Below are 276,075 nucleotides of genomic sequence, written 5' to 3'. Positions count from 1 at the left end.
ACATGGCCCCACTCCAGTTGAAGTTCAAAACCCATTTCAGTAAGTTCATTAATCAGTGTAGGGAAAAGAACAACCCCTCCTTAATGGCCTTCCCAAGCCCTTCACATCTATAGTTAATGTTTAGAGCCTTTTCCTTCTCTGTCCTCCCCCCCACCCAGCGTATCACATCAAAAGCCTATTTGCTCTAGATAATCTATCTGCCACTAGGGTTGCCAAGTCCAATTTAAGAAATATCTGGGGACTTTGGGGGTGGAGCCAGGAGACATTAGGGGTGGAGCCAAGATCAAGGCTGTGGCAAGCATCATTGAACTCCAAAGGGAGTTCTGGCCATCACATTTAAAGGGCCATCACCTTTTCAATGCCTTCCTTCCATAGGAAATAATGAAGGATAGGGGCACCTTCTTTGGGGGCTCATAGAATTGGACCTCCTGATCCAATCGTTTTGAAATTTGGGGGATATTTTGGGGAGAGGCACTAGATGCTGTATTGAAAATTTGGTGCCTCTACCTCAACAAAGAGCGCCTCCCCCAGAGCCCCAGATACCCACGGATCGATTCTCCATTATTTTCTATGGGAATAAATCTCCCTAGGGAATAACAGAGTTCCCTGCAGACATTTCCCTCCCCTCCCCCCCGTTTTCTGACGACCCTGAAGCGGGGGGAGGGCCTCCAAACCGGGGGATCCCCTGCCCCCACCTGGGGATTGACAACTCTATCTGCCACTGACAGGCTCTGCTAAAGGACTGTCTCAGCACCTGAGATGAGAATCCTGCGTGCACAAGATGGCCGCTGTTGGGAAGGAGATCCAGTGCTGGTGAGGCCATAAGCAGAGGGCTGATGTAATGGGAAGTTTCTAGAATATCAGGTTTTTCAGGCCTCAACCCTGAACTGCTTATGAGGATGAACTTGGGCCCCCCCATCCAGCCTTGCCTCATGTTGACCAAATATCGAGTTTAGTCGATATTTTTTACAGGTCACCCTTGGCCAATCACCAGAGGGACTCTCAAGCATGCCCAGGGGTTGCGCCACCCACCAGTTTCTGAAGGCCGCAATGTTTTGTGATTCCACACAGGCAGAATCCTAACGGTTAGCATAGAACTGACATTCGAGCAGTCATAGGGTTGCCAAGTCCAATTTAAGAAATATCTGGGGACTTTGGGGGTGGAGCCAGGAGACGTTGGGGGTGGAGCCAGGAGACATTAGGGGTGGAGCCAAGATCAAGGCTGTGATAAGTATAGTTCTGGCCATCTCATTTAAAGGGACGGCACACCTTTTCAAGGCCTTCCTTCCATAGGAAATAATGAAGGATAGGGGTACCTTCTTTTGGAGCTCATAGAATTGGACGCCCTGGTCCAATCTTTTTGAAACTTGGGGGGTATTTTGGGGAGAGGCACTAGATGCTATACTGAAGATGTGGTGCCTCTGCCCCAAAAAACAGGCCCCCCAGAGCCCCAGATACCCACGGATCCATGATTTTCTATGGGAATAAATCTCCTTAGGGAATAACAGAGTTCCCAGCAGACATTTCCCTCCCCTCCCCCCGCTTTCTGATGACCCTGAAGCGGGGGGAGGGCCTACCAAACCGGGGGATCCCCTGCCCCCACCTGGGGATTGGCAACCCTAAGCAGTCACCATTGGCAAACTACTGAAAGATGGGCTTCAGTGATTTGGAGACTGCGGCAGAACAAAAATGCTCTTTGCCTGAAGAATTAATGTAAAATGTAATGTAATGTAAAATTTTATTTATATCCCACCCTCCCCCGCCGGAGGCTAGCAGGCTCATTAATTGGTTAATGAGGTAAACAGTGTGGGAGGGGGGCGGGGGGAACTTCCCTAGCATATACCTTAGTGAACAGAAACATTTGTTTTTTATGGGACGGCTGTTTTGCTAAGTTTTCTGTGGTCCCCTGACAGCCTGAATTGAAAGGATCAGGATATTTTTATGCCTGAGGTAGGAAATCTCTTTAACCTAGGGATACGATGTGCTTAGGGTTGCCAATCCCCAGGTGGGGGCAGGGGATCCCCCGGTTTGGAGACCCTCCCCCCGCTTCAGGGTCATCAGAAAGTGGGGGGAGGGGAGGGAAATGTCTGCTGGGAACTCCATTATTCCCTATGAAGATTTATTCCCATAGAAAATCATGGAGAATTGATCTGTGGGTATCTGGGGCTCTGGGGGGACTGGGTTTTGGGGTAGAGGCACCAAATTTTCAGTATAGCATCTAGTGCCTCTCCCCAAAATATCCCCCAAGTTTCAAAAAGATTGGACCAGGGGGTCCAATTCTATGAGCCCCAAAATAAGGTGCCCCTATCCTTCATTATTTCCTATGGAAGGAAGGCGTTCAGAAGGTGTGCCGTCCCTTTAAATGAGATGGCCAGAACTCCCTTTGGAGTTCAATTATGCTTGTCACAGCCTTGATCTTGGCTCCACCCCTAATGTCTCCTGGCTCCACCCACAACGTCAGTTCTATGCTTATTTCCTATGGAAGGAAGGAATTGAAATGGTGTGCCATCCCTTTAAATGTGATGGCCAGAACTCCCTTTGGAGTTCAATTATGTTTGTCACAGCCTTGATCTTGGCTCCACCCTTCATGTCTCCTGGCTCCACCCCCAAAGTCTCCTGGCTCCACCCCCAAAGTCCCCAGATATACACAAATTAAGGCTAACTCAATAAGGCTGCAGTAGGCAGCTGATTTGGGATCGACTGATTTGGAGCACAGAGTGCATTCTGCATAAGAGAGGCTTTAAAAAACTGCTACCCCCAGTGTGCAGGATCAAATTAGAGGATCCCAAAGAGAAAACTATGCACATTTGTAAGGGAGGCAAGAAATTAGCATTACTATGCAGCTGTGCTAGGGCATCGGCAAAACTATCAGCAAACTTTTTCAAATTTGCTGGTACAAGACAAAAAAAACTCTCCAGAGCTTCTGCCAGAGGACTCCTCCTCCTCCACACAAATTGAGGCCCTGCGCAAAGCATGGTGGCGTTGCAGCCCCCAAGGAGTGTGAAAACACAAGTTGCCAATGATCAAAGCCTGCCTAGGCAGTGCCATTGGATTCTGCTGTGCATTCTGTATCTCTCTCTCTCGGCCTGACTTCGCGAACGAAGATTTAAGAAAGGTGCAGTAGTCCATGCCTGCTGCAGGCTCGCTGGTGGCTGACAAGACCAATGCGGGACAGGCAGGTCCGGCCACAGTGGCTGCAGGGAAAAGTCTGATTTGGGGTTGGTGCTGTAGCAGTGCGATTCTTCCTCAATCTGTATACTGTATACTCAGCGTGTTTCTCCATAATATGAGATCGTGTGAGTCTTTCCCATTTTTTACAGTGGTTGAGAACACAGCAGGGAATCCCCTCGGGCTTGGCAATATGGGAAACAGGGCTTCACAGCTGCTTGTCAGTTTCAGCATTGGCTTTCCCCCTTTGCCTCCATTCCTTTGTGTCCCCTTTCATTCAACAAACTAATGCTAAAGTCATGCTCAAAAACTGGACTGCAATGGAAGGCGCTTGCTGGACGCTACTGCGCAAATGTGATAGGGCAAATGTGTAAATTAAAAAAAGAGGTTTTTTAGATGCCACCCCCCACACATCACAAGTGACATTCTCATCCCAATTTAGAAAGGTTTTTTTAAAAAAAAAAAAAAAATTGTAGCTGCAGAATAACTACACTGGAAGAAAAAAGAATGATGTGTAAGTTAGGTACAGAATCCAAAGTCAGGTATAGAATCCAAAGTCAAGCTTAAAATCTGCAGTAAGCTTTAATTGCATAATAGGCCTCTATTAGCCATGGGAAAGCTGTTCTAAGTGAGATAGGATTTTGAAGGCTGCTGCTTGTCAGTAGGGGAAGAAGAATCAGCCTTTGCCAGCCCCTGGCAGCTTGTGAAAGCTGAGGAGGAAAAGATAGGGGGACTGGGGGGGGGGATTTCCAAATTGCCCTCCCCAATGATTTCCGTTAAGCACCTCCCTCACTTGCAGTGTTTCAGAGCTAAAGTAAGGGCTCAAGAGCCTTTGGCTAGAGCCTCATGCCGAATCTTTCAAGCAAAGCCTCTGGAACACACCCAGTACCCACAAAGACTCTTAAAATTATGTCTGTAGCACTCCTGGTCAGAGGTCACCATTGCAGCAAGGGAATTTGCCCACTTACCTGGATATGAACCAAAGGAAACTGCGGAGAGAAAAACAGACAAATAAATCAGAGACAGACTATTAAATGATAAACTGAAGCTACTTGAAAGGACCTGGGGGCTCCTCTCAGCTCCCACCCAGGAACATAACAGTTGGACCGATTTCCCGCTAGCCGTACGCTACTCTCATGCTCCTCTTCTCTGTGGGGGTTCCATCGGATTTCGCACTATCTCCCCCGGGGCTGCTTCGCCTTTTTCGCACCACAAACAGAAACTGGTTTTTAGAGGTTTCTGTTTGCTGTGCGAAAAAAGGTGAAGCTAGTTGCAGCCCCGGGGCAGATAGTGTGAAAACCGACGGAAGCCCCACTGAGAAGAGGAGAGTGAGAGCAGCGTAAGGCTAGTGGTAAATCGGTCTTGCTTCCGTGAGGTAAAGGGCCAGTGGCACAGTTTCCCCCATTAATAGGTACCATCAGGATGGATGCCATGAGGCAAAAATATGCCCTCTACACCTGATTGCAGGTATCTGTACTACTTTAGGGTTGCCAGCCTTCAGGTGGGGCCCAGAGATCTCTCAGAATCACAACTGATCTCCAGGCTACAGTGCCCTGAGGAGAAAATGGCTGCTTTGGAAAGTGAATTCTATGGCATTATAGCCCACTGAGGCAACTTTTGAAGAAAACTGTGACCATAAAAATGTAAGGGACCATTAAAATTGCCCAAATTAGCAAACTATTAAAACCAGAGCATTGAGAACCCAGCCAGAGCATAAAGACTGTATAAAACATTTAGCAGTTTAAAAAAACAAGTCCCATAAAACAGTTCTCAGGCTAGAAGCAGACAAAAAGCACAGTTTTAATAGATCAACCCCTTAATTAAATGCCTGGCTAAAAAAGAAATAAAACACCAAAAACAAAGGTATATTCCACCACCAAGAAAGTCCTGCTTCTAATTTCCATGGATTAAAAAAACCCCAAAAACTAACTCAAAAATATTTCTATTAATTAGCTGTGATGATGTTTACCTTCTCATCCAGAGGGAGGAAATCTTCATTCAGAGAGATGATTCGAAACAGAACTGAGGAAGAAAGAACATTAGTGTAACTATCCCAAATTACTTTCTAATTAACTCAATTGAATGTGCAGCCCACTTCTGTTATAAAGGGACGATTAAAGAAGATTCCTTACTAAGACTGCCTTTGTGATTGTCCTCAGGGGAAAATTGGTACTTTAGTACATATTTTGTTGGAGTGTCCCTTTATATTAGCCTTAGAAATAGGTTTTTAACACAGCGCCTCGATAATTTTTTAATCTTTATTTCACTACAAGCTAGTTTTACTCCTTTTATTCCCTAACCTTCGCAGGTTCGCAGCGCTGCCTTCGCACCATCCTCAACATCCACTGGAGTGACTTTGTGACCAACACTGAAGTCCTCAAGCGGGCAGAGGTTACCAGCATCGAGGCACTGCTGTTGAAGACGCAGCTGCGCTGGGCAGGGCATATTTCTAGGATGGAAAACCACCGCCTTCCCAAGATTGCCCTGTATGGCGAACTCTCCACCGGCCATCGAAATAGAGGGGCACCAAAGAAGAGGTACAAGGACTCCTTGAAGAAATCCCTTAGCACCTGTCACATCAACCATCACCAGTGGTCTGACCTAGCCTCAGATCGCAAAGCATGGAGGCACACCATCCACCAGGCTGTCTCTTCCTTTGAGAACACACGCATAGCTGGTCTTGAGGACAAAAGGAGATTGAGGAAGAATCGCACTGCTACAGGACCAACCCTAAATCAGACTTTTCCCTGCAGCCGCTGTGGCCGGACCTGCCTGTCCCACATTGGTCTTGTCAGCCACCAGCGAGCCTGCAGCAAACGTGGACTATTGCACCCTTCTTAAATCTTCGTTCGCGAAGCCAAGCCGAGAGAGAGATTCCCTAACCTTACCCTTGCAGTTGCAAGATTTTCCCATTGGTTTAGTGTTGTGTCCAGATGATGCTACTTAACAGATGGGTTTTTGACTGCTCAAGACTTTTAGACAAGGAGCTTTAATCTGATTAGAGGAAAGGAAAGGAATATTAGGGTGCTAACAGATGGGCAGTTTGGGCAGTTGGGTTGGCTCAAAAAGAGCCATCCTGACGCCTCCACATGCCCCTCCCTCCCCACCCCCCATGAAGTCCTTGCATTCCGTCTGCCAGGCAGCCTCCAGACACAGAGGTGCCTCAAAAGCTGGACCGCTCTTTCTTCCCCCAACAAGTTAAACACTCAAGAGCTCCCAAGGGTTTTTAAGGGGGGGGGGGGAGGCAGAAGCAGCTTGGCGCTTTCACCCAGTCCAGTCGCCTCACATCTGCCCTGCCGCCTCCAGATGCCGACTGGGCAACTGGCTGTCGGCTCAGAAATTTGCTACCACTTTGGAAGTGGTAGCTTTTTGAGCAGGTTTGTGGAGGCCGGAGGATGGGGTGAGTACAGGACAGAGATGGGCGGCAGACATTTGTGTATGGAAGGATTTTTTGGGTCGATTTCAGAGCCGTCTCTGAGTCAGCCCAAAGTGCCAGTCTGTAATCACCCTTAGTGTAACTTTTCAGCTTTTGTATGTCAGTGTCACAGGTCTCAGGGGTTCTGCACATATAGGCAGAAGGTAGGGTTGCCAAGTCCAATTCAAGAAATATCTGGGGACTTTGGGGGTGGAGCCAGGAGACATTGGCGGCGGAGCCAGGAGCAAGGGTGTGACAAGCAGAATTGAACTCCAAGGGAGTTCTGGCCGTCACATTTAAAGGGACAGCACACCTTTTTAAATGCCTTCCTTCCATAGGAACTAATGAAGGATAGGGGCACCTTCTTTTGGGGATCATAGAATTGGACCCCCTCGTCCAATCATGTTGAAACTTGGGGGGGGGTATTTTGGGGAGAGGCACTAGATGCTATACAGAAAATGTAGTGCCTCTACCTCAAAAAACTGCCCCCCAGAGCCCCCAATACCTCCAGATCAATTCCCCATTATACCCTATGAGAATCGATCTCCACATAGGGACTAATGAAGTGCTCAGCAGACGTTTCCCTCCTCCCCGTTTCTGGTGACTCTGAAGCGAGGGAGTGGCCTATCTACTCACGAGTTGCTGCCAACTTCTTCCAAGTAACACAGACACCCCATCGCAAGAGGAAGCCTTTCAATCGGAGCCTGAAGCCTCCGGAGGTGGAAAGGCACATGGTCCTCTGGGGGCGGGGTTTCCTCCCACCAGCCAGCTGACTGTGGGCAGGAAGGAGCCTGGGAAAGCGGAAGAACCCCACTGGGACCTGGGGATTGGCAAGCCTATCAGAAGGCCCCAAGGTTCAAACATCCCCTGCCCTCTGTACTTAAGAGGATTTAAGGCAGGGACTCATGTGCACATTCTTAGATTCCTCATGGTTCCATCTGGTTTAGGTTGCCTCTGGATGCTAGAAAGAATCCTCAGAGATACAAATCCATGCCTTACCTAAAGAACAATGAGGCCACAAAGAACAGGTCTAAGGAGGATGCAGGCGGGAATTGTACCATAGGACCAGATGTATCAAAGGACAATTAAAAAAAAAAAGGTTGCAAATGTGTAATTTCCTTGGTTGAGCCACCTGCTTACCTTTCTGCCCTGGCTTATAGATGGGCTTGTCTGTTTGGATGAAGGCCAGGCTTTCCGGGTTCTTGACCAACACCACTTTTTGGCTTCTGAACTGGTGGGTTGGTCCTTTCACCACCACTCTGAGGATCACTTCGGGGGTAGTGTTCCATTTGGGTACCTGGAGAAATGAATAGAAGGCAATGAGATTTTAGATCCTCTCTCAAATGATTGTTTTATGGGTAAAGCTGCTAACTAGCGATGGCAGGGGGAGATTAATAGACGCACCTACTAGCCAAGAGACTGTTGATGGATGGGGGTGGGGGTGGGGACTGCAAACGCTTTAGAAAAGTTACAGGGAAATCCGATTTTTCGGAATTAAAATTTAATTGAAGAAAGAATAACAAATAACAAAAAAAAAAAATCCTAGCTGGCGATGGTTGAGAGGAAGTTAACTATTCCAATGGAGAACTGAGTCGACCTACTTTTTTGAAAATTAAATTTCTGACAGACAGGAGAGCTCCCATTTAAAGAATGAGACAAATGGGTGAACAGATCCTACACACGTACAATTTGTACTTGTAGAGATGCTCTGCTCATGTTGTCAAGTCTGCTGTAACTCTGGTCAGTGCTGGGCCCAAACTTTGGTTCAGAAGGAGAGCCTTCTGGGTAAAGCCATACGGTATGCCAATGCTGCTAGCTAGGCTCTCCTCTTCCCCCCTCCTTTCCTTTGTTATGTAGTGTTGCTTTGAAAAGGGAATTTGGGAAAGAGATTATGGTGCCTTCCCAGGCAAGGCGTCAGTGGGAGGCTGGAGATGAAAGCGCTCAAGGCCGAACCGGCCTGGGAACGAAATTGTAACATCAATGTGTGAATGTGCCCTGCATAGTGTACCCCTCCCTCAAAAATCCCTTTGATGTGTACCTTAATATGATTGCCTTTACTGTATGGACCTCAGTCCTTCAATCTCTCTGAGGTCGAGAACAATAGTTTCAATAAACTAGCTACTTTGTATCAGCAAAGTCTCGTTATTGAATCCAGCCGACTTGACACATGTGTGGCAAATGTTCATAGTACAGGTGGGGGCGTGGGGCCAACGTGCTTGATCATTGTGTGGGCTACCATTCTCAATCCTGTTCTCTCTCTTCATGTATTATTCTTACACACCAATAGGTCATGCCTACATGCCAGAACCCTGACTCAAGGAACAACTCAGGTTAACAGTTCATCAGTTTATTCCAGGTATCAAAGGCAGTACACCAAATCCTTGCTAAGACTGACGTCTTAGCTCTGTGCCTATCTATTTAACCCCTCGCCCCAACCGTTATAATTCAAGTGCAAGCGTGGCAAAGCAAAAGCAGCTTTGGGCGGTACCCACTCCCCCCAAGTCTTGGAGTCCAGGGGGTTATCTGCACTTCGTCAGCGGCTGACCTTGGTCGATAGAAAGTGCTTCAATAATAAGTTCCTCGGATAAGACGGCAGAAGCAAGATGAGCTAAGCAGGAATGCATTCAAGCCAAATAATACAGTTACAGCTAAATCATGGCAAGAGGGATACGGAGACATTCTTGACGCTACAGAGCTACAATTACCCTTATCGTTTGTCCAAGGGAGAAAAGCCATTATATTTATGAACAAAACGGTGTAATCAGTCCAGAGTCAACTTAAGGAAATTGCTTTCAATACTTCCGAACATAACTGTGTTTATTCATAGATCCAGGCGTTGGTCTGAAGCAGCAGAACGTTTGAGTCCAGTGGTACCTTTAAGACCAACAAAACTTTATTCAAGGTACGCAGGCCCACTTTTATCTATGGAAGGGTGTGTGTACGCCGGGGCCAACTTGCCCACTAGGCAAATTAGATAGATGCTTGCTTAGGGCACCAGGAGGGGGGGGGGCGCCGAATTGGGCTCCCCCTCCCTTCCAGTTCTGGAAGGGAGAGGGGAGAAGCCTCCTCCAGCATGCTCTTCAAAGATGGATCAGATGCCGGCCGCGTCGAAGCCGGTAGGGCTGAGCCTCGGCGTGGCGCACTCTGACAGGGGGGCAGCGATGGAGCGTGGCGCTTCGTTGCAGTGCTGCGGAGGGAGGGAGGGAGGTTGGTGGTGGCAGGGAGGAGGGCTGTGAACAGGGAGCCTGCCTGGGGCGCTAAGGGCCCCAGGGCCGGCGCCGGTGTACACAAAAGCTCATACCTTGAATAAAACTTTGTTGGTCTTAAAGGTGCCACTGGACTCAATCTTTGTTCTGTACTTTTTCACGTTACATGTTCCTCACTCTAACAAGTCATAGATGCTAGAATACAGTGAGACCTTGATTGACAATGTAAGGAACCTGGCAATGCCTGGTATCATGATGTTACATTAAAGGGTAAGTCTTTAAAAGAAATAAGACACGGGGCTGCTGTTTTCTGTGGTAGCCCAGTACCTCCCACATTGATTAATTCTGCCCTGATATTTTTACTATGTCTAAACTGAGATCAAAATTGCAACTGGTCAATCATTCCCCCCCCCCCCAAAATTCAGGTTTTATTGACATTTCCATGTTTCCATAGATGGTAACTAATAACATATTGTACATAAGTCATAAAAAACCTACCCACCACCATTCCAACACCCAACACCCCCCTCCACCCAAGGAGCATATAGGGTAATTTCGAAATATACAGCTTATTTCATTCCATATTATTTATCCAAGGGCGTTTTCGCACTGACCTTCTAGTGGCGCGACCACCCTCTTCACACCGGAGGATCTGCCCGGATTTCGCACAAGAAGCGCCGGCGCACCCAAAAGAGCCGGCGACTTCCGTCGCGAAACCCGCTCAAACGGAAACCGCCAAGAAGCAGGAAAATGTTTGAGCGGGTTTCACGACAGAAGTCGCCGGCTCTTTTGGGTGCGCCGGCGCTTCTTGTGCGAAATCCGGGCAGATCCTCCGGTGTGAAGAGGGTGGTCGCGCCACTAGAAGGTCAGTGCAAAAACGCCCAAGGTGTATAGATTGTTCCAGGTCTTTCTGCAATCCTGCAGATTGCCTCCTCTTAGTCTTACAGTCAGAGTGTCCATCTCTGCGGCCTCTAACAGTTTCTGTATAAACTCGTTTCTATCTGGTAATTTGGAAACTTTCCAATATTTTGCGCAACTGGTCAATCATAACAACTTTTTTAAACACTGAAAATGTTCTTCTTGCAGGCCACTGTGCAGAGTATGGTAAAAATGAAACGAGATAGTTATGGAACAGTTCCGCAGGGCCTGCGAGACCATCCTTTTTCGAATGGCCTTCGCCGACTAAAGAGAGAGACTGCTAGGTAAACTCACCATCTGTATAATAGCACCAGCATATTAATATTAATTTTATTGTTTTAGAATTTTAATAGAATTTTAATTAACTGTTAAATTAGTTTTGTTTAAATATACTGTACAATGTATGTATTGATTTGTGCTGTTAGCCGCCCTGAGCCTGCTTCGGTGGGGAGGGCGGGATATAAATAAAATGATGATGATGATGATGGAACCATGTTGCTTTGGTTGTATGGGACAACTTGCCCAGGGAGTAGGGTTGCCAGACCCCTGGTTGAGACGGGGGTCCTCTGCTGCCAGCCCTGCCCCCCACTGCCATTCAGCTGGCTGGCATGGGGACTTACCAGGAGAGAGAGAAGGAGGCACAGGCCTCATCTCCCTCAATGTAGCAACGTAACTTCTGGCACTACCAGAAATCGCATCATCATGGTGGTGACGTCCAGGTATTGCTCTAGTATTTGGACAAAAACTCTATGATAGAAGTCATTTTTTACTATTGAGTTTTTGTCCAGAGTGCTGCCCCGACACTGCAGTGTGATGATGTCACATCCTGTACACCACAGAACTTATGAAACCAAGTTGATGGCGATGTCACCTGGGCCTCCCTCATGTTCCTGGCAAGTCCTCCTCCAACTCCCACCAGTTGCCAGGCGGTATCGCACAACCCCATGAGGGAGGTGTACCTGGCTTCCTCACTCTCAGACCAATTTCGCACCAGACCTTTAACCCTGATTTAGCTCTGTCCCCAAACTGGCATTCTACACTAGAATAACAGAATCAGAGAAACCAACTCTATGACTCCATGCTTCTATGATTTTAGTGTAGACTGTCAGCTTGGGGACAGGGTTAAACCATGATTAAAGGTCTAGTGCAAAATTGGTCTCAGTCTTTTGGAGGCAGCTGAAGACAGTTTTATTCACGATGGCATTTGATTGGTCCCTCTGCCTATCGGCAGCTTTAAATTATTCACTTTTAAACAGCATTTATTGTTATTGGCATTGGCATTGTAAGCTGCCTTAAGTTCCCATAAGGTAGAAAGGCAACGAATAAATGATTTAAATAAATGAATAATCCGTTGACTCCAAATGCTAACTTTCCTTGGCCATTTATCAGGTAATTTCAGAAAGAGGAACTGAGAAGGCACTAACCGTGAAGGGGATGCTCGCAAAGAAGTCCTTCTCTGACACCACATTATCGATTAGGCTCTTGTTCTGTGCTCCATATTCCAAAGTGGCACTCAAAGTAACAGTCTCATTCAAATGGCTCAGATGGATGCAGATATTCTCAGGGGTCTCAGTGTGGATCAGAAAAGGCACCATCACTAAGTATTGTCTGGGAAGGAAGACAGACTCTCATCAGAAGTTTAGGACGCTGTGGGTGATTTCTGCTGTGGGAAGTTAAGGACAAGTACATAGCTTGGATTGCCAGACTCCCTGGTGGAGGTGGGGGTGCCCCTAGGGTTGCCAAGTCAAATTCAAGAAATATCTGGGGACTTTGGGGGTGGAGCCAGGAGACTTTGGGGGTGGAGCCAGGAGACTTTGGGGGTGGAGCCAGGAACAAGGGTTGCCAAGTCCAATTCAAGAAATATCTGGGGACTTTGGGGGTGGAGCCAGGAGACTTTGGGGGTGGAGCCAGGAGACTTTGGGGGTGGAGCCAGGAGACTTTGGGGGTGGAGCCAGGAGATATTAAGGGTGGAGCTAGGGTTGCCAAGTCCAATTCAAGAAATATCTGGGGACTTTGGGGGTGGAGCCAGGAGACTTTGGGGGTGGAGCCAGGAGATATTAGGGGTGGAGCTAGGGTTGCCAAGTCCAATTCAAGAAATATCTGGGGACTTTGGGGGTGGAGCCAGGAGATATTAGGGGTGGAGCTAGGGTTGCCAAGTCCAATTCAAGAAATATCTGGGGACTTTGGGGGTGGAGCCAGGAGACTTTGGGGGTGGAGCCAGGAGCAAGGTTGTGACAAGCACAATTGTACTCCAAAGGGAGTTCTGGCCATCACATTTCAAGGGACTGCACACCTTTTAAATGCCTTCCTTCCATAGGAAATAATGAAGGATAGGGACACTTCTTTTGGGGCACATAGAATTGGACCCCCAGGTCCAATATTTCTGAAACTTGGAGGGTATTTTGGGGAGAGGCACCAGATGCTACGCTGCAAATATGGGGCCTCTACCTCAAACAACAGCCCCCCCCCCCAGAGCCCCAGATACCTGCGGATCCATTCTCCATTATTTCCTATGGGAATACATCTCCATAGGGAATAATAAAGTTCCCAACAGATATTTCCCTCCCCCCCAACCCACTTTCTGATGACCCTGAAGCAGGGGGAGGGCCTCCAACCCGGGGGAATCCCCTGCCCCCACCTGGGGATTGGCAACCCTAGGTGCCCCACCTCCAGCCTCTGCCCCTCAACTGCTGATCCGCTGGCCAGCAATGCTCCCTCTACGCTGCAGAGTCTTGTGAGCAAAAATTCTACTTTGTGAGCTACTGGCATTCAAGTTGTGAGCACCCGCATCAATTATTGTGCTCTGGGGACATCCTGCCTGAGCGAAGAGAGAAATGTGTGGGCTGGAGGCTGAAAATCTGTGAGCTAGTTCAGGCTAACTCAGCTTAGAGGGAACACTGTTGGCCAGTGGGGAAACTTACCAGTAGAAAGATGAAGGCCTAGGCCATGTTGCTGGCATCAAACAGGAAGTGACAACTGTTGGGATTAATTTAGGGTTGCCAATCCCCACATTAGGCTCCCCAACCCTCCCGCCCTGGCGGGGGACCCCAGGATTTCCAGCCTCTTCCCCCGCTCCCCCAAAAAAACAGAAGCGGGGGAAACGGGGAAACGGCTCCAAGGAGCGTAGCGAGCCGCCCCATCTCGGAGCGGGCGATGCCGCTGCGCCGCTGCCCGCCTCTTCCCCGCTTCACCGTGGCTGCTCCTCCGAGATGGGCTCAGGCTGGGCCCATCTCAGAGGAGCAGCTGGGATGGGGCGGGGAGGGAGCGGTGGCGGCGTGGCGGCATTGCCCGCTCCGCCTCTGAGGTGGAGTCAGGGGTGGGGGCGGGCCAGGAGCGTGGCAGGCCGCGAGTCCGGGTCAATTATGCTTGTCACAGCCTTGATCTTGGCTCCACCCCTAATGTCTCCTGGCTGAACCGCCAACGTCTCCTGGCTCTGCCCCTAAAGTCCCCAGATATTTCTTGAAGTGGACTTGGCAACCCTAGATGAACTGGAAGAGCTCCCACTAATTGGCAGAGGGCTTAAATAAAGCCACAACATGCAAGAGTGTCACTTTACCAGGTTACTCATCTTACAGAGCTACACAGAGCCACGTTGCAAGTTTAAAAGAGAAACGCTCCTCTCTTTGAGAAATACACTTTTAGACAGGGAAAGGAGTAGTGACCAGTGTTTGCTCTAAGCTGAGTTAATGTGAGTTAGCTCACAGTTTTTAAGTCTCTAGCTCAGGCAAAACGGCCCCAGAGCAAACTAATTGATGCAGCGGCTCACAACTTTAACGCCAGTAGCTCACAAAGTAGAATTTTTGCTCACAAGACTCCACAGCAAAGAGGGAGTGTCGGTAGAGACTGGATAGAGTGTTAACTTACTAGCTAAGGACAGAAGCAGATGGCAAGAGAGCCATCAGAGGACAACATGTTGCCCCCGTAGTGTTCCCAGCCTCCTGCTGGGTGTGAGGGTTCCCCCCAATTTCGAGGCCTCCAACCCACCGCCGGGCAACTGGCCACCAGGGTGTCCTGCTCCTGAAGAGCGCGGGGCACATTGTTGGGGGGACACTCTACCACTCTGCAAAAAATGGTATGATAATCATAGAGTTTTCCCCCAAAGGATAGAGTTGCCCCCCTTCCCCCTGGGCAACATGCCCAGTGCAATAACATCACTTCCAGGTAGGGTTGCCAATCCCCAGGCGGGGGCAGGGGATCCCCCGGTTTGGAGACCCTCCCCCCGCTTCAGGGTCGTCAGAAAGCAGGGGGAGGGGAGGGAAATGTCTGCTGGGAACTCTGTTATTCCCTACGGAGATTTATTCCCATAGAAAATCATGGAGAATTGATCTGTGGGTATCTGGGGCTGGGGGGGGGGCTGTTTTTTGGGGTAGAGGCACCAAATTTTCAGTATAGCATCTAGTGCCTTCCCCCCAAAATAACCCCCAAGTTTCAAAAAGATTGGACCAGGGGGTCCAATTCTATGAGCTCCAAAAGAACTCCTATCCTTCATTATTTCCTATGGAAGGAAGGAATTGAAAAGGTGTGCCGTCCCTTTAAATGTGATGGCCAGAACTCCCTTTGGAGTTCAATTATGCTTGTTACAGCCTTGATCTTGCCTCCACCCCTAATGTCTCCTGGCTCCACCCCCCAAGTCCCCAGATATTTCTTGAATTGGACTTGGCAACCCTACTTCCAGGTGACATTATTGTGCCACTTGGGCTTCTCCCTTGTGAAGGAGATAGGACCTGGCAACTCTACATTGCTCTTGGTGTGTGCAGGAAGAGAAGGGCGTTGCGTGGGCGTTGCCACAACCTCTGGAGGCTGAGACAGGAGACAGCACTTTCACTTCCAACACCATCATCATGCCAGAGACTTCTAGTATTTGGGCAGGAACTCTATGGTAAAACTGGCTTCTATCGTAGAGTTTTTCCCAAATACCAAAGCATCAGCCAGACGTCACTAGGCTGATGACATCACTTCCTGTGCCTAGGAGACAGCACCTTCACTTCCAACACCATCATCATGCCAGAGACTTCTAGTATTTGGGCAGAAACTCTATGGTAAAACTGGCTTCTATCGTAGAGTTTTTCCCAAATACCAAAGCGTCAGCCAGACGTCACTAGGCTGATGACATCACTTCCTGTGCCTAGGCCTTCTTCCTAGCAGTTGCCAGTAGGAGGGACCTGGCAACCCTATACATGAGACACACAATTTAAGATAATAATCCCAGAGTTATTTGCTTTCCTTAAAAGAAAGAACAAAAAAGAAAAAAATAACCAAGACTGGAATCCAGTGACTTTTATTTTATTTAGAGATGACATTCATATTGCTTTTGTGCCTAGTGAGTAGGATCTACCCCCTGACCTGGATGGCTAAGACTAGGCTGATCTCATCAGATCTCAAAATCTAAGCAGGATTTAGTATTTGGATGGGAGACCACCAGCAGAGAGGTAGTCATTGTCAAACCACGTCTGAACATCTTTTGCCTCAAAATCCCCACAGGGTTGCTATAAATCAGCTGTAACTTGATGGCAGTGTTCACCACCAAATAGTATCCTCATGTTCATATAGTGCTACAAAAACCTACCACTCCTCTTTAAACAACTGTGAGGGGGGGGGAGATGCAGGTATTTGTAGTCTTCGGAAAGAAAGGACTCTCCCGAACTGCGGTTGCTACCATCATTTGGAATATTTTATAGAGCGGAACCCCGAAGCTTAGCTAGCTACAGAAACTTCTCATACAAATTTCAGCGCCGTTCCAGAAACACAGACATAACAGGGACAGGAATAGCTATGCTACTTTCAGAACCACATGAAAAAGGAGATTCTGTCCCTTATGCAAAATGTCATAAAGAGAACCTGTGCGTGTACATTGGTGGTAGCCCTGCCACCTTTTTCCTGACCTACGTGCTGTTTTTGGACTGTGTGCATCGTGGGGATGGGGGTATGCACATATTAGTGCGAATGGGAACCCTGAAAAAGCAGCCCTTCTTCCTAGACACATGCGTGGTGCCTATGGGGTATGTGAGAGAGAAGGGGCGCTGCTCCTGAGGCAGCTGCCTTCTGGACTAAAGAATATCCCCTCCCCCCATCCCAATCTCTCCTATAGATTCTTATACCATAACCACAAATTTTAAATAAAAGATTGGTATAGGGTTGCCAAGTCCAATTCAAGAAATATCTGGGGACTTTGGGGGTGGAGCCAGGAGACTTTGGGGGTGGAGCCATGAGACATTAGGGGTGGAGCCAAGATCAAGGGTGTGACAAGCATCATTGAACTCCGAAGGGAGTTCTGGCCTGCACATTTAAAGGGACGGCACACCTTTTCAATGCCTTCCTTCCATAGGAAATAATGAAGGATAGGGGCACCTTCTTTTGGGGCTCATAGAATTGGACCCCCTGGTCCAATCTTTTTGAAACTTCGGGGGTATTTTGGGAAGAGGCACTAGATGCTATACTGAAAATTTGGTGCCTCTATCCCAAAAAACAGCCCCCCCAGAGCCCCAGATACCCACAGAGCACCAGATACCACTTGCACCTGCTAGCATGGCCTTGGGTCTGCCATAGCTCTGGCAGAGGTTGTCCTTGAAAGGGCAGCTGCTGTGAGAGTCCTCTCAGCCCCGCCCACCTCACAGGGTGTCTGTTGTGGGGAAGGAAGGTAAAGGAGATTGTAGGCTGCTCTGAGACTCTGTCCTTGAAAGGGCAGCTGCTGTGAGAGCCCTCTCAGCCCCACCCACCTCACAGGGTGTCTGTTGTTGGGGAGGAAGGGAAAGGAGATTGTGAGCCGCTCTGAGACTCTGTCCTTGAAAGGGCAGCTGCTGTGAGAGCCCTCTCAGCCCCACCCACCTCACAGGGTGTCTGTTGTTGGGGAGGAAGGGAAAGGAGATTGTGAGCCGCTCTGAGACTCTGTCCTTGAAAGGGCAGCTGCTGTGAGAGCCCTCTCCAGCCCCACCCACCTCACAGGGTGTCTGTTGTTGGGGAGGAAGGGAAAGGAGATTGTGAGCCGCTCTGAGACTCTGTCCTTGAAAGGGCAGCTGCTGTGAGAGCCCTCTCAGCCCCACCCACCTCACAGGGTGTCTGTTGTTGGGGAGGAAGGGAAAGGAGATTGTGAGCCGCTCTGAGACTCTGTCCTTGAAAGGGCAGCTGCTGTGAGAGCCCTCTCAGCCCCACCCACCTCACAGGGTGTCTGTTGTTGGGGAGGAAGGGAAAGGAGATTGTGAGCCGCTCTGAGACTCTGTCCTTGAAAGGGCAGCTGCTGTGAGAGCCCTCTCAGCCCCACCCACCTCACAGGGTGTCTGTTGTTGGGGAGGAAGGGAAAGGAGATTGTGAGCCGCTCTGAGACTCTGTCCTTGAAAGGGCAGCTGCTGTGAGAGCCCTCTCCAGCCCCACCCACCTCACAGGGTGTCTGTTGTGGGGGAGGAAGGGAAAGGAGATTGTGAGCCGCTCTGAGACTCTGTCCTTGAAAGGGCAGCTGCTGTGAGAGCCCTCTCAGCCCCACCCACCTCACAGGGTGTCTGTTGTTGGGGAGGAAGGGAAAGGAGATTGTGAGCCGCTCTGAGACTCTGTCCTTGAAAGGGCAGCTGCTGTGAGAGCCCTCTCCAGCCCCACCCACCTCACAGGGTGTCTGTTGTGGGGGAGGAAGGGAAAGGAGATTGTGAGCCACTCTGAGACTCTTCAGAGTGGAGGCCGGGATAGAAATCCAATATCTTCTTCTTCTTCTTCAGATCAATTCTCCATGATTTTCTATGGGAATAAATCTCCCTAGGGAATAACAGAGTTCCCAGCAGACATTTCCCTCCCCTCCCCCCGCTTTCTGATGACCCTGAAGCGGGGGGGGGGTCTCCAAACCGGGGGATCCCCTGCCCCCACCTGGGGATTGGCAACCCTAGATTGGTAGTGTGTAATCTTCGTGCTCCCTACAGGTCTCTTCTTTATGACCCTGCTGGACCAAGGCTGTGCTTATTTGTGAGGTAAACGGGGACCACATTTTCTTAGACATTTGACTCAACAGACATGACACAGATGGAGATGAGCGACAAAAGGTTGATTTAACAGAAAAGAAAGCATTCAATACAGTAACTGCTATGCATGGATGTCTTCACTATAAGAAGTAAAACTGGTTCTCAAGTATAGTCAATAATCCCTGAAGGGAAATTTGATTGCTCTTTTTCTGGTCAAATTACCTCCGCAGGTTCAAGGCTGCTCTGTTCCCACACAGAGCATTTTCCCACAGAACCTACACACACTAGTTAGGAATGATGGACCCTTAACGCTTACAATAAGGTTTCTTCCCTAAACCAACCCTTAATTTAAAAGGCCAAATAAAAGCCAGGCTCATCTGATGCTCCATTCCAGAGCCATGAAATTCCCTCCCCCTTCCCTCCTTTCCACTGAGGCTGGCTGGGGTCTGATTGGCTGACAATAAGGCCTAAATCACAAGGATTGGTTTGGAGCCCTAGAAAAGAGGCGGGGCTTTTAAAGAGGATTGCCCCATTTTGCCACTATGGAGCTGTAGCCCTCCCATTCCCCTTGAATATTGGGTGAAAGCGACACATGCGCATTAGGGTTACTGTTGCCAACCTCCAGGTGGGACCTGGTGATCTCCCAGAATTACGCCTGAGTTCCATAAATCAATTCCAATAAAGAACACTGCTGCATTTGGAGGGTGGAACTCTATGGCATTATACTCAACAGAGGTCTCTCCCCTCCACAAACTCTGCCCCCTCCAGGTGCCAGCGACAACACTAGAGCTGACAACACTCAGTTGTCAGTTGTGCAGTTGTCACTCTTATTCTAACATAACAGAAGGATTCCCATGTGGAAAATTCGTCATGATTGAAGTGGTTCTGAGGAGGAATACTGAGTTGTAATGTTTTTCCCCACACTTAGAAACACCAGATTTTAAACACATTTTAATAAGGCACTTTACCAAACCTGGCAGAAGCTTGTCTAACTGAGAGTCATTAGGGAGCGAGTCGCCCAGTTGTAATCTAATTTTAAAAATCTTAATAGCTGGTCATAGTGTGCTCACATTTTTGTTTATACAATAAAGATGAAAATGAATATCTGCGGCTGTTAGGAAGAAGCTGATTTTCCATTTTATGAAATATTAATATGTTTACATTACAGGTATGTAACAGCGGAGACACTTCCTGTCAAAAGAGCTGTGTTCAGAAATTTTGCATAGGGAAATGCATGTCAAATAGTATAGGCAACTGTAAATCCTAACATTGCATGATCCAGATTAATCCACAGCCTGGGATACACTTGCAGATCTTTATCATGGTTTGCTAGTTTTCTATGGGCGTTTTCGCACTGACCTTAATCGGGAGCGACGTCCCTCTTCACCGCGCAGCGCCTGCGCGGATTTCGCACTAATTGCTCCGCAGAACTCGGAAGAGCCGCAAAGTCCCGCGGCTTTTGCGTCGCAAATGTAAACTGGCCAAAAACCAGTTCTGGTCTTCCGAGTTCTGCGGAGCAATTAGTGCGAAATCCGCGCAGACGCTGCGCGGTGAAGAGGGACGTCGCTCCCGATTAAAGTCAGTGCAAAAACGCTCAAAAAGTATCTTATGTGGAATACTAAACAGGGAGGGACGGTGGCTCAGTGGTAGAGCATCTGCTTGGGAAGCAGAAGGTCCCAGGTTCAATCCCCGGCATCTCCAAAAAAGGGTCCAGTAAAATAGATGTGAAAAACCTCAGCTTGAAACCCTGGAGAGCCGCTGCCAGTCTGAGAAGACAAGACTGACTTTGATGGACCGAGGGAACCTCCATGTCCAGAGTCAACCTCTGCATGCAGGTGCTGAGAGGGAGCATCAGGAGAAGGCCTTGCCCTCTTTAGCCCTCCGAGCAACCGGTTGGCTGCTGTGTGAAACGGGATGCTGAGTCTGACCCACCGGTCTGATCCAGAAGGGCTGGTAGGGTTGCCAAATTCCTGGAGGTTTGGGGATGCAGCCTGGGGAGGGGAGGGAGATCAGCGGAGATGTGAGGCCAGACAGTCCATGTGGGGATGCCTTGGAGTCCACCCTCCAGGGCAGCTATTTGCTCTGGGAAAGCGGATGCCTGTCACCTGGAGAGCAGTTGTCGTTCCAGGTGATCTGGTCCCACTTGGAGGCTGCCAACCCTATGTTTAAATTCTTATGTTATAGCTAATAATCGTGGACAGAACACCCTCTTAGCTGCTTTTGTCTCACCCTTTCTAAGAGTCACCTGATCAAACAGTTCACACTACATCTTGTAACCATGAATTGTACTATGAAGAAGATATTGGATTTATATCCCGCCCTCCACTCCGAAGAGTCTCAGAGCGGCTCACAATCTCCTTTCCCTTCCTCCCCCACAACAGACACCCTGTGAGGTGGGTGGGGCTGGAGAGGGCTCTCACAGCAGCTGCCCTTTCAAGGACAGAGTCTCAGAACGGCCTACAATCTCCTTTCCCTTCCTCCCCAACAACAGACACCCTGTGAGGTGGGTGGGGCTGAGAGGGCTCTCACAGTAGCTGCCCTTTCAAGGACAGAGTCTCAGAGCGGCTCACAATCTCCTTTCCCTTCCTCCCCCACAACAGACACCCTGTGAGGTGGGTGGGGCTGGAGAGGGCTCTCACAGCAGCTGCCCTTTCAAGGACAGAGTCTCAGAGAGGCCTACAGTCTCCTTTCCCTTCCTCCCCCACAACAGACACCCTGTGAGGCGGGTGGAGCTGAGCGAGCTCTCAAAGAAGCTGCCCTTTCAAGGACAGAGTCTCAGAGTGGCCTACAATCTCCTTTCCCTTCCTCCCCCACAACAGACACCCTGTGAGGTGGGTGGGGCTGGAGAGGGCTCTCGCAGCAGCTGCCCTTTCAAGGACAGAGTCTCAGAACGGCCTACAATCTCCTTTACCTTCCTCCCCCACAACAGACACCCTGTGAGTTGGGTAGGGCTGGAGAGGGCTCTCACAGCAGCTGCCCTTTCAAGGACAGAGTCTCAGAGTGGCTCACAATCTCCTTTCCCTTCCTCCCCCACAACAGACACCCTGTGAGGTGGGTGGGGCTGAGAGGGCTCTCACAGCAGCTGCCCTTTCAGGGACAACCTCTGCCAGAGCTACGGCTGACCCAAGGCCATTCCAGCAGGTGCAAGTGGAGGAGTGGGGAATCAAACCCGGTTCTCCCAGATAAGAGTCCGATCACTTTACCACTACACCAAACTGAAGCCATGAAGTGTTTGGATTCCACACACACACACACATAGCAAATCCTCAGATTTGCATTCCATGAGGAATTATCAGAACAGAGCCATGGGAGAAACAGAAGACGAGAGAAACAAAGCCTCCCCGCCCCCCAGTAGCTTACGGTTCTGCAGTGGGTATCATTGCCTCCCCAGGGAGCAGGAACAAGAACAAGAGACAGACCCTGGGTCCCACATCCAACCGGTCCTTCCCCATGGTGCTTAAAGGAAGAAGTTGGGAGGCAAATCGGGCAGACACTGGCTTGGCACCTTGTGTCCTGCTCCCTCAGCCCTCCGCCAGTCACTCTCTTTTATACCGGCTCTCTGCAAATAGCCTGCCAGGCATGTGAGATAAAGGCTGGGGGCTGGGAGGACTCTCCTGGAAGTGGGAACCTTCAGCTCTGAGTCACCCATAGCACAGCGAAGGGGGGGAAACAGGAGAAAAGACTTCATTGATGGGACTGAGGGCAGGCTTGAGCCCGCCAGCTTGCAGGGAATGTTAGCAACGGGTTGGGGGGGCCACATGTTAGCACTGTAGCCAGGAATTTTTTAGTGGGGGGTGGCAGGGGACAGTTTAGCACGGTGGAGCTTGCCTCCAAGGAAACCTGCTAAGCGGATCGGGCTGCGCTAATGAACGGGGAAGCTGCTCTTGTTTTGTTTTGACTGAGCGGCCAACGAGTCTATCCCAAACAAACAAAGATTTATAGGAAATTTCACCTTAACTTTACTTGTGGAGTAATTTGGAGGTTTGAATTGTTCAAAACTGTCACCTTCATTTTTTTTTTTTCCAAAAAGGTTTTCTCTTTTAACATAGTCTCCAGCCTCACTCGACAACCCTTTAGAAATGCTAATGACTTCTCTGGCCAGAGTCAATGAAATCAGTCAGTTCACACCTCCAGTTAGTCAATTCCTTTCAGCCCAACAACACTTTAGAAATGCTAATGACCTCCCTGATAATTGTCAGTTTTCACACCTTCGGCTATAAGCTGTCAGCTAGCAGGGAAATGAAAACAGCTTTTACCTACAAAAGGGTAGCTGTCAGCTAGCAGGGAAATGAAAACAGCTTTTGCCTACAAAAGGGTTTTTTCCCCTCTGTTTCTCCTACCAGAGCAGACAAGGCCCAATCAATTTTCTGAATGGGCTGGACAAATTAGGGACAAACAGCCTGCTGATAGCCCTCTCTTCACTATGGGGCTGCCACACATTGTCCAGCAGTGGAGAAGAAATGCTTCAAAGTAGGACATCCGTTATTTTGGCCGGAATTCCTTTCAGCAAATACTTCATGGAAAGCTCTGTGACAGAAATTACCTCACACTGACCAAAAATTCATGCCCCAGAGATTCTGCTGGACCAGAGTAAGGCTTCCTCTCCCTTTCCTTTGGAAAGAGAGAGAGAAGACGACACTATGGTGCCTCACCTGGCAGTGTTTGGGTAGGAAACAGGCTAAACTGCCCCCTTTCCCGCCAGAAGGGAGGGGCAGATACTGTCATGGTTTTCCAGTCATTCTGAGTATTTGCTCTCTCATTGCCAAGGGCTGCCAAGCAGAAAGAAAATATTGGTCGTGGACCCTGTAGGAGGGTCAAGGCACAAGACGGACACAGGTGCCTGACTCTGCGTAACAAACCAGGACATCCTTAGGTAGTCGCCCATCCAGGTACTAACAAGGGCTCACCCTGCACTTCTGTAATCTGATGAGATCAGGCTAACCTGGGCCATCCGGGTCAGTGCTTCAAAATATTGAAGCCCTGCCAATAAGCACAATCCCAGCTCCCTAGAGTCTGGTGCAGTGGTTAAGTGTGCAGAGTCTCATGTGGGAGAACCGGGTTTGATTCCCCACTCCTCCACTTGCAGCTGCTGGAATGGTCTTGGCTCAGCCAGAGCTCTCTTAGCTGGGAGAACCGGGTTTGATTCTCCACTCCTCCACTTGCAGCTGCTGGAATGGCCTTGGGCCAGCCATAGCTCTCGCAGGAGTTGTCCTGCTCTCTCATCCCCACCTACCTCACAGAATGTCTGTTGTGGGGGAGGAAGGTAAAGGAGATTGAAAGCCGCTTTGAGACTCTTGAGATTTATTTTAGTAGAAGATTGCAAATGAACATAAGAACATAAGAGAAGCCATGTTGGATCAGGCCAATGGCCCATCCAGTCCAACACTCTGTGTCACACAGTGGCCAAATAAATTACACACACACACACACACACAAACACATACATATACATATACATACATACATATATATACACACTGTGGCTAATAGCCACTGTTGGACCTCTGCTCCATATTTTTATCTAACCCCCTCTTGAAGCTGGCTATGCTTGTAGCCGCCACCTCCTCCTGTGGCAGTGAATTCCACATGTTAATCACCCTTTGGGTGAAGAAGTACTTCCTTCTATCCGTTTTAACCCGACTGCTCAGCAATTTCATCGAATGCCCACGAGTGTATTGTGAGAAAGGGAGAAAAGTACTTCTTTCTCTACTTTCTCTGTCCCAAGCATAATCTTGTAGACCTCTATCATGTCACCCCGCAGTTTTAAAATAATATATTTTTATTTTAAGAACAAAATTGTAACATAAAAGGGGTACAAAAAGAAAAGAAGGGGGCTATAGAGAGGTTATTAGACAATTTATATTTATCAAAGATTATTATACATACAGGATATATTAAACGAGGAAATAAAGAAATACTGCTCCCCAACATCCCCATCATTAGAATTTTAAAGACATTTTTCTACAATAGTTTCATTATTAATACATGTTCTGTATTATATATTTCATCAATAATATACTAGCTATAACTTTTAATATACCATAGTTTGAAGGAAAAATCTATTGTCTATCTTGCAATAAAAATGGTTCAAAATCCACTTCCTTGTACGTTTATATTCAAAACTTGTTCTCCTTTTTCTGCATTATACCACATTTGTATGCCATATAATACATTTATAGACCATTTTAAACTGTTTCTCATTCTAAGTTTATATTCTGTTTGCATAATATAATAGATACTTCATCTCTCCCCAGATTTTTAGATGAATCTGTTTCTTAAATGTTGTTAATTTTGCCATTACTGCATAATCAGCATGTTTGTTTTCCCATTCTTCTAAGCTTGGACAGATGTCTGATTCCCATTTCGCTGCATAAATAATTTTGTCATTGTATATGCAAATAGATTTTTTGTGCCACTCAGACACAAGCATTTTAGTAACCAGCTGCTAACGGATTTTATTTACCTGTTCATGCAAAGTCATTTGCATCCCCTTGGTAAAGAGGGACTGAACCATTTTGGAGGGAAACTGCTTTCTTTCGTTTTCACCTCTTCATTGCACTTCTGAATCACTGTGGTGAGCTTTTAAAATGTTCGTGGTGCTTCCTACAGTGCTGCTTCCTCCCACCCTTTTTCACTGCACGATCTCCCTTGCCTTCTCCCCTGAATGTTCCAAGTTGAGCACTGTAGTCCAAAACCAATATAGTACTTCTGTGTTACTGTGGCACCATTGAAAGACTACATTGGCTTAGTGCTATAGCACTCAGAGCATTCAGGGAGAAAGGGTGAGGAAGATTGTGTATCACATTACTCGGAACTGGGCCAACAACAGATAACATCTGGTTTAGAACAGTAATACAAAAGGGGACTTAACCAATGTTCCAAGCTGTAGTCTAAAACCAATATAGTACTTCAGTGTTACAGTGGCACCATTGAATCCATTGAAAGACTACATTGGCTTAGTGCTATAGCACTCAGAGCGTTCAGGGAGAAAGGGTGAGGAAGATTGTGTATCACATTACTCGGAACTGGGCCAACAACAGATAACATCTGGTTTAGAACGGTAATACAAAAGGGGACTTAACCAATTTTCCTTCCAAATATCAGGTAGTTCAGATAGCCTCAGACAAAGTCATTTCCAGTACATGAAACCCATCATACAGCCAAATGAAACTCCCAACTTGGGCAATTTCCTCTGGGAGATGACCCAGCCTTCACCTGGGTTCTGGAGATGACCCAAGGTTGAGCAAATGCAAAGGATGAATGTTTTAATTCAGGAATCTGTCAACAAAGCATTTAATTATTGACCTGCCCAGCTCTCTCTGTCTTTCTCTCTCTTTTTGCTATTTGCCTGATGATGCTTTCCAAATAGCCAGGAGTCTTGTGAGGCCACAGAAACAAATAATAAATTCTATTTAGCCCCCAGTCAGTCATATTCAGTGCTGGTGTTAGATAGTGTGAAATGGTTCCGGTGTCCAGAATGTGTCTCCAGACACTTCAGGGGCTGGACTGACTCGTGTCCTTTGGCGCTCCGAATTCTGTTTCTGTTTTGTGCCTCCCCCCACCCTCGTTTTACTACCTGAGTAAGGTGTCAGACATTGTAACTTGCCTTTAACTGTATTATGGGTAAATGTGCTTTCTTGACCTAACCAACTCCATTTTGTTTCTTGCTACTAACCATGAGAACAAAGATATGCATTTCAAACAGAAAGGGACAGTTGCTAACCACAAGGGAGGAATTTCTCACTTGGCACCAGCAAGCGGCTGGAGCCTTTGAAGATGATATGCCCCAAGGTGACCAGCGGGGTTCCTTCCTTGGGAAAGAGATAAGGGAGTATGAGAACAGGCAACTGTCTCTCAGGGTGTGAGAATGGTTTTATCATTTTGCTTTCATGTATCCTACAAAACACCAGGCATAGCCTTGGATTGTATCAAACTCAATCTGCTTCTATCTTAGACACTTGTTCTCAAATAAATGAATTAATTTTGAAACAAAATGGTTCGTTTTCATTTGAAGTTCCAAAGTCTGACATAAGGGCTTTTTTTTGAGCAGGAACACAGGAATGCAGTTCCGTCTGGCTTGATGTCAGGGGAGTGGCCTAATATGCAAATGAGTTCCCGCTGGGCTTTTTCTTTGAAACAAAGACAGCTGTTTTAAATAAGCGTGGGTTAGACCTCAAGCCACTAATTATAGAGAAGTCGTTGTCAGAATTGGAGAGTATAGATAAAAACATCCAGGAACTGCAGCAGGATATACAAAAGAATACACCAGATATGACAGAGTATGATGCTAAACTTGATCATTTAAAGGGCCAGGTAGCTGAGCTAAAGGAGAACCTGGAAATCTTACAGACATGTTCTGAACCTTTTTGGTCTCCTGTGAATGTATTGTAAAGATTGGGTTCCAGTGATAAATAAGCCTCCAAACTGAAGAAAGACAGATGAAACATCTCGATATCTAGAACAGACGTCTTTGGAAAGGCTTCTTTTAGTTCCATGAACTAAATACTGGAATATTGTCACTCTTTGCAATTGGAAAAGCTGCTTTTGAACTGTCTTCTGTTAATGTTTTTTTTGCTACATGCTCTTTCCTATTTGAAGTTCTATGTGCAAATTTTGTCAGTACACCACTGACCTCTACATTACACTGTCTTGTTTAAAATTTATGGTGTCCCTTAGCGTTTTTTTTATTTACACAGCTTTATGCTAAGATTCTATAGAATCATTTTCTGGAGAAAATGGCTGCTTTGGAAGGTGGACTCTATGACTGAAGTCCTTCCCCTTCACAAACCCAGCCCTCCTCAGGCTCCACCCCCCCCCCCCCCAATTCCCAAGTGTTTCCCAATGCAGAGCTGTCAACTCTGGTGCAAATATACTTGCCAGCACCTTTTTTGGCCCCTGCCAAGTGTTTTTAGAAAGTGGGCAGGGCAAGTGGGGCTTTTGCCTAGCAAGGATTCTGATTGGCTGTGCAGATTTTTTAAAATCTGAAAAAAAAATCATTAGACCCGGCCCAATTGGCACACTATCGGCCGGTCTCGAATTTGCCCTTTTTGGGCAAACTTATCGAGAGGGCAGTGGCGATGCAGCTACAGACTTTCCTGGATGACGCTTCCGTCCTTGATCCCCTTCAGTCCGGCTTCCGCCCGGGCCATGGGACGGAGACGGTGCTGGTCGCCCTAGTAGATGACCTGCAACGGCATCTGGATTGGGGCGGCTCAGCGGTACTGATGCTGTTGGACCTATCGGCGGTGTTCGATACGGTCGACCATCGGCTGCTGGCCCACCGTCTCGCCGACGCGGGGATTCAGGGGTTAGCCTTGCAATGGCTTTCCTCTTTCCTTGACGGTCGGGGACAGAGGGTCGCTATTGGGGATGAGCTGTCCCGCAGGCACACGCTTGATTGCGGGGTGCCTCAGGGTGCGGTTCTTTCCCCGATGTTATTTAACATCTATATGCGTCCCCTCGCCCAGATTGCCCGAAGGTACGGGCTGGGCTGTCACCAGTATGCTGATGACACCCAGCTTTATCTGCTTATGGACGACCAGCCGGTCTGCGCCTCACAAAATTTGGACCGGGCACTACAGGCTGTGGCTGGGTGGCTCAAGCAGAGTGGGTGGAGGCTAAATCCGGCGAAGACAGAGGTCTTTTGCTTGGGCCGTCGGGGTCCGGGAAGGGAAATACCCCTTCCGGTTTTTGACGGTGCGCCGCTGATTGAGACGCATAGAGTCAGGAGGTACTTCTGGAGCCTTCCTTAACAATGGAGGCCCAGATAGCAGCCACTGCCAAGTCCGCATTCTTCCATCTTAGGCGGGCAAGGCAGCTGGCTCCCTTCCTGGAGCGCGACGATCTAGCAACGGTGATCCATGCTACGGTCACCTTGAGGTTGGACTACTACAATGCCCTCTACATGGGGCTGCCCCTGTGCCGAACCCGGAAATTGCAGCTGGTGCAGAACGCCGCCGCCCGGTTGTTATTAGGGCTCCCAAGGTGGGAGCACATTCAGCCGGGACTTCGGGCTCTGCACTGGCTGCCAATATCCTACCGAGTTCGGTACAAGGTGCTGGTTATTACCTTTAAAGCCCTATATGGCCTAGGACCTCTTCCCACACGTTCCCCAGCAAGCACTGAGATCGGGAACTCAAAACCTCCTGGTTGTCCCCGGGCCAAAAGAAGCCCGTTTGAAAGCTACAAGGGACAGGGCCTTCTCTGTAATGGCTCCATCCTGGTGGAACCAGCTGCCGGAAGAGGTAAGGGCCCTGCGGGTCCTCACCCAATTCCGCAGGGCCTGTAAGACAACCCTCTTCCGGCTGGCCCACAATCAACCAGCATAGAGTACTGAACACTGAACATCGAACTTGAATTGAGTGTAGCTTAAGACCGCTGAATGATTTTAATGTTTTATGTATATAACAAATGTTTAGATTTTTAACTATAAATTATGTAATGTTAATTTTAATGCTTAATTTTATATCTTATGTTAGTTTTACATGTTGTAAGCCGCCCTGAGCCACCTAGTGGGAAGGGCGGGATATAAATCTCAGAGAAATAAATAAATAAAATGTTACTTCGGCAGCAGCTGCCACTACAACACAGACATTTTCATGGTGTATGTGAAGCAAGCTGCAGCAGCCGTTTTGCGGCTGGCTCTGTTCCCTGCAGCTACGGTTGCCAACCTTCAGGTGGAGCCTGGAGCAGTGTTCTCCAGATGACAGAGATCAGTTCCATTGGAGAAGATGGCTGCTTTGGAAGGTGAACTGTGGGTAGGCTTGTCCGGTCCAATTCAAGAAATATCTAGGGATTTTGGGGGTAGAGCCAAAAGACTGTGGGGGTGGATCTAGGAGCAAGGTTGTGACAAGCATAATTGAACTCCAAAGTGAGTTCTGGCCGTTGCGTTGAAAGGGACGACAATCCTTTTAATGTCTTCTCTCCATTGGAAATAATGATGGATAGGGGCACCTCCTTTTGGGAATCATAGAACTCAGGGTTGCCAAGTCCAATTTAAGAAATATCTGGGGACTTTGGGGGTGGAGCCAGGAGACGTTGGGGGTGGAGCCAGGAGACATTGAGGTGGAGCCAAGATCAAGGCTGTGACAAGCATAATTGAACTCCAAAGGGGGTTCTGGCTCTTAAAGGGACGGCACACCTTTTCAATTCCTTCCTTCCATAGGAAATAATGAAGGATAGGGGTACCTTCTTTTGGGGCTCATAGAATTGGACCCCCTGGTCCAATCTTTTTGAAACTTGGGGGGTATTTTGGGGAGAGGCATTAGATGCTATACTGAAAATTTGGTGCCTCTACCCCAAAGAACAGCCTCCCCAGACCTCCAGGTACCCGTAGATCAATTCTTCATGATTTTCTATGGGAATAAATCTCCATAGGGAATAACAGAGTTCCCAGAAGACATTTCCCTCCCCTCCCCCCGCTTTCTGACGACCCTGAAGCGGGGGGAGGGTCTCCAAACCGGGGGATCCCCTGCCCCCACCTGGGGATTGGCAACCCTATTAGAACTGGACCCCCTGGTCCAATCGTTTTGAAACCTGGAGGGTGTTTTGAGGAGAGGCACCCAATGCTATGTTGAAAATTTGGTGCCTCTACATCAAAAAAGGCCCCCAAGCCCTAGATGCCCATGGATCATTCCTCCATTATACCGTACGGAAATCGATTCCCATAGGGAATAATAGAGTGCCCAGCAGACATTCCCCCTGCTTTCTGATGACCCTGAATGGCCTCCAAACTGGGGGATCCCCCAACTGGGGACTGGCAACCCTAACTCTGGCATTACACTCCAACCTTCAGGTGGCACCAGAAGATCTCCTGCTATTATAATTGATCTCCAACCGATCAAGATCAGTTCCCCTTGACAAAATGGCTGCTTCGGGAGTGAACTCTGTGGCATAACACCCTTCTGAGGCCCCTCCCCTCCTTCACCCCCATCCTCCCCCAACCCAGAGCGGGCAACCTCAACTGAGGCCCTCCCCTCCCCAAAAACCACCCTCCCTAGGTCCCACCCCTCCAAAGCATCAAGAATTTCCCAGCTCGGAGTTGGCAGCATTGCTGTGGCTGCTGTTTTGTGGCTGTGACCACTATGTGGTGGCAGAATTCCAAAGGTGCCCACAGGCTCCAAAATGCTTGGGACTTCTGCCCTCCTGTTTGCAGAAGGAAGGAGGAATTCCTTTCCTGGACTGAACTTCTGTAGATGGTGGCAGCAGGGAGCGGGGAAGATTTCCTGACAGAAAATAGGCTTGTGAAGGTTTAGCCCTGAGAGCCAGTTTGGTGTAGTGGTTAAGTGCGCGGACTCTTATCTGGGAGAACCGGGTTCGATTTCCCGCTCCTCCACTTGCAGCTGCTGGAATGGCCTTGGGTCAGCCATAGCTCTGGCAGAGGTTGTCCTTGAAAGGGCAGCTGCTGTGAGAGCCCTCTCCAGCCCCACCAACCTCACAGGGTGTCTGTTGTGGGGGAGGAAGGTAAAGGAGATTGTAGGCCGCTCTGAGTCTCTGTCCTTGAAAGGGTAGCTTCTGGGAGAGCCCTCTCAGTCCCACCCACCTCACAGGGTGTCTGTTGTGGGGGCGGAAGGGAAAGGAGATTGTAGGCCGCTCTGAGTCTCTGTCCTTGAAAAGGCAGCTTCTGGGAGAGCCCTCTCAGCCCCACCCACCTCACAGGGTGTCTGTTGTGGGGGTGGAAGGGAAAGGAGATTGTAGGCCACTCTGAGTCTCTGTCCTTGAAAGGGAAGCTTCTGGGAGAGCCCTCTCAGCCCCACGCACCTCACAGGGTGTCTGTTGTGGGGGCGGAAGGGAAAGGAGATTGTAGGCCGCTCTGAGTCTCTGTCCTTGAAAGGGTAGCTTCTGGGAGAGCCCTCTCAGTCCCACCCACCTCACAGGGTGTCTGTTGTGGGGGCGGAAGGGAAAGGAGATTGTAGGCCGCTCTGAGTCTCTGTCCTTGAAAGGGAAGCTTCTGGGAGAGCCCTCTCAGCCCCACCCACCTCACAGGGTGTCTGTTGTGGGGGCGGAAGGGAAAGGAGATTGTAGGCCACTCTGAGTCTCTGTCCTTGAAAGGGCAGCTTCTGGGAGAGCCCTCTCAGCCCCACCCACCTCACAGGGTGTCTGTTGTGGGGGCGGAAGGGAAAGGAGATTGTAGGCCGCTCTGAGTCTCTGTCCTTGAAAGGGCAGCTTCTGGGAGAGCCATCTCAGCCCCACCCACCTTACAGGGTGTCTGTTGTGGGGGCGGAAGGGAAAGGAGATTGTAGGCCGCTCTGAGTCTCTGTCCTTGAAAGGGCAGCTTCTGGGAGAGCCCTCTCAGCCCCACCCACCTCACAGGGTGTCTGTTGTGTGGGCGGAAGGGAAAGGAGATTGTAGGCCGCTCTGAGTCTCTGATTCAGGGAGAAGGGCAGGGTATAAATCTGCCATTCTTATTCTTCTTTCTGACAAGCTACTTTTCCTATGGACGTTTTTTCCTCCCTACAACCATGGGCAGTCATTCAGCTACCCAGCCTGCAAGGGCACAGCCTGGCATAATTGTTCCTCATAGGAAAGGAAAAAAAGATGGCAGAGCTGGACTGCAAGGCCTTGGCAAGGCTCTGGAGGTGCTCTGGAATAGCCAAGTTTGGAGTGGGTCGGGGCAGGGAGAGATATTATAGGGAACGAGAACCCAGCCGCATGGACAACGGCTGTCAAAGCTATTTATTGTACTCAGCTGGGTCTCTCTCTGAACATTTACACAACCGGCTTGCAGCAGTGCCATTGATGTGGTAAGCATTAATTTGTTAGAAAGTCAACAGAAGTCACAAAACTCGGTGTTTGATTTGGCATGACGGCCCAGGGGAAGGGTTCTCTGAACCTGGGGCAAGGAAGTCATTGACATAGGGCAGGGTCTTTGGTAGGGTTGCCAAGTCCAATTCTAGAAGTATCTGGGGACTTTGGGGGTGGAGCCAGGAGACTTTGGGGGGTGGAGCCAAGATCAAGGCTGTGACAAGCATCATTGAACTCCAAGGGAGTTCTGGCCATCACATTTAAAGGGACAGCACACCTTTTAAAATGCCTTCCTGCCATAGGAAATAATGAAGGATAGGGGCACCTTCTTTTGGGGCTCGTAGAATTGGACCCCCTGGTCCAATACTTTTGAAACTCGGGGGGTATTTGGGGAAGAGGCACTAGATGCTATACTGAAAATTTGGCGCCTCTACCTCAAAAAAAACAGCCCCCCCAGAGCCCCCGATACTCGCAGATCAATTCCCCATCATTCCTTATGGGAATCGTTCATGGAGGTGCATGATGGCTCTGGGGGTGGGGCTTCCCCCGCCGGCCAGCTGGCTGGGGGAGGGGGGAAGCCTGTCAAACCGGGGGATCCCCCTCTGGGACCTGGGGATTGGGAAGCCTAGTCTTTGGTCACATTTTCCTAGTGTCGACTAAGACCTCCTTCTTTTATTTATCGTATCATGTATATGTCCCAGAACAGGGTATTCATAATTAGGGAAAGAAGTAAATAAACCAGCTATGGAATACAGGCAATTAAATGCATATTGATTTTTTTCCCAGTAGTGTTTATGTTAGTCATAAGGCATAGTTTTGCCCTGAGTGAAGGCTGGGAAGGAACAAATGGCAGGAGGGTATGAGAAAGGGGAGGGACTAAGGGAACCTCAGAAAAAGCCTGGGGAGAACGGGGAGGGGAGGAGGGAAGCTGTTTTGTGCTCTATCAGACCACTGTCCCATCTGGACTGGCACTGCAGACTCTGCTCCTTTCTGCGTTTGCCTGTCACCCCGAATTTTCTCCGAATTCGACTTGAGGCAATTTTAACTCATCACAGTTTAGCTGTTGTTTTCCACACACATTTTGTCCCTCAGCATTTGACTTTCTTGCAGCAGGTTGTGAATTCTGCGCGCAAAGCGGATTTAAAGAATGCCTTGCTCGTTTCTTCAACAGGTGTGTTTGGTGGTGCCCTATCGTGGTCTGTGCAATTTCCACGAAGTGATGATTGGCCGTGTGTTTAGAAAACCATCCGTCTTTTCCTGCCGGTTCTTAATCTGTAAGGTAAAAGCTTTCCCAGGGACTCTTCATTGCCCTGTCCACAAGTCTTTATTTTGGGAAAGCCACGGTGACCCAATTTGCATTGATTATAGGAGATGCATCCCACACGACTCATAAGACCTCCACATGACTCATAAGACCTCTCCCTTTGGAAGGGAGAGCAGCCATATCGAAAGACAACCTATTGTCATTTTGCAAAGGGGAAGATTCAGACTTTATTGCAGCATGCCGCGGGGTTCTGAATGAGAATAGCTAATCCATTGCTGCTTAATGCAGAAAAATGAGAACTACCAGAGGGACATATAAAGAGCAGTCTACAATAAAACATTTGATGATGAAGTGCTGTCTACAAGATCCATGCAACGGTCACCTCAAGGTTGGATTACTGTAATGCCCTCTACATGGGGCTGCCCCTGTGCCGAACCCGGAAGTTGCAGCTAGTGCAGAACGTTGCCGCTTGGCTGCTATTAGGGCTCCCTAGACGGGAGCACATTCAGCCGGGCCTTCAGCGACTGCACTGACTGCCAATAATATACCGAGTCCGGTACAAGGTGCTGGTTATTACCTTTAAAGCCCTATATGGTCTAGGACCTGCGTACCTTAGGGACCGTCTCTTCCCATATGTTCCCCAGAGAGTACTGCGATCTGGCTCCCAAAATCTGCTCGTAATCCCCGGGCCAAAGGAGGCCCGGTTGAAGTCAACCAGGGACAGGGCCTTCTCAATCACAGCCCCTTGCTGGTGGAACCAGTTACCGGAAGAGGTCAGGGCCCTGCGGGACATTGGACAATTCCGCAGGGCCTGTAAGACAGTCCTCTTCCGGTTGGCCTATAACTGACCGACACCAAACTATCAAAATACCGAAGGAAGCTTATAGATTGCACATTGTTGGACTGATGTACTGATTTTTTTTAATGTTTTTAATTTCTTAACTATGTAAATTGCTATTTATTTAAAATTTGATTCTATTGTTAGAATCTCTGTATTGTAAGCCGCCCTGAGCCCGCTTCGGTGGGGTAGGGCGGGATATAAATCAAATTAAAAAAAAAAAAAATACAAGAGAGGAGTGTGGAAGATAACTAAGTTGGGATCTGAGGTAACAATGAGTGGCAGAGAACCTGAAGAAAAGAGGACTTAGAAGGGGAAATACAGATGCTATGAACAGCAAGAGCATAATCAGTGGGGGAATCCCCCCCCCATTCCCTTTCTTAAACTGGTCCCTCTAGCTGTCCTTTAACTATCAATTCTGTCTGCAGCAAATAACAGGGGATGTTATTTACAGGCCGTGAAAGCTTCAGCCAGTCATTTCCACGTTTTATTTATTTATTTTATTTATTTATTTCTGTCAGTTCATAGTCCGCCCTTTCCCATGGTGGGCTCAGGGTGGATTACGACATAGTGGAACAATTAAAGCTAACAATAGGCAATCTAACAGATAAATAGTAATGCAATCAAACAGTTAAAACAGATTTAAAATGAAGACAGTTAAGCCGCAGCTCCAAATTAGTTTAAGGCATCATGGATGGTGTGGACACATCAATGAAGGCATACTTGTCCCAGCCTAGGTGTCCAAAAATGTCAACTGTATTTGCCTGATTTTGAGCAATCAGTGCAGGGAGGCCAAATGTTTAGCAAATGTTTAGATGGTATGATAGGATAAGGATGTCCGCCTGGCTCAATCATAGGCCTGGCGGAACAGCTCCATCTCACAGGCCCTCTGGAATGACAGCAAATCTGGTAGGGCCTCCACAGGGAGCTGATTCCACCAGGTTGGGGAAACCTCCACAGGGAGCTGATTCCACCAGGTTGGGGCCAGGGCTGAAAAAGCCTCTATTAAAGAGGAACATCATTTTCTCCTGGTCCAGTGGTCTCCAATATGGCGCCCAAGGGTGACATGGCACCTGCCAACACCTTTCCTGGTGTCGCCGAGTGTTTTTAGGAAGTGGGTGAGACCTGGCAGGGTTTTTGCTCAGCAGGGCTTCTGATTGGCTTTGCAGATTCAAACAACCACCGCTTCATTGGCAGCTGCCAGCCCAGCACAAGGATCCTCATTGTGTGACTGTGCAATAAAATGTGTTTTTTTTAAATATGTTCATTTTAAAAAGGGCATCTTGTTCGACGACAGAGCCTCCTCCTGAAATCTTGAACAGTAGCTATCGGTTATGCAAAGCCTCATTCTCTGACATTTTGCAGCTGGTTCTGCAACGTCTCTTATTAGTCTCAGATGAAGCATGCGTCACAGCCTGGGCACCTGTGGGGTTTTCTTGGCTACCCTTCCAGGAAAGGGAATATTGGCTATAAATCACACCAGGATCCCAGTTTGCCTTTCTTTGACCTATTAAGCTGCGAGTATCATTTTGATGACCCTTTGTCAGATACAAATCTGAATGGAGATCTCTGAGTCCTTCTATCCCAGTCAGAGATCACCATACTGATTTGTATCAGATAAAGGGAGTTTGACTCTCATAAGAAAATAAGAGAAGCCATGTTGGATCAGGCCAATGGCCCATCCAGTCCAACGCTTTGTGTCGCATAAGAACATAAGAGAAGCCATGTTGGATCAGGCCAGTGGCCCATCCAGCCCAACATTCTGTGTCACATAAGAACATAAGAGAAGCCATGTTGGATCAGGCCATTGGCCCATCCAGTCCAACGCTCTGTGTCGCATAAGAGCATAAGTGAAGCCATGTTGGATCAGGCCAATGGCCCATCCAGTCCAACGCTCTGTGTCACATAAGAACATAAGAGAAGCCCTGTTGGATCAGGCCAATGGCCCATCCAGTCCAACACTCTGTGTCACATAAGAACATAAGAGAAGCCATGTTGGATCAGGCCAATGGCCCCTCCAGTCCAATGCTCTGTATCACATAAGAACATGAGAGAAGCCATGCAGGATCAGGCCAATGGCCCATCCAGTCCAACGCTCTGTGTCGCATAAGAGCATAAGTGAAGCCATGTTGGATCAGGCCAATGGCCCATCCAGTCCAACGCTCTGTGTCACATAAGAACATAAGAGAAGCCATGTTGGATCAGGCCAATGGCCCATCCAGTCCAACGCTCTGTATCACATAAGAACATAAGAGAAGCCATGTTGGATCAGGCCAATGGCCCATCCAGTCCAATGCTCTGTATCACATAAGAACATAAGAGAAGCCATGTTGGATCAGGCCAATGGCCCATCCAGTCCAATGCTCTGTATCACATAAGAACATGAGAGAAGCCATGCAGGATCAGGCCAATGGCCCCTCCAGTCCAACGCTCCGTGTCACACAATGGCCAAAAAACCCAGGTGCCATCAGGAGGTCCACCAGTAGGGCCAGAACCAGAGCCGGCCCTGCCACTAGGCAATTGCCTAGGGCGCCTGCCTTCTGGGGGTGAAAAATTGGGTGCCCCCATGTGACTCAGTGATGTTATCAGTGTGGGAGGGGGGCAGAAGTTAGCCTTGCCTACGGTTCCGGACAGTCTAGACCTGGCTCTGGCCAGGACATTAGAAGCCTTTCCCGTGTTGCCCCCCCCCCCCCCGAAGCACCAAGAATAAAGAGCATCACTTGCCCCAGACAGAGAGTTCCATCTGTACCCTGTGGCTAATAGCCACTGATGGACCTCTGCTTCATATGTTTATCTTGAAGCTGTCTATGCTTGTAGCTGCCACCACCTCCTATGGCAGTGAATTCCACGTGTTAATCACCCTTTGGGTGAAGAAGGACTTCCTTTTATCCGTTCTAACCTGACTGCTCAGCGATTTCATTGACTGCCCTTGAGCTCTTGTATTGCTTCTCAAAAGCTCCTGTCCTGGAAATCTTCTCTGGGGCAGGCAAACACAGCCCACGCTGTTGTCAGCTGAGTGTCAATGGGACTTTCCCCACAGTGTTCTGTAACCAGAGAAAGTACCTGGTGAACTTGCTCAACTCTCCAGAGGATTAGTTTGTTCAGATGTGTTTCCCCTCAGAATAATCCATGAGCATTTTCTTCCTCCTAATCAGCTCCTTGTTTTTTGGACAAAAAATGTCAGAAGGACAATAGGTCCTCTTAGCTGAAGTTTATTGGCTTCAGTTTGGTAAATTTCGTACTGTCACATTTCAGTACGGAGTCGTGCCAAAGGACACAAAGGATTACCCTGCTAGACAATCTCATCAGATCTCGAAAGCTAAGCAGGGAGAATCCTGGGTATTACTTGGCAGGAAGTCCAAGGTTGCTACGCAGAGGCAGGTAATGGCACACCACCTTTGAATGAAACAACTAGCTAAAGCAGGGCTGTTAAACTCCTGGCCCGTGGGCCACACCCAGCCCACCCAGGGCTTCTATCAAGCCCATGGCAATCCTCCCCCCTCCTTTCCTCAGTCTTTGAAACTCCAAGGCTGTAGAGGACCTTCCCAGCTCCATCTGCCTTGTCTTTGCAGGCTTCTGGGCTTGCAAACACATAATGGACTTTCCATTGAGTTCTCTGCGTTCATAGACCTTAATGGAAAATCCATTCCATGTTTTCCTTGCAACTTCATGCTGCAATGTATTCCAATGGAGTGGAACTAGGTTTTGCAAGGCACTTTTTGCAGTGCTTATGGCCAGTTAAGCTCCTTGCAAATAAAGGATTGATGCTTTGAGCCAGTTTGGTGTGGAGAGCCAGTTTGGTGTAGTGGTTAAGTGTGCAGACTCTTATCTGGGAGAACCGGGTTTGATTCCCCACTCCTCCACTTGCAGCTGCTGGAATGGCCTTGGGTCAGCCATAGCTCTGGCAGAGGTTGTCCTTGAAAGGGCAGCTGCTGTGAGAGCCCTCTCAACCCCACCCACCTCACAGGGTGTCTGTTGTGGGGGAGGAAGGTAATGGAGATTGTAGGCCGCTCTGAGACTCTGTCCTTGAAAGGGCAGCTGCTGTGAGAGCCCTCTCAGCCCCACCCACCTCACAGGGTGTCTGTTGTGTGGGAGGAAGCTAAAGGAGATTGTAGGCCGTTCTGAGACTCTGTCCTTGAAAGGGCAGCTGCTGTGAGAGCCCTCTCAGTCCCACCCACCTCACAGGGTGTCTGTTGTGGGGGAGGAAGGGAAAGGAGATTGTAGGCCATTCTGAGACTCTGTCCTTGAAAGGGCAGCTGCTGTGAGAGCCCTCTCAGTCCCACCCACCTCACAGGGGGTCTGTTGTGGGGGAAGAAGATATAGGAGATTGTAAGCCGCTGTGAGACTCTGTCCTTGAAAGGGGAGCTGCTGTGGGAGCCCTCTCAGTCCCACCCACCTCACAGGGTGTCTGTTGTGGGGGAGGAAGGGAAAGGAGATTGTGAGCCACTCTGAGACTCTTCGGAGTGGAGGGCGGGATATAAATCCAATATCTTCTTCTTCTTCCTTTTCTTCTTCTTCTTCTTCTTCTTCTTCTTCTTCTTCTTCTTCTTCTTCTTCTTCTTCTTCTTCTTCTTCTTCTTCTTCTTCTTCTTCGTCTCTGCAGAATAAACTGGTGCCTAGTGTGTGCTCTACCATGGGAATCCACAGCCAAAGAGGGATATTATACTGGAGACCCATTGCCAATCTGAGTAGATGGGTGGGGGGTGGAGGGAGAAGCTTGCGATGCCAGTCATTTCATGTTTTCCTAGGTTCAGAGCATTTTATATTTTTAGTTTCTGCTGTGATCCTTGTGCTTTTTCTTCGTGTTTTATTTTAAAAATTGCATTGCCAAATCCCACTATTCCCCCCATCTTTCCATTTTAAAGAAAATATCACAAGAGTTTTAAGGATGTTTGTATTTTAAGTTAAAATAACATCTGTAAGGCTTTGATCAGGTAGCGCTCAGGTAGACTTCTCATGCAGAGGCAGAAAAGGTTTATTTAGAGCGCATCAGCAAAGCAAATGCACATTGCAGTCTTGTAGCATGTGAGGAAGACTGATGTCTTGCCAGAACTGATTTGGAATGAAACCTAAAAGTCTTTTGTAGGTGCAACGGAGCATCCATACATTCTTCCACTCCAACCTCTCGCCAGAAAGCATTTCAAATTGGATTCCCAGACTTTGATGTTTCCCCAGCCATGGCCAGTCTCCCCCAGGTAGACATATCTCTGTAGCTATTTGTAACCACAGAGACATGATAAGAGCTCTCAGAAATACTTTTGCTTTCTGGAGACCCCAGCCTCCCACCCCATATTACGCTACAGTGAGATTGAAGCTTGCATAGCTGCAGTACTGCAGTCCGAGCCCTCTGCTCACAACCTGAGTTCAATCCCAGCAGAAGCTGATTCAGGTAGCCGGCTCCAGGTTGACTCAGCCTTCCATCCTTCCGAGGTCGGTAAAAGGAGTACCCAGCTTGCTGGGTGTGTGTGTGTGGGGGGAAGTGTAGATGACTGGGGAAGGCAATGACAAACCACCCCGTAAAAAGTCTGCTGTGAAAACGTTGTGAAAGCAATGTCACCCCAGAGTCGAAAACGACTGGTGCTTGCACAGGGGACAACTACTACTAATGAGCTAATAAAATATAGTGGTTATACGTGTATGGATATAAGCATAACAGTGATTATGAAACTGAAATGTAATGGTTATACGTATGAGAGCCAGTTTGGTGTAGTGGTTAAGTGTGCGGACTCTTATCTGGAAGAACCGGGTTTGATTCCCCACTCCTCCACTTGCACCTGCTGGAATGGCCTTGGGTCAGCCATAGCTCTGGCAGAGGTTGTCCTTGAAAGGGCAGCTGCTGGGAGAGCCCTCTCCAGCCCCACCCACCTCACAGGGTGTCTGTTGTGGGGGAGGAAGGGAAAGGAGATTGTGAGCCGCTCTGAGACTCTTCGGAGTGGAGGGCGGGATATAAATCCAATATCTTCTTCTTCTTGAGTATATAACAATATATTGTACATGTTATGTGGTTGAATATAAAAACACTTGATACATAATAAGCAATGATAATAGTACTAAGATGACCCAGAATGCCATGGAAGTCAACCAAAAGGAGTACCTGGGTAATATGGATGCAGGACTTTGGCTATAACATAGAATGAGTGGAATGGGAAAAATTTTGGAAAGAGAATCTCAAATTAACTAAATCGGATATATTTAAAGAAAACATCTACAAGATGGTATATCGTTGGTACTTCACGCCTGAGAAGCTAGCTAAAATTTACCCTAACTCTTCTAACAAATGCTGGAAATGCAATAGGACAAAGGGAACTCTATATCATTGTTGGTGGCAATATGAAAAAGCCAAAAAATACTGGGGCCAGGTTCATGCATGGGCCCCAAAAGATATTGAAAATAACCATACAGCATACACCTGAACTATATCTGTTAAATATATGTAAGAACATTATCCCCCAAATAACTAGAAAACTTCTATTACGTATAGTAACTGTGGCTAGATTAATATACGCTAGATATTGGAAAACTCAGCAAGTACCAGGGAAGGAGGAATTTTTGCAAAAAGTATATGAAGTAGCAGAAATGGACTTTTTAACGACTAAACTGAGAGAAGGGAATATAGAGAAATGTAAAGAAACTTGGAAACCGTTATACGATTGGGCAAAAGTGTACGATAACTGGAATGATGGAAAATGATCCACATATTGTCACAAACCTTAAGCACCTTTTTTTTTTTTTGCTATATGTTGTGTTAGTTTATTATTATTCTTGTTTTGTCTTTCCGTCAAGTGTTTTTATTTATTTGGTTTGTTTTTTGTTATATCCAATAAACGTCAATTAAATTTCAAAATGAGCACGCAGTGTTCCTGAGAATATCTTTAATTGCGTCGATCTGCGTCCTTTATAAAGTTTATATCTCCACTACCAGGACTGAATGGAAGCGTCCTGGGGCAATGGGCTCCCATGAAGGCGTCAGAGGCATTTAAGCACCCTTGCAAGGTCAGTCACATCAAGAAGCTCCAAGGCCTGATGAGGTGGACATCTGAGACAGAGGGAGGGAGAGAGAAGATAAGAAGATATTGGATTTATATCCCGCCCTCCACTCCAAAGAGTCTCAGAGCGGCTCACAATCTCCTTTCCCTTCCTCCCCCACAACAGACACCCTGTGAGGTGGGTGGGGCTGGAGAGGGCTCTCAAAGCAGCTGCCCTTTCAAGGACAGAGTCTCAGAGCAGCTCACAATCTCATTTCCCTTCCTCCCCCACAACAGACACCCTGTGAGGTAGATGAAGATATTGGATTTATATCCCGCCCTCCACTCCGAAGAGTCTCAGAGCGCCTCACAATCTCTTTTACCTCCCCCACCCCCCCACACATACAACAGACACCCTGTGAGGTAGATGAAGATACTGGATTTATATCCCGCCCTCCACTCCAAAGAGTCTCAGAGCGGCTCACAATCTCCTTTCCCTTCCTCCCCCACAACAGACACCCTGTGAGGTGGTTGGGGCTGACAGGACTCTCAGAGCAGCTGCCCTTTCAAGGACAACCTCTGCCAGAGCTATGGCTGACCCAAGGCCATTCCAGCAGGTGCAAGTGGAGGAGTGGGGAATCAAACCCAGTTCTCCCAGATAAGAGTCTGCAAACTTAACCACTACACCAAACTGGCTCTCCAGTGTGTGTGTGTGTGAGAGAGAGAGAGAGACTCCCCCGAGTCTTTGGGGGTATCGCTGGAATTGATCTCAATGGATCTCTTTGCGCTCTCCTTTGGAAATCATAAGGGTCAACTGATCTGCCTTCAGTGCCAGTCAGAGCTCAGTGGTCTTCTTGTGTCTTTGTCCTCAGTAGCACCTGGTTCAGTTTGGAACCTTCTTTCCCAAAACCACCTCCCTAGCCAGAAAGAGACCTGAAGAACTCAACCTTTTGCTTACTCTTTCATGTCCTTGTTAAGCCTCTTGGTGTCTTTGGCTTCCCACAGTAAACCAGTGCTGATTGTCTTCCCCCCACCCCACCCCGCCCCGCCGTCAACATTTCCCAGTCTGTGGTCCCAACCCCGATGTGAGTCACAAAGCCCGTGGGAGCAGGCCTTGGAGCTTGTGCAGTTTTTATCAATTTGTGCATGCTCTGTTCTTTTCAGTGAGTCAACATACCAAGTACGTTTGGACTTGTAGGACATCAGGCCAAAAAGGTTAGGGTCCACTGGTCATATGTGCTCTAACGGAACATGCCCTTGGTGACCCAGGCCATGGGGAAACAGCGCCACCAGCTGGCCAGCAAAAGCCTTGCTAAATCCATGCTAAATCTTGCCTGAAGAGAATCTTTTTTTTTTTTTTAAATTTGATTTATATCCCGCCCTACCCCACCGAAGCGGGCTCAGGGCGGCTTACAATACAGAGATTCTAACAATAGAATCAAATTTTAAATAATATCTGAGGGACCCCAGTGACCTGTCCAGGTATAGACCTCGTTCAAAACCACCCCTGGCAGCATCCCTGACTCCCTTCCACAGCCAGAGCCACCCAGGGAGGCCTTTGCTCCAGACTCCTCCTCCTTCCTGGCTTCTGCCTGTCTTGCCGAGAAGGAAACAGGAAAGGAAATCCCACTTGTATTGTCTGCACCTAGGGTTGCCAATCTCCAGGTGGGGGCAGGGGATCCCCCGGTTTGGAGGCCCTCCCCCTGCTTCAGGGTCGTCAGAAAGCGGGGTGGGTGGGAAATGTCTGCTGTACAGTCCATTCTTCACTATGAAGACTGATTCCCATAGAAAATAATGGAGAATTGATCTGCAGGTATCTGGGGCTCTGGGGGGGCTGTTTTTTGAGGTAGAGGCACCAAATTTTCAGTACAGCATCTAGTGCCTCTCCCCAAAATACCTCCCAAGTTTCAAAAAGATTGGAGCAGGGGGTCCAATTCTATGAGCCCCAAAAGAAGGTGCCCCTATCCTTCATTATTTCCTATGGAAGGAAGACATTGAAAAAATGTGCCGTTCCTTTAAATGTGATGGCCAGAACTCCCTTCGGAGTTCAATTAAGCTTGTCGCAGCCTTGATCTTGGCTCCACCCCCAAAGTCTCCTGGCTCCACCCCCAAAGTCCCCAGATATTTCTTAAATTGGACTTGGCAACCCTATCTGCACCCCACGGGCAACGCCACACCTTCCTCCAATTTCACCCAGTCTTCTTCCAGGGGACCTCATCCGAGTCCTCACTGCAGGCAGCCAGAGAGCCCAGTGTCCACACATCCACCCTGGGGAGAGCTGTTGCGTTGTTGGACTTGGGTTGCCAACTCTGGGTTGGGAAATTCTTGGAGATTTGAGGGTGAGCGTGGGAGTTGTAGAGGGGAGTGTGGGAGTTGTGTGAGGGTGAAATTTGGTCTGGTGAGCATGGGAGTTGTGGGGGTGGGGAGACTTAGGGGGCTATTGTGCCCTGCAGCCCCCCTCCTCCTTCTAAAGCAGGGGGCCTGATCTGGGGGTCCTGCCATTCCGGGAGACCTCTGTGTCTCACCTGCAGGAAGACAGCTCTACACAGCAAAGTGCTTTTAGGGCTGCAGCTGCTGGTGAGCGGAGTCGGACTCTGCAGCTCTGGTCCTCTGAGAGAGTGCAGAGTCCTGCAAGCGTTCTCTGCTTCTGCTGCAGAGCGGTCTGACCTGAAAAGGGGGTGGGGGCGGAGGCTGCTAGATTTGTGCTCCATTGAGGGGCTTGCAGAGTTTTCCTTGGCCTTTGGAGAGATGTGCAAAAATAAAGAAAGTCCCGAGGCTCTAGAAAAATCTTGGTGCAAACGGAGAAACCTTCATTTGGACAAGCTTCACACCTCCACACAACACGTTTTTGTCAACTTAAAACACCCCCAACAATAAAACATATACAGATATTTATATTTTCAGAGCTCTTTACCCAGAACAGAGCAATCATATTCACAAAGAAAAGCAACCCCCTTTTCCTTTTTGAGGAGTCAGAAACACAATGAATCAGGGCCGGATTGACATATTATTTGAGTGGGGGCAAAAGCAAAAAATGGTGCTCCCACTCAAAAAAATGGGAGGCGGGAGATCTACCTTCCCCCCCACCCCATCTAAACAGCCCTGCAGGGTGTTTAAATGGGGAGGGAAGACGCAAGGCTGCTTTTGCCACCTCCCCACCTTGCGGGAAGACAGCAAAGGCAAGCTGGATCTGGTGGGGGGGCAGTGGGGGCACTAACCCCAGATGCTGGTGGGGGGGGAGCTGAATTGGGCGCCTCCCCCCCAGGCAGGTGGGAGGAGGGAGAAAGATCAGCTGCTTTTGACACCTCTCCGCAAGGCTGGGAGACAGCAAAGGGAGCCCCACAGCTTCCCTCCCCATTGAAACACCCTGCCGGGGTGTTTAGATGAGGGGGGGGGGAGACAGATTGCCTGCCTCCCATTTCTTTAGTGGGGATGCCATTTTGGGGGTTTGCCCCTACTCAAAAAAAATGTAGATCTCGGCCTGCTGCCCCTCCCCATTTAAACATGCGGGTGGGGTGATTTAATGAAGAGAGAAGCTAGGATCTTGCCTTAGCCGCCTCTCTGCCTTGTGGGGAGATGGCAAAGGCAGGCATTCTGCCTCCCCCACCCTATTTAAACAACCCGATGTGGCGTTTATATGGAGAGGGAAGCTGCGGGGCTGCCTTTGCTGTCACCCTGCCTTGTGGAGAAGCAGCAAAAGCAGCTGGTTTTTCTCCCCCCCTCCTGCCTGCCCACCCGGGGGAGGGGAGGTGCCCAATTCAGCACCCAGGGCCAGAGACCCCTCTGCTCCCTCTAGATCTGGTCCTGCAAATTATATCAGGAAGCAGTTTTGTTTAGTGTGGATAAAAGAATGGATAACGCTGTTAAACAAAAAACTCTTCGTGTCGGAAGGTCACGGAAATAAATTTGGCTGGCACGCGTATTTGTATTATGGGAAAAAGAAGATGGACGTTTTTTTTCTCTCACCATTACATAAGAAATAATTTGCTAAATACATGGATGAAATATAAGAAATGTGGAGATGAGAGAAGACCGTTATGGATAGTGCCAGCTGAGGTAATAAAAATAACGGCTGAGACAGGTGAAGAAAAGTGGTTGTCATATAATCAATTATTAAAAATACAAAGTGGCAAAATAGAATTGAAAACTGCTGAAGAGTTGAATAATAAATATGATTGGTTCCAAATGCAACAAATAAAGAGCTTGGTGGAGAATGATATCAAAACTGAAGGAATAAGAAAAGAACAAACAGAAATGGAAAAAGTTCTGCTTGGAGATAATGAAAAATTAATTTCAAAAATATATAAATTGCTTTTAAAATGGTCTACGGAGGATGAAGTAGTGAAATCTCAAATGATTAAATGTGTAATTAATGTAAATAAAGAAATACAGATGGAAACTTGGGAATACTTGCGGAAGAATTCTATGAAGCTTTCGACGTGTCATAGTATTAAAGAGAACTGTTTTAAAATGATGTATAGACGGTATATGACTCCTAAAAAATTGGCAAAGATGAACAATAAGATGCCAGATAGATGCTGGAAATGTAAAAAACATGAAGGTTCTTTCTACCATATGTGGTGGACTTGTGAAAGAGCAAAAAAGTATCAGCAGATGATTCAGCAAGAAATTTCTAAGATCTTGCGATATGAATTCAAGAAAGTTGCAGAGACTTTTCTGTTGGGATTACAAATGGAAAAATTTCCAAAAGAAGATAGAACTGTAATTTGGTACTTGCTTTCAGCTGCTAGGACATTATATGCGCAGTTGTGGAAGCAAGAAAAAATACCAGAGAAATGGGATTGGATTATAAAAGTTATGACATGGAGTGAAATGGACAAATTAACAAGAATATTAAGAGACTATGATTTAGAAGTTCTTAAGACGGAGTGGAGAAAGTTTAGAAGATATGTAGAAAAAGAGTGGAAAATAAAAGGACATTGGACAATTTTTGATAATGATTAAGTTTTTTTAAAAAAGGAAGAATATAAATTTTTGTTTCAATAGTTAAGGGTACCTTTAAATATTTGCATTTTAAGTAAATAACACCAGCGGGGGTCAAGTAACAGGGGGAGGGGTGGGTAGAAAGTAATATATGGGGTAGATAAAAGAAGTTTTTAACGATGTAAGAAATAGATTTATTACCATATGTTACCAATAAAATTGTTTTAAACTAGATCTGGCCCGCAATGAATTACCCAATTGATTAATTAACGGATTGACCCAATTAAAGGATGCTCCCCAACTACAATTCCCCAGATCCTTTGGGAAACTGCAGTGCGGACTGGGCAGGACGCCATCCCCAGAAGAGGTACGCTCTACCTGCTCACCCACCCCTGGGCTGCCCACACAGACTGCTGAGTCGGAGGTGGATCTGGGATACAGCAGATGTTTCCCGGGCAGAATAAGGGTTGCCAAGTCCGATTCAAGAAATATCTGAACTCCAAGGGAGTTCTGGCCATCACATTAAAAGGGACAGCACAACTTTTAAAATGCCTTCCTTCCATAGGAACTAATGAAGGATAGGGGCACCTTCTTTTGGGGCTCATAGAATTGGACTCCCTGGTCCAATCATGTTGAAACTTGGGGGGTATTTTGGGGAGAGGCACTAGATGCTATACTGAAAATGTGGTGCCTCTACCTCAAAAAACAGCCCCCCCAGAGCCCCCAATACCTCCAGATCAATCCCCCATTATACCCTATGAGAATCGATCTCCACATAGGGAAGAATGAAGTGCTCAGCAGACGTTCCCCTCCCCCACCCCGTTTCTGGGGACTCTGAAGCGAGGGGTTGGCCTCTCTACTCACGAGTTGCCGCCAACTTCTTCCAAGTAACACAGACACCCCATCCCAAGAGGAAGCCTTTCAATCAGAGACTGAAGCCTCCCGAGGTGGAAAGGCACATGGTCCTCTGGGGGGCGGGGCTTCCCCCGCTGGCCAGCTGACTGGGGGCGGGAAGGAGCCTGGGAAAGCGGAAGAACCCCCGCTGGGACCTGGGGATTGGCAAGGGCAAATACCAGCCTGATGCCGGAGGGAGAGGGGCCACCTGTCAGAACTTGGATGAACTTCAGATGATTCCAATACTTGTTACAAGTTAGGATCTTTATTGAAGGATCTCCTTCACCCGTAGCCATTGACTATTTGGAAAGGGGAGGTTTTGGTGGAACTATGGAGGCTGTTATTGTACCCATATTCTGCGAAGGGGAGGAGTTCCACCCAATTCGTTTGCTGGTAGTTGATATAGCATCGAAAGTACTGCTCGAGAAGCCCGTTCACTCTCTCCGTCTGTCCGTCCGTTTGCGGATGGTACGCTGAGCTAAGCCCCTACTCAATTCCTGCTAGTTTGCAAAACTCCCGCCAGAAGTTGGCAACGAACTGTGGGCCGCGGTCGCTAATGACCTTCTCTGGGAATATCGGAACTTGGATGAACTTCAGACGATTCCAATACTTGTTACAAAGTTAGGATCTTTATTGAAGAACTACAGTACTAGAGCAACGAAATAACAGTAATGCCAATTCCTGGCAGTTGGTTACATTTTATGCCATCAGCAAAGCACAATAAAACAATCATTCACACGGTCTCAGACAAGTGTCTCTTCTTCCCAGCCTTCGTTATCAGAAGGGAGGATGCCCCCCTGTTGTGAAGGCCAAACGGCCTGTCTTCAAAGGGCACCTGTGGATGTTAAGCAGAGACTATCTGCCGCCTGCCCTACTGCCCTAAATATTTGGCATAGCACAGGGGCCAGGGTTAATTGCTGTGGTCAGGCACTCTATGTTATTACTAAGTTACAGCCTGGAGTCAGTTTGGTCAAGGCAAGTAAAGCAAAAGTTACAAGTTCTGACACCACCTTCTGTCCCTCAGCCTAAGTTGTGAGGAGAAAGACACCCCTCAGGGTCTTCTTGTCCCAGGGCCAGGCAGGCACGGAGGCCTCAGGCCTGACGGGGAACCCTACGCCATCCAAATGAGGCCCTCTGAATGGTGTGCAAATACACCCAAGCAACTAGACCCTCACCCCTGCCACCTCTTCCCTGGGCATTACTGAAACTGGTGAACTTCCTGTTACCCTTTTCAGAGTGGAGTAGGCAAAACCCCCATCCAGGCCACAGCCAATCCACCGGAGGGGGGGGAAATTCCCACTTGGCCCCCAAACGGGCGACCAGCTTGCGCCCACTCTGAAATAATGAGCAGCAAGAGGGTGGTGGTCTCCAGTGCTGGTGGAGAAAAGAGAAGGGGGTGGAATGACGCCCACTCTTATACAGGCACAATACGAACGGAAACTGTGTGGCAAAAGAAATCATCTTAGGCTAAGTTATTATTATAGCAAGATTATTATTGTAACAACAATCATTCATGCATCGATGATGATGAAGAAGAAGATACTGGATTTATATCCCGCCCTCCACTCTGAAGAGTCTCAGAGCAGCTCACAATCTCCTTTCCCTTCCTTCCCCACAACAGACACCCTGTGAGGTGGGTGGGGCTGAGAGGGCTCTCACAGCAGCTGCCCTTTCAAGGACAGAACGACTCATAATCTCCTTTACCTTACCCCCCCCCCCCACAACAGGCACCCTGTGAGGTGGGTGGGGCTGAGAGGGCTCTCATAGCAGCTGCCCTTTCAAGGACAGAGTCTCAGAGCGGCCTACAATCTCCTTTCCCTTCCTTCCCCACAACAGACACCTTGTGAGGTGGGTGGGGCTGAGAGGATTCTCCCAGCAGCTGCCCTTTCAGGGACAGAGTCTCAGAACGGCCTACAATCTCCTTTACCTTCCTCCCCCACAACAGACACCCTGTGAGGTGGGTGGGGCTGAGAGGATTCTCCCAGCAGCTGCCCTTTCAGGGACAGAGTCTCAGAACGGCCTACAATCTCCTTTACCTTCCTCCCCCACAACAGACACCCTGTGAGGTGTGTGGTGCTGGAGAGGGCTCTCACAGCAGCTGCCCTTTCAAGGACAGAGTCTCAGAGCGGCTCACAATCTCCTTTCCCTTCCTCCCCCACAACAGACACCCTGTGAGGTGGGTGGGGCTGAGAGGGCTCTCACAGCAGCTGCCCTTTCAAGGACAGAGTCTCAGAACGGCTCACAATCTCCTTTCCCTTCCTCCCCCACAACACACACCCTGTGAGGTGGGTGGGGCAGAGAGGGCTCTCCCAGCAGCTGCCCTTTCAGGGACAGAGTCTCAGAACGGCTCACAATCTCCTTTCCCTTCCTCCCCCACAACAGACACCCTGTGAGGTGGGTGGGGCTGAGAGGGCTCTCACAGCAGCTGCTCTTTCAAGGACAGAGTCTCAGAGCGGCTCACAATCTCCTTTCCCTTCCTTCCTCACAACAGACACCCTGTGAGGTGTGTGGTGCTGGAGAGGGCTCTCACAGCAGCTGCCCTTTCAAGGACAGAGTTTCAGAATGGCCTACAATCTCCTTTCCCTTTCTCCCCCACAACAGACACCCTGTGAGGTGAGTGGGGCTGGAAAGGGCTCTCACAGCAGCTGCCCTTTCAGGGACAGAGTCTCAGAGAGGCTCACAATCTCCTTTACCTTCCTCCCCCACAACAGACACCCTGTGAGGTGAGTGGGGCTGGAAAGGGCTCTCACAGCAGCTGCCCTATCAAGGACAACCTCTGCCAGAGCCATGGCTGACCCAAGGCCATTCCAGCCGCTGCAAGTGGAGGAGTGGGGAATCAAACCCTGTTCTCCCAGATAAGAGTCCGCTCACTTAAGCACTACACCAAACTGGCTCTCCAATAATTGTCAGTCTCTTCTTCATAGTTTCTTCTTCATAGTCCATATTGGGAAAAGCAGCTCATGAGCGGTCAGAGAAATCCTGCCAGCGCATCCTCCGGGAGTCCTTCATTCCCAAGCAGAAGGAGAAGCAAAGGGACCGGTTACGATACTTCGACCTTCTTCAGTCAGAGGCTTGACTTGTCATTGGGCGTATCAATGATTTGCCTATCGGAGCACCAGTCCTTCCCAATCCTGGGACAAAGCGTTCCAACATTTGCCAACTGGCGTTGCTCTGATATAGGCTTCATTCCACCCCCCACCCCACCCCAAATCCAGTGCCAGGAAGGCAGCCTCCATGCCCTTTGGCTCTGCCTTAATTAATCTTACTCATTGGCCTGATACTGAATTATCTTCCCCGCTGTCCTGGCTTGCTGGAATGCCACACCCGGACCTCCTGTTGCCCTGAGGGCAGGGACTCATCTAACCAATCTTCAGAAATGTTCTTCAAGGAGAAAGTCAATGGATCTGGGCCAGGAGGAAGAGGGGAGTCAGTTACTCTCCAGCGTAACCCAGGCCGGAGGGAGGACATCAGCTGCAGTTATGGGAGGCGAAGTCTATCAAGACGGCCAGGGTGGAAGGTCAAAGCGTGACCCAAGAGGTGGTCTGCCAACCCCGCCCCCCCATGTCCCTCAAGGTCTGTCATCAGAGTGTCAAGAGAGCTAGACTTCATCTAGGAGTCTCTGATTCCTAAAGCCTGGTTCCCATCCTTCCAGAAGGGGGTGTGGAGAAGCTGGGCGTCTGGAGAACTCTGTGCTGTTTAGGGATGGGAGGGGGGGGGGACCATGGCAAAGACAAGGCCAGTGAGTCCATTAAGTGACCTTAGGTGCCAAAGTGGGCACCCCTGGGACAGTGGAGGCCGCCCCCAACCTCCTGGGCAATTGGAATCGTCAGGAGGGCCCCGGGAGCAGCCATTGTCCTCCTCTGCCAGTGAAAGGTCCCTACTCATCAGCTGAAGGGCTGGACCTTTCGCTTGCACAGGGAGCGCTGGCAGAAGCGGCCGGCCGGCCACCCCCTCCATTGAAAGAGCCCACCCACCAGCTGCTGGCCAGCAGGGTCTTGGAATCTCACAGGAAGGTGTGCGTGGCTGTTTCTTCCTCTCCCGCATGATTTGGACTGCTGGCAAGGACGTGTGTGTGGTGTGTGTGTGTGTGTGTGTGTGTGAGACTGACCCCAGGTCACCCAGCCAGCTTCTGTGGCAGTAATAAAGCAGAACATAGTAGAAACTTCAAACCCAAAGCAACTGTGCGGCCAAACAAATCACTTAATATCTTGAACAAATTTTACTTCAGTAACCGTCTATACTCTTATGCAATACACAGTGCCACAAGGCAACACATCAATAATCTCAAAGTCCAAAGAGTCTTGTAGAAAAACCGCGAAGGTGTGGTCAAACCATGATAGTTCCAAACACGAACGGAGCGGTGAAAATATGTTCAGAGGATTTCTGTAGCGCAGTCCTTCTCTCTCCTCTCCACCTTCCGAGCACGAAGATGAAGACGGAAGCTCTCAACGCGCGGTTGTCGGCTTGGCTTGCTCCGCGTTTTGAACAACCGCCCCGAGGGCAGTTCCAACTTTTTCAAGAGCAAATCAATGGAAACATCCTCCTTTGTATTGCAATTAGGCAAACATTTCTACAGTGGCTCACGCTCAAGGCAAACGCTCACACAACCCAAACAAAATGCCAGCAATTTACAGTTATTTGTCTCTGCCCTGCGGCTGTCTTAGAGGAGGGGGAATGTCTCCAGGGCTGGGAAAGAGAATCTGCCCCAAGGGTCTGACCTCACCTGAGAGCCACATCTGTGGACTCTTGAGCTCCCTCTGTGGCAGAGGAAGAGTCCCTCCAGCCCCTTGGCCCAGAAAGCTTACCTTGGCAAAGATGGTCATGGCGGTGACCTGCAGCTGTTGGTCATGGCCACTCAGGATGGCCATGTTGCAGCCCGCCATCTGTCGCTGCTCCTCCTTGGAGAGGTCAGTCATGGCTCTGCCAGGAGGAAAAGGACAATGACTGCCTTGTGACTGTGGGGCAGCTAAGACCTTGAAGGAGGTCTGGAGGAGAAGGTCTGCGGGGCTGCACGGGGCCCCTTCCTTCTCAGCATGAGGTGCGCCCTTCCCCCCCGCCCTCAAGTCACAAGGACCAAGACAGGCCCTATCTGTTCTGAAGGGCAGCAGGTCTCCAGATACAGTTGCCCACTCTGTCCTCAGAAGTCCCTGGAGGTCTGGAGGTGGGGGTTGGGGATGGAGCTCGGCAGGGATCCCATGCCCTAGAGGGTGCCTTCCAAACTTCTCTGTTAGAGTGTGTCTTCCAAACTTCTCATTCCTGGAGAACCCCAGGAATGGAGGCTGGCAACCCCTATGAGGGTGTGCAGACCTTCCCCACCCCCATTTATGGCCTCCAAGCAAATGGCCAGCATGTCCAACTGGGTGCAGAAGTCTGCTCCACCTTCCTCCCTCTCTCCCCTCCCCGAGGGAGCAGCCTGCAGGCCTGCCGGAGGGACTCAGCCCCAGCACTCCTTCCTTACCGGAAGAGGAGAGACACGCCGCAGTGGAATGTGTCTGTGTGGCCCAAGAGCTCCCAGATGGGGCTGTCCTGGGGAAGGACCTCAGGCCTGAACTGCTACAAAAGCCGCTGGAGGGTCCCTGCAGATGACCTGGGAGAAGAACCAAACTACTCTTTGTGGTCCCGGGCCTCTCCCATCTCATAGCAGGGGTGCGGGGGGGAACGTTGGTTCTGTTGCTACATCACTTCGGAGGGGGAGGGGAGGGACCCAGAAGCAACAGGGGAACTTTAGGAATCACTGGAAAGAGGGTTCCCCCAGAAGCGACATGGAGATGTAGACAAAGTGACATGACCCCCATTTCCCAGCCCTCCCCCCCATTTCCCAGGCTTTGCCGCAAGGCAGTCCTAGAAGGACTCACTTGGCCAGCCCCTCGGCTTCAGCCGGGCACTCTCCAGCATGTGGATTGGAGTGGTCTCCTGGACCTCTCAATAGAGGTGAGACATCCAGAAGACCCAGCTCAGGCAAGCAACCCCCCACTGTTCTTTCAGAAGGAGGCGCATGCCTCCTAAGTGGGGCTGCTCGAGGAGCGTTGGGAAGATGTGGGCGGCCTGGAAAGAAGAGGGCTGTCAGTCGGGGTCCTCTGGTCCACTGGGCGGGGGGGTGGGGGAGAGGGCTGGGAATCTCTCCAACCCCAGAGGCTAAAGCTCCTCAGAGGCTGGGAAGGCAGGAGGAGGAGGAAATGGGAGAGAGCAGAGTGAGGAGTCCGCTGGATCCACTAAGGACAGGGGACTAATAGGGTTGATGGACCATCTTCATATCAGCCAGAGTGCTCAAGTCCCTTGCAGTGTAGAAAGAGGTCTGCCTAAAACCTTGACAGGGAACTCTGGCAGGAGTGCTTGTCTGCACCCTTCTTATTGAATTTTTACTTAAATCATTTATCTGGCTCCCTTGAGAAGAATTGTCACCCTCCCCGTCTAGCCAGCCTCCAGATTCCACTCATATTCTACGTGGATGCTGCAGTTCTGCTGTCCTGCTCTCGCATTGGACTTCCAAGACTATGGAACAAATCTGCCCTTTTGGGCTACAGGGGGCCCTGGGAGAGTTCATGAACTTTATCAATGATGTACTTAGAAAGTTTCTGTACAAGGGGGTGGTGGTGTACCTGGATGACATCATTATTTATTCGCAAGACGAGCAATCGCATGTGAAACTGGTGAGGGAGGTGCTCAGCACCCTGCTAGAGCACCAACTGTATGCTAAGCTGTCTAAATGTGAATTCCATCAGACAGAGCTGGATTACTTAGGGTTCCGCGTATCGGAAAAGGGGTTGGCGATAGACCCGGCCAAGGTGCAGGCAGTGCTAGTTTGGGCTGCCCCGAGGACACGTAGACAGCTCCAATCCTTCCTCGGGTTTGCAAATTTCTACAGAACCTTCATAGAGGGGTTCGCTCAAATTGCCCTGCCCTTGACAGAGCTCCTAAAGATGAAGGGAAAAGGGCCAGAGGCTAAACGGCCGGGAGCCTGGTTAAATTGGACCCCGAAGTGCCAAGCGGCCTTCGACAAGCTGAAGCGCCTGTTTACAAGTGAGCCAGTCCTGAGCCACCCCGACGAGCAGCGGGCTTTCGTGGTGTAATGTGACACCTCCGATGTCACCGTTGGAGCCATTCTCATGCAGAGAGACGGGGAGGGGAAACTAAGGCGCTTACATCTCCCGGAAATTCTCAGGGGAGCAAAGAAATTGGTCGGTGTGGGACAAGGAAGTTTTCGCTGTCATGTTTGCCTTAAAAACCTGGTGGTCCTGGCTAGAAGGGGCGAAAGTGCCATTTGAGATTTGGACAGAACATAAGAATCTCGAAGCCCTCATTGGGAAGAGAAAGCTGAGCGAGAAACAGGTCCGGTGGGCGGGGTTCTTTTCCAAATTCGACTTCACCCTGCGGTACATCCCAGGGATGAGAAATTTTCTAGCGGACACCCTCTCACGGCTCCCCCAACACAAGAGCCAGAGGGAAGAGGTAGTAGATTTCCTGATCCCGCCTTCCCAAGTAGCGGCCATAGTCGCCACCCGATCGCAAAAGAAGAGGGAGCTGGAGGGGCTCAGCAAGGAAAGACTGGCTGCGGAGACAGAAAGAGAAGGGGAAGAACGGCCAGAGGGGGTGCAAAAGGGGAGGGATGGACTGTAGTACCGGGGGGAGAAACTTTACATCCCGAAACCCTTAAAAGGGGAAATATTACAGTTCTGTCACTCCAACAAACTGGCGGGGCACTTCGGCTATGTGAAAACCCTGCATCTAGTCAGCAGGCAATTTTGGTGGCCGTCCCTAAAGAAGGACGTGTTGGAGTACGTGGCCGGCTGCCCCATCTGCATCATGGCTAAAAAGAGGGGGGCGGGGAAACCGCCAGGGCTCCTACAGCCCTTAGAAACTGCCAAGCGTCCCTGGTCGGTGGTGTCCATGGATTTCATAGTGGAGTTACCCTCCTCACGAGGGAAAATGGTAAACCTGGTGGTGGTCGATACATTCTCAAAGCAAGCCCACTTCATCCCGTGCACCCAACTGCCCATGGCGAAGAAACTGGCCACCCTATTTTTTGACCACATGGTAAAACTCCACTCATTCCCCGACAAGGTCATTAGCGACCGCGGGCCGCAATCGTTGCCACCTTTTGGCGGGAGTTCTGCAAACTGATGGGGATAGAACAAGGCCTAAGCTCAGCCTATCACCCCCAGACGAACGGGCAGACTGAGAGGGTGAACGGGTTCTGGAACAATACCTCAGGTGCTTCATCAACCACCGCCAGTCTGACTGGGTCAACCTCCTCCCCTTTGCAGAATACGGTTACAACAATAGCGTGCACAGTTCAACCAAAGCCTCCCCTTTCTCCACGGTATATGGCTACGAAGGCAAGCCAATACCTTTGTTACCAGGAGGGGAACCCTCCAGGGAGCCCTCTGCTTTCGAGCAGTGGTGGCAGGGACCAAGCGAGAGTTGGAAATCCATTCAGGAAAATCTGGAGGCGGCAAAAGAGACCTATTAAAAGTACTATGATAAATCTCATGTCCCAGCCTGGGACTTCAAGGTGCGGGATTCTGTGTTCCTGTCAACAAAAAACGTGCCTCTCCACCAACCCTCCAAGAAGCTAGCATACAAGTTCCTGGGGCCGTTCAAGGTTAAGAGGGTCATTAACCCAGTGACCATAGAACTAGAATTGCCCAAAGCCCTTAGTAAAATACACCCTGTATTTCATTGCAGCCTGCTCCGTCGGGACCCCGGCTCTTCGACTTGGCATCCTCGAACAACAGCCTCCCAGCCAGTGTTAATTGGGAATCAGAGTCACCACGAGGTCCAAGAAATCCTGGACTCTAAAGTCAGAAAGGGGGTTCTGTACTACCTGGTGAAGTGGAAACATTTCCCTGTCAGCGAAAATGAATGGGTAGCAGAAAAGGATGTATTAGCTCGAGATTTGATTAAAAAATTCCACCAGACCCAACGGGCGGTGGAGGGGGCTTAGGGGGGGGGCAGTATGTCAAGTCTGTATAAAACTCTGGTCAAGTCTGTATCTAACTTTGGCTCAGGGGAAAGGCATCCTGGGTAAAGCCAAACTGTATTCCAGTGCTGCTAGCTTGAACTCTCCTTTCCCCCCTCCTTTCCTTTGTTATGTAGTCATGCTTTGAAATGGGAATATGTGAAACGTTTTATCTGAGCCTTCTCAGGCCTAGCTCAGGGGGAGGTTGGAGCCGGCCGACACTCAAGGCCAAAGTAGGCCTGAGAACGAAATGGTAACATAAATGTGTGAATGTACACTGCATAGTCCCACTTCCTAAAGAATCCCTTTGAAGTATACCTTATATGATTGCATTCTACTGTATAATCTTTAGTCTTTCAATACTAACCTAGCCGAGAACAACAGTATCAATAAACTAGTTATTTTGTTTCAACAATGACTTGTTATTGAATCTGCCGACTTGACACACAATCTCGAGGGCTCTCTAGCAGCACCAGAAACCTAGATGGGATGGGAGCAGAGGCTTAGCTACCGAGCTACGCTTAGAAAGTGGCACTGTGTTTATGTTCAAAGGGCAGAGACAGTGGTAGGTTCCTCAGCTGGTTCCTCAGTAGGTTCCATCTTATCTGCTCCTCCGAGATGGGCTCAGCCTGAGCCCATCTCGGAGGAGCAGCTACGGTAAAGCGGAGAAGAGGTGGCAGCAGCGCAGTGGCGTCGCACGCTCTGAAATGGGATGGCTCGCCACGCTCCTTGGCGCCGTTTCCCCCCCCCGCTTCTGTTTTTTTTGGGGAGCGGGGGAAAAAGATGGAAATCCTGGGGTCCCCCGCCAGGGCGGGAGGGTTGGGAAGCCTAGTTGAACTGAATGGGGACTTTCTGTAGCCCCCAGAAAGGCTTTTTTTGTAGCAGGGACTCCTTTGCATATTAGGCCACACCCTCCTAATGTACCCAATCCTCTTTGAGCTTACAGTAGGCCCTGTAATAAGAGCCCTGTAAGCTGTTGAAGGATTAACTGCATCAGGGCTGTGTGGCCTAATATGCAAAGGAGCTCCTGCTACAAAAAAAGCCCTGTCTCCTAGTATGTGAAATGTTTATTGCTTGCAGCCGTTCTGTGTGGTGCCTGCTCGCTCAGAAGAAATTGTACGGGAATTGGTGGGAGCAGGTTCGAGCGGTGTCCAAAACGCCAGCCTCAGCCACGATCGGAGTGTTACATTTCATGTACGGCTCGGCTCGGTGCGAAGCTGGGAACATTTTTTTTGTACTTAACCGTTCCCCTGAAATGTTTGCGAGCCGTTTCAAAATTAAGCTGGGAGTTAAATTCAGAACGGTTCAATTTTAGCTGCTTACTGCTACCAGCCAGGTCTGTTCTGCTGAGAGTGAGCAAATTGAACTTGGGCAGAGGAAAGACGGGGTCACGCCTCTCTGCCACGGTTCTGCCCCCCCCCCGCCCTCCTCCCAAAAGCTATGCCTAGCCCTTCCTGCCTTGTGAACTTAGTCACGATAATACTGTTTTCCTTTGCTACCCAAAGGTGTTTACAGTAAAATACAATATTTTCTCCCCAACTTGAGTCTGTGAAGTGTTGGCAGTTGGTTCTCTGAAGCGAGTCGCAGGGTTGTCAATGGAGAAAGGCATCGGCCCCTGCCTCTGCTGCTGGGAGCTGCAAACTCGGCAGGCTTCTAGGTTGGGCTTTCTGGGAGTGTATTTGCGCTGCACAGGACGAGTCTTCTGCCCCACCTGGAGATGAGAGCTCAGGGGAAAGGGAGGTCCCGCTCTACCTGCTCCAGAGGACAGTGGTGTCTTTCTGCCAGGATCTCCCGATGAAGGTCTCCCGCTTGCTTCCCGGATGGCATCAAAGAATTCAGAACGGGAACAATAAATTTCTCAGCTGCCCCTGCAGCACCGTGGCTGGAGCAGAGCAACAGCTGCTGCCGTGGAATGGAACCACTGAACTAGGGAGAATTAACAAAGCCTCAGTATGGTAAAAAGCTAGACATGCATTTTCTTCTCAGGTTCCTCAAAATCGTCTGTTCTAGCATTATAATATGAGCCCTGTGACACAGAGTGGTAAAGCTGCAGTACTGCAGTCTGAACTCTCTGCTCATGACCTGGGTTCGATCCTGGCGGAAGCTGGGTTCAGGTAGCTGGCTCAAGGCTGACTCAGCCTTCCATCCTTCCAAGGTCGGTAAAATGAGTCCCCAGCTTGCTGGGGGGAAAGTGTAGAGGACTGGGGAAGTCAATGGCAAACCACTGTGGCATGGATGAGTTTCCCCTCAGAAAGAGATGGATATCCAGCCTGTTTCAACGCTTGGTTTGTGGAATTTATAGAACTGAAGCACCGTTTTACTGCATGGAGTCCTCAGCGTGTGACAACAGAATCTGAAAACAGCCACAAAAATACAGTAATAATTTTATATTGTTATGTTATATTTTAGCTTGGTGTTGTGTTGTACTGTTATTGATGAGTTGTGTTGTTGTTGTTGATTGGCCTAGAGCCGCAATAAACCGACTGACTGACTGACTGACTGACAGTAACAGTGTGACCAGAGAAACTGAAGTGTGGCATTCCACTAATTATGTTCGGTGTTCAGAAAATGCATCTGTCTGTAACTACAGCAGCTGTGAAAGCGAAGCGTTCAGCTTCTGGTAGAAGCAGAAAAGTAAATGGGAAAAGCCCTGGCCCCCAGAACAAGTTTGGTGTAGTGGTTAAGTGCGCAGACTCTTATCTGGGAGAGGTGGGTTTGATTCCCCTCTTGTTATGCCAATAAAGGTGTGCTATCGGTTGATTGATTCCCCACTGCTCCACTTGCAGCTGCTGGAATGGCCTTGAGTCAGCCACAGCTCTTTCAGTTGTCCTTGAAAGGGCAGCTTCTGTGAGAGCTCTCTCAGCCCCACCCACCACACAGGGTGTCTGTTGTGGAGGAGGAAGGTAAAGGAGGCTGTTGGACCACTCTGAGATTTGGAAGGCAGGATATAAATCCAATATCTTCTCTCACAGCACATCCAGAAGAACGATAGCGGTTTTTATGGCAGATATGCAGAACTTCCCCCATTTAGGTTGTTAAAGGCAAGATCCAGCTTCTCAAATTGGCCCCCAAACGACCTGAGAGCCAGATTAGACAGTTTAACGATGATCATGTGGGGTTTTGTCTTATCACAGAAGACCAAAAAAAGAAGCCAGAAGCGAACCTCAGAAAGACCTGTTCGTTCGCAAGCCACCCTCCAGGTTATCATGTTTTGTATTCAGTTGGCTGTTGGCTCTTAGATGCAGGGCACCCAACCTTTTTTGAGCCTGAGGGTGCCTTCGGCATTCTGACACTGTAGCGGGCGCTCAGAAATACACAACCAATTCTCTGTGTACCAAAAATTCAATAGAAATGTATTTAAATGCCACTAAATCCCCAAATATAACTATAATTGTCACCATGTATCACCACAGGACATAATAATGGGGAAAATACAAACTATGTATCCTTGCATGTTTATGTATCCTGAGACTTTGGCATTTTGTCCACATAAGGCAAAGATGCAGTGGAGGTAAGTAGGATTGAGAGACCACTCGTGATCACCCAGACGGAGTCTACTGAGAGAATCCGCCAAAGTGTTCCCACTCCTGTTAGGTGAATCGCAGGTGAATCGCAGTCTGGTAGATGCTGTTCTTTATGCTCCATTTCCAAAGGACTGTCGGCAAAGACAGGTTGATCGTGTCCCCCCCACCCCATCCCCCATCTCGATATAAAAGTCAGTCGCCATATTGTTCTATGTGATTTGGACAGGGCTTTTTTTGTAGCAGGAACTCCTTTGCACATTAAGCCACGCCTCCTGATGTAGCCAATCCTCCACAAGCTTACAGGGCTCTTAGTACAGGGCTTACTGTAAGCTCCAGGAGGATTGGCTACCTCAGGGGTGTGTGGCCTAATATATAAAGGAGTTCCTGATACAAAAACTCTGGAGGTGGACATGACGATCCCTTAGAGCTGGAGGAAGGACTGTAATGACCTGTGTACACCAATCGGTTCTAAGCAGTTGATGTGGAATTTTCTCTTTCAGAGAGTCCATAGGCCCCTGACCGTTTTGTCCTCTATGTGGGCTCCCCAACCCCACTTGGAGGCATCTGTGGTGCCATTCGCAGTAGGAGGAGGCAGAACAAAGGGCATCCCTTGAAGAAGGTTGGACTGATCGATCCACCAAATCAGGGAGGGTAGGATTCGCTGGGGTACTGTGGGGGTAGTGTTTTGTGGTTGCCTGTGGGGGTGGAAGGCACGCACAAACCAAAGCTGCAGAGTCCTCATTTGAAGCTTTGCAAACCTGATTACTGAGGTAGTAACCTGCATCTCAAGTAAAATGACAGTCCCCCACTCACTTGCCTAACTCAGTAAACCTTCCGGGGGATCCAGCCGCAAGGAGGCTTCTCCCTCCACTCCGTGTGGATCTGAAGCCCCCACAGTAGCAAATGCTGTATTTTTCAGAGGAGGGGCGAGTGGCAGTGAGCAAAGGGGGCAGATTGGAGGCCCTGCAGTGGAGGGGCCGTACAGATGGAAGGGGGGGGGGTTGAATGGAGTGGCTTGGCCCCCCTCCCCACTGTAACTACGGGCCTGACATGGAATCCTCGTGCCTGGGCATTACTGAAACTGCTGGACTGCCTGTCCCCCTTTTCAGGGTGCAGTAGGCAAAAAACCCCATCCAGGCCAGTGCCAATCCACAGGAGGGGAGGAAATTCCTACTTGGCCCTCAAACGGGTGACCAGCTTGTGCCCACCCTCAAATAACAGGCGGCAGGAGGGTGGTGGTCTCAATTGCTGGCGGTGAAGAGAGAAGGGGGGGGGAGGAATGACGCACAACACAAATGAAAACTGTAGAAAAGTAGTTATTATATAGCAAGATTACTATTGTCACAACAATCATTCATACATCAATGACAATAAAGAATGTCCTAACAACTCCTGCGTCAGTCTCTTCTTCATAGTCTCTTCTTCATGGTGCATATTGGGATAAACAGCTCCTGAGCGGTCTGAGGAATCCTGCCAGCAAGTCCTCCGGGAGTCCTTCATTCACAAGCAGGAGGAGAAGCAAAGGGACCGGTTTCGGTGTTTCAGCCTTCTTCAGCCAGAGGCTTGACTTGCCATTGGGCATATCAGTCATTTGCCTATCGGAGCACCAGTCCTTCCCAATCCTGGGACGAAAAGTTCCAACACTGGCCAGCTGGTGTTGCTCTCACAGAGGCTTCACCCCTTCCCCTCCTCCAAATCCATGCAGCCTCCCTGCTCTTTGGCTCTTCCTTCCCCTCCTTCTGGGCAAGCCGTGCTCCTTTCCCACAGCCAATCAGAGCCACGGATTTAGGAGCCCTCTCGACTGTCGATAAAACCAGATAAAACCAGTCAAATACCACAAAACCAATAAAATACAATTAAAACAGCGATAATACACAATACTCTATAACAAAGGCGGGCGAGCTCATAGTGCAGATTGGAGGATAATCAGTGGCCCAGAGAGAATAGTTCAGATGTCGGATCACTGTGGGGGAGGATAGCCGATGGTATAGGCAATGAGGAAAAGGACGCCCACCTGCCTCAACCAAACGCCTGGTGGAACAGCTCCTTTTCACAGGCCCTACGGAAAGGTAACAAATCCGGTAGTGCCCATATCTCCGCAGGGAGCTGATTCCACCAGGATGGGCAAGACGGACATCCTTTGGGCCAGGGGGGACCAGAAGATGTTGGTTGGCAGATCGTAGCAACCTTCCGGGCTCATATGGGGAGAGGCGGTCCCGCAGGTATGTCGGTCCCAGGCCACGTAAGGCCTTGAATGTCAATAGTAAAACCCTGAAGCGGATCCGGTACTCAACTGGTAACCGGTGCAATGCGCACAGCATCGGTCGACTGCTCGCCTGCACAGGCAATCCAGTTCGGAGCCGGGCTGCCGCATTTTGCACCGGGTGGAGTTTCCGGATCAGTCTCAAGGGCAAGCCTGCATAGAGCGAGTTCTAGTAGTCCAGCCTGGAATTGACCGTTGCATGGATCACTGTAGCTCAGTCCTGGGACGTCAGAGGGGGCACCAGCATCTCCTTTGAGTGTTGCCAGATCCCCCTCGGAGGCAGGGAATACCCCACCCCAGGGCCCCTCCCCCAGCCTCCAATTTAAGACACTCACAGGGACAAATACATATATACACACACATAAATATTTACATATATACAAAGGAGAGCACTGAGGGGTCCTGCCCCGAGCTTTCCAAGGGTGGCTTTTTCATCTCCTCCTAGGGTTGCCAGGCCCTCCTCAAAGGCAGGAGAAACCCCGCCCCGGGGACCCTCCCCCAGCCGCCAATCAGCTGGCCAGCAAGGGAACTGACTAGGAGGAAAAGGAGACCTAGGCCAGTGCTGCCAGCAACACAGTGACATCACTTCCTGAGTGCACGGAAGTGATGTCATCACCTGGCTGATACTGTGGTACACTCTGGTATTTGGGCAAAAGTGTATGGTAAAAATCACTCATACAGGGAGGCTTTTGCCAAGCACCAGAGTGGCCACATATTTCCGTCCATGTGATGATGTTATATCGCCTAGACCTCCCTTTGGATCCCAGTAAGACCCCCCACCCCACCCCCCGTTGACAGGGGAGCTTGGCAACCCCAGGTGTTCCACCCTCATCTCCTTTGGCAGCTTCGAAAGGGATCCCAGATCTCCCTCGGAGGCAGGGAATACCCCACCCCAGGGCCCCTCCCCAAGCCTCCAATTTAAGACACTCACAGGGACAAATACATATATACACACACATAAATATTTACATCTATACAAAGGAGAGCACTGAAGGGTCCTGCCCCGAGCTTTCCAAGGGTGGCTTTTACATCGCCTCCTAGGGTTGCCAGGCCCTCCTCAAAGGTGGGAGAAACCCCGCCCCGGGGACCCTCCCCCAGCCGCCAATCAGCTGGCCAGCAAGGGAACTGACTGGGAGGAAAAGGAGAGCTAGGCTGGTGCTGCCAGCAACACAGTGACATCACTTCCTGAGTCCACTGGAAGTGATGTCATCACCTGGCCGATGCTATGGGACACTCGGGTATTTGGGCAAAAGTGTATGGTAAAAATCACTCATACAGGGGGGCTTTTGCCAAACACCAGAGTGGCCGCATGGTGCCGTCCATGTGATGATGTTATATCGCCTAGACCTCCCTTTGGATCCCAGTAAGACCCCCCGCCCCCACCCCCCGTTGCCAGGGGGACCTGGGAAGCCTAGGTGTTCCACCCAGATTGCCTTGGACTTCTCCAGGCGGCCATCATACACCCTTGAGGATGCTCTTCTTCACCATTATATCAGAAATAGTTTATTAAACACTTGGATAAAATATAAGAAATATGGTGACGAGAGAAAACCGCTTTGGATAGTGCCAGCAGAAGTAATAAAAATAACAGCTGAATCTGATGAAGAAAGATCGATGTCATATAATCAACTGCTCAAGATTCAAGGAGACAAAATTGAATTAAAATCTTGAGAAGAGTTAAATAATAAGTACGACTGGTTTCAAATGCAACAAATTAAAAGCTTGATGGAAAATGATATTAAATCGGATGGAATTAGACGTGAGCGAACAGAACTGGAAAGGGTCCTGCTTGGAGATAATGAAAAATTAATATCGAAAGTATACAAATTATTACTGAAATGGTCTACAGAAGAAAAGTAGTAAAGTCTCAAATGGTCAAACAGGCAATCAATGTGAATAGAGAAATACAAATGGATACGTGGGAGCACCTTTGGAAGAACTCGATGAAGATCTCAACTTGTCAGAGTATTAAAGAGAACTGTTTTAAGATGATGTACAGGTGGTATATGACTCCGAAAAAGCTGGCTAGGATGAGTAAGAAAATGTCGGATAGATGTTGGAAATGTAGAAAACATGAAGGTTCTTTCTTTCACATGTGGCGGACGTGAAAAAGCGAAAGAATTTTGGAAGATGATACAAGAAATCTCCAAAATTTTGGGTTATGACTTTAAGAAAACTGCAGAGACTTTTTTGCTTGGATTACACTTAGAAAAATTTCCAAAGGAAGACATGACTTTAATTTGGTACTTGCTCTCAGCTGCTAGGAGATTGTATGCGCAGCTGTGGAAACAGGGAAAAATACCAGAGAAATGGGACTGGATTGTGAAAGTCTTATTGTGGAGTGAGATGGACAAATTAACTAAAACTTTAAGAGACTATGATTTAGATATATTCAAAAAAGAGTGGAAGAAATTTAAAAGATATATGGAGAAAGAATGGAATGTAAAAAGACATTGGACAATTTTTTAGTATTAACGAGAGAAGAAAAATATTGAACTTTGATTGGTTAGCGGTACCTTTATATATGAATTTAAATTTATAACTTCGAGGAAGTCAAATATTGGAGGGAGGGGGGTTGAAATATCATATGGGGTAGCATAGAAAAGAGACAATTAATTATTGTAACCATATGTTATTAATAAATTGTTAAAACACCAAGGCTGGCTTTTACATCGTCTCCCAGGGTTGCCAGGCCCTCCTCAAAGGCGGGAGAAACCCCGCCCCGGGGACCCTCCCCCAGCCGCCAATCAGCTGGCCAGCAAGGGAACTGACTGGGAGGAAAAGGAGACCTAGGCCGGTGCTGCCAGCAACACAGTGACATCACTTCCTGAGTGCACTGGAAGTGATGTCATCACCTGGCCGATGCTATGGGACACTCTGGTATTTGGGCAAAAGTGTATGGTAAAAATCACTCATACAGGGGGGCTTTTGCCAAACACCAGAGTGGCCACATATTTCCGTCCATGTGATGATGTTATATCGCCTAGACCTCCATGTGGATCCCAGTAAGACCCCCCGCCCCCACCCACCCCCCGTTGCCATGGGAGCTTGGCAACCCCAGGTGTTCCACCCTCATCTCCTTTGGCAGCTTGGAGTGGGATGCCAGATCCCTCTCGGAGGCAGGGAATACCCCACCCCAGGGCCCCTCCCCCAGCCTCCAATTTAAGACACTCACAGGGACAAATACATATATACACACACATAAATATTTACATATATACAAAGGAGAGCACTGAGGGGTCCTGCCCCGAGCTTTCCAAGGGTGGCTTTTACATCGACTCCTAGGGTTGCCAGGCCCTCCTCAAAGGCGGGAGAAACCCCGCCCTGGGGACCCTCGCCCAGCCGCCAATCAGCTGGCCAGCAAGGGAACTGACTGGGAGGAAAAGGAGAGCTAGGCTGGTGCTGCCAGCAACACAGTGACATCACTTCCTGAATGCATTGGAAGTGATGTCATCACCTGGCCGATGCTATGGGACACTTGGGTATTTGGGCAAAAGTGTATGGTAAAAATCACTCATACAGGGGGGCTTTTGCCAAACACCAGAGTGGCCGCATGGTGCCGTCCATGTGATGATGTTATATTGCCTAGACCTCCCTTTGGATCCCAGTAAGACCCCCGGCCCCCACCCCCCATTGCCAGGGGGACCTGGGAAGCCTAGGTGTTCCACCCAGATTGCCTTGGACTTCTCCAGGCGGCCGTCATACACCCTTGAGGATGCTGTTCTTCACGGAAAGAGGGGGGGAGGGTTAGGGGGTTGCATACTGAAGCCAACGGAGGCTGAGGTTGTAGAAAAACCACAGCCTGATGCACTGCAGCCATCTTCCATCAAGGAAAGGATTTCTTGAGAAGGCCGTGGAGAAGTCTTCCTAGGTTGGGATTCTTTGGGCAAAGGGGAGACAGGGAAGACCAGCCCCGCAATGCATCTACAACCCATCTCCAGACAGTGGTGTCCCAAGGGGTGGACTGGCCTTTAGGCCCCGGGGAGGAGTCCTGATGGGCCGATGGCCGGCCACAGTCTCCAGCTAGGGCCATCCTGGCTGAAAGAGGACCATCACCCTAGGCAAGGCAGCTGGGAGTGCCCACTGCCACAATGGGGCAGAGAAGCCAGAACACTCTGAGTGGGCAGGTGTTCCCTGGCAAAGCCCCCAGACCTAGGAGAGGTGGACGAAAAGAAGGGCTGCTGCCCACTGAAGGGGGGGGCTGGCAGGTCCTGGCTGCCTTCTCCAGGGAGACGGAGTCAGGATGTCTCTATCTGGGGGATGAGATGTCTCTGGCATTCCCCAGGGCTCTTAACTGCCAGTCCGCCCTGAGGACACCACTGCCTGGAGACAGCCCTCGGAGGGTGATGTTGACTTTTCCTCCATTATAAGAATCCGTACTTAGGAAGCCTTTTCCATTGCAGTGCATCGTGGATGTACACCAGCTGGTCTTCAGCAGAACCCCAGAATAGAGAGAAGAGACAGATGGGGGGACAGAAAGACAGACAGACAGACATGCAAATATATACAGGAGCGCACCGGGGGTGGAGTTTCTATGTCCTGTTAGGGTTGCCAAGCCCTCCCCACAGGCGGGGGAAACCCCGCCCCAGGGACCCTCCCCCAGCCGCCAATCAGCTGGCCAGCGGGGGGACTGACTGGGAGGAAAAGGAGGCCGAGGCCGGTGGTGCCAGGAAGGAAGCGGCACTGTGCACTGGAAGTGATGTCATCACCTGGCCGATGCTGCGGGACACTCTGGTATTTGGGCAAAAGTGTATGGTAAAAATCACACATACAGGGGGGCTTTTGCCAAACACCAGAGTGCCTCCATGTCTCTGGCCACGTGACGAGATCACTTCTGGTGCACACCTGAGATGACATCACCTGGACCTCCCTTGTGATCCCAGTAAGACCCCCCGCCCCCACCCCCCATTGTCAGGGGGTCTTGGCAACCCTAGATGTTCCACCCAGATGTTTTTAAATGGCTCCAAAATACTCCCCTGCTGTGCGATGCTTCCGCTGGGGGTCGCTTCCTCTCCTGAGCTCCAGTCCTAGCCCCGGTGGATAATGTTGCCTTGAGGGAGGTGATGACAGAGGTTTAGACATCTACAGAAGGGAGAGAAGGAGATGGAACTGGGGCGGGTTTTTCATGAACTCACAGGTCGTCTTGCTAATTTTGCAGAGAGGTTCAGAGTGCATTCCGGGTACAGTCCAGTCACTACCCCACCCCTCCACCCCCGCAAGGTTTACCTTCTGCGGATGAGAAGCAGGCCCTGAAGACCCGCCGCAGCCGTGTCCAGAGGCTCCATCCGGGGGTGGGCCCTTCATGCAGAGCCTCCAGAAGGGCGATGGTGTTGGCGGCACAGTTGCGGACGGTCGGCTGCTCATCAGTTGACATCTTCCTGAGGGCTGAGAAGGAAAGGAAGGGAGCAGGAGTCAAGAGTCACGCAGTAAAAGAGAACCCAAGAGGGTCCCATTGGGAGGGCGGAAGGAGGCCTGAGGGCTTGGCAAGCAGGGCTTCCTCTCCTAGCAGGGCTCACTTCCAGCACTGGAGCTGGGCTGGGAGGGAAAAGACAGGGAAGTCGGGTGGGAAAGAGGGCTGCTCCGGCTCCTGTCATCCACACTCCCCCCCCCCCCGATGCCAAGAGCCCTTCCTTGGAAACACCAATGGGGGAGTGGCCTGGCTAAACCTGCAGGACTGCTGGTGTTGGGCTCTGAGCAGAAGAGAGGGGGAGAAAGCGGACCAGCCGACAGTCATTCTCATGGCAGTGTGGGATACTGGCTAGAGCACCAAACCATGTTCTGAGGAACTTGGGTTAAATCTCCAGAAGGGAGGGGAGAACTACATAGGCTGCTGCGACACCTTTCTAGGAGAGAGAAGGCCCCTGAGAACCTTCCGGGTGAGAGAAGGCCCCTGAGATCCCTCCGGGAGAGAGAAGGCCCCTGAGATCCTTCCGGGAGAGAGAAGGCCCCTGAGATCCTTCCGGGTGAGAGAAGGCCTCTGAGATCCTTCCGGGAGAGAGAAGGCCCCTGAGATCTTTCCTGGAGATAGAAGGCCCCTGAGATCCTTTGGGGAGAGAGAAGGCCCCTGATATCCTTCCGGGAGAGAGAAGGGCCCTGAGATCCTTCCAGGGTAGAGAGGGCTGCCTGAGGCTTCAGCCTAAAGCAGAGGCAAACTCACCCGCACCGATGACCTCCAACTTCTGTCTGTCCCTCGTCTCCTGCCCAACCAGGCCTAGGCAGAGAAAAGGACATGGTGTACAGTTGGATTCTCATGGGTAGCAGGCAGATCCACAGGCTCTTACACCACTCCCTATTTGAGTGGGCGGAAGCAAGCGCCCTCCCTAGCGCCACAGACATGGGCCTTTCCCTGAGAGCACCCCACGGCCACAATCCAAAGTAGGGCAATTCTCTTGGTGCTGAATGGGGCTGCTGGCCACACAGATGTGGCCGGGTGACCTTCCCTTGGCAAGTTTTGTCCAGCCTAAAATCTCAGAGATCATGCTTGCCTTTAAGAAAAGGAGGGGGAGGGCTCCTTCCTCAAGACCTGGGTGGGAGAGGGAGCTTCATTGTGCTTGTGGCTTCTGTGTCCCCTCGACAGAAGTCTCCTCTTGCTTCTCGGATGAGGAGCAAAGCCAGCTGGGCAGCTCTTGGCCCCGAGAGGGAAAAGGGAGGGCCTCATTCCCCAATTGGAGGCTCACCACAAGAACCTCCCCTCAGGCCAAAGGGAGGAGAAGGGACCCAGTTCTCCTGAGGAGGGAGGGGGCTGCCTCTGCTGCTCCTGATCAAAAGGTCAGAAACAGGAGGAAGACAGGCAGAAAGTTTATGGATGAGCCTGGGAAATGTCCCTCCTCCCAGGAACACTCATCTGCCCTCTCCACCAGTCCGAGGTGTCAGGACTGAACTCCTAAGCAAGAGCGGGGAAAGACCCGCATCATGTGGTTTGGGCCGGCCTATCCACTGGGCAGGCCTAGGTTGCTGCCTAGGGTGTGGGTCAGGGGAGGGTAGCGGATTAGGCCCTGCCTCCAGGACAATTCATATTGCCCTGGAGGAGAGGCCCCTGGGAGTCCAGAAGAGGCCACATGCCGCCCAGCTTCTTCTGCAGTGCCCGCCCCACCCTGCCGCCTGCTGCCTTCCACCGGCCCTGCGTGGGCAAAGGCAGGGAGACGCGTGAGCCGCTGCGTCGCTCCGACTTCTGCTTCTGGAAGTCAGTGACGGCGCCGCAGTGCGTGCCCTCCCCACACTCTGCCTTTGCCCATGCGAGGCCAGCCATGGCAGCGAGGACAATGAGGGCGGAGGGGGGAGTGGCTCCATGGCCACATACAGAGTGCATGAATTTCACCATCTGCAGCCAGCACCCACTTCACAGGGATTATGGGGAAGGGCCTTCAGAAGATGCAAGCCCCCTAAGTCCAGGACGTCTCTGCTTACTGATCAAGAACCGGCCGTTTGGATCTCTCTTGCCGCTTTCAGAGAAAGATCTTCCTTTTAGGAAGACCTGGATGGAAAAGGAACATGTCGAATTACCAAGAATCCTGATTGCCGCCACCCTGATGTTGACTTGGGGGCTCCTCAGTTGATCCAGGATCTGCTGCAGGAAGCTGCACTGGGGGACTTTCCTGAACCGTTTTGCCTGGGAGAGAAGCAGGAGGAACCAGGCAGTTAATCTCTGTGTTAGGAGATGCTCTTCTCCTCTCCCTCCCCTCTCCCTCCCCTCCCCTCCCCTCTCCCCTCCCTCTCCTCTCCTGTCTCCCCTCCTCTCCTCTCCCCTCCCTCTCCTCTCCTGTCTCCCCTCCTCTCCTCTCCTCTCCTTTCCTCTCTATCTCCTCTACCTCTTCTTCCCTCCCCTCTCCTCCCCTCTCCTCCTCTTGCCTCTCCTCTCCTCACCTCCCCCTTCCCCTGACCATCTTCTGGACCTCTTTTTGGAGTCACTGAGAACAGGGACTCTATCCCTTTGAATGAGATCCCAAGACCAAGGGGGACTAGAGGCATGACATTCCTTCCAGGGATCTGCTTTCCTCCTCTTACCACCTCTTGTCAAACATCTGTTGTGGGCTTTGGAAACACTCCCAGATCCTGCTGGCCTCCATGGATGGGGCCAAAGGAGCTAGTCCCCAATCCCAGAGCAACAGTTTCTCCATCAGGCTACCGTGGGCATTCCAGGACATCCCAGGGCATTCGGCACAAAGCTCCTGGTGCTCTCACCCAGAAGGAGAAGCCTCAGGCAAGGCAGAGCAGGAAGACTTACGATGACAAGGCAGAGGGACCAGTCGTCCCTCGTCAGGAACAGCCCCTCCAGCTTCCTGTGCCCCAGGAGGACGGCGACTCTAGGCAGAGTGCCCCAACAAGCCTGCAGGAGGAGGGAAGGAGGGCAGGGCAAGAGTCAAACGTGGCACTTTCTCCCCTGGACAGTGGGAGGGGCAAGGAGGAGAGCCGTGGCCTCAGACTCCCGTCTCCCCTAGGGACACCCACGCTGCTCCCCCACGGAGGCTCGCTGCGCAGCTGCCCACCTGGATAACGTTGGGGCTGCCATCCTGCAGGTGCAGCAGAAGAGGCGCCAGGCTGCGGAGGGCGAGGTCCTTCAGGGCCCTCCTTGCTCCCCTCTCCATCATGGCCCCGAAGATGGTGATGGCGAAGGACCGGGCCTGGGAGGATTTCTGTGGGGGGACATGAAATCCAAAGGGACCTTTTCCTCACCAGCTCTGGGAAGGAACATTTCTGATTCCTTGTTGCAGTGGAGGGAAACCAGGTTGCAGACAGTGTGAATTTCCTCCCACGTTGGAGGTCAGCTCTGTCTGCCTCTCCAATCCCTGCAGGGATTTTGCCAGAAGACATCCCAGGGCATTTGCAGTTTTTGCCCCAAAGAAGATGCACTGCTTTCCAAATGGAGGCCACTCCCCGTCTACCAAGGAGCCTCAGGGGGACTCTTCTCTTTTCATGCTCCCCAGAGCCCTGCAAGGATGTCAGGTGGAGAGAGAGAGCAACTCGCCCAAGGCCATCGAGGATGCCTTCTTCAGGAGGGAGGAAGAGAGACCCCCTGCTCAGTGGGCCTGACTCCCGAGTAAGCCCGCCGAGCATCTCTGAGTGGAACCCTGCCCACTCCAGCCCAGCCCAGCCCAGCCCAGCGTTCCGGCCACCAGCTCACTCCCCCTCTTCCTCCAGTCCCTCTCCCCCCCATTCCAGCTTGGAGCACCCATCCCTCTGCTCTCCTCCTGTCTGGGGCGTCAGTGAGGCTGCCTTGTTGACAGGGCTCACCCCGAAGCCCCAGGGAAGGGCAGGCAGACCCAGTGCCTGAACCCGCTTCCAGTCCTCTCTGAACGGCACTGTTGATGGGAGGCAACACCGAGAGGCAAGCTGTTTCACGTGCCCGATTCGGCATGCCCTCTCTCTCCCTCTTCAGCTGGGCACCCACCCTGCCCCTCCCACCTCACCCCTCTGGCCAGCAGGGTCTAACCCCAGCCCCGCGGGACGTACAGCGTCGAATACGGGGAGCATGCAGCCAGCCACATCCGCTGCCAGAGCTGGTCCGCAGATGTCCACTGAGCGGTGTAGCTGGCTGAGCAGCTTCTGGGCCTTCCGGTGGTCTGATTTCTGCAAGCTGCTCACGGCCTCTACCAGCAGAGGCAGCAGCTTCCGCACCTGAAGGAGACGAGACACGGTCGGCTCCCTGAAGCTGCCCTGCTGGGCTCTATGGCCAGAGGGGAACCTCAGACGAAGCTAACAAGCCCAACCAGGAAGAGGAGGAGGAGCAGATGGCATTGATACCCCCCCTTCCACTTGGAGTGTCCGAGCAGCTTCCCATCTCCTTCCCTTCCCCTCCCCACAACATGAGGACACCCTGTGAAGTTGGTGGAGCGGGAAGAGCTCTTGAGAGAAGTGCTCTTCGTACAACAGCTCCGAAAGAACTTGTGACTGACTCACGGTCACGCCAGCAGGTGCGTGTGGAGGAGTGGGGACTCCAGTCCAGTTCTCCCAGATCAGAGTCCGGGCCACTAACCCCTCCACCAAACTGGTTCTCCACCAGCCTCGTGGCAAAGGTGGGCGGCAGGGGCACGACAGCACGGCCAAACTCTGGTTGAGCCTCTTCGCTTTCCAGGGGGGCTTTGCGGGAGAAGCTCCTGCTGGATCGTGGGCCAGAAGAGACGGAGATACAACATCCGGCACAACGAGGAGGAGGAGGAGGAAGCCCGTTTTCAGCCGCTTCCCAGCTGTGCCTGAGATGCCAGCTGTGGAGATGCCCCAGGAGTCGTTGCACGTGGGCCCCAGTGGGGACGGTGGAGGGAAGAGCAAGAGGAAAGCCCACTTCTGCCCCCAGCGGTCTGCTTGGGGGGCAAGACCTGAGCTCTTGGCCAGGCCAGGGAGGGGTGGGGTGGGGAATGAAAGGTGCCCCAAAGCGTGGGCGGGTGTGAGCGGCAAGGAGGGTCTCTCTCACCTGCAGGGGGTCCTCTGCCACGTTGAGTACACAATCCAGGGCCAGCGAATGCAGGGCAGCGGTGGACAGCTGTGCCTTGAGATGGCGGCAGGCGTCCTCTGTCAAGATGGTCACAGAGGGGCGGCGGAGGAGCTGAAAGGAGCCAGAGGAGAGATCTGCCATTTAATGCCCCGGAGAACGTGAGAAAAGGAGTCCTCACACCAGTCGTCCTCACACACACACACACAAAGATCCCCCCAGTGGCCCCTGCCATCCCGTCCAGCCTGGGCTTCCCGCCCTCCAAGCAGGAGGTGACCCCCCCTCCACAGATGCACAATTTCCTCACGACCAGCAGGAGGCACTGGAGGCTGCTGGAGACTTCCGGGAGGAACCAGAGCTCAGGGACTCCTGGGAAGAGACCGACCCGGCGGGGGCTCAGTCCCAGCTTCTCCCATCAAGCAAGAGCAGGAAAAACGCATCGATGGCCTGGCGGCAGCCGGGGACCCTCAGAGGCTCCCTCCTTTGCAGGGGCTGCTCCTTTCACACAAGACAGAAGAACAACAGGCTTCTCTCCCTCCCAAGATCTCCTCTCTCTTGGGCTTGGGAAAGGCCCTCCCCCAGATCCTTCTCCAAAGCCCACTCAACCGAGCAAGGCCCGGCCTGGGGACTGAGCAGGGAAGGACTTGGCTGGAGAATAGAAATGGGATGGTTCCTCTGGGGAGGTCTCCTCGAATCTTGAGCTTCTGGCCTTCTCCCCTTTCTGCCTTGGGCTGCTGGCAGGAGAGGCGGCACTTCCTCGTTCCCCTGCTCAGCAGAGCTGCGGGGAGACCAGTCTTGGGGGAAGCCAGGGCGGAAGGACTGGAGCTCCTCCTCTGCCCCCCTTCGGAGCGGTCAGTGCTGAAGGCTGAAGCTTCCAGGAGAGCCAGAGGGGTGAAAGGGAAGAGAGAGCTCTGCCCTGCGGCTGTCTTGGAGGAGAGGGAAAGGGAATCTGCCCCAAGGGTCCGGCCTCGCCTGAGAGGTGCATCTGGGGACCCCTGAGCTCCCCCCCAGCCCCTCGGCCCAGAAAGCTCACCTCGGCAAAGATGGTCATGGCGGTGGTCTTCAGATGCTGGTCATGGCCGTTGAGAATGGCCATGACACAGCCCGCCATCTGCCGCTGCTCCTCCTTGGAGATTTCAGTCATGGCTCTGCCAGGAGGAAAAGGACACTGACTGCCTTGTGGCTGAGGGGCAGCCGAGGCACTGAGGGAGGTCTGGAGTGAGAGGGCTGCCGGGCTGCACGGGGCCCCTTCCTTCTCCCCCCCCGCCCCCCACCTTCAAGTCACAAGATCCTGCCTGGGACCAAGCCAGGCCCTGTCTGCTCTGAAGAGCAGCAGGTCTCCAGATACAGTTGCCCGTCTGTCCTCAGGAGTCCCTGGAGGTCTGGAGGTGGGGGTTGGGGATGGAGCTCGGCAGGGATCCCACGCCCTAGAGGCTGCCTTCCAAACCTGTGTTTTCTCCCCAGGGGACCAATGTAGTCTGGAGAACAGTTCTGATTCCTGGAGAACCCGGAGGCTGGCAACCCTGTGAGGGTCTCCAGGAGAAACACCTTCCCCACCCCCACTTATGGCTTCCAAGCAAATGGCGAGCATGTCCAACTGCCCCGCCTCACTCCCTCTCTCCACTGCAGGCCTGCCGGAGGGACTCAGCCCCAGCACTCCTTCCTTACCGGAAGAGGAGAGACACGCCGCAGTGGAATCTGTCTGCGTGGCCCAAGAGCTCCCAGATGGTGCTGTCCTGGGGAAGGACCTCAGGTCTGAACTGCTCCAGAAGCTGCTGGAGGGTCCCCGCAGATGACCTGGGAGCAGAACCAAACCTCTCTTCGTGATCCCAGGCCTCTCCCATCTCGTAGCAGGGATGGGGTGGGGAGGAACGTTGGTTCTGTTGCTATATCACTTCGGGGGGGGGGGGGAGGAAGGACCCAGAGGGGGACTTTAGGAATCCCTGGAAAGAGGCTTCCCCCAGAAGCGACACAGAGATGTAGACACAGCGACGTGGCCCCCAGTTCCCAGCCCTCACCCCATTTGTGAGGCTTTGCCGCAAGACAGCCCTAGAAGGACTCACCTGGCCAGCCTCTCGGCTTCAGCCGGGGCACTCTCCAGCGTGTGGCTCGGAGTGGCCTCCTGGACCTCTCGATGGAGGTGAGACATCCAGAAGACCCAGCTCAGGCAAGCAGCCCCCCACTGTTCTTTTAGAAGGAGGCGCACGCCTCCCAAGTGGGGCTGCTCGAGGAGTGTTGGGAAGACGTGGGCGGCCTGGAAAGAAGAGGGCCGTCAGTCGGGGTCCTCTGGTCCGCTGGGCAGGGGGGGGGGGGGAGGCTGGGAATCTCTCCCACCCCAGAGCGAATGCTCCTCAGAGGCTCGGAAGGCAGCAGAAGGAGGAGGAAAGGGGGAGGGAGAGAGCAGAGTGAGGAGTCTGCTGGATCTACAAGGGACAGGGGTCTACTATGGGGGCAGACGACCTTCGTATCAGCCAGGGTGCTCAAGTCGCTTGCAGTGTGGAAGGAGGTCTGCTGAAACCTTTTCCATTGAGACGGGAATCCGGCAGGGGTGGTTCTCTGCAGCCTTCTGGTTGAATTTATGCTGAAAGGATTTATCTGGTTCCCTGGTCCAAAACTGCCACCCTCCCCATCAAGCCAGCCTCCAGATCCCACTCTTCTTCTATGCGGATGCTGCAGTTCTGCTGTCCCGCTCTCGCATTGGACTTCCAAGACTATGGAACAAATCTGCCCTTCATGACCCTTCTGGAGCTCTAGAGCTGGCAGAGGACCCCTCCCTGCCCCGAGCAAAAGGGAACTGATGGGGAAAGGGGGTGGGGCCCTCTTCTCGAAGCTGGAATCTCCGGGGGGGGGGGGACACTGACCGCCAAGCGCAGGATGGAAATCTGCTCCGCTGAGAGGAGTGGCTTGAGCGGCCGTCCCTGCAAACAGACCATCAGATGACACAGGACTCCCTCCACGTGGCAGGGCCGGTCCACCAGCATCCCCCACAAGGTGGCCGCTGAGCTGTGAATGGAGACGAGGAGATGAGCCCCAGCTCGCAAGCAGGGCGGACACACGGCAGGGTCCAACGGCCCTCCTTCCCTCCCTCCTTCAAGGGTGCTGCTGCCCAGGTCCCCTTTCCAAAAGCAAGGATCGGAGCCTCGTTTGCAGACATCCAGACCAGGTATTGCCAGGGGTTCAGCAAGCAGGCTGGCTAGTGCCACAGCTCATGAACAGAACACCCGAGGCACGTGCTGGTGCCCGTCTTATTCCCGGGCATCTCTGGTGCGAGAGACCAAAGTGCTGCCAGTTCAATTGGCAAAATGGGCCAGTGTCCTCTTGGCCCAGGGAAGGGGCTTCCGATATGGAGCTCAGGGACGCAGGCAAGCAACTTCTGAGGTGGACAGGGGAGGGGCCGTAGCTCACCAGGCCAGTGGCGGGGTGCTGACGGTGGCACCCCCTATTGATTCTGCAGCACCCCCAATAGAGTGGGAAGGGGGTGTGGAGGCTGCCCGTACCAAGCAGAAGCCCCCACCAATCCCTACGAGCCCCTTTCGGCTCGGTTTCCCCAGAGGGGGACATCCGGGTAGCGAGCCCGGAGAAGCGGCTCTCCATGGGCAGGACGGAGCCACAGGCCTGCTCATGCAGTGGGAGCAAACTTGACCCAAGGAGCCAGGCAAGAAGGCTTGGGACACGTGGGCTGCTGCTCTCCCTTCCCGTATCTGGGTGTTGCATGAGGCAGGTCTGGCCTAGTCCCCTGCCCGCCCGGATCAGGGCCCTCTGGCAAACTTTGAGCTGCTCACCACAGGGCCAGGACAGTTTTTGCTTCCCTGACGGGGAAGGTGTGGAGAACATCTCCTTGGGTGAAGCCCCCAGACCAGGACCTTCCCCTTCTATAGCTCAGGTTCGACCACCCAGCGGAAGCTCCTCCCAAGACAGAAGGGAATCCCAGCAACGTGGCCAGAACCACACAAACAGCCACGGGGAGGCCTCCGCTCAGATACGAAGCCCACAGGGGCCACGTGGCGATCGAAGCACTGCCGTGCTCCTTGGGAAGCAAAGAGGACGTGGCAGGAGGACCCTCTGGAGAAGATATGGGGCTTTCCGAGGCGCTGGAGGATTGCTGGGTTGTACCTGTCACACTGGGGGGAGCAGCCCAGCAGAGTGTAGACCACCTCGCTCCCTCGATGGTCTTGGAGCAGGTGGAGGATGCCTCTGATGTCGTCATGGGTGAAGCGGTGGTGGAAGGAGTCCAGATGGGCATGCAGGAAACCCACGATCTCACACACCTGGAGGGAAAGCCCAGAGACAGCTGCAGGATCAGAAGAGCTCACTGTGCGCCCTTCTTCTCCAGGATGGTCTTCCCTGGATGATCACTTGCTTCAGAGCACAATTCCAAGTGCTGCTGAGCTCTGGAGGGCCTGGGAGTAGAGTCCTTCAGGACTGCTTCCTTCCTCCCAGTTGAGGCCTTGGGCAGAGGTCCTCCTTAGGGCACCCCCCCACCCCCCAGGGTCAGGCATGCAGTGGAGGGATCACCCGTTACTGGGCCATTTCCACAGCAGAACCTGGTTGGCTCCATTCCTCCACACACGGGTTTTCAGTCTTCATTTTAAGGGTCTGAAGAAAAGCATTCCTTCCCCCCCAGGCCTCGGCTTGAAGGGCTTCTGGTGGGAGACGATGTCTTTCCTCTGAGAGCTTCGATTGGGGGTTGGCCATGGAGAAGGGCGGGGTTACTACGCATTACTTTAAGCAGCTTTTCAAGGTGGATTTACTCGTCTGTTCCCTTAGGGAGTTCCCGCATAAGCCACAGAGGTCGTTTTGTTAAAACGGAAAGCCTCCAGAAAGAAGGCTCACTGGAGGGACCCTTGATCAGCCTCCAGGTCACAAGGACCCCTGGGAGACAGCTCTCCTGGGGGGAAGGGCATCTCCTCTGGATCCTCGTCTTGAGCCACTGTGGGGCAGTTCCAAGGGTCGTGTGGGTCAGGTGCCCTTGAGGGCAGCTTGGCCGACGCCTCCAGAATGCCAGGTGAGATGAAGAAGCTCCCAGGGAAGGAACCAGGAGGAGAACCGCCCACGGTCCCCAGAAAGCCTCTCTCTCAGCAAGTGCTCCAAGCTGCTCACCTTCCTCACGGTGACGGAGGGGAACGCCCGCAGGGCTTTTTCTACGCAGACAGCGGCGTGGGTGCTGAGGGTGTTGGTCCTGACGAGACCACCGAGGGTGGTGAGATATACGCCCGAGATCTCCTCCGGGCTGAGGACCTCCTTGAAGAGCTGCAATGGAATGGGAGAGGGAAGGATGGAGGGAGCAGGAAGCTCGGCTGAGGCGTGCAGAAGGCTCCCCAAAGGAGGACCTTCCAGCTAGTGGCATCAGGGCCTGGCTTGGGTGGAGGCTCCCATCTCCTCTCCCCCTTTCCTAGGCTAGCTCTTGGGCTCCAGGAGCCAGGAGATCTGGGCTTCTTCTGGACTGCTACAGAGGAATCCCAATGAATATGAGTGCCTCCTGTCACATCTGTATCCTGCCCCTCCTCAAGGCAGGGCCTTTGCCCAGAACCCCATCTGATCCCTATGAAGAAGGAGACTTTCCAAGGGAGAGACTTGCTCAAGGACAGCCAGAGAACTGCTCTGCTGCACAGACATGGCTCTTCGAGGCTCCCTCCTTCCAGGAGGGCAGGTGGGACCAGCGTACCTCCAGCACGGTCTCTCCCCCATATATGCTCTGGAGAGCCTTGTGCTCCGCAGACCAGCACCTACTGGTAGTCCCTGGCCCAAGAGACGTCCGCTCAGCCTCGATCGGGGCTGGGGCTCTTTCTGGCCTGGCCCTGGCCTGGTGGAACACCCTCCCCAAACAGAGCCCTTCTGCCAAGCCTTTGGTTGAGGGCACAGGTGTCTCTACCGCCTCGGCCTCCCCTGCCTTAGAGATGCTTCCACCCCCTTCCAAGGAGGAGACGGTGGGAGCCAGGGGGCATGAGATCCGCTGCCAGCTCCCATTGGCTGCAGGGATTCCGGCTGCCGCCCAAGGAGCGGGGGAGGCGTGTCCCCACCCTGGGGCCTGAGATCTCGCCAGGCAGGGAATCTGATGGGCAAAGCAACATCTCCACGGATGAGCTGAGGTGCTTCCTGGTCTCCACAGCACTTTTTGGGGGGAGGGGGGATAATTACCAGGGCGATGGCGCCAGGCTTCCTCAAGGGGTCCTCGCTCTCGTCTTCCTCACCTTCCCCCTCTCTCCGCAGCAACCGAGCCAGAGTCTCTCGCTCCGCCTTGTTCTTTCCTGGAAGGGGCACAGCCAGCTCTGAGCAAGGCTTGCAGCCGCCAAGGCTTCTGCTTCTGGGAGCTCAGGGGAGGGCAGGGGGGCTTCTCGGAAGCCCCCATCCTGCCACAGAAGAGCACTCAGGAGCAAGCCAAGCTCCCACAACTCCCTTCTCTCCATAGACGCACAGAGAGAAGCCGCACGAGAAATGCATCCTGGGAAACTTTGTCTCTATGTCTACGAGTAAAGCCAGTTCCAAGCTTTGGGGGGCCCCGGTCAGAAACTTCCCAGGATCCCCTCCATGCCCAACACAAGGTCTACCTTCCTGCCTGCCCCCCAAGTGCCCCCCGTGACTCTGCCCCCCAAGCCCTTCCACCACCTGCCGTCACAGGGATCGACCCCCGTGGGTGCAGCTAGGAGTGCCACTGCCAGGGCCCCACTCGCGTGCCCTTCTCCTTCCTCTTACCGCGACATCGGGCAGCGAAGGCGTAGAGGTGTCCCAGGCCTTCTGCTGCCCAATACACCACCATCGCACTGCAGTCATAGAGACAGAGTGTCAGGCATCCCACTAGCTGGCCCATCACTGGGAATTCTGCCGTGGCCTAAAAGGAAGGAAAGCAGAACAGGAGTGGATGGAGGGACACAGGAATGCCGGGACAGAAGAGGGGGCAGGGTGGGTGGTCTAAAGAGGGGCTGACGCATCCGTTGTGCTTCTGTGTGCAGCTCCCTCGTCCACGACACCACCCTGAGCAAAATGGCCTGGATTACTGCAGGCAGGCTGCGAGTGGAGGGAGGGCTGCATCCTGCACAGGGAGGGACACACACCGACCCACAATCCCTTGGGGTCACCAGCAAGAAACTGAGGGAATGACTAGCAAACCCTCAACTGCGCTGCTTCCCTTTCAGACACGGTTGGGGGGGACAGCTCCTGCCAACAGTGTCCTCTCGGGGAAACAGGGGTGTTTGGGGTGGAAGGAAGGGGCTGTGATAGGAGAGGGCATTCTCTAAGTGTGTGAAAGCAGCTGATGTCATGAGGAAAAGGGGAAAGGAGCACAGGGGAATGAGGGGCTGAACCATGGATCATCCTTGAGGTGAAAGCAGCCCCCTTGACATTCCTCAGGGAAGATGGATCGAGAGAGGAGAAACTGGAGGAGCACACAGTGGGGCAGGGAAAGGGGGCTGATGATCCTGTCCTGGTCATGGGTGACCGGAATGACATTCGGTCCTATCTGCCTAGCCCCGCCCCTTCATCAGCATAGCTCCTCCCTGGAGGCCATTTTTGGAGAGTCCCTGGAATCTCCTGCCTTCTGCAAAAGCGGCTGGAGCTGCAGCAGGGGGGAGGAATGGAACTTCCTTCACAGAAAGCCCCTCCCCGCAAGATCTGTCGGCAGCCGCAGCAGGAAGAAAAGGCAGGCACCAATACCGGTCTTCCTCCCCCTTTTAAGGGCTAAGAATCGTCTGGCATCAGGCCCCCCCCCCAATCTGTATCAAGGGTCTCCAGCCTCACCTCCCTGCTCTGAATTCCAGCTGTGAAGACCCAAAGGGTGTTTGGGGCAGGGATCTGGCCCCACATGTTGCCAGGAGGCCTCCCCTCGCAGCGAGGGGCGACTGGAGTGCCTGGGGGAAGGCAAACCAGCAGGGGTGTCGAGTCCACCACTCACTTGGTAGAGAACTCTTGCGGCACTGCAGATCCTGGCGAGGACTTCAGCCGTTCTTTTCCGCCCGGTGGCGTTGCTGGACCCCATCCACGGCATCAGGACCTGAGAAGAAGGAGCCAACAAGGCCTGTCAGGGCAAACACCAAGAGTGCCTGTCCTGACCTGGGATGGCCACAGGGAGCCAGGATGCGTCCCACTCGTGACACATGGGCTCCAATGTGTGCCCCAACGGGCTCCCCTGAACGTTCCCCAAAAGGTCTCCCCAGAGCATTTCCAGTCCCTAGTTAGGCCCCGTTCAAAGGATCCGAGTACTGAGAAAAGAACTTTCTCTGCTGGAAGCCCTCAAGCTTCGCTGCCAGCCACACTAGACACCACTGGGCTGGGTGGACTGGGGGGGGCGGGTCTGAAAAGAGAGTGTTCCTATGGCCCCAGCCACATGGCCCTCATGCCCTGAGAAACCAGCAGCATTCAGGTTCCAGCAGGGGTGGCCTCAGTGATCCTGGCCCCGGGCTCAAGTCAAGGATGAGGCCCCCAACCACTGATAGGGCAGAAGGAGACCTCCGGAACGAGGAAGGGAGGACTCTCCTGCTCTCAAGGGGATTGTTTAACTGAAGAAGGAATGGGCCATCGACATCGGGATGTGCTGCATGGTGCCTTGTAAGCAGTGGTGTCCCCAGGGAGCCAAGTGCATCTCTCCTTTTGCTACCGGAGGACTGTTTGCTTTTCAGTGACTTTGTCTGCACAGTCTTCAGTTCCTCCGTACACCACATCTCTCCTTTCTTTTGCTCTTTCCTTGAGATTTACTACCTTGTATTTTTATCAGGATTCCAGCTCAATCGCTTGGATTTCTTTCCGTTAGGCTGCAGAGCTTGGGCCTTCCTCACTTGCCCTACGCTTGCCTGCTGAGGCACCATAAGGCCCTCCTTTTCATTCGCATCTTTCCCTTGGCTAATGCCTGAGGGTCACCCGGCATCTCCCCTCCAGCAAGTCTTCTGCAGCTGGCCCTGCTCAGTGGGCTCCACGACTCACCTCGACTACCCGGATGAGAAGGTCCGAGGGCACAAAACAGAATCCGTCGATGTCTGCGGCCTCGCAGAGGATGTCTACCTGCTCCAGAAACTGTATCTTGTGAGCAGTGTCCTAAAGGCAAACCGAGGGAAGAATGAAATGGCTATGGGGAAATGAGCCCAGGAAGGAGACAGAAGGGAGACCGTCACAGGGGGATCGATGAAGCAGCCCCTTCTAGAGTCTGACCAGGGTACTGACCTGACAACCTTCAGAACTGCCATAGGGCTGCCGGGCCCACCCTGGCCCACTGGTGGGGGAGGGGGGATGTTGAGAAACCTCTAGAGATTTGGGGGTGGAGCCTGAGGAGGACAGGGCCCACAGTGGGGTACCAGGCCCCAGAGTCCACCCTCCAAAGCATCCCTCTTCTCCGGGATGAGATAGTCTGGAGAGGAGCTGTAATTCTGGGGGATCCCCCAGGCCCTCCTGGAGGCTGGTCTGCCTAAGGGGCCTGGGTGTTGCATCCAAAGTCTGCTTCTGGGAAGCTCTGAAGCAGGGGCTGAAGACGACCTAACCCTGAGGGGGCGCAGTGGCGTGAGTGAAGGGGAACCCCTGGGGGTCCGCCAGAAAACTCTCGCTGGCCATTGGGTTCTGAGACACGTTTCTGAGGGGTCTTCCCCCTTCTGTCTCTCCCCGATTCCTGGCTCCTTCTTCAGCCAGCCCTCCTTGAGGAGAGGACTATGTGGAACCTCCAGTCTAAACGTCTCCAGAATGCATAGAAGAAGGCCAAGAATGTGAATACCTCCTTGACGTTGACAACAAAGGAGCGGACAAAGCTCAGCGCCTCACTCTCAAGAGTCAGATCTTCTACTCTTGTCACGGCATCTAACACAGACACAAAACAGTTATGAGTCTTAGCGGCAAGGGAAGAAGGGAGAAAGAACAAACTGGCCCTGTCTCTGCTGGAAACTCCAAAAGGCTTTGGAAAGACCCACTTATTATTCACCGGAGTCTCTTTCTCCCACCACTCCCCTATTTGACTTATACTGGCCATCCACCACTTTAACTCTCAAGGCTTCCTTCCACCAGAGAGGGCTGAGAGAGGTCTGCAGATCCTCTCCCATTGCAGAGCACCCCCTTCTCCGTCTCTGTCACAGCCTGGCAGTTCGGGCAAGAGAGCGCTCTTGGAGGAATGTGGTGCTTCCCAGCCAGGACAGCCTCCCCCATTCACACAAGCCTTGGGGCAGAGGGTGTTTTCTGCCTGCTGGTGGCAGTCTGGGCTGCAGGAGCTTTGCTGAGGGTCAAGACAGGAGGGGGACTCACCTTCTAGAGAGGGGCAAGGCGCTGGTGGAACAGGCACCTCTTCTACTTTCTCTCCCCAGGCAAAGAAGGGGACAGGTCTGGGCATCTCGCCTTCCTCAGGTATATCTGGAAGAGGCAGGGAAGGAGGGTTCAGGGGGCTGTTGCCAGGAGAGGAGGCAGGGTCACCCAGCCAGCCCTCAGTCCCTCTGCCCGCAGAGCACCTTCCCGTCTCACCCATCGTCCAAAGAGCTCAGGGGACAGACAGACGTCATTCTCCCTCTCCCTCTGGGCTCCTCAAGACAGCCCCGTCCGATTGGCTGGGGGAGAGAGAGAATGACCGGCCCAAAGACCCTCAGTCCCTGTCCTGGCAGAATGGGGGTCTGATCCTGGACCACCCACCCAACATTACTGAGTGGAAGGGCACTTCAGAGAGCTACAGATCAAGGCCTGAAGGTCTGTTTTAACCGTCCAATGGAAGTTCCAGCGGACTCTTGGTCAGGTCTGAAGCCCTTGGTTCCTTCTTCTGAACTCCCCCTCCCCCATACATACACATACCCCTCGGTTCATGCAAATGTCCCGTCCCTTTGACAGAGCTCTGAGGAGTGATCCAATTGATACCATGGGGCTGGAGGGTCTCGTTTCAAGGGCTCAGAACCAGAACCAATGTCTCATTTAATTAGGCTGCAAGCAATGTTTCCTCTAAGCTGCAGAGTCTTGTGAGAATTTGTGATCTACTGGCATTAAAGTTGTGAGCGACTGCATAAATCCTTGTGCTCGGGGGTCCTCCTTCCTGAGCTAAGACAAAAATGTGTGAGCTGGAGGCTAAAAATCTGTGAGCCAGCTCACCCTAGCTCAGCTTAGAGGGAACCCTGGTTGCAAGGCTCCTGAGAGGCAGGGGCTCCAACTGGGCTCTGGGGTCCTTCTGGAGCAAGGGGAAGGAAGCACAGCTGCTCTCTGAGGAACAGAAACCTCCCCCCACCCCCCACTACCATCATGGGCCCTAAAAGGGCAGCAGGAGCAGCGGAAGGAGGGGAGGTTGGAGGCCCTGCGGCCGGATCCCAAGCCCAAGAAATGTGAGTGTTCCAAGGACGTGGACTTTGACCCCTGGGGAGAGAAATGGGGCCCAGAGCATCAGAAATGGTACCCAGGCCTTCAAGGTGTGGGGTGTCCATCTAGTAACACCCATGAGAAGGGAAGACAGAAGCTGAAGCAAGTGGGATCTGCCTCTTTTTATCTCTGGATGGGCTCTGAGGGTCTGGGAGCCCTGGGCAGGGAACCATGGCAACCGGCATCTACACTTCTGAATTTAGAACCTTCCGTCCAACTGCAACAAGTTCTCCAGAAGGAGGACAAAGACATCCCCTAAATCAGTCCCCCAACAGGGGTCTCAGGTTGCCAGATTTGGGACGGGTCCCTCCAGATGTCCCTTTGTGATCAGTCTGATCTGCAGCATTTGTCAGGGGGAGTTCTGCCCCCCACCTCACAAACAATTTTTTTTTAAAAAAAACTGAAGACATAACTATTATTCTCAAAATTTTCTCAACAGACAAGACAAAACAACAGAGGGACAGCACTATTTCCGTGAAGGGGACAGCAAGGTCTCTCCAGAAGCATAGAAGTCAATACAAGATAAATCGGAAATAGAGCGTGGTAGTTGTCAATATTTCAAACCATCTTACATTGCTTTTAACAGTGAAGAGCAGGCATGCCCAGAAATGCATAGCCACTCAGTGCTTATATACATCAGGCAAGTCAAAGGTAAATAAGATCATGATGAAATTTGTTTTGGGGAAGATCATTTTTAGTCAGAGAAGGAATTATTGGGAACCGAAGGGCAATAAATGGGGGAAGTTCTTGAGCGCTGGGAAAAGCTCTGGCTGCCCCTTTCTGCACCCGAAACTTCTGGTAAAGGGACAGGACACTAGGGGTGCCAACTCCAGGTGGGCAAATTCCTGGAGACTGTGGGTGGAGTCTGGGGAGAGCGGGGTTTGGAGAAGGGGAGGACCTCTGTGGGAATTAATATCAGCCTCCGAAAGAGCCATTTTCTGTAGGGCAACCTGGGGTTTTTTTGAAGAGCAGCTGTAATTCCAGGAGATCTCCTGCCCCTTCCACCTGGAGGTTGGCAAGCCAAGCTCCATCCCTGCAGCTTGCAAGCCTGAGGTGAGGCAGAGAGGGTCTGGTCCTCTAGGCCAGTCATAGAAGGAAGCACCCCCACCCAGCAGGAGGGGAGGGCGGAGGAGGAGGCCCCCTGGCCAGACCTCCAGCCCCACAAGCACCAGGGTCCCTCTGCCCCCTGGGGAGAGACTGGGGCCCAACGAAGAAAGGAAAGGCCAGAATGGGTGCCCAGCCTCTGCCCCACCTTCGCAAAGGAGGGCGTCCCGCTGGAAGCAACTCTGGAGCAAGGAAGCTGGGAGTCGGAACAAACTGTGTCTGTCTCCCTGGAGCTCCAGATGCGCTCTGAGGGTCCGTTGGCCCGGGCAGGGAACCATGGCAACCGGCATCAACACCTTTGAATTTAGAACCTTCCCTCCAACTGCCGCCTGCAGCGGGTTCTTCCAGTGGGGTTGCCAGGCCCAGCTCAGGAAACGTCTGGGGACTTTGGGGGTGGAGCCAGGAGACTTTGGGGGTGGAGCCAGGAGCAAGGCTGTGACCAGCATGATTCAACTCCAAAGGGAGTGCCGGCCATCACATTTAAAGGGGCCACGCTCCTTTTAGATGCCTTTCCCTCACTGGAAATAATGGCACCTCCTTTTGGGGCTCATAGAATTAGATCCCATGGTCCAATCTTTGTGAAACTTGGGGGGTTCTTTCTTTGAGGAGACTTACCAGATGCTGTGCTGAAAATCTGTTGCCTCTACCTCAAAAAACAGGCACCCCAGAGCCCCAGAGATCCATCGACTGATTCTCCATTATACCCCATGAAGAAAGTCCCCCTAGGGTATAATTGAGTGCCCAGTGAACATCCCCTGCTTTCTGATAACGCTGCAGTGGGAGAGGTCCCCTGCCCACAACTGGGGATTGGCAACCCAAAGGCAAAGGCAGCATTTCCTGAATAAATGCCGGGGCAGGGGAAGAAATCGAGCGGGCTTTGAAACCGGCCCTTCCAGCCACCCCTCTCCTATTGGTCTAATCTGCTGCATTGACCAGGGGACGTCCTTGTGCTCCAGGCCTCCAGGGGAAGCTGCAGTTGCCCCGTTCTGATTCTGAAGCCTCTTGAAAGGGCAGCCGCTGCTTTCTTGCCCACTGAGTACATTCCTCAGTGCACGTTGTGCTTTGCAGAAGAATCCATCCCTTCGCCTTCCCTCCCTCCAAAGTGGGGTTGCCAAGTCTGGCTCAAGAAATACCTGGGAACTTTGGGGGGTTTTTTATGTAAAACAAATTTTATTTTTTTTGCAACATATTGAAATATATTTAACCATATACGTACTTTAAAACCAATACATTACGAATTTCCTTCTCCCCTCAACCCTCAGTTTCTTGACTTCCGCCGGTGCTTAAAGTACTTAAAAAAGAAAGAAAGGTAAAATTCACAATTATAGAATCTTCACTTACACTTCTAGTTATCTTAACACAAAATAAACCAAGACTATGTACTAAAAGTTATTAAAATTAACTTCTATTTTTCTCATAATCTAACCACCTTTACAATTGCATATCAGATCAGAAAACCATATTAACAACTTTATCTTCCCATTAAAAGTTCAGATACTATTATCAAAGACCACTAAGTGTCTCTTAACTTTCCATTGTTTTTCAACATATTCTTGAAATTTCTTCCAATCATCCTTACATTTTTCTGAATTACAGTCTTTTAAGGTTCTAGTAAGTTTACCCATTTCACTCCAGTGTAACACTTTTAAGATCCAGTCCCAGTCCGGTGTATCTATGGGCAAAAAGTATTGGATTTGTGATGAGATATTAGAATTGGTAGTCTGTAAAGCCCTCAAAACTCCATATATATGTGGGTGGATAGGTGGTGGGATGTCATGGGTTTTTATGTGTATATTGTTTCCCTTTTTCCTTTGTTTGACATGTTTTTGGTTTTTGTTTGTTATTATTGTTTGGTTCACAATAAAGGATTTTAAAATGGAAAAAAAAAAAGGAAAACTTTCCATTTGTAAGCCCACCAGAAAGGTATCTGGTGCTCTCTTGATGTCATAACCCAAAATTTTCGAGGTCTCTTGTTGAATCATTTGCCCAAACTGTTTTGCTTTATCACAAGTCCACCACATATGGTAGAAAGAACCTTCATGTTTTTTACATTTCCAACACCTGTCTGATATTTGATTGTTCATTTTTGCTAGTTTCTTAGGTGTCATATACCATCTGTACAACATTTTAAAACAATTCTCTTTTATATTGTAACATGTCGATATTTTCATAAAGTTCTTCCATAGGTGTTCCCATGTCTCCATTTGTATTTCTTTGTTCATATTTATTGCCCATTTTAGCCTTTGAGGTTTCACTACTTCATCTTCTGTAGACTATTTCAATAGTAACTTATACATCCTTGAAATCAATTTTTCATCCTCACCCAAGAGCATTTTTTTCAAGAAATCCCTGGGAACTTTGGAGGTGGAGCCAGGAGACTTTGGGGGTGGAGCCAGGAGCAAGGGTGTGACAAACAAGATTGAACTCCAAAAGGAGTTCTGGCCATCGCATTTAAAGGGACTGCACACCTTTTAAATGCCTTCCCTCCATTTGGAAATAATGAAGGATGGGGCACCTTCTTTGGGGGCTCATAGAATTGGACCCCCTGGTCCAATATTTTTGAAACTTGGGGGGTGCTTTAAGCAGAGGCAACAGATGCTATGCTGAAAATTTGGTGCCTCCACCTCAAAACACAGCCCCCCGAGCCCCAGATATCCATGGATCAATTCTTCCTTTATACCCTATATGGGAATCAATCTTCATAGAATATAATGGAGTGCCCAGCAGACATCCCCCCTCCCCAGCTTCCTGATGACCCTGAGGGGGGGGCTCCAAACCAGGGGATCCCCTGCCCCCACTTGAGAATTGGCAACCCTATATCAGAGTGAGTCCAAATCTTCTGAGGCAGGAAGGGGGTGTTTGCTCTGTGGGCTGCCCATTAACGGGCAGGATGGGCTGGGCTTCTCTGGAGAAGGAGCTCCTCTCCTCTTCTGCTCCCAGCTGGGAAGGAGCTTCATCACGGATGGAGGAGGGCGAAGGGAGGCTCCACACCCCCTCCTCCCCCCAACCACAGCTTCCTAGGATGGGCTTCCTTCCACCGCTGGTTATAGATCATTTCCCTGAGTCAGGTACGTGGGTCTGTGTTCGATTCTCTTTGTATTTGGCATGAGGACCATGTTTCTTTAAGCGGTAAAGAAAAGCTTCATGCATATGAATAGAAGCTCATTTCTGCCAAGAAGGAGATTCCTTTTAGCTCTTAGAGCAGGGGTGTCAAACTCATCTGTTATGAGGGCGGGATCTGACATAAACGAGATCTTGTTGGGCCGGGGCATGTGAGATTGAGATAGATTGAGATAGATACGAATCTCTCAAGAGATTGAGATAGATACGAAAAAGTGGAGCAATCTGAAGCTGTCCTTCATGGGAAGAATCGCGGTGGTCAAAATGAATATTCTACCAAAAATGATGCTTTTATTCCAAATGATCTGTTTTGCGGTTAGGAGATCTCTTTTTTCGAAGATTGAGAGAATAATCCGTTTATTTGTTTGGCAAGGAAAGAAGCCTAGGATCAAATGGAAGATTTTAACAGATAAACGAGAAAATGGTGGACTTGGTCTCCCTGATTGGGAAACTTACCATACCGCGTGTGCAGTGCTTTGGATGAAAGACTGGATTATGTTGGACAACAAACGAATTTTAGCCTTAGAAGGTTTTGATTTACAGGCAGGGTGGCATGCCAACTTATGGTATATAGGTAAAACCCAAAAATATTTTACAAATCACCTGGTTCGCAGGGTATTGTATGAGGCTTGGATAAAGATAAAAAGGAAATTTTATCAGAAAACACCAAGGTGGATATCACCAGAAGAGGCCTCAATACAACCGCAACTATGGAATTTTAACAGTCCTATTAGATATAAGGATTTGTTGGATGATAAGGATAATTTGAAGGGGAAGGAAGTTTTGGAAGATGCTGGATTAAAGATATATTGGTGGGAGATGAATCAGATCAGGTCAAAATACAACAAGGATAAAGTAAGAGGGTTCACTAAAGATAACTTTGATCTTGATAAAATACTTTATATGGATAAAGATAAGGTAATTAAAAAGGTATATAATTATATGACCCAAGTTAAGTTAGAAGATGAAACTGTCAAAGAAACCATGATTAGATGGGCTAAAAATCTAGAAAATAATATTAATTTAGACCAGTGGTCTCTCTTTTGGAAATTAAACTATAAGATCCTTAAACCAGTTAATTACAGAGAGAACTTTTTAAAATTATTTCATCGATGGCATATCACCCCGATACAGCTATCTAAATTTAATGCAAAAATATCACCGTTGTGCTGGAAGTGTGGAGAAAAGATAGGCACTTATTATCATATTTGGTGGTTGTGTAAAGTCGCAAAAAAATTCTGGGTCAAAATTCATGGACTGTTAAAGGAAATTTTAAATATAAGTATACAGATGAAACCGGAGATTATGCTTTTATCACTGGTTAGAAAGGAGGTTCCACAGGAAGACGAGTATTTAACAGTCTATATTTTAACGGCGGCTAGAATTATGTTTGCTAGTTATTGGAGACAGGAAACCTGCCCATCGCAGGAGGAGATTATTGATAAAATCTTACATGCCACTGAAATGGATGTTTTAACAAACCGGTTGAAAGGGGTGCCGAAATTTGATATCTCTAAAAATTGGGAAAAATTCTATAAATGGATGAAGAAACATTAACTGGAGGGATGTGAAAGCGATTAGGGTGGTTATGACTCTGTCTAGAAGTTTATAACATGTTTTTTTTTTTTTGGTGGCTTTCTATTCCAATTATGAAAATCTATTATTTACTTTCATGTTTTGTTAGACCACATCCACACTCCTACTGTATACATGGTCTGTAGTTTGTTTTCTTCTTGTTGGTCAATTTAATGATGTAAGTTGTTAAAGGTAGAAGAAATAAAAGAATGACTATTAAAAAAAAAAAAAAGGGTTGCCAATCCCCAGGTGGTGTTCCTTTAAATATGCTGGCTGTTTGGCCTAACACTGAAGAGAAATCGCTAAGAGGATTGTTGCAGCTTGAAGAAGCTCCCGCGAAACAAGGGTTCGGTAGGACCTTGTCCTTGGAAACTTGGATTATTGGCTGCATCTTTGGACAGACATTAAACATCTGGAGTATTACACCAGGATTGCATGGAATGAGATGGGAAGTTTTACCATAGGATGAAAAGAAAGACTCTTGGTGCTATTGCTTCCTTTTCTATTAAGGACTAAATGTTATGGGTTGTTTTGTAATGTATGATGGTGGAATTTGTGTTTATTTGTGTTGACCTTGTATAATTTAATAATAGAAGCTGGTTTTCACGGTGGGTTATGTACCTTTGATTTTTTTAATCCCCAGGTAGAGGCAGGTCACACCCCCCCCCCCCGGTTTGGACGCCCTCCCCCCGCTTCAGGGTCCTCAGAAAGCAGGGCGGGAAGAGGGAGGGAAATGTCTGTTGGGGACTCCATTATTCCCTGTGGAGACTGATCCTGTTCTTATGGGGTCTCCCGTAAGCTCTTGGAGGATTGGCTGTATCAGGGGGGTGGAGCCTAATATGCAAAGGAGTTCTTGCCACAAAAGAAGCCCTAATGGTAAGTATCATCTATATCTGATCAAATTCTATGTAGCTCGATCTAGGTGGGCAGCCGTGTTGGTCTGCAGCAGCAGAACAAAGCAGGAGTCCAGGGGCACCTTTAAGACCGAGAGAGTTTCATTCAGAAGGTCCGTGTTCGAGTGCATGCGCACTTTATCAGACAACAAAACGGGGTACAGTGAGCAGAGTTACATCTAGCCGGTGGGCAGTGATTAAGCATGCAAAATAGTACCGAGTCAGAATCCACAAAGGCCACAGAGGAGGAGGAGGGGGGGGGGGATAAGGAAGAGTCCTGTCCTGACCTGGGTGGCCCAGGCTAGCCTGATCTCATCATGTCTCAGAAGCTGAGCAGAGTCAGCCCTGGTTAGTATTGGGATGAGAGACCCCCAAGGACGCCCAAGGTCACTACGCAGAGGCAGGCAACGAAGAACCACCTCTGAACAGCTGTTGCCTTGAAAAACCCTCTGCCAGGTCACCATCCACTGGTTTCAGCTTGACGGCTTTCTCCACCATCAGGCAGTGCTTCTCCTTTGCATTTTACAAAAAGGTCTGGATGAGAAGTTATTGGAGCATTTGGAGTTATGAGAGCCAGTTTGGTGTAGTGGTGAAGTGCACGGACTCTTATCTGGGACAACCGGGTTTGATTCCCCACTCCTCCACTTGCACCTGCTGGAATGGCCTTGGGTCAGCCATAGCTCTGGCAGAGCTGTCCTTGAAAGGGCAGACTCTTATCTGGGAGAACTGGGTTTGATTCCCCACTCCTCCACTTGCAGCTGCTGGAATGGCCCTGGGTCAGCCATAGCTCTGGCAAAGCTGTCCTTGAAAGGGCAGACTCTTATCTGGGAGAACTGGGTTTGATTCCCCACTCCTCCACTTGCACCTGCTGGAATGGCCTTGGGTCAGCCATAGCTCTCGCAGAGCTGTCCTTGAAAGGGCAGCTGCTGTGAGAGCTCTTTCTGCCCCAGCTACCTCACAGGGTGTCTGTTTGTTTCATACAGTTCTTCCATAAGTGTTCCCATGACTCCGTCTGTATTTCTTTATTTATATTTATCGCCCATTTTATCATTTGTGATTTAACTACTTCATCTTCCGTAGACCATTGCAATAATAGTTTATATGTCTTTGAAATCAGCTTTTCATTTTCCCCAAACAGCACTCCCTCCAGTTCTGTTTGTTCTTGTCTTATTCCATAGTTCTCAATATCCTGTCCAAGCAAACTCTTTATTTGTTGCAATTGAAACCAATTATATTTATATTGTATTTCTTCCAAGACTATGGAACAAATCTGCCCTTTACGATCCTTCTGAAGATCTAGCCCCGCCCCCAGCAAAACAAGGCTGGCTGGGAAAGGGGGAGTGGGGCCCTGATCTGGAAGCTGGAATCTCTGGGGGGGACCGAGTCTCCCTCAGACACTCACCGCCAAGCGCTAGACATGCATTTTCTTCTCAGGTTCCTCAAAATCGTCTGTTCTATCATTATAATATGAGTCCCGTGGCACAGCGTGGTTAGCTGCAGTACTGCAGTCCAAGCTCTGCTCACGAACTGAGTTCGATCCTGGCGGAAGCTGGGTTCAGGTACCCAGTTCGAGGTTGACTCAGCCTTCCTTCCTCCCGAGGTCGGTCAAATGAGCACCCAAATTGCTGGGGGGAAGCGTAGATGACTAGGGAAGGCAACGGGAAACCACCCCGCAAAAAGTCTGCCGTGAAAATGTTGTGAAAGCAACGTCACCCCAGAGTTGGAAACGACTGGTGCTTGCACAGGGGACTACCTTTACCTTTATGTGTGCTGCACAGCCAGTTGATTACCTTAAGAGGTTTCTCAGTAGAAGGGAGAGATAATTGTGGCCAAAGCCTCTCCTGAGGTGGCATGGATGAGTTCCCCCTCATAAAGAGATGGATTTCCAGCCCGTTTCAAGGCTTGGTTTGTGGAATTTATAGAACTGAAGCACCGTTTTACTGCATGGAGTCCTCAGCGTGAGTGACAACAGAATCTGAAAACAGCCACAAAAATACATTAGCAGTGTGACCAGAGAAACTGAAGTGTGGCATTCCACTAATTATGTTCGGTGTTCAGAAAATGCTTTTGTCTATAATCATAGCAGCTGTGAAAGTGAAGCGATCAGCTTCTGGTAGAGGGCAGAAAAGTTAATGGGAAAAGCCCTGGCCCCCAGAACCAGTTTGGTGTAGTGGTTAAGTGCGCAGACTCTTAACTGGGAGAGCTGGGTTTGATTCCCCTCTTGTTATGCCAATAAAGCTGTGCTATCGGTTGATTGATTCCCCACTGCTCCACTTGCAGCTGCTGGAATGGCCTTGGGTCAGCCATAGCTCTTTCAGTTGTCCTTGTGAGAGCTCTCTCAGCCCCACCCACCTCACAAGGTGTCTGTTGTGGTGGAAGAAGGTAAAGGAGGTTGTCGGTCCACTCTGAGATTTGGAAGGAAGGATATAAATCCAATATCTTCTCTCACAGCACATCCAGAAGAGCGATAGCAGTTTTTATGGACAGATATGCCGAACTTCCCCCATTTGGGTTGTTAAAGGCAAGATCCAGCTTCTCAAATTGGCCCCCAAACGACCTGATACCCAGATTAAACAGTTTAAGGATGATCATGTGGGGTTTTGTCTTATCACAGAAGACCCCCAAAAAAGAAGCCAGAAGCGAACCTCAGAAAGACCTGTTCTTTGGCAAGCCACCCTCCAGGTTATCACGTTTTATATTCAGATGGCTGTTGGCTCTAAGATGCAGGGCACCTAACCTTTTTTTGAGCCCGAGGGCGCCTTTGGCATTCTGACACTGTAGCGGGCACTCAGGAATACACAACCAACTCTCTGTGTACCAAAAATTCAATAGAAATGTATTTAAATGCAGCTAAATCCCCAAATATAACTACAATTGTCACCATGTATCACAATAGGACATAATAATGGGGAAAATACAAACTATGTATCCTCGCAAGTGTATATATCCTGAGACTTTGCCATTTTTGTCCACATAAGGCAAAGATGCGGTGGAGGTAAGTAGGATTGAGAGACCACTCGTGATCGCCCAGACGGAGGCTGCTGAGAGAATCCGCCAAAGCGTTCCCACTCCTGGTAGGTGAATCGCGGTCTGGTAGATGCTGTTCTTGATGCTCCAGTTCCAAAGGGCAATGGACAGTTGTAGATATAGTTCTACTACCATATGTTACTAATAAAACTGTTTATACAAAGGGCAATGGACAGACGGCAAAGACAGCTTGATCGTGTCCCCCCCACCCCATCCCCCATCTCTTGATTTAAAAGACAGTTGCTGTATTGTTCTATGTGATTTGGACAGGGCTTTTTTTGTAGCAGGAACTCCTTTGCACATTAAACCACGCCTCCTGATGTAGCCAATCCTCCACAAGCTTACAGGGCTCTTAGTACAGGGCCTACTGTAAGCTCCAGGAGGATTGCCTACCTCAGGGGTGTGTGGCCTAATATATAAAGGAGTTCCTGATACAAAAACCCTGGAGGTGGACATGACGATCCCTTAGAGCTGGAGGAAGGACTGTAATGACCTGTGTACACCAATCGGTTCTAAGCAGTTGGTGTGGAATTTTCTCTTTCAGAGAGTCCCTAGGCCCCTGACCGTCTTGTCCTCTATGTGGGCTCCCCAACCCCACTTGGAGGCATCTGTGGTGCCATTCGCAGTAGGAGGAGGCAGAACAAAGGGCATCCCTTGAAGAAGGTTGGACTGATCGATCCACCAAATCACGGAGGGTAGGATCCGCTGGGGTACTGTGGGGGTAGTGTTTTGTGGTTGCCTGTGGGGGTGGAAGGCACGCACAAACCAAAGCTGCAGAGTCCTCATTTGAAGCTTTGCAAACCTGATTAGTGAGGTAGTAACCTGCATCTCAAGTAAAATGACAGTCCCCCACTCACTTGCCTAACTCAGTAAACCTTTGGGGGATCCAGCCGCAAGGAGGCTTCTCCCTCCGCTCCGTGTGGATCTGAAGCCCCCACAGTAGCAAATGCTGTACTTTTCAGAGGAGGGGCGAACGGCAGTGAGCAAAGGGGGCAGATTGGAGGCCCTGCAGTGGAGAAGCTGTATAGATGGAAGGGGGGGGGGTTGAATAGAGTAGCCTGGCCTCCCCCCTCACCCGGGTTCCACTGTAACTATGGGCCTGACATGGAATCCTCTTGCCTGGGCATTACTGAAACCGCTGGACTTCCTGTCCCCCTTTTCAGGGTGGAGCAGGCAAAAAACCCCGTCCAGGCCATGGACAATCCACAGGAGGGGAGGAAATTCCTACTTGGCCCTCAAATGGGTGACCAGTTTGAGCCCACCCTGAAATAACGGGCGGCAGGAGGGTGGTGGTCTCAATTGCTGGCGGTGAAGAGAGAAGGGGGAGGGGAGGAATGACGCACAACACAAATGAAAACTGTAGCAAAGTAGTTATTATATAGCAAGATTACTATTGTAACAACAATCATTCATATATAAATGACAATAATGAAAGTCCAGCAACTCCTGCGTCAGTCTCTTCTTCATAGTCTCTTCTTCATGGTCCATATTGGGATAAACAGCTCCTGAGCGGTCTGAGGAATCCTGCCAGCAAGTCCTCCGGGAGTCCTTCATTCACAAGCAGGAGGAGAAGCAAAGGGACCGGTTTCGGTGTTTCAGCCTTCTTCAGCCAGAGGCTTGACTTGCCATTGGGCATATCAGTCATTTGCCTATCGGAGCACCAGTCCTTCCCAATCCTGGGACGAAAAGTTCCAACACTGGCCAGCTGGTGTTGCTCTCACAGAGGCTTCACCGCTTCCCCTCCTCCAAATCCACGCAGCCTCCCTGCTCTTTGGCTCTTCCTTCCCCTCCCTCTGGGCAAGCCGTGCTCCTTTCCCACAGCCAATCAGAGCCACGGATTCAGGAGCCCTCTCGACTGTCGATTTGGCTTTTCCACCTCCTGGCATCCTCCTCTCCTCTGCTCCTCCATCCGTCCATCTCTTTCTGCGGCTGCCTCTAATTGGAAATGTTGCATCTCCTCAGGCTCCTTCCAAAGTTGGGGGGGCCCTTCCCTCCCACAGCCTCAGGCAGGAAAGAAGGCCACGAGGAGTTCCCTTTGGCCTCTGTTGATCATCGGGGCAGGGAATACTCCACCCCAGAGCCCCTCCCCCAGCCTCCAATTTAAGACACTCACAGGGACAAATACATATATACACACACATAAATATTTACATATATACAAAAGAGAGCACTGAGGGGTCCTGCCCCGAGCTTTCCAAGGGTGGCTTTTACATCGCCTCCTAGGGTTGCCAGGCCCTCCTCAAAGGCGGGAGAAACCCCACCCCGGGGACCCTCCCCCAGCCGCCAATCAGCTGGCCAGCAAGGGAACTGACTGGGAGGAAAAGGAGACCTAGGCCGGTGCTGCCAGCAACACAGTGACATCACTTCCTGAGTGCACTGGAAGTGATGTCATCACCTGGCCGATGCTATGGGACACTCGGGTATTTGGGCAAAAGTGTATGGTAAAAATCACTCATACAGGGGGGCTTTTGCCAAACACCAGAGTGGCCGCATGGTGCCGTCCATGTGATGATGTTATATCGCCTAGACCTCCCTTTGGATCCCAGTAAGACCCCCCGCCCCCACCCCCCGTTGCCAGGGGGCCCTGGGAAGCCTAGGTGTTCCACCCAGATTGCCTTGGACTTCTCCAGGCGGCCGTCATACACCCTTGAGGATGCTGTTCTTCACGGAAAGAGAGGGGGGAGGGTTAGGGGGTTGCATACTGAAGCCAACGGAGGCTGAGGTTGTAGAAGACCCACAGCCTGATGCACTGCAGCCATCTTCCATCAAGGAAAAAATTTCTTGAGAAGGCCGCGGAGAAGTCTTCCTAGGTGGGGATTCTTTGGGCAAAGGGGAGACAGGGAAGACCAGCCCCGCAATGCATCTACAACCCATCTCCAGACAGCGGTGTCCCAAGGGGTGGACTGGCCTTTAGACCCCAGGGAAGAGTCCTGATGGGCCGATAGCCGGCCACAGTCCCCAGCTAGGGCCATCCTGGCTGAAAGAGGACCATCACCCTAGGCAAGGCAGCTGGGAGTGCCCACTGCCACAATGGGGCAGAGAAGCCAGAACACTCTGAGTGGGCAGGTGTTCCCTGGCTAAGCCCCCAGACCTAGGAGAGGTGGACGAAAAGAAGGGCTGCTGCCCACTGAAGGGGGGGGGGGGCTGGCAGGTCCCGGCTGCCTTCTCCAGGGAGACGGAATCAGGATGTCTCTGTCTGGGGGGACGGGATGGCTCTGGCTTTCCCCAGGGCTCTTAACTGCCAGTCCGCCCTGAAGACACCACTGCCTGGAGACAGCCCTCGGAGGGTGATGTTGACTTTTCCTCCATTATAAGAATCCGTACTTAGGAAGCCTTTTTACTCGCAGTGCATCGTGGATGTACACCAGCTGGTCTTCAGCAGAACCCCAGAATAGAGAGAAGAGACAGATGGGGGGACAGAAAGACAGACAGACATGTAAATATTTATAGAAAGAGAAGAGACAGATGGGGGGACAGAAAGACAGACAGACGTGTAAATATTTACAGGAAGAGAAGAGACAGATGGGGGGACAGAAAGACAGACCGACGTGTAAATATTTACAGGAAGAGAAGAGACAGATGGAGGGACAGAAAGACAGACAGACGTAAATATTTATAGGAAGAGAAGAGAAAGATGGGGGACAGAAAGACAGACAGACATGTAAATATTTACAGGAAGAGAATAGACAGATGGGGGGACAGAAAGACAGACAGACATGTAAATATTTACAGGAGCGCACCGGGGGTGGAGTTTCTATCTCCTGTTAGGGTTGCCAAGCCCTCCCCACAGGCGGGGGAAACCCCGCCCCGGGGACCCTCCCCCAGCCGTCAATCAGCTGGCCAGCGGGGGGACTGACTGGGAGGAAAAGGAGGCCGAGGCTGGTGGTGCCACGAAGGAAGTGGCACTGTGCACTGGAAGTGATGTCATCACCTGGTCGATGCTACGGGACACTCTGGTATTTGGGCAAAAGTGTATGGTAAAAATCACACATACAGGGGGGCTTTTGCCAAACACCAGAGTGCCTCCATGTCTCTGGCCACGTGATGAGATCACTTCTGGTGCACACCTGAGGTGACATCACCTGGACCTCCCTTGTGATCCCAGTAAGACCCCCCGCCCCCACCCCCCGTTGTCAGGGGGTCTTGGCAACCCTAGATGTTCCACCCAGATGTTTTTAAATGGCTCCAAAATACTTCCCTGCTCCGCGATGCTTCCGCTGGGGGTCGCCTCCACTCCTGAGCTCCAGTCCTAGTCCCGGTGGATAATGTTGCCTTGAGGGAGGTGATGATAGAGGTTCAGACATCTACAGAAGGGAGAGAAGGAGATGGAACTGGGGCGGGTTTTTCATGAACTCACAGGTCGTCTTGCTGATTTTGCAGGGAGGTTCAGAGTCCATTCCGGGTACAGTCCAGTCATCACCCCCACCCCTCCACCCCCGCAAGGCTTACCTTCTGCGGATTAACAGCAGGCCCTGAAGACCCGCCGCAGCCGTGTCCAGAGGCTCCATCCAGGGGTGGGCCCTTCATGCAGAGCCTCCAGAAGGGCGATGGTGTGGGCGGCACGGCTGCGGACGGTCGGCTGCTCATCAGTTGACATCTTCCTGAGGGCTGCGAAGGAAAGGAAGGGAGCAGGAGTCAAAAGTCACGCAGTGGAAGAGAACCCAAGAGGGTCCCATTGGGAGGGCGGAAGGAGGCCTGAGGGCTTGGCAAGCAGGGCTTCCTCTACTAGCAGGGCTCACTTCCAGCACTGGAGCTGGGCTGGGAGGGAAAAGACAGGGAAGTCGGGTAGGAAATAGGGCTGCTTCAGCTCCTGTCATCCACACTCCCCCCCCCCCTGATGCTAAGAGTCCTTCCTTGGATACGCCAATGGGGGAGTGGCCTGGCTAAACCTGCAGGACTGCTGGTGTTGGGCTCTGAGCAGCAGAGAGGGGGAGAAAGCAGACCAGCTGACTGTCATTCTCATGGCAGTGTGGGATACTGGCTACAGCACCAAACCATGTTCTGAGGAACTTGGGTTAAATCTCCAGAGGGGAGGGGAGAACTACATAGGCTGCTGCGACATCTTTCTAGGAGAGAGAAGGCCCCTGAGATCCTTCCGGGAGAGAGAAGGCCCCTGAGATCCTTCCGGGAGAGAGAAGGCCCCTGAGATCTTTCCGGGAGAGAGAAGGCCCCTGAGATCCTTCCGGAAGAGAGAAGGCCCCTGAGATCTTTCCGGGAGAGAGAAGGCCCCTGAGATCCTTCTGGGAGAGAGAAGGCCCTGGAGATCCTTCCGGGAGAGAGAAGGCCCCTCAGATCCTTTCGGGAGAGAGAATGCCCCTGAGATCCTTCCGGGAGAGAGAAGGCCCCTGAGATCTTTCCGGGAGAGAGAAGGCCCCTGAGATCCTTCCGGGAGAGAGAAGCCCCCTGAGATCTTTCTGGTAGAGCCAAGGCCCCTGAGATCCTTCCGGGAGAGAGAAGGCCCCAGAGATCCTTCTGGGAGAGAGAAGGCCCCTGAGATCCTTCCAGGGAAGAGAGGGCTGACTTAGGCTTCAGCCTAAAGCAGAGGCAAACTCACCCGCACCGATGACCTCCAGCTTCTTTCTGTCCCTCGTCTCTTGCCCAACCAGGCCTAGGCAGAGAAAAGGACATGGTGAACAGTTGGATTTCTGTTCTTCTCATGGGTAGCAGGCAGATCCACACGCTCTTAAACCACTCCCTATTTGAGTGGGTGGAAGCAAGCGCCCTCCCTAGCGCCACAGACATGGGCCTTCCCCTGAGAGCACCCCACGGCCACAATCCAAAGCAGGGCAATTCTCTTGGTGCTGAACGGGGCTGCTGGCCACACAGATGTGGCCGGGTGACCTTCCCTTGGCAAGTTTTGCCCAGCCTAAAATCTCAGAGATCTTGCTTGCCTTTAAGAAAAGGAGGGGGAGGGCTCCTTCCTCAAGAGCTGGGTGGGAGAGGGGGCTTCGTTGTGCTTGTGGCTTCTGTGTCCCCTCGACAGAAGTCTCCTCTTGCTTCTCTGGATGAGGAGCAAAGCCAGCTGGGTAGCTCTTGGCCCCGAGAGGGAGAAGGGAGGGCCTCATTCCCCAATTGGAGGCTCACCACAAGAACCTCCCCTCAGGCCAAAGGGAGGAGAAGGGACCCAGTTCTCCTGAGGAGGGAGGGGGCTTCCTCTGCTGCTCCTGATCAAAGGGTCAGAAACAGGGGGAAGACTTCTTCAACTCTGTTATTCAACTGGTTTCATTTTTGAAAACTGAGCTGGAGCGAAAATTGGACCCTCCTGAACCCAGGCAGAAAGTTTATGGATGAGCCTGGGAAATGTCCCTCCTCCCAGGAACACTCATCTGCCCTCTGACCAGTCCAAGGTATCAGGACTGAACTCCTAAGCAAGAGCGGGAAAAGACCCGCATCATGTGGTCTGGGCCGGCCTGTCCACTAGGCAGGCCTAGGTGGCTGCCTAGGGGGGGGGTCAGGGGAGGGTAGCGGATTAGGCCCTGCCTCCAGGACAATTCATATTGCCCTGGAGGAGAGGCCCCTGGGAGTCCAGAAGAGGTCGCATGCCGCCCAGCTTCTTCTGCAGTGCCCGCCCCACCCTGCCGCCTGCTGCCTTCCACCGGCCCTGCGTGGGCAAAGGCAGGGAGACGTGTGAGCCGCTGCATCGCTCCGACTTCTGCTTCTGGAAGTCAGTGACGGAACCGCAGTGCATGCCCTCCCGATACTCTGCCTTTGCCCATGCGACGCCAGCCATGGCAGCGAGGACAGTGGGGGTGGGCGGGGGGGGGAGTGGCTCCATGGCCACATACAGAGTGCATGAATTTCACCATCTGCAGCCAGCACCCACTTCACAGGGATTATGGGGAAGGGCCTTCAGAAGATGCAAGCCCCCTAAGACCAGGACGTCTCTGCTGACTGATCAAGAACCGGCCCTTTGGATCTCTCTTGCCGCTTTCAGAGAAAGATCTTCCTTTTAGGAAGACCTAGATGGAAAAGGAACATGTCTACTTACCAAGGATCCTGATCGCCGCCACCCTGATGTTGACTTGGGGGCTCCTCAGATGACACAGGATCTGCTCCAGGAAGTTGCACTGGGGGACTTTCCTGAACCGTTTTGCCTGGGAGAGAAGCCAGGAGGAACCAGGCAGTTAATCTCTGTGTTAGGAGATGCTCTTCTCCTCTCCCTCCCCTCTCCCTCCCCTCCCCTCCCCTCCCCTCCCCTCTCCCCTCTCCTCTCCTCTCCTGTCTCCCCTCCTCTCCTCTCCTCTCTATCTCCTCGACCTCTTCTTCCCTCCTCTCTCCTCCTCTTGGCTCTCCTCTCCTCACCTCCCCCTTCCCCTTCCCATCTTCTGGACCTCTTTTTGGAGTCACTGAGAACAGGGACTCTATCCCTTTGAATGAGATCCCAAGACCAAGGGGGACTAGAGGCATCACCTTCCTTCCAGGGATCTGCTTTCCTCCTCTTACCTCCTCTTGTCAAACATCTGTTGTGGGCTTTGGAAACACTCCCAGATCCTGCTGGCCTCCATGGATGGGGCCAAAGAAGCAAGTCCCCAATCCCAGAGCAACAGTTTCTCCATCAGGCTACCGCGGGCATTCCAGGACATCCCAGGGCATTCGGCACAAAGCTCCTGGTGCTCTCACCCAGAAGGAGAAGCCTCAGGCAAGGCAGAGCAGGAAGACTTACGATGACAAGGCAGAGGGACCAGTCGTCCCTCGTCAGGAACAGCCCCTCTAGCTTTCTGGTCCCCAGGAGGACGGCGACTCTAGGCAGAGTGCCCCAACAAGCCTGCAGGAGGAGGGAAGGAGGGCAGGGCAAGGGTCAAACGTGGTACTTTCTCCCCTGGACAGTGGGAGGGGCAAGGAGGAGAGCCATGGCCTCAGACTTCCGTCAGGTCGGAGGTCCTCCCCTAGGGACACCCACGCTGCTTCCCCACGGGGGCTCGCTGCCCAGGTGCCCACCTGGATAACGTTGGGGCTGCCATCCTGCAGGTGCAGCAGAAGAGGCGCCAGGCTGCGGAGGGCGAGGTCCTTCAGGGCCCTCCTTGCTCCCCTCTCCATCATGGCCCCGAAGATGGTGATGGCGAAGAACCGGGCCTGGGCGGATTTCTGTGGGGGGACATGAAATCCAAAGGGACCTTTTCCTCACCAGCTCTGGAAAGGAACACTTCTGATTTCTTGTTCCAGTGGAGGGAAAGCAGGTTGCAGACAGTGTGAATTTCCTCCCAGCTTGGAGGTCAGCTCTGTCTACCTCTCCAATCCCTGCAGGAATTTTGCCAGAAGACATCCCAGGGCATTTGCAGTTTTTGTCCCAAAGAAGATGCACTGCTTTCCAAACGGAGGCCACTGCCCGCCTACCAAGGAGCCTCAGGGGGACTCTTCTCTTTTAATGCTCCCTGGAGCCCTGCAAGGATGTTAGGTGGAGAGAGAGAGCAACTCGCCCAAGGTCATCGAGGATGCCTTGTTCAGGAGGGAGGAAGAGAGACCCCCTGCTTAGTGGGCCTGACTCCCGAGTAAGCCGGCCGAGCCTCTCGGAGTGGAACCCGGCTCTCTCCAGCCCAGCCCAGCATTCCGGCCACCAGCTCACACCCCCTCTTCCTCCAGTCCCTCTTTGCCCCATTCCAGCTTGGAGCACCCATCCCTCTGCTCTCCTCCTGGCTGGGGCATCAGTGAGGCTGCCTTGTTGACAGGGCTCATCCCGAAGCCCCAGGGAAGGGTAGGCAGACCCAGGGCCTGAACCCGCTTCCAGTCCTCTCTGACCTGCACTGTTGATGGCAACATCGATTCGGCATCCCCTCTCTCTCCCTCTTCAGCTGTGCGGCCCCAGAACTCGCCCTGCCCCTTCCACTTCACCCCTCTGGCCAACCCCAGCCCAGCCGGACTTACAGCGTCGAATAGGGGGAGCATGCAGCCAGCCACATCCGCTGCCAGAGCTGGTCCGGAGATGTCCACTGAGCGGTGTAGCTGGCTGAGCAGCTTCTGGGCCTTTTGGTGGTCTGATTTTTGCAAGCTGCTCACTGCCTCTGCCAGCAGAGGCAGCAGCTTCCGCACCTGAAGGAGACAAGACACGGTCGGCTCCCTGAAGCTGCCCTGCTGGGCTCTATGGCCAGAGGGGAACCTCAGACGAAGCTAACAAGCCCAACCAGGTAGAGGAAGAGGAGGAGGAGGAGGAGCAGATGACATTTATACCCCACCTTCCACTTGGAGTGCAAGAGCAGCTTCCCATCTCCTTCCCTTCCCCTCCCCACAAAGGACACCCTATGAAGTTGGTGGAGCGGGAAGAGCTCTTGAGCAAACTGCTCTTGATGCAACAGCTCCCCAAGAATTGTGACTGACTCACGGTCACGCCAGCAGGTGCGTGTGGAGGAGTGGGGACTCCAGTCCAGTTCTCCCAGATCAGAATCCGGGCGACTAACCACTGCACCAAACTGGTTCTCCACCAGCCTCTCGGCAAAGGTGGGCGACAGGGGCACGACAGCACGGCCAAGCTCTAGTTGAGCCTCTTTGCTTTCCAGAGGAGCTTTGCGAGAGAAGCTCCTGCTGGATTGTGGGCCAGAAGAGACGGAGATACAACATCTGGCACAACGAGGAGGCGGAGGAGGAAGCCCGTTTTCAGCCGCTTCCCAGCTGTGGAGATGCCCCAGGAGTCGTTGCACGTGGGCCCCAGTGGGGATGGTGGAGGGAAGAGCAAGAGGAAAGCCCACTTCTGCCCCCAGCGGTCTGCTTGGGGGGCAAGACCTGAGCTCTTGGCCAGGCCAGGGAGGGGTGGGGTGGGGAATGAAAGGTGCCCCAAAGCGTGGGCGGGTGTGAGCGGCAAGGAGGGTCTCTCTCACCTGCAGGGGGTCCTCTGCCACGTTGAGTACACAATCCAGGGCCAGCGAATGCAGGGCAGCGGTGGACAGCTGTGCCTTGAGATGGCGGCAGGCGTCCTCTGTAAAGATGGTCACAGAGGGGCGGCAGAGGAGCTGAAAGGAGCCAGAGGAGAGATCTGCCATTTAATGCCCCGGAGAACGTGAGAACGTGAGAAAAGGAGTCCTCACACCAGTCGTCCTCACACTCACACACACACACACAAAGATCCCCCGAGTGGCCCCTGCCATCACGTCCAGCCTGGGCTTCCCGCCCTCCAAGCAGGAGGTGACCCCCCCTCCACAGATGCACAATTTCCTCACGACCAGCAGGAGGCGCTGGAGGCTGCTGGAGACTTCCGGGAGGAACCAGAGCTCAGGGACTCCTGGGAAGAGACCGACCCGGCGGGGGCTCAGTCCCAGCTTCTCCCATCAAGCAAGAGCAGGAAAAACGCATAGATGGCCTGGCGGCAGCCGGGGACCCTCAGAGGCTCCCTCCTTTGCAGGGGCTGCTCCTTTCACACAAGACAGAAGAACAACAGGCTTCTCTCCCTCCCAAGATCTCCTCTCTCTTGGGCTTGGGAAAGGCCCTCCCCCAGATGCTTCTCCAAAGTCCACCCAACCGAGCAAGGCCTGGCCTGGGGACTGAGCAGGGAAGAAACGGGACGGTTGGCGAGGGATTCGCTTCCTCGGGGAGGTCTCCTCGAATCTTGAGCTTCTGGCCTTCTCCCCTTTCTGCCTTGGGCTGCTGGCAGGAGAGGTGGCACTTCCTCGTTCCCCTGCTCAGCAGAGCTGCGGGGAGACCAGTCTTGGGGGAAGCCAGGGTGGAAGGACTGGAGCTCCTCCTCTGCCCCCCTTCGGAGCGGTCAGTGCTGAAGGCTGAAGCTTCCAGGAGAGCCAGAGGGGTGAAAGGGAAGAGAGAGCTCTACCCTGCGGCTGTCTTCGAGGAGAGGGAAAGGGAATCTGCCCCAAGGGTCCGGCCTCGCCTGAGAGCTGCATCTGGGGACCCCTGAGTTCCCCCCCAGCCCCTCGGCCCAGAAAGCTCACCTCGGCAAAGATGGTCATGGCGGTGGTCTTCAGATGCTGGTCATGGCCGTTGAGAATGGCCATGACACAGCCCGCCATCTGCCGCTGCTCCTCCTTGTTGAGGTCAGTCATGGCTCTGCCAGGAGGAAAAGGACACTGACTGCCTTGTGGCTGAGGGGCAGCCGAGGCACTGAGGGAGGTCTGGAGTGAGAGGGCTGCCGGGCTGCACGGGGCCCCTTCCTTCTCCCCCCCCCCGCCCCCCACCTTCAAGTCACAAGATCCTGCCTGGGACCAAGCCAGGCCCTGTCTGCTCTGAAGGGCAGCAGGTCTCCAGATACAGTTGCCCGTCTGTCCTCAGGAGTCCCTGGAGGTCTGGAGGTGGGGGTTGGGGATGGAGCTCGGCAGGGATCCCACGCCCTAGAGGCTGCCTTCCAAACCTGTGTTTTCTCCCCAGGGGACCAGTGTAGTCTGGAGAACAGTCCTGATTCCTGGAGAACCCGGAGGCTGGCAACCCTATGAGGGTCTCCAGGAGAAACACCTTCCCCACCCCCACTTATGGCTTCCAAGCAAATGGCGAGCATGTCCAACTGCCCCGCCTCACTCCCTCTCTCCCCTGCAGGCCTGCCGGAGGGACTCAGCCCCAGCACTCCTTCCTTACCGGAAGAGGAGAGACACGCCACGGTGGAATCTGTCTGCGTGGCCCAAGAGCTCCCAGATGGTGCTGTCCTGGGGAAGGACCTCAGGTCTGAACTGCTCCAGAAGCCGCTGGAGGGTCCCCGCAGATGACCTGGGAGCAGAACCAAACCTCTCTTCGTGATCCCAGGCCTCTCCCATCTCGTAGCAGGGATGGGGAGGAACGTTGGTTCTGTTGCTACATCACTTCGGGAGGGGGGGGGAAGGACCCAGAGGGGGACTTTAGGAATCCCTGGAAAGAGGCTTCCCCCAGAAGCTACATGGAGATGTAGACACAGCGACGTGGCCCCCAGTTCCCAGCCCTCCCCCCGTTGGCGAGGCTTTGCCGCAAGACAGCCCTAGAAGGACTCACCTGGCCAGCCTCTCGGCTTCAGCCGGGGCACTCTCCAGCGTGTGGCTCGGAGTGGCCTCCTGGACCTCTCGATGGAGGTGAGACATCCAGAAGACCCAGCTCAAGCAAGCAGCCCCCCACTGTTCTTTCAGAAGGAGGCACACGCCTCCCAAGTGGGGCTGCTCGAGGAGTGTTGGGAAGACGTGGGCGGCCTGGAAAGAAGAGGGCTGTCAGTCGGGGTCCTCTGGTCCGCTGGGGGGGAGGCTGGGAATCTCTCCCACCCCAGAGCGAATGCTCCTCAGAGGCTCGGAAGGCAGCAGGAGGAGGAGGAAAGGGGGAGGGAGAGAGCAGAGTGAGGAGTCTGCTGGATCCACAAGGGACAGGGGTCTACTATGGGGGCAGACGACCTTCGTATCAGCCAGGGTGCTCAAGTCGCTTGCAGTGTGGAAGGAGGTCTGCTGAAACCTTTTCCATTGAGACGGGAATCCGGCAGGAAGAGTTCTCTGCAGCCTTCTGGTTGAATTTATGCTGAAAGGATTTATCCGGTTCCCTGGTCCAAAACTGCCACCCTCCCCATCAAGCCAGCCTCCAGATCCCACTCTTCTTCTCTGCGCATGCTGCAGTTCTGCTGTCCCGCTCTCGCATTGGACTTCCAAGACTATGGAACAAATCTGCCCTTCATGACCCTTCTGGAGCTCTAGAGCTGGCAGAGGACCCCTCCCTGCCCCGAGCAAAAGGGAACTGATGGGGAAAGGGGGTGGGACCCTCTTCTCGAAGCTGGAATCTCGGGGGGTGGGGGTGGGACCGAGTCTCCCTCAGACACTGACCGCCAAGCGCAGGATGGAAATCTGCTCCGCTGAGAGGAGTGGCTTGAGCGGCCGTCCCTGCAAACAGACCATCAGATGACACAGGACTCCCTCCACGTGGCAGGGCCGGTCCACCAGCATCCCCCACAAGGTGGCCGCTGAGCTGTGAATGGAGACAAGGAGGAGATGAGCCCCGGCTCGCAAGCAGGGCGGACACACGGCAGGGTCCAACGTCCCTCCCTCCTTCAAGGGTGCTGCTGCCCAGGTCCCCTTTCCAAAAGCAAGGATCGGAGCCTCGTTTGCAGACATCCAGACCAGGTCTTGCCAGGGGGTCAGCAAGCAGGCTGGCTAGTGCCACAGCTCATGAACAGAACACCTGAGGCACGTGCTGGTGCCCGTCTTATTCCCGGGCATCTCTGGTGCGAGAGACCAAAGTGCTGCCAGTTCAATTGGCAAAATGGGCCAGTGTCCTCTTGGCCCAGGGAGGGGGCTTCCGATATGGAGCTCAGGGACGCAGGCAAGCAACTTCTGAGGTGGACAGGGGAGGGGCCGTAGCTCACCAGGCCAGTGGCGGGGTGCTGACGGTGGCACCCCCTATTGATTCTGCAGCACCCCCAATAGAGTGGGAAGGGGGTGCGGAGGCTGCCCGTACCAATCAGAAGCCCCCACCAATCCCTACGAGCCCCTTTCGGCTCGGTTTCCCCAGAGGGGGACATCCGGGGAGCGAGCCCGGAGAAGCGGCTCTCCATGGGCAGGACGGAGCCACAGACCTGCTCATGCAGTGGGAGCAAACTTGACCCAAGGAGCCAGGCAAGAAGGCTTGGGACACGTGGGCTGCTCCTCTCCCTTCCCGTATCTGGGTGTTGCATGAGGCTGGTCTGGCCTAGTCCCCTGCCCGCCCGGATCAGGGCCCTCTGGCAAACTTTGAGCTGCTCACCACAGGGCCAGGACAGTTTTTGCTTCCCTGACGGGGAAGGTGTGGAGAACATCTCCTTGGGTGAAGCCCCCAGACCAGGACCTTCCCCTTCTATAGCTCAGGTTCGACCACCCAGCGGAAGCTCCTCCCAAGACAAAAGGGAATCCCAGCAACGTGGCCAGAACCACACAAACAGCCACGGGGAGGCCTCCGCGCAGAAACGAAGCCCACAGGGGCCACGTGGCGATCGAAGCACTGCCGTGCTCCTTGGGAAGCAAAGAGGACGTGGCAGGAGGACCCTCTGGAGAAGATATGGGGCTTTCCGAGGCGCTGGAGGATTGCTGGGTTGTACCTGTCACACTGGGGGGAGCAGCCCAGCAGAGTGTAGACCACCTCGCTCCCTCGATGGTCTTGGAGCAGGTGGAGGATGCCTCTGATGTCGTCATGGGTGAAGCGGTGGTGGAAGGAGTCCAGATGGGCATGCAGGAAACCCACGATCTCACACACCTGGAGGGAAAGCCCAGAGACAGCTGCAGGATCAGAAGAGCTCACTGTGCGCCCTTCTTCTCCAGGATGGTCTTCCCTGGATGATCACTTGCTTCAGAGCACAATTCCAAGTGCTGCGGATTGCCTTTAGAGCTCTGGAGGGCCTGGGAGGAGCGTCCTTCAGGACTGCTTCCTTCCTCCCAGTTGAGGCCTTGGGCAGAGGTCCTCCTTAGGGCACCCCCCCACCCCCGAGGATCAGGCATGCAGTGGAGGGATCACCCGTTACTGGGCCATTTCCATAGCAGAACCTGGCTGGCTCCATTCCTCCACACACGGGTTTTCAGTCTTCATTTTAAGGGTCTGAAGAAAAGCATTCCTTTTCCCCCAGGCCTCGGCTTGAAGGGCTTCTGGTGGGAGACGACGTCTTTCCTCTGAGAGCTTCGATTGGGGGTTGGCCATGGAGAAGGGCGGGGTTACTACGCATTACTTTAAGCAGCTTTTCAAGGTGGATTTACTCGTCTGTTCCCTTAGGGAGTTCCCGCATAAGCCACAGAGGTCGTTTTGTTAAAACGGAAAGCCTCCAGAAAGAAGGCTCACTGGAGGGACCCTTGATCAGCCTCCAGGTCACAAGGACCCCTGGGAGACAGCTCTCCTGGGGGGAAGGGCATCTCCTCTGGATCCTCGTCTTGGGCCACTGTGGGGCAGTTCCAAGGGTCGTGTGGGTCAGGTGCCCTTGAGGGCAGCTTGGCCGACGCCTCCAGAATGCCAGGTGAGATGAAGAAGCTCCCAGGGAAGGAACCAGGAGGAGAACCGCCCACGGTCCCCAGAAGGGGGGAAAGCCTCTCTCTCAGCAAGTGCTCCAAGCTGCTCACCTTCCTCACGGTGACGGAGGGGAACGCTCGCAGCGCTTTTTCTACGCAGACAGCGGCATGGGTGCTGAGGGTGTTGGTCCTGACGAGACCACCGAGGATGGTGAGATATACGCCTGAGATCTCCTCCGGGCTGAGGACCTCCTTGAAGAGCTGCAATGGAATGGGAGAGGGAAGGATGGAGGGAGCAGGAAGCTCGGCTGAGGCGTGCAGAAGGCTCCCCAAAGGAGGACCTTCCAGCTAGTGGCATCAGGGCCTGGCTTGGGTGGAGGCTCCCATCTCCTCTCCCCCTTTCCTAGGCTAGCTCTTGGGCTCCAGGAGCCAGGAGATCTGGGCTTCTTCTGGACTGCTACAGGGGAATCCCAATGAATATGAGTGCCTCCTGTCACATCTGTATCCTGCCCCTCCTCAAGGCAGGGCCTTTGCCCAGAACCCCATCTGATCCCTATGAAGAAGGAGACTTTCCAAGGGAGGGACTTGCTCAAGGACAGCCAGAGAACTGCTCTGCTGCACAGACATGGCTCTCCGAGGCTACCTCCTTCCAGGAGGGGAGGTGGGACCAGCGTACCTCCAGCACCGTCTCTCCCCCATATATGCTCTGGAGAGCCTTGTGCTCAGCAGACCAGCACCTACTGGTAGTCCCTGGCCCAAGAGACGTCCGCTCAGCCTCGATTGGGGATGCGGCTCTTTCTGGTCTGGCCCTGGCCTGGTGGAACACCCTCCCCAAACAGAGCCCTTCTGCCAAGCCTTCGGTTGAGGCCACAGGTGTCTCTAGCGCCTCGGCCTCCCCTGCCTTAGAGATGCTTCCACCCCCTTCCAAGGAGGAGACGGTGGGAGCCAGGGGGCATGAGATCCGCTGCCAGCTCCCATTGGCTGCAGGGATTCCGGCTGCCGCCCAAGGAGCGGGGGAGGCGTGTCCCCACCCTGGGGCCTGAGATCTCGCCAGGCAGGGAATCTGATAGGCAAAGCAACATCTCCACGGATGACCTGAGGTGCTTCCTGGTCTCCACAGCACTATTTGGGGGGAGGGGGGATAATTACCAGGGCGATGGCGCCAGGCTTCCGCAAGGGGTCCTCGCTCTCGTCTTCCTCACCTTCCCCCTCTCTCCGCAGCAACCGAGCCAGAGTCTCTTGCTCCGCCTTGTTCTTTCCTGGAAGGGGCACAGCCAGCTCTGAGCAAGGCTTGCAGCCGCCAAGGGTTCTGCTTCTGGGAGCTCAGGGGAGGGCAGGGGGGCTTCTCGGAAGCCCCCATCCTGCCACAGAAGAGCACTCAGGAGCAAGCCAAGCTCCCACAACTCCCTTCTCTCCATAGACGCACAGAGAGAAGCCGCACGAGAAATGCATCCTGGGAAACTTTGTCTCTATGTCTACGAGTAAAGCCAGTTCCAAGCTTTGGGGGGCCCCGGTCAGAAACTTCCCAGGAACCCCTCCATGCCCAACACAAGGTCTACCTTCCTGCCTGCCCCCCAAGTGCCCCCCGTGACTCTGCCCCCCCCAAGCCCTTCCACCACCTGCCGTCACAGGGATCGACCCCCGTGGGTGCAGCTAGGAGTGCCACTGCCAGGGCCTCAGGAACGCTGATGCCCCGGGCCCCACTCGCGGGCCCTTCTCCTTCCTCTTACCGCGACATCGGGCAGCGAAGGCGTAGAGGTGTCCCAGGCCTTCTGCTGCCCAATACACCACCATCGCACTGCAGTCATAGAGACAGAGTGTCAGGCATCCCACTAGCTGGCCCATCACTGGGAATTTTGCCGTGGCCTAAAAGGAAGGAAAGCAGAACAGGAGTGGAAGGAGGGACACAGGAATGCCGGGACAGAAGAGAGCGCAGGGTGGGTGGTCTAAAGAGGGGCTGACGCATCCGTTGTGCTTCTTTGTGCAGCTCCCTCGTCCACGACACCACCCTGAGCAAAATGGCCTGGATTACTGCAGGCAGGCTGTGAGTGGAGGGAGGGCTGCATCCTGCACAGGGAGGGACACACACCGACCCACAATCCCTTGGGGTCACCAGCAAGAAACAGAGGGAATGACTAGCAAACCCTCAACTGCGCTGCTTCCCTTTCAGACACAGTTGGGGGGGACAGCTCCCGCCAACAGTGTCCTCTCGGGGAAACAGGGGTGTTTGGGGTGGAAGGAAGGGGCTGTGATAGGAGAGGGCATTCTCTAAGAGTGTGAAAGCAGCTGATGTCATGAGGAAAAGGGGAAAGGAGCACAGGGGAATGAGGGGCTGAACCATGGATCATCCTTGAGGTGAAAGCAGCCCCCTTGAGATTCCTCAGGGAAGATGGATCGAGAGAGGAGAAACTGGAGGAGCACGCAGTGGGGCAGGGAAAGGGGGCTGATGATCTTGTCCTGGTCATGGGTGACCGGAATGACATTTGGTCCTATCTGCCTAGCCCCGCCCCTTCATCAGCATAGCTCCTCCCTGGAGGCCATTTTTGGAGAGTCACTGGAATCTCCTGCCTTCTGCAAAAGCGGCTGGGGCTGCAGCAGGAGGGAGGAATGGAACTTCCTTCACAGAAAGCCCCTCCCCGCAAGATCTGTCGGCAGCCGCAGCAGGAAGAAAAGGCAGGCACCAATACCGGACTTGCTCCCCCTTTTAAGGGCTAAGAATCGTCTGGCATCAGCCCCCCCCCCCAATCTGTATCAAGGGTCTCCAGCCTCACCTCCCTGCTCTGAATTCCAGCTGTGAAGACCCAAAGGGTGTTTGGGGCAGGGATCTGGCCCCACATGTTGCCAGGAGGCCTCCCCTCGCAGCGAGGGGGGACTGGAGTGCCTGGGGGAAGGCAAACCAGCAGGGGTGTCGAGTCCACCACTCACTTGGTAGAGAACTCTTGCGGCACTGCAGATCCTGGCGAGGACTTCAGCCGTTCTTTTCCGCCCGGTGGCGTTGCTGGACCCCATCCACGGCATCAGGACCTGAGAAGAAGGAGCCGACAAGGCCTGTCAGGGCAAACACCAAGAGTGCCTGTCCTGACCTGGGATGGCCACAGGGAGCCAGGATGCGTCCCACTCATGACACATGGGCTCCAATGTGTGCCCCAACGGGGTCCCCTGAACGTTCCCCAAAAGGTCTCCCCAGAGCATTTCCAGTCCCTAGTTAGGCCCCGTTCAAAGGATCCGAGTACTGAGAAAAGAACGTTCTCTGCTGGAAGCCCTCAAGCTTCGCTGCCAGCCACACTAGACACCACTGGGCTGGGTGGACTGGGAGGGGAGTCTGAAAAGAGGGTGTTCCTATGGCCCCAGCCACATGGCCCTCATGCCCTGAGAAACCAGCAGCATTCAGGTTCCAGCAGGGGTGGCCTCAGTGATCCTGGCCCCGGGCTCAAGTCAAGGATGAGGCCCCCAACCACTGATAGGGCAGAAGGAGACCTCCCCAGCTTCCCTCCGTCCCTGCTGCACCCCTCCTAAAGGGGCAGCACTGGTGGCTGTGCCAGGATGTGGCCATGGGTGGTAGGGGTTCCCCCCCAGTCTCGGTTCCTGTTGCTGCCCCTCGAGGCACGGCATTAACAGAGAGAGCAGAAGATGGCAACCAGGGCAGCTCTCTGCATGTGGCCGATGGTCCCAGTGTGTTTCCTGACCCAGCCTGGTCCCTGGGCAGTTGCCCCGTTTGCCCCATACTGAAGACTGTCCTTTAAAGCCTCGGATTTCTCCACCGGTGAGAAAGAGATGACCCCACCCAATGGCTCTGCTGGGACTCAGGCAGCGCTGGCCCAAGGGTGTGTGGTGCCCCAGGCAGGCTGCCTGCCCACCGCCCCCACTCCCACCGGAACCAGAAGGGAGGGGGAGCAAAGTCTCCTCCCGCGGGCTCTTCCAAGGAGTAAATGCTGCACCAGCTGCATCGAAGGCTATAAGGCCCAGGTGTGACACACTCCGAGGAGGAGGGGGCACGGCAAAGGGCGGGCAGGGGGCCGCAGGCAGGCTTCGACGCTCTGATCGCGCAGGGACGGGGGAAGCGCAAAGGAAGGGAGGGGCGGCAGCAGGGGGGAGGCAGGCAAACTAGGTATTTGCCATAGGCGCCGGGAGGGGGGCCCAATTCAGTGCCCCCCACCTCCTGTCACCCTAGGCAAGTGCCTAGTTTGCCTAGTGGGCGAGCCGGCCCTGCACATAGGACCAGCATTGCAAAACCCAGGAGAGAGGGAGTCTACAGTCAGGAGGAGGACTAGGGAAGACTCCATGAAAAGGCTGGCTGGATTCAGCCCCTGATCTGAGAAGGCGTCAGGTGACAGCACAAACTGACGGGTCAACAAGGACTTTGGAGCACCTCGCCTTGGGAGACCTGTCACTCGCTCCGGAACGAGGAAGGGAGGACTCTCCTGCTCTCAAGGGGATTGTTGAACTGAAGAAGGAATGGGCCGTCAACATCGGGATGTGCTGCATGGTGCCTTGTAAGCAGTGGCGTCCCCAGGGAGCCAAGTGCATCTCTCCCTTTGCTACCGGAGGACTGTTTGCTTTTCAGTGACTTTGTCTGCACAGTCTTCAGTTCCTCCGTACACCACATCTATCCTTTCTTTTGCTCTTTCCTTGAGATTTACTACCTTGCATTTTTTTCAGGATTCCAGCTCAATCGCTTGGATTTCTTTCCGTTAAGCTGCAGAGCTTGAGCCTTCCTCACTTGCCCTGCGCTTGCCTGCTGAGGCACCATAAGGCCCTCCTTTTCATTTGCAGCTTTCCCTTGGCTAATGCCTGAGGGTCACCCGGCATCTCCCCTCCAGCAAGTCTTCTGCAGCTGGCCCTGCTCAGTGGGCTCCACGACTCACCTCGACTACCTGGATGAGAAGGTCCGAGGGCACAAAACAGAATCCGTCGATGTCTGCGGCCTCGCAGAGGATGTCTACCTGCTCCAGAAACTGTATCTTGTGAGCAGTGTCCTAAAGGCAAACCAAGGGAAGAATGAAATGGCTATGGGGAAATGAGCCCAGGAAGGAGACAGAAGGGAGACCGTCACAGGGGGATCGATGAAGCAGCCCCTTCTAGAGTCTGACCAGGGTACTGACCTGACAACCTTCAGAACTGCCATAGGGCTGCCGGGCCCACCCTGGCCCACTGGTGGGGGAGGGGGGATGTTGAGAAACCTCTAGAGATTTGGGGGTGGAGCCTGAGGAGGACAGGGCCCACAGTGGGGTACCAGGCCCTAGAGTCCACCCTCCAAAGCATCCCTCTTCTCTGGGATGAGATAGTCTGGAGAGCAGCTGTAATTCTGGGGGATCCCCAAGGCCCTCCTGGAGGCTGGTCTGCCTAAGGGGCCTGGGTGTTGCATCCAGAGTCTGCTTCTGGGAAGCTCTGAAGCAGGGGCTGAAGACGACCTAACCCTGAGGGGGGGCAGTGGCGTGAGTGAAGGGGAACCCCTGGAGGTCCGCCAGAAAACTCTCGCTGGCCATTGGGTTCTGACACACGTTTCTGAGGGGTCTTCCCCCTTCTGTCTCTCCCCGATTCCTGGCTCCTTCTTCAGCCATCCCTCCTCGAGGAGAGGACTATGTGGAACCTCCAGTCTAAAAGTCTCCAGAATGCATAGAAGGAGGCCAAGAATGTGAATACCTCCTTGACGTTGACAACAAAGGAGCGGACAAAGCTCAGCGCCTCACTCTCAAGAGTCAGATCTTCTACTCTTGTCACGGCATCTAATACAGACACAAAACAGTTATGAGTCTTAGCGGCAAGGGAAGAAGGGAAAAAGAACAAACTGGCCCTGTCTCTGCTGGAAACTCCAAAAGGCTTTGGAAAGACCCACTTCTTACTCACCGGAGTCTCTTTCTCCCCCCACTCCCCTTTTTGACTTATACTGCCCATCAAGCACTTTAACTCTCAAGGCTTCCTTCCACCAGAGAGGGCTGAGAGAGGTCTGCAGATCCTCTCCCATTGCAGAGCACCCCCTTCTCCGTCTCTGTCACAGCCTGGCAGTTCGGGCAAGAGAGCGCTCTTGGAGGAATGTGGTGCTTCCCAGCCAGGACAGCCTCCCCCATTCACACAAGCCTTGGGGCAGAGGGTGTTTTCTGCCTGCTGGTGACAGTCTGGGCTGCAGGAGCTTTGCCGAGGTTCAAGACAGGAGGGGGACTCACCTTCTAGAGAGGGGCAAGGCGCCGGTGGAACAGGCACCTCTTCTACTTTCTCTCCCCAGGCAAAGAAGGGGATAGGACTGGGCATCTCGTCTTCCTCAGGTATATCTGGAAGAGGCAGGGGAGGAGGGTTCAGGGGGCTGTTCCAGGAGAGGAGGCAGGGTCACCCAGCCAGCCCTCTGTCCCTCTGCCCGCAGAGCACCTTCCCGTCTCACCCATCCTCCAAAGAGCTCAGGGGACAGACAGACGTCATTCTCCCTCTCCCTCTGGGCTCCTCAAGACAGCCCCGTCCGATTGGCTGGGGGAGAGAGAGAATGACCGGCCCAAAGACCCTCAGTCCCTGTCCTGGCAGAATGGTACCCAGGCCTTCAAGGTGTGGGGTGTCCCTCCAGTAACACCCGTGAGCAGGGAAGAGAGAAGCTGAAGCAGGCGGGGTCTGCCCCTTTTGATCTCTGGATGGGCTTTGAGGGTCTGGGAGCCCTGGGCAGGGAACCATGGCAACCGGCATCTACACTTCTGAATTTAGAACCTTCCGTCCAACTGCAACAAGTTCTCCAGAAGGAGGACAAAGACATCCCCTAAATCAGTCCCCCAACAGGGGTCTCAGGTTGCCAGATTTTGGACGGGTCCCTCCAGATGTCCCTTTGTGATCAATCTGATCTGCAGCATTTCTCAGGGGGAGTTCTCCCCCCACACACACACACAATTTTTTTTAAAAAAATAAAGACATAACTATTATCAAAATTTTCTCAACAGACAAAACAAAACAACAGAGGGACAGCACTATTTCCATGAAGGGGACAGGAAGGTCTCTCCAGAAGCATAAAAGTCAATACAAGATAAATCGGAAATAGAGTGTGGTAGTTGTCAATATTTCAAACCATCTTACATTGCTTTTAACAGTGAAGAGCAGGCATGCCCAGAAATGCATAGCCACTCAGTGCTTATATACATCAGGCAAGTCAAAAGTCAATAAGATCATGATGAAATTTGTTTTTGGGGAGATCATTTTTGGTCAGAGAAGAAATTATTGGGAACCGAAGGGCAATAAACGGGGCAAGTTCTTGAGCGCCAGGAAAAGCTCTGGCTGCCCCTTTCTGCACCCGAAACTTCTGGTGAAGGGACAGGACACTAGGGGTGCCAACTCCAGGTGGGCAAATTCCTGGAGACTGTGGGTGGAGTCTGGGGAGAGCAGGGTTTGGAGAAGGGAAGGACCTTTGTGGGAATTAATATCAGCCTCTGAAAGAGCCATTTTCTGTAGGGCAACCTGGGTTTTTTTTGAAAACCAGCTGTAATTCCAGGAGATCTCCTGCCCCTTCCACCTGGAGGTTGGCAAGCCAAGCTCCATCCCTGCAGCTTGAAGCCTGAGGTGAGGCAGAGAGGGTCTGGTCCTCTAGTCCAGTCAGAGAAGGAAGCACCCCCACCCAGCAGGAGGGGAGGGCGGAGGAGGAGGCCCCCTGGCCAGACCTCCAGCCCCACAAGCACCAGGGTCCCTCTGCCCCCTGGGGAGAGACTGGGGCCCAACGAAGAAAGGAAAGGCCAGAATGGGCGCCCAGCCTCTGCCCCACCTTCGCAAAGGGGGGCGTCCCGCTGGAAGCAGCACTGGTCACAGAAGGAGGGGGACCAAACAAGGAAGGTGTGTCTCCCTGGAGCTCCAGATGCGCTCTGAGGGTCCGTTGGCCCGGGCAGGGAACCATGGCAACCGGCATCAACACCTTTGAATTTAGAACCTTCCCTCCAACTGCCGCCTGCAGCGGGTTCTTCCAGTGGGGTTGCCAGGCCCAGCTCAGGAAACGCCTGGGGACTTTGGGGGTGGAGCCAGGAGCAAGGCTGTGACCAGCATGATTCAACTCCAAAGGGAGTGCCGGCCATCCCATTTAAAGGGGCCACGCTCCTTTTAGATGCCTTCCCCTCACTGGAAATAATGGCACCTCCTTTTGGGGCTCATAGAATTAGATCCCATGGTCCAATCTTTGTGAAACTTGGGGGGTTCTTTCTTTGAGGAGACTTACCAGATGCTGTGCTGAAAATCTGTTGCCTCTACCTCAAAAAACAGGCACCCCAGAGCCCCAGATAGCCATCGACTGATTCTCCATTATACCCCATGAGGAAAGTCCCCCTAGGGTATAATGGAGTGCCCAGTGAACTTTCAACGTCCCCTGCTTTCTGATAACGCTGCAGTGGGAGAGGGCCTCCAAACCAGGAGGTCCCCTGCCCACAACTGGGGATTGGCAACCCAAAGGCAAAGGCAGCATTTCCTGAATAAATGCGGGGCAGGGGAAGAACTCAAGCGGGCTTTGAAACCGGCCCTTCCAGCCACCCCTCTCCTATTGGTCTAATCTGCTGCATTGACCAGGGGACGTCCTTGTGCTCCAGGCCTCCAGGGGAAGCTGCAGTTGCCCCGTTCTGATTCTGAAGCCTCTTGAAAGGGCAGCCGCTACCTTCTTGCCCACTGAGTACATTCCTCAGTGCACGTTGTGCTTTGCAGAAGAATCCATCCCTTCGCCTTCCCTCCCTCCAAAGTGGGGTTGCCAAGTCTGACTCAAGAAATACCTGGGAACTATTTTTTAATGTAAAACAAATTTTATTTTTTTTGCAACATATTGAAATATATTTAACCATATACTTTAAGATGTTAACCAATACATTACAAGTTTCCCCCCCCAACCCTCAGTTTCTTGAGTTCCACCAGTGCTTAAAGTACTTAAAAAAGAAAGAAAGGTAAAATTCACAATTATAGAATCTTCACTTACACTTCCAGTTATCTTAACACAAAATAAACCAAGACTATGTACTAATAGTTATTAAAATTAACCTTGTATTTTTCTCATAATCTAACCACCTTTACAATTGCATATCAGATCAGAAAACCATATTAAAAACTTTATTTTCCCATTAAAATTTCAGATACTATTATCAAAGACCACTAAGTGTCTCTTAACTTTCCATTGTTTTTCAACATATTCTTGAAATTTCTTCCAATCATCCTTAATTTTTTCTGAATTACAGTCTTTTAAGATTCTAGTAAGTTTATCCATTTCACTGCAGTGTAACACTTTTAAGATCCAGTCCCATTTCTCTGGTATTTTATCTGGCTTCCACATTTGCGCATATAGTGTCCTTGCAGCTGAAAGCAAGTACCACAACAATGTCCTATCTTGTTTCGGAAAACTTTCCATTTGTAAGCCCACCAGAAAGGTATCTGGTGCTCTCTTGATGTCATAACCCAAAATTTTCGAGGTCTCTTGTTGAATCATTTGCCAAAACTGTTTTGCTTTATCACAAGTGCACCACATATGGTGGAAAGAACCTTCATGTTTTTTACATTTCCAACACCTGTCTGATATTTGATTATTCATTTTTGCTAGTTTCTTAGGTGTCATATACCATCTGTACAACATTTTAAAACAATTCTCTTTTATATTGTAACACGTCGATATTTTCATAGAGTTCTTCCATAGGTGTTCCCATGTCTCCATTTGTATTTCATTTTTCATGTTTATTGCCTATTTTATCATTTGAGGTTTCACTACTTCATCTTCTGTAGACCATTTCAATAGTAACTTATACATCCTTGAAATCAATTTTTCATCCTCACCCAACAGCATTTTTTCAAGAAATACCTGGGAACTTTGGAGGTGGAGCCAGGAGACTTTGGGGGTGAAGCCAGGAGCAAGAGTGTGACAAACACAATTGAACTCCAAAAGGAGTTCTGGCCATCGCATTTAAAGGGACCGCACACCTTTTAAATGCCTTCCCTCTATTTGGAAATAATGAAGGTTAGGGGCACCTTCTTTTGGGGCTCATAGAATTGGACCCCCTGGTCCAATATTTTTGAAACTTGGGGGGTGCTTTAAGCAGAGGCAACAGATGCTATGCTGAAAATTTGGTGCCTCTACCTCAAAACACAGTCCCCCGAGCCCCAGATATTCATGGATCAATTCTTCATTTATACCCTATATGGGAATCAATCTTCATAAGATATAATGGAGTGCCCAGCAGACATCCCCCCCTCCCCCGCTTCCTGATGACCCTAGGGGGGGCTCCAAACCAGGGGATCCCCTGCCCCCACTTGAGAATTAAATAATATTAATAGAGAATCACAGATAAATGACTAGCAGGGGCGCCCCAAAGGGTTCTGTGATTAAACCAGCCTCCAATATAATGAACAGATTTTCATTGAAATGTATAAAGGAAACATAAACAACCACTTAAAGCAGTGAATTGTACATAAGGTGAAGTCATACGGTATGCTCAGTCCTTTATAAGGACAAAATTAGGTGAAGTATTATAATATGCACAGTCTTTCTTGGGACCAATAGGCCTCCAAATGGTTTCAGCCAAGAACTGGCAAAGTAGAGTCTTCTTCACAAGTCAAACTGCTGTAGAAAAAAGCCAACAGCAGCAGACAGCAAGGAAGGTGTCGCCTCTCTGCCTCCGCTTCTCTGAAGCTTCCACAGGCTTAATGCAAAAGATTACAAAGTTGATAATGGAAATCAATCCTTCAAGTACAATGAAAGTTATGTTTATAATGAGGTGCTCCAGCGAAGGTGAATGGTCTTCCAGGGGCTCTACCGAAGATAGGGTTGCCAAGTCCAATTCAAGAAATATCTGGGGACTTTGGGGGTGGAGCCAGGAGACTTTGGGGGTGGAGCCAGGAGACATTGGGGGGGGAGCCAAGATCAAGGCTGCGACAAGCATAATTGAACTCCAAAGGGAGTTCTGGCCCTCACATTTAAAGGGACGGCACACCTTTTCAATTCCTTCCTTCCATAGGAAATAATGGATAGGGGCACCTTCTTTTGGGGCTCATAGAATTGGACCCCCTGGTCCAATTTTTTTGAAACTTGGGGGTTATTTGGGGGAGAGGCACTAGATGCTATACTGAAAATTTGGTGCCTCTACCTCAAAAAACAGCCCCCCCCCAGAGCCCCAGATACGCACAGATCCATGATTTTCTATGGGAATAAATCTCCATAGGGAATAACAGAGTTCCCAGCAGACATTTCCCTCCCCTCTCCCCCCGGTTTCTGACGACCTTGAAGGGGGGGGAGGCCTCCAAACCGGGGGATCCCCTGGCCCCACCTGGGGATTGGCAACCCTAACCGAAGACGATCTCCGCGGCTTGTCCCACCCCGAGGGCAGCGGCAAGAGAGCGACCTGCCAGCCCGGCGAAGCCTCCGGGAGCCGCACCTCGCAGCCCCCACCGCCGCAAGCGCGCTTCTTCCACGCCGGGCCTGGCCGGGCCCCTCTGGCCACGAGGCGGCTGGAGGAAGCAGAACCGGGACATGCTGCAGAGAGACCGAGAGACAGAGGCAGCAGCCCCGGCAGTCCCCGCAAGGGAAGGAAGGACGAGCCTGGCGCTCATTCGCTGGCTCCCTGGGGGCGGCTTTTGCGATTGGCCATTGCTGCAGCCTGGGCGTGGCTATCTCCGGGCCGCGGTGCGTCACGTGCCCACAGCGGCCCCTCCCCCTCAGTCGCCTCCATTTCCGAGCGCCCCGTCGCCTGGGAGACGCCTGGGGGCGTGGCTCCGCTTCTAGGGCGGGTGGAGACACGCCAGGGCTCCCCGGGTAGGGCGTGGCGGCCAAGACCCCGCCCCTCCCCAGCGCGGCTATAAAGGTCGCGGCAGGGGGCGGGCTCGTGCTCTCCGGCGCGGCTGCGTGTTGGGGGAAGAGGCGCTGCGGTCGCTGGCTGCGCTCCCGGGGCTTCGCTGCCGTCCAGGGGCGGGCGATGGAGCTGGAGCTGGAGGCGTCGCTGGGGCTGGCGTCGCTGGGCGCTGCCTTCCTGCTTCTCGTCTACCTGCTGCTGGGGCGCCGACAGACTGGGGCGGCGAGGACCGCTTTCCAGCGCCGACAGCCCGGCCGGGGCCACAGAAGCGCGCGCCCCCCTGCAGACGCCGTGAGTGCCTGGCCTTGGCCGCCCCGCCACCGCCCCCACCCGGCCTGCCTGCCGCAGGCGGAGCGGGCGTCGAAATCCCTCCCAGGGCGGGCCGGCTCCCCCTCTAGGCAGTTGCCTAGGGCGCTGGGTGGTTGGGGTACTGCATTGGGCTCCCGCCTTCCTGGTGCCCAGGCTGCCCCCTCACTCCCTCCCAGGGCGGGCCAGCTCCCCCTCTAGGCAGTTGCTTAGGGCGCTGGGTGGTTGGGGTACTGCATTGGGCTCCCACTTTCCTGGTGCCCAGGCTGCCCCCTCACTCCCTCCCAGGGCGGACCAGCTCACTCTCTAGGCAGTTGGCTAGGGCGCCGGGAGGTTGGGGTACTGCATTGGGCTCCCGCCTTCCTGGTGCCCAGGGTGCCCCCTCACTCCCTCCCAGGGCGGGCCAGCTCACTCTCGAGGCAGTTGGCTAGGGCGCTGGGTGGTTGGGGTACTGCATTGGGCTCCCGCCTTCCTGGTGCCCAGGGTGCCCCCTCACTCCCTCCCAGGGCGGGCCAGCTCACTCTCTAGGCAGTTGCCTAGGGCGCTGGGTGGTTGGGGTACTGCATTGGGCTCCCGCCTTCCTGGTGCCCAGGGTGCCCCCTCACTCCCTCCCAGGGTGGGCCAGCTCACTCTCTAGGCAGTTGCCTAGGGCGCTGGGTGGTTGGGGTACTGCATTGGGCTCCCGCCTTCCTGGTGCCCAGGCTGCCCCCTCACTTCCTCCTAGGGCGGGCCAGCTCACTCTCTAGGCAGTTGCCTAGGGCGCTGGGTGGTTGGGGTACTGCATTGGGCTCCCGCTTTCCTGGTGCCCAGGCTGCCCCCTCACTCCCTCCCAGGGCGGACCAGCTCACTCTCAAGGCAGTTGGCTAGGGCGCTGGGAGGTTGGGGTACTGCATTGGGCTCCCGCTTTCCTGGTGCCCAGGCTGCCCCCTCACTCCCTCCCAGGGCGGGCCAGCTCCCCCTCTAGGCAGTTGCCTGGGGCGCTGGGTGGTTGGGGTACTGCATTGGGCTCCCGCCTTCCTGGTGCCCAGGCTGCCCCCTCACTCCCTCCCAGGGCGGACCAGCTCACTCTCGAGGCAGTTGGCTAGGGCGCCGGGAGGTTGGGGTACTGCATTGGGCTCCCACTTTCCTGGTGCCCAGGCTGCCCCCTCACTCCCTCCCAGGGCGGGCCAGCTCCCCCTCTAGGCAGTTGGCTAGGGCGCTGGGTGGTTGGGGTACTGCATTGGGCTCCCACTTTCCTGGTGCCCAGGCTGCCCCCTCACTCCCTCCCAGGGCGGGCCAGCTCCCCCTCTAGGCAGTTGCCTAGGGCGCTGGGTGGTTGGGGTACTGCATTGGGCTCCCACTTTCCTGGTGCCCAGGCTGCCCCCTCACTCCCTCCCAGGGCGGACCAGCTCACTCTCTAGGCAGTTGGCTAGGGCGCCGGGAGGTTGGGGTACTGCATTGGGCTCCCGCCTTCCTGGTGCCCAGGGTGCCCCCTCACTCCCTCCCAGGGCGGACCAGCTCACTCTCGAGGCAGTTGGCTAGGGCGCTGGGTGGTTGGGGTACTGCATTGGGCTCCCGCCTTCCTGGTGCCCAGGGTGCCCCCTCACTCCCTCCCAGGGCGGGCCAGCTCACTCTCTAGGCAGTTGCCTAGGGCGCTGGGTGGTTGGGGTACTGCATTGGGCTCCCGCTTTCCTGGTGCCCAGGCTGCCCCCTCACTCCCTCCCAGGGCGGACCAGCTCACTCTCAAGGCAGTTGGCTAGGGCGCTGGGAGGTTGGGGTACTGCATTGGGCTCCCGCTTTCCTGGTGCCCAGGCTGCCCCCTCACTCCCTCCCAGGGCGGGCCAGCTCCCCCTCTAGGCAGTTGCCTGGGGCGCTGGGTGGTTGGGGTACTGCATTGGGCTCCCGCCTTCCTGGTGCCCAGGCTGCCCCCTCACTCCCTCCCAGGGCGGACCAGCTCACTCTCGAGGCAGTTGGCTAGGGCGCCGGGAGGTTGGGGTACTGCATTGGGCTCCCACTTTCCTGGTGCCCAGGCTGCCCCCTCACTCCCTCCCAGGGCGGGCCAGCTCCCCCTCTAGGCAGTTGGCTAGGGCGCTGGGTGGTTGGGGTACTGCATTGGGCTCCCGCCTTCCTGGTGCCCAGGCTGCCCCCTCACTCCCTCCCAGGGCGGGCCAGCTCCCCCTCTAGGCAGTTGCCTAGGGCGCTGGGTGGTTGGGGTACTGCATTGGGCTCCCACTTTCCTGGTGCCCAGGCTGCCCCCTCACTCCCTCCCAGGGCGGACCAGCTCACTCTCTAGGCAGTTGGCTAGGGCGCCGGGAGGTTGGGGTATTGCATTGGGCTCCCGCTTTCCTGGTGCCCAGGCTGCCCCCTTACTCCCTCCCTCCCAGGGCGGACTGGCTCGCTTTATAGGCAGTTGCCTAGAGTGCCGGGAGGTGGGGGTACTCCTTTGAAGGCCGGACCGGCTCGCTTTATAGGCAGTCGCCTAGAGCGCCGGGAGGTGGGGGTACTCCTTTGAAGGGCGGACCGGCTCGCTTTATAGGCAGTTGCCTAGAGTGCCGGGAGGTGGCCGTGCTCCTTTGAAGGGCGGACCGGCTCGCTTTATAGGCAGTTGTCTAGAGCGCCGGGAGGTGGGGGTACTCCTTTGAAGGGTGGACCGGCTCGCTTTATAGGCAGTTGCCTAGAGCGCCGGGAGGTGGGGGTACTCCTTTGAAGGGCGGACCGGCTCGCTTTATAGGCAGTTGCCTAGAGCGCCGGGAGGTGGGGGTACTCCTTTGAAGGCCGGACCGGCTCGCTTTATAGGCAGTTGCCTAGAGCGCCGGGAGGTGGGGGTACTCCTTTGAAGGCCGGACCGGCTCGCTTTATAGGCAGTTGCCTAGAGCGCCGGGAGGTGGGGGTACTCCTTTGAAGGGCGGACCGGCTCGCTTTATAGGCAGTTGCCTAGACCGCCGGGAGGTGGCCGTGCTCCTTTGAAGGGCGGACCGGCTCGCTTTATAGGCAGTTGCCTAGAGCGCCGGGAGGTGGGGGTACTCCTTTGAAGGGCGGACCGGCTCGCTTTATAGGCAGTTGCCTAGAGCGCCGGGAGGTGGCCGTGCTCCTTTGAAGGGCGGACCGGCTCGCTTTATAGGCAGTTGCCTAGAGCGCCGGGAGGTGGCCGTGCTCCTTTGAAGGGCGGACCGGCTCGCTTTATAGGCAGTTGCCTAGAGCGCCGGGAGGTGGGGGTACTCCTTTGAAGGGCGGACCGACTCGCTTTTTAGGCAGTTGCCTAGAGCGCCGGGAGGTGGACGTGCTCCTTTGAATGGCAGACCGACTCGCTTTTTAGGCAGTTGCCTAGAGCGCCGGGAGGTGGAGGTACTCCTTTGAAGGGCAGACCAACTCGCTTTATAGGCAGTTGCCTAGAGTGCCGGGAGGTGGGCATGCTCCTTTGAAGGGCGGACCGGCTCGCTTTATAGGCAGTTGCCTAGAGCGCTGGGAGGTGGGCATGCTCCTTTGAAGGGCGGACTGACTCGCTTTATAGGCAGTACCCTAGAGCGCCGGGATGTGGGGGTACTCCTTTGAAGAGCCCGCAACGGCAGAGGAGACTCCGCTCCCGCTCACTGCTGGTTTCAGGAAGGAGGAGAAGGAGCACAGTATCCTTTGGCGTGGAGTAGAAGCCATGCCAGCCGCATCAAAGCCAGTCAGGGCCAGCTGCGGGGGATGGGGGGCGGCAGCAGCGACCAGGGAGCCTGGCTCGGGTTAGCGGAGGGAAGGGGGGCAGCTGTCTGCCCGCCTGCCTGGCTTTCTTCCCTCCCAGAGCGGGCCCGGGTTGGGTCCGGCCTTGCTCGCGCAGTTACATGTCCGGCACTGAACGTGTGAATTCAGACTGAGCAGACCTCGTTGCTGGTCCCGTTTTTGGAGCTGTCAGTGATGCTGGGTTTTGTAAAGTGCAGTTCTGCTAAGCTGGACTGGAGTCTCCCATCCAGGACCTGCCTGCCTGAGCCAGCGGCAGCAGAGCCGCGTTAGGGCTTTCCTGGCTGGACCCTTTGAGGGCTGTTCCCGATATAATAACATCAACATACAAAATTGTTTTTGATATGACTTTAAATACTGCTGCTGGCTGCTCTTTTCTGTCTCCTTGTGCTGGGAGGGACTCTCGGCTGGATCTGAGCAGTCGTGTGTGGCTGGGACGGAAGCCTGCCCTTGTCCGGATCTGGGAGTACTCGCCTTCCTCAGCACAGTGACAGGGATGTCCTGAGGCTATCAAGGGTGTGACTCTGTGCAGGGCCTCCTTTGGTAATTGCCCCCACAGCCAGTCTCAGCTTTGGCAGCAAGGAGCGGTGCACTGCAAAAAAGAGATCATGTCGCAACTCCTTCCAACACCGTGTTTAGTTTGGCCTAAGAATTGGGCCAAAGTTGAAAATACTGGGATTTGGTAAGAGGGTCATGAGATCACCTGAGCCGGTGCAGTGTAGTGGGTAGAGTGCTGGACTGGGATGTGGGAAACCCAGGTTCAAATCTCCACAGAAGCTCACTGGGCAAACCTTGGGCTAGTCACAGTCTCTTTCTCAGCTGGGTATCTGTGTTGGTCTGAAGGAACGGAACAAAGTCTAAGTTCAGCGGCGCCTTTAAGACCAACAGAATTTAATTTTGTGTATAAGAACATAAGAGAAGCCATGTTGGATCAGGCCAACGGCCCATCCAGTCCAACACTCTGTGTCACACAGTGGCCAAAAATTTTATATACACACATACACTGTGGCTAATAGCCATTGATGGACCTCTGCTCCATATTTTTATCTCAACCCCTCTTGAAGGTGGCTATGCTTGTGGCCGCCGCCACCTCCTGTGGCAGTGAATTCCACATGTTAATCACCCTTTGGGTGAAGAAGTACTTCCTTTTATCCGTTTTAACCTGTCTGCTCAGCAATTTCATCGAATGCCCACGAGTTCTTGTATTGTGAGAAAGGGAGAAAAGTACTTCTTTCTCTACTTTCTCCATCCCATGCATTATCTTGTAAACCTCTATCATGTCACCCTGCAGTCGACGTTTGTGTGCAAGCACACTTCTTCATATGCATTCACACGAAAGCTTCTGCCTAGAATGAAACTTTTGTTGGTCTGTTCAAACGTTGTTTGGGCATTTGAAGAAGCGTGCCTGCAGCCAAAAGCTTATATCAAGAATCTTATAAGTACTTCTTCACCCAAAGGGTGATTGACATGTGGAATTCACTGCCACAGGAGGTGGTGGCGGCCACAAGCATAGCCATCTTCAAGAGGGGTTTAGATAAAAATATGGAGCAGAGGTCTATCAGTGGCTATTAGCCAGAGTGTGTGTGTGTGTGTGTATATATATATTTGCCACTGTGTGACAGTGTTGGACTGGATTGGTCATTGGCCTGATCTAACATGGCTTCTCTTATGTTCTAATCAAACTTCGTTGGTCTCAAAGGTGCCTCAGACACTCTCTCTCTCAGCCTCACCCGTCTCACTAGGTTGTTTTGAGGGTAAAGTAGAGAACAATCGAAGCAGCTTTGGGAGAAGCTGGAGAGAAAAGCAAAGATGTCAATAAATCTGAGAAGCGATCTGGCCGTACCCTTCTTGCCATGAATGGAAGCTTGGCCTCAGCCTGCGCCAGCTGCTGAGTTCCCTGTGGGCACTCCTGCTGCTATCTTTCGGGAAGCTGATGAGCAGGTGTTTGCCTGGTGAGGGTGTGAGAGTGAGACAAAGGAAATGCACCTGAGGTAGTGTGAAGCTGTGCAACTTGTCTGACTCCATCCCACACACGTACACCAGCCAAGTCCCACCATACACCCGGGAGGCCTGACAGTGAGCCAAAGACAGCGGGGAATCTCCCAGTGCCCAAGTGTGGCAGAAGTCAGGCAAAAGTTTTCTTTCCCATAGATTGTTGGGCATCAGCATTTTAGCCAGCAGCGTGCATTGTGTTGCTGCCTGGTTGCACAATGCAGTGGCGCAAAGATAAAGATTCAGGTCAGATACGGCTGAGACCAAAGGCGTCTCCTGTTGAGTTTTGCTGCAACAGACAAACTTGGCTAGTCCTCCGGAATACAGACCAGAGAAAGGATGCAAGTTTTTTTTTTCCCCCCTTCCCAAAAAAACTTGGACGTTTCTCACAAAAACTCAACTGTGCACAAAATTAAAATTGCAACCGTTCGAACCGTAATAAGGGGCAGTAGCAAAGTTTTGGTTTTTCTGGCCAGATTGGATATATGCAATAGTAGGAAGCTCCCTGCTCCTGATGAAGAATGGAGTCCTGTTTGTTCAGCAGTGTAATTTAGGAATCATTTTTTTTTCTCAGTATGGGTAAATGTGTTGCCTTCCACAGAGACAGATCGAGATGGGCAGTCAGATCACCTTAAAGACTGACAAAATTTGGGGCAGGGGAGGGGCTTTTCACTGTTAGCCTCTTCAGAGGTCAACACACTCTTGTTTTTCTTTCTATAGTGGAGTCCCAGGCTGTCTGGTTTCCCGTTGCACCTTTTTGTCCACTTGGCCAACACTGTGAGTAACTAATCTTCATGCTCTTTTAGATAATCTTTTCCATCCCTCAAGGTGTGTTCGGGAGAAGATACAAAGTGAAAAACTTAACCCTTTAGCTGCCTGTTGTTTTGTTGTTTGTTTGTTTTTCTAACCGTTGAACATGCATGAAATGGTTTTACACGGAACCAGACCGCTGGTCCATCAAGGTGAGTATCGTCAGCTCTGATTGGCTGCAGCTCTCCAGCTGAGAGCTTTCACATCACCTACTGCCTGGTCCTTTTTAACAGGAGATGCCAGGGATTGAAAGAGCCCTGTGGCGCAGAGTGCTAAAGCTGCAGTACTGCAGTCCTAAGCTCTGCTCGTAACCTGAGTTTGATCCCAGCGGAAGCTGGGTTCAGATAGCTGGCTCCAGGTTGACTCAGCCGTCCATCCTTCCGAGGTCAGTAAAAGGAGTCCCCAGCTTGCTGGGGGGAAACCGTAGATGACTGGGGAAGGCAATGGCAAACCACCCCATAAAAAGTCTGCCATGAAAACGTTGTGAAAGCAACATCACCCCAGAGTCAGAAATGACTGGTGCTTGCACAGGGGACTACCTTTACCGTTTTTTTTTTTTGCCAGGGTTTGAATTGGGGACAATTTGCCTGCTGAGCAGATGCTCTGCTACTGAGCCCCTTCCCTTCTTTGCTGCAACCCCTGGGGGTTCGGGATGTGCGTTTGCAAAGGAAATGGACTCTGATGGCCTGGTTCAGGCATTCAGAAGGATCAGATGGTGAAAGAACCGAACTACTGGGGATTGCTGGTGATGGGTTCAAGTTCTGAATATTTCACCCAAGAAAAATAATACAAATAGCGTAATGCTTTCCCCTCTTTTAGCTTGTTCTGGTCTTTTTTTTTTTTGCAGGGAATTTTTTAATGCAAGGGAGAATTCTCAAGATGTGTCCCTTCACCTGTGGTTGTGACAGGCCATTGAGAGATCTCAGAGCTCTGGTACCTCATCCGCTGTGCATGTGAACGAGGCTTAGTTTGAAGGATTGTGCCCCTTGGAGTTTGTGTTTTGTTGCAAATCTCTGATTTTTGCAAAGTCATTAATTTTGACTTCTGTGGAGAGTAGCCCTGATCACATGTTACAGTGTACCCAAGTACAATCTGCCTGTAATTAAGGTTGCCAACTCCAGGCAGGCTGTGGAGACCTGAAATCTCCGGAATTATGTATGTTTTCTGTCACATTTCTATCCCACCCTTTCCAAATGGGCTAAGGGCAGATCACATCAGAGGTAAAGCAATTTCAAAATAAAACCAATAATATAAAATCAGGCAAACAAATTCACTGTTAAAATTCAATCGTTACAGTTTCAGGCGGTGTCATTCAAAACCGAAGGCCTGGCTGAACAATAGATAGATAGATGGTGGTGATCTTAACAATCCTCATTGGGCCAGTATGTGGCAGGGAGGCCACTTTGAGGGTGAGTGATGCCCACTGCCTCAACTAAAAAGAGGACAGAGAGCGGTTTCCCTGGAGGAAATGGCAGTGGTGGGGGGGTAGACTGGTCCTTTTGGCATTGTGTCCTGCTGAGGTCCAACTCCACACTCTTCAGGTTCCATCCCCCAAATCTGCAGATATTTCCCAGGCCAGAGCCTACTGTATGTGAGTGTATTTCTTTGTAAGAAAGAACTAGTGTGTGTTCATAGAATCATAGCTAGAAGGGACCTCCGGAGTCATATAGTCCTTGCCCAATGCAGGAAATTCACAAATACCTCCCCCCACACTCTGATAGTGACACCTGTTTCACGTCCAGAAGTTTGGGGGTGGGGGAATCAGCCCTCCAGGATCCCTAGCAATACTGGCCTGGAGAAAAATCACTGTCTGATCCCCAAAGTAGCAAACAGCATTTCCCTGGGCTTGTAAGAAAGGACTACAAGAACTAAGAAAGTGCTACAAGAACTTAGCACTGACACAGCCCTGCCGGCTTTCCTTCTCATGGTCTGTCCAAGTTCACAAAATTAGCATTGCTGTCTGATGGCCATCTTTCCTCTGTTTAAAAACCTCCCGAGGAAGCCTGTTTCAGCTAATGATTAGCCAAAAACAACCGTTGGTTTTGGTTTGACCTTCTGGGGCCATAGGAAATAATTCTCCACTATCCTCTTTCGCCTCCTCTGCAGGCAAAACATTCACTTGACAAATGAAAATGGGGACAAGTTCCTGGAATAATGTGGGGTCTGAATCATACATTGAGTGTTACTTGTGTTGAATGTAACAGGAGAATTACTCAACACATATATAAGGAACTACTAAGTATACGTTATATCCAGATTATACATGTGTTCAGCTGTAACTTGTGAACAGGCTAGGGTATGGATGGGGTAAGAATTTCCTTGTGTAAGACGTACGTAATATCTGTATACTTGTTTTGATCTAATGCATGAGCTGCTCCCCTGGACTTGGCTGGGTGGGAGCTGTCCTTCTGGCCAGCACGGCACTGATTGGCTGACTTGTGTCCTCCTTCCTTGGTGGAGCAGTTTTAAGTATTAAGGAAGGGTTTAGGTCTTAACTGAACAAACATTGGATCAGATAAACATTCCAGGCAGTTTTTAGCCAGCGGTCTGAGGGAAGGGAGGAAGGCCACGGAGGAGGAGGGGGGGGGGGGGGGAAGGAAGAGTCCTGGCCTGGTCTGGGTGGCCCAGGCTAGCCTGATCTCATCATATCTCAGAAGCTGAGCAGAGTCAGCCCTGTTTAGTATTGGGATGAGAGACCCCCAAGGACGTCCAAGGTCACTACGCAGAGGCAGGCAACGAAGAACCACCTCTGAACAGCTGTTGCCTTGAAAAACCCTCTGCCAGGTCACCATCAACTGGTTTCAGCTTGACGGCTTTCTCCACCATCAGGCAGTGCTTCTCCTTTGCATTTTACAAAAAGGTCTGGATGAGAAGTTATGGGAGCATTTGGAGTTATGAGAGCCAGTTTGGTGTAGTGGTGAAGTGCGCGGACTCTTATCTGGGAGAACCGGGTTTGATTCCCCACTCCTCCACTTGCACCTGCTGGAATGGCCTTGGGTCAGCCATAGCTCTCGCAGAGCTGTCCTTGAAAGGGCAGCTGCTGTGAGAGCTCTTTCAGCCCCACCCACCTCACAGGGTGTCTGTTTGTGGAGGAGGAAGGGAAAGGAGATTGTGAGCCGCTTTGAGACTCTGACATACAGCGTGCAGGGCAGGGTATAAATCCAATATCTTCTCCTCCTCTATGATATAGAGCATCAATATTCTGCCTAGCTAAGGTGGAAGGATGCTCCAAAATCTCATGAGCTTGTCCCTGGCTAACAGGTCCTGTACCCACAAGCTACCTTTCTGACGTCTGCTGGATGAAAGTTTCACCCATCTCCTCTTCAGGAAGGGCGATGGAGATCTTCCCCATCCACCAGCAGATCGGGATGGAAGTTGTGGCTTTTTAGTTTTTACGAAAGGTCTTGGTATACACAGGTGTTTGGTTGGGATACACAGAAACAAAAGGTAACTATTGGGCTTGGAAGGTTTGTGGATGTTCCTGTTAGAACTGCCTGCCCCTTAGCACTTTGGCCGTAACGCCTTCGTTTCTGTTCCTTTCTGAGCGTCTGGGCTGAATTTGACTGTGGGTTGGAAGGAACGCCACAGGGACAGTGCAAACTTCTCCCTTCTCTTCTTAGGCTTTTGGACAGCTTTTTTTGATGCCACTTATGATAAGGTAAGTCTTTTTGTGTAGTGGTTAAGAATGTCAGACTTTAATGTGGGGAACTGAGTTTGATTCCCCACTCCTCCATGAGTAGCCTGCTGGTTCTCTCAAAACTGTCTCAGCTCTGCCTTCCTCACCAGGTGCCTTTTGTGGGGAGACGGAGGGGAGGTGATTGCAAGCCTCTTTGAGGCTCCTTAAGGTGGGGGAAATCAGGGTATGAAAACCAAACTACAACCACAACTACTGTTACTACTTCTTTTCCTCCTCCTCCATCGCAGGAGAGGAGGAGGAGGGGGCATCTCTTCACTGGAGGTTTTTCCCTCAAAAGCTGACTCAGGGGCCTATTAAAATTATAACTTCCTTATGTAGTTTCTCTTAAGAACAACAGAAGCAAATGGGAATCCCTTAAAACTGGAAGCTCTCTTTTATGAAGCTGCCTTATACTGAATGGTCCATCGCAGTCAGTGTTGGCTACTCAGACTGGCATAATTATGACCTCTCCAGGGTCATAATTTATTTACCATCATTTTTTTTCCCATGAAAGAGCTGCCAAGATATTGCTTAGCACCAGTGACACGTTATAGAGGAGCTCTGTGATAGGATCTCTTGAGTTCTTGCTTTTGCCTTAATGTAGCCATCAGCCTTCCAAATGTGATGGGAACAGGGAGACTGGGAGAGGGGGTTTAGCTCCTGCCTCCTCCCCAGCCCCCATGCCCCTCCCCGTGATCTCAGTGTTAATGGTCCCTCAGCCTTTGTGGTGGTGGTGGTTTTAGATTGGGAAAATAGCATGGCTTTGGAATACCTTCAGTGGTCCCCGGGCCCCAGCCTCATTCAGAGGTCCCCTTCTTTTTCAGAATCAACAACTTTACCATTCTGCGTTACCTCGATATCTCTGAAGATCCCACATTCACCCCAGTGGTTGCTGCAGAAGGAAAAATAGACTCTTCAGAGCCAAGACCCCTTTCTGAAATGCTGCACAGGCTGTTGGAAGTGAGGCAAGCTGGTGGTGGGAGGAAGAGAGGGGAAGTTGCGCCTGGGGCTGGAGATGTGGAAAGTGGCCTTTATGTTTGAAGAGCAAAGGGAAAGTGGTGTGCGCATGGGGCTGGGAGGGGGGCATGAATCTGTTTTCATAAGGAAACATTGGCCTACCAGAAAGGTCTGTAGCCTCCCCTGTGGCTATCTTGTTGTATTTCTAGAGGTTCAGTGAGAAGATCCCTCATGATGGACAGTCTGCATTTTGGATTTGCATCTATTGGATAAGTGGGCGGGGCAAGGCAGTGACCTCTTTGGGCCCTATGCTGCAGCCTGTCCACTTCCCTTCCTCAGAGGCTAGATTTTCCCTCCTTTTTTCTGCTCCTTCACTGACCGAGCAGTCCTGGAAATGTGTTGTCTTTTCCCCTGAACCAAACCTTGTCTTATTTGCTCAGCTCAGGAACCTGTGGGAAGGGATAGGATTGCCCTTTAACTTAAACTCTTGAAAATGGTGCCTGAGACGCTTTAACACTCAAAAATAACAAGAGAAAGATCAGGTGAAATTGGGTGAAAATTACTGAGGTAAAACTAGTACAAGCACAAACTTTTTTTCAGGCTAATGAGAGGTTCTTAATTTATTTACATGTAGTTAGATCTTTATATTGAGAGACTTTCTGTTCCAGTGTTTCCCCAAACACTCTAATACACTTTATTTGTTTAATTGCTGGCTTTTTTGGTTAGAACTGCCTGACAGGAGGCTGGTACCTTCTTCCCAGTACCCAGACCCCTTCTCTTGGAACAGTAGTGTTCTTCTTGAGATGTTCACTGACTTTTAAGGTTTCTGAAGGCAGTTTCTAATTACACCAGATCAGGGAATTCTGTGCTCAGAGATAACTCTCTCGGTTCAACTGGGTAGGCAATTTTATTCTTTCTAGAAGGTCTCTCCCCTTTCCTTTGGCCCAAATGGGAGTCTTCCTACTACCCAGACTTCTTTTCCAAACTTTCCCCCAGTTCTCTGTCTGTGTTCAGACTGCTTTCAGCTAATGCGGAATTCAGACTGGCTGTCAGCACTAAGCCCTTTTCCTGTTAGGGTTCTTTGCAGACTGTTTCAGTACACGTCTCTTCTCAGTTAAGACAGGAATCTGTTTGGCTCTCCTCAGCATCTGGCTCTTAAGACTTTTGTTCAGCTGATACTGACAAATTGAATTGCTTAGAGCAGCCTGTCCCTGAAGGCTCTCTGGCTTTGTGAAGAATTAGCCCTTCACAGTCCTTTAGTTGTTGATACAGGACTTCTAAATCTTGTGAATTCTGTCACAGGTGGCATAGCTGAAAAGCTGAGCGTGGCCTAGCTTGTGAGAATGATAGGGCGGGGCTGTCTGGTTCTTTCTCAGTACTTGCCTTTCATTTATCTCTTCGCAGTTCCCATTCTGCTAGCAGTACCTTCCGTTTCAGAGGAATCAAGGAATATTTGAATTGCTACCGGTAAGCGAAGCAAAACCTCTTCTATCTGTGGATTGACTCAGATGCTGTGGGAAACCATGGTTTTGTGAAACTAGCTATCGTTAATCAGTAATCATGGCCTTTAGTAGAACTAAGGATACCTGGAGGGGCAGTGTAGATGAAAAACAAGGCTGTTGACATTTTTTGCTGTGCTGGATTCTAGTTTGTTTCTGATCTTGTAATAAGGGCTTTTCCCAGGCGAATACAATCTTGTCAGATCTCAAAAGCTGTGGGGCTGGCCCTGGTTAGTACATGCATGGGAAGGCATCACCTGTAGGGTTGTTACATGAGGGCAGCCAATAGCAAACCACCTTTTGAACATCTCTTCCCTTGAAAACCTTATAAGGTTGCCGTATGTTAGCTGTGACTCGAAGGCTCTTCCCACTGCTGATATGGGGCTAACACATTCATTGCAGCTTACCCCTACTGGCAGTTTAGCTGTTGCATTTTGGACCAACCCCTCCATAGTACTGTATCTCCCCTTGATGTATCGAGTGCATGAATGCCTTCAGCAAAGTCCAGATAGAATGGAGAACCACACCTTTCGGGGCTGCGTTTGGCCACGGAATCTGTAGCCCTGACAATCAGAGAGAAGAGGCTGACTGATCCTTGCCTTGACCCTTACCTGTCTCCTAGGTCTGGGGAGGTAACACCCCTTCAGGTTGCCAAGAACATCGTTGCTGCCCTAGAGGATGCTGAGAAATCAAGCCCCCGCTTCCGAGCGATTGTTCAGTGGGATCGGAATGAGATACTCCAGGTATGCTGCATCCCTTGGAAGATGTTCTCACACACACGCGATGGAATCTCTTCAGATGGGGGTTGTTCTCTTGGCTGGAGTTCTCTAATCCAGCTGTCTGGCTGCAGTCATGGTTGGTTGATAGACAGATGGTGAATCTTTGAGCCACAGGCCCAGAACAGATCCACAGTCATGACATGACTGACTTTTGAACCCTTTCCTTGTCCAGATGGCGGAAGCCTCTACCGCTCGCTATAGAGCCAAGCAGCCCCTGTCTCTTCTGGATGGAATCCCCGTCTGCGTGAAGGAGGAGATTAAAGTGGTATGAGGCCTAAGCTGGTTTGCCTTTGCCGAATTAAGCTGCCCCTGGGAAGGGGTGGAGGGCGTTCACCTGGCCTGTTGAATTGGGATAGGGTTAGTTGGGAACCATTGTGGGTTCAGTCAGGAATCTTAGCTCTCTCTTTTAACCCCACCCCCCACAACTAGGTGCCATATCACCATCGAAGTGGAACAGAATACCTGGGCGCAAAGCCGGAGGTTGAGGATGCCACCGTGACTAGGAAGCTGCGGGAGGCTGGTGCCGTTATTATTGGGGCATCCAACATGCATGAACTGGGGACTGGGATCACAGGCTGTAACCCAAACAGGTAAGGTAGCTTGCCGACTGAGACTGAATCCAACAAAGATAGAGGTTCGGGCTCACACTAACGCTGCTTAGAGGGAGCTCTCTCCAGACTAGACTACTGTAACTCGCTCCATGCTGGCCTAGCCTTGAGACTGACTTGGAAGCTCCCAACTGGAACACCACGGACAGCACATATACACCCTGCGCTCCACCGGCTACACTGGCTTTCAGTGGAATGCCAAGTCTAGTTCAAGGTTTTAGTATTGACTTTTAAAGCCTTGAGCAGTCAGGGGCCCACGAACTTTTGGGACTGTTTCCTCTAGTATGTCCCCAGGAGAGCACTTTGATTGGTGGAGACTAATTTGCTGGTGATCCCTGGTCCCAATGATGTCCTCCTGTCCTCAACCAGGCCTTTTTCAGTTCTGGCCTCAACCTGGTGGAACTCTCTGCTGAACGCTATCAGGGCCCTGCAGAATTCAGCACAATTCTTCAGGGCCTGTAAGGCAGGGATGCTCCAGTGGGATTTTGGTCGAGGGCAGTGACGGTGTGACTATGGCTGGTACCCTCTCCCCCTTTCTCCTTGTTTCCTCTGTTTCCTCCTCCTGCCCAGTCCATGGGGTGGTGGTATAGTCCTGCATAGGCACAAATTTTATTAGAGCACCACCTTGGATTTTTGGTATTTTAATTATACGTTTAACTGTATATTTACATGGTTGTATGATTTCATATACTGTTTTATCGTTGACGTATATTGCCCAGAACTTTACAAGGATGGAGTGATTCATAAATTGAATAAATAATAGTAATTAGTAATAATAGTAATTATTACTGGAGAGCCAGTTTAGTGTAGTAGTTAAGTGTGCAGACTCTTCTCTGGGAGAACCGGGTTTGATTCCCCACTCCTCCACTTGCACCTGCTAGCATGGCCTTGGGTCAGCCATAGCCCTGGCAGAGGTTGTCCTTGAAAGGGCAGCTGCTGTGAGTGCCCTCTTAGCCCCACCCACCTCACAGGGTGTCTGTTGTGGGGGAGGGAGATAAAGGAGATTGTAGGCTGTTCTGAGACTCTTTGGAGTGGAGGGCGGGATATAAATCCAATATCATCATCTTCTAATTAATAGTAATTAATAATAAAAATAGTAATTCTGTGGCTTTCTGTCAAGCATCGGTATTTCGCAATAATCAAGCTTTTGTTCTTTAATCAAAAGTTGTTTTATTGTAAAACTCCATAGCTTGTCCAAGGACAGACTCCTTGGAAGTAATGACATACACAGTATTGGATAGTCTCTTGAGGAAACTTCATTCTAATACCTTTTGCCAAGTGAAATTTTCTTCTAGCGGTGACTTGACTAGTAAAATCCCAGTGTTAAAGGGGGTTAAACAAGGTTGCGTGCTGGCCCCGCATCTTTTTAATCTATTTTTAACTGACCTGCCACAATTTTTGAACCCTGTCAACGGTTATCCGCCTAAACTTGCAGGCCGAGCGGTCCCCTTATTACTTTATGCCGATGACACTACCATCCTCTCTTGTACAAGAGTGGGCCTGCAAAGGTATTTGAATGCCTTTTATGACTACTGTAATTGTAATTCACTTACTATCAATTACACCAAATCTAAAGTAGTTGTCTTTTCAAACTGCTGGCGCCCACAGAGATGGTTTATTGGCAATTCAACAATCGAGCAAACAAAAAATTTTAAATACTTGGGGATCACTTTTAACCACAAGTTAAGCTGGGTTTCACATCGTAACAACACCTTCAACTTGGCCAAATGTTCAGCTGCTCAAATTAAACAGTTTTTCTTTGCAAGGGCAACCAATTAGTTCCAGCAGCTATTAAAGTGTTCAAAGCCAAAACGCTTGCCCAAATCCTCTATGGTATCCCTATTTGGATCTCAGCTTTTACCAGGAAAGGGGAGGGCATTCAAGCCTCATTCTTTAGACAAATTCTTGGTTTGCCAAAATGTGTGTCCTACTTTGCTCTTTGCTCTGAAGTGGGTCAGTCTTTGGTGGAGACAAAAGCCTGGATTGCAGTGTTCAAATTCTGGCTCAAAATTCATTTTAGAACAGATCCCAACAGCCTTCTTGATTGTATGAAAAGAGACCCATATATTTCATCCTGGACAGCAGTGCTTCTGTCTAAACTCAATCAATTGGGGTTAGAGGTAGATGATTTTTCTACCGCTGATGAGTCATATATCTTCAGATGTATTAAACTGAGACTATGGGAATCGGAGGATACGAAATTACGGCCAACTGACCCTTATATTTGCTCTCCAGCTTCCTTAGGTCTTTATGCTTTTTGTGGCAAAATGCCCAATTATCTATCAGACCTAACCACTCCAAGTCATCGCAGGGCATTTATGTTGGCTAGACTAAACGCGTTTCCCTCCAAAGTTTTACAAGGGAGATATCAGCGAGTCCCTTTAGCCGACAGACTTTGCTCCTGTGGAGCAAATACCCCTGACTCAATCCAGCATATATTGCTTGATTGTTCTTTATACCATAACCTCCGTAAAGATTTATTTGGCAAGCTTTCTTTTTCTCCAGATTTGTCTATTCTGCCACCCTGTTATTATTTATTGAGTGATACTGAGGGGGTGGTTAGTGAGGCTGTGGCAAAATTTCTGGCTGACATCCTTAAATTTAATTCTGACCATGTTTGAATGCATCTGTAAGCTCGGTTTTATCTTGATTTTATCTCCAATGTTTAAATTTTTATATTCTGTGTATTTTTATCTGAATCTATTATGCCATTAAAGGTTTGGTATGGTATGGTATGGTAACTTATAGGAGAGCTTCAAAAGGATAGTTTACAGATAACTTCAAAAGGATAACATAAAGATGCAAATTGTGTCACGAGTTCAAAGGGTACTCACTAGTACCTCTTTAGACTAAGGAATGTTAGCTAATAAAAATATCTCCCTTTCTCACACATTCTCTGAGAACCGAAAAGACCTGGCTGTGTGAATCGGGGGAGAGGCATTCTACACCGTTATTACAAGGTTACAGCAAACATCTTGGGTCCAGATGGATTTATTACACCCCCCTTTTGTGAGAAGAAAGGAAGGGGGAAAGGCCAGGGCGATGCTCTGCTTTGTATCTGGCCTGGCTGCTGAACATACTGAAAGATAGCATAGTCATACATAGAAATAGCATGCTTGACACTTTCTGGCTGACAAGGTGGGCCTCAGTGAGAGAGCTCATCACACTTCCCTGAAGATCAGTGTCTGTCGCAACTGATCATTCCTTATTCTGTGCAGCCACAAGATGCTGTTGGCTGTTTTCTGGGATGTGTTCTCAGTGACACTCCTAGCCGGCACACCGCTTGAGCGGAGAACCCTTCCTAGATTACTCTCGGGGACCCCCTGCAGTTTGTGTGGGCCTTGCCTTTCAGGCTTTCCCTTTTTTCTTTGCCATCTTCCAGGTTCCACGGCACACCTAGGAATCCCTACAAGCCCCAGCATTTCACCGGTGGGAGCTCCAGTGGCTCTGCAGCAGCTGTGGCAGCAGGTGAGGTTAGGAGGGAGGTGTCAACAGAGGCTGTGGCTCGGGGGAGAGCATCTGCTTGGCATGCAGAAGGCCTCAGGTTCAACCCCTGGCATCAGCTGTGAAAAGGACTGGGTAAGTGTGGTCCTTTTGAAGTGAAGGCCCTCAGCCTGAGAGCCTGGAGAGCCACTGCCCATCAGGAGGTGGTGGCGGCTACAAGCATAGCCAGCTTTAAGAGGGGATTGGATAAAAATATGGAGCAGAGGTCCATCAGTGGCTATTAGCCACAGTGTGTGTGTGTGTGTGTGTGTGTGAACATATGAAGCTGCCATACTAAATCAGACCCTCGGTCCATCAAAGTCAGTATTGTCTTCTCAGACTGGCAGCAGCTCTCCAGGGTCTCAAGCGGAAGTTTTTCACACCTATTTGCCTGCAGCCTTTATAGTTGGAGATGCCAGGGAATGAACCTGGGACCTTCTGCTTCCTAACCGATGCTCTACCACTGAGCCCCTGTCCCTCCCCGTAATGTGTGTGTGCATGTATGTGTATATATATATACACACATATATTTGCCACTGTGTGACACAGTGTTGGCCTGATCCAACAGGGCTTCTCTTATGTTCTTATGTGACACAGAGTGTTGGACTGGATGGGCCATTGGCCTGATCCAACAGGGCTTCTCTTATGTTCTTATGTGACACAGAGTGTTGGACTGGAGGTGCCAGTAGCCTGATCCAACAGGGCTTCTCTTATGTTCTTATGTGACACAGAGTGTTGGACTGGATGGGCCATTGGCCTGATCCAACATGGCTTCTCTTATGCTCTTATGTGACACAGAGTGTTGGGCTGGATGGGCCATTGGCCTGATCCAACAGGGCTTCTCTTATAATAATAATAATAATAATAAATTTTATTTGTATCCTGCCCTCCCCACCTAGGCAGGCTCAGGGCGGCTAACAGCATTTATAAAACATACAATAATATATATAAACTTTAGATTTAACAATATAAAACTTTAAATTTAACATCATTAAAAACCAGTCAGTATAATTAAAAATTTATAGCTTAGTCTGACAGCGACGATGGTATTTTGACGCTAGTTCTGTCAGTTATACAGTTTACCCAGCGGCATAAGTCTTTGATTAGGACCGCATTGGTGGATCCTTAATTAAACAGCCTTGTTCAGCAGTCCGTATATGCTAGCCTGAAGAGGGTGGTCTTGCAGGCCCTGCGGAACTGATCAAGGTTCCGCAGGGCCCGCACCTCCTCAGGGAGCTGATTCCATAGGGCAGGGGCTGCGACTGAAAAGGCCCGTGCTCGGGTGTTCTGAACTTTGATCTCTTTCGGCCCCAGGATAGTCAGTATATTTTTCCCAGCTGACCTCAGTGCTCTCTGGGGTTCATACGGGGAAAGACGGTCCCTCAGGTAGGCTGGTCCTCGGCCATATAAGGCTTTAAAGGTAATACTTTGTACTGGACCCGGTATGTAATCGGCAGCCAGTGCAGTCCATGTAGCCCCGGCCGTATGTGCTCGCACCTCGGGAGTCCCAACAACAGCCTGGCCGCCGCGTTCTGCACTAGCTGCAGCCTCCGGATCCGGCACAAAGGTAGCCCCAAGTAGAGCGCATTACAGTAGTCTAGTCTTGAGGTGACCGTCGCGTGGATCACTGTTGCGCGGTCCTGACGCTCTAGGAAAGGGGCCAACTGCCTTGCCCGCCTCAGATGGAAGAATGCTGACTTGGCAGTGGCTGCTATCTGGGCCTCCATCGATAATGAAGGCTCCAGTAAAACACCCAGGCTCTTTACCTGGCGCGCTGCTTTCAATGGCGCGCCATCGAAGGCCGGGAGAGCTATTTCCCCTCCCAGAGCGCCGCGACCCACACAAAGGACCTCTGTCTTCGCTGGGTTCAGTTTCAGCCCACTCAGCCTAAGCCACGTCGCAACAGCCTGTAACGCCCGGTCGAGATTCTCTGGGGCGGAGCCGGGCAGGCCGTCCATTAGCAGATAGAGCTGGGTGTCATCTGCATATTGATGGCAACCCAGGCCAAACCTCCGGGCAATCTGGGCAAGGGGGCGCATATAGATGTTAAACAGCATCGGGGAGAGAACTGCTCCCTGAGGCACCCCACAATCCAGTGTCCGCCTCTGGGACCGTTCACCCCCAATAGCCACCCTTTGTCCCCAGCCTAAGAGGAAGGAGGAGAGCAATTGCAAGGCCAACCCCCCAACCCCAATGTCGGCGAGGCGGCGCATCAGTAGCTGATGGTCGACTGTATCAAATGCCGCCGACAGGTCTAACAGCATCAGCACCGCAACGCCGCCTCGATCCAGTTGCCGCTGGAGGTCATCCACCAAGGCGACCAGCACCGTCTCCGTCCCATGGCCCGGCCGGAAACCAGACTGGCACGGGTCTAGGACGGAAGCGTCATCCAGAAACCTCTGTAGCTGTAACGCCACTGCCCTCTCAATGATTTTACCTAGAAACGGTAAATTAGACACCGGACGGTAATTTGCCAATTCGGCCGGGTCTGCTGTACATTTTTTCAAGAGAGGGCGGACCAGAGCCTCTTTCAGAGGTGTTGGAAAACGCCCCTCAGCGAGGGATCTATTTATGATGTCCCGTAAAGGACATCTGAGCTCCCTCTGGCAAGATTTAATCAGCCAAGAGGGGCAGGGGTCCAAATCACATGTTGTTGGGCGAGCAGCAGAGAGGATTCTATCGACTTCCTCCAGGCTGAGTGGGTCGAAGTGGTCCAGCACTAAACCCGAAGACAGTCACGGAGCCTCAATTTCACTCACTGTATCCAATGTGGTAGGCAGGTCTTGGCGGAGCAACGAGATTTTATCTGCAAATATTTCGCAAATGCCTCACAGCCAGTCTCTAATTCTCTAACATTTGGTTTGCCTTGTGGCAATGTTATAAGATCTCCAATTATTTTAAACAATTGTGCTGGGTGCGAATTTGCAGATGCAATCTTGGTTGCAAAGTAATCTTTCTTTGCAGCCTTGACTGCCATCTCATAAGACTTCATAAACGTTCTATAGGATGTTCTCGTCGCTTCGTCCCGAGTATGCCTCCACTGCCTCTCTAGTCGTCTGAGCCCTTGTTTCAGCTGGCGCAGCTCCAAAGTATACCATGGAGCCAGCCTCACACGAGGGTGCAGAGGGCGCCGAGGTGCAATTTCGTCGATAGCCCTGGACAACTGGCCTTGCCAGATTTCCACTAGGTTATTGAGGGAGTTGCCAGTGGGCCAGGGATCCCTCAGGGCCATTTGGAACCGTTCCGGGTCCATCAGGCCCCGAGGGTGAGCCAAAATAGGCTCTCCGCCCATACAGGGTTGGGGCGGTGTCCCCACACGGGCCTTAAGGGCTAGGTGGTCCGACCATGGAACCGCTTCTACGGCGATACCGTTCACCAAGATCCCGGACACAAAGATCAGGTCTAATGTGTGCCCGGCCTGATGCGTGGGAGTCGTGACAAATTGAGAGAGTCCCAGTGTCGCCATGGAAGACACTAGGTCCATCGCCTGAATGGAGGCCGTGTCGTCAGCATGGACGTTAAATTCACCCAGGACCATAAGCCCCGGGTACTCCAACGCCCAGCCCACCACTGCCTCCAATAGTGATGGTAAGGCGTTAGCTGGTGCGTTAGGCGGACGGTACACTAGCCAAACTGCCAACCCCTCTCCAACATCCCACGCCAGACCGGCGCATTCAATTCCATTAATCTTTGGATCCGGGGGAGCCCGAAAGGAGTAACCCTCCCGTATGAGTAGTGCTACCCCTCCCCCCCTCCCGCTAATCGGTGATTGGTGAAAGACCGAGTACCCTGGGGGGGACATCTGGGAGAGAGCTACTGTCTCCCCGTCCCTCACCCAGGTCTCGGTCACGCACGCCAGGTCCACGTCCTGCCGTAGCAGAAACTCCCTAAGGGTCGTGGTCTTATTATTTATGGACCTGGCGTTACATAACACCAATGACAGAGGCGAGCATTTCCTCTTGGCCCCACTACCTGTCACCGTTCTTATGTAACACAGAGTGTTCGGCTGGATGGGCCATTGGCCTGATCCAACAGGGCTTCTCTTATGTTCTTCTGTGACACAGAGTGTTGGACTGGATGGGCCACTGGCCTGATCCAACATGGCTTCTCTTATGTTCTTATGTGACAGAGTGCTCGGCTGGATGGGCCATTGGCCTGATCCATCATGGTTTCTCTTATGTTCTTCTGTGACACAGAGTGTTGGACTGGATGGGCCACTGGCCTGATCCAACAGGGCTTCTCTTATGTTCTTATGAGTTTGGTTGGCTTTAATGGCTCAAGGGGGGGTCTGATTCAGTATCAGGCAGCTTCATGTGTGTCTTGGAGAAGGTTGCTTGGAGAGGAGCAGGGGTGGGGGAGGGCAGAAGGAGAGCTGGGCTACGAAGGGCTTTGTTTCCGGGGAGGGATCCTGAGGAGGCATGCATGACAGGATGCTGCTAGAAACAGTTTGGACGAGGCAGTTTCCCTTTAAACTCATGGAAACATGTTCATGTCAGGTCTTTGCCCATTGGCTATCGGCACAGATGGGGGTGGCTCTGTGAGGATCCCGGCTTCCTTCTGCGGGGTTGTGGGACTGAAAGGTAAGCTGTTGCTTATTCACCCTGGATGGGTGGGGAGGGGGGGAAAGGAGGCTACAGAGGAACATCAACTACTGAGACATGGGAAGGGTTGAATCAGTTCTCCTCCACCATCTTGGCTGAGAATTCTTTCCTCCTTCCCTCGTGGCCTCCTCCCAAGTCTCCTCCGAGGCAACAGAACCTGGGGTGGGGGGGTGGGGGGAGATTGACTGCTGATTAGGGGGCCCCCTGAATCTGAACCCAGGGCTCCAACCTGTTTGACTCTTTTGGATCAAGGCTGCCATTGTTGCATACCCCAGGACTGAGGAGGCGGCGGCCCTGGCAGCCTGTGCTGTTTCAGCCTCTCCTCCCGTAGGCCTCTGCCTCCCCCACTTCTTCTGGCCCTCCCCCATTTCAGGTCTGGGCTGCTGTGTGTGTTTAACCCACCTGCCCTTTCTTATCTGAAGGTACATTCGGACGCATCAGCGGCTCTGGCAGTCACCCACTCTCCTATTCCACGGTTGGTCTGGGTAAGAACGTCTCTTTGCGATGACCATTGTATTCAGCCCCGCAGAAAGCGTGCCGTGTGTATGTGTGTATAGCAGAGAGCGTCAGTGTTCTGCATGCAGTCGTTTATGTATAGATTCTTCATAAGAGGGAACATTGCATAGCCATGACTATAATATAGCAGGTCCTTGCTTTGTATCAGTTTGCTCATTGCAAGCTGCATTTTCTAAATCTGCACGTTAATTTCCACCCCCACCCCCCTTGATTTGGATCTTCAGAAGGGTGGGGATGGGCTTACTTGGGGGGGGGGGGATAGGCACTGCCCCTGACCCGTGTTCCTCACGGGAGAGCATTCACAAACAAAACCCCTCACAGCCTGAAGATCCACTCTGCCATCTCTGTGCTCTTCCAGCATATCCCAGCTCCCAGGTGTTTCTGCCCATTTTCTAACGGGAGCTGGGATATGCTGGAAGAGTACAGAGATGGCAGAGAGGATCTTCAGGCCATGAGGGGTTTTGTTTGTGAATGCTCTCCCGTGAGGAGCAAAACCCAGGGGAAGAGGTTCTAGCCCAGGGGTCCCCAGCCTTTTTGAGCCCGTGGGCACCTTTGGCACAGTGGGGTGGGCACAGCCACCAGATGGTCGCAGCCGGAGGTGGAGCAGCCACAAAATTGCCGCAGCAACGTATAGCGGAGATCCTTGTGCTGTGATGGCCGCTGCTGCCGAAGCAAACTTTTGAAAAATCTGCACAGCTGATCAGATCGCCAGCGGCCAGTCAGAATCTCTACGGGGCAAAAGAATCATCTGGCCCTGCCCAGTTACTGAAAAACATCTTGTCAGGCGCTAGGAAAGGTGTCAGCGGGTGCTGTGTGCCCAAGGGCACCACGTTGGGGATGCCTGGGCTGGGGTCTTCTACCACAAAACAGTCAGTTAGAAGCTCTGCTGGGCAAAAGCCCTGCCCACATTTGGGGGGCACCAGGGAAGGTGCTGGCAGGCATTGGGGGGCAGGCACACTAGGGAACACCCAGCCCCTTTGCCTGCTCTGCTAGTTTCCTACTTCTGAGGAGCATTTCTACACAATGGAGCAGTCCAAGATCCACTTCCCTTTGCCCACCCCACGTCTGCAGTGGTGCAGTCCACTCTGCCACCGTGGTCTTCTCTTCTGCCTGTTTACTACCTGGGTCTCCAGAATCTGAAGGGCCAGAAACTTGCTTTGTTAAAAAAAAAAAAGTTCCTGGAAGCAGAAGGGCCTCCAAGCCTCCCACATGCTCTTGCGTGCCGTAATGCTCTTGTCTGCTGTGTCTTCTCTTGGCCAGGCCCTCTCTGTACTTCGGTGACGGATGCGGCTGTGGCGTATTCTGTCCTGGCTGGCCCGGATCCCCACTATCCATACGGTGAGTCACCCTGTGGGTTTTCTTTTGCTTTGTGAAATGGCGTGCCCGTTGAGGTTTGGTTTTGAGAAACAAAATCTGTTACAGGATTAGGCCAGCCCAAAGCGTCGCTGTCTGGAATCCTCATCCCTGATCTAAAAGGCCTGAAATGTGGGGTCGACTGGACGTTTTTTAAGGTATCCATCCCACCCAGTCTCTGTGGCAATCCTTCCTCAGAAATGATTCCCCCACATCCTTACTAAGGGAGGGAAATACTAGTCAGTCAGTCCCCGCCTTTTTAGAGTCTGTTGGGTGCCTTGGAAATTCCGACACAGGGTGGTGTGGACGGCCACAAGATGGCTAAGAGGGGTGGGGCGAGCCAGAGATTAAAATGGCTACTGCAGCTGACCTTCAGTCACACCACGAAGATCCTGGTGCCGTTTTGGCAGTTGCTGCCAGAGCAGTATTTCTGAGAATCTGCACAGCCGATCGAACCTCCAGTGGCTAGTCAGAAACTTTACTGGGCAAAAGCCCCACCTGGCCCCGCCTAATTTCTGAAAACATCTGGCAAGTGCCAGGAAAGGTGTCAGTGGGTGCCATGTGCCCTAGTCTGGGGGCGGAGAATGCAGCGAGGTGGGGGAGGTGGTGACATCTACCTCCTTGTGCTTCTGGGGAAAAAGAAATCTCTAACCGGCTTCGTTTCTGCTTGTCTGCCAGGCTTGCGATGCAGAAATCCTCACTGTCTGCCAGAAAGGTAAAGTGCAAGAGGTCTGTGTTGGGGCCAGCAAATCAGCCAGCTGTGCTAGTCTGCTGCACAAAGGAAAAAGAGAGGGTTTTGTTCTTGCCAGCTGTTGTGACATCCGGGCCCACTGAGCAGCGAAGGAAAATAGTAGCCCTGACTGAAATCCCTGAGCCCCCATTGCTGAAATCCCTGGCATTAGCAGCCCCTCCTCCCCCAAACAGTTGAACTGGCGGAGGCTGCTGCTAACGGCCCCCCCACACAAATGGAAGGGAGTGGGACCACTGAGTCTTCCATCTTGCTTTTTGAAAAAACAATTAACGTTTAGTTAACAGTTAGGCGGAGGGACGGTGGCTCAGGGGTAGAGCATCTGCTTGGTAAGCAGAAGGTCCCAGGTTCAGTCCCTGGCATCTCCAACTAAAAAGGGTCCAGGCAAATAGGCATGAAAAACCTCAGCTTGAGGCCCTGGAGAGCCGCTGCCAGTCTGAGTAGACAAGACTGACTTCGATGGACCAAGAGTCGGATTCAGTATAGGCAGCTTCATATGTTCATATATTCATGGGGAGGAATGGTGGCTCAGTGGCAGAGCATCTGCTTGGGAAGCAGAAGGTCCCAGGTTCAGTCCCCGGCATCTCCAACTAAAAAGGGTCCAGGCAAATAGGCATGAAAAACCTCAGCTTGAGACCCTGGAGAGCCACTGCCAGTCAGGGGAGGGACGGTGGCTCAGTGGCAGAGCATCTGCTTGGCAAGCAGAAGGTCCCAGATTCAATCCCCGGCATCTCCAACTAAAAAGGGTCCAGGCAAATAGGTGTGAAAAACCTCAGCTTGAGACCCCGGAGAGCCGCTGCCAGTCTGAGTAGACAAGACTGACTTTGATGGACCAAGGGTCTGATTCAGTAGAAGGCAGCTTCATATGTCCAACATGAATTGAATTTCGAGAGAGAGAAAGCAGTGCAGGGTGTGTTGGCGTGAGGATGGAAGGGCTTCCTGAAAGCCAGATGTGGGGAGGGAGTTTGCTTTGATTGCTGCTGATCTCTGGAACAACCTGGGCTCTCAAAGCCAGTAACATATTTCAAGAGTGCTAATCTTTTAAGCATCTTTTAAGTTAAAAACAAATCTTTGTCTGTGTCCTTTATAAAGTCTAGATCTCCTCTACTTGGCATTATACTTTCTGACGTGCATGACTTGGCCTGACAGGGTCTCATTTATGTCAGATCTGGCCCTCATAACAAATGAGTTTGACACCCCTGAACCTGGTGGCTCAAGATGGAATGACGTTGGGTATTTCAGAGCAGGGGAGGAGCTTGGGGCTGCTGTCTGGGATAGATGCTGGCTGGCATGGCGGCTGGGAGCACATTCGATCAGCCTCATCTGGTTCGACCACTCTCTTGCTCCTGAGACTCTTGCCAGCTGTTGTGACATCCTGGCCCACTGTTGCCAGCTGTTGTGACATCCTGGCCCACTGTTGCCAGCTGTTGTGACATCCTGGCCCACTGAGCAGGGAAGAAAAATAGTAGCCCTGACTGAAATCCCTGAGCCCCATTGTTTCTGACCCCTGGCATTAGCAGCCCCTCCTCCCCCAAACAGGCCACACTGACCTGTACTTCTGTCACCCTTGAAGACAACCTGGCAACTACCACAGGCTCAGAATGCAGCAGCCTAACTGCTGTTAGGGGCCAGCTGCTGTGAAACCTACATTGCCCATTTTGAAAACAGCCTGTTTCCAAGTTCAATTCAAGGTGCTGGTTATGACTTCACCGCTTGGGACCCACATTTTTGAAGGGCTCCCTCCTTCTGCATGTCCCTGTGCACCAGATACAGCCCTCAGGCAGCTGTCTTTTGGCTACCCCGTCGCTTAGGGTAGCCTGTGTTGGCATTGACCAGAGCCTGAGCTTTTCCCATTGTGATTCCAGCTCTGTGGGAGGGGTTTCCAGTTGTTGGGGGGAAGGGACTTCCTAAAGATCTTTGGGAGATTCTGCAAGGCTTGCCTGTTGCTGGGGCGTCTGAGGGCAGTTGAACTGGCAGGCATCTTTTTTAAGTGGCCGAGGGGTTTATTTTTTGGTTAGGGACCTATTTTTGGTTTTAAATTGAAATTTTTTTTTACTTAATGTAAGCCTTGAGGAAAGGCAGGATAAAAAAATGAAGCAAATAAAATAATCCTTAGAATGTGGAAATAAGGGCAGTAATAATCACCGTAGCAGTTTTACTTTTTCAGCCAAAGTAGTCCACGCACATTATCTTTACTAATAGTCTTGTAGAGTAGGTCAGTGCTGTTTGAACCCTTCCATGATTTGCAGACTGGGGTGGGAGGGGAGGTATTGCTTCTCCGTTACTCCTAGGGAGATGGTGGAGGTGACTGTCCAGTCACCAACCTGGATCTCGGTCTCCCTGCCACTTTTTTTGCATTAGCTCTCCTCACCAGATTCTTGTTTCTGAATTGCAACTCGCTGACTGAAGCTGCCACAGTGACACCCCCCCCCCGGATATGCCCGGAGAGCCGGGCTGGGATTGGAGGGGGGGCAACGGTGTTCCGGCTGCATTTGATGTTTGGGCAGAACGGACTCCTGAGTGCAGTGTTCCTCCTAATCCCCGCCCCCTCCTGTGCAGAGCAGTGAATGTAACTGTTGTAATCGTAAAATGGGTAATTTCAGTGGTGCAAGGCCCTGCATAGCTCCAGACTGCTGCTGAGTGGGGCTTCTTGTATTCATGAGCAGCCACTCATGTTCACATTATAGAGGAAATCCTGTTGGTGTGTGGTGGGCACTTCTGCAGACTCTGGCTGCATGTGGTTGCAGAACTGTGGAGGCCACCAAGTGGGGTATCAGTAGCTGGATACTTCCTGCAGGTGGACCTCTAGCACTTTTCCATCCTGAAGCTGCAGCAATCTCCCCCCCCCCCCTCTCCGCCCCCCCGGTCTCAACCGCCTCTTTTGGAGGTGACATGTTTTGTCCCAGGGTTGCTGAATAATAAACAGCAGACTGACTCCTCTGTCAAGCTTTGATATTTCGCAATAATCAAGCTTTTGTTCTTTAATCAAAGACTTATTTTATTGAAAACTGCGTGACTTGCTCCAAGGATGGATTCCTTGGAAGTAATGGTGGACGTAGTATTGAATAGTATCTTATAGACTACTTCAAAAGAATAACATAAAGATACAAATTGAGTTGAAGGTTCAAAGGCTACTCGCTAGTATCTCTTTTATGACTAAGGAATGTTAATATCTCCATTTCTCACACATTCTCTGCTAGCTGATAAGGCATGGCTGTGTGAAACTGGGGGAGAGGCACTTTACACCGTTAATACAAGGTTACACTAAACATCCTGGATTCAGAGGGATTTATTATGCATCCACAGGGGGGAAGGGAGAGAAGGCGGGGGGGGGGGGGAGAGAAGAAAAGTATGGCTAAAACCAACACTTAAAAATAGCATGCTTGACACTCTCCCTCTTCTCCCTCTGACCTCCAGCTGTGGGTTTCCTGGAAAGTTTGGGAGCTTCAGTAGTCGACGTGTCCCTGCCGGAGGTGGAGGAGATCCGCGTTGCGCACGTTGTCTGCATCCTGAGCGAGATGAGGGACTTCCTGCAGCCGGATTTCAACAATCACTTCCAGGAAATGGTAGATTGGGGGGAGGGTGCTGGGTCACTTCTTGGCTGTCTGCTCCATTACTGCTGTGCCTAAACAGGTGTGTGCAAGAGGGCAGGGGAGGCCTTCTCCTGGTGTCCACTAACTGTGCGGAGAAATGCTTCCTATCAGTGGTGGAGCATGTCTTGGCGGGAATCCTGTGCGGATGGGCTCTGCACCTGAGAGGGTCTGCCCAGCCCCCAGTGCCTGCTCTGCAGCAACCAATACCATGATCAAACAACAAAGCTACTGGTTTACAAATATATATACTTGAATATTTATATACTATTTGTGAAACTCACACCAAATTTCCTTCAACAATTCTTGCAATACTCCAGAAACAATATAATTGATAGCTATATAAGGTGTCACAAATATCAACATTCAATGTCCAAAAAGGTTTTTTTTTTATGTAGTCCAAACTCACTCCACACTTGAAAGACAGATAGTGCTTGTAGGAAAAGCCTTGTCTCAATCGAATGCTTGTTGTTCAGTACTTTGTTGCTCTCAAATGTCCATTCCACTGGGTGGAGAAATGTCATAGGCTCCAAGGGCGACACCAGCCTGTCTCGTGCTGATGGAGGGGTGTCAAGCATCAATATTTCTCAATGCAGCTTTTGTTCTTTAATCAAAAGTTGCTTTATTGTAAAAACTCCATAGCTTGGTCAAGGACAGAATCCTTGGAAGTAATGACGTATCCAGCACTGAATAGTTAGTTATAAGAAAACTTCAAAAGGATAACATACAGATGCAATTTGAGTCACGGGTTCAAAGGCTACTCGCTAGTATCTCTTTTATGGCTAAGGAATGGAAGCTAATAAAAACATCTCCCTTTCTCACACTTTCTCTGAGAGCAGATAAGACCTGGCTGTGTGAATCTGGGGGAGAGGCGCATTACATAGTTACTGCAAGGCTAACCTAAACATCCTGGATCCAGATGGATTTATTATGCACCCTTTTGTTGTAAAGGTGGTGGGGGCGAACAGGCCAGAGTGGTGTTCTGCTCTATGGCTGGTATGCCTACTTGGCACATAGAAATATGCATGCTTGACAAGGGGTAGGGTCAGTGGAGCCAGAGTGTGTGGCAGAGAGGGTCTGCTTCTTGCTTCTTCGTCTCGGGGTGTGGAGGATCCAGCTTCAGGACAGCATCTGGTGGTGCATAACTGACAGGTCTGTTCTAGCAGGACAGGTAAGTTAGGGGGTGGTTCCGCTTGCCTAGATGGAATGCCGCAAAGACATACCTCCTGCATGGTATGCCGCAAAGACGTACCTCCTGAAGTTTACCCAACATTTGTTTTTTTTTAGAATCTGGAGACTCGCTTGAATCTTGCACTTGCATCTCAATTCACAGCTCTGGATTATATTAAGGTATGAAACAGGTTGCTGGGAGTACGGAGAAGATGGGCGAAGGAAAGATGGTAGAAGGGGAGGGTCGTCTTGAGTTGTCCTGGAGAGCTTGGAGTGTCACTCATCACAGCTTGCAGTTGGGGGGGGGGGATCTGATAATGAGTCTTGTAGGTCCTTGAAGCCTAAGTGTTGAAACACCTAGAATGTCTGCTTGCAAAGATCGTGTCAGAGGATAGCCTTGTTGGTCTGCAATAGGACATCAGAAGAACCCTGCTGAGTCTGCTCATAAGAACATCAGGAGAGCCCTGCTGGGTCAGACCAGCATCCAAACTTGCTTAACGTAAGAGCCACGTAGAATAAACATCAGATGTTTGAGAGCCACAAGACATAAACTTCAGATATTTGAAGGAAGGAAAATAGATGGGGGAGGGGGGAGAGGTGGAAAGAAAGCAACTTTAAATGCATTCTCCAAGCTGCTGGCTGGATTGGCTTGAAAAAGTGTTTTAAAGAGTCCAAAATGCTCTTTCTATGTGTGAAAGAGCCACATGTGGCTCCTAAACCACAGCTTGGCCACCCCTGATCCAATCTCACACAGTGGCCAACAACACGGCATAGAGGCCGAGGCCTTCCCTTGATCTTATCTCCTGACTCTGTGATTCAGAAGTTTTGCCTGGTATGTAGTGGGAACAAGCTGAGTCTCAGCAGCACTTGAACTCAGTTGTGCTTCAAACGTGGCTCCGGGAGACTGCGAGGGTTGTAAGCTGTATTCTCTGCCTTCTCCCACACCACCGGCTCCCTGACCAGTGTTGTTTGGGCAGAGACCCACCCCTGTGCTGCCTTCAGCCAGCCTGCGGAGGGCTCTATTGCTCACCAGCACTGGCCACTAAAAGCTTGACTGAAAGGAGGGTCTGCACAGCCTTGGAAATGGAAGCCACTTAGGCATAATCTGGATTATATCATGGGCGTGGGGGGGGGGTTGGTTTTGGGCTTGAAGAGGATTTATTCTGATACCACCCGAATGCCACCTCACATTAGCAAAATCCTCTTGCCCTAATCAAGGGATTTCACGTTCCCCTCTTGCTACAGGTATCATCCATGTAGTCTTTAGGTCCAGCGCTCAGTTTCTTAGACTGCTTCTCTTTGGCTGGGTTAACCGAGGCCCCTTTGTTTGCACCCGTTTGGGATAGCACCATTTTACAGGGACCGTCTTTCCCCATATGAACCCCAGAGAGCACTGAGGTCAGCAGGGAAGGACCTGCTGACTATTCCCGGGCCGAAGGAAGCAAAGCTGCAGAGTACCCGCACTCGGGCTTTCTCCATCGTGGCTCCACACCTATGGAACCAGCTCCCGGAGGAAGTGCGGGCCCTGCGGGGCTTTGACCGATTCCGCAGGGCCTGCAAGACCATCCTCTTCGGTGAAGCCTTCACCGACTAAAAAACTGAGAGACTGCTTAAATGATTTTGTCATCTGCCGGAATAGCACCAAGATGTTAATTTTTATGGTTTTACTGTTTTTAGAATTTTAATTAATTGTTACCCACTGTTTAAATTATTGTATAATATGTTATACTGACCGATGCTGTTAGCCGCCCTGAGCCTGCCTCGGCGGGGAGGGCAGGATATAAATAAAATGTATTATTATTATTATTATTACAGACTCTGCGTTTTCCTTTGCAGGCCAATCGGCAACGCAGTCGCACCATGGCTTTCTTGCGAGAAACTTTTGCAAACGTCCATTGTCTCCTTACCCCAGGTATCTCCTGCTGTCAGTGGCGATTTTGACAGACTTATGTATGTGTGTGCATGGGTGGGGGGGCAGTGCTGATGTCCAAAGTGATGTTGGTCCTTGCTGTCTGCTTGCAGACATGCTCATGAGGGGAAGGACCGCAAGAACTTCAGTTCTCTCTCACGGCGTCTCAGCCCCACTTGCTAAGCGCAGGTGTTGTACTGGAGATGCTGCTCAGAGCTGCCCAGAGCAGTTGCTGGCCCAACCCAAGGTCGGCTTCCTTGTTGAAGGCTCGCTTGGCTGGAGGCAGGGACTTTGAGCCTTCTGAGCAGCTGCCATGGAGTTGGGACCCACCTGGAATTCCTGCCAACCCTTCTGAAGAAGGAATCGTTCATGTTTGCAATGCTCCCTTTGGACGTTAGGGCTGTCTTGGCATGGCTGTGTTTTTCAGTCCATAGCTGATTTTATCGCTTCAGAGAGTAGTTGGTGTTGGTCTGCAGTAGAAAAGCTAGAATCAAGTCTGTTAGCACCGTAGAGAACTTGATATTTCCTGCTTACGCTGGTTGGATTTAAAAAATCTGGAAACGGAGCTGTTGGAATTTCAAGAAAGCTCTATCTGGAAAAATAAATTCTATGACCTGCGTGAAACACTTGAGAAGATGGAAGGGATGACAAAAGACAGCACGGTTAGTTCTGAAAATAAAATCCTTAAAGTGTGGGATTCTCTGCCAAATAAATCTGTCAGTGAAAGCACTTGGGATTGCTTTCCTTATAATAATAATAATAATAATATTTTATTTATATCCCGCCCTTCCCGCCGCAGCAGGCTCAGGGCAGCTCACAAAATATGGCATAAATACAAGATTACAATAATGAAATATTATACAATATACGATTCACAGTATTTGCTTTTACATTAAAAACATTAAAACCATCAATTAATTAAATTCTAACATTTTCAGGTGCTATATTCTAGATGTTCTCCCCTTGTAATTTATGATGACCGTATATAATAGGCTAGGATCTACATTAAGAGAAGGCCAGCTGAAAGAGAATAGTCTTGCAGGCCCTATAGAATTGAGCAAGAAGAAGATAGAAGATATTGGATTTATATCCCGCCCTCCATTCCGAAGAGTCTCAGAGCGGCTCACAATCTCCTTTACCTTCCTCCCCCACGACAGACACCCTGTGAGGTAGATGAAGATATTGGATTTATATCCCGCCCTCCACTCCGAAGAGTCTCAGAGCGGCTCACAATCTCCTTTACCTTCCTCCCCCACAACAGACACCCTGTGAGGTAGATGAAGATATTGGATTTATATCCTGCCCTCCACTCCAAAGAGTCTTAGAGCGGCTCACAATCTCCTTTACCTTCCTCCCCCACAACAGACACCCTGTGAGGTGGGTGGGGCTGGAGAGGGCTCTCACAGCAGCTGCCCTTTCAAGGACAACCTCTGCCAGAGCTATGGCTGACCCAAGGCCATGCTAGCAGGTGCAAGTGGAGGAGTGGGGAATCAAACCCGGTTCTCCCAGATAAGAGTCCACACACTTAACCACTACACCAAACCGGCTCTCCGTAGACTCCGTAGGGCCTGCACCTCATCTGGTAGTTGGTTCCACCAGTGTGGAGCTGCAATCGAAAAGGCCCTTTCTCTCATAGTCTTCAGTTTGGCCTCCTTCGGCCCGGAGATTGTCAAAAGATTTTGTGCACTTGATCTCAGTACTCTCTGGGGCACATATAGGAAGAGACGGTCCCTAAGGTAGGCAGGTCCTCAGCCATATAGGGCTTTAAAGGTAATAACCAGCACTTTGTAACGAATCCGGTATACAATTGGCAGCCAGTGCAGTTCGCACAGCCTCGGCTGTATGTGCTCCCACTTTGGGAGCCCTAGTAACAGCCTGGCCACTGCATTCTGCACTAGCTGCAGTTTCCGAATTCGGCACAAGGGCAGCCCCATGTAGAGGGCATTACAGTAATCCAATCTCAAGGTGACCGTTGCATGGATCGCTGTTGCCAAGTTGTCACGCTCTAGGAAGGGAGCTAGCTGCCTTGCCTGCCTAAGGTGAAAAAAAACAGATTTAGCAGTGGCTGCTATCTGGGCCTCCATTAACAAAGAAGGCTCCAGTAGTACCCCCAAGCTCTTGAACTTGCGCGCCACTTTCAATGGCGCACCATCAAAAACTGGAAGAGGGATTTCCCTTCCCAGACTGCCACAACTCAGGCAAAGGACCTCTTTCTTCGTTGGATTCAACTTCAACCTACTCAGCCTGAGCCCAACCTGCCACGGCTTGCATCACCTGGTCCAGATTTTTGGGGGCACAGTCAGGCCGTCCGTCCATTAGTAGATAGAGCTGGGTGTCATCAGCATCTTGATGACACCCAAGTTGGTACCTCCAGGCAATCTGGGCAAGGGGGCGCATGTAGATGTTAAACAACATGGGAGAGAGCACTGCCCCCTGTGGCACCCCACAATCTAGCAAGTGCCTCTGGAACAGCTCTCCCCCAATTGCCACCCTTTGTCCCCGACCATCAAGGAAAGAGAAAAGCCATTGCAAGGATAACCCTCGAATCCCTGTGTCGGCGAGGCGGTGGAGCAGCAACCGATGGCCGACCATATCGAACATAGCCGATAGATCCAACAACATCAGTAATGCCGTGCTGCCTTGTTCCAGATGCCTCTGGAGGTCATCCAGCAAGGCAGCCAGGACTGTCTCCATCCCATGACCCGGGCGAAAGCCAGACTGGTGAGGATCTAAGACGGAAGCGTCATCCAGAAAACTCGGCAACTGCAGCGCTCCTGCCCTCTATACGATTTTACCCAAAAGTGGTAAATTTGAGACCAGGCAATAATGTGCCAATTTGGCCAGATCTGATGTCACCTTTTTCAAGAGAGGGCAGACCACAGCCTCTTTAAGAGGTGCTGGAAAACACCCCTCTTGAGAGGGATCTATTTACAATGTCCCGTATAGGACATCTAAATTCCCTCTAGCAAGATTTAGTTAGCCAGGAGGGACATGGGTCCAAATCGCAAGTTGTTGGGCATACAGTAGAGAGGATTCCGTCAACTTCCTCCAAGCTAAGTGTGTCGAAGTGATCCAGAATTGAACCAGAAGGCAGGCACGGAACCTCAAGTTCTGGTACTGTATCCAATGTGGCGTGAAGTCGCGGCAGAGCGATGCGATTTTATCTGCAAAAAATTTCGCAAAAGCCTCATAGTCAGTCTCTAATTCACTAGCATTTGGCCTGCCTTGAGGCAGTGTTGTAAGATTCCGAATTATCCTAAACAATTGTGCCGGGCGCGAATTTGCAGACGCAATCTTGGCCGCAAAGTAGTAGTTCTTTGTGGCTTTGACCGCCATCTTATAGGACCTCAAACTCTCTATAAGATGTTCTCGTCGCTTGGTCTCAAGTACGCCACCATTGCCTCTCTAACCATCTGAGCCCTTGTTTCAGCTGTCACACACGGCGCAGGGGGCGTCGACGTGCGATCTCGATAGCCCTGGATAGTCGGCCATGCCATGACACAACCAGATCATCAAGGGAATCACCAGGGATCCCGCAGAGCCATTTGGAACCTCTCAGGGTCCATCAGACTCCGCTGGCGAGCCAAATTAGGCTCTCCGCCCAAATGGGCTTGGGGTGGAGCACCCATACGAGCATTGAGGGCAAAGTGGCTCGACCATGGCACCCCTTTGCAGTAATACTGTCCACCAAAACCCCGGCCGCAAAGACCAAATCTAACATGTGCCCCGCCTGGTGAGTGGGTGTTGTAACAAACTGGGAGAGTCCCAGTGTCGCCATGGGTGACACTCGGTCCATCGCCTGACTGGAGGTCGTGTCATCGGCATGGACATTGAAATCACCCAGGATCAAAAGCCTTGGGTACCCCAGTGCCCAGTCTGTTACGGCCTCCATCGGGGATAGTAAGGCACTGGCTGGTGTGTTAGGCGGACAGTACACCAGCCAGATCGCCAACCCCTCCCTCACATCCCACACCAGACCGGCACATTCTATACCATTGATCGTTGGGGTCGGAAGAGCCCGGAACGAGTAATCCTCAAGTATGAATAGCGCCCGCCCGCTAGTCCGTGATTGGTGAAAGACTGAGTATCCTGGGGGAGCCATCTGGGAGAGAGCTACAGTCTTCCCATTTCGCCTGCAGGTCTCGGTCACGCAAGCCAGATCCACATCCTGCTTAAGGAACTCCCTAAGGATCGAGGTCTTATTATTTATGGACCTGGCATACTTTGTTTGGATCATCTTATGTTTGTGAGCAGCTGTTTTTACCTATGGATTATATCAACTCTGACCCCAGAAACAGACTAACGGATGACCTGAGCGCTGCGCGTGTTGCTCTCAAACTTACAAAGTATGAGCCAAGGTTAGACAAATTAGCAGCATGCGTGCAACAGCCAAAATCACACTAATGGTTCAAAAGCATGCCGAATGCAAACTTCTTTACCTTTCAATAAAAAGTCGTTTGGATCGTTGAAAGCTCCGTTATCGCGTTTTTTCTTTCAAGACAAAAGATGTTAACGTACGAGTTGTTTCTTCTAAACTAAAACCTCAGTGTTCAGGTTAAACTGCCGTGTTGGCGCTTTGCAATAAATAAGTGGATTTTGGGGTTGTTGTTGAGGCACTCAGCCTCTAAAAGGTTCACCGTCACTGCCCATAAGCATCCCTGACAAGTGTTTGTCCAGCTGCTGCTTCAAAGCTGCCAGGAAGGGAGAGCTCACCACTTCCCTAGGCACAGGCTTCCACTATTGAACTACTCTTACTGCATTTATAGGGAGGGGCGGTGGCTCAGTGGTAGAGCATCTGCTTGGGAAGCAGAAGGTCCCAGGTTCAATCCCCGGCATCTCCAAAAAAAAAAAGGTCCAGGCAAATAGGTGTGAAAAACCTCAGCTTGAGACCCTGGAGAGCCGCTGCCAGTCTGAGAAGACAATACTGACTTTGATGGACCAAAGGTCTGATTCCGTATAAGGCAGCTTCATATGTTCATATTTATTTATTACATTAAGCTTATATCCCGCCCTCTCCGCAAGCGGACACAGGGCGGCTCACAACATTACATTACTACCATTAAAACCAATAACACATATAAAACATAATTACATATTTAAATTATTTAAAACCATTTCATGGTGCTGTATTAATACAATACAATATAGGCGGTTCTGAAAATTTGGTGGTGACCACCAGTACTCTGCATGGTGCTCTGTATGATGTCCAGTGACAGCTCTCTCTCAGATATCGAAGGCCTGTCGGAACAATTTGGTCTTACAGGCCCTGCAGAACGTAGGCAGATCCCGCTGGGCCCTTATGGCCTCCGGGAGAGCGTTCCAGAGTTCTGGCGCTGCCACCGAGAAAGCCCTGGCTCGTGTCTTACGCAACCTGGCTTCTTTTGGTCCAGGGATGGACAGTAGATTTTTCGTCCCTGGACGCAGTGCTCTCTGGGGGATATACGGAGAAAGGCGGTCCCGCAGATAGGCAGGTCCCTGACCATAAAGGGCTTTAAAGGTCAGTACCAACACCTTGAAACGAACCCAGAACACAACAGGAAGCCAGTGCAGCTCTTTCAGCACTGGCTGTAAGAAAGTTATTCCTAGTATCTAGCTGGTACCTTCCCACCCTTAATTTAGACCCATTATCGCAAGTCCTCTCCTCCGCTGCCAACGGGAACAGTTCCCTGCTCTCCTCTAAGCAACAGCCCTTCCGATACCTAAAGCAATGATGTCCTCCCTCCACCTCCTCTTCTCCAGACCAAACATTCCCAGGTCTCTCATCCTTTCCTCGCAGGGCTTGGTCTCCAGGGCTAGAGTTGAGTCCAGTAACGCCTCTAAGACTGCAAGATTTTCAGGGCAGGAACTTTTGAGAGATAGCTCCTTCCTTGGAGGTTTTTAAACAGAGGCTAGATGGCCAGCTGACAGCAATGCGGATCCTGTGAACTTATGGGGAGGTATTTGTGAATTTCCTGCATTGTGCAGTGGGTTGCATTAGATGACCCTTCCAACTCTGCGATTCTATGACCTGGTGATTCTCAAAAGCTTCTGTCCCTGAGAGCCTTATTGTTCTTCAAATTTGGCTTTATCTGGAGAAATAAGAAAACAAAGGGTTGTCTTCCATCTTACGGAACTGTAAAAATCTGTTACTAAAATTCACCTTTGCAGCCGCTACAATGCTAGAAAATTCCTTGTAGGTTTCCTGATTGGTTGTAGGATTGTATGCAACTATTGTAAAATTTTCTAAATGCATTTTTAGATTTGGAAAATATTTCAGCGGCCCACTTTCAAGGTCTCTTTCAAAACCCTGCGGTTTTCTCTCAAATGTTTCGATATTGCAAAACGTCCTTTCTGCTGTTTTCCCTACACCTTGTAGTTGTTTGTTCAGTACACTGAAGTGTAGTGTAAAATCTGTAAAAAAAACATGAGGTTGGTAAGCCGGGCCGTATCAGTGAGCTGTGGATATCCCTGCCCTTTTTCATTCATAAAAAGCCTAATTTCATCCAAGCAGGCTACAAATCTCTCTGGGACTGGTCCTCTGCTCAGCCACCGGATATTATCGTACATAAGTAAACAATTATACCGTGCCTGAACCTGTTAGAGATTTTGCACGCAGCAGAAGACACTGAAGGAGAGGGACAGGCAAACACAGGAATTAATAGACAAGAGAGACAACTGTATGCAATGGTAGAATATATTTACCAGGACAGTATCCAATATTCAGAGTCGTTGCCAGGCCAAGGTCATACACAGTAATCAGTACACACTTCAGTAGATAACAGTATACACCAGTAAGTATACACAGCACGATCCAAGCACAGTAGCATAGGATCAACACCAGCAGTGTTCGCTGCCACCCGGACGGTGAGTCTCACAGTACCCACAATCCTTACCGGCAGACAGAGCAAGCTCACTGAGCTTCCCTAAATACACACATCAATCATGCAAGCTCACCAGAGGTTGCATCAGCTCTGTGAGTCAGCACAAAGCCTAATTACAGGTGAGGTCATTCCACCTTACCTCAGTAACAGGTAACAGCTGGACCATGATGCAACATGACTCAGCATGACATTGCAGAAACAACATTTACTATTACTAAGATGGAGTCAGTCAGCCATTTTAGGACTGAGTTCCCACAGAACCTCCTCAAGAAGTGCTTGAAACTGTCAAAATCCGAGCACGAGCCATGATGTAATTCAGTTTTGGTGACACCTTTGAGGTCATGGTCACATTTTCTGCTGCTTTCCCTGGCACAAAGAGCTTCTTGATGTATCATGAAATGGAAATGAGTGACTTGATGTTTTGTTTAACAAAGAGCTGGATGAAACCAGATGTTGCCCCCGCCATCGCTAGTAATTAGAACCTCTTTTTCTGGTCTTAAATCTTGCAACAAAAAAGCCTCCACCGCAGCACTGTAGGTATCTATCCCTTGTGTTCTTTTAGGCAAAGACAACAGTTTCACCAGCTCTTCTCTCATGAAGTCACCAACAAGCATAACGCAAAATCACTGTTAGCCTTGCATGCTTATTTATATCTGTGCTTTTATCCAAGCACATGGAGTAACAGGCTGCCTGACTAACATCAGTTGCCGTGTGCTGGACTCGGTCTTTAACAGTATTTCTGCTAAGTGGCATCTCAGAGATGCGTTGAATAATTTTATTCTTGTTTGGGAAACCATGAAAAAGGGGATTACTCCCAGACAACATGGCCGTTCTGATAATATCCCCACCAGAGAGGGGCTTACCATGTTTTGCTACGCGCAGTGAAATTGGAAAACTGACAGCTGTCAGATGATTTCCAGAAAGATAGTTGCAAAAATGTTGGGGAGGGACGGTGGCTCAGTGGCAGAGCATCTGCTTGGGGAGCGGAAGGTCCCCGGTTCAATCCCTGGCATCTCCACTAAAAAAGGGTCCAAGCAAATAGGCGTGAAAAGCCTCCGCTTGAGACCCTGGAGAGCAGGGGAGGGACGGTGGCTCAGTGGTAGAGCATCTGCTTGGGAAGCAGAAGGTCCCAGGTTCAATCCCTGGCATCTTAAAAAAGGGGTCCAGGCAAATAGGTGTGAAAAGCCTCAGCTTGAGACCCTGGAGAGCCGCTGCCAGTCTGAGTAGACAATACTGACTTTGATGGACCTAGGGTTTGATTCAGTATAAGGCAGCTTCATATGTTCAAAATTAAGATACTGGGAATGATATTTCCTCAATTTCCCTTCAAGAAACTCTTATTTCAGTTTTGCCAAGCTTTGCAACACTTTTGTGGTTGGCGTCAACCACAGAAAGTGCCGTATTTCATCAACACTCACAGCTATGTGAAATTCTGCATGCACTTCTTTTCCAGTAGGATTGGCGATGCAATTCTGTGGTTTGCCTTTTAAGATCATAGAAGAATTAGCGTTGTGTGATGTTCTTACAGATAAGCCTCCAGCGGGCAACAAGACAGGGCTGGTGCCACAAAACCCACGCTTTGGCCCGAGTGCTCTGCTCCCCTCCAGCTCCGCTCCCTTCCAGCTGTGCCATGCTGTGAGCTATACTCTCCTCCAACCTAGCTCCTCTCCAACCCCACCATAGGAATCACCTTCGCCACAGACTCAACAGGCTGCCATCTGCACCGCATGTGAGCCGCCTGCCTTACCCCAGACGGGAGAGAGGAAGCACTCCCATTGGGCTGTTGGACAGAGGGGCGGGTGATGTGAGAAATGTCCTCTGGTGTGCATGGAGATGGGGAGGGGAGCAGCCCGGCCCCGCATCCCTCTGGCTTTCTAGTAACGAACTCTGGCGAACTCTGTGCTGGGGCGATGGCGCACATGCCCACAGAGAGGGCTCTGAGTGCCTCTGGCATGCATGCCATAGGTTCGCCACCACTGCTGTAGGCTGATCCTGCTTTGAGCAGGTGATTGGACTAGATGGCCTTTGTGGACCTTTCCAATCCTGTGATTCTAACTTTAGAGCTGCCTTTCTTCTCTCTCTCTTTGGGGGGAAAGGCCTGCAGGTCATTTGGCACTCGACATCTGGAGCACTGATTGCTTCACTTTAAGCCCAAATCGATTGCTGACAGACGAGTTGTCTTCTGAAGGCTGCTTGGGTTTTTCCGGCAGGGCCACAGAAGTCTTGTGCGCCATTCTTCCCTGCCCCAATCCATATAGAGCTGCTGCTGCGGTATGGAGCCGCCACACAAGGCTGCTCCGTTTGAGCGGTGGCTGGCACCATGCCCTGTCAGAATCCTGCGCAGAACAATGCCAAGGGCAGCAAAGTTGGCTTAGGGACATCGTAGATGTCTGGGTGGGGCAGGTGGCATATTTGACTGCACTTGTTTTATATCGGGTTTAAAAGTTTAATGGGAAAAAAAAAGAATGCCAAAAAAGTACTTCTGTAAACCTCAGGGACAGGAAGTGAAAGATGACGAGGTCTTCATTTAGTTGACATATTTATACCTCCACCTTCCCTTGTGGCTCAAGATGTGGCTTCAATACTAAGTTCTTGCTGTGGCTGTGTAGTCCTCAGAGTGCTGGGCTCGGGTTCAAATTGCCACTTGTTGTGAAGCAGGCAGGATAAACTGAGGCCAGTCTCTCTCTCTCCCTCCCTCTCCCTAACCTACCTCACATGGTGGTTGTGAGGATAAAAGCTGTTCTGAGCGTCTTTGATTTTAAAATTTACAAAAAAATCAGTGTCCCCCTCTCACTTCCTGCAGCTCAAAATCTCACCCAAGGCAGCTTTCTGAAGCCTCTCCAAAAGTTAGCTGGCTGCTTCTTGCAGGTCTTCCGCATAGCTGCAGGCCGCAAGATGTTGTTGCGTATACACTTTTTACATTTTTGGAAAGGATTTGGCCCAGTTGGGTTTTTTTTTTTAGCAGGTTAGTTGGAAACCGTGGCTAATCCCTGAGCGCAGGCACTCCGGAAGCAGTGTTTCCAGTTCGGCTAGGAAGTTCGGCATTTCCTGAGGGATGAGAGCACATCTTTCTGAGGAGAGTTCAGGACTTCTTCTCACTGCCTATTTATATCTTGCACAAGGTACGGCATGTCCAGCCCCAAGAATTCAGGACTCTGATCTCCGGACTGGATGTAATGATGTTCGGACTACTCTACGTGCCATGAGGTGAGAGGGCCTGTGGGGCAAAGAACTAATGGCCTTTTGTGGGATACTGAGTGGGGGGGGGGGGGAGAGCCAGCCAAGCATCTGAAAAGCCCCATCCTTTTGAGCTGAATCACCTGGAGCAGGGGTCCCTTAATTGTCTTGAATCTGCAGGTACCCTTGGAACTCTGACACAATGTAGTGGGTGCCCTAAAATGGCTGCCGCAGGGGGCAGAGCCGGCTGGTAGCAGGAGGTGGAGCCAGCCATAAAATGGCTGCCACAGCTTACCTTCAGTCACACAGTGAAGGTCCTTAGCTTGTGGCAGCTGCTGCCAAAGCAAGCTGTGCAAACTCAGTGAAATCTCCAGTGGTCAATTCAAAGCCTTGCTGGGCAAAAGCCCCACCTACTTCCTAAAAACACGTTTTGGGGTGCCATGACACTTGGCTACCACAGTGGGGACCCCCCCCCCCGACCTAAAGGATGAGTTACCTGTTAGCTGGCTGAAATTTCCGATTGGGTTGGGTTGCTTTTCGAAGACGGAAATACTTCCTTCACAGTAACCGTTCCCTCAGTGTTTGCTCAACTTCTGGTTTGCCTGACAAACATCTGTTGATCAGCTAAAAGCAAAAACTGTCCTGACCTCAGCCTGTGCATAGGGCCAGAATTAGAACTGATGGCTCCTCCCTGCTTGATCACTGCAGATTTGTGCAGCTGGCCAACTTCACGGGCATTCCGGCGCTGGTGGTTCCGGTGGGATACACTGCTTCAGGGCTTCCCATCAGCCTTCAGGTAAACCAGACGTTTCTCTGTTTGATGCTGCCCAGACGGGGCGCTCTTTAGTTCTTTCTCAGCCAGCGAAGAGCGAGTTCTTTCTCATCCAGTGTTGTTCTTGCCCTTGCTTTCCAGAGCAGGTAGGAATAGCAGAAGGGCCCGCTTTTGTCTATATCCCTGCACTGTGCCCTCCTGTCTGTTGCCTTCTCTTGCCAGATGCCTCCCTTCCTAGTCATTGGGGTGGGGTGTGGAGTCAAAGAGGAAACCCCTTTCTGCCCTGAATGAGTCAGGGACCAGGCATGCTACTCCAGGAACTGCCGGGGGGAGGGAAGAGGCCTGTTATGTTCTGCCTTTGTTCTTACTACAAGGACCGCTAGCAAATGGCGTCTTGCTTTTTTGCCTAAGGCACTTTGCTTATGGCGTGTTGAGGAATGGAGGCAATTGATAAGCTACTCTGTTGATACAGAAAACAGTACTTTTGGCTTCAGGCCCATAATTGCCTCAGTCCCTTGCTAAGTGCACGATGCGGCGGCTTGCGCAGGGAGGCACATGGGGGTGGGGTTGTGGCTTAGTGGCAAAGTATCTGCTTAGCATGCAGAGAGACCCAGGTTTGGTCCTTGGCATCTCCAGTTAAAAGTATTTGGCAGTAGGCGCTGTGAAAAGGCCTCTGCCTTAGACTCTGGAGAGCTGACTGCCTTTCTGAGTAGACAGTGCTGACCCTGATGGACTGAGCGTCTGATTCACTATAAGGCAACTTCACGTGCGACGGTTCCATCTGCTGCCCAAACCCTCCCATGCAATTGGTATGGCCTGGTGTAGAGGTGGATCTCCATGGAGAAAGACCAATCTACAGTCCTTCCTTCAGAGTTTCCAGCTTGAAAGAGGCTCTTGTTTTCTAGAAGCTCGCCACCAGTTTTCCTCACGCCCTGTGTTTCTGTTTGACAGATCATGGCCAAGTGGTGGGACGAAGCTCTGTTGTTCCGGGTTGGCCTGAAGTTGGAGCAGTTTCGTGACGTGACAGCAAAACCCGCCATTTATTATGACGTACTTGGGTGATGGGGTTGGCGCCAGGATTTCCAGCGGGGTGGTGTTTTATGAGGGTTTTTTTGGGGGGGGAGGGGGAGAGAGCTGGCTTATTTTATTTTATTTAATTCAATTTATATCCCGCCCTCCCTGCTGAGGCAGGCTCAGGGCAGCTCACATGGTCATGCATATGCATGAATATAAATATACAATAAAACATTGAAAATAAGACCAATTTAAAAGATAGGAATTGACATTTCAGGTGCTATAATCTTGTGTGTTGTCTTGCTATTCCAGCTAGGTGTTCACCGAAAAGCAGCTCTTAATGGTGCAGATTGTTCTATATGGTGCAGATTGCAAGAGGTGGTCCAGATATTTTTGGGAGACCGTAGTAGCCAGTGCTCTAACTTGCAAACGCCTGGTTGGAAGGGTGTCGTCTTACAGGCCCTGCGGAGCTGTGCGAGCTCTCACAGGGCCCTGACCACCTGGTCTGGCAGTGAGCTGAAATGGTCCCCCTTTCCACAAAAATGAGCAAGAATTTATTTATGATATTTTTCTTACCTTTGATGGACCACTTGGTTACTTAGGGGCAAACGAAATTTTCACTTGGTTGTCGGGTTCTGAACATTTTTGGCAATTTAGCAGCAACAGTGTTTCTCGCACAGGGGGAGGTGGAACTCCATAAAAGGATTCTGCTTCTTGTTTGGTTTCATTGGACTGTAGTTGGCTGTACCACCAGACAGACAACACTGCTGTATTCTTTGCAACAAAATGGATATATTTAAAAAATATATTGCAGTTACGGTTCACGGCTGTCCGCATTTATTTCTCCTACCTGTCTTCAGCCTTTGGAATTCTGAGATGGGCTGGTGACTGCAGATATAAGATATTAATTTCAGTTATGCAGTGAATACCTGTGTGCTGTAGTGGCAGCTGCTGCCAAAGCAACATTTTTAAAAACCTGCACCGCCGGCTAGAAGCCTTGCCCTACCTGCTCTGGCGACTTTCTAAAACAGTGGACATCGTGGCATGCATGGGAACCACACTGGGAACCCCTAAGGATAGAGGCATTATGCAAAAAAAGAACCCACTTTGACAGAGGCCCAGCAGCTCTAGCTAGCTAGTGCAAGTGTTGACACGAGCATCTTTCCACCACAGATTGTGGCACAGTTCTTCAAGGCCTAGTTGCCAAGAGTCAGAGACACAAGCTGCAGTAGATTTACTGGTGATTATTTTGTGCTCTGCACTGACAACCTGATCTCCTTCCCTCTCTGCTTGAATGAAGGGCAGACACAGCCGTTTACATGACTGTTTTGCGTTTTTGTTAGCTGAGCCTTTTCCACGTAGGTCTCTGGATAAGAACAAAAGATCCAGCAAATAAGGATCTTGGGATTAACCACTTGTCACAGACATGCCTTTTAGGGGCAGAGTCTGAGCAGAGATGCTTGGTGAAGAAATCACATTGCACCAAAGGATAGCTGGGAAATGGATCAGGAAATCGCAAGATTGTGCTGGGGCTCTCAAACGTTGAAGCAAGTCAGCACAGAATTTACTTCTGACACTAAGAAATCACATTGCACCAAAGGATAGCTGGGAAATGGATCAGGAAATCACAAGATTGTACTGGGGCTCTCAAATGTTGAAGTAAGTCAGCACAGAATTTACTTCTGACACTAACAGAGGTCATCCTCTGGGTGCTGAGGAATCCTTCACTTGAGAATTGCTGATGTAATGAGGATGGAAGTACCAGTTTCTTTTACAAGATGTCTTATGTTTCCTGTTAATAATTTCTAAGCAGGATTAAGTTTGGGTGCCACCGGAGTCGTCGTGGACAAAGGCTGCAGCTCAGGTAGCTTTGTAACACGATGGACGTGTAAACAGATTTATCTCAAGCTAGGAACAAAAAGAACAAGGAGGTTCCCTAGAAGGAATATGTAGTTAGCTGCATGTCAACATGGTATCCAAGGCTATAAAGGTCTAACCTGTTCCTTTGGAAAGTTCTCTCCTGACTCATTTCATTACCAGGACCCCCACATGGAAGAAAAGAGGATCCATGCCAAATGTAGCTTATCAAGGAGTCAATAAACGGCTGGCCATTGACAGCTGCTGCCTCTTCTCCGGCAGCAGAATCGCATTGTTCAAAGTGTTACAGAGGGATTTCTATCCCAGTGGGTTATGCAAGTCTCTGATGCCGGAGTGTTATTGAAGCAAGCGGGGGCTTTATTCAGAGGAAAGCAGAAATGGGGGTAAGGATAAGTTAGCTGTGCTTCATGTGGCAAAGAACAGAGAGGAGAATCTGAGCCCTTCAGGAGAGGAGAAGGGGACTCCCTGCACCAAGGGATCTGGGGTGTACGGAAGCCCCCCGAAACTGAAACATCCACAGAGCCAGCAAATGCCTTCCATTTGGCTCCTGAGAAAGAACTACATGTTACAACGTACGTCTCTCACTCGCCATTGGCAGAGAGCGTTTCTCGGTGTGATTGTGCAATACAGCAAGCCCATCAGACTACCTGGGGACCCAAGAGCAAAGCACCCATTGGAGGAGCTGCCTCCCTGCATCTCCAGGGATGAGGCACCTGCTCTGTCACTTCTGCTTTTTTAAGGAGAGGCCTCAAAACCCTCGTCCTCGCCGGCTTTGGTCAAACTCTTGAAGCGTAGAGTCCAAAGAGCTTTCTCTCCAAAAGGAAGGGCAAGCCAGCCAGCTTCACAGGCCTGACCCACAATCCTATGCTTATGGCAGAGGTTTACAATGCACCACACAGAAGCCGTGTTCCTTGTGCCTACCCGTGCTCAAGTCTGCCAGGAAAGCACCCTTTGCTATCTTGCCTTGTGACAGCTGAATTCTGCCAGCAGGCGTTCCCTTGACCTACCTTAGACAAGCCTTAAAGACAGAATTGGCTGCAACAACATGCAGGAGCAGTCAAAAACTAGTCTCTCCCCCCCCCCCCATTTGATCACTTAAGGATGGAACTGCTTTTGGGATATCAGCACAACTACTGGTGCAATAATGGGGGGGGGTGTATTTTAAAGAACTGTTACTGGAGAGGTTGAAGTAGCATAGGCTGCAGTAACCAAAAGAGAAGCCTAGAGCCAGGTTCGTCCTCTGAGATGGGGACGTTGTAAGGAATTCCCCAGGCTCAAGACCACCCTGAAGGAATGAGGTAAACGAACAGCCTGGCAAAGAGGCAGAACCCAGTCATCCTGTGGAGCAGGCAGGAAGCCTGCCAGGTTAAGTGATTCTGCCTGCCAAAGCGTGAGGGGTGGGCATGAACTGGGAAAATGGTGCAAACCCCCAAACTTCTCCATTGCCTAAACCCTCCCATGAACCTCCATGAAAACATGGAGGGTCATGGGTGCCAAACCCCTCGTCGACAAACCAGGCCTGTTCATGCCCGTGCCCGTTTTGTTCTTTTGCGCAGAGGTCTGGGGCCAGGCCTGTGGGCACGGAGGCTTTTGCCCTGCAAGGCTTCTGATTGGCTGTGCAGATTTTTAAAAGTTGCTTTGGCGGCAGTTACCACCCTAGCACAGGAATCTGGACGGTGTAAGCTGAAGTAGCCGTTTTGTGCCTGTGCCCACTGCATTATGTAAGAATTACAATAGTGCCCACTGGCTGGAAAAGGTTGGGGTGGCCTGGAGAATTAGTTCCTGCATTTTGCAGCAGAGAGGGGAAGACCACGGAATTCATCGTGTGTGTTTCAAGCAGATGGAGTAACCACACATACAGGGCTCTTGCTTCACATAGGTATATAATGCAGTATATACACAATGATTTCTTGATATAAAATAACACCTTGTTTATAAAGTGACATATAATTGCCACTCGACCCTTCCCCCACCCCACAAAAAAACAGTAGTATACAAAATATAAAATATTTTTAAATATTTATAAACAGTTGCAAGGAAAAAAAAATAGAGCTGTATGAAAATAGCCTTCCCTTCCTCCCACGATTAATGGGCCTTTAGCCCATAGCTGTTGAGAGGGTACGAATATGCCCTTCCCAATACTATCCGGTCCCGCAGCAGTTTAAATAAGACGTAATAGTTGCAGAAGAGGATCAGGGCCACGGAGAGCGTGTGGTTCCACTTCTCGGAGCGCAAGAGGGAGTAGAGCTGGTAGCAAACCACGCTGCCCTCGATGAGGATGAGCAGATTCAGGAGCCGTAATGGGCGGTGGAAGAGGAACTGTGGAGGAAAGACGGGGGACACTGAGTTCAGCTGAGGGAAAAAGGGGGGGGGGTCTCCCGAATGGAGACTAACAATGAAAGCTGTGAGCCAGCCTCCATCCATCCCAAAATGCTGGGCTGGATCCTAACCCATCTCAACACCCTATTGAGCAATGCTCATCCATTTATTCCCTAAAACATGTACCTTCCCCCCCCACCCCTTTCTTCTGGTTCATGTGTGAAGTCTGCCTCAGGAAGAACGACACAGAGGATAACTGGATCCACCCTAATGACCTCTCCCACAGGAACCGAATTGAAAGAGCTTCCTGCTCTCTTCAAACCCTGACCAGGTGTAATGAATTTAAACATGGCGGGAGAAGAGGAAAAGAGTCAGACGGATTAAAAAAAACCTCAGCCAGGCATGATCGTGAGTGAATTTCAAAGGAGAACAAGATTCCCACAGGGAGTGTTTCTCTGCATGCCCTTCCCTCGCTAGCGCAGACCAAGTTGTCTTAAGACAACTGCTCTCACTCAGAAAAGCTGGAGGCAGCACCTTGTAGCATGCAGAACAAACGGAGTGGAGAAAGGGGCTTGGTTTCTTTCTCAGCATAAACCTCTACAGAGCTTGTGTGAGGACGAAATCCTACTCTGAACTCCTTAGAGCAGGGGTCCCCCAAGATGGTGCCCGGGCATGCCTGCCAACATCTTTTCGAGTGCCGTCAAAGGTTTCTAGAAAGCGGGTAGGGCCAGGTGGGGCGTTTGCCCTGCAAAGCTTCTGATTGGCTGTGCAGATTTTTAAAAACGTTCTTGGGCAGCAGCTGCCACTACAGTACACAGGGACCTTCACCGTGTGACTGAAGGCAAGCCGCAGCAGCCATTTTATGGCAGCCCATCTGTGGCTGTGCCTACTACGCTGGATCAGGATTCCAAAAGCGCCTGAAGGCTCAAAAAAAATTGAGGTCCCCTACTTTAGAGAGGAGGGACTGGAAACAAAAGGAATATAATTTGGCAAAGCCACGAGGAGGATACAGGCAGAGGCTCCTTGGCTTTCTGCACGTTTTGAAGCCAACTTCATGAGCCCTTTAAAAGTGGTAAAATTAACAATTTACAGAAGCCTGAAAGTCTAAGCCAATTCTAGATGAAGTATTTATGGGGCACCATACATCTAACCACTATTTTAGACACTTTCGGGTCCCCTGCCAAAGCCCACTTCACTAACTGACGATATCCTAAAGATACCTCCCTCTCTCTTCCTTTCCTGGCTTTTCACTACATGATTGACAAAGCAACTACAATTTAATGTCATCATATGGCAGGGAACATCACATTTTCATTGGCTAGTTACTTGAGTTCTAAAGAAAAATCTAAAGAAAGATCACGAGAGAGCAAATGTGGAACGGCCCAAGCTGTTTCCAGCTTTTATTCAGAGGGCAGGCCTGTTTCCACTCAAGAATAACAACCACAGTTCTGCTGTGGAAACGTGTTTGCATTCTTCGCTATCCTCTAGGCAGCCACGTTGCATTCCCAGAATAACAGGCAGCTTCTGTGCACAGAATAAAAGCAATAGTCTGCTTTTAGGCATTTACGGGGCGGAAGATGAAGCTGCACCTACACCAGAGGGGGGAAAAAAGGAGCCAGCAGGATGTGACGGGAGGGAAATATGCAAACACAGTCTGACCTAGTCGAGACATGCTGAACCCCCGGAGGCCAGCTGCTCCCCCATCTATCTATCTGCGGTACTTACATAGAAGCGGGCGTGGGAGACATCCGAAGGCACTGCTACATTGTAAGGCCCAACGGCTTTGTACAGACACCGGCTGTGCCGCACCAGCACCCCCTGCGGCCATATTGTGCTCTCAGACCAGCTGTGGAGGAAGGAGGGGGGAAAGAGTTTTGTCCAGCCCACCTCTGAAGACCTGCCTCTCCAGCTCTGCTCTCTGTGTCCCCTGCCTTCAGAGGGGAGTGATCGGAGATGGCGCTTTTTCAGAAGTGGCGCATCACCATTCTACAGCGTAGGGTCAGGAAATGTAGAAAAGAGCAAGGTTCTAGTAGCGTCTTGAAACCACAAAGTCTGTGGCAGGAGATGAGCTTTCGTAAGTCACCGCTAGCAAAATTGGACTCAACTCCGTAGAACAGGGGTCCCCCGAGATACAGTGACTCAGGAAAGCGCCGACCATGCCACAAATGTTAGTCTTTAAGGCACTACTGAATTCTTGCTCTTTCCTGCTACTAAAGGTAACGGCAGTCCCCTCTGCAAGCACCAGTCATTTCCGACTCTGGGGTGACGTCGCATCACGACGTTTTCACGGCAGACTTTTTGCGGGATGGTTTGCCATTGCCTTCCCCAGTCATCGACACTTCCCCCCCCAGCAAGCTGGGGACTCATTCGACCGACCTCGGAAGGATGGAAGGCCGAGTCGACCTGGAGCCGGCTACCTGAACCCAGCTTCCGCAGGGATCAAACTCAAGTTGTGAGCAGAACTTGGGACTGCAACACTGCATCTTACCGCTGCACCCCAGGGCTCATTCTGCTGCTACAGACGGACTAACCTGGCTACCCATCTCAGTCAGAAGATGATGAAAAAATTTTTTAAGCTGCTCAGTGATTTCTTTTAAAATTCATTCTCTGGCTGGGTTTCACTTCATAATTTTTCACGTTATATTTTATTACGTTATTTTGTGAGCTGCCTTGGGCAAAGCGGCGGCGTCCCTTCTAAGCTGCAGTCTCGTGAGCGAAACTTCTCCTTGGTGCGCTGCTGCATCGCCGAGTGTGCTCTGGGGTCCTCCTTCCTGAGCTGAGCCCAAAAGGTGTGAGCTGGAGGCTAAAAATCTGTGAGCTCGCTCACGCTAACTCAGCTTAGAGGGAACGCTGCTAAGCAGTATTGGCCCCAGTTAGTCCTTGGAAGGGAGGCCAGTAAGGAAGTCCTGGGGTGCTCCACAGAGGCAGGCAACGGCAAGCCACCTCTGCACGTCTCTTGCCTTGAAAACCCCAAGGGGTTGCCGCGAGTCAACCCCAAGGAGTCGCCGGGAGGGGTTGCCGCAACTTGACGGCAAAAAAGGAAAAGTGCCGTTAGAGCAGTTCCTCAGTGGAAGAGGTTTCCTCAGGAGGCGGTGGGCTCTCCTTCCTTGGAGGTTTTGAAGCTGAAGCTAGACGGCCATCTGACAGCAATGCTGATTCGGTGAAGTTCCTGCATTGTGCAGGGGGTTGAACATGAACATATGAACACATGAAGCTGCCTTATACTGAATCAGACCTTTGGTCCATCAAAGTCAGTCTTGTCTTCTCAGACTGGCAGCGGCTCTCCAGGGTCTCAAGCTGAGGTTTTTCACACCTATTTGCCTGGACCCTTTTTGGAGATGCCAGGGATTGAACCTGGGACCTTCTGCTTCCCAAGCAGATGCTCTACCACTGAGCCACCGTCCCTCCCCAAAGGACTAGATGACCTGGGAAGTCCCTTCCAACTCCGATTCCAGGAAGCAGATCTATACAGCTGTCAGATCTATGGGCCTGTTTCACATTCCAGGGTATCCACAAACAGCATAGAAAAGGGTTTTTTTGGGGGGGGGGCGGAGGGGTGAATACAGATTTGTAAATATAGAAATTGGTCTAGAAAGTAATTTCAGCTGGTCATAAAAGCAGCTATGTCCATCCTCAGTAACTGAACCACCCAATTGCTATGCGTGTGTAGAAACACCAGCCTTACAGAGGATTGGTAGAGTCAAGTCTGGTAGCGGCTTAGAGACAAACAAGATTTTGGGGGCACCAGCCTTTGAGATATCTGACAAAAGGCAGTTTTGACTCTCAAAAGCTCAGGCTCTGAAACTCTTGCCGGTCTCTCTGAAGTGCTGTTCTACTGCAGGCCGACACAGCCACCCACCTGAAACGACCTCACTCAGTGAAAACCTGCGCCCGTCAACAAAACAACAACGTGAGACCACACCCTCGGGGAAACTAATGCCGGAGATATATAATGTATACTTCTCCCCTCCCCACTGCCCAAACCCTGGCAAAGAGTGTGCCAAGCTTACACTCACATGTGCTGGGGGGCTTTACTGTACGAGCCGTGCTCCAGCTTCTGCCACTTGCCCAGGTGGGCGGCCGATCTGTGCAGCAGGTCGCAATACTTGGGAGGAAGCAGCTGTGTGGTGAGCATGACGAAAGCGTTGATCCACACCATGATCAGATGCTCACAGGACCAGCGCATGTCGTAGTACTGGGTGCTCTGCAAGGAACCACAGAGAGGGGCTTTAGCAGCAGCAGCGGCAACACCCCAGGGAGAGCCGGAACAGAACAGAGAGCACCGTGCAGCTGGATCTCCAGGCAGCCGCCTATGAAATGCTGGGCAGGACAGATGCAGGGCTGGGCAGTCCTCTCCTCCCTTGGGCCACGGGCTGATGTGCCACAGAGAATATCTGCTCATCTTCCTCCTTCCGAATTCTAAAAAACGACTGTGTCAAAAAGACAAGATGCGATTTACAATTTTTTACAAAAATCTATATAATACATTGTGCAATAGCAATCCAAAAATCATTCCAAAAACATGAATCACATAGAAAGCATAAAGTCCCAAACACAAATACAATTCTCAAGGATGACTCCGGAAAATTCCAAACAGTGTCCTTCCGCTGATGTCGGCCGCATTCCGCTGCATTTGCAGCTTCCTTCACAAGCCAACCGACAAAGGTCGTTTGAGAGAAGCCGGTCTGAGGACCTTGGTCAGTTGGCTTGGGAAGAAGCTGCAAATGCAACGGAACACAATTTAAGCCGGTGATTGCGCGAAGGCAAGATTTTCTCCTTCGGAAGCCAACATCAGTGGAAGGACTCCGTTTGGAATTTACTTCTGAGTAGTAATACTCCCTAGAGACTTTTTTGGAATCTTCCAGAGTCATCCTTGAGAATTGTATTCGTGTTCGGGACGTCATGCTCTCTATGTGATTCATGTTTTTGGATGCTCTTGCACAATACATTATATAGATTTCTGTAAAATTTGTAAATTGTATCTTGTATTTTTGACACGGTTGTTTTTTAGAAGTCTGGAGATACTGTGTTACCATTGTTTATTTTGTTCGGTTGTATGCCTTCCTCCTCCAGCAGCTAACCCACAAGCCACTGGGTTCTTGGAAACAGGTGTGCCCCCAGAGATACTGGCATGGCAGGCCTACAAAGGAGGAGAGAGACCAGACTGGCTCTGCAGACCCCAGATCTTGACATCTAGAACCTCTGCTAAAAACAGTTTAGAAAGATTTCAGAAGGGATCCCATCACTGCAAAGTTCAGATTTGAATATCCCAGTCATTCCCATTCCTTCAATGGATCAATTTGAAACAAGCACTGAAACTACACATCCCTCTCCAACCCCCCCCCCCCCCCGGGCCAACCAGAAGATATTAAAAGATAAGGTATTGGATTTATATCCCACCCTCCACTCCGAAGAGTCTCAGAGCAGCTCACAATCTCCTTTACCTTCCCCCCCTCCACAACAGACACCCTGTGAGGTGGATGGGGCTGGAGAGGGCTCTCATAGCAGCTGCCCTTTCAAGGACAGAGTCTCAGAACGGCCTACAATCTCCTTTCCCTTCCTCCCCAACAGACACCCTGTGAGGTGGGTGGGGCTGACAGGGCTCTCCCAGCATTTGCCTTTTCAGGGACAGAGTCTCAGAGCGGCTCACAATCTCCTTTCCCTTCCTCCCCCACAACAGACACCCTGTGAGGTGGGTGGGGCTGAAAGAGCTCTCACAGCAGCTGCCCTTTCAAGGACAACCTCTGCCAGAGCTATGGCTGACACAAGGCCATTCCAGCAGGTGCAAGTGGAGGAGTGGGGAATCAAAGATTCTCCCAGATAAGAGAGCTCTCGCTGACCCAAGGCCATTCCAGCAGCTGCAAGTGAAGGAGTGGGGAATCAAACCCGGTTCTCCCAGATAAGAGAGCTATGGCTGACCCAAGGCCATTCCAGCAGCTGCAAGTGGAGGAGTGGGGAATCAAACCCGGTTCTTCCAGATAAGAGAGCTGTGTCTGACCCAAGGCCATGCTAGCAGCTGCAAGTGGAGGAGTGCGGAATCAAACCCAGTTCTCCCAGATTAGAGCTCTGGCTGACCCAAGGCCATTCCAGCAGCTGCAAGTGGAGGAGTGGGGAATCAAACCTGGTTCTTCCAGATAAGAGAGCTCTGGCTGACCCAAGGCCATTCCAGCAGCTGCAAGGGGAGGAGTGGGGAATCAAACTCGGTTCTCCCAGATAAGAGAGCTATGGCTGACCCAAGGCCATCCCAGCAGCTGCAAGTGGAGGAGTGGGGAATCAAACCCGGTTCTCCCAGATAAGAGAGCTATACCTGACCCAAGGCCATTCCAGCAGCTGCAAGGGGAGGAGTGGGGAATCAAACTCGGTTCTCCCAGATAAGAGAGCTATGGCTGACCCAAGGCCATTCCAGCAGCTGCAAGTGGAGGAGTGGGGAATCAAACCCGGTTCTCCCAGATAAGAGTCCGCACACTTCACCACTACACCAAACGGGCTCTGGCACAAAGAGACATGATCTAGTTGTCTGGGAAAAGAGGGCAGGGAGAGTCAATGGGACGGAAAGTGGAGTGGTTTGGGGTGGGAGAACCACAGGGCCACTAAATGCATGGCACCTAACCACCAACAGATGCAGCCACATTCTGCCATCCACGCTTTGCCAAAGGGGACACGGAGAAAAGGGGAATTAACTAAAAATCCAGTGTGCTGGCAATCCACAGGCCAAATTTAAGAGGAGGCGGCGACGGCAGCAGTGGCAGCGAAGGAGTCAGGCAACAGCTACCTTCACAAAGCACAGCGGCAGGAAGGCCCCGTAGTAGGCACTGAAGAGGGAATTGAAGAGAACCTCCTTGATTCGGCGGTTGAAGTCTGCTTTCAGGCACTCCACCTCGTTGCGGATGAGGTCCGGGGACAAGGGGCAGCTGTGTGTAGGGATGGGCAAGGGGTTGTTGAACTGTTCTTTCAGGGACTCCCGGAGGAGGGAGAGAAAGTCTTTGGGCTTGACAAGGCTGCCGACCCCTGAGACACCTGTGTCCACCAGCTGATCCTCTACCAAATAGTCACAGTCTGGAGAAAGCGGCTGCGTTCTGCTCTCCTGGTGGAAGCAACAAAGCGGGACGTAGACGCCGAACCTGCGAGGGAAGGAGGGCAAACATGAGACCAAGTCCCACCTGGCAACTGATAAAAGGACCCTTGAAGGGAGCTCCCCGGCTGCCCACCAGATCTCATTATGCTCCAGCTGTTCCCACTGCGCTGCTTCCAGGGCCACAGCCAAAAAGAGTCTGACAGAATGGTAGGATCTCTCAGGCCTGCTGGATATTTCCTTTTCTAGCTTCTATTCCCCTGGATGTTTCCCAACAACTCTTCACCAACCTGAATGTCCGCATCAGAGGTCCCCAACACCATGGTGCCCGCCAAGTGCCATCAGAAATTGGGCAGGGCCAGGTGGGGCTTTTGCCCAGCAAGGCTTCTGACTGGCCACTGACGATCTGATTGGCTGCGCAGATGTTTTAATGTTGCTTTGACGAGCAGCTGCCACCACAGCACAAGGATCGTCAACTGGGTGGCTGAGGGGAAGCTGCGGCGGCCATTTTGTGGCTTGCTATGCCCCCCACTTTGGCAGCCCGTTTTGTAGCAACTCTTGCGTCAAAATCCCAAAAGTGGCCACAGGCGCAAAAAGGTTGGGGATTCCTGGCCTATATCTTGCATTAAAGCAGACAGATGGGGCATCTCCACACCCATGCTGCTAGAAAAGTTGCTGGAACACACATTGCATTGCATAAGGAAAACCAAGGGCCTATTTGAACGGTGGTTCAAAGCTGCATCTCTTCTGGCCTACTGCGTTGTTCGAAAGGCTTCCTCTCAGCTGCAGCCGGCACTGCCAGAGGTTCTGAGGCTGCTCCCGTCCCCTAACGCAGACGGCACGCAAGAGAATGATACTTACGGGTAGCCCAGGAAGAAGAGGTTGAGGACAGAGTGGCTGCGGAAGAGGTTGACCAGCGTCCAGCAGAGCACCCAGCCACACAGTGTGAGAAGCGCCAGGCGGGCCAAAACCAGCGCCATGCAGTGGATCACAGACGTCGCTCCCACTTGCGAGGCCTGCGAATCGAGACCCACCGGGGAATAGTCAGTCCTACCGCCTTTCCTCCCAGAGGCCTGAAGACGGGGCGTGGACCCCTCCGGCAAACACAAAAATACAGCAATGCCATTAATATAGACCCACAAACGTTTACATTAAGGATGTAAGAACCTCAGGAGAGCCCCGCTGGATCAGGCCAGGGGTCCATCTAGCCCACAGATAGATAGATAGATAGATAGATAGATAGATAGATAGATAGATAGATAGATAGATAGATAAATTTATTGTCATTGTTCTCAAAAAAAAGAAAATGAGAGCAACGAAATGAGGTGCTCTTCCACAAACATACCAACGCATCAACACCCCAAAAAAGGACATACACACAGACCATTTAAATGCATCTAAAAACAAATAACCATTCATAACCCTGCATTTAGCTTAACCACGGCACTTGGATAGAAGCTGCCCTTGAATCTATTTGTCTTAGCCTTCAGCACTCTATATCGCCTACCTGACGGTAAGATCTCAAATAGCAAGTGGCCCAGATGTGAAGGGTCCCTTAAGATCATTTGTATCTTCCTTTTACATCCCCTATTATACAGATCCACCAATGAGGGGAGAGAACATCCACAAATCTTCTGTGCTCTCACCATCACTCTTTGGAGCACCCTTCTCTCTGCTTCCGTGCAGCTCCCAAACCACACGCAGAGGCAATAAGATAGAATGCTCTCAATGGAACCACGATAAAAGGCAACCAGCAGACTCCCTGACAGTTGTTGGGATCTTAAGAGTCTTAAATAGTATAGTCGTTGCTGGGCCTTTTTCTCTAGAGCTAAAGTATTTGCCCCCTCATGTTAGATCCTGTTTCATAGTAATTCCCAAAAACTTCCATTCTGTCACCTGTTCTACCATAACACCATCAATACGCAACGGCTGGATGTCCAGACTACTTTTCCTATAATCCACTATAATTTCCTTTGTCTTATTTACATTAAAAATAAGCAGCAAGGCAGAACGGGGGGGCAACAGCCTTCCCTGCTGGGATTCAGAGGCTGACTTGCAGGTTTGTGTCGACCCTTCCTGGGCTGTGAGGCAACCATTTCCCACTTGCGTTCATTCATCACACTCTCTGGGTGCAGCTTCCTTCAGTCCTGTTGCTCTCTCCCAAAACAAGGCGCTGTTCATGAGACCCACCTGTCACGCTGCTATAACTAGAGGAAACCTGAGGTCTCCGTCTGGAATATGATTTATTCCAGGGGTCCTCAAACTACGGCCTGCTGAGGACGTTTATGCGGCCCGCCGGGTTATGGCAAAATCAGACCGGAAGTGACATTCGACCTAAACTCGCGTTAGCAACGCACACTTCCGGCACTGGGCTGAGGCGGCGGAGACAGAGTGTGAGGCGATACCGAGGTGAGGTGAGTTCCCAGGCCGGGGTGTGTGGTGTGGGGAAGGGAGAGAGATGCAGAAGACGGAGAACTGACGGCCCACGGCCTTGTACAGTAATGGCAGTCCGGCCCTCCAACAGTCTGAGGGACAGTGAACTGCCCCCCTATTTAAAAAGTTTGAGGACCCCTGATTTATTCATTTAAAACTCTGGTGGCCAAACTGCTCGCAAAACTTCACAAAATCCTCACAGTGCCAAAAATATAGCAACGCTGCAATACACTGTCTGGACCGACCAGATTTGCTTTTAAAAATGTACCATCTCGGTTCGGCCAGAGCATTAACCCTAAAAATCCCCACCTCCCCGTCACCCCTTTTTATAAGTCCCCTGGCAGCCCAAAGCCCCATCTGAGCCGGAGGGTCACGCATCACGCATGGCAAACAAGACAAGATACGGAGCATGTGCTCAGTCTCCTTCGTTCCGAGATGGCTGGGGGGGCTTATTCAAATGTTCATTCTACCATTCATCTGGAAGGACATAATGCCAAAAAAGATTACCTCAGAGACGAGGGCCCAAACCAGTCTCCGCGCCAGCATCACTGTGATAAACGCTGCCAGGTGGTAATCGATCAGGTGGAAGTTCTAAAGGGGGAAAGGAGAGGAAGTTTTTCCCCCACATCAGGGCAAAAGAGGAGCTACTGAACAAATGCAGGGAAACACCTATTTTGCGGGGAGGTGGGGGCGGGGGAGGAGATATCAAAACATTCCCATATCTGCCAGGGAAGTAGGGAAGAGAAGTCTGCATATTAAGCACAAGAGAGAAGGGTGATGAAATGTGATAAAAACACTACTTGGTAGCAAAAGCTACTTTAGAAAATCTAAAAAAGGTGGTTGTTTTTGAAGCATTTCTTTGGAGTCATGCTTCTTTCAGCTTCTTGCTGAACACATTCCCTTCTCTGAAGGAGGAACGGGTGCATCTCATCCAAGAAAAGCATGTAGCAGTAGTCTGACCCAACTCATTCCAGAGGATCAGGACCATACTCTTAACAGCCCCTCTTATCAGCAAACATTTTGTACAGGGACAAACGAGCACAGAAGTGCTGGCCCCATCACTTGCACAGGGTCAAAGTGCACTGTGCTTGGAGTTATGGGCAAGCTACAATTTGGAGGGGCGGGGAGCCAGAATATTATACGGGTGCAGACCAGCTGGGAAACCTTCATTTCCCATTACTAGAAAGTGTATTACTTAGGTTACAAAGATATGCATGATGTGAAAAGGACAATTCCTGCTGAAGTTTCGTCTAAACAAAACATCTCTCTCTCTCTCTCTCTGTGGCTAATAGCAACTGATGGACCTCTGCTCCATATTTTTAGCTAACCCCCTTTTGAAGCTGTCTATGCTTGTAGCCGCCACCACCTCCTGTGGCAGTGAATTCCACATGTTAATCACCCTTTGGGTGAAGGACTTCCTTTTATCCGTTTTAACCCGACTGCTCAGCAATTTCATTGAATGCTCATGAGTTCTTGTATTGTGAGAAAGGGAGAAAAGGACTTCTCTACTTTCTCCATCCCATGCACAATCTTGTAAATCTCTATCATGTCACCCCGCAGTCGACGTTTCTCCAAGCTGAAGAGCCCCAAGCGCTTTAACCTTTCTTCATAGGGAAAGTGTTCCAAACCTTTAATCCTTCTAGTTGCCCTTTTCTGCACTTTTCCCAATGCTATAACATCCTTTTTGAGGTGTGGTGACCAGAATTGTATACAGTATTCCAAATGAGGCCGCACCATTGATTTATACAGGGGCATTATGATACTGGCTGATTTGTTTCCAATTCCCTTCCTAGTAATTCCCAGCATGGCATTGGCCTTTTTTATTGCAATCGCACACCGTCTTGACATTTTCAGTGAGTTGTCTACCACAACCCCAAGATTTATGTGAGCAGGAAAGTGGTGTCTGCCTCCTCCCCCACCCCCCCGAGCAAATCTCACCAGTGACGTGCAGGAGGCAGGGTGGTTGTACGGGTACCACCAGACTGTCTTGTAGATATTGATATATTGAATGAAAAGGGCCACCAGCAAGTAGATGAAAAAGAGGAACTCGAAGAGAAGGTTCCCGTCCACAGGCAGCTCGGGGATTCGGCAATGGCGCACCGGCTCAGGGGTGATCAAGGCAGTGATGGGAGGAGCAGACAGGCTAATTGCACTGCCATTCCTGAAACAGAGACAACAGTTAACGTTTGGGGGCTGGTGCTGAGGGGCGTTTCATGCTGCTGTTATTCATTTAGCATTTCTGTGGGGCTTCAGAATGTTTCAGCTGCTTCACTCACATTATCTCAAGTGGTCTTCACGACAACCTGTAAGGTAGGTCAGTTGCACATACAGAGGTTATGCTGAGCAGCAGTGGGGGCCTGTGGCAAAATCAGGAAGGTTTGGTCTAAAATCAGGAAGGCACGCTTTTGAACTACCATTCAGGAAACATGACCTTGACTTGGGCAGAAGGTAGAAGAAGAAGATATTGGATTTATATCCCGCCCTCCACTCCGAAGAGTCTCAGAGCGGCTTACAATCTCCTTTCCCTTCCTCCCCGACAACAGACACCCTGTGAGGTGGGTGGGGCTGGAGAGGGCTCTCACAGCAGCTTCCCCTTCAAGGACAGAGTCTCAGAACAGCCTACAATCTCCTTTCCCTTCCTCCCCCACAACAGACACCCTGTGAGGTGGGTGGGGCTGAGAGGGCTCTCACAGCAGCTGCCCTTTCAAGGACAGCGTCTCAGAATGGTCTACAATCTCCTTTCCCCTCCTCCCCCACAACAGACACCCTGTGAGTTGGGTGGGGCTGGAGAGGGCTCTCACAGCAGCTGCCCTTTCAAGGACAGAGTCTCAGAATGGCCTACAATCTCCTTTCCCTTCCTCCCCCACAACAGACACCCTGTGAGTTGGGTGGGGCTGGAGAGGGCTCTCACAGCAGCTGCCCTTTCAAGGACAGAGTCTCAGAATGGCCTACAATCTCCTTTCCCTTCCTCCCCCACAACAGACACCCTGTGAGGTGGGTGGGGCTGAGAGGGCTCTCACAGCAGCTGCCCTTTCAAGGACAGAGTCTCAGACGGCCTACAATCTCCTTTCCCTTCCTCCCCCAAAACAGACACCCTGTGAGGTGGGTGGGGCTGAGAGGGCTCTCACAGCAGCTGCCCTTTCAAGGACAGAGTCTCAGACGGCCTACAATCTCCTTTCCCTTCCTCCCCCACAACAGACACCCTGTGAGGTGGGTGGGGCTGAGAGGGCTCTCACAGCAGCTGCCCTTTCAAGGACAGAGTCTCAGAGCGGCATACAATCTCCTTTCCCTTCCTCCCCCACAACAGACACCCTGTGAGGTGGGTGGGGCCGAGAGGGCTCTCACAGCAGCTGCCCTTTCAAGGACAGAGTCTCAGAACGGCCTACAATCTCCTTTCCCTTCCTCCCCCACAAACGACACCCTGTGAGGTGGGTGGGGACGAGAGGGCTCTCACAGCAGCTGCCTTTCCAAGCACAGAGTCTCAGAACGGCCTACAATCTCCTTTCCCTTCCTCCCCCACAACAGACACCCTGTGAGGTGGGTGGGGCCGAGAGGGCTCTCACAGCAGCTGCCCTTTCAAGGACAGAGTCTCAGAGTGGCCTACAATCTCCTTTCCCTTCCTCCCCCAAAACAGACACCCTGTGAGGTGGGTGGGGCTGGAGAGGGCTCTCACAACAGCTTCCCCTTCAAGGACAGAGTCTCAGAGTGGCTCACAATCTCCTTTCCCTTCCTCCCCCACAACAGACACCCTGTGAGGTGGGTGGGGCTGGAGAGGGCTCTCACAGCAGCTGCCCTTTCAAGAACAACCTTTGCCAGAGCTATGGCTGACCCAAGGCCATTCAAGCAGGTGCAAGTGGAGGAGTAGGGAATCAAACCCGGTTCTCCCAGATAAGAGTCCGCACACTTAACCACTACACCAAACTGGCTCTCTTTTCTCTCTATTCAAATTGAAGCTTCCCAAACATTGACAGAATTTAAACATATAAAATCTAAAGTTACAGACTAAACACTCGGGAGCTAAAAAAAATGACAAATTGAGCCTCACAGGCATGGCCTACTGTCCACGTCCAGCAGGTCTTTCAGCACTGAGGTGAAACGGAAGGGGAGAAGCCAATAACAAATGACGTCTGCTGCCTCAGTTGAAAGTCTGGCAAAAGAGCTCTGTTTTACAGGCCCTGCAGAACTGGAATAGCTCCCTCAGGGCCTGGATCTCCAGGGGGAGCTCATTCCACCAGGCAGGGGCCAGGGCTGAAAAACGAGGAAAGTTGGATGTCTCTGGAGCCAGGAACCACCAAAAAGGGTTGGGTCGCTGATCGTAAAGACCTACGGGGCTCATGCAGGGGGAGGCGGTCCCGAAGGTACGCTCGTCCCTGGCCGTATAGTACCAGCACCTTGAACTGGATCTGGTCCTCAACAGGTAGCCAGTGCAGTTCACGCAGCACAGGATAGATCTGTGCCTGTACAGGCGACGATGTCAACACCTCCACCAGTCGGGAGTTTCCAGAAAAGGGTGAAGGGCAGCCCCACAGAGAGAGAGTTACAATACTCTAGCCTGGAAATGACCGTCGCGTGGGTCACTGTGGTCAGGTCGCAGGGGGTGAAATCTGGGACCAACTGTCCGACCCGCCTCAGACAGAAAAAGGCAGATCTGGCAATGGTAGTAACCTAGGCCTCCATAGTCAGAGAGGCATCCAGGAGTACCCCCAAGCTCTTCACCCCCCCATGTGAGCACCAGTAAAACCCTGTCAAAGGACAGGAGCCTGATCTCTGATCCCAACCCCCTGTAACCTAGGCACAGGATCTTCATCTTTGATGGATTCAGTTTCAGCCAAGCTCTGTTGCAACCATCCAGCTACAGCTTGCAATGCCCTACCCAGTTCCTCCAGGGCCAGATCTGGGCAGTCATCCATCAGCAGATAGAGCTGGGTGTTGTCTGCATATCGGTGACACCTCCGCCCATATCTCCAGATAATGTGGGCGAGGGGTGCATATAGATGTTAAATAGCATTGGGGAAAGAATTGCTCCTGCGGCACGCCACATTGTAATGGGCGTCCTGGGATCGTTCACCCCCAAGTGCCAACCTCTGTCCCTGAAAGGAGACCAGCACTGTAAGGCCAGCTCCTGTATCCCTATGTTGGCGAGGTGGTGGGTCAACACATCATGGTCAACTGTATACAGCACTGCTGAGAGATCAAGAAGGATCAAGCAGTGCTGAACTGCCTCAATCCAGACGCCTCCGGAGATCATCCACCAAGGCAACAGACACCATCTTCGTCCATGGCCAGAGCGGAAGCCAGACTGGAAGGGATCCAGGATGTCAGCATCCTCCAAGAAAGCTTGGAGTTGTGTTGCCAAAGCCCTCTCCACTACCTTGCCGAGGAATGGCAAGTTTGAGACTGGGCGGTAGTTTGCTAGGACCATAGGGTCCAAAGATGGTTTCTTCAAGAGAGAACGGACCATTGCCTCTTTCAAGGCCCTCAGGAATGCCCTGGCTGGGAGGGACAAGTTAATGATCTTCCTCAGGGGAGTCCGTACACCATCACCACAGGCTTTAACCAGCCATGATGGGCGAGGATTAAGGGGGCAAGTGGTGGGTTTCACAGCAGCCAGGGCCTTATCAACTTCATTCTGGGACAGTTGGCTGAAATGGTCCAAAACTGGACCTGAACATGGGCAGGAAAGGAAAGGTCCCCTGTGCAAGAACCAGTCATTTCTGACTCCTGGGTTACGTTGCTTTCACAACTTTTTCACAGCAGACTTCTTTTGGCTTGCCATTGCCTTCCCCGGTCATCTACACTTTCCCCCCAGTGAGCTGGGTATTCATTTTACCGACCTCGGAAGGATGGAAGGCTGAGTCAACCTGGAGCTGGCTACCTGAACCAGCTTCTGCTGGGAAAGAACTTAGGTGGTGAGGAGAGCTTAGGACTGCAGTACTGCAGCCTTAGCACTCTGTGCCACGGTGCTCCTGAACATGGATTCCAATTCCATTATTGTATCAATTGTGGCTAGAAGGTCGTGGTGGAGCAACAAGACTTTATCTGCAAGATAATCTGCAAAAGCAACATAGCCTATGTCCAATTCCCAAGCATTTGGCATGCCCTGAGGTAAAGATGTTAAAGACCAAATTAATCTAAATAATTGAGCTTGGTGCGATTTTGCAAAAGTGATGGAGGTTGCATAGTACTCCTCCTTTGTGGCTTTCGTCGCCATCTCATAGGTCTTTATAAATGACCTATAAAATGTTCTTGTAGCTTCGTCTTGGGCCCTCTGCCACACTCTCTCTAGTTGTCTTAGATCTCATTTCATCTTCCTCAGCTTTGGGTGATACCAAAGAGCCAAGTTGGTACGGGGGCTAAAAAGGCACCAGGGAGCAACCACATCGATGTCTTCCGAAAGATGGCTATGCCAGTCTTCCACCAGCTCATCCAATGGGTCACTAGGGGGAAGAGGATCCTGCAGAGCCTCCTGGAACCTATTGGGGCCACATGGCTCCACGGGTGAAGCATATATCTGCTCACCGACTAAACAGGAAGGGCTAGGCATACATAGCTGGGCCTTCAGGAGAAAGTGGTCCAACCATGGCACCGCATCCATGGTGATACTGTTCACTCCAATCCCTGAGAAAAAAGATAAAATCTAGCATGTGACCCACTTGATGTGTGGGAGCCTAGACAACTTGTGAGAACCCTAGGAAGACACTAGGTCCTTAGCCTGAGAGGTGGTCGCAGCCTTGGCATGGACACTGAAGTCCCCCAGAACCAACAGTCCAGTGCCCAGGTGGATACAGCCTCCATCAGGCCAGGCAGGACACAGGTACACCAGCCGGATGGCCTAGCTCTCCTCAGCATCCCACATCAGGTCCACATTCAATGCCAGCAATCCATGTCTCAGGGAGTGCCCTGAAGAGGAAGTCTCCCAGATGAGCATCGCCACATCCCTCCCCCGAATTAGTCCAGGACTGGCGGAGGACCGAAAACCGGGAGGTGGGGAGGGGGGAGCTGCCACAAGTCAACAGTTTCACCATCCTGCACCTGGGTCTCAGTCACGCAAGCCAGGTCTACCGCCTGATCCATCAGGTAATCCTGGAGAACAGAGATCTTATTGTTGATAGGACCTGGCAATGCACGGCACCAGTGTCAGAGAAGGGTATGATTTCCTATCCCCATAGCCAGCATCTTTTGGGATGGGATGAAGGTTAGAAACATGTCCGTATCTCCTTCCTACAAACCATCTTCTCCAACTGCCATACTTTTCATGCCCCGACAGGATCCCTGGACCCCAGTGTGGCCTCCACCATCACAACCTATCGGCCCAACCTGGGCCCACTAAATAAGGCCAAAACGACTCTGGTCAGAATCGCATAAGGTCTTTGTTTGAGTGTAATGTATGTTTTAAACCCAAGTTGAGGCTATATTAGGTTCTTTAATTTCTAATTTATTTTTTTTCTAGTATCTTGTAAAGAAATAGTGGCATTTTTTGTATAATTGTTCTATACTTATATCCGTTGCCTTTGACATTGGCTTTCAAAAGAGAGTGGCTTTAAAAAGCCCAAACAAATTAGCGGCTATCTGACAGCAGTGAATTCCACTAGTGAAGAAGTGCTTCGTTCCTCTGTGGAATCCCCTGACCATCCTGCCGCTTACGGGCCCGGACTGCACCTGCTCGCAACAGAACAAAGAAGCCAGGGTTGCCGCTTCATAGGAACATCTGAAGCTGCCTTCTACTGAATCAGACCCCCCTGGGTCCATCAAAGTCCGTCTTGTCTTCTCAGACTGGCAGTGGCTGTCCAGGGTCTCAAGCTGAGGTTTTTCACACCTATTTGCCTGGACCCTTTTTTGGAGATGCCGGGGATTGAACCTGGGACCTTCTGCTTCCCAAGCAGATGCTCTACCACTGAGCCACTGCCCCTCCCCCAAGATTATGAACATATGAAGCTGCCTTCTACCGAATCAAACCCTTGGTCTATCAAAGTCAGTATTGTCTTCTCAGACTGGCAGCGGCTCTCCAGGGTCTCAAGCTGAGGTTTATCACACCTATTTGCCTGGACCCTTTTTTGGAGATGCCGGGGATTGAACCTGGGACCTTCTGCTTCCCAAGCAGATGCTCTACCACTGAGCCACTGTCCCTCCCCCAAGATTATGAACATATGAAGCTGCCTTCTACCGAATCAAACCCTCGGTCCATCAAAGTCAGTATTGTCTTCTCAGACTGGCAGCGGCTCTCCAGGGTCTCAAGCTGAGGTTTATCACACCTATTTGCCTGGACCCTTTTTGGAGATGCCGGGGATGGAACCTGGGACCTTCTGCTTCCCAAGCAGATGCTCTACCACTGAACCATCGTCCCTCCCCTGACTGGCAGTGACTCTCCAGGGTCTCGAGCTGAGGTTTTTCACACCTATTTGCTTGGACCCTTTTTGGGAGATGCCGGGGATTGAACCTGGGACCTTCTGCTTCCCAAGCAGATGCTCTGCCACTGAGCCACCGTCCCACCGCTTCCAGCCTCTCCTTCACCTGTTTCTCAGACCGGTGCCGTTGCCGCAGTTCCCGCCAACCAGTGTCTGAAGAGAAGGTAAAGCAGAACGGCTCAGCTGCTGCCGGCTAGGTCCCCTCCTTCCACCGGGCATGTCCAGGAACCGAACCACTTCTTCTGCCTCTGGCAGGCTTTGCCCAGAGACTTAGATAAGCACCCCACAGACTTCCCAGCTCTGGATAAAAAAAAGGGGGTGGGTGGGGAATGGACAACCAATTAAGAGAATTATGCCTGGGGTAAAAATTAAAGCAAAGCTAAAGATTCAAGACTCAGCCCCCACCACAAGAAGAAGAAGAAGATGATATTGGATTTATATCCTGCCCTCCACTCCGAAGAGTCTCAGAGCGGCTCACAATCTCCTTTCCCTTCCTCCCCCACAACAGACACCCTGTGAGGTGGGTGGGGCTGAGAGGGCTCTCACAGCAGCTGCCCCTTCAAGGACAGAGTCCCAGAGTGGCCTACAATCTCCTTTCCCTTCCTCCCCAACAACAGACAACCTGTGAGGTGTGTGGGGCTGGAGAGGGCTCTCACAGCAGCTGCCCCTTCAAGGACAGAGTCTCAGAGCAGCCTACAATCTCCTTTCCCTTCCTCCCCCACAACAGACACCCTGTGAGGTGGGCGGGGCTGAGAGAGCTCTCCCAGCAGCTGCCCTTTCAAGGACAGAGTCTCAGAGCGGCTCACAATCTCCTTTCCCTTCCTCCCCCACAACAGACACCCTGTGAGGTGGGTGGGGCTGAGAAGGCTCTCATAGCAGCTGCCCTTTCAAGGACAGAGTCTCAGAGTGGCTCACAATCTCCTTTCCCTTCCTCCCCCACAACAGACACCCTGTGAGGTGGGTGGGGCTGAGAAGGCTCTCATAGCAGCTGCCCTTTCAAGGACAGAGTCTCAGAGTGGCTCACAATCTCCTTTCCCTTCCTCCCCCACAACAGTCACCCTGTGAGGTGGGTGGGGCTGGAGAGGGCTCTCACAGCAGCTGCCCTTTCAAGGACAGAGTCTCAGAGTGGCTCACAATCTCCTTTCCCTTCCTCCCCCACAACAGACACCCTGTGAGGTGGGTGGGGCTGGAGAGGGCTCTCACAGCAGCTGCCCTTTCAAGGACAACCTCTGCCAGAGCTATGGCTGACCCAAGACCATGCTAGCAGGTGCAAGTGGAGGAGTGGGGAATCAAACCCGGTTCTCCCAGATAAAGAGTCCTCACACTTAACCACTACACCAAACCGGCTCTCCTTTTTTCTTTTTTTTTTTTGAGCAGAATTTTTCAGCCTTTTTATTCCCGATCTCTGAAGACTCAGTTCCAGCCAGAGCTTTTATTTGTAGAAAAAGTTCAGCAGGAACTCATTTGCATTTTAGACCCACCCCCCCATGCCAAGCCAGCTGGAACTGCGTCCCTGGTGCCAGCTGACCAAGGATTGGCTTAAGCCTGCCGCTCATGGGATTCTATTAATGAAAACATTTATATTATCCCACCTTTCCTTGTGGCTCGAGGCTGCTTACAATAATAGTTGAAATAAATTTCCAGTTTAAAACTAAAAAAGAGAACAGCAAAACTATCCCTCTCTTAAAAGATGTCTTCTAATTAACGCCCCTCAAAAGGCCTTGCAACATTCCCTGAAGATCTCCAGGGAAGGAGACCGTAGCACAGAAGTTTTCCCTCTACGATGTGCGCACGAGTGGCAGCTCATTAACACAGGAAGGCCAGTTTTTGCCAAACTTAGCTCTGACCTTGGATGTATAATATCACTGGCACCTGGGTCACTGAGTTTGGAAGTCCCTTCTTTAAAACCACGTTGCAAAGAACTGGCTGGCCCAAGGTCACCCAGCAGCCGCATGTGTAGGAGTAGGGGATCAAACTTGGTTCTCCCGGATTAGACTCGGCCGGCTCTTAAATGATACACAAAACCGGCTCTCGTATATCATTTTAGATTGTCCCTGAACGATTTCCTCCCTAGAAAAAGACCTGAGTCGAGGTTAACCTCTGAAAAGACATCCGCATCACAGTCCCGAAGGCACGGGTTCTTCCTGGTCCCCAAGGCTAATGCCATGGCCCCATCCAAGAGATGGAGACCTGCATCCACTGCAAGGGTTAATGTGCCGTTCCATACTCTCATGTCCTCTATTGGTAGCTGCTCCGTTAACTTATGTAACCAGAAGAGGGCAACACGAAGAAATACGGGATTTGGCTAGAGACGTTCTTAGTGACAAGGCTTTCGATACGTGTGTCTTCAACTCGATTCCTCCCCCCCACCAGCCACAAACTGTACGAAAAATGGTGGCATATCCAGAGCACCGCTGAAGCAAGAATATAACTTTTTGCATAGCCTGCACTGGATCTGTTGGACACTGAGGATACTCAATCTTCATCACCTTCATCCTTCACTCTTCTGCAGGTTCCAGCATGAGAGAGCACTTAAGATCATCAGGAGAGCCCTGATGGATCAGTTCATCTAGTTTGGCATCCTGTCTCACACAGTCGCCGACCAGCTCCTCCGGACAGCCAACAACAGGGCACAGAAGCCGAAGCCTTCCCCTGATGTTGCCTCCTAGCTCTGGAATCCAGAAGATCAGTGCCTCTGAATGTGGAAGTTCCCCTAGTAGCCAGTGACAGATTTATCCTTCATGAATCTATCTGAGGAAAGGTCCCCTGTGCAAGCACCAGTCGTTTCCGACTCTGGGGTGATGCTGCTTTCACAACGTTGTCTTCACGGCAGACTTTTTACGGGGTGGTTTGCCATTGCCTTCCCCAGTCATCTACACTATCCCCCCAGCAAGCTGGGTACTCATTTTACCCACCTCGGAAGGATGGAAGGCTGAGTCAACCTCGAGCCGGCTACCTGAAAACCCAGCTTTGCTGGGGATCGAACCCAGGTCATGAGCAGAGCTTAGGATCTAATCCCCCTTTAAAGCTGTTTAGTCCTATGGCTATCACCACATCTGCATTTTAATCACTGTCTATAAAGAAGTATTTCCTTTTCTCTGTCCTTTTGTAAGTCTCGGGCACCAAGAGATGCTGCACTGTGGCGTGTTCCCAAATTGGGCACGGAAGAATAGCTAGTCTGTCCTCCCTTGGAGAGGAGCCAGCTTCTTTTCCCACTGCTTCAACCAAGGAGGGAAGTGGCGGCTATGGAGCAGTAGAGGAAAGCATGGGGGGGGGGGAGAAAGAGAAATTAAATAAATTGTTATTATAAACATGGGATGGCATGCCTCTCAATGGTGCAGACAGGAAGTTGAGTAATTAACTCCAAACTAGCTGAGAGCTCCCCCCCTCCCCCGAAGGATGAAAAGGTAGAAAAGGAAGAAGGGGGAAAAAATTACTACTGTTGCTTTGTTCTTGGCCTCTATTATCCTATAAAGAAGGGCACAGAGACTTGCTTTATCAATCTAGAACAAGGCACTTGTTCTAGAACAAGACCCCTCCTTGTTTGGCTTCTCCGTACTTTCTGGATGCACTCAGCAGCAAGCTTCCATGAAATCAAACGGAACTCATGCAGACGGCAGCCGACAGCGTTTTTGAGCAACCAGCCCACGAACTGCTTTGGTAGAAGAGGCATTTTTTCCTCTTTCAAAAATAATACGTTTTGAGATTAGTTTTCTCCTTGGCATTTTTTTCTCTTGACAGAGGAAGTCGTGGCAATGCAATGCAAGATCCCAATGCATAGTAGAACAACCACAGAAGTGGAGTTACTCATGAGAATATGCACAGCCTTCTGTTGTTGCCAAGATGCTCACTTACAACTGGTTTAGTACTGTTTCTGCAGAGAGAGAGGTCCTTCAGTTCTCAGAAACAAGCACGTTATACGAGCTTTCTGGTACAGAAGAATGAACATTGATTGGCTCTACTGCGGAGGTTCTCTGTCTTTACAGATCTACTGACTCTTGAGATTAAAGAAGAGTTCATCTGCTTCCCACTTGCAAGAACTGCTACTCATTCTGCTTACTCGTCTAGAAAGGCTAATGACTTGTGTGATTAGATTTCTTCTGATGCTTTTGCAGGGAGGAAGCTCTTTGGGAATGGAACTGAAATGGAACTGATTAAAGGTTTGGAACACTTTCCCTATGAAGAAAGGTTAAAACGCTTGGGGCTCTTTAGCTTGGAGAAACGTCGACTGCGGGGTGACATGATAGAGGCTTACAAGATTATGCATGGGATGGAGAAAGCAGAGAAAGAAGTCCTTTTCTCCCTTTCTCACAATACAAGAACTCCTGGGTATTCAATGAAATTGCTGAGCAGTCAGCTTAGAACGGATAAGAGGAAGTACTTCTTCACCCAAAGGGTGATTAACTTGTGGAATTCACTGCCACAGGAGGTGGCGGCAGCTACAAAGCATAGCCAGCTTCAAGAGGGGATTGGATAAAAATATGGAGCAGAGGTCCATCAGTAGCTATTAGCCACAGTGTGTGTGTATATATGTATATATACACACAGGAGGAATTCGGGGGCTAGCCTTACAGTGGCTCTCCTCCTTTCTTGAGGGTCAGGGACAAAGGGTGGCAATTGGGGGGGAACTGTCTCAGAGGTACCCACTTCATTGTGGAGTGCCTAAGGGAGCAGTCCTCTCCCCGATGCTGTTCAACATCTTTATGCGCCCCCTTGCCCAGATTGCACGGAGGTATGGGCTGGGCTGCCATCAATATGCAGATGACACCCAGCTCTATCTATTGATGGGCGACCGGGCTGGTGATGTCCCAGCAAACTTGGACCGGGCACTACAAGCCGTGGCTGACTGGCTCAGGCTGAGCGGGCTGAAGTTGAATCCGGCGAAGACCGAGGTCCTTTGCGTGGGCCGCGGCAGACCGGGAGGGGAGACTACTTTACCGGCCTTTGACGGTGCGCCACTGGTACCGGTGCGCAAACTCAAGAGCTTGGGAGTGCTACTGGAGTCCTCCTTATCAATGGAGGCCCAGGTAGCCGCCACTGCTAGATCCGCCTTCTTCCATCTTAAGAGGGCGAGGCAGTTGGCTCCCTTCCTGGAGCGCGTTGACCTAGCAACTGTGATCCACGCAACGGTCACTTCGAGGTTAGACTACTGCAATGCCCTCTACATGGGGCTGCCCTTGTACCGAACACGGAGACTCCAGGTAGTCCAGAACGCGGCGGCCAGGCTGTTGGAGGGACTACCACGGTGGGAGCCTGCACGGCCTGGGCTGCGCAATCTGCATTGGCTGCCGGTTGTCTACCGTGTTCGCTATAAGGTGCTGGTTATTACCTTTAAAGCCCTATATGGTCGAGGACCTGCCTACCTAAAGGACCGCCTCTCCCCATATGTACCCCGGAGAGCACTGAGGTCTGGTTCCCAGAATTTATTAACAATCCCTGGGCCAAGAGAAGTTAGGTTGAAGGCCACTAGGGAGCAGGCCTTCTCGGTGATAGCCCCCCGTTGGTGGAACGACCTTCCAGAGATGGTGCGAGCCCTGCGGGACCTGAACCAATTCCGCAGGGCTTGCAAAACATTTCTTTTTCAGTTGGCATTTGCAGAACCTGATTAACTAACGAACAGGCGCTTAGCCATCTTATGTACATCAGGATTACATCATTTTAGCACCTATTTTTATATGTTTTATCTATTTTAATTAATTTATTTGTAATTGATATTTAAACTGTTATGTTTTATGTGAATCATGGGACTCCCATGTCTGTTAGCCGCCCTGAGCCCGGCTGGCGGGGAGGGCGGGATATAAAAATAAAATATTATTATTATTATTATTATTATTATTATTATTATTATTATTATTATTATTATTATTATGTGTATGTATGTGTGTGTGTATATATATATATATATATATATATATATATATATATATATATATATATATATATATATATATATATATATATATATATATACACACACACACATACAATGGCTTCTCTTATGTTCTTATGTTATGTTCTTATGAACTTTGACAGACTGCCTGTGGATCTATGATGCTTTGTAGTATGAGAAACGTTCACTTTCATACGAACATGGGGTCCCAATGCCTTGAACACACTCTCTTGGAGTGAAGTAGGAAGAGCACAAACAGCAGCATAGCCGTGAGTAGGCAGAGAAGCAACGGTATGGAAAACACAGGGTCTTAAAGATACCCAGACTACGAGAGAAAGGGCCTTTTCAATCGCAGCTCCACACTGGTGGAACCAACGACCAGATGAGGTGTGGGCCCTACGGAGTCTTGCTCAATTCCGTAGGGCCTGCAAGACTACTCTCTTTCAGCTGGCCTTCTCTTAATGTGGATCCTAGCCTATTATACACGGCCATCATAAATTACAAGAGGAGAACATCTAGAATACAGCACCTGAAAATGTTAGAATGTAATTAATTGATGGTTCTAATTATGTTTTTTTTAATGTAATAGCAAATACTGTGACTCGTATATTGTATGATATAATGTTTCATTATTGTAATCTTGTATTTATGCCATATTTTGTGAGCTGCCCTGAGCCTGCTGCGGTGGGGAGGGCAGGATATAAATAAAATATAATTATTATTATTCAAGCATTTTAGGCACACGTCTCATTTGGGAGATCTCTATCATTTCTCGGGACAGCAATTCCATCGGGGAGTCTCTTTTCATCCAAATTCTACCCACTAGGCAGATTTAAAAGAAAAAAAGCGCCGCAAGCAATGGATCGGAAGTATTAGTACCATTCCTTACCTACAATACACTACATTAAAACTCAACTCAAACTCAACTGCTTCCATTTCAGCAAATGTCTGCAGCAAATCTGGATGATCTGCAAAGAAAGAACAAGCTACATACAGCTCTTCTGTAACTGCTGCGTGAAAGAGACTTCCGGCCCAACACAGAACTCTTCAAATCCTGTAAAACATCAAGAATCAGCTTTGCACTTCTGCTCAGGGAGAAATCAAATCTCAGGATGAGGCACCCCCCAGGAACAAGATGGGACAGTATGTAATCTGCTATTGGTGCTTAAATCTGCTTCACAACCACTGCAGCCAGGATTTATTTCAAGGGCCATTTAGAGTTAAAACTCACTGATAAAGCTGTACAAGCCTACAAATCAAAAGCAACAGACTGCAACCCTGCCTTTCCACAGCCACCCACTGATCAAGGGATACACTTCACACCTAAGAGCAGAAATCCAAACCTCTTTGCCGCCTTCATCAGGGAACATTACTTGTTAACTGAAAATGACTTGTCAACTGTTATCAGTGAGTAGCCATGGATCGACTGCTCCTTAAAGTAAGTGAGTGAGTATGTGTATGTGTGAGAGAGAGTGAGTGAGAGAGAACATAAGAGAAGCCATGTTGGATCAGTCCAATGGCCCATCCAGTCCAACACTCTGTGTCACATAAGAACATAAGAGAAGCCATGTTGGATCAGGCCAGTGGCCCATCCAGTCCAACAGAAGTAATAAAAATAACAGCTGAGACGGGTGAAGAAAAGTGGTTGTCATACAATCAACTATTAAAAATTCAAAGTGGAAAAATAGAATTGAAAACTGCTGAAGAGTTTAATAATAAATATGATTGGTTCCAAATGCAACAAATAAAGAGCTTGGTGGAAAATAATATTAAAACTGAAGGAATAAGAAGAGAGCAAACAGAAATGGAAAAAGTTCTGCTTGGAGACAATGAAAAATTTATTTCAAAATTATATAAATTACTTTTAAAATGGTCTACGGAAGATGAAGTAGTGAAATCTCAAATGATTAAGTGGGCAATTAATATAAATAAAGAAATACAGATGGAAACTTGGGAATATTTGTGGAAGAATTCTATAAAGCTTTCGACGTGTCATAGTATTAAAGAGAACTGTTTTAAAATGATGTACAGATGGTATATGACTCTTAAAAAGTTGGCAAACTTGAACAATAAGATGCCAGATAGATGTTGGAAATGTAAAAAAACATGAAGGTTCTTTCTACCATATGTGGTGGACTTGTGAAAGAGCAAAAAATTATTGGCAGATGATTCAACAAGAAATGTCTAGGATCTTGGGATACAAATTTAAGAAAGTTGCAGAAACTTTTTTGTTGGGATTACAAATGGAAACATTTCCAAAAGAAGATAGAACTATAATCTGGTACTTGCTTTCAGCTGCTAGGACACTGTATGCGCAGTTGTGGAAGCAAGAAAAAATACCAGAAAAATGGGATTGGATTGCAAAAGTTATGACATGGAGTGAAATGGACAAATTAACAAGTATTTTAAGAGACTATGACTTAGAAGTTTTTAAGATGGAGTGGAAAAAGTTTAGAAGATATGTAGAAAAAAGAGGAAAATAAAAGGACATTGGACAATTTTTGATAATGATTAAGTCTTAGAAGGAAGAAGAATATTAATCTTTGTTTTTATTAGTTAAGGGTACCTTTAAATGTTAGTATTTTAAGTAAATAACACCGGCGGGGGTCAAGTAACAGGGGGAGGGGTGGTTAGAAAGTAATATATGGGATAGATAAAAAGAAGTTATTAACGATGCAAGAAATAGATATTGTTACCATATGTTACTAAATAAAATTGTTTTAAACCAGAACATAAGAGAAGCCCTGTTGGATTAGGCCAATGGCACATCCAGTCCAACACTCTGTGTCACATAAGAACATAAGAGAAGCCCTGTTGGATCAGGCCAGTGGCCCATCCAGTCCAACACTCTGTGTCACATAAGAACATAAGAGAAGCCCTGTTGGATCAGGCCAGTGGCCCATCCAGTCCAACACTCTGAGTCACATGAGAAGCCCTGTTGGATCAGGCCAATGGTCCATCCAGTCCAACACTATGAGTCACATAAGAACATAAGAGAAGCCATGTTGGATCAGGCCAATGGCCCATCCAGTCCAACACTCTGAATCACATAAGAACATAAGAGAAGCCATGTTGGATCAGGCTAGTGGCCCCTCCAGTCCAACACTCTGTGTCACATAAGAACATAAGAGAAGCCATGTTGCATCAGGCCAGTGGCCCCTCCAGTCCAACACTCTGTGTCACATAAGAACATAAGAGAAGCCCTGTTGGATCAGGCCAGTGGCCCATCCAGTCCAACATTCTGTGTCACATAAGAACATAAGAGAAGCCATGCTGGATCAGGCCAATGGCCCATCCAGTCCAACACTCTGTATCACACAGTGGCCAAATATACACACACACACACACACACTGTGGCTAATAGCCACTGATGGACATCTGCTCCATATTTTTATCCAATCCCCTCTTTAAGCTGGCTATGCTTGTAGCCGCCACCACCTCCTGTGGCAGTGAATTCCACATGTTAATTACCCTTTGGGTAAAGAAGTATTTCCTTTTATCTGTTTTAACCAGACTGCTCAGCAATTTCATTGAATGACCACGAGTTCTTGTATTGTGAGAAAGGGAGAAAAGGACCTCTTTCTCTGCTTTCTCCATCCCATGAATAATCTTGTAAGAGAGAGAGATAGAGCTAGAGATATTTTAATGTGCTTCCCTAGTAAGAACCGCTAAAGTGCAGGGTAATGCCTAGTGAATTTACCAAAGGAATTGTATTTCCTATGTACGCTTGGAGTCTGTGGGAGGCCAAGCTTCAAGGGAAAGGGTAACCAAACAGAAAAGGGTTCAAAACAGTGAATTCAGATGGTGACAGATGGGAAGCCATGTTGGTCTGAAATAATAGAACAAAGTTAGAAGCCAGTGGCACCTTAAGACCAACAAAGTTTTATCAGGGAGTGAGCTTTCGTGCGCTTGCACACTTCCACAGATAGAATGGAAAGGAAAGAGAAATGACAATCTGACATAGAGAAGGTTGACAGTAAATTAGCATACAGAACAATGAAGACAATTTTAACAGATTAAAAGAATGACAAGCATATGGCTATCACCTGTTACGATTCAACGGGGGGAGGGGACAAAATCACAAGGACATAAACCTAATGACAGATTCTCACCATACGGAAACATCAGTCTCCAATACTGACATATTTAAGTCCTTGTGATGCTGGCTACCTTCTCTATGTAAGGCTAGCTATATACTTGTGCTTCCCTACAATATGCAAGTGCTATTTGCAGATTTCTTTGCTGCATCTCTAAGTTGCTTCCTCCTTGTAGCGTTGATGTATTTAGTTTTCTTGAGGGCAGTAAGAGGTGATGGCTGTGAGAGGTGTGTGTGGGGGAGTTGGCCTGAGGGGGGTGGTGGTGTGAAAGACACTTTGCTTGTTGACGTGAAGTTCCAAATAGGCCTTCAAAAGGTCATGCACCATTCCCCCGATTTGAAAGCTCAGTTTCCATACTTTTATGTAACATCCCTAGTGAATTTTTAGAGGAAGATTGGGAGGTGCATTTTACCTCAGTAACTTCCAATATGGCTTCCAAAAAGAAATGCATTCTGTTTAGAACGGAGGTGTCAAACTCACTTGTTAGGAGGGCCGGATCTGACATAAATGGGACATTGTGGGGCTGAGCCATGCATGTCCTAAAACGTAACGCTAGATAGCAGAGCTAGAGACTTTATAGACGACACCGGCCAACACAATTAAATATATAATTTTTTAACTTAAAATGCAAACATGCTATATTTTGTTTAAAACAGAAAGGGGGGGGGGATAATGGGATTTTGCAATGCAATTTTAAAAATAAAGCATCAAGAAAAAGCACAAGGATCACAGCAGAAACTTAAAAAAATGAAAGGCTCTCAGCCTGGGAAAACATGAAATGGCAAGGCATTGCAAGCTTCCCCCTCCACCACCCCTCAGTCTATTCAGATTAGCAATGGCTCTCCGGTGTAATATCCCCCTTTGGCTGGGGGTTCCCAAGTTAGAGCACTCGCTAGGCACTAGTTCTCACTAAGAACGAAGACAAAGCTGGCTCAAAGCATCAACACTTGATTTGCAATGACACAACTCCAAGACGCTTCAGCTGGCCACAGGGAGGCTGGGAAGTTAAAGCAGAGTTCCTCTCCACCGAAACACAGACAAAGCTGCAAGGAAAACGTGGAGTGGATTTTTCCGTTCATCTCCGCTCTGCCCAGAAGCCCGAAAGAAAATCCATTCTGCATTTTCTTTGCCGTTTTGCTTCAAGCTTCAGCCTCTGCAAAGAGAAGGCAAGAGTCGGCCTGCAGCCTCTGAGCTTCACAGGGTGATGACAGGAGGGGGGAGAAGAGAGCCCCGCAGGCCTGAGTGGAAGCTCTGGGTGGTCCCGTTTGGGGGCTGCACTTTTGATGCCCCTGGTTTAGAATGTTGTGGGCGAGGACCTATCAGGCCGCATGTGCAAATAACCTCTGTGCTCCAACTGTTTTGGGGGTGGGGAGATGAGGTATGGAATGTTATCAGCAGTTTCCTGGAACTTGAACTCAGAGCAGCCAGGCTCCACTGGAAGATTTCTTTTTACCCCCTTAGTGGGCAAATGTCTTAAAATCTTTTCTTAGTGGCTGTGGACATCATGAAAGGAATGTTCTCCACAAATTTCTAGGTCCAGGGGTTTTGGCTGGGGCTTGATTTGCGAGGAAATGTACACACAACACGGAACTTGGAAGTTTGTTCAGATTGTGACATCGTCTCCAGTGTGGTGCCATGGAGTAAACGAGTGTCACGCAGATCAAGTGGATTCACGTGATGAGGCACAGCCACAAGATCCAAACGAAGGACTAAAACACTACAACGAATCAGATCAGTGGAAACAGACAGCCATCTTGATCTGGGAAATGCAAGCAAAAAGGCTGAACATCAATTCCTACATCATCTTATCCTCACAAGAGCCCCGTAGCGCAGAGTGTTAAAGCAGCAGTACTGCAGTCGGAGCCCTCTGATCACGACCTGAGTTCGATCCCAGTGAAAGCTGATTCAGGTAGCTGACTCAAGGGTGACTCAGCCTTCCATCCTTCCGAGGTCGGCAAAATGAGTGCCCAGCTTGCTGGGGGGAAAGTGGAGATGACTGGGAAAGGCAATGGCAAACCACCCCGTAAAAAGTCTGCCGTGAAAACGTTGTGAAAGCAACATCACCCCAGAGTCGGAAGCGACTGGTGCTTTCAAAGGGGACCTTTCCTTATCCTAAAAGATGCTCGGTGATTAACAGGGCAATCGCTCCTTTCAGAACTACCACACCCCAAATTCTAATTTTAAACAACTTCTGTTCTATCCTCAGTGTCTTACTGGCTTTCAGCCTACCCAGGGTTACACCAGGACCTCAGGGCACCCCAGAAAATAACCCCTACACTTGCTTATACCAAGAGAAGAGATGCCAAAAGGTCAGGGGAAGAAGGAGCTTGACCAGATTCAGAAGAAATAAATTGGCCAAATCAGTTAAAATGTAAAACGAAGCACCCTTTGGCAAGGAAGTTCATCTTAAAAGCAAACCCCCTGATTTACTGAAGACTTAATGAGATTCTCGAGACAATTTCGAAATGAAAGGACACCAGTTTGTAGTCAATGAAAGAAAACGGCATTGAATCTATTGTCTTTTTATTTGGGAAAACGCCACACCAGTAGACAACCTGTGTAGACAACTGTACAGGTTTCAAGAGACGCAGAGGATGTTTGAATGGCCACATTCATACCCCTTCCCCTGGTGCCAACACCTCTATGTCCCATCTGCAGATCCCCTTTCAGGGTGGAGCGAAGGAACTGGCCAGCTGCTGCCTGGCATGGGCTGCTGGGTCCTTCTAAGATTAAAGTTCTCCTCAGTGATCATCCCTCAGTGTTCCAGGGCACCCCCTCATTAGAGGCAGCAAGACGGTAATTCCTCACTGGATCACTCTGAGGTGAAATACTCATCTAGCATGCATAGGGTCCATGGGGTCGCAAAGAGTCCGACTCGACTGTGTGACTGAACAACAACAATGCATGGTAGCACATGCTTGTGGCCGCCACCACCTCCTGTGGAATTCACTGCCACAGGAGGTGGTGGCAGCCACAAGCATAGCCACCTTCAAGAGGGGTTTAGATAAAAATCTGGAGCAGAGGTCCATCAGTGGCTATTAGCCACAGTGTGTGTGTGTGTGTGTGTATATATATAAATTTTTGCCACTGTGTGACACAGAGTGTTGGACTGGATGGGCCATTGGCCTGATCTAGCATGGCTTCTCTTATGTTCTTATGTGACTCAGAGTGTTGGACTGGATGGGCCATTGGCCTGATCTAGCATGGCTTCTCTTATGTTCTTACGTTCACATGCCTTACAAGCCTGGATTCTTGCAGCATGAGTATCAAGCCCAAAGTTGTATAAATCTATCTTCAGCTGTGTCACTGGAAAGAGTGGGAGCACATCTAGTCCATTTAAAAGACGCCAGTTAGACACGTTGGCTTTACCCCTGAAATCAGTAGGACCGACTGGACTATTTTACGGGGAAGCGGTTTGAGTTTGTTTGTAAGGGAAAAATTACACTTTATAAAGGAAACACAATTAAAAGATTTTTTTAAAAAACCTTAAAATAAAACATGCTTAAAACATTAACACTCATTGGTCTTACAGGTGCTTTCTTTGCAATCCAAGGAATCGGGGAAAAGAAGCTCTAGCTCTTTTCTTCCTTCCTCAGGGGATGGGGGGGGGAGCCTCAGCCAGTAGAAGGAAGAGTGGCTTGGCTCAGCAGCTCTGCTGTGTGACTGAGAGAGCCTGGCAAAACAAGCTCTCCCTCGCGCTTTCCTCCCCAAGGGAGGAGCCTCAGCAAATTGAGAAAATAAAGGCTTTGCTCCGTAGCTACTGTGCAATTGAGCAAGCCCGGCAAAGCAAGCAAGAGAGAGAGGGAGAAGGAAGCAGATGACAGCCAGTTGTTCAGGGGCCGGATTTGCCCCCGGGCTGCATGCTTGACACCCCTGGTCTACAGCATCTCTGGCTAGGGTTCTTCCAGCTCCTATGTAAAGACTGCTAGTCAGGGGGAGTTCATCGCCTCCCTCAGTAGTTGATTCCACTGTTGAGCAACTCTTATTGTAAAAAAGTTTTCCCTAATATCCAGCCAGTCCTGCTCGTAAGTGACAGTCTTTCACATATTTAAAGAGAGCCAGCCATATCCCCCGCTCCTCACAATGAGCAGAATTTCCTACACTGCATACTTTTGCATGTGAATCCATAACAGGTAAATATAAGGCCGAGAAAGGATTGACATGACTCCCCCGCCCCTCCTAAATGGGGCGGCGAAGCACTTTTCCCTTATCTTAAAGGAGTCAAATTACCATTGAGCATAACTGAGTAGTTTGGGCCCAATAGGAGATAGTACTAAAACGGAGCCAATAGTTTGATATAAGAATCATAGAGTTGGAAGGGACCTCTGGGGTCATCTAGTCCAAAGCAGGAAACTCACAAATACCTCCCCCCTAAATTCACAGAATCTTCATTGCTGTCAGATGGCCATCTAGCCTCTGTTTAAAATTTCCAAGGAAGGAGAGCCCACCACCTCCTGAGGAAGCCTGTTCCACTGAGGAATCGCTCTAACGGTCAAGAAGTTCTTCCTAATGTTGGGCCGGAAACTCTTTTGATTTAATTTCAACCCATTGGTTCTGGTCCTACCTTCCAGGGCCACAGAAAACAATTCCACACCATCCTCTATATGACAGCCCTTCAAGGACTTGAGGTTGGTGATCACATCACCTCTCAGCCGCGTCCTCTCCAGGTTAAACATCCCCAGCTCCTTCAACCTTTCCTCATAGGACTTGGTCTTCAGACCCCTCACCATCTTCGTTGCCCTCCTCTGGACCCATTCCAGCTTGTCTATATCCTTCTTAAAATGTGGTGCCCAAAACTGAACACAATACTCTGGGTGAGGTCTTACCAGAGCAGAGTAAAGCGATACCATCACACCACGTGATCTGGACACTATACTTCTGTTGATACTGCCCAAAATTGCATTTGCCTTTTTAGCCACCACATCACACTGTTGACTCATGTTCAGCATATGATCCAGTAAGACCCCTAGATCCTTTTCACACATACTACTGCTAATACAAGTCTCCCCCATCCTATAACCATGCATTGGATTTTTCCTACCTAAATGCAGAACTTTACATTTATCCCTGTTAAAATTCATTTTATTGGTTTTAGCCATTTTCCAGCCTGTCAAGGTCATCCTGTATCCTGTATCCTGTTTCTGTCTTCTATTGTATTTGCGACCCCTCCCAATTTAGTATCATTGGCAGATTTAATAAGCATTCCCTCCATTCCTTCATCCAAATCACTTTTAAAGATGTTGAACAAAACAGGTCCCAGAACAGATCCTTGAGGCACTCCACTTGTCACTCCTCTCCAAGAGGATGAGGAACCATTCACAAGCACTCTTTGGGTGCGATCTGTCAACCAGTTACAGATCCACTTAATGGTAACAGGATCCAAACCACATTTTACCAACTTGTCAACAAGGATAGTGTGTGGAACTTTATCAAAAGCCTTACTGAAATCAAGATAAACGATGTCTACAGCATTCCCCCGATCCAGCAAGGTGGTCACTTTCTCAAAAAAAGAGATCAGGTTAGTCTGACATGACTTGTTCTTGAGAAACCCATGCTGGCTCTTAGTAATCACATCCATTCTTTCTAAATGTTCCAGGACCGACTGTTTGATGATTTGTTCTAAAACTTTTCCAGGTATAGACATCAAGTTGATGGGTCGGTAATTACCCGGATCCGCTTTTTCCCTCTTCTTGAAGATGGGGACAACATTTGCCCACCTCCAATCTTCCGGCACCTCTCCTGTTCTCCAAGAATTCTCAAAAATAATAGCCAGAGGCTCAGAAATTACATCCGCAAGCTCTTTTAGAACCCTTGGATGCAATTCATCTCGCCCTGAGGACTTAGTTTCATTTAAAGAAACTACCGTATTTTCCGGTCCATAAGACGCTCCGGACCATAGTATGCACCTTCTTCCTGGGGAGCGATCTGCTGCCTCCGCCTCTGATCCCAGCGCTTCCCCCGCGCCTGCCTGCCTGGCTCCAGCTCTGCTTCCAGCAAGCGCTGGGATCACTCCACGGTGCCCCCACCGCAAACCCAGCGCTTCGCCAGGGTCTTTGGCCAGCCTAAGCTCATACTGAGCATTAGCTTTCCTAACTTTTTCTCTACAAGCACTGGTGATTTGTTTATATTCATCCTTGGTTATAAGGCCCTAGCTGCAGTACTGCAGTCCTAAGCTCTGCTCATGACCTAAGTTCAACCCCCGGTGGAAATTGGGTTTTAAGGTAGCCGGCTCGAGGTTGACTCAGCCTTCCATCCTTCCGAGGTCGGTCGAAGGAGTCCCCAGCTTGCTGGGGGGAAAGCGTAGATGACTGGGGAAGGCAATGGCAAACCACCCCGTAAAAAGTCTGCCGTGAAAACGTTGTGAAAGCAACGTCACTCGAGTCGGAAACGACTGGTGCTTGCACAGGGGACCTTTCCTTTCCAATTCCTAAAGGAGGCTTTTTTATTTCTCAAGTCTAAGTCTTTAGAGAGCTGTTTATGAAGTCAACTCAGCTTCTTTTAGGCTTTTTCATTTTTTCTTCTCATAGGAATCGTCTGTGATTGTGCTTTCAGTAGTTTGCTTTTAAGAAACTCCCACCCCTCCTGAACCCCCTTCTTCTAAGTATTTCCGACGATGGGATTTTACCAAGCATAGTTCTAAGTTTATCAAAGTTTGCCTTTCTGAAGTCCAACCTATAAGTCTGGCTACATACAGCTTTTTCCCTTCCCTAAGACTGTAAATTCCAAAATCACATGGTCACTAGTGCCCAGGGTGCCCACTATTTCCACTTCTTCAACCAATTCTTCCTTGTTGGTAAGAATCAAACCCAATATAGCAGATCTCCTTGTTTCCTTCTTCACTTTCTGGAAAAGGAAGATGTCAGGAATCTCTTTGACCTTTCATTTTTATCAGAGTTGGACTTCCAACAGATGTCCGGGTAATTGAAAACTCCCATGATCACTGTATCCCTTCTCTTGGAGAACTTTGCAATCTGCTGTAGAAGTATCTCATCCAAGTCCTCTGCCTGACTTGGTGGTCTATAGCAGACCCCCACAATAATATCACTGTTGTTTCTTCCTCCTTTTATTTTTACCCAGAGACTCTCAGCTGAGCTGCCATGCTCAGATTCACGTATTTCCTCACAAGTATATACTTCCTTCACATATACTGCTACACTTCCGCCCTTTCTCATTTGTCTGTCCTTTTTAAATGTTGTACCCCTGAATCCTAATATTTCAGTTGTGAGTGTTATCCCACCAAGTTTCAGTAAGGCCTATTATGTCATAGTCTCCTTCCTGAATCTCTTTGTGAGGTCCTGAATGCTTTTCACGCAAGTGTGAAACCCTTATTTCAGTATTTCCCAGAACTCAGAAGGCCTTCCAGAGCCACTGGCTTGGACCACGCTAGTCCTTTGGTTTGGTGCTCAAATTCCCCAGCAAATTCACCCTAGCTGCAGATCTGATTAGAGAACTCCTTTAAGGACAACATTTCTGGGCCACAAGGTATGTTTACAGAAGTGTTTAAGAATCTACAGGTTTCAGCTTGCTAATCCACATGTAACGGAAGATAGCGTCTATGCCAGCTGGCCTGGGTTTGCAAGCATGATTACAACAGTCAAACATTTTCTACTAAAAATTACGTTAATGTAAAGTGCTCAAGAAAAAGCCAAATGAGTAGGTGTCACGGGGAGGACAGCAATAAGGTGCCTCCACATTAAGAACTTGGTTCAATTAATCATCTCTGAGAGTTTATTTATTTATTTATTCTATGATTTATATCCCGCCCTTCCCAACAAGTGGCTCAGGGCGGCTCACAACATAAAAATTTGACATAAATAGAATTTAAGCATAAAAACAGTTAAAATAATTAATACATTTAAAATTTTAAGACATTTAAACCATTTAAAACATTAGGGACAGCAGACATCTAGTGTAACTACACTCGGTTTCTTGTACCAGCTAGTCATAGGCCAGCCGGAAGAGGGTTGTCTTACAGGCCCTGCGGAACTGAGCAAGGTCCCGCAGGGCCCTCACCTCTTCCGGCAGCTGGTTCCACCAGGAGGGGGCCATAACAGAAAAGGCCCCGTCGCTGGTAGATTTTAAGTGGGCTTCTTTTGGCCCGGGGATAACTAGGAGATTTTGAGTTCCCGATCTCAGTACTCTCTGGGGAACACCGGAAGAGGTGAGGGCCCTGCGGGACCTTGCTCAGTTCCGCAGGGCCTGTAAGACAGCCCTCTTCCGGTTAGCCTACGCCTGACTGGGAAATAAAAACAGTTAAAATAATTAATACCTTTAAAATTTTAAGACATTTAAACCATTTAAAACATTAGGGACAGCAGACATCTAGTGTAACTACACTCGGTTTCTTGTACCAGCTAGTCATAGGCCAGCCGGAAGAGGGTTGTCTTACAGGCCCTGCGGAACTGAGCAAGGTCCCGCAGGGCCCTCACCTCTTCCGGCAGCTGGTTCCACCAGGAGGGGGCCATAACAGAAAAGGCCCCGTCGCTGGTAGATTTTAAGTGGGCTTCTTTTGGCCCGGGGATAACTAGGAGATTTTGAGTTCCCGATCTCAGTACTCTCTGGGGAACACCGGAAGAGGTGAGGGCCCTGCGGGACCTTGCTCAGTTCCGCAGGGCCTGTAAGACAGCCCTCTTCCGGTTAGCCTACGCCTGACTGGGAAATAAATGTAGCTTATTAGACTTCTGTGACTCATACGGTATAGATTTAATGTCAAAATTTTAAGGTTTTTAGGTTTTTAAATGTTTTAACTTTTAAATGTAATAATTCTGAACTCTGTTTTATTGTTTGCTGTGAGCCGCCCTGAGCCATTTTGTGGGAAGGGCGGGATATAAGTTATAGAATAAATAAAAATAAATAAATAAACATGTGGGGAGAGACGGTCCTTCAGGTAGGCAGGTCCTAGGCCGTAAAGGGCTTTAAAGGTAATAACCAGCACCTTGTACTGGACTCGGTAAGCTATTGGCAGCCAGTGCAGATCCTGGAGCCCTGGCCGGATGTGCTCCCTTCTTGGGAGTCCTAACAGCAGCCGGGCCGCGGCATTCTGCACTAGCTGCAGCTTTCGAGTTTGGCACAAAGGCAGCCCCATGTAGAGAGCATTGCAGTAGTCCAACCTCGAAGTGACCGTGGCATGGATCACTGTTGCTAGATCATCGCGCTCCAGGAAGGGGGCCAACTGCCAAGGGCTGAAATATTCCCTTATACTGCACCTCTGCTCCATATTTTTATCCAATCCCCTCTTGAAGCTGGCTATGCTTGTAGCTGCCACCACCTCCTGTGGCAGTGAATTCCATGTTAATCACCCTTTGGGTGAAGAAGGACTTCCCTTTATCTGTTTTAACTTGACTGCTCAGCAATTTCACTGAATGCCCACAAGTTCTTGTATTTTGAGAAAGGGAGAAAAGGACTTCTTTCTCTACTTTCTCCATCCCATGCATAATCATGTAAACCTCTATCATGTCACCCCGCAGTCGATGCTTCTCCAAGCTAAAGAGCCCCAAGCGTTTTAACCGTTCTTCATAGGAAAAGTGTTCCAAACCTTTAATCATTCTAGTTGCCCTTTTCTGCACTTTTTCCAATGCTATAATATCCTTTTTGAGGTGCGGTGACCAGAATTGCACACAGTATTCCAAATGAGACTGCACCATCGATTTATACAGGGGCATTATGATACTGGCTGATTTGTTTTCAATTTCCTTACTAATAATTCCCAGCATGGCATTGGCCTTTTTTATTGCAATCGCACACTGTCTTGACATTTTCAGTGAGTTATCTACCACGACCCCAAGATCTCTCTCTTGGTCAGTCTCTGCCAGTTCACACCCCATCAACTTGTATTTGTAGCTGGGATTCTTGGCCCCAATGTGCATTACTTTGCACTTGGCCACACTGAACCTCATCTGCCATGTCGACGCCCACTCACCCAGCCTCAACAGATCCCTTTGGAGTGCCTCACAATCCTCTCTGGTTCTCACCACCCTGAACAATTTAGTGCCATCTGCAAACTTGGCCACTTCACTGCTTACTCCCAACTCCAAATCATTTATGAACAAGTTAAAGAGCATGGGACCCAGTACTGTGCCCTGCGGCACCCCACTGCTTACCGTCCTCCACTGCGAAGACTGCCCATTTATACTCATTCTCTGCTTCCTATTAATTAGCCAGTTTTTGATCCACAAGAGGTTCTGTCCTTTTACTCCATGTCTCTCAAGCTTACTAAGGAGCCTTTGATGAGGAACTTTATCAAAAGCTTTCTGGAAGGGAGTATTGCATGTGAGTGTGTGTGTAGGTACATGTAAATTTCCTGCATTGTGCAGGGGGTTGCACTAGATGACCTCGAGGGTCTCTTCGAAACTCTTATAATTCTGTCGTAACTTGGAACAAATAAATAAATGCGAACAATTCAGACCTCTGTCTGAGCACCAGAATCAGTACGGCTATAATTAAAAATATGCACAAATCACACCAACTATTAGAAAATAAACGTCTGTTGCGCTAAGCTGGCAGCAGGCCAGTCCTTCCTGTTTGGAGATACCCTCTGCTACAACAGGAGGCCCTGCAGTATGCTAGATGAGCCCCAACTCCTACAGGGCAAGGGAGCCACCAGCCCCTGTCCCTGCCTTGCTAAAAATTGTACCGCAGTGATATACTGTAAGGATAAACTTTTTTTTAAAAAAAGGGAATATGCACCAAATAATATACGGCCAACTGACAATATATGACTGATCGGTTGTCTTTTACATCAACAGTAGAGAGGGAAGCCATGCACCAAGGAGGAGCAGAAACATGCAAACCTGACGCTCATTCACAATCCTCTGCCTACAGATCAACCGATACAATGCTCCAAACCACAGACCATCACGGACTGTGTCTTTGGTGGACAGAATGGGTAGGCATACTGGAAGGAACTGGGATTAAGAGCTTCCCTGCTTGCCAACCCAGCTGAAAATGACTAGGAAGTTCAACACTGGGCGGTATGACACTCCTTAGAAAATTAATAATTATGGGTGGGGTAAATGTTGAAGCTCTGCTGATACTAAAGTCAGTAACAGGGGTTTTTGGGGAAATTTCTGGACTTACGAGGCATGCAACAAATACTGTGAGCTGCATTATATGGACTTGAGCCCTACGAACAAGATCTGTGTGGGCTAGATAGTCTCCGCTGCAGATGATGCCTCTTTTTGGACTAGCATTTCATGTCTGTTTCCATAAGATCCATTGTTTCAATGGGGCCTTGTACCAGTGGAAATACTAAGCATGTGAGGAAATGGCAGAGGTGACTTAGCATGCAGTGAGGAGCTTGTTCACAGGATCCAAGCCTTGGGTATTTGATTTGGCTGCAAAACACACCACAGGGAAAAAACGATCTGTTTTACTAAATTACTGAAACAACAATTCCCCTAAGATCTGAAAACTCTGGCAGCATGAAAAGACGTTCTCCCATTTTATTGGATATTAGTATTGAAGAACAATGTAAACATTTATTTTGTCCCAAGGTTTTGTTTGGACATCCGGCAAATATTTGCCTGTTCCTTTAGCGTTTAACCGGTGTTCCCTCTAAGCTGAGTCAGTGTGAGCTAGCTCACAGTTTTTTAACCTCTGACATACACATTTTTAAGACAGGAAGGATGGCCTCACAGCAAACTAATCTATACAACTGCTCACAACTTTAATGCCAAGTAGCTCATGGAGTAGAATTTTTTGCTCACAGATCAGCAATTAGAGGGAGCATTGCTGTTAACCTTCATTTGCATTTCCCCTCACTTTGGGTTTTCGTCCCACTTTCGCAGCTGAGGGTGGCATATGGCCCCCCCCCTCCAGTCCCATTTTGCCCTCAAAACCACCTTGCAAGAAGACTGTACCAAGAGACAGACTTTTTTTGACCATCAAGGCCTTTCTGACAATGCCAAGGTTCACTTTTTACTCCACGGGAAACACAACTTTGTCACTACCCACATTGCTTGCTTTTTACAGGTTGCGATCCAAATCAGAGAGGCCTTTACTCGTGCATAGCCCACAGCTATTTTATGTCATTTAACTTTTGCTAGTTTTTTAAAGGTTTTTATTATATTCTATAGTGTTATTGTTGGTTTTAAAGTATACTGTATCCTTATATCAATGCCAATAAAGGTCTATGGTACACAATAACCAAGAGACAGTAATTGGCTTAAGGTTGGCTGGTGAACTTTGTGGCACAGCAGGGATTTGAACCCCAAGTTTCCAAAGTCCTAGTCCAACCGTCTCACTGCTACACAACACCAGGATGAAACCTAGCCCCAGCTTCAATGATTTCAAATAATCTTTAGGATCATACCCCAAAGGCGTTCCTTTTGTGCAAACCGAGGCATGCTTAGGGCTGGAGATGGACTGGCCAAGATGCTCCGCAGTAGCCACTGGCACTGATGCAACTGAAAAAAACTGCTGGCTCAGACAGAGAGCCACAGACTGGTAGTTTTTTGGCAAGACGACTGCCATGGACTCCAGCAGGGTGAGAAGTCATGCAGTGTTCCCTCTGAGCTGAGTTAACGTGAGCTAGCTCACAGATTTTTAGCCTCCGGCTCACACGTTTTTGTCATAGCTCAGGAAGGAGGACCCCAGAACACATTAATTGATGCAGCCGCTCACCACTTTAACGCCAGGAGCTCACAAAGTAGAATTTTTACACACAAGACTCTGCAGCTTAGAGAGAACCTTGGCGTCGCGTTGCACAAAAGCCAAGTCATGCCAAGTGGGACAAAGGGATCCAGCCCCAGCATTCACAGCCCCCCAAGTGACTCTCGCCACAGAGCGAAAAGCCACACGGAAACATTTATTGCTAATATTTATGAGGGAAGAAGCATTCCGACGTGGCTTTTTTTGCAGGCATCAGCAGAACGCAGATTCAAATTCAAAAGGAAGAGTTAAGCAAAGCAGCAGCTGTGGTGACTCTAGAAGGCTTTGAATTAAGTTGTGACCCCACCACGTTCTTGCTTCCTTCAAGAAGGACCCCCTTGAACCTATATCTTCAGTAAAATCAGTTACGATTAGCAATTATTCCGCTGAGAATAATTCTCAATAGAATTAAATCCCAATTCTCAAGAAGAAAATACACACGGAAAGAAAACTTACACATAAACCTATTTCAATTCGATATGCAGCAGCTCCCGCATAAGATAGAGTAAACATGAATGAGCTGAGCTATGCCTTCCTCTGACTGAGGGGAAAGCATCTCAATGAAACTATGTTAACGAAATGTAAACTATCAAATATAACAAGTTTCATGCCTGCTTCATGCCAAGCCTCCCATTTAAAGACTTGTCTTGGCAGTAGTATGTGCAAAAAGTACTGCGAAGCGCATTTCATTAAAACCGACAGAACTTCCTTCCAAGTAAAAATGCCAAAGACAGCAGTATGACAAATTTGAAATGAATTGGGGCAGAAATGCTAGGACTGACGCAAAATCCTACTGTTGTGGGTCTTGAAGGATAAGCCCCAAACATGGGAAGTTTCGGAGTCCACCCAACACATGAAGATGTCTTACGCTGATTCAAACCCTCGATCCATTTAAGGTCAATACTGTCCGCTCCAACTGGCGGCAGCTCTCCAAGGTCTCAGGCTGAGGTCTTTCCCATCACCTCCTGCCTGGTCCTTATAACCGGAGATGCTGAGGATTGGACCTGGGACCTTCTGCATGCCAAGCAGATGCCTTAAAGCAACACTAGCCACGTGAATCTAGCAGAATCTCACTGCCGAATTACAATAATTCTTGTTGGTTAATTATTTATACTCCACCTTACTCTCCCTTCTAGCAAGGGGCTCCCCCACTTCTTTTTTTGCGCCAAGCACAATTCAGCACAACCACCTGCAGAGCCCATAACGGCTGGAATGGAGCCTGAAAGAGAACTCCAGTGGGGTGCCTTAAAAACAAGTCGGCATTTACTTCAATATGAACTTTTTCAGGGCAAAGCCCACGAGCAGAGAGATATGGGAAGGAGCAGGGCTGCCTCTGAGATAGGGGCCGCTAGATCCCAGCGCAGCGGCACTTTAAGAGACCAAGGAGATTTTGGGGGTATGAGCTTACCAAAGTCAACAATGCCTTCACCTGACAAAAGGAGTAGAGCAAAGGCCGAGATCAATGGCATCCTGAAGACCAGCCAAGGTTAATTCTGCATTTTGTGTGCAGGCACACTTCTTCAAAAGAAAGTTCATAAGGAGAATTAAACTTTTTTGGCTTTCAAGGTGCCCCTGATCTCAAACTTTGAGAGCCAGTTTGGTGCAGTGGTGAAGTGTATGGACTCTTATCTGGGAGTACCAGGTTTATTTCCCCACTCCTCCACTTGTGCCGGTTGGAATGGCCTTGGGTCAGTCATAGCTCTGGCAGAGGTTGTCCTTGAAAGGGCAGCTGCTGTGAGAGCCCTCTCCAGCCCCACCCACCTCACAGGGTGTCTGTTGTGGGGGAGGAAGGGAAAGGAGATTGTGAGCCGCTCTGAGACTCTGTCCTTGGAAGGACAGCTGCTGTGAGAGCCCTCTCAGCCCCACCCACCTCACAGGGTGTCTGTTGTGGGGGAGGAAGGGAAAGGAGATTGTGAGCCGCTCTGAGACTCTGTCCTTGGAAGGGCAGCTGCTGTGAGAGCCCTCTCAGCCCCACCCACCTCACAGGGTGTCTGTTGTGGGGGAGGAAGGGAAAGGAGATTGTAGGCCGCTCTGAGACTCTGTCCTTGGAAGGGCAGCTGCTGTGAGAGCCCTCTCAGCCCCACCCACCTCACAGGGTGTCTGTTGTGGGGGAGGAAGGGAGAGGAGATTGTAGGCCGTTCTCTGTCCTTGAAAGGGCAGCTGCTGTGAGAGCCCTCTCAGCCCCACCCACCTCACAGGGTGTCTGTTGCAGGGGAGGAAGGGAAAGGAGATTGTGAGCCGCTCTGAGACTCTGTCCTTGAAAAGGCAGCTGCTGTGAGAGCCCTCTCTGCCCCACCCACCTCACAGGGTGTCTGTTGTAGGGGAGGAAGGTAAAGGAGATTGTAGGCCGCTCTGAGACTGTCCTTGAAAGAGCAGCTTCTATGAGAGCCCTCTCAGCCCCACCCACCTCACAGGGTGTCTGTTGTGGGGGAGGAAGGGAAAGGAGATTGTAGGCCGCTCTGAGACTCTGTCCTTGAAAGGGCAGCTGCTGTGAGAGCCCTCTCAGCCCCACCCACCTCACAGGGTGTCTGTTGTGGGGGAGGAAGGGAAAGGAGATTGTAGGCCGTTCTGAGACTCTGTCCTTGAAAGGGCAGCTGCTGTGAGAGCCCTCTCAGCCCCACCCACCTCACAGGGTGTCTGTTGTAGGGGAGGAAGGGAAAGGAGATTGTGAGCCGCTCTGAGACTCTGTCCTTGAAAGGGCAGCTGCTGTGAGAGCCCTCTCAGCCCCACCCACCTCACAGGGTGTCTGTTGTGGGGGAGGAAGGGAAAGGAGATTGTAGGCCGCTCTGAGACTCTGTCCTTGAAAAGGCAGCTGCTGTGAGAGCCCTCTCTGCCCCACCCACCTCACAGGGTGTCTGTTGTAGGGGAGGAAGGTAAAGGAGATTGTAGGCCGCTCTGAGACTGTCCTTGAAAGAGCAGCTTCTATGAGAGCCCTCTCAGCCCCACCCACCTCACAGGGTGTCCGTTGTGGGGGAGGAAGGGAAAGGAGATTGTAGGCCGCTTTGAGGCTCTGTCCTTGAAGGGGCAGCTGCTGTGAGAGCCCTCTCAGCCCCACCCACCTCACAGGGTGTCTGTTGTGGGGGAGGAAGGGAAAGGAGATTGTAGGCTGCTCTGAGACTCTGTCCTTGAAAGGGCAGCTGCTGTGAGAGCCCTCTCAGCCCCACCCACCTCACAGGGTGTCTGTTGTGGGGGAGGAAGGGAAAGGAGATTGTAGGCCGCTCTGAGACTTTCTGGAGTGGAGGGCGGGATATAAATCCAATATCCTTCTTCTTCTTCAAACTTCGTGCTATCATTTCGGAGCGGCAGGGCCACCGCCCTGAACCTGACCCGGGGAGCTTTGATTCTGGAGCGCTCCTACATGCCCCGAACATCGGGCGGGTCTCCCCGGTGCTCGTCGTGCTCCTGCAGCCCACCCCAGCCACGGTTCCCTGAGCCACGTGTCCCGCTGCGCGCAGCTCAGCGCCACAAAGCCCTTCAGCGGCGGAGGGGACGGGGGCTTCCCGGCATCGCAAGCGCCGCAGCTGCAGCAGCGCCTCCCCGCTGGCTTTGCGGGCCGGAGAGGGGAGCCCCTGTGGGCGGCGGACTCACCTTCTGCCCGGCGGCAGCACCATCGGCCTGCCCGCTGCCGGGGGCCTCCAGGCTGGGGGGGTGGGGAGGGGGCGCGGCCCGGCCCAGCCCTCCCGACACGCTCCTCAGCCGCCGCCGCCGCTGCCCAGGAGAGACGTGGCAGAGAGGGCTGATGCGCTCATCGGGACGCGACGCGGCGCGACGAGGGGAGGGGAGGAGGGAGCGGAGGGCCGCCGTCTGGAGAGGCTCCCTCCCCGCCGGGTCACGTGCCGCATTTCGAGGAGAGGCCGCGCCTCCCGGCTCCAGGGCAGGGCTGGCGTTTCAAACATAAGAACAGAAGAGAAGCCCTGTTGGGTCAGGCCAGTGGCGCCTCCAGTCCAACACTCTGAGTCACACAGTGGCCAATTTATGTGTGTGTGTGTGTATATATACATACATACATATACACAGATATATACACACACACACACATATATACATACATACTGTGGCTAATAGCCACTGATGGACCTCTGCTCCATATGCTTATCCAGTCCCCTCTTGAAGCTGTCTGTGCTTGTAGCCGCCGCCACCTCCTGTGGCAGTGAATCAGCCTATGCTAGCCTGATCTTGTCAGATTCTGGAAACTACGCAGGGCCAGTCCTTGGTTAGTAGTTGGATGGGAAACCTCAAAAGAGTATCAGTATCTTGACACAGAGCCAAGCAATGGCAAGCCACCTCTGAACGTCTCATGCCTCGAAAACTCTCCAGGCTCACTATAAGTCAGCTGTGACTTCATGGCACTTTCCACACCACACACAAATTGTTCTTGGTTACAAAACAGTTGCTCCTTTCAGACGACTTAATTGCTTTATAAGATGTCAGCCCTAGAAAGAAACACTGCCACATATCCGTAATTGAGGATTTAACGACCAAAAGAATATTTAATAAAGCCAAGAAGCACATTCGTTTGCATGACAGAGCCCTTCCCAAGGGAATAATAAATAACTCCCAAATCTTACACCTTCGTGCAGTTCTTTAATCAGTTTGTTTATATAAAGGGATGGTGTTAGATCTTTTATAGACCAAATGCCTAAGGCCTCCATTATTCTCTGGAAACGAAATATCTCAGTATTAAAACTCTCGCTGCTGTATTAAGGTATTTCAGTGAGATCCAGTTCAAGACACCTCCACCAAGACCAGAGCGTGCTAACATCAAATATAAATACCAATTCCCCTCCTTCCATTCAAATGCCTTCTCAGCATCCATGAAGATCAATGCTAATTCTAGATTGGTTTCTTCTGTAACATGAAGATGATGATATTGGATTTATATCCCGCCCTCCACTTCAAAGAGTCTCAGAGCGGTTCACAATCTCCTTTACCTTCCTCCCCCACAACAGACACCCTGTGAGGTGGGTGGGGCTGAGAGGGCTCTCACAGCAGCTGCCCTTTCAAGGACAGAGTCTCAGAGCAGCCTACAATCTCCTTTCCCTTCCTCCCCCACAACAGACACCCTGTGAGGTGGGTGGGGCTGAGAAGGCATTCACAGCAGCTGCCCTTTCAAGGACAGAGGTTCAGAGAGGCTCAAAATCTCCTTTCCCTTCCTCCCCCACAACAGACACCCTGTGAGGTGGGCGGGCCTGAGAGGGCTCTCACAGCAGCTGCCCTTTCAAGGACAGAGTCTCAGAGCGGCCTACAATCTCCTTTCCCTTCCTCCCCCACAACAGACACCCTGTGAGGTGGGTGGGTCTCAGAGCGGCTCACAATCTTCTTTCCCTTCCTCTCCCACAACAGACACCCTGTGAGGTGGGTGGGGCTGAAAGGGCTCTCACAGCAGCTGCCCTTCCAAGGACAGAGTCTCAGAGCGGCTCACAATCTCCTTTCCCTTCTTCCCCCCACAACAGACACCCTGTGAGGTGGGTGGGGCTGAGAGGGCTCTCACAGCAGCTACCCTTTCAAGGACAGAGTCTCAGAGCGGCCTACAATCTCCTTTCCCTTCCTCCCCCACAACAGACACCCTGTGAGGTGGGTGGGGCTGAGAGGGCTCTCACAGCAGCTGCCCTTTCAAGGACAGAGTCTCAGAGCGGCTCACAATCTCCTTTCCCTTCCTCCCCCACAACGGACACCCTGTGAGGTGGGTGGGGCTGAGAGGGCTCTCACAGCAGCTGCCCTTTCAAGGACAGAGTCTCAGAGCGGCCTACCATCTCCTTTCCCTTCCTCCCCCACAACAGACACCCTGTGAGGTGGGTGGGGCTGAGAAGGCATTCACAGCAGCTGCCCTTTCAAGGACAGAGGCTCAGAGAGGCTCACAATCTCCTTTCCCTTCTTCCCCCACAACAGACACCCTGTGAGGTGGGCAGGCCTGAGAGGGCTCTCACAGCAGCTGCCCTTTCAAGGACAGAATCTCAGAGCGGCCTACAATCTCCTTTCCCTTCCTCCCCCACAACAGACACCCTGTGAGGTGGGTGGGGCTGAGAGGGCTCTCACAGCAGCTGCCCTTTCAAGGACAGAGTCTCAGAGCGGCCTACAATCTCCTTTCCCTTTCTCCCCCACAACAGACACCCTGTGAGGTGGGTGGGGCTGAGAGGGCTCTCACAGCAGCTGCCCTTCCAAGGACAGAGTCTCAGAGCGGCTCACAATCTCCTTTCCCTTCCTCCCCCACAACAGACACCCTGTGAGGTGGGTGGGGCTGATAGGGCTCTCACAGCAGCTGCCCTTCCAAGGACAGAGTCTCAGAGCGGCTCACAATCTCCTTTCCCTTCCTCCCCCACAACAGACACCCTGTGAGGTGGGTGGGGCTGATAGGGCTCTCACAGCAGCTGCCCTTTCAAGGACAGAGTCTCAGAGCGGCTCACAATCTCCTTTCCCTTCCTCCCCCCACAACAGACACCCTGTGAGGTGGGTGGGGCTGAGAGGGCTCTCACAGCAGCTGCCCTTTCAGGAACAGAGTCTCAGAGCGGCCTACAATCTCCTTTCCCTTCCTCCCCGACAACGGACACCCTGTGAGGTGGGTGGGGCTGGAAAGGGCTCTCACAGCAGCTGCCCTTTCAAGGACAGTCTCAGAACACCTTCAATCTGCTCTCCCTTCCTCCCCCACAACAGACACCCTGTGAGGTGGGTGGGGCTGGAGAGGGCTCTCACAGCAGCTGCCCTTTCAAGGACAGAGTCTCAGAGTGGCTCACAATCTCCTTTACCTTCCTCCCCCACAACAGACACCCTGTGAGGTGGGTGGGGCTGGAGAGGGCTCTCACAGCAGCTGCCCTTTCAAGGACAGAGTCTCAGAGTGGCTCACAATCTCCTTTACCTTCCTCCCCCACAACAGACACCCTGTGAGGTGGGTGGGGCTGGAGAGAGCTCTCACAGCAGCTGCCCTTTCAAGGACAGAGTCTCAGAGTGGCTCACAATCTCCTTTACCTTCCTCCCCCACAACAGACACCCTGTGAGGTGGGTGGGGCTGGAGAGGGCTCTCACAGCAGCTGCCCTTTCAAGGACAGAGTCTCAGAGTGGCTCACAATCTCCTTTACCTTCCTCCCCCACAACAGACACCCTGTGAGGTGGGTGGGGCTGGAGAGAGCTCTCACAGCAGCTGCCCTTTCAAGGACAGAGTCTCAGAGTGGCTCACAATCTCCTTTACCTTCCTCCCCCACAACAGACACCCTGTGAGGTGGGTGGGGCTGGAGAGGGCTCTCACAGCAGCTGCCCTTTCAAGGACAACCTCAGTGAGAGCTATGGCTGACCCAAGGCCATCCCAGCATTTCTGGTGAACATGAGATTTTCACACATTACTCTGTATACTGCCCCCCCCCCCCTGTAGATATACGCTAAGTGAGCAGCAGCGGAACTGCTGGCCCAACAAGAGTGCAGGGAGAGTTGGCATCTGGATAGGCCTGCAGTGATGATGTTCTGCCAATAGGAAGAAGCCTCATTTAACCCCTCAGTGCTACAGTTTCCACATAAAAATGATTAATGATCAGCATTCATAGCACAGCAGTTCACTTCCATTTGCAAGCACCAGAGCAAAGTTTGACTTCACTGGCATCTTTAAGACCAACAAAGCTCTATTCAAAGCATATTTCTTCAGAATTGTCAACGCACACGAAAGCTTATACCATGAACAAAACTTTTGTTAGTCTTAAAGTTGCTACTGGACTAATTGTTCTGCTGCTTCAGACCAACCCAGCAGAGCCTACCTGTAAATACCGTAACGAATGGAATTGGACTCGTTCACCTATTTTCTGAGGTGAAGAAACTGTAATTTTTACTTCGAATATAATATAAAATGCTGGGATATTAGAGGCAGCACCAGTTTGACTTCCCCCACCCCCCTCCAGCCTTCCCATTGACTTCCCTTCTGAACAGACTTCTGTGCAAGCAGCTCTTCACCCAGAGTTTGAGGAAGCAACTACTGTTGAAATCTTCTGCGCAGCTGCTTGAAGAGACGGAGGAAAGGGCAGCTGCTAACAACATGTCAAGGGTGTGGTGCACTTGCTTAAGACAGCCTCTGCTGCACTCGCTACCGGCCAGGCCGCAAGAAGGGCAGGGGTCTTTGGCCATTGGCTTATTGTAATCAGACAAAATTAATCAGCGCACGTTTCTTGGTTTGGTTTTCACCCCTGTGGGCAGAAAGAGAAATGGGGCAGAGAGACAGACTGCTTCCCTGCCCCCCCCGCCCCCCATGAAGCAATAAGTGCTAAGGGCAATTTCAGTCACCCGCATCCCCAAAAGAACCTGCCCAGCAGTTCCAACTGACTGTCCCCACTTTTAAAAAAGAAATTTAAATGGCTATTTATAGTCCACCTTTATGAGTCTCAAGGCAAATTACACAGTATTTGTCAATGCAATTGACATGATAAGAAGAAGAAGAAGAAGAAGAAGATATTGGATTTATATCCCGCCCTCCACTCCGAAGAGTCTCAGAGCGGCTCACAATCTCCTTTCCCTTCCTCCCCCACAACAGACACCCTGTGAGGTGGGTGGGGCTGAGCGGGCTCTCACAGCAGCTGCCCTTTCAAGGACAACCTCTGCCAGAGCTATGGCTGACCCAAGGCCATCTCAGCAGGTGCAAGTGGAGGAGTGGGGAATCAAACCCGGTTCTCCCAGATAAGAGTCCGCGCACTTAACCACTACACCAAACATCCAATAAGCAATGTAATAGGCATGATGAAACATTCAATAAGCAATGTAATAGGAATAGGATTTTTAACTTCATTGCTATGCAATCCGACAAAGCCATTGAGTGATGTGATGTTTCAACACAGAGAACCGTAAGTGAAAATCTACTTCTCACTACTGGCTGATACAGCAGGTAGTTTAGAGAGAGAGAGACTAATGTTCACACCCAACAAGAGTTTTCTTTTCCCACAAAGAGAACAGCTAAGGGAAAAACACTACAGCAGTAACATGAGATAAGACGGGGAAAATATATATTCCAGTCGGACACTGTGGACATATAATGGCGTGAGTGTATGAAACAGACTACTATTACGAACAGCGTGTTATGAAAGCAGCTTAAAAAATACCAGTGACTCAGGTTGACAGCATCCTTTTCAATTTAATGTTCCGCCATTCTGAAATTTGAAAACACCTTGAAACTTTGCTGGGATTATTGTCGCAGCCAATTGAAAAAGTCGAATATATTCACCGCTCAAACACAGCTACAGTTAATGAAAAACTGAGGTAAAACTCATGCCAGCAGAGGCTTACACGATTATTTCCTGACTTCCAGCCTATTCCCACTTTCAAGCATGCCTCCTGTTGTACCTTGGTGAAAATGAAATAGAGCCTACATATGACCCAGTCAAAATTAAGCACATTTACATCTTACCTCAACGGATCCAACCTTGTTCCCACTTACATCAATGGACCCTCAAAAACAGCCCGGATCACATCCATGCATAAAACATTTGGTCTTCATGGCATTATGGAAGAAGTTACACAATAGTTTTTAAACTTCTGTAGTCAACAGTAAACTGTCTTACAGAGAGTCTGAAATCTAGATAATTCTCCTCTTTGGTGCTCATACCTCATCCACAAAGTATTTGCTTCAACAAATTATGCACATTCCAAAGATACAATCTCTTGGTCAGCACACTATGAGCATGTTTTGGACAGCTGTGATGGTAGAATTAGTGGACCGTAACAGTTCATGGGATTTTTATTAACATTAGTGACGGCTGCCACACACTTCCTTGGAGTAGGAAAACAAAAAAGTTCAAATGCTGCTATCAAAAGAAACTGATCCCCAGTTGCAAAACTTTAAAAAAAAAAAAAGTGAAAAGGCATCTTATAGACCATCTGCTTCTTGGCAAATTTTAAAAATAAGACTCACAAAGTGCAGCAGTAGATGGGTAACCTCAACCCTTTCTCTCGCTTCATACTATTGTAATAATTCCAGGTCTTTTGAAATATATAAAATCTATGTGACAGGTGCATGTAAACCTAGTCCATCTTTCTCATTCTGAGCTGCCAAGCGCCCGTCAAATATCGCAGACGTATGAACAGGAGGTCCCGGCCCATTTGCAGCCAGCTCCAGAAGGGAACCAGTTTAGAACCTAGGATCATTAGAAACAGAAAAGGAACAGTTGGTCACTTGGTGAGGTTATGATGCCATTCGAAGTTATGATGCCATTTGCCCAGGGCCGTAGCCAGAGGGGGGGACAGCAGTTAGTGCCGCCTACAGAATCTGCAGCACCCCCACCCAATCTTCCCCCAAACTCTCAGACTGGGGAAGATAGGGGGGTGGGGGGTGCTGCATTCTATAGGGACACTGCCCCCAGTGGCCCCCTCTGGCTACAGCCTTGCATCTGCCTACTGCAGACTGTACAGGGCCTCGGGAAAGGTCTTCCCTCTCAGTTTCCTTTCACACTTGTCGTTTCTATTGAGAATGCTGTGCTCTGACATAGGCCTGACTTATGCGGTTCAGATTTACTGCCTTTGCCTCCTCTCCCATGTGTTTTCTCCCAGCATTCTCCCTTGCTTGATTTCCTCTCTTGTCACAGCTGCCGTGGATGCCACTGCTCGACTGTGCTCCTTGGGGCACACTCACAAGCATTTCTGCTCTCAGCCATACAAAGGGGCAAGCTGGGCTTATTGCTAGCAAATCAGTTGGGGTGGGGCGGGAGAGCCATCAGGCAACCAGAGAAGTCCTGTTCAGTACCGAAGCCAGTGCCATTTATGGGAAAGGTATGCATGTAAAAGCAGACAAATGCATACCAGCTGGAGCTGGGAAGAGTCAAGAAAAATACCTTCTTGTGCGGAAGAGGTAGAGTGGTCCTTCACCTTTCCCAGAATGTGGCTGAAATTTTGCACATGCAAACAGGAACAGTCCTACAGAGCTGATTCAGTGGCTGGAGAGCATCCGAGTCCCCTGCACCGTGAAAGTTTTCGCCTGTGCTCAATTTTCAGGGCTGGCGGTACAGGTGTCGGGAACCCAAGGACTCAGGGAGCCACAGCTGGAAGGGGGGGCTGGCAAAAATCACAGACATCCCTGAAACATCCAGGGAATACGCTAAATGGCTCAGTGAGTCCATGGACCACTCACTGGTGGAGGGATGCACGCCTAAGGGGAAGGCGGTTGCTAAGCCCTGAGTATTAGCGGGAGCTTCCCCACTGTTAACTGGAGCACCACTGGTGGCCCATTTAGCCCCTGCTTGGGGCTGGGCGCTCTGATGGAAGCAACAAGTCCCTTTGGCACAACGCGCCCACCGTAGCTCTTGCACTCCTGCATAGACTCTTCGGTTTCCCAACTCCCAGCTCTAGACGACCTCGCTTTCCACTCTCTGACTTGGCTTTCACTGGAACTTTTGGCTTGACCCTCAGACTGTGCTCACACCTGCACCCAGCCCGTGACAGGCTTTTCGATTCCATATAGGGAAGTGGTAAAAGGCATGGTTTTTAAAAATTAAATATTGCAAGTACCATATCCCTGATATTTAACATTAATTTATTGATTATTTGATTTTTAGACCACCCTCCCCATGTAGGGCTCAGGGTACGTCGTGTCAATAAATACTTTCATGTCAGGAAAAGAAAGGAAAGGTCCCCTGTGCAAGCACCAGTCATTTTCGACTCTGGGGTGACGTTGCTTTCACAACATTTAACGGCAGACTTTTTACGGGGTGGTTTGCCATTGCCTTGCCCAGTCTTTTACACTTTCCCCCCAGCAAGCTGGGGACTCATTTTACCAGCCTCAGAAGGATGGAAGGCTGAGTCAACCTCGAGCCGGCTACCTGAAAACCCAGCTTCCACTGGGGATCAAACTCAGGTCGTGAGCAGAGCTTAGGACTGCAGTACTGCAGCTTTACCACTCTGCGCCACGGGGCGACTGCACGTCAAGTGATAGTGAAAAAATGCCCTTCCTGACACTAAATTAAAACGATATCTTTTTTTAATCTGCACACCCCAAGTCTGGAGGCTGCAGGATGAACCTGTTTCTAGATGTGCAGATGGACCTTTAAAAAAACAATCTGGTATAAATCTGGCAAGACTGATACTCAATAATATTGTTGGGACGACTTTGGAATGACGTTTACTCCGCAGCTGCTAGGTGATGAGGGAGGAGCAAAAGAGAAAGCAAAAGAAACCTAAACAGGAGGGAAGAACTTTCATCCTTTGATGACTTCCCTAGATTAATCTTTTGGACATAATATTGAAACGATGTTAGGCCTGGAGAAAATATTCAGCTTATTCAAGAGGGACGCGAGTGAATCAAGTTTCTGGGATGAATCCTATAGAAGAGAATGCAGTCTGAAGAGCCACTGACCTTCAATTTCTTTCCAATTGACAGCGACTTCTGCTATTGGTATTTTACAACGTTGAGCTATATAAAGAAGTTCTACATCAAATGCCCTGAAAGAAAACAGCAGGACAAAGAGGCATGAGGATTGTGCTGAACTGATGTGAAACACCACGAACGCCTGGTATCTTTTGAGCTTCCCTTCAGCACGGAGAATTACTGGCAATGGCCCAAGCAAAGGTATCTCTCTGGCAAAAGCAAAGTGTCTCTCTGTGGAATGAGACATGAAAATAACTTCGCTATGTTTCTCTTCTTGTCTTAAAACCAGCTGTTTGTACATATGAGCGAGACAAATTTGCTCTAGTAAACGAGGTTTGAAACGATAAAGTCAACCGTGAAGCAACTGAGAACTTAATTTTTCACAGACATGCAGACTTTCTCGCCTCTCACTCAGAACTGACTGCTCCTCCTTCAGTAAGCCAGAGGGGAGGTTACTTCAAATGCAGCCTACGTTTAGATGTGCCAGCTTGGGTGCAGTGGGCATAATCTCCAAAGGTTATGCTATACGAAGCTACTTTCCCGCTCAGTCTACCAACATTTTCTTTTGAAAGAGCTGAAACAAGCTCAAACAAACTAAACTTGTCCCACTTAATACACACTGAAATTAAGAAGCAAATCCCAGAACCTTCATTCTGATTTGGTTAAATCCATATGTTTTGATGGTGTAAACAGTTTTACTTTATATACAGGCACCTTTACCTCTCTCCCTGGGCCGAGAGAGGTAAAGCTTCAGAGTACCCGTGATCGGGCTTTCTCTGTTATGGCTCCACGCCTATGGAACCAGCTTCTGGAGGATCTGCGGGCCCTGCGGGAATTTGAACAGTTCCGCAGGGCCTGCAAGACCACCCTGTTCCGATTGGCCTTCACCGATTAAGGGAAACTGCTAGTGAAACCTATACGATAGCACCAATATATTAATTTTAATGATTTTATTGATTCTAGAGTTTTAGTAGAATTTTAGTTACTGTGTTAATTAGTTATGTTTAAATACCTTGTAAAACTCATGTATTGATTATGTTGTTAGCCGCCCTGAGCTTGCTTCGGCGGGGAGGGCGGGATACAAATAAAAATTGATTGATTGACCTTAATAACTGCTAAATCCATGTTCTATCTCAGGTAACAACTGGTTACCCCAAAATAAGTTTGGCACCCCCAAGATGCAGTTTCCAGGAGGTCAAACAAACTCAGAACACTTACCAGCGCTCTATATGAAGGGCTGAAAACATCCGGGAAGCAGCTTCTCGGGTTAACAGCTTAAACCCACACTGGGTGTCCCTGATGTCCTTAACGCAGAGGTGCCACACCAGAAAGTGGAATCCGTACATGAGAAGCGTTCGGAAGTAGGAGCGCTGCAGACGAGAGGCAAAACATTCATCATTGGCTGAAAAGTGGTGGGAACTGACTCCACGTATTCAACAACTTCTCCACATGGTCGCACAGTACCAGAGCAGTGCCCTGACTTGATACGATATGGCCTCTGAATCTGTATCTTTGCAATTAAGGATTTTTAAACTGCAAACCTGGCAGTAATTTCTACAGACAGTGACACAATGCACGTAGGGCACTCTGATTTTGGAGAATTTTGTCCCCATTTTAAAAAGAAGGGGGGGAGGTATCATGATTTTTCTAGCCAGTAAAACAGGAAGGGTGCGTTAAAATGGAAAAGGCCACACTGGAGACAGGCATGCAAAGCAATAAAACGCAGGCCTGGGACTGTCACCTTGGCAGAACACCAGTTTGGCAGAGCAGCCCCGACTCCCTCCCTATCTGGCCTGCCACCGTCTGCTCTGCCCTCAGTCCGGGATCCTGGGAGGACTCGCTTTTTGTCCTAATGCCACTGCTGCAGCTGCACCGAAGGGACACACCCCCTGGCACAAGGCGAGCAAGTCTGCTTTATCAACCCACCTTTGCTTCAGCTGGACACGTAAGACGCGATCGCACCTCTGGAGTTGCTTACAACTGGTGAGCTGAATGGACAATAAGCTCAGATCCCTGGTATTTGCAACTGAACATGGACCATGCAAATGACAGGGAGGCCTAGGCGATGGATTCAGAGAAGAAGATATTGGATTTATATCCCGCCCTCCACTCCTTTATCTTCCTCCCCCTTCACAACAGACACCCTGTGAGGTGGGTGGGGTTGAGAGGGCTCTCACAGCAGCTGCCCTTTCAAGGACAGAGGCTCAGAAGGCTCACAATCTCCTTTCCTTTCCTCCCCCACAACAGACACCCTGTGAGGTGGGTGGGGCTGGAGAGGGCTCTCAAAGCAGCTGCCCCTTCAAGGGCAGAGGCTCAGAGCGGCTCACAATCTCCTTTCCCGTCCTCCCCCACAACCGACACCCTGTGAGGTGGGTGGGGCTGAGAGGGCTCTCCCAGCAGCTGCCCTTTCAAGGACGGAGTCTCAGAGTGGCTCACAATCTCCTTTCCCTTCCTTCCCCACAACAGACACCCTGTGAGGTGGGTGGAGCTGAGAGGGCTCTCCCAGCAGCTGCCCTTTCAAGGACAGAGTCTCAGAGCGGCCTACAATCTCCTTTACCTTCCTCCCCCACAACAGACACCCTGTGAGCTGGGGGGCTGGAGAGGGCTCTCACAGCTGCTGCCCTTTCAAGGACAGAGTCTCAGAGCGGCTCACAATCTCCTTTCCCTTCCTCCCCCACAACAGACACCCTGTGAGGTGGGCGGGGCTGGAGAGGGCTCTCACAGAAGCTGCCCTTTCAAGGACAGAGTCTCAGAGCAGCCTACAATCTCCTTTCCCTTCCTCCCCCAGAACAGACACCCTGTGAGGTGGGTGGGGCTGGAGAGGGCTCTCACAGCAGCTGCCCTTTCAAGGACAACCTCTGCCAGAGCTATGGCTGACCGAAGACCATGCTAGCAGCTGCAAGTGGAGGAGTGGGGAATCGGACCCGGTTCTCCCAGATAAGAGTCTGCTGACTTAACCACTACACCAAACTGGCAGCCCCTTCTCTGCTACTTCAAGTTTCAAAGAACCACCAGTCCAATAGCAAATGGGCAGCAAAGCAGTTGGGAGAAGTTTACCTGTGCTATTGAGTCTTTCTCTAAGTGGGCTCGAGATCCGCAGGCGATGGCCATCTGGTCCTAAAGGGAGATACCCAGAATGACAACCATTGAGCAAAAGAGAACCTGAAAACAGACCGGAGAATGGATGGACTCTCTGCATTCATTCCATCCAGCTATTTCACACTGTCTCAGTGTTCCTGTAGTTTGCACATCTCTTTAAGGGTTGGATCTGTAAGCCAAGACTTCCCACATGTAAATTTCCCAAAACAAAAGAAACATGTACAGGATAACTGCTCCACTTTTTATTTAAGTTGCACTCATGTTCACTGCTGTGTTTCAGAGACAACCAACCTGAGAGCTATTCTGCGTATATGCTGGACCTGCTGTGGACATTGCCCTAAAGAACCCCAAAGAACATACATACAGTTGCACAAAAACATTCCTTACAGAAGGAGTCAGGAGTTGTTTTCTAAGAGGGCACAGAGCAGAGATGTCAAACAAGGTCCTCGGGCCCGAACCAGCCCATTCAAGCAACTAATCATTACTTTTATTTCCAGAAGACAGAGGTTGTGGACTATGGCCCTGCTTACTGTCCCAGGGCACAATGGAAAGTGAAACTGGCATCAGGGAGATACTTTAAGAAAATACTAGACGAGTGTTAATGTTTTAAGCATGTTTGTATTTTGAGTAAACACATCAATTGGGCTTGCCCCCTGTCCTTTATTTTTATGTGTTTATTTATTTATCGGAACAATACATTTATTATTTTTCAAAGAATCAAAAACATAGCAAAATATTACAAAATGGAACAAATGACAGAGAGTGGAACATAAAACCCTTGTCCAATAGGTAAAGTTCAGAGTATAAACGCATTCATTCTTCTTTTTCTCAGGTAAACATCCACAACTCCCGCAGGAGAAGAAACTCTCAAAGGGACTCCAGTCCAAATTTGATTCTCAGATGCGCAGATTCTCTCTCTCTTTCTTTTTCTCTCTCTTTCTCTCTTCTCTCTCTCTTTCTTTTTCTCTTTCTCTTCTCTCTCTCTTTCTTTATCTCTCTCTTTCTCTTCTCTCTCTTTATCTCTCTCTCTTTCTTGCTCTCTCTCTCTTCTCTCTCTCTCTTTCTCTTCTCTCTCTCTTTCTTTATCTCTCTCTTTCTCTTCTCTCTCTTTCTTTATCTCTCTCTTTCTCTTCTCTCTCTCTATCTCTCTCTCTCTTTCTTTCTTTCTCTTTCTCCTCTCTCTCTCTCTTTCTTGCTCTCTCTCTCTCTTCTCTCTCTCTCTTTCTTTCCCTTGTCCTTTATAAAGTATATCTCTCTGGTGCCTGGCATTACATTTTATGGCACACATGGACCAGGGCAACAAAGTGACCATTATGTCAGATCCAGCCCTTGTAACAAATGTGTTTGACACTTCCAGAGAGTCCCACTAAGGATACCATCTGAAGTGCGACCACAAGAGACGTCTCCCAGTTCAGTAGTCGAGTTCAGGAGCCATCCTAAAGCCAGGCTGGGAACCGCTAAGGGACCTCAGCAGGGGCTACAATACCCTAATATAGGCCTTTCTGGTACATATTTGGACTAGTTTGCCCCCAGTTGCTCACAGACCAGTTAGAGCCCTGGACAGGCTGGTTTTGTCTCTTGGATTGTATGTCTGACATATCTAGCTTAGTCAGTACCCTGAGCCTCCCTAGCCCTCCCACCAGCGGAATATTGGTTTACTTCACCTACAAAATAACAGAGGCTGAAAATATAATTGAACCTCAGAACCCTGGCCTAATCAGCCACTGCCGTCCCAAGCTCCATACAAGCCCCCGATGGACTCCCTGAGTTCAGATATGGGATATGCAGCATGGAATTACCTCTCTTTCGACTCAGGGTGGGCATATTTCAAATGCATACAAGAGGAGGACTTTGCTAACCACCAACATATTAATCCACCAGAAAGGTAAGAGGAAAAACTTCTCCCAAATGTCCCTGGAAGAACCTTCTTACTGTACCATCAGTCAAAGATGCTCATTCGGTGAGTACACAAGACAGGGCTTTTTTGGTGGGAGCCCCAAGATTATGGAACACCCTCCCCAGGAAGGCACACCTGGCACTCTCACTTGCGGTCTTCAGGAGACAGCTGACAACAGAACGTAAGAGAAGCCATGTTGGATCAGGCCAATGGCCCATCCAGTCCAACACTCTGTGTCACACAGTGGCCAATACGTGACACACACACACAGGGGCTAATAGCCACTGATGGACCCCTGCTCCATATTTTTATCCGATCTCCTCTTGAAGGTGGCTATGCTTGTAGCCGCCGCCACCTCCTGTGGCAGTGAATTCCACATGTTAATCACCCTTGGGGTGAAGAAGTACCTCCTTTTAAGAAGTGTATACGTATATACATATATATATGTGTGTGTGTATACGTATATATCCTCCCGGAGATTGGGGAGGGCACACAATGTCACTCAGTGGCCAATATATATATATATATATATGTGTGTGTGTATACGTATATATATACACACACACACACTGTGGCTAATAGCCACTGATGGACCTATGCGCCATATTTTTATCCAATCCCCTCTTAAAGCTGGCTATGCCTCTAGCCGCCACCACCTCCTGCGGCAGTGAATTCCACATGTTAATCACCCTTTGGGTGAAGAAGTACTTCCTTTTATTCATTTTAACCCAACTGCTCAGCAATTTCATTGAATGCCCACGAGTTCTTGTATTGTGAGAAAGGGAGAAAAGGACCTCTTTCTCTACTTTCTCCATCCCAGGCATAAACTTGTAAACCTCTATCATGTCACCCCGCAGTCGACCCAAGCGTCTTAACCTTTCTTCATAGGGAAAGTGTTCCCTAACAGTTTTAGTTAGGACTCTATTTGACAACTTAATAAAGGTAAAAGGTAGTCCCCTGTGCAAGCACCAGTCGTTTCCGACTCTGGGGTGACGTCGCATCACAACGTTTTCACAGCAGACGTTTTTATGGGGTGCTTTGCCATGGCCTTCCCCAGTCCTCTACACTTCCCCCCCAGCAAGCTGGGTACTCATTTTATCGACCTCAGAAGGATAGAAGGCTGAGTCAACCTTGAGCTGACTACCTGAACCCAGCTTCCACCAGGATCGAACTCAGGTCGTGAGCAGAGAGCTCAGACTGCAGTGCTGCAGCTTTACCACTCTGTGCCACCGGGCTCATCGACAGCTTCAGCTTTTAATTTATTGGCAGCCCTAGCTGCAATTTTAAATTGTGATCTTTTACATTTCTTTTTTTAAAAAAAAACTGTTGCTTTATTTCCATTGTAAGTTATCTTGAGTTTTGCATGGTTAAAAAGGCAGCTAATAAATGCTTTAAATAATAAATACAAACATGATCCCAAACTCACAGGCCAGGGCTGAAGGCTCTCAAGACCCTTTTCAACTTTCTCAACATCTTCAAATTTTGTGGCTCCGTCGGCATCCGCCATGAGTATTTTTCTCCCTCGTGAACTCAAGACACCCTGCAAGCCAACACACACATTTAAGGCCCACAGTCCCTTCACCTAGTCAGAATACTGGGCACACTTTCCAGTGTGGAAGAAAGCCTTCCTTTTGTCGTCTCTTCCTTGGGGGCGACAGGCTACAATCTCGCACCAGCCTGGGTGCCCAGTGTAGGAAATCACCAAAGCAACCGAGAGATCCTTTGTCTTAGTGATACAAGCTTCTTGAAGAAGGAATACCAAGACCCTAAATACAGTACAACCCAAGATGGCTTTGGTGCCAGTAATATCAAGCAAACAAAAGTAATGCTGAACATCAGTGTAATTCAGGAGTCCCCAATATGGTGCCTTTTCTGGTGCATGCCAAGTGTTTTTAGAAAGTAGGAGGGGCTAGGTGGGGCTTTCCCCCAGCAGAACTTCTGATTTAAATAGCATGGAGGCTCTGAACTTTTGTGAGTCACTCCTAGAATCACTGAATCAGAGTTGGAAGGGACCTCCAGAGTCATCTAGTCCAACCCCCTGCACAATGCAGGAAACTAACAAACACCTCCCCCTAAATTCACAGGATCCACATTGCTGTCACATGGCCATCTAGCCTCTGTTTAAAAGCCTCCAAGGAAGTAGAGTCCACCACATCGCGAGGAAGCCTGTTCCACTGAGGAACTGCTCTAATGGTCAAGAAGTTCTTCCTAATGTTGAGCTGCAAACTCTTTTGATTTAATTTCAATCCATTGGTTCTGGTGCTACCTTTTGGAGCCACAGAAAACAATTCCACACTATCCTCTATATGACAGAACTTCAAGTACTTGAAGATGGTGATCATATCACCTCTCAGCCGCCTCCTCTCCAGGCTAACCATTCCCAGCTCCTTCAACCTTTCCTCATAGGACTTGGACTCCACCCCCCTCGCCATCTTCATCGCCCTCCTCTGGACCTGTTCCAACTTGTCTATATCCTTCTTAAAATGTGGTGCCCAAAACTGAACACAATACTCCAGGTGAGGTCTTACCAGAGCTGGACACTATACTACTGTTGATACAGCCCGAAATTGCATTTGTCTTTTTAGTCACCACATCACAACGTTGACTCATGTTCAGCGTGCGGTCCATTAAGACCCCTAGATCATAGAATCATAGAGTTGGAAGGGACCTCCAGGGTCATCTAGTCCAACCCACTGCACAATGAAGTAAACTCACAAATACCTCTCCCTAAATTCACAGGATCTTCATTGCTATCAGATGGCCATCTAGCCTCTGTTTAAAAACCCCCAAGGAAGGAGAGCCCACCATCTCCCGAGGAAGCCTGTTCCACTGAGAAACCGCTGTAATGGTCAGGAAGTTCTTCCTAATGTTGAGCCGGAAACAATTTTGATTTCATTTCAACCCACTGGTTCTGGTCCTACTTTCTGGAGCCACAGAAAACAATCCCACACCCTCCTCTAGATGACAGCCCTTCACATGACAGATCCTTTTCGCGCATACTACTGCTAAGACAAGTCTCCCCCATCCTATAGCCATGCGTTGGATTTTTCCTACCTAAATGCAGAACTTTACATTTATCCCCGTTAAAATTCATTTTATTGGTTTTAACCCAGTTTTCCAGCCTGTCAAGGTCATCCTGTACCCTGTTTCTGTCTTCTACTGCAGGGATCCCCGACCCCCGGACCGGCACCAGTCCGTGGCCTGTTAGCAACCAGGCCGCAGAGTGAGACATAGTGTCAGCTTGTATACATTGAAGTCTACTTTATGGCCTGATCTGTTCATTTACTGCTAACTAACCCCATGCCTTTTGCCACACTAACCATAGTATTGTAGTGGAATGTGAGAAGTGGCCAGGAGGGGGGAAACCGAAGTGCCAACAGGCTTTTGAAGTGTAAAACATCTAGCCGGTTCCCAGGCGCCCAGCAGGAATGAGTGGAGACGAGCAAGGCCATTGCAGGGGAGGAGAGGCTGCTATGTCGGTGGGAGATAACAGATAGGCGCCCTGGCTCTTCTCAACAGAGGAGCCCCAGTTTTATTATGGGAAATGATTTAAAACCCCTATCCTTTGATGTGTATCCATATATGCTCATGCTTGCGCCCCTCCCGTTATTAGTATCAATGAACCTGCGCAGTGAAATGCATTGCTGTAATCAATAAAAGGAAACTTTGTTTTTAACAAAGCTAAGCCTGCTCATTGATGAAACTTCAATGCCCCTTCGCTGACACATAGGTGCAGCACTGCTCCTTTCACCTGCCTGGCATCCTGGTAGACAAAAGAGGCAATGTGGCCTTGGAGCAAGGCAGGGCAGCCCTGCTGCCCCTTCCGCCTTCAAGGGACCCGGGCAGACGAAAGAGGCAGCCCGGCTTCACTCCAAAGCACCATCTCTTTCATCCGCCCAGGTCCCAGGCAGGCGGAAGGGGCAGTGCAGCACCAACCTTCACCTACACCTCATTTAAAGACCCTCACGGGGGGGCAGCCTGGGGGGGCCAGAAACCTCAGAAGCCCCCCCCCACCGGTCTGTGGAAAAATTGTCTTCCATGAAACCGGTCCCTGGTGCCAGAAAGTTTGGGAACCACTGTTCTACTGTGTTAGTGACCCCACCCCCCAATTTTGTATCATCGGCAAATTTAATAAGTGTTCCCCTCTATTCCTTCATCCAAATCGCTGATAAAAACGTTGAACAAAACAGGTCCCAGGACAGATCTTTGAGGCACTCCACTTGTCACTCCTCTCCAAGAGGATGAGGAACCATTCGCAAGCACTCCTTGGGTGCGATCTGTCAACCAGTTGCAGAGCCACAAAACGGTAGCAGGATCCAAACCACATTTTACCTACTTGTCAACAAGGATAGTAAGTGGAACCTTACCAAAAGCCTTACTGAAATCAAGATAAACAATGTCTACAGCATTCCCCTGATCCAGCAAGATAGTCACTTTCTCAAAAAAAGAGATCAGGTTAGTCTGACATGACTTGTTCTTGAGAAACCCACAGCCATCTTTTCTAAATGTTCCAGGATTGACTGATGATTTGTTCTAAAACTTTTCCAGGTATAGACGTCAAGCTAACAGGTCGGTAGTTACCCGGATCCTCCTTTTTCCCCTTCTGGAAAATGGGAACAACATTTGCCCGCCTCCAATCTTCCAGCACCTCTCCAAGAATTCTCAAAAATAGGCTCAGAAATTACATCTGCAAGCTCTTTTAGAACCCCTGGATGCAATTCATCTGGCCCTGAGGACTTAGTTTCATTTAAAGAAACCAGGTGTTTATGTACTACCCCTATGCTGATCCTAGGTTGGAACTTCATACCCTCCTTCTATGTTCTGTTTTTGCCATGTTGAGCACCGTTTCCCTCAGAAGAGAAGACTGAGGAAAAGTAGGAATTGAGCAGTTCCGCCCTCTCTTCATTACCCGTTACAATTTCACTTTCCTGCCCTCGCAATGGGCTTACCATGTCCTTGCTCTTTTTCTTACTCCGATCATAAGAAAAGAACCCTTTTGTTGTTTTTAGCATCTTTGGCCAGATGATTCATACTGAGCTTTAGCTTTCCGAACTTTTTCTCTACAAGCACTGGCGATTTGTTTGTATTCATCCTTGGTTATAAGGCCCTCTTTCCAGTTCGTAAAGGAGACTTTTTTATTTCTCAAGTCAATAGAGAATGAATGTAATACAGACGGATGTAGAGCAGAACGACTGCAGATCAGAGCCCTGCTTTCACACGCGGATTTCCCTTACTCTTCTTGATTCCTTTGTTGATATTTCTTACCAGCCCTGGAAGGGCAAAGATCCACGGCCACCCTGCCTGCCATTTGTGAAAAGGACATTCATTCCTTTGGGGAGCATCCCTCCCAAACCGATGAATCCGGAGGAAAATTGTTTCAGTACCGTGGAAAACATTTAGCTAAGGGTGCAAGACTCTTCCCACTTCAGAGCAAAGGCTGAGTCCAGTGGCACTTTTAAGACCCACGAAGTTTCATTTTCGGTATAAACTTCCATGCGCATGCATCTGAAGAAGTGTGCGTGCACACAAAAGCTTATAGCCAGAATTAAACTTTGTTGGTCTTAAAGGTGCCACTGGATGCAGTCTTGGTTCTGCTACTTCACACCCTCTTGGATCTTTCTATTTTACTTTGCAGTGGGCTTCTTCTAGACATTAGAGACCGTCAGCAACAGTTTAAAAAATATAAATATGCCACATTAAAAGTGTTCATAAAATACAGATGTTGAAATTACTGCACACGTTAATTGGAAAACTTAAAACATGCAACTCCGTAAGAGACTGATCTTTGAAGAAACTTCTCACATACGGAAATTCAAATAAGAATGGCGACTTGTCAGAATCATGGGGGTTTACAGAAAGCCATAAGCCTAATGCAGGTTACAGAAAGGCAAACTTACCATTCTGACTGCTCCGCCCTTCCCACGATTCTTCACCAGTGTGAGGACTCGTACTTTGTCACAACCATACTTTTGGCTATACTTCAGGGCAACCTGTGAGGGCACAGACAAGGCAAAACAAGGCAGTCAGCACAAAGAGAAGGCAGAATGCCCCCTTCTCTTGGCGTGATGTAAAAGCAGCAAGGAGGACTGGATTGCAACTGCTTCAGAGTTAGTCAGGAAGGCACCGGAAGGTTTCTGCTCTTCTTCAGCTTGATTTTGCCCCCCACAGGGAATATTCTAGTAACCTGACTGGAACAAAAAAATCTCTCGTACCCTCTCGCTAGTTGACATTTTAATGCTCATGTACTGTATTAAAAGGGTTACCACTTTTATGGTCCAGTGTCAAAGAAGAATGTCTGACACAACTAAGAACATAAGAGAAGCCATGTTGGATCAGCCAATGGCCCCTCCAGTCCAACACTCTGAGTCACATAAGAACATAAGAGAAGCCCTGTTGGATCAGGCCAATGGCCCATCCAGTCCAAATGCTTAAAACAGCACTCGATGGTCTTAAAGTTGTTTTCTTTGTATTTCTTCCATGGGATCCAGGGCACTGGGCAAAGGAAGCTCTGGTTCTTTCCCTTCTTCCCTAGGGGACCAAGAGGGGGAGGAGCCTCAGCCAACAGAAGGAAGAGAGGCTTGGCTCAGTAGCAAAGCAAGCTGTGATGCAGGAAGCAAGAGAGAGGGAGAAGCCGTCTCAGAGCGGCTCACAATCTCCTTTACCTTCCTTCCCGACAACAGACACCCTGTGAGGTGGGTGGGGCTGGAGAGGGCTCTCACAGCAGCTGCCCTTTCAAGGACAACCTCTGCCAGAGCTATGGCTGACCCAAGGCCATTCCAGCAGGTGCAAGTGGAGGAGTGGGGAATCGAACCCGGTTCTCCCAGATATGAGAGCTATGGCTGACCCAAGGCCATTCCAGCAGCTGCCAGGGGAGGAGTGGGGAATCAAACCTGGTTCTCCCAGATAAGAGTCCGCACACTTAACCACTACACCAAACTGGCTCTCCCTGAAGGAAGCAAATGACAGCCAGTTGCTTGGGAGTCTCACAGGAACCCTCCGGGGGCCTGATCCGGCCTCCAGGCCGCATGTTTGACAGCCCTGGGTTCAGCTTTTTCTCCCTCTCCAATAAATATGACCTCAGGAGTACTCAGTGAATTTATTGTTTCCCAATAAAGTTCAGGACAGGCAAAAAGAAATGCTTCTTTATTCAACCAGTAAGTAAATGACTACAAGTACGGCTGCTTGTACGTGAGACCCTAGTGACCGATTAACTTTGGCCAGGGATCTAGGATGGCTGGCTAAGTGTCACCCTCTTGGGCTGTCAGCTGCCAGCCGTTTTGTGGCAGGAGGACAGGACCTTTCTGTAGCTGGAATACAACTGTTATATGCCACTGCTGCTTCCTTGTTAGATCATAATAACATGGCTTTATTCTTTCATTGTTGTAAACAGGTAGCGTGGGATATAAACATTTTAAATGTTGGGTTGAAAAATAAACATTAAAATATGAAAAGACAGCAATGAAAAATAAAAGATGGGAAGCTTTAGGATGCTACAAGCAAGATTAAGGAAGTTACTCTGACACAAGGAGTTCATTGGCTGCAGTAACTCTGAGAGCCAGTTTGGTGTAGTGGTTAAGTGTGCGGACTCTTATCTGGGAGAACCGGGTTTGATTCCCCACTCCTCCACTTGCACCTGCTGGCATGGCCTTGGGTCAGCCATAGCTTTGGCAGAGGTTGTCCTTGAAAGGGCAGCTGCTGTGAGAGCCCTCTCAGCCCCGCCCACCTCACAGGGTGTCTGTTGTGGGGGAAGAATGAAAGGAGATTGTGAGCCGCTCTGAGACTCTGTCCTTGAAAGGGCAGATGCTGTGAGAGCCCTCTCAGCCCCACCCACCTCACAGGGTGTCTGTTGTGGGGGAGGAAGGGAAAGGAGATTGTGAGCCGCTCTGAGACTCTGTCCTTGGAAGGGCAGCTGCTGTGAGAGCCCTCTCAGCCCCACCCACCTCACAGAGTGTCTGTTGTGGGGGAGGAAGGAAAAGGAGATTGTGAGCTGCTCTGAGACTCTTCAGAGTGGAGGGCGGGATATAAATCCAATATCTTTATCTACCGCACAGGGTGCTTGTTGTGGGGGAGGAAGGGAAAGGAGATTGTAGGCCGCTCTGAGACTCTCTCCTTGAAAGGGCAGCTGCTGTGAGAGCCCTCTCAGCCCCACCCACCTCACAGGGTGTCTGTTGTGGGGGAGGAAGGGAAAGGAGATTGTGAGCTGCTCTGAGACTCTTTGGAGTGGAGGGCGGGATATAAATCCAATATCTTCATCTAACTCACAGGGTGTCTGTTGTGGGGGAGGAAGGGAAAGGAGATTGTCGGCCGCTCTGAGACTCTGTCCTTGAAAGGGCAGCTGCTGTGAGAGCCCTCTCAGCCCCACCCATCTCACAGGGTGTCTGTTGTGGGGGAGGAAGGGAAAGGAGATTGTCGGCTGCTCTGAGACTCTGTCCTTGAAAGGGCAGCTGCTGTGAGAGCCCTCTCAGCCCCACCCACCTCACAGGGTGTCTGTTGTGGGGGAGGAAGGGAAAGGAGATTGTGAGCTGCTCTGAGACTCTTCGGAGTGGAGGGCGGGATATAAATCCTATATCTTCTTCTTCTTCTTCAAGGTTGGCATAAATGTGCATGACTAAACATACGAAGAGCAGCCTCGTCATGTCACTAGATAAGCCCCTGAAGAGTGATGCATTTGCATCTATTTATATCCCCTTTTGCTCCCCGACTGAGACACAATTCAGATTTCAGAACACCCTTCTCCCCTCTTCCATTTTCTCTTACCCTATGAGGTAGGGCCAGGCTGAGATTCCGGATGGGCCTCAGGTCACCCCACAAGTTTTCAAAGTAGAAGAGGAGATCAAGCCAAGGCTGCCCGGAGTCCTAGCCTACCACTCCAACCATCACACTGCACTGGTTCTCAGTGTTATAATACTCAGGGAACATACCTGGTCCTGCATAACAGTGGCCATGATGGTCATCTCAATATATTTTAGATTTGCCCCAAATGTGAACTTTCCTGAGTCAAACCCTCACAGTTTGATCAATCCAGCCTCAGAAAATAGACAATCTCAGCCTCCGTTTACTTATCACCCAGATTTTTGTCGTTCTTATCTTATAGATCTGCAGGACACAAGCGAGTCTCCCACCTTTGTGGTTCGATCTCTGCTGCCATCATCGATCACAATGACTTCATACGTGAATGCCGGGTCTTGCATCTACAAAAGAGAAAAATCACTGGGATACCTGGCTTGCCACTGAGCTTCCTGGGAAGCAGAATATCGGCAAAGCTGTGAGGAGTCTTTTGTCTGCGCCGCTGGATGCTGCGACCAAATGTGAATCTTTCATACCTGTCTCTTCTCTAGATAGCGTAAAGCTTCATCCATCATGGAAGGTACTACAAGTGAAAAAAAAACCCCATAAACTTTGCTTCAGTAAAACTGCATTAATGAAAGAACGATGCAGCTCAAAATGGCGACACCCTGCACGATGTATAAAAGGCAAAGCAAACAAGGATCTCCTTACACCGTTCTTCCTCGTTGTACGAAGGCACAACTACAGAGAGGTCACGTGTCGGGGGGTCATGGATACTGGGCACAGGTTCCTTCTTGCCTTCAGGAGTCGCAAAGAACTTTTCGTCATCGTGCCGGCTGAGGTTTGGCATCTTGGCGGCTGTCACGTGGGCAACGACAGCCAACTGTAAGAGGGAAGATTTGCAGCTGAGAGTCAGGTCACGTAATACAAAGACAGCATTCTATGGGGAGAAAATACACTCATTTTAAAACCAGGAACAGCTGAATGAAAGACTGGCAAGGTGGCTAAAGCTGTGTGCAGAGGAGATGGCTTTTTAGAACCCCATCACACACACACACACACACACACACAGAGCTATTACTACATATTTTTCTTTTATGACGTCTAAATTGTAAACCTTTGACAAGATGGACTTTGATGAGGCAGCACTGAAATATCCTAAATATTTTAAAGCTCTTATAGCAGCTGCAGACCACAGCAGTGATTCACACTAACACCACCAAGAGAGGGCACAAAAAGAAATCATCTATGAGACTTGGTCTCTACAATCTGTGGTCCCCTGTCAGCTTCCGAGAGGTCTTCAACAATCAGGTCTCTTGCTGTGAAAAGGTTTTATTGATAGAGACATTACAGTGGTAGATCTGGCTTCGACCCTCTAAGCCAGCTCTATATACCCTCTCCCGGGCCATTACCTGCCCAGCAAAATTCAGAGCAAAGTCTACACAAAGCGAAGGTAACAGTTACTCATCCAGCCCCTCACCCTCCGGGGGCCTGATTCGGTCTACAGGCTGGATGTTTGACATCCCTGGGTTAAGCCTTTTTCTCCCTCTCCCATAAATGTGAACTCAGGAGTAGTACCCAGTGAATTTATTGTTTCCCAATAAAGTTCAGGACAGGCAGAAAGAAATGCTTCTTTATTCAACCAGTAAGTGAATGACTACAAGTACTGCTACAGAGAAAGAGGACAGGACCTTTCTGTAGCTGGAATACAACAGTTCTATGCCATTGCTGCTTCCATGTTAGATCATAATAACATGGCTTTATTCTTTCATCGTTGCAAACAGGTAGCGTGGGATATAAACATTTTAAATGTGGGTTGAAAAAGAAACATTAGAATATGAAAAGACAGCAATGAAAAATAAAAGATGGGAAGCTTTAGGATGCTACAAGCAAGATTACGGAAGTTACCCTGACACAAGGAGTTCATTGGCTGCAGTAACTCCAAGGTTGGCATAAATGCGTGTGACGAAGCATATGAAGAGCAGCCTCATCATGTCACTAGATAAGCCCCTGGAGAGAGATGCATTTGCATCTAATTATATCCCCTTTTGCTCCCCAACTGGGACATAATTCAGCACCAAGACAGTCTCTGCTTGGACAAATGTCCTTGAATCCCAGACACGAGCCTCCCTACCAGGCCAGAGTGGACACTTCATGTGTTACAGACAAAAGAGAAAGCAAAAGCAATCCCGCACATTCTCCCCCAACATTCCCATCAAAGTTACAGAGAACAGAGAAACCCAAGGTCCCAGCAAATGTAGCAAGACCCCTTGACATCCACAAGCTTTTAATAAAAAGGTTAACGACGACAAACCACGCAAGGCTGGCTTGTGCACAGAGTGGTGGGTGATACGTTGTGGCACCTCAATTAATACTAAGGAAGAACTTTTGGGGCTTGTTAGTAAGATACAATCAACACCTTATGGTGCTTTACAGGTCTATGGATAATAACAACAACAAAACATGATGATGTGAACAATTAGCTATGCATACACCCACCAACTTTTCTTAGGTGATCTATCAACAAACTTTTTAGAAGAAATTTCTAGGATATTGGGATATGAAGTCATGAAAGTCGCAGAGACTTTCTCATTGGGATTACAAATGGAAAAATTTCCAAAAGAAGATAGCACTTTAATCTGGTACTTGCTTTCAGCTGCTAGGACATTGTATGCGCAGTTGTGGAAGCAAGAAAAAATACCAGAGAAATGGGATTGGATTATAAAAGTTTTGACATGGAGTGAAATGGACAAATTAACAAGACTATTAAGAGACTATGATTTAGAAGTTTTTAAGATGGAGTGGAAAAAGTTTAGAAGATATATAGAAAAAGAGTGGAAAATAAAAGGACATTGGACAATTTTTGATAATAATTAAGTTTTAAAAAGAAGAAGAATATAAATTTTTGTTTTAATAGTTAAGGGTACCTTTAATATTTGGGTTTTTTTTTAAAGTAAATAACACTGGCGGGGGTGTCAAGTAACGGGGGGAGGGGTGGGTGGAAAGTAATATATGGGGTAGATAAAAGAAATTTTTAAAGATGTAAGATATAGATTTATTACCATATGTTACTAATAAAAACTGTTTTACCCAACCAACTTTTTAGAAGACAATTAAGTTCAAAGAGCTGCAAAGGCCCCTTCCCTTCCTGCTGTGCTGTTCAGGGACCACCTACAGTTGCCAGCTCTGGGTTAAGAACATAAGAGAAGCCATGTTGGGTCAGGCCAGTGGCCCCTCCAGTCCAACACTCTGTGTCACAAAAGAACATAAGAGAAGCCCTGTTGGATCAGGCCAATGGCCCCTCCAGTCCAACACTCTGTGTCACATAAGAACATAATAGAAGCCCTGTTGGATCAGGCCAGTGGCCCCTCCAGTCCAACACTCTGTGTCACACAGTGGCAAAAATTTTTTATATATACACACACACTGTGGCTAATAGCCACTGATGGACCTCTGCTCCATATTTTTATCTAAACCCCTCTTGACGGTGGCTATGCTTGTGGCCACCACCACCTCCTGTGGCAGTGAATTCCACATGTTAATCACCCTTTGGGTGAAGAAGGACTTCCTTTTATCCGTTTTAACCTGTCTGCTCAGCAATTTCATTGAACACCCATGAGTTCTTGTATTGTGAGAAAGGGAGAAAAGTACTTCTTTCTCTACTTTTTCTGGGTTGAGAAACAGCTGGGGCCAGAGCCTGGGGACAGTGGGGTTTGGGAAGGTGGTGGAACATGCCATCAAATCACAGCTGACTTGTGACCCTGTAGGTCACGGAGATGTGGTTGGCCGCTGCCTGCCACACAACGCTGATATTCCTTGGCGGTCTCCCATTTGAGTACTAACAAGGACCAGTCCTGTTTAATTTCTGAGATTTTAAGAGACTGGGCTACCTTGAGTCATTCAAGTGAAGGCCCACTAGAGTGGAGAAAAACCTAATAAGTGCCCTAGAGGCCACCCTCCAAAGCAGCCATTTTCTCCAGGGAAACTCATTACTTTAGTCTGGGAAACAAAGTGTAATACTGGGAGACCTCCAAGCCCCAACCGGAGGCTTGCAACCCTAGCACCACAGTTTTACATACAAATAAATTCCAAATAATTACACTGGAAGTGCTTAAACACCTGTTCAATTCCACTTCCCAGGAAACAAAGAGTACTTGTCAAGCTCTGATAGTCCCAATAACGATATCCTTTGTTCATTTCAAATAGATTCATTTATTAAGACCTAGAGATGCTTACAAGACAGGTAACTGAAAGAACTGAAGAATCAAACCACACACAGAGGTATATAATATGGGTTCACAACCGTTACTAATTTTGGCGGGCACTTCTACCTAAAGGGTCAAATGTTGCCATAATAAATAACAAAGGAGGAAGATGATGATGATATTGGATTTATATCCTGCCCTCCACTCAAGAGTCTCAGAGCGGCTCACAATCTCCTTTCCCTTCCTCTCCCACAACAGACACCCTGTGAGGTGGGTGGGGCTGAGAGGGCTCTCATAGCAGCTGCCCTTTCCAGGACAACCTCTGCCAGAGCTATGGCTGACCCAAGGCCATTCCAGCAGGTGCAAGTGGAGGAGTGGGGAATCAAACCCGGTTCTCCCAGATAAGAGAGCTATGGCTGACCCAAGGCCATTCCAGCAGCTGCAAGTGGAGGAGTGGGGAATCAAATCCGGTTCTCCCAGATAAGAGTCTGCCCTTTCAAGGACAACCTCTGCCAGAGCTTTGGCTGACCCAAGGCCATTCCAGCAGGTGCAAGTGGAGGAGTGGGGAATCAAACCCGGTTCTCCCAGATAAGAGTCCGCACACTTCACCACTACACCAAACTGGCTCTCTCTGATATCCCCAAGAATATCAGCAATCTGAACAATGCCTAGCTCTTTTTCAGCATGAAGAACTCTGGCACTGTACATGCAGTAAGAGGAGACCCTAACTGGAACAATGGAGCAGAAGAAAGGCTAATTTCTTGAAGACCAACAAAGGTTTATTCTGGGTATAAGTTTTTTGTATGCATACACACTTCTTTAGATACCTGTGCTGATACATCTACATGCATACAAAAGCTTGAATAAAACTTTGTTGGTCTTAAAATTAGCACTGGACTCGTCTCGAACTCTGTTCTTTTGCTTCAGGCCAACACAGCTGCCCACCAGAATCCATCTTTGCGGTATGACAAAGGCTGCTGAGCAGCAGCTGCCAAGAGGAAGCGGCCTGCACCCTTGGCAGCTGACTGAGCCTTGCAGCCAAGCCCAGCTCAGGCATTAGAGACGAGCCTGCACAGTGGGGCAGCCACAGAACCACTGCTCCTTTCGCTCAGGATTTCCTCTGACGTGCTCGAGTTAGGGTTGCCAATCCCCAGGTGGGGGCAGGGGGTCCCCTGGTTTGGAGGCCCTCCCCCCACTTCAGGGTCGTCAGAAAGCAACGGAGAGGGAAATGTCTGCTGGGAACTCTATTATTCCCTATGGAGATTTTTTTCCCTTAGAAAATCATGGAGAATTGATCCGCAGGTATCGGGGGGGGGGGGCTGTTTGTTGAGGTAGAGGCACCAAATTTTCAGTACAGCATCTAGTGCCTCCCCCCAAAATATCCCCCAAGTTTCAAAATGATTGGACCAGGGGGGTCCAATTCTATGAGCCCCCAAAGAAAGTGCCCCTATCCTTCATGATTTCCTATGGAAGAAAAGGTGCCGTCCCTTTCAATGTGATGGCCAGAACTCCCTTTGGCTGACCAAAGACCAGAGCTATGGTCCCTTTGGAGTTCAATGATGCTTGCCACACCCTTGATCCTGGCTCCACCCCCAAAGTCTCCTGGCTCCACCCCCAAAGTCCCCAGATATTTCTTAAATTGGACTTGGCAACCTTAGCTCGAGTTCATTTTTTTAGATACTTGGTGCTTCATTCTTGTCCTCAGCGGGGATCCAGAGCAATCGACCCCTTCCTTCTCCGCTTCGCCACCGTATCCTCACCACAACAGCCCTGCAGGGTAGGCCAAGACGCGTGCCCGGCCTAGCGTCACTTCGCGAGCTCCCACCGGGGGTCTCCCAGGCCCGCAACCCTCAGCTCCCCCTGCCCGTGCCTGCCTCACCAGGAGCAGCCCGGCGAGGGCCACGGCCACCGTCCCCTGCACCAGCCACGCCGCCTCCATCGCTCAGAGACACCGAGGCGGAAGCGCCGGAGCGACTCACAGCGCTGACTTCCGGCGCCTCGTGGAAGGCCGCGACGGTCATAGAGCGTCCTTCCTCCTTTGGCGGCGGAGGCGGGACTAAAGGAAAGGCGGCGTGCTTTGATTGGCTTCCCTCCCCCACCATAAAGAAACAGGCCCAGAGAGGACTTCCGGTGAGGTTGGGGCCTGAGCGAGGCCCGTGTGGGGAGGCGCCCTTGCAGTGCGGGAAGCGCAGATTCCTGTCTGGCCACCTCCGGCTCCTCCTGCTTGCCCTCGCCGGGCCGCGCGTAACAGGCGGGGGTTGCGAGAGGCGGGAAAGGAGGCGAGGCGATGGCGGCAGCTGCTGGCGGGTTCAGGTCGGTACCCCTGGCCCCCGCTCCCTCCTCTGCAGCCCCCGCGCGCTCAAGGCGGGAGCGGCTTCCCTCCCGCTCGTCTCCCGGCCATTGCCCCCCAATCTCCGGGAGGCCCCGGCCTGGAGATGGCAACCCTGGCTGCGGGGTGGCATGATAGAGGCGTACAAGATTCTGCATGGGATGGAGAGGGGAGAGAGAGAAGTCCTTTTCTCCCTTTCTCACAATACAAGAACTCGTGGGCATTCGATGCAATTGCTGAGCAGTCGGGTTAGAACGGATAAAAGGAAGTCCTTCTTCACCCAAAGGGTGATTAACACGTGGAATTCACTGCCACAGGAGGTGGTGGCGGCCACAAGCATAGCCAGCTTCAAGAGGGGATTGGATAAAAATATGGAGCCAGAGGTCCATCAGTGGCTGTTAGCCACAGTGTGTGTGTGTATGTATGTATATACATATATATGTGTGTGTGTGTGTGTGTGTGTGTATATATATATATATATATATATATATATATATATATATATATATATATATATATATATATATATATATAGGCCACTGTGTGATACAGAGTGTTGGACGGGATGGGCTATTGGCCTGATCCAACATGGCTTCTCTTATGTTCTGGCTTTGAAGGAGCAAGGGAACCTCCAGGCTCTTGGTTGGGTTGCCAAGTCCTCTTCGTCCCAAAATTAAAAATATCCCAAACACCCCTCCTCCTCCTCCCCGGGAAATGCTTTCAGCTCAAAATCCCTATTAAAAGCTTGTGTAGAGAAATGGTGTTATGGGCATGTCTGCTTGGGAATGCATTTTGTCTTTCAATCTGGTTTGTTTCAGAACTGTGGAACCTTTGGAGTATTACAGGAGGTTCTTGGTGAGTACAACGTGTGTATTTATTTGGGTTTCCCCGTAAACATAGCTGCACCTATATTTTTCAGTTTGATGGGAGCACCTGGGGCTGCCCAGTTCAATGAACTCTAAAAATCATGATGACTAGAAATACATTTGGGGCTGTATTTCTATCCATTTAGTTGTCTCCCTGTATTCAGCATGAATGCGAAGTTAGGCTTTTATGCCCAACTGCAGCTCAGGCGATTTCTCTCTTTGCTCTCCTCACTCCAATTGAGTGACTTGTGTGGCTGTTGCTCTGTGTGGGACCCGTGGTGTTGGGTAGAAGGGGTGCTGAGTGAGGAGGGGGAATGTTGGTCTGCTGTTAGACTCCTGGATCCAACCTGTGAGCTGCACTCTTTTCTCTAAACCAAGTTTCCCAGCTTGGCCCTCTTCCTTCCAAAACATTATGATTTGAACGCAACAAGAAGTGGTGGCTTGCTGCCACTGTGGAAGTCTTCGTTGACCCATACACTGGAAGAGGAGGAATAGGGTGGGAAGCCAAGGACCCCCTGCCTCCTTCAAGGCATAAGAAATCACAGTAATTGATGTTAAGATCGATGTTCCCTCTTGTCAAGCATGCTATTTCTATATGCTATTTCTAAAGGTGTTTAGCAGACAAGCCAGATACAAAGCAGAATGCCCCTCTTGCTCCCCCCCCCTCTTTTTCTTCTTCTAACCAAAGGGTGCATAATAAATCCATCGGGACCCAGGATGTTTAGAGTAACCTTGTATTAACGGTGTAGAGTGCCTCTCCCCCAGATTCACACAGCCAGAGAATGTGTGAGAAAGGGAGATGTTTTTATTAGCTGACATTCCTTAGTCATAAAAGAGATACTAGTGAGTAGCCTTTGAACCCTCAACTCAATTTGCATCTTTATGTTATTCTTTTGAAGCTATCTGTAACCTATCCTTTTGAAGTGTGCATATAAGTTACTATTCAATGCTGCATACGTCATTACTTCCAAGGAGTCCGTCCTTGGGCAAGCTATGGAGTTTTTACAATAAAGCAGCTTTTGATTAAAGAACAAAAGCTTGATTATTGAGAAATATCGATGCTTGACACCTCTAAGCTGTGGAGTCTTGTGAGCAGAAATTCTACTTTGTGAACTACTGGCATTAACGTTGTGAGCTATTGGCATTAAAGTTGTGAGCTGCTGCATAAATTAGTTTGCTCTGGGGCCATTTTTCCTGAGCTGAGACAAAAATGTGTGAGCTGGAAGCTAAAAAATTGTGAGCTAGCTCGCACTAACTGAGCTTAGAAGGAACATTGGTTAAGATGGTTCTTCAAACTAGAAGAGAATAAACTGGATCAGACATCTAGTTGCCCTTCCATTTGGCTCCCATTGGTGGACCTCCTGATGGCCTCTGGGTTTTGGCCACCATGTGATGCAGCATTTCAGAAGAGATGGGTCATTGGCTTGATCCAATATGGCTTCCGTTATGTTCTTATTGTATAGCATGCCTATCATTGAGTCACATTTAGCGGCAAGCAGATAAAATAGGATCTGTTTAGTGTGACTGTGTGTGTCTGACTTTTTTTTAAAAAAATGATATACTTTTTAGAAAGAAAACTGTCGCCCTGACGGGAGGGAGCTTGGTGAATTCCGGACCACCACTGTCAATGTCGGTGAGTGGAGGTGGAGAAAGGACTCTCTGGCCACTCTCTGAAAGGACTAGGGAGGATATTCTGGTCTAGGCACCAATGATAGTTTTAATGTACCTCACCTCTACTGGCACCATCTATTTGAATGTGATCTGCCTTATGGTGTTTGCAAAGGCAACTCATTTGGGAGGCGTAAAGGATGCGACTGAATCCAAGGTCAGGACATTCAAGGATTGTTGCTTTTAGCAACAGATATATTTAATCAAGGGCTTGACTCTTTTGTCAAAATGAATGAGAAATCAAAGGGCTTTGCTTAGGCACATCAAAGACTTTTGATAGGGATACAATGTCACCTTTTCCTTCCAGTGGCTGTCTTCTGCTCAAATATTCCCCTTTTTTAGGTCAGCCAATTATTAGCTGATTTCAGGGGCTGCTGGAAACCCTGAAGTTCCTTTTTTGTTTCCTCCCAATTTCTTTTTAAAACCCTTAATTTTCTCTTTCTGCATCTCAGTGTCTAGCCTCTCACTGATTTGAACAAAGTTCCCATTTCTTTGTATTAAGATTTCTTTGTATTTCTTTGTACAAAGATCCCGTTTCTTTGTATTAAAGAAGCATGTGGCTGATGTTACTCTTAGGTGGAGAAAGGGTCTTGATTTATTGCAGAATTTCCAGACAGGTATTGGGGTGGTGGGGGGGTTGTTTTCAGCAGGAGCGTTCGGGGCATTTTGGTTTGCTGCAGGAAGGGGTAGGTTGGGAAGCCCTGCTCCTCAGAAAGAAATGATTTCTCTCCAGAAATCTCTCTCTTTTTTTTGTTTGGCCCTTCACAACTTGCTTCTGATTTCTTGCAGAATTGTTGAAAGGCGGGTTTGCAAGAAAGTGAATGTTCTGTCTTGATCCTTTAAAAATCCTTCTGGTGCTCTGTATTCTGTGAGAAGTGATGGGGCTTTTGGCCTACTCTGTGAAAGGCGTTTTCACAGAGAGACAGAATGGTAGAATTACAGTTCTTAACTTAGATTTGGTAAAGGCGCTTTTTTCCTGTTCCCAGGTTCCATTACTACCGCAGATGGTTCTGCCCTTGTGAAGCTAGGAAACACGACTGTGATATGCGGCATAAAAGCGGTGAGTGCGTGGACTCAGAATGGCTTTAAAGATGACCTGGGCCATGATGGAGTCACAGAAACATTTTTCCTCCTTCGCTCTGTGGGTGTAAAATCTCAGTGCTGATGTATGCTGATGGTACGGTAATGATGTCTTTTACTGAGATTGGCCTTAGAGGGATACTGTTGAATCTGGCTGCTTATTGTGAAAGGGAGAAACAGAGAATTAACTATGATAAGACAAAATGTTTCGTTTTTGGCAACAGCAGAATTAAGCATTGCATGGTTTCTCAATGCCCAGTTAATAGAACAATGTTATTGTTTCAGATATCTGGGCATTGTATATTAAGAGTCTCTGTCCTGGAAGGGACACCTTAATCCAACCTCATTGTCTCCTGGCCACTGAGGGGGGCTGTTTTAAGATTCCTTTACTAAAAAACAGGGAAGAATAAAGTTAGAATCCAGTAGCATCTTTAAGACCCAACAGTTTTATTCAAGATATAAACGTGTGTGCACACACGACCTTGAATAAAACTTTGTTGGTCTTACAGTGGCTACGGGACTCTTAACTTGATTCTGTTGCTTTAGAGCAACACGGCTGCCCACCTGGATCTAAAAGGGGCCATTAGCTGCCACCGTGCTTAAAATATTCCAACGCTCAGGCCTTTTTTTGGAGTAGGAATGCAGTTCCGTCTGTTTAGTGTGACTGTGTGTGTCTGACTATTTTTTTAAATGATAAACTTTTTAGAAAGAAAACTGTTGGCCTGACGGGAGGGAGCTTGGCGGAGAGCCCGTTTGGTGTAGTGGTGAAGTGTGCGGACTGTTACCTGGGAGAACCGGGTTTGATTCCCCACTCCTCCACTTGCACCTGCTGGAATGGCCTTGGGTCAGCCATAGCTCTGGCAGAGGTTGTCCTTGAAAGGGCAGCTGCTGTGAGAGCCCTCTCCAGCCCCACCCACCTCACAGGGTGTCTGTTGTGGGGGAGGAAGGGAAAGGAGATTGTAGGCCGTTCTGAGACTCTGTCCTTGAAAGGGCAGCTGCTGTGAGAGCCCTCTCCAGCCCCACCCACCTCACTGGGTGTCTGTTATGGTGGAGGAAGGGAAAGGAGATTGTAGGCCGTTCTGAGACTCTATCCTTGAAGGGGCAGCTGCTGTGAGAGCCCTCTCAGCCCCACCCACCTCACAGGGTGTCTGTTGTGGGGGAGGAAGGGAAAGGAGATTGTGAGCTGCTCTGAGACTGTCCTTGAAGGGGCAGCTGCTGTGAGAGCCCTCTCCAGCCCCACCCACCTCACAGGGTGTCTGTTGTGGGGGAGGAAGGGAAAGGAGATTGTGAGCTGCTCTGAGACTGTCCTTGAAGGGGCAGCTGCTGTGAGAGCCCTCTCCAGCCCCACCCACCTCACAGGGTGTCTGTTGTGGGGGAGGAAGGGAAAGGAGATTGTGAGCCGCTCTGAGACTGTCCTTGAAGGGGCAGCTGCTGGGAGAGCCCTCTCCAGCCCCACCCACCTCACAGGGTGTCTGTTGTGGGGGAGGAAGGGAAAGGAGATTGTGAGCCGCTCTGAGATTCTTCGGAGTGGAGGGCGGGATATAAATCCGATATCTTCTTCTTCTGGCTTGGCATCGGGTGTGTGGCCTGATTCAATTCCACCTGATATCCATAACCTGATAAACACCGAGATTTCACTTGCTGCAGAAAGTATGGAAGACAAGTAATAGAATATGCACAGGCTTTCAGCAGTTGTGTAGACCTGTTGTTTAAACGGGGCAATGTAGCAGGGCCCAAATGTGATTGTGGTGCAGCCTATTTTCCATCTGCCACAGGAATGGGATGTGAGCCTTGTAATTTCCAGGGAGATGTGAGAGAGCTCTTTGAACTCTCCCCAGATGTGATTGAGTGGAGTGAAAATTTAGATATTAGTATTTAGGGAGGTTGCTAGTCGGTCTGCATACCCCTTGTATCAACTTGCTGTGTCTAACTGCCATACAGTAAATAAATAGTGCATGCGCAGGAAAGCTTATACCCAGAATTAATCTTTGTTGGTCATACAGGTGCCGCTGAACTCACACTTTGTTCAGTGGGCCAATCTGTTGTCCTCCACTGTGCAGACATATTCTCTCCCTCCTTTGTAGGTCATGAGTAAATCATGGGCTATAAGTAAAATCCATAACCAGCTCCTTGAATCCTATGCTACTTGTGATATCAGCTTAGCAGACTTCTCTACATAGTTCACTTCAGATAAGAAAAAAAATTACCTCATTATTTAAGTGGTCTTATTAATACATCTTTAGGGAATGCATTTACATGTGTACGTTTCCAGACCATGCTTTCTGCCTGTCTTTTCAGCAGATTTTACAAAATCCTCATGGGGCAATGGCTTTGCCAGTGCAGTTATGATTGAGTCGAAGATTCTAAGCATTATGTTTTATACTGCCCTCTCTATGGCAGTTAGGGTTGCCAAGTCCAATTCAAGAAATATCTGGAAACTTTGGGGGTGGAGCCAGGAGACTTTGGGGGTGGAGCCAGGAAACATTGGGGTGGAGCCAAGATCAAGGCTGTGACAAGCATAATTGAACTCCAAAGGGGGTTCTGGCCATCACATTAAAAGGGACAGCACACCTTTTCAATTCCTTCCTGCCACAGGAAATAATGAAGGATAGGGGCACCTTCTTTTGGGGCACATAGAATTGGACCCCCTGGTCCAATATTTTTTAAACTTGGGGGGTATTTTGGGGAGAGGCACTAGATGCTATACTAAAAATTTGGTGCCTCTACCCCAAAAAACAGCCCCCCAGAGCCCCAGATACCCACAGATGAATTCTCCATGATTTCTGCTGTGTTCCCAGCAGACATTTCCCTCCCCTCCCCCCGCTTTCTGATGACTTTGAAGCGGGGGGAGGGTCTCCAAATCGGGGGATCCCCTGCCCCCACCTGGGGATTGGCAGCCCTAATGGCAGTATAAGAACTTAATCGTTGAGTCAGTTTATTATTAATTTTTCATGCTCTGATGAGGAGTTCATTAACCTTGTATTGGTAGCTGCACTTCCTTATGGTACTCTTCCAATAGCGACTTTTTATGTTCTTGTCTATTAAAACTAGGAAGAACTTTTATTTCCTGTTCTCAACAAGGTTTAAATTGTAGTCCCAAATTTTAAGCTGTGTTGAGTATTAGGTATATTTTAAATAATGATTGGATGGCATTTATAGTTTTTATTTGTATTTCCATACGTCTTAATGTTACTTATTTATAGTATGTTTTTTGTATGTGTCTGTATTAGATGCTAATGTTACGTTATGTTATGAATGTTCAGACCTACAGTTACAACATTAAAATTGATTTATTTCAGTTTAATGTTGTAACTTTAGGTCTGAACATTCATAGCATAACGTAACATGAATGTTCAGACCAGCAGTTGCGACATTAAACTGAAATAAATACCAGACAGAGAGGAATTTCTGCAAAAATTATTTGAAGCCGCAGAGATGGATGCATTAACTACAAGATTAAGATATGGAAATTTGCAAGAATGCAGAAAGACTTGGGAACCATTATATGTTTTTGGCGAGAAGTCTGGGAATTAGTTTGAGAAAATAGGATTTATGTGATGGTAGTGACCTTTAAGCTCCTTGGCTGGATGGGTGGTTAGTGGTTGGTATGGATGATTGTATGTATTTGATTGTTAGTAGGTTGTTTATAATTGTATGTGATTGTACGGAACTAATAAACGGACCTTTTAGATTAAAAAAAACCCCCAACAACATTAAACTGATTTATTTAAAAGCTACTGCACCTTTAGGTTTCAGGGACTGATTGGATTTCAGCTAGGATTTCCTCTCTGGTCTGCTCTATTGGCAGCCTTGTTACGCTGCAGAAGAGCAGAATGAAGATGGGCATTGAAGCAGAATCTTCCTGTTACTTTCCCGTAGTGCTGCTTTTGGAGAGCTGAGATGATGAAGCGGGGCTTGGCAGCCGTGTTCTCTTTGAGCCGACTTGATCAGAGGGGGTGGCCTGCACTTACCTGTTGAGAGTATGAAAAAAGAGAACGGGACAGATGTGCCGAAATGTTCATCTTCTGCTTTCCGTGTGTTTGCCATTTGGCCTTACAGCAGAACCGTAGTGGGTGGGAACGAGTGGGAAGCCTGGGGCTTGTCTCCATTAAACTGCTCGGCAGGCAGAATCACTTCTGTTTGGTGGAGGCACTGCAGTCGTCTTTCAAAAGTGAAAATCTGTGTCCTGCCGAGTGTGGCTCCGTGGTGTTCCCTTTTGGGGATCTCTTAGGGCAGGGGTCCCCAACCTCTGGGCACCTCTGGAATTCTGCCACAGCATACTTTCCACCACACACTGAAGATCCTTGTGCTGCAGTGGCAGCTGCTGCCAAAGCAAATGTTTTTGTTTAAAAAATCTGTACAGACAATGAATTCTCTTGTGGGCTGTCAGAAGCCTTGCTGGGCAAAAGCCCCCCCCCCCCCATTTTCCAGGAAAGATGTTGGCCGGTGCCATGATGGGCGACCCCTGATGCATGGCTTGTGCGCACAACATCGGAGAGCACCAGAGAATATTATTGGCTGAACTATTATTTCCAGTGTATTAAATGCTGCGTGTTAAACATTGGATGCTGTTCTGTATCTCTTGGGGTTAAAAAGAAATGAAAATTAATATTCTAGAGCAAGGCATTTTGGGGGATGTTATTTGAAAAGGTGAGCATAGGAAATGCCCCCCCCCCTTAAAATATGGATGCTGTGGTAAAGATGAATATTCTTGTGGGAGGGACGGTGGCTCACTGGCAGAACATCTGCTTGGGAAGCAGAAAGTCCCAGGTTCAATCCCCGGCATCTGCACTAAAAAAAGGTCCAGGCAAATAGACGTGAAAAGCCTCAGCTTGAGACCCTGGAGAGCCGCTGCCAGTCTGAGAAGACAAGACTGACTTTGATGGACCCAGGGTCTGATTCAGTATAAGGCAGCTTCATATGTTCAAATATTTTGGGGAGGGATGGTGGCTCAGTGGTAGACCATCTGCTTGGGAAGCAGAAGGTCCCAGGTTCAATCCCCGGCATCTCCAACTCAAAAGGGTCCAGGCAAGTAGGCGTAAAAAAACCTCAGCTTGAGACCCTGGAGAGCCGCTGCCAGTCTGAGAAGACAAGACTGACTTTGATGGACCCAGGGTCTGATTCAGTATAAGGCAGCTTCATATGTTCAAATATTTTGGGGAGGGATGGTGGCTCAGTGGTATCTGCTTGGGAAGCAGAAGGTCCCAGGTTCAATCCCCGGCATCTCCAACTCAAAAGGGTCCAGGCAAGTAGATGTGAAAAACCTCAGCTTGAGACCCTGGAGAGCCGCTGCCAGTCTGAGAAAACAAGACTGACTTTGATGGACTGAGGGTCTGATTCAGTATAAGGCAGCTTCATATGTTCATATGTTTGTAAGAAAAAGTCACATTTTCATTTAAGAAGGCTTTTCAGTTTGGTCTTGTATCAGATTTTTAGTGAATACGAGGAAATTGGAAACAATCCATGTTGTTTTAGTGAAGGTCAGATTAGTTTTTAGAAAATCAATTCAAGTTCCAATTAAATACATAAAGAAGATGATATTGGATTTATATCCCGCCCTCCACTCCGAAGAGTCTCAGAGTGGCTCACAATCTCCTTTATCTTCCTCCCCCACAACAGACACCCTGTGAGGTGGGTGGGGCTGGAGAGGGCTCTCACAGCAACTGCCCTTTCAAGGACAACCTCTGCCAGAGCTATGGCTGACCCAAGGCCATGCTAGCAGGTGCAAGTGGAGGAGTGGGGAATCAAACCCGGTTCTCCCAGATAAGAGTCCGCACACTTAACCACTACACCAAACTGGCTCTCCAGATAAAAAAGTATTTTTATCTGTCTCCGTTCCCAAACTGTACATTAAGACAAATTCAAGGAACGCTGTTTCTTATTTATTTATCAGCTATGTTTCGGAATAATAACACTTTATGGAGGACGTTAATAAATGCTGGTCATAACCTTTAAAGCCCTATATGGCCTGGAACCTGCCTAACTGCAGGACTGCCTCCCCCCATACATACCCCAGAGAGCACTACGTTTGGGGTCGCAAAATCATCTTACGATCCCTGGACCGAAAGAAGCTCGATTGTCCACCGCCGGAGCTCCCGCTCTGTGGAATGCCCTCCCCGAAAACATCAGGGCTCCGCGGGACCTGCCACAGTTCTGCCGGGCCTGTAAGACGGAACTGTTCGAGCTCGCTTTCCACGGTTAAGGGGGAGTGGCTGTTTTTCCACAGCGCCGACAATGTCACTGAACCGATATAATTGAAACCAGAATATCAGCATACAATGTCCTAGCAGCTGAGAGCAAGTACCAAATTAAAGTCCTGTCTTCCTTTGGAAATTTTTCTAATTGTAATCCAAGCAATTGTATGCGCAGCTTTGGAAACAAAGAAAAATACCAGAGAAATGGGATTGGATTGTGCAAGTTTTATCGTGGAGTGAAATGGACAAATTAACGAAAACTTTAAAAGACTATGACTTAGACTTGTTTAAAAAGGAGTGGAAGAAATTCAAAGGATATATGGAGAAAGAGTGGAACATAAAAAGACATTGGACAATTTTTTAGTATTAATTAAAAGTATTATATTTTGATAGATTAGTGGTACCTTTAGAATTGAATTCAAATTTGTAACTTCGGGGAAGTCAAGATTGGAGGGGGGGGGTGAAATATCATATGGTTTAGTGTAAGAAAAAGATAATTAAATATTGTAACCATGTGTTATTAATAAGTTGTTAAAACACGAAACCAGAATATCAGAATAACCAGAACGTCGATGCGCATCTTGGACTTTTAACGACTGTAAAATGTATGGAGATGGTTTTATTCTGTCTTTAATATTTGATGTTGCTTTTTAACTGTTGTTCTCCACCCTGAGCCCGTCAGGGGAGGGCGGGATATAAATAAACAAAAAACAAATAAACGTGTGATAAAAGAAACAAAAATGAACATGAATAAAACAGTTAATTAGCTATGAACCATAGCGTAACAACAGCAACCGTTGGCGTTCTAAAACAGGTATATACATAGATTCTGTGAGCATTAATGTAATCATCTTTTTAAACTTCCATTTTTTCCCCTCCACATACGGTCCCTACAGGAATTTGCAGTGCCGCCTGTTGATTCCAGCAATAAGGGATATATTGGTAAGGTTTTTTTCTACCTACTCCCCCCCCCCCCTTGGAATTGCCAATCATTTTTCAGTGCAACAGATTCAGGTGGAGAGCTGTGTTGGTCTAAAGCGCTAGAACAAAGTTTGAATCCAGCGGCACATTTAAGACAAAGTTTTATTCAAGGCATGAGCTTTTGTGTGTACGCACACCTCTTCAGATGCATTGAAAGAGACCCCCTCGAGCCTTACATTTGGTGGTGGGGATTAGTTGGAGTCAAGATGCATAAGGAATTGAGTGAAAAGGATAGCTAAGATTGGATTAAAAGATAAAGGTAAACCCCTGTGCAACCACCAGTCGTTTTCATGGCAGACTTTTTACGGGGTGGGGGGTGGGGTGTTGCCATTGCCTTCCCCAGTCATCTCCACTTCCCCCCCCCAGCAAGCTGGGGACTCATTTTACCGACCTCGGAAGGATGGAAGGCTGAGTCAACCTCGAGCTGGCTACCTGAACCCAACTTCTGTAGGGATCGAACTTACAATATTGCTGTTATCTATATTTAGTTACACTTATTGCTCCGTTACTGACACATCTTGACTTCCTTCCTGGCAACTACCCTCCCCCCACCTTCTCTCTTCCTGCATGTAAGGCTTGAGGAAGTCTGGTTGAATGTATCTGAAGAAGTGTGCATCTGCACAAGGTAAGTCACTCAGTTCTCACTTAGACCCAGGATTAAACTCTGTCGGTCTTCCAAGCGTCACTGGACTCAGCCTTTGTTCAGGCATCTGAAGAAGTTCAGGCGTATGCACCCACAATTAAACTTTGTTGGACTTAAAAGATGCCACTGGACTCACATTTTATTTTCCAGCCCAGTTTGCCATCAGAACTTGAAGTTTCCTGGTCATGTTACAACATTTCTCTTATACAGCTCTCTTATACAGATCTCAGAGTAATCAGTCGTTGATTTGAAACAAAGTATGATTTATTGATAATCCAAGTTGCTTCTATTGAGCTAGGTATTGGAACTGATACATAGTAACCAGCCAGTATGGTGTAGTGGTTAAGTGCACGGACTCTTATCTGGGAGCACCGGGTTTGATTCCTCACTCCTCCACTTGCACCTGCTGAGATGGCCTTGGGTCAGCCATAGCTCTGGCAGAGGTTGTCCTGGAAAGGGCAGCTGCTGTGAGAGCCCTCTCCAGCCCCACCCACCTCACAGGGTGTCTGTTGTGGGGGAGGAAGGTAAAGGAGATTGTGAGCCGCTCTGAGACTCTTCGGAGTGGAGGGCGGGATATAAATCCAATTTCTTCATCTTCTAACAGTGGAAGGCATACTTACAGATGGCACATCAAAGGTTTCCTAAACAAAGCTACATTCTCTAAACAATGCTGTATTCACATGTGAATCTTCACATGGTCAACTTCTTATCTCCCCTGTGGTTTCTTTTCCTGGGACCAGGCCGGAGAACCTGTCCCTGGAGGCGCTTATCTTCAAAGAGTAAATTCCTGCATTTGTTAGTAAGAGCGAGAGAGACAAAAGAGGCGCGAACTACACTCTGGCTATTCCCTGCTTTGATGTGCCCAGCTTAGTTCATGGTTAGTAACATTCATGGAGCTTCATAGATACATTCAGTTAGCATCAAACTATTAGAAAGAAAGATTCACATTGCTTGACAACAGCTTGCTCTAAGTAGGCTCCTACTATGTAATTTTGCATCATTTAATGCATCGTGTTACGCTTTGCTTCGGTTCTGTTTTTTTTTTTTTTATTGTTGGTTGGTTCTACAACCCTAATCCTATTGCATTTTCTGTTGACCCATCGAGCTGGTTGTATCGACTCACTCTGTATTATCTCGCCTCGAGTCTCAGCAACAACTGTGGACTGTAAAAAAGAAAGAAATTAGCAGTTCAGTTCTGGAGCGAGTATTGGTTCTGCTCTAAAACCACTGTGATCTGCTTCAGGGATGAAACGTCAGCTTCCCGCTTCTAAGAACTTTAAATTATTTGGAGCCATTTTAAAAATGCTCTAATTGGACAAGGCAGCTGACCTTGGCTCATACTGCTAGTGGAAGTGCTCCCTCCGGTCTAAGCACTGAGAGCTCCGAGACAAGACACTGCTCCTCGCTTCAGACGTCGTCGTTCTGTTGTCAGCCAAGGAATCTTTCAATCTTGTTTCCAAAATCCTCTGGACTAACCGCGATGAGAGGTTCAATCAGGGTTCCCCAGTCCATGGGTGGTGCCTATGAAGAAATTCCTTGGCTCCCCCCAGGTGTTTTTAGAAAGTGGGTAGGGCTTTTGCCTGGCATGGCTTCTGATTGGCCATTGGAGGTTTGATTGTCCTTGGCAGCCGCTGCCACCACAACACAGGAATCTTTGCTTGGGATGGAAGGTAAACTGCAGCAGCCCTTTTGTGGCTAGTTCAGCCTCCTGCAGCAGCTGTTTTGTGGCAGCCATTTTGTGGCTGTGCCCCACCACAGTGTCAGAATTCCAAAGGCGCCAGCAGGCTCAAAAAAGGGTTTGGGGACCTTTGGGTTAGATTGTGCTTCCAGTTCTTCTGATGTTATCTTTTGTTGCTTTTATTCTTTTTCATTTTAACGTTAATTTTTTCATTTTACGTTAATTTTTAGCCTCCAATATGGTACGTTTAAAAACGTCCCTTTTATCCTTAAGAGATGAGGAGAAGAATTCAGGCTCGTTTACTTCCCAAACGACAGGTTCCAGGCATAACAGACTGAAGGATGTATTGTGCACTGCTAGCTGTTTTCTGTTCAACTTCCATCTGTGATTTATTTGTAACGACTCTGCCCCCTCAGTTCCTAATGTGGATCTGCCACCGCTCTGTTCGTCAAGATTTCGACCGGGACCGCCAGGGGAAGAGGCTCAGGCAGCGAGTCAGTTTATGGCCGACGTGATTGAAAAGTAAGAAACGGCGGGTGTGCCATAATTTGTTCGATGAAATTGTGTTCCCGAGTTGGATTTTTCTCTTCACTGTGTCACTGTTTTAGTTCACAGGTAGTAAGGAAAGAAGATCTGTGCATTGTAGATGGGAAGGTTAGTAAAAAGTCGAATCTTTACCGTGGCCGTTAAAGGGGGCTGGATGCACTTTCTGTTTGAGTCCTGTTTGGTTTGAGGATTGGCTGTGGGGGGGACGGGGGGCGGGGGGGACGACCCTCTGGACCAGCCTCCTCGGGACCGTTTCCACTTAGCCCAGAAGGAAGGATCACTTTGCACCGCAACACTTTATGCAGCATCTTTCTCTCGCTTATCTAAAACAACGGAACATGGTGTTTATCTGAATCTATAGCCCCATCAAGAAGCAAACCAAAGACAAAAACCAACAAGGGAGGCTGTTCTCCTTTCCTGTAGGTCTGATAATCGGGGCTGCTCAGAGACATAAAACATACTTTTGTTAGGAAACAGGCAGTAAACATAGACGACAGAATTAGCCCCATAAAGGGCAGGCGCCTCCAACCTCTGAATTTTGATGACGGGCAGGATCCAGCAGCACATTTTGGCAGAAGGAGCAGTCTCCACTGGCAGAGTGTGATCTTCCCGCCTCGCCCCTTCTGATGCAACTAAAAACACTTCCCGAAAGCTGCCCTGGACTACAGCCAGGGAGGGTGTGTGTGTGTGTTATGCAAGTTGTAAATGGACTGTGCGTTTGTGCGTTCAGCGCCATCCAGTTGTTTTGGACATGTGATTCATTTGTCCCCCGTTTTTCTCCCCAAGGAGAACCCAAAGCCACCGCCATCATTCTCTTCTTCTCCCTTTAAAGCTCACAACGACCCTGTGAGGTAGGTTAGGCTGAGAGCAAGTCACCCAGAGAGCTTCCATGTCAAGCATGGGTCTCCCAGCTCTTCATATTAACCATTAGGGCTCTCTTATGACAACCCTGTGAAGCAATGTCTTCCAAACCAGCTTATCATTAACAGCCTTGCTTAGATCTTGCATGCAGAGGGTCCTTGTGGCTGCCTTGAAAGAGAGCCCATCCATATCCTGTGGGGCCTTCTGTCAAACATGCCATTTCTATATGCAATTTCTAATGGTGTTCCACAGGCCAGCCAGATACAAAGCAGAACACTCTTCATGCTCTCTCTCTCCCTTCCCCCCTGCTTTCTCCTTCTAACCAAAGGGTGCATGATAAATCCATCTGGACCCAGGATGTTTAGAGTAACCTTGTGCTAATGGTGTAGAGTGCCTCTCCCCCAGATTCACACAGCCAGGTCTTATCGGTTCCCAGAGAATGTATGAGAAAGGGAGATGTTCACCCCCATGTCGCTGTCAAGCATCGATATTTCTCAATAATCATTTTGTTCTTTTAATCAAAAGTTGCTGTATTGTAAAACTCCATAGCTTAGTCAAGGACGGAATCCTTGGAAGTAATGACGCACACAGCATTGAATAGTTACTTATAGGAAAACTTCAAAAGGATAACATACAGATGCAATTTGAGTCACGGGTTCAAAGACTACTAGCTAGTATCTCTTTTATGGCTAAGGAATGCAAGCTAATAAAAACATCTCCCTTTCTCACACTTTCTCTGAGAACAGGTAAGACCTGGCTGTGTGAATCTGGGGGAGAGGCGCTCTACACAGTTACTGCAAGGTTAACTTAAACATCCTGGGTCCAGATGGATTTATCATGCACCCTTTTGTCACAAAGGTGGGGGGGGGGCATAGGCCATGGTGGTGTTCTGCTTTATATCTGGCCTGTCTATTAGGTACGTAGAAATAGCATGCTTGACAGTCACTGGATTCCCCCTGTGGTTTCTTCTTCACCAAGTCTTGGTTCTGGGCACTTGAGGCAGGGCTGTCTTTCTCCTGGACCCCTCTATTCCAGAACAGCCTCACCACAGAGACTCAGCTGGTGTCGAGCAAAAGACTTGCTTGTCTGCGCATGCTTTCTGTGGAATATTTTGAGTGTGATTTTAATGAGAGATCGTTGTTCCTAATTGTTCATAAGCTTCTTTTGAGTGCTGGAAACTGTGATAGAAGCTGTTTATAATAAAAAAAACCCAGGATGCAGTCCTTTGAGGGAGGGGGGAGTTTCTCATTCAGTAGTACGTTTGCAGCACTGTCGGGGCCGCTGCTGCTGATGGGAGCAAATCAAACAAATACCAAGAATAAACATTTGGGAGAGAGCCCAAGCGAGCTTATGGGATTGTTGTGCCTGTCGGTGCGGGTGTTAGCAGAGAGAGCTGTGTGATGTGCTCAGCGGCGAGCCCCAGGAAAGAAGTGAGCCAGACACCTGCAGCTAGTGCTAAAGTAGTGTATTTACAATATATACAACTCGTGCTCCCTAGTGCAGTCAAATACATCAGACACAGGACCAAAGTGCTCCGCCAGCAAGTGTACTCTCGAAGAGAGACCTGTGCATCGCGAGCACAGTCCATTTATAGTTCTGTCAGCCAATCCTGGCAGTCCACAGTCATGCTGACTCAGCAGGTCCTTTCCACCTGTCTTCAGCCGGCCCAAACCGGCCTGTAGATAAGGTCACTGTGACCTAGCATGCCAGCTACATCACCTGCTGTCATAACAGAGCTGTCAAACTGTGTTAAGATAGATTCCATTACTGACAGTGTCCACGTTCCCCCGAGCATTGCCTGGGGAAGTGAAATGTGTGGTTTGTCCGGTAATACAGTAGGCATGGTTTATTTATGCTGTCTCCCTCCTCTTTGTTGCCTTCAAGCAGAGGTCCCCAACCAGCTAGAGCCTGCAGACACCTTTTGGAATTTTAGAAGGGGAGGTGGGGCTGAACTCAAAATGGCAGCTGCAGAGGTGGGGCCAAACAATACCTCCCTCCTCGCTTTCCAAAATAAGTGCATCAGAGGATTAAAAAGAGATGGAAGCAAGGGAGGGGATCAAAAAGAAACAAAGGAAAGCCCAAGGGGGGGAGGGAGGGAGAAAGGGAAGGGGCAGAGATAAAAAGAACAAAAAATGGAAGGGGAAATAGAGCCACAAATCCAAGGAAAGCCCAAGCACTTACCAGTTATCTTCTAGTTAAAAAAACCCCTTTCCTTTGGTGAAGGCAGCCAGTCACAAGCCTTGTTTTACAGTGGTCCTCTCCATGTTTCGGGAAGCTCCAGTTCTGCCTTAAGGCGTCCCGCTCCTAACCACCCCCCCCCCCAGCCGTGTCATGGGATCTCAGAGTGCCCCCGAACACATTGTCACCTGAACCAGGCATCTTGAGGTTTTGATCAGCCTGATCTTGAACACTTGCTGCGGTTTGTGTTCCTGTAGAATCATGGTAGCGTCGCAGCCCCAGCCGTTTTTGGAAAGCTCTGGTGATGTAGTGCCGGGTAGGCCTCATTGTGTTCATTGATGGGACAGCAGCCATCTTAGTGTTCATTGATGGGACAGCAGCCATCTTAGACTGGAAATGAGCTGACTGAAAGCACAGGACTTTAACTGAGGGAAGAGATGTTTCCTTTCCTTGAAGCGTATTCCTCAGCGCTCAATCTTGTTGTGGCACCTTTCAAGTCCCATTTGTGTTTGGGTTTTTTTAACATCTCTACCCCTTATTTCCTCAGCTGGCTTGGGTCCTGTACTGCGATATGATATGCTTGGACTACGATGGGAACCTTCTGGATGCCTGCATGTGTGCTCTGCTGGCAGCTTTAAAGAATGGTAAGGTGGCTTATTTTCACAGGCTGCGTGTGCAGATGCTGGTTTTCCTCTGACTGAGGGTTTCATTAGAACATTTATGCACTATTTTACCTCTTGCTTCAAGAGAGATAGGAGCTTTGGGGAGGGACGGTGGCTCAGTGGTAGAGCATCTGCTTGGGAAGCAGAAGGTCCCAGGTTCAATCCCTGGCATCTCCAAAAAAGGGTCCAGGCAAAGAGGTGGGAAAAAACTCAGCTTGAGACCCTGGAGAGCCGCTGCCAGTCTGAGTAGACGATACTGACTTTGATGGACCCAGGGGGGTCTGATTCAGTATAAGGCAGCTTCATATGTTCATATGTTCCACTGAGGGCCGACCTTTTCTACCAGCTCAGACCCTTGCGAAAGGAGGGGGCCTCCTGTTGTTTTGATTGATTACAGACTGTGTGATAAAGAGTCAGTTGGTCTGAAGCAACAGAACACAATATGAGCCCAGTGGGCACCTTTAAGACCTAGCAAAGTTTTATTCTGAACATAAGCTTTCATGTGCATAGTATCTGAAGGGTGAATGCACATGGAAGTTTGTACCCAGAATTAAACTTCATGGTGCCGGTGGACTCACTTTGTTCTAGACCAGGGGTTGCTAAACTGGCTTGGGAGCTACTCCCCCCTCCCTCAAAGGACTGCATCCTGGTTTTTTTTTATTATAAAAAGCTTCTATCACAGTTTCCAGCGGTCAAGCTCCCACCATCCTGTCAGCCGGCTTGGAGGAAGGCATTTCTCTTTAAGTAATTTCTTCAAGCCAAGCCAGCCAGCAGCTTGGAGAATTTAAAGTTGAAGTTGCTTTCTTTCCCCCTCCCCCTATCTATTTGTCTCCCTCCCTTGTGGCTCTCAGACATCCGTCGTTCATGTCTTGTGGCTTTCAAACGTCTGGCTTTATTCTGTTTGGCGCTTACATTAAACGTGTTTGGCCGCCCTTGTTCTGAGAGCTGAGAGTTTCTAAGGGTCACCCAAACAGTGCTCCTTGACATGATCGCCTCTCCCCTTGCATCTCTTGGGGGGGGGGGTGCATTTCTCCCCAGCCCCTCTTGTTACTCTGACAGCTGCTCCTCTTCTCTCCCCTCCCCCATGATCTTACCACTTGCTCAGAATTTGCTTTTGTTATTTCAGTGCAGTTGCCTGCTGTTCACATAAATGAAGAAACTGGTTTAGCAGAAGTCAACCTGAAAGAAAAGACTCCTTTGACTGTCAGGAAGGAACCGGTGGCTGCATCGTTTGTGCTGTTTGAGTAAGTAGGTAACTTTGCAGAAGTTTAGAGTGTCAAGGAATGTTGATTGGCTGGGCTTTTTTTGTAGCAGGGACTCCTTTGTATATTAGAAGAAAAAGAAGAATTGCAGATTTTTACCCCGCCCTTCTCTCTGAATCAGAGACTCAGAGCGGCTCACAATCTCCTGTGTCTTCTCCCCCCACAACAGTCACCCTGTGAGGTGGGTGGGGCTAAGAGGGCTCTCACAGCAGCTGCCCTTTCAAGGACAACTCTGCCAGAGCTATGGCTGACCCAAGGCCATTCCAGCAGGTGCAAGTGGAGGAGTGGGGAATCAAACCCGGTTCTCCCAGATAAGAGTCCCCACACTTAACCACTACACCAAACTGGCTCTCACTATTAGGCCACACACCCCTGATGGAGCTAATCCTCCAAGAGCATACAGGGCTTACTGTAAGCTCTTGGAGGATTGGCTACATCAAGGGGTATGTGGCCTAATATGCAATGGCATTCCTGCTACAAAAAAAGCCCCGTTGATTGGAATGATGAAACAGTAGCGTATATGTGGTACTGCAAATCTCCACCTGTCTCAAACTTCACTCCAGCCATGTGGCTTTTACTCAGGGAACTGGACGTGCGCAAGAATATGCATGGGCACCAATGAACATGGCTTTGCATCAGGTCTCTAGTGCCTTTCTTGGCACACGAGTTTTTAAAAAGTGGGTGGAGTCAAGTGGGGTTTTTGCCCATCAAGGCTCCTAATTGGTCACTGAAGATCAGAACATAAGAGAAGCCCTGTTGGATCAGGCCAGTGGCCCATCCAGTCCAACACTCTGGGTCACATAAGAACATAAGAGAAGCCATGTTGGATCAGGCAATGGCCCATCCAGTCCAACACTCTGTGTCACATAAGAACATAAGAGAAGCCATGTTGGATCAGGCCAATGGCCCATCCAGTCCAACACTCTGTGTCACATAAGAACATAAGAGAAGCCATGTTGGATCAGGCCAATGGCCCATCCAGTCCAACACTCTGTGTCACATAAGAACATAAGAGCAGCCATGTTGGATCAGGCCACTGGCCTATCCAGTCCAACACTCTGTGTCACGTAAGAACATAAGAGCAGCCATGTTGGATCAGGCCAATGGCCCATCCAGTCCAACACTCTGTGTCACGTAAGAACATAAGAGAAACCATGTTGGATCAGGCCAATGGCCCATCCAGTCCAACACTCTGTGTCACACAGTGGCCAAAAAAAAGGAGGTTCACAATTGGGGTTAGAAGCCCTTCCACTTTGCCCCCCCCCCCCTCCAAGCACCAAGAATATAGAGCATCCCTGCCCTAGACAGTTCCAACAATACGCTGTGGCTTATAGCCACTGATGGACCTCTGCTCCATATTTTTATCCAAACCCCTCTAGAAGCTGGCTATTCTTGTAGCCGCCACCAAGTCCTGTGGCAGTGAGTTCCGCATGTTAATCACCCTTTGGGTGAAGACGGACTTCCTTTTATCCGTTCTAACCCGACTGCTCAGCAATTTCATTGAATGCCCACGAGTTCTTGTATCGTGATTGGCTGTGTGGATTTTTTTTTAAAGTTCCTTTGGCAGCAGCTTGTATTGCAGCACAGAAATCTTACATTTGGTCAAGCAGTGAAGCTGTATGTATGCAAGAAAATGTTTTCTGAAACCATGTGTTCATTTTAGAAAAGTATCCTGTGAAATTAGGGTTAGCCATATTTTGAAAAGCAAAAAAAAAAAAGACATATTTTCCAAATGACTACTTCAAGCAGGCCATAATTACTAACTAGGAATAGTCCAAATCCTAACCTTAAAAACCCCTAAAGAGACCACTTTCACCAGCTTTTTAAAAAGGGACCAAAAGAGGACGTATCCTCTAAAGCAGGGGTCCTCAAACTTTTCAAATAGGGGGCCAGTTCACTGTCCCTCAGACTGTTGGAGGGCCGGACTGCCGTTACTGTACAAGGCCGCGGGCCGTCAGTTCTCCGTCTTCTGCATCTCTCTCCCTTCCCCACACCACACACCCCGGCCTGGGAACTCACCTCACCTCGGTATCGCCTCACACTCTGTCTCCGCCGCCTCAGCCCAGTGCCGGAAGTGTGCGTTGCTAATGCAAGTTTAGGTTGAACGTCACTTCCGGTCTGATTTTGCCATAACCCGGCGGGCCGCAGGTTGAGGACCCCTGCTCTAAAGAGAGGACATCTGTAATCCTCCTTAAACAGATCGTCTGCCTGAAACGTTGAAGACTCACTCCCTGCCTTTTTGGGGCTGGCTCTACCTCCTGTGGCAGTCGTGTTGGAAAGACCTCTTAGGCTGAGAGAAAGATCCCAGTCTCCTGACGGAAAACATTTCCGATTCATAACTCTCAGTTGTACCACACGGCATTGTTTCCGAGGAGACTGGTAGTGTGTGTTCTTCCCCAAATGCTCCAAGCCGGGAGGAGGGGAGGAGTAGAGAATTCTTAGGTTGTTCCAGTTCTCACAGTTAAGGTGTGACAAACTCATTTTAAACAAGACAGTTGTCAGTGAACAAAGGAGGCAATGAGCAGTTTTCTTTTCGGACCTGCGTAAATATCTGTGCTTGGAAGGTTCTGCTTCCTGGAGAGAGGAATTCTGCACTAATGCAAAATGGAAGCAGGTGTGTAACAGTCCGAAGGAGGGCTGCCAGACAGCTTTCTTGGCTTGTTTCCTTGAGGGCACACAAACAGCATTTCTCACTGTTCAGGGCTAGATCAGAGGAATCATCATTAGCGTGGAAACGCCACACTGTTTGTGGTTCTTTGGTGCTCCAATCTGTAATCCCCGATTTTATTCCACATTAATCCTGCTGGGTGCTTCTTGACTGTCATACAAATAGTTGAGGGAGGGGGTTTAATATTCTCTTCGTTACTCTTTTCATGTGGTGCTGTCTACTTGAGGGTTGCGGAGGGTGGGTGAGATCTGTGTGAACTGCTAGTATCACCACATTTAAGTGTATTTCAACTCTGGTTGTGTGTGTGTGTGCACTCAAAAGCTCACTGGTGATTGTTGACCCAACTGCAGAAGAGGAGGACTTGGCGACCGGCACAGTCACAATCGTCACTGATGAGGAAGGCAAACTGTGTTCTGTTCATAAACCAGGTACTGTGTCAAAAGCGCTACAAAAAAATTGCTTCGCTTGCCTTAGAATAAGTGATCCTGTGCAGCTGCCTTGTACCGAATCAGACCCCCCCCCCCCCCCCCCGTTCATCAGTCAATATTGTGTGCTCAGATGGGAGGGCTTTATCATCACCTTCTGCCAGATCTTTTAACTGGAGATTGAACCTGGGACCTTCTGCATGCCAAGCAGATGCTCTGAGTCATGGCCCCTCCCCCCCAAGTATTTCACTGGGAATATTGTTGGAGTTTCAACTGCAGTTCTGCATATTTGTGTCCACTGCAGCCTCCAGGCAGAGATCCCTCTTGGTGGCTGTGCTCGTTCCCAAGTAGGGATGGTTCACAATGGTGCTAACACCACCTTCCTGTTCTAGCTCAAGTTCCAGTCAGTTGCTTTGAAAAACAAGGGAGAGATCAGCTCAGTTATTTCTGGGGTGTGTGTGATGCTTGTTGTCATTTTTTATTATGAACGCCCACTTAATTCATTTGGTTAAATTTCTCATTTGTTGGACAATATGGATTCAAAGTCCATTAAAAGAAAAGCAGCAGTATTCTTTTTTTAAACAATGGGATGATGTTATGAGCGTGTGCTATCAAATGTGTTCTGAAAACAAAGATGTTCTTAAAATCGATCCAGGCACGATAGACCTGTCAGTGTTCGAAATGAAAGCTGGGGTCCTTGCTGACAATGTGTTTTGTTCACTTGCTCATTAGGCGGGAGTGCGCTGACGGGGGCCAAACTTCAAGACTGCATTGGCCGCACAAAGACGAGACACAAGGAAGTGAAGAAGCTGCTGGATAAGTTGGCCACAAGCGTAGAGGCGACGTAGGCAATCTATCGGGTCCCATTTGGAAAGCAGAATTTGTTAGATGTATATTTGCTACAGCACACAGAAACTGGTTATTTCAAATGCTGCGTTTATAAAGTCATAGCAAAATATTTTTCCACTGTGGAATATAATAAAATCCTGTCTCTGAGCAATTCATTTTAATGATTTACAGCAATAGACTTTTAAATCATTTTTTTTTGGGGGGGGGGGGGAGGAGTTATCCCACAAATGTTTGGGTTGCGTGCCCCCTCCCAGCGTCATCTCAAATTCAACTTTGCCAGTAAACTTGCCGCTGATTCAAGCAACATTTAAAATTCCTTTTAAAAATAAATATACACAACAGTAAAATGCAAGTTCTTGGATTCCGGGAGCACTGATGGGCTTCCTATTTTTTGATTGGCTGCCGGAAGGACGAGGCTGGGGCGGAACCGCCAGAGCTGCTGCTGTAGCCGTTTGGTGCTCCAAGAATTGTAACTGCTGTTGGAAGAGGAAGAAGAAAGAAAAGTGGGTTTTTTTAAAATTAGAGCTGCACGTTCACGCCTGACAGAATTGAACAAACCGGCAGGCCGGCTAAGAGAAGCCTCCTGTAGCAGGGGGAACCCTTTCTCCTGGGAAAACAAATGGGTCAGAAATCCCAGCTTCAAGCCAGTTATCATTTTCAGAAGCGGTTGTATGTGAGTGAAGTGCAGTCAACTTGATGGCAGCCCCTTGCAGGATTTTTGAGGCAAGAAGCAAACAGGTGGTTTGCCATTGCCTGCCTCTGCGTTATGACACTGGTATTTCTTGGTCATCTCCCACCCAAGTACTAACCTAACCAGGGCTGACCCTACTTAGCTGCTGAGATCTGATGAGAGGGGCCATAAGAACATAAGAGGAGCCCTGTTGGATCAGGCCACTGGCCCATCCAGTCCAACACTCTGTGTCACATAAGAACATAAGAGAAGCCATGCTAGATCAGGCCAATGGCCCATCCAGTCCAACACTCTGTGTCACATAAGAACATAAGAGAAGCCCTGTTGGATCAGGCCAATGGCCCATCCAGTCCAACACTCTGTGTCACATAAGAACATAAGAGAAGCCATGCTAGATCAGGCCAATGGCCCATCCAGTCCAACACTCTGTGTCACATAAGAACATAAGACAAGCCCGGTTGGATCAGGCCAGTGGCCCATCCAGTCCAACACTCTGTGTCACATAAGAACATAAGAGAAGCCCGGTTGGATCAGGCCAGTGGCCCATCCAGTCCAACACTCTGTGTCACATAAGAACATAAGAGAAGCCCGGTTGGATCAGGCCAGTGGCCCATCCAGTCCAACACTCTGTGTCACATAAGAACATAAGAGAAGCCCTGTTGGATCAGGCCAGTGGCCCATCCAGTCCAACACTCTGTGTCACATAAGAACATAAGAGAAGCCCGGTTGGATCAGGCCAGTGGCCCATCCAGTCCAACACTCTGTGTCACAGAAGAACATAAGAGAAGCCCTGTTGGATCAGGCCAGTGGCCCCTCCAGTCCAACACTCTGTGCCACATAAGAGAAGCCCTGTTGGATCAGGCCAGTGGCCCCTCCAGTCCAACACTCTGTGTCACATAAGAACATAAGAGAAGCCCTGTTGGATCAGGCCAGTGGCCCATCCAGTCCAACACTCTGTGTCACATAAGAACATAAGTGAAGCCATGTTGGATCAGGCCAGTGGCCCCTCCAGTCCAACACTCTGTGTCACATAAGAGAAGCCCTGTTGGATCAGGCCAGTGGCCCCTCCAGTCCAACACTCTGTGTCACATAAGAACATAAGTGAAGCCATGTTGGATCAGGCCAGTGGCCCCTCCAGTCCAACACTCTGTGTCACATAAGAACATAAGAGAAGCCCTGTTGGATCAGGCCAGTGGCCCATCCAGTCCAACACTCTGTGTCACATAAGAACATAAGAGAAGCCCTTTTGGATCAGGCCAGTGGCCCCTCCAGTCCAACACTCTGTGTCACATAAGAACATAAGAGAAGCCATGTTGGATCAGGCCAGTGGCCCCTCCAGTCCAACACTCTGTGTCACATAAGAACATAAGAGAAGCCATGTTGGATCAGGCCAGTGGCCCCTCCAGTCCAACACTCTGTGTCACATAAGAACATAAGAGAAGCCATGTTGGATCAGGCCAGTGGTCCATCCAGTCCAACACTCTGTGTCACATAAGAACATAAGAGAAGCCATGTTGGATCAGGCCAGTGGCCCCTCCAGTCCAACACTCTGTGTCACAGAAGAACATAAGAGAAGCCATGTTGGATCAGGCCAGTGGCCCCTCCAGTCCAACACTCTGTGTCACATAAGAACATAAGAGAAGCCCTATTGGATCAGGCCAATGGCCCATCCAGTCCAACACTCTGTGTCGCATAAGAACATAAGAGAAGACATGTTAGATCAGGCCAGTGGCCCATCCAGTCCAACGCTCTGTGTCACATAAGAACATAAGAGAAGCCCTGCTGGATCAGGCCAGTGGCCCATCCAGTCCAACACTCTGTGTCACAGAAGAATATAAGAGAAGCCATGTTGGATCAGGCCAGTGGCCCATCCAGTCCAACACTCTGTGTCACATAAGAACATAAGAGAAGCCCTGTTGGATCAGGCCAGTGGCCCCTCCAGTCCAACACTCTGTGTCACATAAGAACATAAGAGAAGCCCTATTGGATCAGGCCAATGGCCCATCCAGTCCAACACTCTGTGTCACATAAGAACATAAGAGAAGACATGTTAGATCAGGCCAGTGGCCCATCCAGTCCAACGCTCTGTGTCACATAAGAACATAAGAGAAGACATGTTAGATCAGGCCAGTGGCCCATCCAGTCCAACGCTCTGTGTCACATAAGAACATAAGAGAAGCCCTATTGGATCAGGCCAATGGCCCATCCAGTCCAACACTCTGTGTCACAGAAGAATATAAGAGAAGCCATGTTGGATCAGGCCAGTGGCCCATCCAGTCCAACACTCTGTGTCACATAAGAACATAAGAGAAGCCCTGTTGGATCAGGCCAATGGCCCATCCAGTCCAACACTCTGTGTCACATAAGAACATAAGAGAAGCCATGTTGGATCAGGCCAGTGGCCCATCCAGTCCAACACTCTGTGTCACAGAAGAACATAAGAGAAGCCATGTTGGATCAGGCAAATGGCCCATCCAGTCCAACACTCTGTGTCACATAAGAACATAAGAGAAGCCATGTTGGATCAGGCCAATGGCCCTTCCAGTCCAACACTCTGTGTCACAGAAGAACGTAAGAGAAGCCATGTTGGATCAGGCCACTGGCCCATCCAGTCCAACACTCTGTGTCACAGAAGAATATAAGAGAAGCCATGTTGGATCAGGCCAGTGGCCTATCCAGTCCAACACTCTGTGTCACATAAGAACATAAGAGAAGCCCTGTTGGATCAGGCCAATGGCCCATCCAGTCCAACACTCTGTGTCACATAAGAACATAAGAGAAGCCCTGTTGGATCAGGCCAGTGGCCCATCCAGTCCAACACTCTGTGTCACATAAGAACATAAGAGAAGCCATGTTGGATCAGGCCAATGGCCCATCCAGTCCAACACTCTGTGTCACAGAAGAACGTAAGAGAAGCCATGTTGGATCAGGCCACTGGCCCATCCAGTCCAACACTCTGTGTCACATAAGAACATAAGAGAAGCCCTGTTGGATCAATCCAATGGCCCATCCAGTCCAACACTCTGTGTCACAGAAGAACATAAGAGAAGCCACGTTGGATCAGGCCACTGGCCCATCCAGTCCAACACTCTGTGTCACATAAGAACATAAGAGAAGCCCTGTTGGATCAATCCAATGGCCCATCCAGTCCAACACTCTGTGTCACAGAAGAACATAAGAGAAGCCACGTTGGATCAGGCCAATGGCCCATCCAGTCCAACACTCTGTGTCACATAAGAACATAAGAGAAGCCCTGTTGGATCAGGCCAGTGGCCCATCCAGTCCAACACTCTGTGTCACATAAGAACATAAGAGAAGCCCTGTTGGATCAGGCCACTGGCCCATCCAGTCCAACACTCTGTGTCACATAAAAACATAAGAGAAGCCCTGTTGGATCAGGCCACTGGCCCATCCAGTCCAACACTCTGTGTCACATAAGAACATAAGAGAAGCCCTGTTGGATCAGGCCACTGGCCCATCCAGTCCAACACTCTGTGTCACATAAGAACATAAGAGAAGCCCTGTTGGATCAGGCCACTGGCCCATCCAGTCCAACACTCTGTGTCACATAAGAACATAAGAGAAGCCCTGTTGGATCAGGCCAGTGGCCCATCCAGTCCAACACTCTGTGTCACATAAGAACATAAGAGAAGCCCTGTTGGATCAGGCCAGTGGCCCATCCAGTCCAACACTCTGTGTCACAGAAGAACATAAGAGAAGCCCTGTTGGATCAGGCCAGTGGCCCCTCCAGTCCAACACTCTGTGTCACATAAGAACATAAGAGAAGCCCTGTTGGATCAGGCCAGTGGCCCCTCCAGTCCAACACTCTGTGTCACATAAGAACATAAGAGAAGCCCTGTTGGATCAGGCCAATGGCCCCTCCAGTCCAACACTCTGTGTCACAGAAGAACATAAGAGAAGCCTTGTTGGATCAGGCCAGTGGCCCATCCAGTCCAACACTCTGTGTCACATAAGAACATAAGAGAAGCCCTGTTGGATCAGGCCAGTGGCCCATCCAGTCCAACACTCTGTGTCACATAAGAACATAGGAGAAGCCCTGTTGGATCAGGCCACTGGCCCATCCAGTCCAACACTCTGTGCCACATAAGAGAAGCCCTGTTGGATCAGGCCACTGGCCCATCCAGTCCAACACTCTGTGTCACATAAGAACATAAGAGAAGCCCTGTTGGATCAGGCCACTGGCCCATCCAGTCCAACACTCTGTGTCACATAAGAACATAAGAGAAGCCCTGTTGGATCAGGCCACTGGCCCATCCAGTCCAACACTCTGTGTCACATAAGAACATAAGAGAAGCCATGTTGGATCAGGCCAATGACCCATCCAGTCCAACATTCTTTGTCACATAAGAGAAGCCATGTTGGATCAGGCCAATGGCCCATCCAGTCCAACACTCTGTCACAGAAGAACATAAGAGAAGCCATGTTGGATCAGGCCAGTGGCCCATCCAGTCCAACACTCTGAGTCACTTAAGAGAAGCCATGTTGGATCAGGCCAATGGCCCATCCAGTCCAACACTCTTGATTCACATAAGAACATAAGAGAAGCCATGTTGGATCAGGCAAATGGCCCATCCAGTTCAACACTCTGTGTCACATAAGAACATAAGAGAAGCCATGTTGGATCAGGCCAGTGGCCCATCCAGTCCAACACTCTGTGTCACATAAGAACATAAGAGAAGCCCTGTTGGATCAGGCCAGTGGCCCATCCAGTCCAACACTCTGTGTCACATAAGAAGATAAGAGAAGCCCTGTTGGATCAGGCCAATGGCCCATCCAGTCCAACACTGTGTGTCACATAAGAACATAAGAGAAGCCCTGTTGGATCAGGCCAGTGGCCTATCCAGTCCAACACTCTGAGTCACATAAGAGAAGCCATGTTGGATCAGGCCAGTGGCCCATCCAGTCCAACACTCTGTGTCACATAAGAACATAAGAGAAGCCCTGTTGGATCAGGCCAATGGCCCATCCAGTCCAACACTCTTGATTCACATAAGAACATAAGAGAAGCCATGTTGGATCAGGCAAATGGCCCATCCAGTCCAACACTCTGTATCACACAGTGGCCAAAAATTTTTATACACACACACACTGTGGCTAATAGCCACTGATGGACCTCTGCTCCATATTTTTATCTAACCCCCTCTTGAATCTGGCTATGCTTGTAGCCACCACCACCTCCTGTGGCAGTGAATTCCACATGTTAATCACCCTTTGGGTAAAGAAGTACCTCCTTTTATCCGTTCTAACCCGACTGCTCAACAATTTCATTGAATGCCCATGAGTTCTTGTATTGTGAGAAAGGGAGAAAAGTACTTCTTTCTCTACCTTCTCCATCCCATGCATAATCTTGTAAACCTCTATCATGTCACCCCGCAGTTGACATTTCTCCAACCTAAAGAGCCCCAAGAGTTTTAACCTTTCTTCATAGGGAAAGTGTTCCAAACCTTTAATCATTCTAGTTGCCCTTTTCTGCACTTTTCCCAGTGCTATAATATCCTTTTTGAGGTGCGGTGACCAGAATTGCACACAGTATTCCACACAGAATTGCACACAGTACTCCAGCAGCCCAAATTATTGTGCCCCTTTACAGGAACTTCAGCCAAAATTCTCTTGTGGTTCATCTGTATCCCCCCCCTATGGAGAAATGGATTCCAGTCTACACATTTAAGAATCCTGCCAGAGGGCAGTGGGCCTGGAAACCATCTCCTGGGCCTTTGTAGCTCTGCTGATCCTATCCTCCAAAAATGAAAGAAGAAAAAAAAAAAGAGGCAGGGATTGCATGGAGGCCCTAATCCATACCTTCCACAGGTGGCTAAAGCAAGAGGGACCCAGGGAGGACAGCAGGTTTAGGAACAAGCGTCATCCTGATCCAGCTTGAGGGAACTCCTGATGGAGAGGGCCTTCTCCAGCAACAGCAGCTTTGTGGTGCACCACTACACCTGGCAGTGTGCGACGAGCACACCTGGGAACTCCAGTGGGAGATAGGTGTTGGCTTGATGGTAACAAATTTAATATTTTTTTGCTCGTAGTGAATTCAGTTGAAAGGTGAGAGGGGCATCTTTGAGCTAAGAGCCAAGAACTTTTGTTAAATGTCTGAAGCAGAGTGAAGTTGCTGGGTTATTTGGGCCGCTACTGGAAGTCAGAGGAGAGCTGAAGTCTGCCACGGAGCGCTGCGGCCAGGTCTGGTCAAGCCAACGGGGAAAGCAGGCAGGGGAAGAGAGGTGAGGGAAACGTGGGAAGAGAAAGACAAAAGGGATTGGCAACGTTAGTGTGGAGGAAAACCCAAAGAAAAGCACTGACGAGATACAGTCAAGAATGTGTTCACAATGAATTTTAACAGGGATAAATGTAAAGTTCTGCATTTAGGTAAGAAAAATCCCACGCATGGTTATAGGATAGGGGAGACTTGTCTGTGTAGTAGTCTGTGTGAAAAGGATCTAGGAGTTTTAGTGGATTATATGCTGAACATGAGTCAACAGTGTGATGCGGTGGCTAAAAAGGCAATTGCAATTTTGGGCTGCATCAACAGAAGTATAGTGTCCAGATCACGTGATGTGATGGTATCGCTTTACTCTGCTCTGGTAAGACCTCATCTGGAGTATTGTGTACCGTTTTGGGCACCACATTTTAAGAAGGATATAGACAAGCTGGAACGGGTCCAGAGGAGGGCAACGAAGATATTGCTCCCTAAGCGATACAGAGACTGCGCACCAACCAGGCACACTCCTCCGCCCCTCTCTGATGTTCATACCACGGGGAAAAAACCTCCGCCTGGACCCCTGGGAAACCCTGCTTGGTGGAGAGAAGTTTGGTGTAGTGGTTAAGTGTGCGGACTCTTATCTGGGAGAACCGGGTTTGATTCCCCACTCCACCTGCACCTGCTAGCATGGCCTTGGGTCAGCCATAGCTCTGGCAGAAGTTGTCCTTGAAAGGGCAGCTGCTGTGAGAGCCCTCTCAGCCCCACCCACCTCACAGGGTGTCTGTTTTGGGGGGGAAGGGAAAGGAGATTGTAGGCAGCTCTGAGACTCTGTCCTTGAAAGGGCAGCTGCTGTGAGAGCCCTCTCCAGCCCCACCCACCTCACAGGGTGTCTGTTTTGGGGGGGGAGGGAAAGGAGATTGTGAGCCGCTCTGAGACTCTTTGGAGTGGAGGGCGGGAGATAAATCCAATATCATCTTCATCTTCATCTATATGACAGCCCTTCAAATACTTGAAGATGGTGATCAGATCACCTCTCAGCCGCCTCCTCTTCTCCAGGCTCAACCTTTCTTCGTAGGACTTGCTGTGACTAAATGGAGCCCCAAATAATAAACTTTCTCCTGTTTCCAACAGAGTGCATTCTGCCTTCAAGTTATATTTTTCCCTTCCGCTCAGATGGCAAAAATTAAAGCCTTGCTATGAGAACCCAGACTGCAGCAGTCTGCAACTCCTCAAGCACTGGGTATATCTGCAGTTTCTTTTAACAAAATGAATATAAAGTCTATAAATATGACTAATAGGACCATTTTATATCCTAAGATCTGAATTATACTTTTTATGTTGCTAAATGAGTAAAAGTAGTTTAGGTTGGATAGGGAAATAAATATTGTGTACATTGCAGTTTTTCTCCACCCCCCTCCCCCCATCATGCCTGCAAATTGCTGCAAATTTTACATCTTACACCCTAGTGGCGCAGGTATTGGTACAAAAGGCACCTTATAAGAGTCCAGGCAAATAGGCGTGAAAAACCTCCGCTTGAGACCCTGGAGAGCCGCTGCCAGTCTGAGAAGACAAGACTGACTTCGATGGACCGAGGGTCTGAAGAAGGCAGCTTCATATGTTCATATATATGTTCACCCACCATGCTGTCTTAGCCACAAATCCTGCAGGATTGTTTCCGAGGGCAGCCGGGTTGGTCTGCAGCAGAACAGCTGGATTCTATTCTGCCAGCACTTAAGAGACCAACCAGATGTTCAGGGAAGGATCGAAACTCCCTTTGTCAGATCCGATCCAGGGAGCTTGGACTCTTAAGGTGCTCCCAGACTTGAACCAGACTCTGGGAGAGGCCCGTGGGAACCAAGATGCATGGCAACAGTGCCACAAAGTCCAGCCAGTGCATCATTATAACAGTGCACAGAGGCTCACTATGCAGTGGTTAGTTTGGCCTTGTCTGCGGAGCCAAGACACAAGCAGCACAGATGCCCAGTGCTCCAGTCCAGGCATGCCCCCATGCTTCTGGGAAAACAAATGGGCCAGAAATCCCAGCTTCGAGCCGGTTATCATTTTCAGAAGCAGTTGTGTGCCGTCAAGTTGCAGTCAACTTACGGCAGCCCCTTGCAGGATTTTTGAGGCAAGAAGCAAACAGGTGGTTCGTTATGACGCTGGTATGTCTTGGTCATCTCCCACCCAAGTACTAACCTAACCAGGGCAGAGCAGAGACAAACAGGTGGATCTTCATCATGGTCTCTGTGCAGTCCCACACATGGGTCTTGCCGCAGGCAACGGATCCATACCTCCGAGTCTCCAATAGCTCGCCTACAGCATTTTTTGGCACGCTCTCCCGCTCGCCCTGGGGAGCAGGCATCGACTGCGCATGCCCAGAGCGAGCAGGAGGCGCCCCTCCCACTCAGTTTCTTCCTTTCCGCCGCCCGGACAACACCTGCCTTGCTGCGTTCCTTTCTTCTCAGCTCGTTTTCTCCTGTTTGGTATCGTATTCACCTTTTCTCTTTATCTCCATTCTACTCTCTTTTTCGTCATTATTATTTTTTTTTAAAGCCCTTTTTTCTGCGCTTTCCTTTCCTTCTTTTCTCCCCTCCCTTCCCCGGAGCGTATGGAAGGGAAAATTACTTTCAAAAAGTGTTGGAGGTGTGGATCTAAAATTCCTACTTCAGGCGGACATTCTTACTGTCTTTTCTGCTTGGGTGAAGCTCATTGGGTCGATACGTGCCCACATTGCGCCAACTTTGGTAAACAGGCGTGAAAAAATCGAGTGGCTAGACTTCAAAGTTTCTTGCTCGAAAAGTCTCTCCAGGCCATGCCCAGCTCTGAGTCACCGCCTCCCCCAACCCGAGCAGGAGATTCGGCTGAGTCGGCTGCTCCTCAACCCCTTAAAAAGCATAAGTCCGACAAGCAAGCATCCAAGCACTCCGACACCGGCCATAAGTCTTCGAAGAAGTCTCACCATACCGATCCTTTGGTCTCGGCTTCGAAAAAACCTCGTGATCCGACAAGGTTGACTCCAACAACTTCCCCGAGGGCAACCACTTCGACTACTTTTTCAACTACCGTGACATCGGTTTCTACACACTCTGCTCCAATCCAACCTTTAGTTCCACCAGAGCTTTCGGTGCCTTCCGACGTCATTTCCGACATGCCTCATCTCACACCTCACTCTCCAGCTCCAGTCGAGGTCATCCCTGTTCGATTTCGTTCGCCCTCGGTCCATAGTGTGATGCCGTTCGACATCCTCGAACCCGATCCGTGTTCGGATCCTCTAACTTCCCATCAGGAGCCATCGGTCTGTGCTTCAGGCAGGATCTTTTTGCGATTTTGGAGTTTCCCCTCTATACCGAGAGTCTTTGACACAGGTTTCTACCCAGCATGTCCACTCTTGCTCACCGGTTTGACGTCGTGATCTCCGCTCACACTCTCCAGTCTACCGTGAATTCCAGGATCACTACCACAGGGGTTGATATGAATACCCCTCACTCTCCAAAGCACCTTCTCCTAGACACCATCGCTACTCTTGTTCCCCCTCAGAGGAAGCTTTCCATTGCGCTCGGTACTGTGATCTGGAGGTCGCGTCCCACAGAGACTGTGAAATATTAACTCCTCGAACCCGTGACTTCGAATCGCCTCGGTACCGTGAGCCTTCTCGAACCCGAGACCTGGATTACCGCTATTCCCGAGACTGTGATCCTCTTCGCTACCGTGAATCTTATATGCCTAGAACCCATGCTACAGCCTCTGCCACTATATCTTCGACACCGACTAGGACTTTGGCACCGATGACGACTTCGACTGCCTTGCCGGCACAAGACCCTGCATCAACATCTGCACCTGCCAAGCCTGTATCTCCACCAGAACCTGAGGAATCTGAATCTGATAGGGACAACTCTGGCTCCTCTGACTCTGAGGATCCTTCTCTATCTCCTGGCTTCGATCTACAAATTTGCAACTGGACATCAAACAGAAAATTGAAGATCTCCCCTTTGATGGCCTTGGCCTCTTTCATGCTTCCACCGATGAAGTCCTTATGTCAGTAGATGATGGCCACAAGAGGGCAAAGTGCCTCGGGGTCTCTCAGCCAGCCTTGCAACAGTTTAACCGACCTAAGCCCTGGAGACCATCGTTTCAGAGGTGTCAGCGCTCTCCTAAACAGCCAGACTATTGGAAAAGGAAGACTCCTCAGCAGAAACAACCCTTCCAACAGAGGCCACGCTCTCAGCAGACAAAAAAGTCTGCCCAGCCAGCCAAGGAGTCTCTTTGACTCCGCTCTGTATCCTTCTCAACAGATGATTCCTCGCTACTACACACGACTCTTCCCTTTCTACCTGACTTGGAGCTCAATCACCAAGGACTCCTGGGTGCTCACCATAACCCGCCTAGGTTATCGTTCGGGACGGTACAGATTGCATTCTGATAGCGCCATGGTGGCCACGGCAACCGTGGTTCACGAAACTCCTTCAGATGTCGAATCACACCTACCGCCGCCTTCCCTTGGCAGATGATCTCCTCACCCAGAATCACGGCCAAGTATGGCACCACAACCCCCAAATCCTGGGGCTTACAGCGTGGAGAATTTGGCCATGATTTTATCACCAGGAGTCACAGAAATTATCCTAAATGCCAGGAAACCTTCTACTAGGTGTTCATACCAATGCAAGTGGAGGTGCTCCTGCTCTTTTGCGTCTTCTCAACAACTTGATCCAGAATCTGTACCTTTCCCTTCGATCCTAGAATACCTTCTGTCGCTACAGGTTTCGGGTCTCAGCTATTCCTCCTTGAAAGTTCACCTTTCAGCCATCTCAGCCTTCCATAAGCCTATTGATGGTCAGACTGTTTTCTCCCATAGACTGTCCAAATCATTCCTCAGGGGCATGTTGCACCTTCACCCTCCTATCAAACCGATTGTTGTGCCAGTTTGGAGTTTGTCGTTAGTTCTTGCACAACTTATGAAACCCCCGTTTGAACCCTTGGCTACTGTGGACCTTAATCTTCTCTCTTGGAAGACTGCCCTGTTGGTTGTGCTCACTTCTGGCAAGCAGGCCAGTGAGTTGTGTGCTTTCCGCTCTGATCCATCTTACACGGTATTTCATAGGAACAAGGTGGTCCTAAAAGTGGATCCTTCTTTCTTACCCAAGGTTGTATCGAAATTTCATCTTTCAACTTCTACTTTGTTGCCCACGTTTTTTCCTGATCCTAAAGACTCTGGACAAAGAGCTCTACACACCCTTGATGCCAGAAGAGCTTTGTCCTTTTACCTCTCTTGTACTCAACCTTTCCGTAAGGACCCTAACTTGTTTGTGGTCTACGGCAATCCTCAAAGAGGTTGCAAAATTTCTACTCAGAGACTCTCTAAGTGGGTATCCATTGCAATCCGGTTGTGCTACGAAGATGCTAACCAACCTTTACCTGAGGGTCTTAAGGCTTACTCAATTAGAACAGTCTCGACCTCCTCGGCCTTCCTGGAGGGCGTCTCCTTAGAGGACGTTTGCTCTGCTGCATCATGGTCCTCGCCATCCATGTTCGTCTCCCACTATGCTTTAGACATTCGTGCCAGACGAGACGCCTCCTTTGGCCAAGCGGTCCTCAGGTCCATCTTCCA

The 276,075-nt window shown here is 50.1% G+C and overlaps 5 protein-coding genes across 5 annotated transcripts in view; 2 read left to right on the top strand and 3 right to left on the bottom strand.

Moving 5' to 3' along the window:
• A2M (alpha-2-macroglobulin) overlaps positions 1-22,168 on the bottom strand; it is a 109,046-nt gene extending 86,878 nt beyond the window's left edge. Inside the window, 5 exon segments of the mRNA XM_060236780.1 lie at positions 4,137-4,157; positions 5,138-5,190; positions 7,724-7,880; positions 12,132-12,315; positions 22,008-22,168. Of these exon segments, the coding sequence (XP_060092763.1) occupies positions 4,137-4,157; positions 5,138-5,190; positions 7,724-7,880; positions 12,132-12,315; positions 22,008-22,099 (507 nt within the window). The 5' untranslated portion in view covers positions 22,100-22,168.
• A 97,968-nt stretch (positions 22,169-120,136) lies between these two features.
• Positions 120,137-164,439, top strand: LOC132570278 (uncharacterized). The gene is made up of 20 exons (XM_060236779.1): positions 120,137-120,386; positions 126,816-126,872; positions 130,526-130,563; positions 131,406-131,546; positions 132,943-133,005; positions 133,660-133,780; positions 133,989-134,081; positions 134,246-134,406; positions 137,807-137,892; positions 142,404-142,487; positions 142,931-142,993; positions 144,285-144,362; positions 144,447-144,535; positions 145,056-145,092; positions 148,543-148,691; positions 150,003-150,065; positions 151,722-151,797; positions 161,777-161,861; positions 162,540-162,627; positions 163,555-164,439. The coding sequence occupies exons 1-20, from the start codon at positions 120,219-120,221 to the stop codon at positions 163,663-163,665; spliced, it is 1,851 nt and encodes a 616-aa protein (XP_060092762.1). The 5' UTR covers positions 120,137-120,218; the 3' UTR covers positions 163,666-164,439.
• A 2,922-nt stretch (positions 164,440-167,361) lies between these two features.
• On the bottom strand, positions 167,362-212,158 carry TMEM39A (transmembrane protein 39A). Its single transcript, XM_060236778.1, has 9 exons — positions 211,948-212,158; positions 185,831-186,024; positions 179,258-179,480; positions 177,827-177,910; positions 175,748-175,902; positions 174,587-174,935; positions 171,831-172,018; positions 169,540-169,660; positions 167,362-167,814 (listed from the first exon to the last, which is right to left on the bottom strand). Exons 2-9 carry the CDS (start codon positions 185,941-185,943, stop codon positions 167,581-167,583), a joined length of 1,467 nt encoding a protein of 488 aa, XP_060092761.1. The 5' UTR covers positions 185,944-186,024; positions 211,948-212,158; the 3' UTR covers positions 167,362-167,580.
• A 5,281-nt stretch (positions 212,159-217,439) lies between these two features.
• On the bottom strand, positions 217,440-240,731 carry ALG5 (ALG5 dolichyl-phosphate beta-glucosyltransferase). The gene is made up of 10 exons (XM_060236776.1): positions 240,549-240,731; positions 235,176-235,347; positions 235,001-235,047; positions 234,800-234,868; positions 231,575-231,667; positions 227,104-227,217; positions 223,739-223,798; positions 221,900-222,051; positions 220,670-220,755; positions 217,440-218,459 (listed from the first exon to the last, which is right to left on the bottom strand). The coding sequence occupies exons 1-10, from the start codon at positions 240,606-240,608 to the stop codon at positions 218,347-218,349; spliced, it is 966 nt and encodes a 321-aa protein (XP_060092759.1). The 5' UTR covers positions 240,609-240,731; the 3' UTR covers positions 217,440-218,346.
• Positions 240,732-240,797: 66 nt separating this feature from the next.
• On the top strand, positions 240,798-263,691 carry EXOSC8 (exosome component 8). Its single transcript, XM_060236777.1, has 11 exons — positions 240,798-240,982; positions 241,817-241,853; positions 243,434-243,497; positions 244,519-244,592; positions 251,703-251,748; positions 254,525-254,630; positions 254,717-254,762; positions 258,241-258,337; positions 259,482-259,599; positions 262,607-262,713; positions 263,443-263,691. Exons 1-11 carry the CDS (start codon positions 240,957-240,959, stop codon positions 263,556-263,558), a joined length of 837 nt encoding a protein of 278 aa, XP_060092760.1. The 5' UTR covers positions 240,798-240,956; the 3' UTR covers positions 263,559-263,691.
• The last annotated feature ends 12,384 nt before the right edge of the window (positions 263,692-276,075 follow it).

The sequence above is a fragment of the Heteronotia binoei genome, chromosome 4, assembly GCF_032191835.1.
Source record: "Heteronotia binoei isolate CCM8104 ecotype False Entrance Well chromosome 4, APGP_CSIRO_Hbin_v1, whole genome shotgun sequence".
In the NCBI taxonomy this organism is placed as follows: Eukaryota; Metazoa; Chordata; class Lepidosauria; order Squamata; family Gekkonidae; genus Heteronotia; species Heteronotia binoei.
The sequence above is the reverse complement of the archived record's forward strand: the minus strand, read 5'-3'. Positions and strand labels throughout refer to the sequence as shown.

Bases quoted from the DNA above. Each gene is read 5' to 3' on its own strand.
- LOC132570278 (XM_060236779.1), top strand. From the start codon at position 120,219: ATGGAGCTGGAGCTGGAGGCGTCGCTGGGGCTGGCGTCGCTGGGCGCT. The intron at 133,781-133,988 runs GTATGCTGCATC...TTCCTTGTCCAG, and splicing joins ATCGGAATGAGATACTCCAG to ATGGCGGAAGCCTCTACCGC. The intron at 142,488-142,930 runs GTAAGCTGTTGC...TCTTATCTGAAG, and splicing joins CGGGGTTGTGGGACTGAAAG to GTACATTCGGACGCATCAGC.
- TMEM39A (XM_060236778.1), bottom strand. From the start codon at position 185,943: ATGCCCGGTGGAAGGAGGGGACCTAGCCGGCAGCAGCTGAGCCGTTCT. The intron at 177,911-179,257 runs GTGAGATTTGCT...TTCCCCCTTTAG, and splicing joins CTGCCTCCTGCACGTCACTG to AACTTCCACCTGATCGATTA. The intron at 172,019-174,586 runs GTAGCTGTTGCC...GGTTCCTTGCAG, and splicing joins TGCCGCTGTGCTTTGTGAAG to AGCACCCAGTACTACGACAT.
- ALG5 (XM_060236776.1), bottom strand. From the start codon at position 240,608: ATGGAGGCGGCGTGGCTGGTGCAGGGGACGGTGGCCGTGGCCCTCGCC. The intron at 222,052-223,738 runs GTAAACTTCTCC...TCTCGTCTGCAG, and splicing joins AGAAAGACTCAATAGCACAG to CGCTCCTACTTCCGAACGCT. The intron at 218,460-220,669 runs GTCAGTGGCTCT...TAATGATCCTAG, and splicing joins CAATTGGAAAGAAATTGAAG to GTTCTAAACTGGTTCCCTTC.
- EXOSC8 (XM_060236777.1), top strand. From the start codon at position 240,957: ATGGCGGCAGCTGCTGGCGGGTTCAG. The intron at 251,749-254,524 runs GTAAGGTTTTTT...CTGCCCCCTCAG, and splicing joins CAGCAATAAGGGATATATTG to TTCCTAATGTGGATCTGCCA. The intron at 254,631-254,716 runs GTAAGAAACGGC...TCACTGTTTTAG, and splicing joins ATGGCCGACGTGATTGAAAA to TTCACAGGTAGTAAGGAAAG.